The 261,783-nt window shown below is 40.2% G+C and overlaps 2 protein-coding genes and 1 long non-coding RNA gene across 7 annotated transcripts; 2 read left to right on the forward strand and 1 right to left on the reverse strand.

The window, feature by feature from the left end:
• Nucleotides 1-1,011: 1,011 nt before the first annotated feature.
• SPMIP2 (sperm microtubule inner protein 2) lies at nt 1,012-87,811 on the forward strand. The gene is made up of 5 exons (XM_028104339.2): nt 1,012-1,075; nt 39,318-39,550; nt 52,205-52,263; nt 82,463-82,652; nt 87,587-87,811. The coding sequence occupies exons 1-5, from the start codon at nt 1,012-1,014 to the stop codon at nt 87,809-87,811; spliced, it is 771 nt and encodes a 256-aa protein (XP_027960140.2).
• Nucleotides 87,812-91,518: 3,707 nt separating this feature from the next.
• On the reverse strand, nt 91,519-228,066 carry FNIP2 (folliculin interacting protein 2). 5 transcript variants are annotated; one of them, XM_028104363.2, is made up of 18 exons: nt 227,937-228,066; nt 162,295-162,421; nt 159,507-159,638; nt 157,071-157,171; nt 156,890-156,961; nt 154,803-154,903; nt 154,539-154,628; nt 152,923-152,994; nt 132,536-132,665; nt 126,054-126,255; nt 125,641-125,729; nt 123,021-123,167; nt 122,739-122,905; nt 115,242-116,595; nt 114,130-114,286; nt 99,783-99,983; nt 96,206-96,321; nt 91,519-94,048 (listed from the first exon to the last, which is right to left on the reverse strand). In XM_028104363.2, the coding sequence occupies exons 1-18, from the start codon at nt 228,047-228,049 to the stop codon at nt 93,970-93,972; spliced, it is 3,450 nt and encodes a 1,149-aa protein (XP_027960164.1). In that variant the 5' UTR covers nt 228,050-228,066; the 3' UTR covers nt 91,519-93,969. The 5 variants fall into 5 exon arrangements, with proteins under 5 accessions (XP_027960164.1, XP_027960163.1, XP_027960166.1 ...); XM_028104362.2 differs by lacking the exon at nt 227,937-228,066 and adding an exon at nt 188,591-188,922; XM_028104365.2 differs by lacking the exon at nt 154,539-154,628.
• Nucleotides 228,067-228,564: 498 nt separating this feature from the next.
• LOC148164845 (uncharacterized) lies at nt 228,565-233,383 on the forward strand. Its single transcript, XR_015766997.1, has 3 exons — nt 228,565-228,822; nt 229,564-229,712; nt 233,140-233,383. It is a non-coding gene; the product is annotated as an uncharacterized LOC148164845 (long non-coding RNA).
• Nucleotides 233,384-261,783: the final 28,400 nt, after the last annotated feature.

The following is a 261,783-nucleotide window of genomic DNA, read 5'->3' on the forward strand; positions in this document are numbered from 1 at the left end:
CATGGATTATCAGGTGGTCAATATTATATTTCTGGGCAGGCTGAAATTAGCTGTGCATTCATTTATCTACCTCACAACATTTATTAAATATCTATTGCATGGAAGTCTCTGGAAATTGGAAAGATGAATAAAGATGCTTTTCCCATGAACTCTTGGGAGTTAGATTCTAGTGGGGTGGCAGACAATTAAGTAGACAATTAAAACGAATGGTGAGAGTTTAAAAGATAGGTATAAACAATATGCTACAGAAGTTTAAGGGTCATGAAGGAGAAAATACTCTGCTATGTCTGCCAGGCATCCTCCTGGAAGAGGAGATGTGGGCTCTGGCCTTCAGATGACAAGAAGTATTTGCATAGGACATTATAGGAAGAATGAATTGCATGTGTAAAGGCTGAGAAGAATAAACGAGCATCACATGTTATGGGAATCATAAATAAATTGATGTGACCAGGGCACATATTGTAAGTATTGGAATCGGGGCTGGGAAGATAAATAGATATGGATACAGATACAATCATTCATTCATTAGTATAATTTTGTATTGTATTCTATCTAGCCAGCGTGTCTCAAACGCATTTAATAATGATTTGTGGGTTTGCTTGTTGTTTTTGTTTGTTTGTTTATAGTAACACCCCTCTGCAGAACTTTCTTTGGGAAATGTTGCAAGAAGTCTTGAGATTGAGCCTGCCAGTTCGTCTGTGACATAAGTCTGTTCTAGATCTAGTACTTGGACAGGTCTGTTTTGACTTGCTACTGACAGATTTTAAAAATATATTATTAGATGCAGATCCTGGGAACAATACAGTTGTATCCATCTGTTCTTAGAGACTAGAATACAGAACTTTGTGAGAAGGAATAACGGATCTCCCTGTCATAAGGAGTCCTTAGCAACCACCTAGTTTAGGACACAGACAGGGAGAAAGAGACTGCAGAGTCTTTGACTCTTTCTAGGGCAAATTGGTCTGAGGAAGCTGAGGAAGAAAGTCCAGGTGCACAGTGAAGACCTTCGCCATGGCATCTGTGTCATTTCGAGAGCCAATATCTGCCACAGTAGGAAAACGGATGATTGTTACAGGTAAAGAGTTTTCGTGTATGCTTTCATGAGGAAATCTACACTTTCTTTATCCCTCACCTCTATGATGTTCACATATGATACTCACATAATGGATGGAAGAGCGAAATCATCACATATGTTTATTTTCTATGTTACTGCTACTCTCATGCACAGTCTGGGCGTCAACACCATGCTGCCATAGACAGATCTGCGACATCCCAGTTTTCACTCTGTCTAAGCTAACTTTCACAAATGAACATTTTTATATCATAAAGTTTATGTTTTGTGTAAGGGGAACTACTTTGATGTTAACTAAAATATACTTTTGGGGGCACCTGGGTGGCTCAGTCAGTTAAGCATCTGCCTTGAGCTCAGGTCATGATCTCAGGGTCCTGGGATCGAGCCCTACAGCAGGCTCCTTGCTCAGCAGGGAGTCTGCTTCTCCCTCTCACTCTCCCTCTCCTCTCTCTCTCTCAAAAAAAAAAGAACTAAAAAAATAATAAATAATAAAAGTATACTTTTGATCAAATTTTAATTATTACTAATTTAGTCTTCTTATATTTTTATAAACTGGATATATTTGGTTAATAAAAATTCGAACAAGATGTACATTAATCCTAGTACAATTGTTGGCTTGCGTTTTGTTCAACTTGCTTTAAAAATTATTTGAGTGGTATGTGTGTGTGTGGAATTATAATAACATGTAATTGAATAGAATATGACTAATTGTGGTAAGTCTATAAAGAAATAAACTAAATTTCATCTTATTTTCTTTATAATTTTAAATCATAAGCATATCTTATAAACTTATCTTCTTGCCTATCTATAAATTTCCACTTCAATCTTGAGAAACCTGGCTCCAACTATTTGCCATCCACTTACTCGTTCAATTCCAGTATACAGGTATACAAGTATCAGAATTATTAACCTGTACTCCACGGGAACAAACTTTATCAACCAGGGGATGGTGCCTCCTTGCAGTTCCTTTTACCTTTAGACGTACAGACTCTACTCATTTCCAAAGTTACCTAGGTGAGCATCTCTCCCTCCCACCCCCTTCAGTTAGACTCTTGTCACAGTATGAATTCCTTGCCGAAATCCCCCAACTTCCTAAATGATTTTTTTAAAATTTGTATACAACAAAGTTTGCTTTTTGTGCTGTAAAGTCAATTTTTTAAAATTTTTATTTCTTTGAAAGAGAGAGAGAGAGGGCTCAGTCCCAGGATCCTGAGATCATGACCTGAGCTGAAGGCAGACGCTTAACCGACTGAGCCACGCAGGCGCCAAGTCTATTGACAAATTCATAAGGCCATGTACCCACCATCAGAGTAGTATACAGACTAGTTTCACCACTCTAAAAATCCCTTGAGGGCGCCTCTCTCTCTCTCTCTCTCCCTCTCTTTCTCTCCTCCTCTGTCTCTCATGAATAAATAAATAAAATCTTTAAAAAAATAAAAATAAAAAAATAAAAATCCCTTGAACTTCACCTATTCATTTCTTGCTTTTCTCTCCCTGAGCTCCTAGCAACCACTGGTCTTTTCACTATCTATAGCTTTGTCTTTTCCTGAATGTCATAGAGCCAGAATCATACAGGATCTAGCCTTCTCAGATTGGCTTCTTTCACTTGCCAATATGCATTAAGTCTCCTTCAGGTCTTTTCATCGCTTCATAGCTCACTTCCTTTTAGAAATAAATATTCCATGCTATGGATGTCCCACCGTTTATCTATTCACCTATTGAAGGACATCTTGGTTGCCTGAGGTTTTTGCAACTCTGAAAAAAAAAGCCTCTATAAACATTTGGATGTTGGCCCTTGTGTGGATATGTTTTCAAATTAATTTGGTAAATACCTAGGAATATGACTGCTGGATCATATGACGAGACTATGTTTAGCTTTGTAAGAAACTGCCAAACTGTCTTCCAAAGCAGCTGTACCATTTTGCATTCCCAGCAGCAAGGGCTGAGCATGCCTGTTGCTTTGGCATCCATGTCAGCCTTTGTTTTTGTCTGTTTGGGGGGGGGGGTTGTTTTGTTTTTTATTTTTCACTTTTAGCCATTCTAATAGGTATGTAGTTACATCTCACTGCTGTTTAAACTCACAACTCCTTTTTTAAATAATTTTTTAAAATTATGTTATGTTAGTCACCCTGCAGTCCATCATTAGTTTTTGATGTAGTGTTCCATGATTCTTTGTGTATAACACCCAGTGCTCCATGCAGTACGTGCCCTCCTTAATACCCATCACCAGGCTAACCCATCCCCCACCCCCCCTCCCCTCTAGGACCCTCAGTTTGTTTCTCAGAGTCCATAGTCTCTCATGGTTCATCTCTCCCTCCGATTTCCCCCCTTCATTTCTCCCTTCCTTCTCCTAATGTCCTCCCTGCTATTCCTTATGTTCCACAAATAGGTGAAACCCTATGATAATTGACTTTCTCTGCGTGACTTATTTCACTTAGCATTACCTCCTCCAGTTCCATCCATGTTGATGTGAAAGTTGGGTATTCATCCTTTCCGATGGCTGAGTAATATTCCATTGTATATATGGACCACATCTTCTTTATCCGTTCATCTGTTGAAGGGCATCTCGGCTCTTTCCACAGTTTGCCTATTGCAGACATGGCTGCTGTGAACTTTGGGGTGCATATGGCCCTTCTTTTCACTACATCTGTGTCTTTGGGGTAAATACCCAGGAGTGCAATTCCTGGGTCATAGGTAGCTCTATTTTTAACTTTTTGAGGAACCTCCACACTGTTTTCCAAAGTGGCTGTACCAACTTGCATTCCCACCAACAGTGTAAGAGGGTTCCCCTTTCTCACAACTTCTCCAACATTTGTTGTTTCTAGTCTAGTCAATTTTTGCCATTCTAACTGGTATAAGGTGGTATCTCAATGTGGCTTTGATTTGAATTTCCCTGATGGCTAATGATGTCGAACTCCTTAATGACTAATGTTCATATACTTATTTGCCATCTGTATATCTTCTTTGTTGAGATGTCTGTTCATAATGTTTGCCTATTTTATAATTAGGGTTTTTTGTTTTCTTATTGTTGAGTTTTTAAGTTCTGTATGTATTTTAGATATAATTCCTGTATCAGATAAGTGTTTGTAGATTTTTTCCCCCCAATTTGTGACTTGTCTTTTCATTTTCTTAGCATCATCTTTCATACAGAGGAAATTTTTAGTTTTAGTAAAGCACAACTGATCAATTTTGGATTATGCTTTTGATGTGGTATTTAAAAATTCATCACCAAACCCAAAGTCACCTAGATTTTTCTCCTATATCTTTTCTTAAAAGTTTTACAATTATGTGTTTTCAGTTAGGTCAATGATCCATTTTAAGGTGATTTTGCATTTCTTAAACTTTTCATTTCCATCAGCCAGTAAATTTCCTGTTTTCCTTAAGCCACTTTGGGTTAGGTTTTCTGTCACTTGCAACTGTGGTTCTTCACTGATAACTTAAAATTTCTTCTAATTTATGTCAGTGTATACTTAGTTTCATGTATTTACATAATTCCAAGTTGTCACCTTTGATAGATTTCAGCATACTGATATAGAATAATTAACTTCACATTCTCCTGTATTTTATATTTAATTTCCAAATTTTCACCCTTTAATAAAGCTACATGAATGCTTTTGCATAAATTATTTTTCTCTGTTATTTTCTTATGGTATATTTACGAAGGATGGAATTAGCAGGTTAAAAATAAAGACTCCATTATCTACTTTTTTTTTAAACTTTTTATTTATTTATTCATGAGAGACAGAGACAGAGACAGAGAGAGAGGCAGAGGGAGAAGCAGGCTCCCAAGGAGCAGGGAGCCTGATGCGGGACTCGATCCCAGGACCCTGGGATCATGACCTGAGCCGAAGGCAGATGCTTAACCATCTGAGCCACCCAGGCACCCTCCATTATCTACTTTTTTAAAGATTTATTTATTTTAGAGAGAGAGAGCATGTGCACATGACTGGGGGGAAGTGTAGATGGAGAGAACCTCAAGCAGAATCCCAGATGAGTGCGGAGCCCGATGTAGGGCTCGATCTCGTGACCGATGAGATCATGATCTGAGCCGAAACCAAGAGTTGGATGCTTAACTGACTGAGCTATCCAGGCACCCCAAAGACTCCATTATTCATTATTCTATGAGATGATTCACGATGCATTACTTTATGTACTTTGACTACTCATCTAATTTGATCACTCATCAATTTTTATTTTTCTATCAAATTTTAATATTTTTCTTTTAAAATATATTTTTGAGACTAAATTTTTTTTTATAATGCTTTGAAATTCAATTTAACAAATATAAATTGAATCTCTACTGAATACTAAAAACTTGGCCAAGAGGGGTGACTGGCTGGTTCAGTCAGAAAGAGCATGGGAGGGGCACCTGGGTGCCTCAGCCAGTTAAGCATCTGACTCTTGGCTTCAGCTCATGTCATGATCTCGGGGTCAAGAGATTGAGCCCCATGTTGGGAGTCGTGCTCAGCCCGGAGTCTGCTTAAGATTTCCCTCTGGCCCTCCCCCTGCTCTCTCTCTCTCTCTCTCTCAAATAAATAAATAAATCTTTAAAAAGAAAAAGAAAGAAAGAAAGAGCATGGGACCCTTGATCTCAGGGTTGTGAGTTTGAACCCCCTGTTAGGGGCAGAGATTACTAAAAAAATAAATAAACTTAAAAAAAATAAAAAATAAAAAAAAAAATAAAAACCTGGCCAGGAGCTCTGGAGGATACAGAAATGAACATGAATAGATGCTTTTTTTTCTTCTAGAAGCTTATAATCTGTTGCTCTGGTTAGAACATTATAAGTTATGCTGTTATCCTATTTGTTTAATCTAAATATCCATCATAGTATAGTGTGGTATTGAAAGGAAACACAAATCTAATTCCAAAGGCCTTGAAAAATAATGTAAAAGAAGTAGAAAATGAGGAAAATTATATCACATTGCACTCCACAAAACTAAACCACACATTTTGTTTTGTTTTTCCTGTTCATTTCTTTTCTTTTTGAATATTGCAATTAAAGCATAAATTACCCCCGACATTATAGGTGGATTTTAGGATGTTTTTAGTTCGCAATTAATAAAGGGATAGAGATTCTTTTAGGAAAAACTGTCAGTGAGTCCAATTTTTAAAACTTTATTTTTTTTAAAGGTTTTATTTATTTCACAGAGAGAGAGAGAGAGAGAGCACAAGCAGGGGGAGCAGCAGAGGGAGAAGCAGACTCCTTGCTGAGCAGGGAGCCTGATGCAGGGCTCGATCCCAGGACCCTGGGATCATGATCTGAGCCAAAGGCAGATGTTTAACCAACTGAGCCACCCAGGTGCTCCTCTAACTTTTAAAACTTAAAAAAAAAAAAAAAAAGTTGATATGTAACTGTTAAAAACAAATGAGGTCCAAAATGGAGTCACTCATGCAAAGCCTCACCTCATCAAACTGAGACTTGGTTCAAACAGCATGGGCTCTCTCAGAAATGGATCTTAAGCCAGTCCATCAGGAGCCACCTGATTAGCAGTAGTTAAATAATCTGCCTAATAGACCCCTGCAATCCCCTAAAGGAAAGTAAACCTGCAATAACCAATTTTGGCCTAGTATAAGTTCCTTGTTCTGTCTTCCTTCTGCCCATAAAAGTCTTTCGTTTTGTACAGCTCCTTGGAGCATCTCTGTATCTGCTAGACTGGATGCTGCCCAGTTCATGAATCATTAGGTAAAGCCAATAAGATCTTTAAAATTTACTCAGTTGAATTTTGTTTTTTAACAACATATACTCTATAAAGTACATTAATCTGGTATTCAACTTGATAACATTTTATAAACTGAACACTGTGCCTATGTATTTACTTTTTAGATCAAGATAGTGCACATTTTCATCATCCTAAAAAGTTCCTTAATGCTCTTTCCCACTCAATCCTCCCAAAGTCAAACACTGCTCTGCTTTCTATAATCCATATGTTTTTGATAACTGTGGGTTTAATCTGATAGGGCAAATTAATCATCTATACTTTTAAAACATTTTATTTGCTGGCTTATTCTACCACAAAGGATTTACTAGCAATTTGTTAAGTTCCATTACTTAATGATGAGATTTTATAGATGTTATTTTTGCATTACAGAGATCTTACTATGAAAACAAATATCATAAACAAAATTATGAAGAGATTTTAAAAATATTTTAGACCATGGTTATGTATTTTTAAAACATCTATTTACAAAAAAAAAAAAAAGGCTTACCCAGTTCTAGGTCCTATGATGTTTTAAAATTTAAAAATAACATTTATTTTAAAATACATTCTTTCAAAATGAAGATGACACAAACAAATGGAAATATAATCCATGCTTGTGGATTGGAAGAACAAATATTGTTAAAATGACTCTGAAACAAATAATACATTATATATTAAAAAAAAAGAAGAAGATAGCAGGAAGGGAAAAATGAAGGGGGGAAATCGGAGGGGGAGATGAACCATGAGAGACTATGGACTCTGAGAAACAAACTGAGGGTTCTAGAGGGGAGGGGGGTGAGGGGATGGGTTAGCCTGGTGATGGGTATTAAAGAGGGCACGTTCTGTGTGGAGCACTGGGTGTTATGCACAAACAATGAATCATGGAACACTACATCAAAAACTAATGATGCACTGTATGGTGATTAACATAACATAATAAAAAAAATGTTCATACGCAAAGCAAGCTACAGATTTAATGCAATCTCTTTCAAAATACTACCAGCATTTTTCACAGAACTAGAACAAATAATCCTAAAATGTGTATGGAACCACAAAAGACCCTGAATAGCCAAGGCAATCTTGAAAATGAAGAACAAAACTAGAGGTATCACAATCCTAGATTTCCACATAAACTACAAAGCTATAGTAATCAAAGCAGTATGGTACTGACACAAAAACAGACACATAGATCAATGGAACAGAATAGAGAGCCCAGAAATCAACCTGTGATTATATGGGTCAAATCATCTTTGACAAAAGAGGCAAGAATGTGCAGTGGGAAAAGGACAGACTCTTCAACAAACGGTGTTGGGAAAATTGGACAGCTACATAAAAATAATGAAACTGGACCACTTTGTTACACCACACACAAAATGTATTAAAGACCTGAAACCATAAAAATCTTAGAAGAGAGAACAGGCAGTAATTTCTCTGACATCAGTCATAGCAATATTTGTCTAGTTATGCTTCCTGAGGCAAGAGAAACAAAAGCAAAAATAAACTACGGAACTACATCAAAATAAAAAACTTCTGCACAGTAAAGGAAACAACAGAACTAAAAGACAACCTACTGAATAGGAGAAGATATTTGCAAATGACATATCCAAAAAAAGGATGAGTATCCCAAATATATAAAGAATGTATACATCTCAACAGCAAAACAAAATAAGAATCCAATTAAAAGTAGGCAGAAGACATGAACAGACATTTCTCCAAAGACGACACACTGATGGATGGCCAACAGACACACAAAAAGATGCTCAACATCACTAATCATGGGGGAAATGCAGATCAAAACTACAATGATAAATCAGGAGAAAAAGGAACCCTCATGTGCTGTTGGTGTGAAATGCAAACTGGTGCAGCCACTGTAGAAAACAGTATGGGGATTCTTCAAAAAATTATAAATGGAACTACCCTATGATCCTGTAATCACACTACAATTTACCCAAAGAATACAAAAATACTAATTCAAAATGATATATGCACCCCTATGTTTATTGCAGCATTATTTACTGTAGCCAAATTATGGAAGCGGCCCATGTGGTGTCCATCAATAAATGAATGGATAAAGAAGCTGTGGTATAAGGGCGCCTGGGTGGCTCGGTTGCTTAAGTGTCTGCCTTCAGCTCAGGTCATGATCTTAGGGTGAGAATCAAGCCCCGCATCAGGCTCCTTGCTCAGTGGGGAGCCTGCTTCTCCCTCTCCCTCTGTCTGCCATTCCCCCTGCTTGTGCTCTCTCTCTTTCTCTGTCAAATAAATAAATCTTTAAAAAAAAAGATGTTACATATATATAGTGGAATATTACTCAGCCATAAGAAAGAATGAAACCTTGCCATTTGCAGCATCATGGATGGCTCTAGGGAGTATATAATGCTAAGCAAAATAAATCTGAGAAAGACAAATACCATATGATTTCACTGATATGTGTAATTTAAAAAATGAACAAAACAAAAAAGAGACAAACCAAAAAACAGACTCTTAACTATAGAGAACAAAGTCGTGGTTACCAGAGGGGAGGTGGGTAGGGGATGGGTGAAGTAGGTGAAGGGGATGAAGAGCACACTTGTCATGATGAGCACTGAGAAATGTATAGAATTGTGCAGTCACTATATTGTACACCTGAACCTAATATAACACTGTATGCTAACTATACTGGAATTAAAATTTTTTAAAAAAGAAAAGAAATACATTCTTTCATTCAGACTTTTTCATAATTCCCACTTGGTCCAAATTAAAGAAAGAGATGGAATAATTAATATGGGATGTTAAATTTAAAAGGCAGCATAAAAGATGATCTCATTTAACTTAATCATTTTCAGATGGAGATACTGAGGTTCAGAGAGCTAAGTGGCTTGCTTAGATCACACAGCCTTGATTAGAAGGATAGAAGTGTCCACTTGCCCACTATTTATATGACGCATTTATGTGCACTATATCCAGATTACTGACTGAATAAAAAATTAATGTATTTAGTCAGCCATCATATACCTACTAGAAAATCTGCTAATGTAAACAAGGAATACTATAGAATCCTACCATACAAAGGAGTGATCACAGCAAGGGATTTCTGCTAGAAATGTATTAGAATTGGAAACACTCTGGAGGAAATGGCCAAAACCCAATATGATGAATTAAACTATAAGTGGTAGGAGAAGTACATAAATGTGTATGTAATTTTGAAAAACACTGCTCCATTAGCTTGGGTTTCAGACCCATTTATTCATCTCATTTTTTGCCCTGTGAAACTGTCACACTAATAGTTATGTCTCAAATTCAATTACTTTAAAAATAGAAAATGACTCACACTGAACTGCCAGTGATTCCCTATTTGAAGAAAGAATAAAACCGTCCTGCTGCAAATTCAGCTGGTGTCTCATCACTATCATTCACGAGGCAAATATTTTACATTTTTGAAAACTAATTTACTAACAAAAGCTTATACATTTTAATGGTGCTGACACATTTGGTTGGCTAATCTGCATTTTATTCCATAGACATAGCATGTGATGTGCCTGAATCAAAATTTATCTACAAGAGACAGCAGTTTCAAATCAATCTTACCTAAACTCGTTGTTCATCTACATCATCACCAATGTGATTTGCAAGGAAAAACAACAACAAAAAAACAACCATCAGTTGCTGCTATCACTTTGAAAAGCCAACAAGCTTTGTCCCATACTCTGGCTTTATTTATTTATTTATTTTTTAGAACAATAAACACTTTCATTAAATGAGCTAAGATCAGAAGGAGAAGCATTTATTTGTCTTTCTGGGCCTTCATTTAATTTTCCAAAGTTGATCCTTTGTGTAGGTTACCTTAATATCACTTCTTTAAGTCAGGGACAAATGCTCAGGATGGAGCAAAAAAAAGTTCTGTGTTGGGGAAACCTGGGTGGCTCAGTAGGTTAAGCGTCTACCTTCAGCTGAGGTAATGATCTCGGGGTCCTGGGATGGAGTCCTGCATCGGGCTCCCTGCTCAACGGGGAGTCTGTTTCTCCCTCTCACTCTCCCTCTGTGCACTCTGTCTCTCTCTTGCTTGCTATCTCTCTGTCAAATAAATAAATAAAAATCTTAAAAAAAAAAAAAAAGTTTTGTGTTGTTGGAACAGGATTTGAAAAAATGGGTTTTTCTGTCAAAGCTTAGCTGAGTGTTTACTGTAAGCTGGGCACTGTGCTACCTCCTAGGAAATAAAGAAACATGAAGCTCCGGCTTCAAGAAGCAAGGACTGTAGGAAATTTAAGTGTCAGTCTTGGCTTTTCTCAAACTTAACCTTTCTTTCTTTTTTTTTCTTTTTCTTTTAAGATTTCATTTATTTATTTGAGAGAGAGGGGTGAGAGAGAGCATGCGAGTGGGGGCAGGAACAGAGTGTGAGGGAGAGGGACAAGCAGACTGCGCTGACCCCGGACAACATGGGGCTCCATCCCAGGACCCTGAAATCACGACCTGAGGCGAAACTAAGAATCTGTGCTTAACCGACGGAGCCACCCAGGCACCCCTCAACCTTTCTGACTTCCATTTTCTCATCTGTAATTTGGGGATAATAGTACCTCTTTCATAAGGCTTGCTATGATGAGTTCATGAAATGAAAGTGGCCTGCATATAATATGAATTTAATAACTTTTTGAATTTTTTTCTTAAGCTATTAAAAAAAAAAGAAGCTATTTTTTTTTTTTCTTGAGAAGGTGATTAGCTAGAGAAGGGAGCTACTGGGGAGATGACACAAAAATTATTCTCAAATCCCCCCCTTTTTTTCCCCCACAAGAAGCCAGCCAAGTACACTTTATCGCCCAAAGTCTGAAGCTAGAAGCAGGTTTATAATGGGTATAAAGAGAACTAATTCAAGATTATCTAAACCAGTGGCTTTTAATCTTTAATGTACATACAAATCACCCGGAGAGTCTTGTTAAAGTGCAGATTCTGACTCCAAAGTTCTGGGTTGAGCATTTCTATTCAGCTCCAGGTGAGGCCCATGCTGCTGGTCCAGGGACCACACTTTGAGTAGCAGGGATCTAAATGTTTCTGGCTCCACCAGTTGCTAACTGTTGTACCCTGAACAACATATTTACCACTCTGTGCCTCAGTTACACCATCTGTAAAAGGGCAATAATAATATCTACTTCACAGGGCTGCTGAGAATTTAAAGTGATTAATGCACACGGAGGACTTAGAACAACAGTGCCCAACATGTGGTAAGCTCCATATACGTGTTCCCGCTGTCCACTGATACAGAGCACTAGCAATAGAACAAAACTGCCGGCTCCTGGGCCCAGAAGATGAAGTTATTTGTGAGGTTAACAATTAGAGCCCCCACAAAATGTATTTTTTAATCTGCTAACTCTTGGCCTTTTGGATTTTCCTATAAATCTGATCTAAATCATACTAAAAAAAACAAGTTCCATTAAAAAGTGTTACGGCGAAATGGCAGATTTTGGAATACGATATGTCAGCCCCATTAATTCATGTAATCCTAGCTGGTGAAAACTATACGTCATTCTACAGTCAGGGGGAGTAGAAAGATCTCCTTGGGGTGCTCTGGGCGGGACGTCTTTTCTACAGGCATCTAGCTTTGCCTGTTCAGCTGTAGTCCATTTCTCTTTCCTTCCTCCCTCTCCTGCAGGAGGAGGGGTAGCGCATGCTGACATCCAGCGAGAAAGCGCTTTCCCCTGGCACCTGCTGTGTACGATCCTAGTCCATTTCATTCACAGCGAGCGATAAAGGATAAAGTGCCTCACTGTCTTGCCAACCCTAGTAGCCAGCAATTATCTCAGAAAAGGTAGAACCTTTTAAAGCGCCAATTAAAAGGCCCCTTGGACCAACACATCATCTCTTAGAAAAATACACTCTAGGGGAACGTCTGAGGCAGATGGAAGATTATCCACGCCTTTAAGAATAACAGTACTGAAAGAGACCTTAAATCATTTGGTCAGATCGTTGACTTGGGGCAGCACTTTCTAAAATAAAGGAAATCACTTCTAGAAAACTACACAATTGCAGGATAGTGTATGCAGAATTACAAAATTGCAGGAGAGGGTCCACGGTCAGGGATGGATACTCAATTTCCTGGCACTTGACTTTCTCACATCTCAACTAGACACAGTTGAGGACGTTAAAATATTGAGCAAGTGACTCCAACATAAGGCAGCTTCAAAGACAACTTCTACTAAAATGGGTTTTCCTGTAGTCTGTTCATCAAAAGGGATCACAAGGGATCATTCGAGGGGAAGAAATGAGCAGGCTGATTGCTTGTGTTCTGTATCAGGTGTTAAACTAGACAGACATCACAGGGAGGTCCAGTATTTCATTGCCAAGCAGGGTCTGAGCAGGACGGAGTTTCTCTGACGGGACCTGGAACAGCCTCAGGAAATCTTCTGGTAGAGGAAAGGGAGACCCAGTTTATTTCTAAGCCTCATTCTTGACAGTTAAGTGAAGTGCCTTAGGAATGGAGGTTGGGGGAGCTGAGGGCACAGCTAGGAACCCCAAGTGGCCAGAATATGTGCAGTACCTCCGAAGGGCACGAAACAATGATCAAAACTCACAAACGCATAATTAGGGGAGGGAGGTGGCTACTAAGGGAAGAAGAGACGCAGGGTGCCATGAAGTGTGAGTCAACTGCAGTTCTGGGTTCTCGGTCCCATTCTGCCGCCAGCAATACTAAGATCTCCCTGAAGGGACACCGAGCTAACCACAATCCCAAATGCAGGGCACTGATTCTCAAAATGTCATAAGGTTAAGGACCACTTATGGAAACTGCTAAGAATGCAGAATACCCCAAATTCGGAGTTTTTCTGGGGTCCTGCACATGACACAAACACACCAAGTCTTCATGATGCAGGTCGTCCACGCGACTGGGGAAGGCAGGGACTCTCCGGTGCTCGAACTGTATTGTGTTCTGCTCCTGGAGCTCACGTATGCTCCAATCCTGCTACTCTGTAAGTTTGAACTTGCCTTTCATCAGAAGACAATCAGAAGTCTCGGCTCACAACCACTGATTTTTTTAAAGTGGTTTTAAAAGCCCACAATTAAAAGACTAAAGACATGGGAACATTTGTATAATTTTAATCAGTGTGCCTTATATCATTCTGTAAATGCTTATTAAAAACAAAATATGTTTTCCAGCCAATGAATTATGGCACTGATGACAGGATAATCAAGAATCTATGTATTCAAAACTCACGCAAACAAAGCTATCTGAAGCTAAGGGAAGATTAGCGAATAAATGCTGATAGCCATTGGGCTACATAAATTCTTTGCTCGTAGCGAGGAAATAATACCTCCCACACCTCTTTATTTTAGGGATTTCCAGACTCTTTCAAACTTCAATCTACAAGCTAAACAGCTATCACCACCCTCTTTTCACAAAATGGAAACAGAACAAAGTAGACGGGCTAGTCATGTGGGCTAAATAAAGATTTAAAACAAAACAAAACAAAACGAAAAACCAAACATATGATTCTACAGTCCTAGGAACTGATGTGGGAAATCTCACTCATTTCCTTGCCACTTGTGACACAGGATCTAACGCTAACCCACATTCCCTCCTCCGTCACTGCCCCTCCCGGGCTGTGCACGCACAAGTATGTACACACTGGCTCACACATGTACCCTTGGACATGAGCAAATGCCCTGCTGAATGTTACCTCCTCTCATCTGCAGGGATTAAACAAAACAAAACAAAACAACAACAACACAACACAACAAAAATCCTGTCAGTTCTAGGTCTCAGGGATAATTTTTTTTCTCCTCAAACCAAGTGCCTTAGACTTCCTTGAAATGGGCCCAAAAAATAAATGATCGCTCATCGTTGACTTCGGCATATAATTACCCAGAAGATAAAGATTGAAATGAGCTTGCAGTAAATCCCCAGCACTGTGAGCATTCTCCCTCTGCTTGCATGAGGAGAGGTCCTACAGAAATGCTGTCTGTATGTATAGATTGTTCTGTGTAAGGACTATAAAGGAGGAAGTTACTTTAGTCTATATATTGGTCAAGAACCTCATTAATCATTGTTTAATAATTCATTTCCTGCTGCTACTCACCCAGAACTCTCTGAGGCACAAAGAGCAGCATGGAGAAGCTGCTCATTCACCATCAGTGTGGGAAATCGGAAGCCTCCGCCTTCATGAGTTTGGGTTTGAGGATCACGGTTATCCGGGTACACAGCATCTTGATGTGGCTTTCTCCAATTAGCAGTCACAATTTTAATGGCCTTGAACGATGACTTTGGAAAATTGTGATATTTATTTGAGACATCAGCCTTTATTTCAAATCAGATTGTCTCAAACATCATCTCCAAATTTGGATGGGAGTTTGTCCAGCCATTTTTGTGGGATGATGTAACAAACAGACAAAAACTGTACAGTAAACGTTTACTTCACCACTGTGAATCACCTAAAATAATGACAGAGCGCCTCAACTTCAAATGTTTTGAAGTTGAAAACATACATTTGGAGCTGGGATGGTGCCCAAAGGAAAATGATGTATTATACAAAAAGTCAGAACCATCTATTAAAGTAGAGAGTTCACAGAAAGTGGGATAGTGTCACCCCACAGATAAACAGGAAGGAAATGACATCCCACCCTCCCTGGCCCAAAGACAGAGCATCTAAGTTCAGGGATACTTCAATTTCCTGTCACCCACCTTTTTACATCTCAGCTAGTCACAACGGAGTAAACTTCTTTTTAAAGATTTTATTTATTTGCGGACACCCGGGTGGCTCAGTTGGTTAGGCGTCTGCCTTTAGCTCAGGTCATGATCCCAGGGTCTCAGGATCGAGTCCCACATCAGGCTCCCTGCTCAGCGGGGAGCCTGCTTCTCCCTCCCCTTTATTTATTAATAAATAAATACATACATACATACATAAAAGATTTTATTTATTTATTTGTGGGGGGGCGCACGAGAGAGAGCACAAGCAGGGGAACTAGCTAGCAGGCAGAGGAAGAAGGTGCCCTGGAGTAGATAAACTTTTCAGCAAGTGAATCTAACATAAGGCAGCTTCAAAGACAACTTCGAACATAATGGTTATTCCCATAGTCTGTTCATCAGAAAGGATCACAAGCATTTGAATCTTCTACGGTCTCCAGTCCTCACCAAATGACCGATACACCTTTAACCTCTGTGTCTACTCCCCACCTCTACCCCCAAGTCTCTCCTTATTTTATTCCCTTCTACAAATACAGAAACAAAGAAGAATGAGGAGCAAAAAAGCTGTGTATAGATAATCACAAACCCTAGTTGGTCTCTGTTTACATTTTTTTAAACAGCTACCAAAGGATATTTAGGGAATCTTTATTAGAGCTTTGAAATTCAGCTCCAGTACAGAGCTGATTTACTGTCTGCCTATCTCCAACCAGCAAATCCAACAGGCCAGATGGCTGGTACCACCTCCTTGTACATTTCCTTTACCTTTCCCCTGGCTTTAGTTTCTCCTATTGTCCAAATTGAGACCTTCTTTTTCCAGTTACACCAGCATTCTGTCCTAGGATGACCAACTGTCCCAGTTTACCTCCAGATGAAGGTTTTCCCGGGACACTGAATTTTCAGCGCTAAAACTCTGACCCTTAGTTGTTACTCTGGCCAAGCCAACGTCCCCAATCACAACACATCCACTTCAAGGTTAGATAGAACTCATTATTTGAATTCTGCACAATCCAAGTAGGAGAAGTGTTCACGATGTCAGGATACTAAGCAAGAGTTCCCTCATATATAGACCACTACTAACTTGCTCTCTTGGAATCAGAATAAGATGAAAAGGTTCAGGCTGTTTCCCCAGATAGCGCTAGGTAGCTGTCCAGTGGTGACCAGACTACCACTAGATAATCTGTCGGAATTACTCTCCGGAGCTGGTGGGGGTGGACTGATTATGCATGGTGGGTATATCACGGTCTGTCTTGTGATGCTGCCTATTTGGGCAGCTCCAGCTGGGGTCCGGGACCTCTGGGACTCACCGCCTTTCTGGTTCCAGCTTCAAAGGATAGGGAGAGGCAAAACATAGTCTTAACACCCAGGACAGCCCAGCAGACCACCATCTCAAAAATCTGTAGAAGGAAGGGGTGCCTGAACTGATTAACAAAGCCTGGAGAAGTGTGCAGTCTAGGTTTTTTCCTTTGTCATACTCTTCATAGGCACTAACTTACACATTTGACTGACTATTCTCCTACCTAAAGAGTCCTTCTGGTTTTTGGTTTATTCCTAAACTGGGTCAGTAATTATGCAGCATAAAAAGACAAGGCAGAGAGAACACACTGTTGTTCACTCCTTCAGTTCTTTGCCTAGAGAGGATGTGTGTGGGTGGAAAGGAGAGGAGTCCCCCACAGTATCTTCTTTCTCTCATCCAAAATTTCTCTAACACTACTTTCTCAATGATTTATATGATTTGTTTGCTAATAGAGTACTGCTGAGAGCAACATCCACACACAGATTTCAGACAGAGCCTCCACCTGCTCTCTCCGATCTATATTCGCCCAGGCCCTACCCCCTTTCACTCCCTACAGAGCTTTCCAGAGTGGTGGTTACTTATGGTCATGCTTCTTTGGAGGAGACAGAGATCTGCTTTTTAGTAGAAATGGAAACATAAAGGTATTGCGGAGGCATTGTGGGAAGCAATGGTGGGAAATCACACAAGTGCAAAGGCAATGGATTTAACGCCTTCTTCCAGGGGCCCAGCTGCTGCTTCCCCAGTGTCTCCTCGTGGGGGTCAGGCTTGTGTTAGAAGTGAGAGATTGAGAGCTCTGTAGGACTCTCCACTTTAGCCCTTTCTAACCGACTCACATGCATGATGCAGGCAGGCTACAGCGACAAGGTGCTACCAAAGCAAAGGTAGGAAAACAGAAAAGATGACCATCTAGAAAGCCTCCCTAAGATAGAAGGAACAGAATTTTTAAAAAGAATACCCTCCCCTTTTTTGTTAACTAGAAAATTGGAAACTAGGAAAAAAAATCTGTAATTCTTAAATGGTTGCATTTTTTTCCACAATAATAATTAACATGAAAAAGTAACACCTGATGGAACAAAGGTACTGTAATTCTGTAATTTGTGAACCCTGTGATACTAACTGGGCTAACGAGACTGCTGCCAATTGGTCCATGTTTATTGCTTTAATTTCTTCATCTGCTGTAAGAAATAGCCAGTGTTTGAAGAGGGGAGAAAACTATGAGGTTTTTTTATATGAACCTATTCACCTCACAATAGTCTGATTAATGGAGATCAGCGGTGGTGTTGGAAATCTGCTTTACATTCCATTTCTTTTAGGTAGACAGCAGAAAATTTTAACAGATTCCCATCCCCAGATTTCACATGTACTTGACTGTATACTTACATTTTTTTAAATTCTAATTTTTCAAATTTGTGTGTTGACTTCACTGATCTATCCAAGTCCTGCTCAAAAGCTAAATTTTCCATGACTACCTCTCACTGATCATGCCCTTCTCTGAATTTTTTTTTCAATGAAAGGCGGCATTACCCAGCTTTGCTCTAGTTGTTCAGTGTGTGAGACTGTTTTATATTTATATTATAAGACCACTGAGGGCCAGGCCAAGGCTTATCCTTTTGCCTCTTCCTCATCTGTCAACATAACGTTGCACATGTAGTAAACACTTAATATAATTTTTAAACAGCTATAATCATTAATCAGTCTAATCGCACAAAATTCTAGGTTTTTACCTTTAGTCAGCATTTTAAGATATGGTATTCATATTTATATATAAATTACAATGCAAAGCATTACAAAAAGCTGAATTTCTTTGTCCCAGCTCTCTTCTTCTAATAGGATAGACTGTTTCTCTTCCCTTTGGGTCTAGTAAAATGTGAAAATTGTGAATTACAATATTTGCAAAAGCATTAAGACCAATACCCAGAAGTCACACAGGTGTTCCTGGTTTTTGCTTTACAAAAGCAACTAAGGGTTATTGAAAAATTTCATTTCTAAATGTTCTACTACACTTGAAAAAAATTCTTAATAAACCAAAAATTATTAGCTGTATTTTCAAAGCTGAATTATTCCCGTAATAATGTAATACTATTTCAAAATGTGTTCACACTCAAGTTAGACGTTCACACCTGACTGGTTTGCATGAGACATTGGATTTTTCCCTTTCTTCAACAAGGGAATTTTTGTATAACATGCATATCCCACATTTATTTATTTCTTCCACAGATATTTTTTTAAAGATTTATTTAAGAGAGAGACTCTCAAGCAGACACCCCCATGAGCACGGAGCCCAACTTGGGCCTTAATCCCACGATCCTGAGATCACAATCGGAGCCAAAATCAAGAGTCAGACGCCCCACTGACTGAGCCACCCAGGCACCCCTCTCCCACAGATATTTGTTGTGTGCCAGGACTCAAACATTTCCCTGCATTTGGATATTGTCTGAGGAAGGGAAAGAGACCAAAGGCAAAACAAATCTGGGACTTCCCAATTCTGCTAGTTTAGAGTCAATTAACATCTAACGATATTGTCAAATTATTTACATTCTTGTAGGGCTGGAAGTCCCCAGACTGATTTTCCCATTATTCAGTAAATATACAATTTTATTACCATCACTGTGATGACAATACATGAAAAAAATTAAGTTGAGTTTCATATAAAAATTTAGGAGATTCGATGAAAAGGTAGATATAGATGATGAAATACCCATCCTATACATTCGAAAAGACAATATAGAAAAAAAGCCTAAAGCAAAGAATTAGACTATTGGTTGATAGGCTGGTGGCACATCATGGCAACATAGTAAGTGTTGTGTGTGTTTAAATGTGTTTCAGGAGAAAGAGAGCCACCAAGAGTGAGGGCCACTTGGGGTCACATACTAAAACATGAATGGTTTAATCCGAAAGTGCTTTTCTCATTTTTGTTTTAAATTGTGGTAAAATAAACCTACATAAAATGGTCAATCTAAAACTTTAAAATATAAAATGGTAAATAATTAAAAACATACAACTCTGTATCATTATGTACATTTACACTGTTGTGCAACCATCACCACCCTCCATCTCCAGAAGTTTTTCATCTTGCAAAATTGAAACTCTATACTTATTAAACACTAACTTTCCATTTCCCCCTCCTCCACCCTGGCAAGCACCATTTTACTTTTTGTCTTGATGAATTTGGCTACTTTAGTAATCTCATAAGTGGAATCATACAATATTTGTCTTTCTGTGACTGCTTTATTTCACTTAGCATAATGTCCTTAAGGTTAATCCATGTTGTAGCTTGTGTCACAACATCCTTCCTTTTTACGGCTGAATAATATTACACTGTATGTTATTATGGACTGAACTGTCCCCCCCAACCCCCGTCCACATTCATATGGGAAGCCCCAATCCCCAGTGTGACCATATTTGGAGTCAGGTCATTTATACAGATAATTAAGTTTAAATAAGGTTATAGTTCTAATCCCATAGAACTGGTGTTCCCATAAGAAGAGGAAAGGCTATCAGAGGGCTTTCTCTGTGTTTGCTCAGAAGAAAGGCCACACAAGAACACAGAGGGGGCCAACTGTAAACCAAGGAGAGAGGTGTCACCAGAAACTGACCCTGAAGTTACCTTGGTTTTGGACTTCCAGCCTCCAGAACTGTGAGAAAATAAATTTTGTTTAGGTCACCTAGTCTGTAGTATTTTGTTATAGAGGCCCCAGCAGACTAACATACATGTACATAGTGCATTTTTTAAAAAGATTTATTTATTTGAGAGAGAGAGCACACACAAGTGTGAGCAGGGGGAGGGGCAGAGGGAGAGGGACAGAGAGAATCCTCAAGCTGACTCTGCTCTGACCATAGAGTCCAATGTGGGGCTCCATCCCAGGACCCTGAGATCATGACCTGAGCTGAAATCAAGAGTCAGCCACTTACCCAACTGAGCCACCCAGGCGCCCCATATCTCATTTTTTTATCCATCATCCATCCGTCCATCGATGGATGCTTGGGTGCTTTACCTTTTGGCTACTGTAAATAATGCTGCTATGAACATGGGTCTACAAATACCTGTTCCACTCCCTGCTTTCACTTCTTTTGGGTGTACACCCACGAGTGGAATTGCTGGGTCCTATGGTAATGCTATGTTTAATTTTTTGGAGCAATCATCCCATACTTTTCCACAGCAGCTGTGCCAGCCCACACTCCCACCAGCAAAGTGCAAGGGTTCCGATTGCCCTGTGTCTCTCATTTTCAAAACATATAAATTGATATTTTGGTTACTGTGAGGAACTTGTGATTACTCAGTAATAACTATAGACTTGAGACTATTGACCACCTATTCAAATGTGTAAAATTAACTTGCTCTCCTATTAGCAGTTATGCAACAGTACGCGATACTGCTTTCGAGGGGGAGATTCAAAATAAACAGGAGTATCTCAAGCTGTTTCGTATTGGCATTACTTCCAAAATTATTTCAAAATTCTGTGATGTTAGGTTAGTCAGGGTTATTCATATTTAAAAGAAAAAGTCACCTCCCTTGCCCCCTCACCCATGTCATTTGATTCTAATCTTTCCTCTCTGGGTCGTCTAAAGGTGCCAGATCAGATATCACCTCAGAGACCACCCCTTGAACTGAATTATGGCATGTGATCTTGATGTTATTTGCTTTCAGCTCCATATTTTACATAATCATGTAGCTCATAAATAGAGTTTAGGAATATGTTTCTTCACATAGCCTGTAAACTCTATGTTCTGCACTAAACAGGAGATTTTTTAAAAATTTTATGGATTTAAGTGACCACTTGAGCAACAATTTCCATACACATAAAAACAATTCAAAGGAAATTGCAAAGAAACAGATTTGTAGTAACATTTTTAGTATAGTTAGTATCAAGTACCTCAACTAATCCAGGATTATGATTATGATTAAAGCTTTTAATTATTCTATACTATTCTTAAACACTCTCTTGCACACATCAAAGAATGGGGATATATATATATGTCAAATAAATCTGTTAGATTATCCTAAATGTTCCCTAGGAATTATTTACAGCGACTGCAGCATTTTTGTTTTTCGGGCTACAAGGAAGACTGGGGTACAACTGGCAAGTGAAAGTCAATATTTAACTGGTATGTCCCCTGGACATTGTATTACAGTATCAAGCTTTGATGTTTAATAATTGATTGAAGGAGGAGAGCACGAGTGAGCTCTGTTTTGTTCAACAGTTTTCTCAGTGATTTGAATAGAAAGAAGGCATGCCATTAGGTTTGCAGAAGGCATAAGCCTGGGAGACAGAGAAAAAGAGTAAAATGAGATGCCGATTTGGGTCATAAAAAAATAGTATTTCAGAATTAGGGGCTGAAACTAACAAGATCATAATTTAACAGGAATAAATATGAACCTTGCACTTAGGGTTAAAAATCAACAATACAGGTGAAGAATAGCTAATGTGTACGTCCACAATAGCCAAACTGTGGAAAGAGCCAAGATGTCCATCGACAGATGAATGGATAAAGATGTGGTATATATACACAATGGAATATTATGCAGCCATCAAAAGGAATGAGATCTTGCCATTTGCAACGACGTGGATGGAACTGGAGGGTGTTATGCTGAGTGAAATAAGTCAATCAGAGAAAGACATGTATCATATGACCTCACTGATATGAGGAATTCTTAATCTCAGGAAACAAACTGAGGGTTGCTGGAGTGGTGGGGGGTGGGAGGGATGGGGTGGCTGGGTGATAGACACTGGGGAGGGTATGTGCTATGGTGAGCGCTGTGAATTGTGCAAGACTGTTGAATCACAGATCTGTACTTCTGAGACAAATAATGCAACATATGTTAAGAAAAAAGAAAAAGAAGAAGATAGCAGGAGGGGAAGAATGAAGGGGAGTAAGTCAGAGGGGGAGACGAACCATGAGAGACGATGGACTCTGAAAAACAAACTGAGGGTTCTAGAGGGAAGGAGGGTAGGGGGATGGGTTAGCCTGGTGATGGGTATTAAAGAGGGCACATTCTGCATGGAAAAAAAAAAAAGAATAGCTAATGCGTTGTGTAATTGCTTGGCGTGGAGGCTGTGACTGACAGGGGATTCAAGATGAGTCCAACTCAGGTCAGGTAACTCAAGTTAGCACAGTGGCCGACAAAGCTGATGCAATCACAGAGTTCTGTGTTCAACAAGCAAGCCGACTCTGCCCTGACTGGACCACACGGTAGCATTATTTTTGGTGATGAGTGCTACATTTTAAGGAAGAGATTAATATATTGAAGAGCATCAAGAGACAAGACGTGAAGGGTCTGAAAATCATATTACATGAAGAACACCCAAAAGAAATGAGGCAGCCCAATTTGCAAAAGAAGCTAGGGTGTGCCTTTCCTCTATCTGACAGGCTGCCCAATAAAAGATTATTAAATAAGATTCAGAATTTAGATGACTATGACAGGAAGGCAGATTTCAGTTCAATATATGGAAGAATAATCAGACCTGTCCAAAAATAGAATGTTCTGTGAGGCTGGAAATATGCTGGCAGTTGGATGAACACCAGCCTCAAGAAGGAACCCTACCTAGGGTACAAGGTCGTACCTGCTGACCTCTAGAAGTTGCACCAATCCAAAGTCCCCCCACCCCCCCCATCCTGCTGGAAATATGTACCTCTCTGCCAATACTGGGAATGCAATAACTGGATTTAGGGCTGTATTAATGTGATTTCCAAAACCAACTGGAAATCCGGGTTGATTAATATATCCTCTAACGCAATGCGACATCTATTTATTTTAGCACAGGAATTTTGCCCATGGTCTCTACTGCCGAAGCCACTGGAAATCACAACCAGTAGCACTTTGTGACCCATTCTCAGAGCCTCTGAAGAACAGATGAAACATGGAAATATTTAAGATGAAATTAACTTTCTCCCTTCCCATAAGCGTAAGCAGCTTGGTATCCTCTCTTGATTCCAGGAATATATGAGTTACAATTTCAGAGGCCATAATTAGATGCTTTTAAGAATCAAAACACCAGCATTGTTAGTCATTAGTTAGCACACTAATTAATATATGTTAGAAGCTACTTAGCACTTTTGCTCCTTCAGAAACAACAGCAGTAGCATAAGGCCGTGGTTCTCAAACTTTAGCTTGCTTCAAAGTCACGTGTCGTTCAGACACAGAGGAGGAAGGGCCTGAGATTTTGCATTTTTAATAAGTTCTCAGGTGATGCTATGCTTTTTCCAATCCTGCATTCAATGACATCAAATTGGTAGTTTTAAATTGGCCATGGTGGGAATATTGACACCACACAAGTTGGTAAATGTAAATGCTAAAATCATAGCTTTTTCCTCGGAGAGTCAGTTGTTAAACATTTACAGGGAAATCACTGCTACAGACTCCGAGCAGAAAGAAAATACTGGATGATCCAATATCTAGTGCAACATTGCTCACATTCACTTCATTCAAGGATTTAATGATGTTTCTTGAGTCCTAGCTCTGTAACCACAGCAATGTTTTTTCAGTTATAATGTGTTGAAATAATTTAATAAGGATGGAGTTAACAAAGTAAAGTGTACTGTTGGATTAAAGCAGATAATGAAATATGATTTACTATATTAATGATTTGCTGTAAAAAAATCAACATTTGATCCATTTCATAAATATGTATTAAAATTATAACATGAAAATGAACAGACTGGTGATCATTAAATAAATGTATGTATCAGATCTTCTTTATCCTCATCACCATCATGTAACATTTATTGACAGCATAGAATATGCTAGGCACTGTTCTAAATTCTTTACGTGAATTATCTTATGTAATTCTTATAAAAATCTGTCACGTGGATATTGTTATCCCCATTTTACAGATAAAAAACCAAGTCACAGCAGGTATATGTGTGTATGGAATATCTGGCAACCATGTATCAGGTGATCTCACATGTCCTGAAAACCTCAAATACAGCATTTTTATAAGACAGTTTACTGACAACAACCACATTATTATTAATCACAATATTCTTAAATATATCTTTAATACGTATTAGAAGAAAATACTGCTAGCATCAACACTTTCACAGAACTACACTAGAAAAACATTGGCATTCCAAGGAAAACAATGCACAACACTGACTCTGTGGCATAGTAGCCTGACCCTCCTCAGTACTCTCCTCTTTTGAGTAAACACCTCTCAACGGGAGACCCTTCAGCCCTCTTTTATGGTTAGCAGGACACTATCAGCGTTTGCCATTCTGACTACCTAGTTTCTAAGCTTCCATGAAGTCAACCTACCTGTGCTTGACATATGTTTTATTTATACCTCACTATTAGGTTATTACTAGTCTGTGATTGCTCTGACTTAAAAAAAACTTCTGTCCCTAAAATCCTCTTGTATCTATTTGATTACAACCCGTATAGATCTAGGGGATTTCTATTTGTCACCATCTAGTATTGCCTACAATCATCTTTCATACTCAGTGTTTTATTCAAAGCCATGACATGACCTAAAGTGAGTATTATGTGCAGTGAAAACTTAGAAACTCTCGAGATGTCAGCATGTGCAACATATCCTGTAGGGAGTGAAATCTCACTTTAAAAGGGATCCAGCTGTGAGCAATTAGCTATAGAAACCTGGGAGGCAGGTTTCAGGGATGAGTAACAAGTTGAACACTACACTGCGTTGACAGGGCGTGGTCACTTATCTACACATTAAAGCCACGAGCTCTTCCCCTGCATAAATGCAGTTGCTCAAATTAGTTTCATTTTGGTCTCCGGAATAGACCCTTCTAGACTGCTTCTGTCTGACTCTTCAGTGAGTTATGCTCACAAAGACCTCACCCTCTCTAACAAACGTTGCAACAAGTATTCCCGATCTTAAGAGCCACATTTATAATTATTCATACCAGTTTAAGGATCATAGAATTTCCATGATTTTGGAAACTTCTACAAGTTTCCAAACTCGAGACTAGCGCTGTTCAATAGGAGTATAGTGCAAACCACAAATATATTATTCAAAGTTCCCTTGGAGCCACATTTTAAAAAATTAAAATAAGTGAAATAACCTTAATAATATGTTTTATTTAACCCAGTATATCCAAATTCTTACCATTTCCATATGAAATCCATATCAAAAGGTATTAATGAATATTTTTCATTCTTTCTTTTCTACTAAGTCTTGGAAATCTGGTATGTTTTCGATTGACAGCACATTTCAATTTGGACTAGGAACTTAAGCACTTCATACCACTTGTGGCCATGGCTACTATATTGGAAGGTGCAGCGCTAGACCTGTTAAAGTTCATATCAAAAGTTTTGTGGAACATCCAAATATCCAAACACCACCCCTCTTGATGGGTTTTTAACTCAGTTTCTGGAATGAAGGATCAATAAAACACTCTCGACCTGTAGCTTCTATACCAGGTCATCGTTTATAATCAGGATGAATAACAAATTAATTATGGTGAAGAAGAGCTAGATGCTTATCACATCTAAGTAAAAATGAGTAAATTTATTAAAATTGTGATACAGTGCAAAAATCGAACAACCATGCTCGCTGCCAGAATCTCAACTATGTGTAATCAGGTTGTGTCTACCTAGGCTAGGAGTGCAGGTATTCATAGAGTGGTTCTCCAATTCCTCTTTGGACTCAACAGTTAATAACTCTTAGGCAGTGGTTCAGTCTGAATTTCTCTTCAGTGCCAGACATTTTCTCATCTGGTGTAAGACAATAGAATAGTCTTGACCCCATTGGCAATCACAGAACATTCTAATTGTTGGCTTTTAGGTTCTGGGGAATGGTAGTTTCAGCTACTGCTTCGGTCCTTTTAGCCGAACGGTTTGCAATTCCAGCAGCTGCTTTCTGTCTATCTTGACAATGGGAGGGAGATTTTTAAGGTTTCTTTTGTGGAAGAGGAATTTTTCCTTTTTGATTAGAATTAAATCTGATCTCCATCTCTTTGGCACCATGATACTTCGTGTGTAATAGCATTAAACATTTCTCACTACAGTAGCCCAGGGCGTTGTATTTGCTCATCTCAGGGCTAATCTCATAGAGGCTACAGTAGCATCAGTGCAGAAGGAACAAGCCCGGCAGGTGAGGGGAGTAATAGAAATGGTGGTCAGAAGGCACATAATATGGTAATAGCTATCATCAGGCGTCTGTTACGTGCCAGTGACATGTCTGGGCATGGCATACACATGCTACATACAATATCTCTCAGTTCTTACAACAATTGTATGAGGTTATTAGATGTGCTTTCATATTTCAGATAAAGAAAAACTGAGCCAGAGAAACTAAGTATTTTGAAGAAAGCCACACACCTATTATGAAATAGAATTCTCTTTTCTCCACATCATGATGCCCCCCAACAAAGCAAAACAAATGAAAAAGGAAATGCTTTGCCATAAACCACCTGCAAACCACAAGAAATATTGAATGAAAGGGCAGAGTGTGGATTACACTGGGAGAGTGATATAAACTCAGTGGGGAGAAATAAAGTAGGAGAGAGAAAAAAGTAATTTGAGTGACCATTATATCAACAGCTTTCAAACTTTTCTGACTACAGCCCACAGTAAGAAATGCATTTTATACAGGGACCCAGTACACTACCACTGTGTGTGTGTGTGTGTGTGTGCATGCGTGCGTGCATGCAGGCATGCATTTAGTGATGTATATAGTTAGTGAGACATATATATATACATATACATATACATATATATATCTAAAAAAAAGGAGCAAAGGCAATTCAGCAGAGAAAGGGCAATCTTTTAAACATGGTACTAGAGCAACTAAATATCCATACACAAAAAAATTTGAACCCTCCAAACCGTATCTCACATCATATATAAAAATCAACTTGAGATGGATCATAGACCCACATGAAAACCTAAAATTATAAAACATATAAAAGAAAACATAGATAATCTTTGTGACCTTGGGGTAGACAAAGATATTTTAGATTCAACATCTAAAGTGTGATCCATAAAGGAACATTTATAAAACGGTCTATATCAAAATTACTCTCCATAAGACACTATTAAGAGGATAAAAATACAAGGACAGACTAAAAGAAAATATTTGCAAAATATATATTGATAAAAGACTTGTATCCAGAATATATAAATAACTCTCAAACTCTCACTAAGAGAACAATGCAATTAAAGAATGGGCAAAAGATTCAGATAATTCATCCAAGGAGACGTATAGATGGCAAATAAGCACAAGATGGTCAACTTCATCAATCTTTAGAGAAATGCAAGATAAAACTGCAATGAGACACCACTACATACCTATTAGAATGGCAAAAATTAAGACCAACTCTACCAAGTATTTCATAGATGTGGAGAAAATAGAATTCTCATACCATGCAGGTGGAAATGTAAAATGATACAACCTTTGGAAAGCAATTTAGCAGTTTCTTAACAAGTTAATGCACCCACCACATGATCCAGCTATTCCACTCTTAGGTATTTACCTAAGAGAAACGAAAGCACATTTCCATACAAAGATCTGTACACAAATATTCATAGCAGCTTATTTGTGACAGTTACACACTGAAAACAACCTCAAAGTCCATCTGCAGGAAAATGGATAAACTGTTGCCTACCATACAGCAAGATACAGCTCAGCAATAAAAAGGAATAAACTGTTGGTACACATCATAATAAAGACGATCTCAAAATAATTATGCTTGGTGTAAGAAGCCAGACAAAAGAGAGTGCATACTGTATTGATGCCACTTACATAAAATTGTAAAAAATGCAAATTAATTACAGTAACAGAAAGCAGATAAGTGGTTGCTTGGGGTACGGGAAAAGGGTAGGGAGTGAGAAAAAGGATTTACAAAGTGGCATGATGAAACTCTTGGGGGTGATGGATATGTTCTTTATCTTGATTGTGATGGCTACCTCATGACTAGGGTTGCCAGATTTAGCAAGTAAAAATATAGGATGTCCAATTAAACTTAACTTCAGATAAAGAATCTGTTTTTAGTATATGTACCACACAGTGTTTGGAACATACTTATACTAAAAGAATTATTCATTGTCTACCTGAGATACAAATTTGACTGGGTATCCTATATTTATCTGGCAAACCTGTTACCTGTGTACATATAAAACTTAACAAATTGTACACTTTAAATATATGCAGTTTATTGTATTTCAGTTATACTTCAATGAAGTTGTTGGAAAAAAAAAAAAAAGAAGAAGAAGAAGAAGCAATTGAGGTTAACCAAGGAAGACAAAATGACTTTCCCAAGTTCCCTCAGCCAACGGCAGCAAGGCTAAAACCAAACTCCCAGTTGCTATTCTCCTTGTCCAAGCGCTCTTTCTATTATGCCAAGTGGATTCTAGAGGAAATGTTGGCTCACAGGGGTGGAAAACAGATCCCGAAGTAAGGATATTCAGATATGGAGTGATAAGAAAATTTAAATTAATTTGTAATTTGTAAATCTCTGCTCTCATGTGGCTTTGTGAGTCTCATAGTTCACCTGTTCACAAATCCGTTTCAAAAGCAGAGCACGGCAGCATAGTGAATCTATTCTAGGAATAAGTAAGCAGTCATTTTATTTCAATCCTTTTAACTATCTGAGAGCACAACCAGTCCCCCAGGGGTCCAAGTAGAAAGGGTTAAAGGTGTAACAAAAAAGGTACAAGAAGTATAAAGAGTATCTATGTGTTGATTACTGCTTTCTTGGTTTTTACAATTAAATATTTCTCAATAATTCAAATAGTAGGTTTCATATGTTTTTTTCTTATGGCATACCTTTAGGCATTTCTACTTTTTTAACAGGACTCTCTACACCCAATGTGGGGCTGGAACTCACGACCCCAGGATCAAGGGTCACATGCTCTACCAACTGAGCCAGCCAGGCCCCCTGTTCTTGTTTATTATATAATTTACAAGGTGAGAAATACTACTTACGAGTCTAAATTGCCCTGGTCTCAATTGAATTCACTTGCTGGCATCCAGAAATAGACAATCCTTTCCTGATATACTGTTTATCGAGGGAATAGAAAAGGAAATTGCTATATTTCACCTCTGCTAAAAAGTGTTATTTTAATAAATTACATTTTAACTTGTCTGTAATTGTGATGTGCCTTACTATCACTGTCTACATTTAAAGTGGTAAATTTCTTTTCTTTTCTCCTTTGAAGCAAACCTGGTATTAAGTCAATGATACATTTTATAATTCATAGCACCGTAACTGGAGTAGCTGTTTCTATCCAGTCCAGTGTTAGTTATGCTCTTCTCTTTGGATTAGGTGGAAATTATCAGCATTACTCAGAGCACTAATGGAGCAATGTATACTCTCTCACCTCTTCCCAGTGCGGTAAAACCGGTGTAATTCTTAGCTGATGTTATTTCCAATCTATCTGTAGAATTTAGTATCCCACCCCACTTTTTCTATTTTTTATTTGCACCGGCAGATTAACTATATTTGCATCTCCTCACTGGTCACTTAGGCAATCCTAATAATAACAAAATCAAGATCACAAAGTCAGAAATGAAATGAGACCCAATTAACATCAGCAAAATAGAATTAAGCCATGGTCTCCACTGGGACCTATTATACAAATAAAAAGTGAATGCCTTCATGCAAAATAATGTATTTAAATGAAATGCTTTTTTTTTAAAGATTTTATTTATGTAGGGCGCCTGGGTGGCTCAGTTGATTGAGTGACTGCCTTCGGCTCAGGTCATGATCCTAGGGTCTCGGGATCGAGTCCCGCATCGGGCTCCCTGCTCGGCGGGGAGTCTGCTTCTCCGTCTGACCCTCCCCTTTAAAAATTTTATTTATTTATTTATTTGAGAGAGAGAGAATGAAAGAGAGAGAGCACGAGAGGGAAGAGGGTCAGAGGGAGAAGCAGACTCCCTGCTGAGCTGGGAGGCCGATGTGGGACTCGATCCCGGGACTCCAGGATCATGACCTGAGCCAAAGGCAGTCACTCAACCAACTGAGCCACCCAGGCACCCCATGCTGATAGTGTTTTTGTGAGCTCTCTCAAATAAATAAATAAATAAATAAATAAAATCTTTTTTAAAAAAAATGTTTAAATAGAGAGGAACTCCAACAACTGCTCTCCCTTGCATTTTGAGAAGATGAGTTCTGATGGAGCTCCTGCCTTGCCTCCATTTCTTTGTATCATTTCAATATAAAGCAATATCCTCATGTAGGAGAGCAAAACACCAAAACAGATAATAATGATTGGAGATCATGATCAAAAACCAAAGGAGGGTGAAGTAGTGACTTCAAATAATTGTTGCAGCCTTAAAAGTAGATTTCAAAGCAGGAAAAAGTTACATTGTGTGTGTGTGTGTGTGTGTGTGTGTGTGTGTGATTTTTTTTTTTTCCTTTGAGGAACATTTCCCTATATGCTTTGTAGCAGATAACTCAAAGGTCAATGCACCCTCTTCCTTTTAGAGCACCTGCATTTTGTTTGGGTGTCTACATTCACCTCCCATGACTCAGGGTTAAACCCTGATTCATTCAAGCCAGTCCCACTGAAATCTAAATCCTCCTACCAGTACTTGGGTTTCAGAAGAAATGAATGACTCAATATTGGCCAATAAAATGAGAGAGCAACTCATCTGGGGTTTTCTAGGAAAGGCTTCTCCACTGACAAAACACACCCCCCCCCCCCCCCCGCTTCTGGGCATTATGGTATCTGCATTTGACACCTGGAACCGACAGCCTCTTTGGAACCTTAAGGGGAGCTTTGCCTGAAAGCACACAGATGGAAAGACTCCATTTCTGAAGACATCACTGAGCTACTGAATTAAGCAACCACAGAATCTTCATACCGCAGAAGATCTTATTATATGACATAATAATTTTCCTTATTATTTAATCCATTTGCCATGGGTTCCCTGTTATTTACAGTACTCATAATGAGTTTTTATTAGTGCTACATACATAAATCTTTTAAATATCCTTTTTCAATGCGACATCTAGAGCCCGTTTCCATGAATGGTAAAAAGTTCTTTGTAATACAATTGACTATTTTATGCATGTTGATACTAGGAAAATTTCCAAGACAAAAACCAAAAAGGAAGTATGAAACCTATTTATTATTATCTACTTATATTTCCCCTTCAGGTGAGATGAATCTGTAGAGAATCACGTGGTTGCAAAGTTTTGTCAGGATAAGTCTGTCGGTTTTATTTTCCAAGTAAAAGTCCAGGGATGTTTGCAAAACTTTTGATCTTGCCTTCTTTCTGCACTCACTTGGAAAAATACAGAATTTTACAGTTTGGGATTATATCAGCAGCTTTAATGATAAAGTAGTCATTCTTTCAAGAAATATTACCAACTGTTTGCTTAGTGTTATTGCACTGCTCAGAATGCCGTGGAAGTCACAAAGCGAACAGAAGATCGTTCGTGTCTCTGAAAGGAACTAACAAGGGCTGACTTGACAAGCAGAGAGACAAGACACACACTCATGAAATGGCTGGAAACCTAAGCAGGCACATGAAACATAGATCAAACTATACTTTAAAGTTTCAATAAATAACAGTGTCTGTCATGAGAGCAATGTTTCCTAGCGGAGATGAATATAGACTTGTTTAGGTTGTACGGCGTCTTAGTCTGTTTGGAGCTACTATAATAGAATATCATCGCCTTGGGTTATTTATTCACAACAGAAATTTATCTCTCACGGTTCTGGAGGCTGGGAAGTCCAAGATCAAGGCACCTGGTGAGAGTAGATTCAGTGGCTGGTGAGCACCCACTTCTTGGTTCAAAGATGGTCGTGTTTGCTGCTATAACCTCAAATGGCAGAAGGGGTGAGAGAGCGCTCCGGGGTCTCTTCCATGAGGGCACTAAACCCATTCATGAGAGCTCCAACCCTCAAGACCTAATCACCCCCCATAGGCCCAAATTCCATCATCACGTTGGGCCTTAGGAGTTCACATAGGAACTTGGAGGGGGCCACAGTCATTCAGTCTATAGTATATGAAAAAGCAAAGAGACAGAGGTCCTATCTTATTAATCTTTGTTCACCCCCACCCAGCTCCAGGCACACAGTAGGGTACCATCAATTCATATTCATTGAACATGAACACATTCATGTTCAACCATTGGTTGAATTGTGCATAAGTATCAAGTGAAATCTCCATTTCTTTATAACTCTAAGCTCCAATTTATACTTTCATATGTAATTATCATATAAGGTACCTTACCGACACAATAATCCCATGAATTTATTAGAGGCAGTTTGGGTCTATCGGAGGCTGTCCCTCATGTTTTCAGATTATCCACAGGAGGTTTATTGTTTGAGAGAAGAACAGATGTATGTAGCAAGGATGTTTCTGCCTGATTTTTATTTGGCTTTTTCAGAAATCTGACAAACTTAATCTTTCAGTTTGTTTAATGGTTAGACCCACTGCATAATTGCACCAATGGGATTGAAATGAAGTCCTTAAAATTTTTCCAGTCCATGGGTCCATTCTGTGGTAATTGTTGGAATTCAAGAGTCCTATTCACATTAGCAGTTGCAAAAATGAATTTCTAGCATCGTCTCCTCTCTTCTTCCTCCCACATGCATATGTGAGATGTATCCATTAGCGTTCATTTCATAGTTTCGCATTCCCACGGTCACCTCTGACCTCTGTCTTGCCTTGAGTCTCCCAGTAAGCCCAGCTGTTCTGCACAGAGCATCTGTAATGGCAAATTTATGCCCATATTGTCAACAGATTTCCAAATATACTTATTAAAACACTCATTTCCATGTTCCACTTGATTCCTTTCAATTTATTTCCTTGGAATGTTTCATTTTGGTCACTGAAGTGGAGAATTGGCCTCATGAGGCAATATTATAAAATGAAGTAATATTACTATGAGCTCTCATCCTTCTCTGTCTCTAACTATTAAAAATAAACGTTGTGAAAGCAGTTTTTCCTCTGACCTTCCCCTTAAATGTCGTATCATTAAACCCAAAATAGGAGGATTTACGGCAGATCTGGAAAGTAGAATGCTCTTTAGATACTTAAAGAAGTGCTTACTTCTCTTTTAATATGAGTTTATATGCTTCCTGTCTTATGATGGATTTCTGTTTAAGTTTATTGATTTATCTTAAGTAATCTCTATACCCGATATAGAGCTCGAACTCACGACCCTGAAATCAAGAGTTGCACACTTTTCAGACTGAGCCAGCCAGGCACCCCCTTTAAAAAAAAAAATTATTTATTCATTTGTCAGAGAGAGAGAGAGCGCGTGCCCAAGCAGGGGGCGCGGCAGGCAGAGGGAGAACCAGGCTCTGTGCTGAGCAAGGAGCCCAATGTGGGACTCAATCCCAGGACTCTGAGATCATGATCTGAGCTGAAGGCAGATGCTTAACCAACTGAGCCACCCAGGCATCCCCCAGGCACCCCTTTCGATGGAATTTTCAAATTCATTTATTCAACTAACAACTCACTTCAGCATTTGACACATATTTCTTGAGGACCAACTTTGTTCAAAGCATTATGCTGGCAATTAAGAGTTTACAGAGGTAATACATATAGGCAATGGAATATTATAAAGCCATGAGAAAGAAGGCCATCTTGCCATCTGCAACAACATGGATGGAATTTGAGGACATCATGCTAAGTGAAATAAGTCAGAGAAAGACAAGTACTATATGATACCCTTATACATGGAATCAAAAAAAGCCAAACTCGTAAAAATATAGAGTAAAATGGTGGTTACCAGGGCCCGGAGACTGGGGGACCAGGTCAGATGTTTAAGGGGACAAACTTGCAAAGAGTAGTAAATAAATCCTAGAGATCTAATGCACAGCATAGTAAATATAGATAATAATAGTGTATTATTTTCATCTAACCTGCCAAGAAACTAGATATTAATTATTCCAACCATTAAAAGTAAATTATAATTATGTGACAGGATAGATGTGTTAATTATCACAGTAATGGCAATCATATGACAATATATGTATCAAATCAACATGTTGTACACTTTAAATTTACACAGTTATATATCAAATATATTTCAATTAAAGAATCTTTTTAAAAAGCTTATAGACATAAATAAGATATAGCCTTTACCCTCTAGGAGCTTAAAAATAGAGCAGATCCAATAAATGTGATATAAAAAGGAAAGTGAAATTAAAAGAAACTACTGTTAAGGTAGCATGGGAGTATCTAATTTTGACTTGGGGGATTAGGGGCATTTTCTAGAAAAGCATCACTCACAATAAGCCTTAAAAGATGAATTTTGGGATAATGAGAAAAAGTGAAGGAAGGTAAAAATCAATAGGTAGGCTAGGGTCAGTTATGAAGACACTAATCAGCCATCCCAAGAAATCTGGATGGAAAAAATTATGAGCACTGTAGAAAACCATTTCATGTTTTTTCAGGAGAGGAAGTATTTATTTTAACTGAGTTTTAGCTCCCTTTATGAAGGCAGCTGTGTGGAGGATGGATTAGACAGGATGGAGACCAGCCAAGACTAGTTAGGATGTTCTTATGATGAGTCAAATGAAAGCTAATGAAAGACTGTTTACTTTTATTGCCTGCCTCTTAAAGGAAATGTAAGCTCCAGGAAGGCAGGGTGCTTGCTTTACTCACTTCTCTATCTCCAGCATGCAGAACAGTGCCTGACATATAGATCAATAAATACTTGTTGAATAAATAAATAAGTGAAAGAATAAATGAATGAAGGAGTTGATTAGTAAGTGAAACACCACAAATGTAAAGAGGTCAGAAAGAGACATTTTCAGGGCGCCTGGGTGGCTCAGTTGGTTGGGCGTCTGCCTTCCACTCTGGTCGTCGTCTTGGGGTCCTGGGATCGAGCCCCACATCGGGCTCCCTGCTTAGCAGGGAGACTGCTTTGTCCTCTGCCCCTCCCCCCGCTCGTGTTCTCTCTGTCTCTCTCTGTCAAATAAATGAATAAATTCTAAAAAAAAGAAAGAAAGAAAGAAAGAAAGAAAGAAAGAAAGAAAGAAAGAAAGAAAGAAAGGAAGGAAGGAAGGAAGGAAGGAAGGAAGAGAAGGAAAGAAAGAAAGAAAGAAAGAAAGAAAGAAAGAAAGAAAGAAAGAAAGAAAGAAAGAAAGAAAGAAAAAGAAAGAAAGAAAGAAAGGAAGGAAGAGAAGGAAAGAAAGAAAGAAAGAAAGAAAGAAAGAAAGAAAGAAAGAAAGAAAGAAAGAAAAGAAGGGAAGGAAGGAAGGAAGGAAGGAAGAGACATTTGCCTCAGAGATGGAATTTTCTCTTTTTCTACTGACACATGCCATAGCTGGGTCCTTCTCAAGGGTTGGCAGCAGATGAAGCTTGTTGGGAAACCTCCCAGATTGTCCTCTCTGTGCTCTTTTCGGCCTTTGTGGCAATCTGCTCCCTTGGCGTCCACCATCTTCCTACCATCTAGAGCAGAGGTCAACCAACTATGGCTCCTGGTTCAAATTTGTCCTGCCACCTGTTTTTGTAGGGTTGGTGAAAAAAGAATGGCTTTTACATTTTCAAATAGGGAAAAAGTAAAAGAAGAATAATATTTTGTTACATGCGAAAATTCCGTGAAATTACAATTTCAATGTCCATAAATAAAGCTTTATTGGCACATAGTCACATTCATTTGTTTACATGTTGTTGATGGCCACTTTTGCCCTACAATGGGAGAGTTGAGTAGTTGAGACAGAGATGGTATGCCCTACAAAGCCAAAAATATTTACACTCTGGCCCTTTATAAGAAAAGTTTACCAACCCTTGATCTAGATCCTTTCCCTCTGGAAAGGATCTGAAGTTCACAGTAAGGACTAAATCGTTCATCAGTGAAAGCTCCTAAAATATGTTTTTTAAAAATTCAACAAGTAAGACAAAACATCAAATAAAAATCAAAAACAAACAAAAAAAGAGGAAAATACACTAACAATAATATTAACTGTATATTATATGCCACATTCTCACCTAAGCACTTCTTTAAAATTGATTCTCTCCTCTCCATTCAACATGGCCACAAGGTAGGTAGGCATCACCAGGCTCATTTTATAGATAAGGAGCCGAAAACTCAGAGGCTGAATAACTTTTCCTGGGTCACAAAGCCAGCCTAAGACAAAGCCAGGATTTGAAACTGCAGTAGTTTAGAGTCAAAAACCACATCCTTAACGGTAAATCTAGAATTTCAACACAAATCAGAGCCAGCATAGAGTCTAGGATCTGGAGGATGAGGTTTAGAAGAGCAAAAATGGCTCACTTAAAGCCAAACACCTGGGGAGTGGTCTCCTTAAGGAAAGCACCTCTCTGTGTATTGCTGGCTGGGCCGTGCTATGTGGACATCTGGGTCTGGTAAACACCGGGCTGGCTCTGGAGCATCTGCTGTGAACGTGGGGCCTGGCTTGCGCTATGGCGTCTAGCTGCCTCTGTCTCTTAAGGCAGATGCCTGAGTCCATTATGTGCCCGGGGCAGGGTCTTCCCAGGAATCTCCTGTGCCATGAATATCGCATCACACTATTTCTAAAGCACAGATGAGACAGGAGTTTAGAAAAATCCAGTGACTTGACTAAAGCCACAGAGAACCCTGATTGAAGCCCCCTGCCCATCCCATCGCCCCTTAAACATACTCTTGGTTTGCAGAGTATGTGTACCTTTAGCTACACTGTCTGAAACTAAGTGCTTTTGATTCTGCTGTCAAGTCGTGGCTCTTTTTAAAAATGAATTGCAGTCCACAGAGTGACTAAGGAACTAACTACAAATATATATCTTCTCTCACATCTGTAGTAGCATGTGGTGATGACAAAATTTTAATGATAACTGAAACATTACAGAGAGGCTCCGTATTTCCCCAAGTCCATTGGTATCTGCAGAATGTGTAAACAGGACCCAGTAGGGAGGAAAGATGCATGTTTAAATAAGCTTGGGAAACACTGAGTTACCTAATTGTAAACAGGTTTACTTACCATAGGATTTCTCAGAGCTTTTAATATGCTTTCATATGCTGTGAATATCTAAAAGGCAAAGGTAGCAAGCCATGTTCCCAGATGTGTTTTTGACTGTAAAACACCCCTGCCTCCCACACATATATCTTCGTGGTGCACTCATGGGAGCAGCATTTGATGAAACATTTGGGAAAACACTGGCCTGCACATACACTGAAATTTCAACAAGACTAACCACCGTTCTTCTGTATTTCATTGCGTACAGAGGACCCTGAAAAATTTCCTTATGACAGGAGTTTTGTAGGTAAGACTTCAACCCCTGTCACATTGAGGGGAAAAAAAACAAACAAACAGTTTTTCATGCTCTGGCCATTCTCTTCTTTACCGAAGTCGTTATACCTGAGGGAAAACCCGACGTGAATAAAATGGAAGCCCCAATGTATTCATTAAGGGAAATTAGCCACAGTGAATACTCAGTGCATCATGGGGAGTGATGGTGATTAGGAAGCTGTGAAAACATCTGCCCAAATCATGTGTCTGAAGAGCAATTTCTTATGTCCCCCACTCCCTGGGAAAGCTTAGACAATTTTCTAAGCACGGACTTGTTAGCATATTGACCATTCTGTTGGAGTACCTGGTCAAAGCCCTGGCCCATCTGTGTGCTCTGCAAACACTGAGCTCCCTGGGCCGAGAGCCGGATGAAAGGAGCTCCAGCGCCAGGAGAGACTCAGGTGACATCATGACCGCAGCACAGCTTCTACCTCCAATGTCTCTGGTCAACTTCTGGTAATGAGAATGAAGTTTCTTCTTTGCATCCCTAACCTGGCCATACAGTCTTGCAGCTATGCTGGTTCTGGGACTTCTGAGACTCTTCCTGGCCAGCAGCTCACTTTCTACTTTAAATCAGTACCATTCTTCCCATAGATCTTTGCTCCCCTTTACCTTTCACATCCTCACCTTTCAATATCAGGTTTATTTCAGTGATCCTTTCCCAGACCTTCTCCTATGTTTGCTTGTTTTACCCACTTCCACAATTCATGGATTCCTTTTTGTTCACTGTCTTACATTTAAAATACTGATATTTATTAAATACCCCTGCCTTTGGTCATCATCTGTTATAAGCTGCCCTTCTCATCTGAGAGTCCCCATTTTCCAGTTGCTTCTGATACATTTGGGAAATTTCCTAATTTTTATTTCAGGATTTTATCTATCTACATCAAACACCTCAATGTCTGAAAGCCCACATCCGACAAGTGTGGCACAAGTGAGGGTTTTTAGTATCTAAGACATATCTGTATTAAGTTGGTTCTAAACAGAGCAGTAGAGTGGGGGACAATTAAAAGCCCAACCTGTGAGACGGCCGGTCTGGCAACGTGACTCTAGAAGAGTAACCAGTCTTTCTGTGCCTCATATCCCCACCTATAAACTGGAGAAAACAATATTACGTATCTCACGGTTATAAGGATTAACTGAACTAATATATCTAAAAGGCTTACAATAACACCTAGAACCTGGTCAAGCCATATAATCATTAGCTATTATTATTTTCACCATTTAAAATGACAACAACATTTTAGAATAAAGTGTAGAGTTGTTTTTGTTTTTGTTTTTGTTTTTAAGTAGGCTCCATGCCCAGCATGGAGCCCAGTCTGGGGCTCGAACTCAGGACCCTGAGATCAAGACCTCAGCTGAGATCAAGAGTCAGACACTTAACCGACTAAGCCACCCGGGTGCCCCAAGTGTAGAGTTTTTAAAAAGTCTTTCTTTCTGTCTTTTTAAGGCCCAGATTATATAAAAGATCATCTAACTAAAGTTCATCAGCACACTTCCTATATAGGAGAAAAACGCCCAGCATTGGAAAAGAGTGGAGATCTCAGATATTTATGGAGGCCTGCCTCAAACAGAAGCTTACCAGCAAAATATAAACATGAGTATGTTGGTGAAGTTGGTTGGGGAATACCAGAGTATGATTTTATCAACCAAACAAGGCTTCAGACTGGCTTTCAGATCAAGGTATTGCTCTTAAATATGCTCTTCATAGCATATTGTTTGTGATTTGAATCCTTTCTGAGTATGCTTCCCTAAGAAATGTCATGTTCTTGATTTGTCATTGAGAAGTGATGGGATTTGAGTTTTGCAGAAAAATAAATGTGTGAATAAATGGACTTGCTATGATTCCCTTTTCGTCCCTTTAATACATGAGAGGAGAGGTGTGAAGAGAAGGAAGCCATGAATAATCCAAAAGCATTTGTGTTTGGCTTTGGAGTGCATTCAGATTCACATTTATGCTGCGACATTCACACATACTTCCCCCATCCTAGCACTGCATTCTGAGTGGGTGGTATAAAAGAAGCCTGTGCTGGACATCATCCACAAGCCGAAATAGAGAGTTCCGGATCTTTAAAATGCACTGTGTTGATAATGCCTTTGTATCAAATAATTCAGGGTAATTAGCCAAAGGGTTCTTAGAAACCTTGTCGTGGTTCCCTTGGGTGATGTGTATGGAGGCATGAGCCCAGTCTCCTCTGAAACAAAAGAGAACCAGGTGGAATTCAGACTTTTTTTTTTCCAGGCAGGCTTTTGCACTATCTGAAAATTGAACATGTATCAATCACGAAATAATTGGATTTCCTCAAATGCTTAAAAGGCAGTATAGCACAGCCTCATATGGTAAAGGTTAACAAAAGAAAAAATTTTTTTCTGGCCCAGCCTACGGCAGTGGGAGAGAGTCCTTGGGGGCTCAGTCTTTGAGGTCAGACAGAGCCAGATTCAAATCCTGACTGTGAGTTAGGTTTCGCTCTGTGACCCTACGCTAGAGAGTTCACCTCTCTGGGTCCCTGCTCACTTCTGTTCCACATGACAGTGCATAGAGTGCCTGTGTCACAAGATCACCGGAATTCCTATCCTGGTTCTGCCCACCTACTTGCTGTGAGTGCCCTTGGGCAAGTTCCTTAACCTCTGTTCTTTGGTTTCTTCACGATGAGTCTTAGTATTTACCTTACAGGGCTGTTGTAAACAGTAAGCAAGTTAACGGTTGTAAAGGGCTGGGAACCATGCCTGGCACATATCAAGCACTCTATGCATTTAATATTATTTTTGTTACGTGGTGAGGATTAAATATGAGACCACAAGGAACACCTGAGGTCTGATGCCTGGCACGTGGTTGACATCCACGTGTCAGCTCTTAGTACCATGGTTGTATTTAATGTTACTCAGCATCATTTAATGGAACAGATGCTCAGGTATTTAAACTGCATCCTAGTCCTTGTAAGCAAGAAAGACGAAGACCAGAAAGCTGACGAAATATCAAAACTGGCCACCAGCAAGAAGACTACAGCCCAAGCGAGGTGGCTGATTTGAACAGAGTCCATAACTTTTGTTGCCTTTTTGCTTCTCCTGGGTGACGCCCTGTGTCTGTCGGCCCATCTTGAGTGTGTATAGCTTCTCTTCCTTCTTTATCTTCAAATTAAGAACACGTTTGCCTATTCCTTGGACTTTGAAACAAGCTGTGAATCCAAAAGAGATATCAGCCACAAGCTAGCCTTCCAGGAAGGAATTTATTCTGTTTCTTCCATTCATATTTCCCAGATGGCTTTAAATCACTACTCTGTTCGGTAGCACTGTCTTCTCAACCCCTGTAGGACGAAGTCTGAACCACACAGTGATCCCGCGTTCCCACCCCCCCCCGCCCCCGGCTTGTGGCACACTCAGAAGCTGGTCTTGTTTGGCATAAGCTGCGAAAGCTGTTGCCTATCCTCTGTGCACCTTCTTGGCCCTGGGCTTTTGACAGTAATTGTTTCCAAAGCGGTGCCTGTCTCATCACAACCTTAATACCTTATAGGATTCCTTGGACTCAGAACTTTATAACGAGAACGACAAGATTCACTGAGAATGACTGTACATTTGACCCTCGAACAATGAAGGGGTTAGGCGTGCTGACCCAACAGCTGAAAATCTGCGTATAACTTTTGACTCCACCAAAACTTAATTACTAATACCTACTGTCGACCAGAAGCCTATGGATAATATAAAACAGTTGATGATGATGATTATGACATTTTGAATATGTACTATGTACTGTATCCTTACAATAAACTAAAAAAAGACAATGTTATTAAGAAAATCATAAGGAAGAGAAAATACATTTACAGAACTGTACTGTAGTCAAAAAAGTTCCGCATAAAAGTAGACTTGCACAGTTCAAACCCATGTTGTCCAAGGGTCAACTGCACATATTAGCGAATAACCGTCTATAATTTATCCACCGGTTAAGGCCTAGACTTTGTCATCAAGGCTCCTGATCTTCCCCTCCACACCCAGGCCTGGCTCCCTCTCTCCATCTAAGGCAATATTTGTTTTTGAGTCTAGCCTCAGAATTAGATTCCTTACCAACCCAGTGTTTCAGGCAGTTACTTCCGATCCATATGACTTGGCGTGAATTGACATTTGAGCTGATACAAATACACACGCTCCATGCGTAAAAATGAGCTCTTAATTACAAACAGTATATGAGAGTCTGTGGCATTAACTCACACCCCTCCTCACCAGGGAGCTGGTTAATTCCTTAGTTTGATGTACCTTAGGGAAATGGGGAGATGTCTTAATGTACTTCCTGTTCTTTCTCTGGTGCCTTGTCTTTAGTACACCCTTTCTACATCCCTCCACCATCCTTGTGCATAACAACCCCAGTGAAAACAGCACTTTGTTTCAGCCTAATTTCAGAGACTCCTCGGTGTCTCTCACTGCAGTTGCTCAAAACTATGATTTTAAGCACAAACCTTCATCTAGTGGGTTTTTATAGCCTGAACAGCTACTCTTTCTAGTCCACCGCTCCAGGTTTGTATAAGACTGGCAGCTAAGGATGCTCAGGCACCTCCGTTAGACTCTTCGCAAAATGCCTGGGGCACCTGCTTCCTGCCTGGGAATGGTCTCTCCTATTTGGGGCACCAGGAAGGGTTTAATAGAGCATCTGCATTTTGGTAGAAAGATAGTAACTTCCAGACTGACATGTGAAAAATGTCCCCACATCACAGAGGTCAGTAAAAATCACAATATCGGGTTTCTTTTCTGGATCTTTTTATGTTCAGCTATTTCCTACTCAAGTTTATCTGGGCTGCAATGTCATCATAGTACGTGTGTGTATAAACCGGTAAAGCTCATTGCTTTTGTTATTATCTCAGATTTAAGAGCAGTACATTCTTCTTCTTCCCCTTTTAAAAAATGGATTTAGTCTCTGCCAAACTATATGTGATGTTTCTACAAGAATATATGAAGACCGGGCAACCCTCTCAGGTCCCCTCCCTCTTCAGGAGCTTTGTACAATCACTTTATTATCACTCAATAAATTTTGCTTTGCTGCCCACCAAAAAAAGAATATATGAAGACCATTGAAACGATTTTGGTTTCAACCCCATGCTAAACTGAGGGGCATTTCTAACTCCTTCTTAGCTGGGCAGGTCTCCCCTCCCCCTCGTTCTCTCCTTAACCCAAACCTCAATAGTATCAGCTGGCTTCCTGGTGCCATTTTCTGGTCCTGCACTCTGACCTCAGGACCAGATGATTTAAGTCATCTGGTTTTCCTACAGAAACAATGCTATACTGGACTCAATGACTAACTCCTCTTAGGTGTGATCCCAAAGACAATATTAAACCAATTAATCATAACATATATTACAACCATGTCATGTAGTATACATACAACAATATGTCATGTAGTATAACAACTTGAAAATCTATAGAAAGTAATAAAGAGAACTTTATGGGAACCCATCAATATATTTTTATGCGATACAGTAAAGTATAATAAAAAGTAAAATCTTCAAGACTTTGAAATTTCTGCCTTATTTGTAAATGCCACAAATTCCCGGGTTATGAAATGCCGAGGTCTGGGTGCCTGGGTGGCTCAGTTGGTTAAGAGACTGCCTTCGGCTCAGGTCATGATCCCAGGGTCCTGTGATCGAGTCCCGCATCAGGTTCCCCCTGCTCAGCAGGGAGCCTGCTTCTCCCTCTCCCTCTGCCTGCCACTCCCCCTGCTTGTGCTCTCTCTCTCTGTCAAATAAATAAATAAAATAAAATAAAATAAAAAGAAATTTTCTTTATAAAAAAAAAAAGAAATGCAGAGGTCTTCCCTGTGATGGTTTTAGGGATATTTGAACAGACTTTTGATGAGACATTGAGTTTCTTGATGGCTATGAATAAACCGATCCAGGTTTGGTTGCTTCATTAGACATTTTTTCTCTCTGTGAATTTATTTAGAGAAAGCAAATGTAAAAAGACCTTGAGTATTTACTGTGTGAGGAAGTTTCTGTAATTATTTCCGTTTTACAGTTAAGGAAACTGGAGGTATTGATGGGTGGGTTTCTTGTCTGAGGCTGTGCCACTAGTAAATGGTAGAGCTGGGATTTCAACCCAGGCTTGGATTCAAGGGCTTAGTGGGCGTACAGCATGTATGAGATGAAAAGATCGAAAATGGTCAGAACCTTCGACTTGGAGCCACCATGTGAAGCGCACATCTGCATGATCATTGTTTTGTCAGGCAGGGTCTGGCTGGGGTCAATCCCAACTGCCTTCTCTTATAGAGTGTGCATCATTTCCTCAAGGTTCTCTCAATTTTCTCCCAGCCTTCCATTCTGCTTCATTGGCATCCCAGAGACTTCATTTACACTATTAAAATGAATTATGAGTAGCTATCACCCCCACATATTTGATACAGTGAGAAATAGCTTGGTACTAGTTATTTTTCAATTTCTATTTAATAAGCACTTTACAGTGCTTCAAAACATATCATCAAACACAATCTTCAGCATTATGGAAAAAAAGAAGACAGAGGTCTTAGTGAACCTCCCCTTCTTTTCTGTGTGTCCCAGCACAGCCCCGTGCGTTCTTCCAAACTATACACCCTCACACAACAGTGTCCTAGAAAATCTGCAAATTCACCTGGGGAAACAGATTGCCAGTGTGGAGGTGATCAATATGTTGACCACCAATCACATATTTCAGAATTTCTGAGTGTTTCTTATTTACCTCTGGGTTTACTTGGGAAAATCCCATACAGTCTCATTAGAATTCCTAGGATTTCACATTCCTAATCTCCAGATTTTTTTTAAAGATTTTATTTATTTGACAGAGAGAAAGTTAGAGAAAGCAAGCACAAGCAAGGGGGAGTGGGAGAGAGAGAAGCAGGCTTCCCGCTGAGCAAGGAGCCCAATGATGCGGGGCTCGATCCCAGGACCCTGGGACCGTGACCTGAGCCGAAGGCAGATGCTTAACCGACTGAGCCACACAGCGCCCCAGATGTTATTATCAATATAGAAGATTTTAAAAAGATAATAAAGCTCCTTTTATCAACCAAGTTATAAAAGCAAAACAGAAAATAGCTTTTCTAAAATTAGGCACCTCTTTGCATTGCTGCTGTTCTTCCCCAGCTGGGCGTGTGTTTAGCTCTCACTTTATATTTCTTAGAGTTATTTGTATTCTAACAGTTTGTGGTTTAATATAAAAATAATTACATTAGCACCTTTCATCCTTAGGCGCTGAATAAAGTCATGCATTTTCTGATACCACAGGAAGGCTTCCGTGAGGGAGTGCCACATGCTGACCATCTATGAGGGAAGAGAAACACCGGTGAGGGAGGCCAAATAACCCTCCCTCTTCTCCAAAATAATATATTAACACCATTAACCTCCTGATACAGAGATGTTATATTTCCCCATTTTACAAAATGTGGCTTTAAAGGATGCCTCAGATAAACTGAAGGAACTAATTTCCTTGTAAAATCTTACTTGTGGCTGAACTTCTGGAAAATAGATTTTATGTTTGATGTTTCCATTCTCTAACAGACCATGAAAACAACAAGGGAGGCACGCATCACTGCTTTGCATTCTGTACTGTGTTCAGAGCAGTTCTGTGAAGAATAATGTGTTTGGGACGGGAAGCGTCTGTGTGGGTAGCTGGAGACACTGCCATGCCACATTTTACCGGGCAGCCCAGCCCCGGTGCGACTGACGCCCTAAGCAAACACGGCTTTCTCTCTCTTGGTGAGGTGACTTTATAGAGACCATTGGCAAATTGGGAAAAAAAAAATACATCTTAATTTTCACATCTTTTGTTAAGATGTGGAAATGTGAAAAAAAGAAAGAAAGAAAAGAAACTCTGTAACTTAGAGCCTGGGGGTGATTTTATTCCTTAATTAAGGAAGGCTTAAAATATGCTATGGTGGTTACTAACTCTTGCAGGGCTTGACATAACATCTTGAGTATGTGTCTAATGGTAAACATCACTTTTTTTTTAAATCATACTACCTAAAGTTAGTAATTAAGCATACGCCATCAGTTTTCAACAAATATTATTTGATGATGATAAGGAAATACAAAACTAAGAAAAGACTGTGTAAATTAGATCGGATTCTAGTAAACCTGTGGTTTAACTCCATAGCCAAGCTCCAAAGAATTGTGAAATTTGCATGTGATCTAATACCCCCAGCATAGGTGGTTAAAATACCAGGACATCTGTTTTCTAAATCCGGCATTCAGGGACACCTGGGTGGTTCATTCCGTTAAGCGTCTGTTGATTTCGGCTCAGGTCATGATCTCAGTGTCGTGAGACTGAGCCCTGCATTGTGCTCTGCGCTGGGCGTGGAGCCTGCTTAGGATTCTCTCTCCTCTTTGCCCTCTGCCCCTCCCCCCTTTAAAAAAATCTGGCATTTATCTTGGCTTTTGAAGATCTTTGGGAAAAATTCTAAAATTACTATAATTTGGGCACCTGGGTGGCTCAGTCGTTAAGCGTCTGCCTTCAGCTCAGGTCATGATAAATAAGTCAAATAAATAAGTAAAATCTTAAAAAAAAATAAAAAATAAAATTACTATAAATTTAGGATTATAGTTTTCCCTACTATGCAGGTACAACACTCCCAGAGTACTTCATTGGTATTGACAAAAATGCATAGAATGCGTAGTAAACAAGACTAGCAATCTGGAGTAATCTATTTTCTCCCCAGGACTGAACCTAGGATATCAAGAAATCTTAATTGAGCAAAGTGAAGATGATGCACTAAATATAGGGGGTCCCTGCTATGTGGTCCCAGCTATATCCTTGGGTAGAAATAAAACAGAACTAAAAGTAGGTGTTGTTAGGAATCTGTGTAAGCTCCCTCGGCTGTTGGGAGAAGAACTCACAGCAAAGTGTCTTTGTGTTGTTGTTGTTGTTGTTGTGGAAGTTTTTATTGTGACTCCTGTCAGCAATTGGACTGCACAAGCCCAGCCACATTTTATTTTTTTATGTTGTTAAAATTATATATTTGGGTATTTACTCATATGTTTTTTAATTTAAATTCAATTTAAATAACATATAGTGTATTATTAGTTTCAGGGGTAGAATTTAGTGATTCATCAGTTGCATATAACACCCAGTGCTCATTATATCACGTGCCCTCCTTAATGCCTATCAACTAATTACCCCTTCCCCTCACCCACCTCCCTTCCAGCAACCCTCAGTTTGTCTCCTATTGTTAAGAGTCTCTATTGTTTGTCTCCCTCTCTGTTTTCACCTTATTTTATTTTTCCTTCCCTTCCCGTATATTCATCTGTTTTGTTTCTTCAGTTCCACATACGAGTGAAATCCTATGGTATTTGTCTTTCTCTAATTTATTCCGCTCAGCATAATACCCTCTAGTTCCATCCGTGTTGTTGCAAATGGCAAGATTTCATTCTTTTTGATGGCTGAGTGATATTCCACTGTGTGTGTTTGTGTGTGTGTGTGTGTGTGTATCCTCTTCTTTATCCATTCATCTGTCGAGGGACATCTGGGCTCTTTCCCTAGTTTGGCTATTGCGAACACTGCTGCTATAAACATTGGGGTGCAGGTGCCACATTTTAAATTGTTTTAAGCAACGTGAGGTCTGAGATCTCTTTCATTTAACTTTGTACTGACAACATCAACACCACTTCCCTACTGCTTAGCATGGTATAGATGATTATCACTAAGTAATGAGAGATGGGCGTGGAGATGGCTTCACTTCTCATGCACTGTCTTTGAGCAGAGACCAAGTCGCAGAAGGGAAGAAATGAAGTTTTAAGTGTGCATTCGACTGAGAATTGTTGTACTCCTAGCTTACTCCATAGGCATTTGAAAACTATTTACCATCTTTTTTTTTTTTTTTTTACTGAGACTTAGTTATACTGTAACTGTTCTTACAGCCTGAGCTGCCACCCTGCGTGTAATTCTGTGTTGTAAAGCTAATTGGACAATTAACTTGGGAGAAGCACACTTTTTAACCTTTGAATTAACAGCAGTGCCAACACATTAGAAAACTCCAAGGGTGAAAACACTTGCAAAACACGTACTTGATTCTATTTCAGAAACTATGCCCTGAGCACAAACAGAGAGTTGGGAAGCTCTTGTGTAGCTTCTCTGTAGCTCCAATAATTGACTCTGTGCAGATATCAGACCCTGGATTATCAACCCACTCTGGACAAAGGGCTGATAGTAGAATGATTACTATCACAAATCCTAACGATTCCCAACAGAACGAGTTCTAGTCTTGCTTTAAAAGAAAATCCTTGGGTATCTTGAATAGAGAATGAATAAGGAGAACATTTACTGTCCTGGAGAAGTATGGGGAGAAAATAACAGATATTTGCCTTCTCTCTGAGAATAAATGGGGCAACTAACGTTCATAATGCTTTTCAGGGCAAATCTATGTTCGTGGTTTTAGTGAAAAACTGAATGTGACTTTATAAGTGAAAGTAGCCAGTTGAAGAACTTTTCATTTCCCCCTTTTTATCCCTTTGCATGCTAGGCTGCCTATTTTTTATAACGTCTCAGTTTTCCCGTCTGTAAAATGGGGATTGTATTAGTTTTCTATGGGGCATAGCAAATTACCACGAATTTAGCAGCTTAAAGCGGCACCCATTTATTTATTCACAGTTCTGTAGGTGAGAGGTCCCCCGGAAGACATGGCTGGGTTCTCTGCGCGGCACCCATTTATTTATTCACAGTTCTGTAGGTGAGAGGTCCCCCGGAAGACATGGCTGGGTTCTCTGCTTGGGTGTCAGAACGCTGAAATCAAGGTGTCCGCTGGAGCTGTGATCTCATCTGAGGCTTGCTGTCTTTTCTGAGTTCATGTGGTTGTGGCAGATTTCAGTTTCTTGTGGTTGTAGGATTGAGGTTTCCCACCTCCTTGCTGGCTCTTAGTGGCGGGCCCTTCTCAGCATCTGGAAGCTGCCCACATTCCTTACCACGTAGCCCCCCTCCATCTTTAAGACCGGCACAGAGAGCGCCTGGGCGGCTCAGCTGGTTAAGCGACTGCCTTCGGCTCAGGTCGTGAACCTGGAGGCTCAGGATCGAGTCCCACGTCGGGCTCCCTGCTCAGTGGGAAGTCTGCTTCTCCCTCTGACCCTCTCCCCTCTCGTGCTCTTTCTTTCTCAGATAAATAAATAAAATCTTTTTTAAAAAAGAAAAGCACAGAGAGTCTCCCCCATATCAAATACCTCTCACACTTCAAATCCCCTTTGCCAGGAAGAGCCTAGATCCTTTTAAGAGCTCACCTGGTTAAGGAAGGTCCACTGAGGATAATCTCCCTTTTCTTAAATTCACCTGAATTAGGGTCTTAATTACAGCTGCAAAATCCCTTCATAACAGTAATTAGATCAGTATTTGGTGGAATATCTAGGAGAAGGTATACACACCAAGGGATGAGAATAGTGGGGGGCATCTAAGAATTCTGCCTACCGTAGGGATAATAATAATACCTTAGAGCACTGTTAAATGGATTAAGTGAGATAAGTGTGTAAAGCTCTTATCATAGTATCTAGAATAATGTCTCAATAAATGGGATCCAGTATCACTAGTGTTTATATATACTGTATCTTCTTGCCTGCATGGATTTTTGAATTATATTATTATAAGCACATTAGAAACATGATGGAATATGTTGCTCATTATTTGGCTACTGCCCAGAAAACAGCGATGCTGGGGCCATAGTCAACAAACTCATAAAACCCAATGTTTAATCTATTTGCTGAAAGTTGATGTATTAATTCAAATTATTTAAAAACACTGCAGTTACAAAAAGAGATACCAGGATATAATTTATGTTGGAACTCAAGCCCGTATATAATGTAGCAAAAAATGAAGTATGGGTCTCTGCATTGTTCATTTTTTGCATTTTAATACAAAAAAATGCATCACAGAATCCATGCCTTAAATACTGACATTTTTCAGAAAGAATTGTTTTGTTTCTACTCATGCTCTGAATATAAAATGAATACTTCAAATGCGCCATTCATACAAAGGCCTTTATGCCCCTTTCTCCCTTCAATAGTTCCAGTCTAGAATAGGCAACATTATGCAATTCGGTGATCCAGCTACAACAATGAGAATGCTTCTCATAGGCTGTGGGAAGAAAGACACCTAAGGGGTTAACAGTAATATTTTGCAAATTGAGGCAAGTGAAGAAAAAATACATTAGCATAAGAAAAGGTAGCCTTAGGGAATTTTCCACTCAAATGTTTGGTACTAAGAGCTCTATGTTACCAAGGAGGAGGAGAGAGAAGAGAAACCCTAGTGTCTATGCATTCTTGACATGCATTGCCATTGTATTCATTCTACTGGGAAGAAAGACCTCATAGTTAAACAGAGATGGAAAATAGTTCTTCCTAGTTAAATACATACATACATACATATTGGCTCTATTAAGAAAAGCATGTTGACTCACATACAGTAAAAAAGCAAGAGGATTCCTCAACGATCAGTCCCAAAAAGATTTCTTAAGTATGTCAGGACTAGACTAGAAGTGGTTTGAGATTAAAAGTGAAAGTGTTAAGCAATGATTTCCGTTGTTAACTAGAATGGGCCCCAAATGTCTGCAGTTAACTCAAATTGAACAGGTTCTAACTCATTTCAGAAATCGTATCTAATCCACAGTACCTGAATGTAGTTAGCAGATATTTCCCTTTTAGTAATGCCTAGACTTCTTTAAAGATTACTTAATAGGAAATACCCTCTTTTGAGTTATGATTATTTGTGCTAGTTAAAACATTCAAAGTAACTGATTTCCTCAAGACAGAGACTGTACTAATCTGTTGTTACCTGTTTCTATGAAGATGTTGAGTTAGGTTTTAATTCAGTCTTTTCTTTACTCTTATGAACAACTGACCAGTAAAAAAAAAAAAGATCTTTTTGATTTTGAATTTCATTAGATTTAACACCACAGGCAGCAAGATTATCCAAATAAACGGTGATGGATTTCATTAATAAATTGACAGCTTATTTTAGGTAAATTTTTTAAGATATTATACACTGATAACTAAAGGACAAAAGGGGGATAGCAAAAGTCTTTCCAGATTAAGACGATGCAATTTCTGAGTTTTAAAAACGGGAACAAAGATCAAAGAAGATTGTCCAGTTCCTGGGAAAATTTGTCAAAATGATGATAACAAAATTATTTGTAAGTCAGTTGATAAGATCAATTTTTAGGGAATCACATGTCAGAAATAACTGAGAAAGTTATACCATTATCTATACAGATTACTACTTTTCAAATTTTCTACGGAATAATGGGCCACCCTTGCATTTAAACCTTATTTATTCTTATTTTTCTTGACCCTTCCTTTGTTTATGTATTTTATACATGAATATTACAGAGTTAGAAGTGATCAAGGTTTCAACTTCATCTCTGAGAAGATGACAAGTAAATAGATCTTTTTTCCCAACACAAATAACTCTGAAGGACTTGATCAGGAAAGTCCTAAGGTAAAGCTTGAGGGAAAAGGAAGAAAAGGAGAGGGTTAAAAAAAAAAAAAGTACTAAATAGTTCCTCTGATGTTGAAATTATAATACAATCTTGCTACTTTTCGAGATGTTATGAATATAGCATCCCACATCAATGTAAGTGAAAAATGCATTCCAAAACTCAAGTGAAATATTTTGATAATCCAGATCATGGTTTCCCAACCCAAGTATGGAAAATTGAGTAATGATTATAAACCGAAACCCTTTCCAATATAAATTTGACGCCTCTATTCCCATTTGCCTATTCATAAGATGTGCCATCAATTGGCTAGTTCCTGGGGTAAAGAGCCCATATAGAAAGGTCATTTGTTCAGTGATAATAGATCATTTCAATGTACATGAGAGAGTGTGGGGATTTTTTTTATGTGGGAACTGGTCCTAAGCTACAAATATTTTATCCATGTTCTAAATTATGCTTTCTGAAAGGAGTTTTCAGATCTGCACTTTACCACAGGCTGCCTATAACCCAGCTCTTTCCTACATTATTGCCACCACATTTCCTAATTCTGTGAGGATAAGGTGAAATAAAAAGAGCTCGACTGTTTGAGTCTGAGCAGTGGTTAAGAATGCCTGCTCATTTACAGACAGAATCATAAAAACAGAAAGGAGCTTTGAGACTATGGGCTATACGCTTCCGGCTACTAATGTCTCTCTTTTACAGAGAGGGGAAATAAAGTACACAGGATCATACTTATTTTACTTCTTGCATTTTTTTCCCTCAGTTCAAGAATCAGAAGGCTATGTTCTTTTAATTGTATTTACCATCTCCTATTTAACTTCCCAGCCTGACTTCCTTTTGGACTAGGAATATAGACTGTTAGGCATGTTGGTGCCAATTTACCCCGGAATTAGGTTACATTGGTTTTCTTTCTTTTACAGTGTGGAGAACTAAGTCAAGCCACTATTGATAAAATAAGCCACAGATACCAAAATCCATGGTAAGCGCATTTTAAATTAATTATTTAGCTAATTAATTGATGCTTTTCCTTCCTAAACTAGTAACAGCGTTATTTTGTTTTTAACTTCTGAGTATATTACCACTTTATTTCTTTTTATTTCAGATAGGTTTCTTTGTAAAATTATGAATTTTTATTCCTAATAAAAACATAAAATTTTCACACACTGTTAACTTTAATTAGGGGGAGGAAAGGGTCAAAGCAGGCAGAGAGTAAGCAACTATGAGAATATAGCAGAGAAAAAGAGAGCCAGCATGCAGCTATTCAGAACAGCAACTGGATGAGTAAGGTAGAATTAACACATAAATAATTCTTTCTGTGAAATAGCAACAATATACTTTTTTTTTTTTGGTTTTAAAAAAAACCTCATTTCATGCTGTTGGCCTGGAAACCGTCATCATGGGTAACCTGGGTTAATAAACGTAATCTTACTGAAGTCACACAATGACTTGAATTTGTGCTATCTTAAGGCAACCTCAGTCAAACATGTCTTACCTCAAGGTATGTTAAATTATGGGAAAAGAGCAAAACCTAGGCTTATCACCTATAATTCAGATTCCTAGGAGGGAAGGGATCAATCAGCATTGTTTTTATAAAACTGCAGATTCAATATGCCTTTGTTATCCTTGGATTTTTGGAGGTGAGAGTTCCTGGAGCCTATTTCACGTATTTTTATTTGTTGAAGGACACAGCTATGATCATGTGCAAAATTAATGGATTCCAGTCTCCTTCTGCTCTACCACAACATAAGTTGCCCCCAAAAGAGAAAAGCCCTCAAACCCCATGTCAAAAGCCTACTAGTTACCGCAACAGAATCCCAGGACAACAAAAGATCTCATTGGGCAATTCCTGTAACTTACAAAGCATATCCTATGTTTAAAGCCATAGAGAAATAGTTTATTGCTTGCAAGGCACACGTTCTCATTAAAATATCAACTTCATTTGTTCAGATAACATTACAGGCATCTATATGCAAGTGCTCTGTCAAAAATTTCTAAACCAGTGGCGCCTGGGTGGCTCAGTCATTAAGCGTCTGCCTTCGGCTCAGGTCATGGTCCCAGGGTCCTGGGATCGAGTCCCACAGCAGGCTCCCTGCTCAGCGGAAGCCTACTTCTCCCTCTCCCGCTCCCCCTGCTTGTGTTCCCTCTCCCACTGTGTGTCTCTCTCTCTCTCAAATAAATAAATAAATAAAATGTTAAAAAAATTTTCTAAACCAAAGAAACCCACTAAAGGTCAGTGAAAATCAAAGAAACTTCCACAAACTTCGGTGATATAAGTGTGAAAGTTTGCTGCATTTATTTAAACATTAAACATTAGAGGGTGCCTGGGTGGCTCAAATGGTTAAGCGTCTGCTTTCGGCTCAGGTCATGATCCCAGAGTCCTGGGATCGAGTCCCGCATCGGGCTCCCTGCTCAGTAGGGAGCCTGCTTCTCCCTCGGCCTCTCTCTCTCTCTGTGTCTCTTATGAATAAATAAATAAAATGTTAAAAAAAAATTAAGCATTAGAAAGTATCTGAGAAATATGGAAGCTTTGAACACTTTCCTTGGGTGAAAGAATGTTAGCTATATCCATTTCTAGGGAATTTGATACAGATTGTGCCAGGTCAGGGCATGCAAACACTTATAAACAAAAACCTCGTATGTAAGGAATTGTGGATTCAATTGGGAAATTGGAGATCAGATATATATTTGTATAAATTATAATACCAACCTGCATATGTTAAGGGCCATGTGCATAATGAAGACAATTATAATTACAAAATGATAACTAGAAAAGCTTAAAATTTTTTAAAAAGTATAATGATGACCCCCTAGATTTACCTGTAGCGTCTGCCCAGGTCCTATTTTTTAACTAGTCAGATGCCAGTAACTAGTCACATGAATGCTGCCTCCCTCTTGAGACTTCAACCACGTCCACTGTTTAAGAGCCTTCCTGCCCCAGTCTTGGGCTGGGAGGAAGCTCTTGACTAAGATGTTGACTCGGACAGGCCCGGGTGTGTTCCAGCCCCTCATGTTCTCTAAGTGGGACTAAGGGCCATCTCCTTTCTGGGCAAGGTTAGTGCTTAGCCTCCCATTCAGTTTTCATGTCCTGTCCTTCTCAGTCAATGGTGTTCACTCAATAAATCTAGTACCTCCTGTGTTTGAAGCTTAGGTCGATTCTGTGGCCACAGTGGCGAACAGGACAAGCCCCAAATATGCTCGTCTTGGAATTTGTATTCTAGGGGAGGAGGTAGACATTAAACAACTATATGACTTTTAAAAAGCATTATCCTGTTTCTCATGCTTTTTAATAACTTTTAAACATTACAAATATAATTCATGCTTGTGGCAACAAATCAAACGATATAGAGGTTTATTAAGAAAAAGTTAGTATCATACTCTATTCCATTCAGTTCATGATAAAACATTTCATTACAAAGGATATTTATGGGATGTAGAGAGAAGAGTTTTCTAGGGACACTACTGGGACTGAGGGTCAGAGAAGTGTTCACCAAGGATGTAATTATCAAGGTGACTTCAGAAAGGTGAGCATAAAATCATTCCTGGCAGAGCGCACAGTATGAGCAAGTCTCCAAGGTGGGAAAGAATATAGCAGATTAGAACCAGTGGGACCAGACTATGAAAGTCAGTGAGAGGGAAGCATGATGAGGGTCAGGTTTCACAGAACTTTGTAGCCTGGTTAGAGAATTTGGATTTTAACCTAAGAACAAAGAGAATTCATTGTTAGATTTAAAATAGAAAGCAATGTAAAAAAAAAAAAAAAATAGAAAGCAACAGGAACTAATTTTTCTTAAGATCACTCTGGAATGTCGGATTGCTGTGTAGAGAAAGAATTGAAAGGTGACAGTAACAGTTGTAGGAAGATCAGCGAGGAGACCATTTTATTTTTACAGGCCCATCTTGAGTTTTGAGTGTGATTTGCAAACAAGCAAAAATAAATTGTGATTATGGAGGCTGAGGGAAGGAGGAAAGACTTAGTTTTCAAGGAAACACAGGCCTTAAATAAATGAAAAGAAAGAAGAGATGATATTTGCTGTTATTATGGGGAATAAGAATGTATTAGGCAATCTGATGGAGCAGATTTTAACATTATCTTAATTTTACAAGCAAAGAAATTGAATTTCAGAGGTTCAGTTACATGACCAAGGGTCACAGCGCTAATATTTCAGCCAAGTTGACCAATCCTATTGATCTAGGCTGGGATCTGGGCTTGGACATTTTAAAAAGGCTCTCTGAGTGATTCTGATGTGCAGCCAGGGTTGAAAACCACTACTGAAGCTTGAAGAAAGAAGGGAATTGAGCCTTGGGAAGTGCCCACACTGAGGACAAGATGAATGAGAGCCACAGAAGGAGAAAGGAGCCTTAGAGGAAGGGCCCCTGAGACAATAGAAGGCCATAAAGCCAGGGAAGAATTTTGAACAGAAGCATTTAATACAAGGAAATGGAAATCCAAGAAAACAACAACAGACAAATATTTGGAAGTTATTAGTCATCTCAGAAAAAGCACTGGAGGAAGAGTAGGATGATTTGAGTCAATAGAACTAGCACTAAAGAATTTTTGTCCAAAAAAGAATTTTTGCCTGTTGACATAATGGAGGTGAGTCCACTCTGTTTTGGGGACCAGAAGTCCAGTAAAGGACAAAAGGACAATTAAAGGATTTCCTCCATTCTGAGGCATACTCTTTAAACTTCGACTTTCTTGAAATCAGGATATGTTTTATAATAGCTGTTTACAAATGTAGTATACAGATGTGGTGCCTCTTTTTTTTCCTCCCATGTAAAGCTGTTATTAAATCAAGGGTGTGTTATCAATTTATTGCATCCTAAAGACTAGTAAAGATATACTTCAACAAACATGAGATGAAAACGTGCTCTGTGCCAGGTGCTCAGAATTAAAGAATTAATAAACAGGGTCCTTACTTTCAAGTAGGTCACTGAGAGAAATAAACAGAAGATTACAATACAATAGACATTGATGGAGAATAACTGCAGTAACACGGTGTGGGTTACCTCCTTTTTTCCTTCTGAATTAAAGAAAACGTTCTTGGGGCCCCTGGGTGGCTCAGTTGGTTAAGCATCTGCCTTTAGCCCAGGTCATGATCCCAGGGTCCTGGGATGGAGCCCCGAGTAGAGCCCCATGTCGGGCTCCCTGCTCAGTGGGGAGTCTGCTTCTCCCTCAGCCCCTCCTCCCGCTCATGCTCTCTCCTGCTCTCTTCTCACTCACTCTTGCTCTATCTCAAATAAATAAATAAAATCTTTAAAAACAGAAAATATTCTCTTTTTAAAAAAATCTTAAGTTTCTCTAGATGGTTGCCTCATTTTTACATGGTCTCTTCTATTTGCAATTGGGTGTTTTCCAATATATATGTACCGTATTTCTAATTTCAACAAGAAGAATAAAAAGCACAGATAGGAAACGGAAGAATAGTTTACAGTCAAATTAAAAGAGGTCATAAGAGAATGCACTGAAAACAGTGAACCGGCAGGGATTTTTGTTTTAAGAAGCAAGTAAATTTATGGAAGTAGAAAAGACCCCGAATAGCCAAAGGAATGTTGAAAAAGAAAACCAAAACTGGTGGCATCACAATTCCGGACTTCAGCCTCCATTACAAAGCTGTAATCATCAAGACTGGCACAAAAACAGACACACAGGTCAATGGAACACAAAAGAGAACCCAGAAATGGACCCTCAACTCTATGGTCAACTAATCTTTGACAAAGCAGGAAAGAATGTCCAATGGAAAAAAGACCGTCTCTTCAACAAATGGTGTTGGGAAAATTGGACAGCCACAGGCAGAAGAATGAAACTGGACCATTTCCTTACACCATGCACAAAAATAGACTCCAAATGGTTGAAAGACCTAAATGTGAGACAGGAATCCATCAAAATCCTAGAGAACACAAGCAGCAACCTCTTTGACCTCAGCCACAGCAACTTCTTGCTAAACACATCTCCAAAGGGAAGGGGAAAAAGGCGAAAATGAACTATTGGGACTTCATCAAGATAAAAAGCTTTTGCACAGCAAAGGAAACAGTTCACAAAACCAAAAGAGGACAGACAGAATGGGAGAAGATATCTGCAAATGACATATCAGATAAAGGGCTAGGATGCAAGATCTATAAAGAACTTATCAAACTCAACACCCAAAGAACAAATAATCCAATCAAGAAATGGGCAGAGGCACAGACAGACATTTCTCCAAAGAAGACATACAAATGGCCAACAGATACATGAAAAAATGCTCAACATCACTCGGCATCATGGAAGTACAAATCAAAACCACAATGAGATACTACCTCACACCAGTTAGAATGGTTTAAATTAACAAGTCAGGAAATGACAGATATTGGCGAGGATGCGGAGAAAGGGGAACCCTCCTACACTGTTGGTGGGCATGCAAGCTGGTGCAGCCACTCTGGAAAACAGTATGGAGGTTCCTCAAAAAGTTGAAAATAGAGCTACCCTACAACCCAGCAATTGCACTACTGGGTATTTACCCCAAAGATACAAATGTAGTGATCCGAAGGGGCACCTGTACCTCAATGTTTGTAGCAGCAATGTCCACAATAGCCAAACTATGGAAAGAGCCAGATGTCCATCAACAGATGAATGGATAAAGAAGAAGTGGTATATATATATATACAATGGAATACTACTTAACCATCAAAAAAAGAAATCCTGCCATTTGCAATGACGTGGATGGAACTAGAGGGTATTATGCTAAGCGAAATAAGTCAAATCAGAAAAAGACAATTATCATATGATCTCACTGATAAGTGGAATTTAAGAAACAAAACAGAGAGGATCATAGGGGAAGAGAGGGAAAAAAATGAAACAAGACGAAACCAGAGAGGGAGACAAACCATAATCATAAGAAACAAACTGAGGGTTGCTGGACAGGAGAGGGGTGGGGGGATGGGGTAATTGGGTGATGAGCATTAAGGAGGGCACTTGATGTAATGAGCACTGGGTATTATATAAGATTGATGAATCACAGACCTGTACCCCGAAACAAATAATACATTATATGTTAATTAATTGGATTTAAACAAAATTTTTATAAAAGAGGCAAGTAAATTCTGTAGAAGCTACACACCATCACTGAAGATTGTGGGACATGGAAGAATTTTGTTTTCTTCTTCTTTTCCTTACATTTCACACAGTGCTTGACATGTGTGGGCATTCAATACATATTTGCTGAATCAGATATAAAAGACAAATCCCATTTCTTATAATGGCACAAATTGGTATAGCTCAGGCCAAAGAAGCTGGAGGATTCAAGCCAGGAGGACTTACTGAGAGAGATAAAATTTAAGGCGGGTTTAAAGGAACATTTTAGGAAAATCTCTGGCTGCCTACTTGGGTGGATTTTTTTATCCATGCAAAGGAAAGAGTTGCTGAGATGATGATATCAACAGAATTCTTCACAGGCAAATATCATTCCAGAAAGGAACTGCTGACCTGCCCCTGACGTACTGTCATGACGAAGTTGCCTCTTTGCCAAAAGGGCCCATGATATTGGCCACTTATTTGCTAATTTATAGATTTATCTTAGGAATAATGTCTTAAGGAACACTTCAAGTTCCTATGGACAGTCAATGGGGATGGAAGGCAGTTGTCAAGGAGGCTGCAAATTAAGGACAAACAAACTCGAAGTTAGCCATGAAAAGAAGGGCAGCGTGAGTGTGAAAGGATCGGAAGTAATGGAACCTTCTCTAACTTTTCAGGTACTTGAGTCTCACAGAGACTCCGCTCTTTGCAGAGTTTTGGCTCTCCCAATTGGCTTTCTTATTGTGTGCCTTTTCAGAATGACAGGATTTGTTAGCACCATCCTCAAGAGGTATGCAGCATGGCATTGTTGAAAGAGTGCTGAATTGAAGATCAAGAAGGCTGGTTTTGCTAGGAATTTAACCTTCCCAATGGAATAATAAAGGAGATCACAAAGGTTTAGCTAAAAGGAAGTCCAACAGCGTTTACAGTAATACAAAGTCAGAAACAACCTAATACCTCCCAAATAGGGTACTGCAAACAGTTATAAAGCAGTATCTATCCAGTGATTAAAAGCCTGGGCTCTGGGAGCACCCGGGAGGCTCAGTCAGCTAAGCAACCAAGGCTCAAGTCCTGATTTCGGCTCAGGTCATGATCTCAGGGTCATGAGATGGAGCCTCTCCATGGGCTCTGAGCTCAGTAAGGAATCTGCTTGGGATTATCTGCTTCTCCCTCTGCCCACCCCCCTCCCCACACACCACTCTCCCACACACTCTCTCTCTTAGATAAATAAATGAATAAATAAATAAATAAATAAATAAATAAATAAATAAAATCTTAAAAAAAAAAAAAGCCTGGGCTCTGAGGATAGACTTCCTGAGTTCAAGTCTTAGCTTCACCGCCTATTAGCTGTGACATCTTGAACAATTATTTAAATTATTTATGCCTCAATTTCCAAATTTTTATGATGGTAACAGAATCCACTCCTTGGGTTGTTGTATGGATGTATTGTTACATACATAGCACTTAAAATAACACTTGGAGGGGGTGCCTGGCCAGCTCAGTTGGTGGAGCATGCAACTCTTGATCTCAGGGTTGTGAGTTCGATCCCCAGGTTTGGTGTAGAGATTACTTAAAAATAAAATCTTAAGTATTAATTCATTAAATTAAATTATATTAAATTAAAATAAACAATATTTGGTACATGCTAAGTACTCAGAAAATAATGTGACCATGTAACTTGTCACCCAAAACAGGATACTTTTGAGAGTGAAACAGAAAGCTAATCAAATCAGTCACCTGGACAACAAACTAAAGTGAATAAATCAAGCCAATCTATTAAAAATGTTATTATTAGTTAAATAAATGAAGTACATCGAAATAATGTAGCAAATGCATTTATTAGAATTCATATTATATTTTGGCTAAAAACAATCAGTATAGAGATTTAGTATGGGATATAAATTTCATACTATGTAGTTGTATAATCTCTATACTATATAGTTTAATCTCCCAAAAGTAGAACAAAAAGTCCAAGAGATGGGAAAGAAAAAAAGGAAAAATATGAAAATAAGAATTCAATTAAAATTAAATTAGTTTAATATCTGACCAATAAGATATCTAGAAAGATATCAGAGAAAACAGAAGTAGGGAAATCAATAATACAAGAAAATTTCTCAGAAGGGAGTAATATGAGTTTCCAAATTGAAAGGTTCCATCAAAGCCAAAAAACCTATCCAAAACAAAATATATCAAGTCATATATCACTGTGAAACTGCTATGGTAGGGATGAAGAGACCACCTGAAAGACTTCAAGAGGAAAAACAGGATATATACAAATGATCTGGAATCCATAAGGAATCATACTTCTTGATACCAATACCAAACTCTAGAAGACAATGAGGCAATGCTTTCCATGTCTGACAGAAAATGACTTTCAACCTAGAATTCTATACCCAGCCAAATAATCAAGAAGCAAGGTGGAAAAGAGACATTTTCAGGCATGTATGTACTAAAAAAAAAAAAAAAAAAATGCACCTCAAAGCATTTTTTCCTAGGAAGCAACTAGAGAATATTACCTAGCAAGACAAAGGAGGTATACATCAAGAAAAGACAAAAGAATACAAAGCAAGAAACATATTTCCTTTGACAAGCAAAGGGAATTCCCAAGATGATGTTAAAGGAGAGTACCAGAAATATGGCCATTTAGGGCCTAGGGAACTATCAAATCAGATAGGAATAGGACAAATAGGGGCTTTGGAGAACACGTTTATGGTATACAAATATTGGGTTACGTTCCAAAAGAACCAAATGAGCTAAAAAGTGGTTACTTCTGGAGAAGAGAACATTGGGACAGGGAGCAAGGAGAGAAAGGAAGTATTTTTTACTATGAGCTTTTTAGGACTATGTATATGTATTATGTACATGTACCTAAATTATTTCATTAAAATTGAAAAAAACACTAGCACTACATTATGTACAGTGTACAAGCATTTTATTTTGATAAAAGTAACAATTAGAATAGTCAACTAGAATTTTAGTAGTTTGGACTTCTAAGTTGAAAAAATTTCTGTCTAAAACTAGGACTTTAAGTATGAAAGAAATATTCACTGACCTGAATAAACAGGGCTTTCTGTTTATTCAGAAATGTGTAAGGTGTGCCTGTATTTGGCATCAGTGAAGGGGTGTGTAGAAAATTGCTTGTTTTATTCCATAATGAAATATTGCCAAAACCAGTTGTTAAACTAGCATACACTTAATGACAGCCACTATTTTAAAAATATATTGGTACATAAATGTGTGCTTTTTTTTTTTTTTTGGAGTTGTTTTTCTCAAAACAGCCAGAAATCTTGACAGTTTTCTATTTTTAAAGCCGTCTGTACCTGACCCATTGGAGGGATTTCCTTGAACGTTAAGTAGCAAAGTTCTGCAATTTTTGAGATCATCAGCACCTGCTTCTACATTGGCCCTTTTGGTCCATTACCTAAAACCTATCTTTGCACTTCCTTCCACCAAGCCTCCCCAATGCCAGCCTCATCTTCAGCTGGGTGGGAAGGGAGGAGGGCTCTTGGTGAAGCTGCAGGTGTTGTCAGGTCAACACAGAACTCCTATGATCGTCACTGCATCAATGCCACAAGAGTAGTTGGTAGCCGTCTATCCATTCGATAAATATCCAAGTGTCAACCATGTGCCAGGCACTGTGCCTGGGGATTCAGATGTGAACCAAACAGACATAATTCCTGCTGTCCTTGCATCCATCCTATCAGCAAGGGAGGACAGAAATAGCCGAAGTTACGATTGACAATTTAATTGTGGGAGGTGCCATAAGGGAGAAATGCAGGATGCGTGTAAATGTTTCTTATGGAATGAATGAATATTCCTCATCAAGGTTGGAGCACTTGAACAACAGGGTAAGATGCAACTGTTTTTTGAAAATCTACTGTTTTTTGGGCGCCTGGGTGGCGCAGTTGGTTGAGCGACTGCCTTCGGCTCAGGTCATGATCCTGGAGTCCCAGGATCGAGTCCCGCATCAGGCTCCCTGCTTAGCAGGGAGTCTGCTTCTCCCTCTGACCCTCCCCCCTCTTGTGCTCTCTCTCTCTCTCTCTCTCTCTCTCTCATTCTCTTTCTCTCAAATAAATAAAATCTTTAAAAAAAAAAAATCTACTGTTTTTTGAAAGAAAAGCTAGCCAAAGAAGAGACGGTGCTGTTATTCTCAGGAAGAAACTTATTAGGCTATCACTTGATGCCCAGGTGGGGAAGAATTTAGTTCATTATGGAATGTGGCTCTTTCCCACGCATTACTCTCTGTATAATTTATGAAAGGTACAGATGATCTGATGAGCACTGGGTGTTATACGCAACTAATGAATCATCGAACACTACATCAAAAACTGATGTACTATATGTTGGCTAATTGAACTGAATAAAAAATAATAAAATAAAATAAAATAAAGATACAGGTGTCTGAGATGTGTAAGAAAGAGGCATTGTCAATTCCCTGACCTATCATCTATGATTTCTCAGCATGTCAGATAGCAGAACTGTAGCCCTTAGTGCCTGTTCAAGAGACCAGGGTTACCGAGGGAGCAGCTGCTGGGCCTAACAAAATGCTTTATGGCAATGGAATTCAAGCATGGATTGCAAACTAATCGTAAACAGATGAGCTAAAATTTTAGGCCCAGGCAAACAGAATTTATGTACTGAAAAGAGTACAGAAAAACAAGGCTGAGGTATGTTACAAGGGCTCAGATTGTTTTATTTCACTATTACCTACTCAATTTTGTGAAGTCACAAACATGCCCCGATCATGGTAATTTTAAACATTCTTACATCACCAACATTTATATAAATGGTGTACAGAAGATAAACAGTATCACTTAGCTAATGTCTATATTACCAGATGAAGCAACAGAATAATCATCACTCCAGTCCATTTAATATGCATTACTTATTATCATTTCTGCTTTTCATTTTTTTATTATTATTTTTTTTAAGTAGACTCCATCCCCAGCATGGAGCCCAACATGGCCTTGAACTCACAACCCTGAGAATTAAGACCTGAGCTGAAATCAAGAGTCTGATGCTTAACCAGCAGAGCCACCCAGGTGCCCCCATACTTCTTTCACTTTTCATTTTAAGCCCACTCACAACTTCAGCTTCCCATACCTGGAAGAGCAAGACTCTGAAATTGGACAGAGTTGGGCTTAATTCCCTTACCTTATGAAATGCAGATGCTGTCTGAGCTTCAGTTTCAAGGGAAAAGAGGGGGTGATAATATCTATCTCATAGGGTTGTCTTGAGAATGAAGTCAATGGAAGTCAAGCACCCAGCATGGATCTGACACGTAAAAGATTAGCTCCCTTCCCCATTTTAAGAAAGTCTCAAAATGACCACTGAATTAGCCACTTTCTTAAGGCTTTCTATTCATTTTTGAAAACTATCCCCTCAAAAGTGATGAATTCTAATCTTATTCTCTTCTATAAAATTTTCTCTAAGAGCACTAGACTGTTTTGAGATACATTATTTGCTTTCTGCTTTAAAAAAAAAGTTCATTAAAAATCTTTTTTTTTTTTACCATCTTCCTGGTAAGGAGTCAAACTATTTCAAAGAATTTCAGTTTGGAAAAACTTCAGCTGTTAGTAGTGGTGAATTTATTATCGGTGGCATATCATTTCTTATCGATGTCATCATGAGGCCTGTGACTGGTGCGTTTCCCCAGACGTTCATCGAACACAGTGATGAGAAAGTGAGCTGTGGTGCTCAGATGGGATATTTAAAAGACTGGGAAAAACAAACAAACAAACAAATAAAACCCACAAGAGTCCCTGTAGTGGGGATGTTTTGAAATTATTAATAATTAGAAGGAAAGCTCTAGTTCAGCGTAAATTTTATTCCAAATTAAATAGTCTCCTTGATAGTCAAAGAGGAAAGAACCTTTTCTGACTACTTTGGTTTATAACCTTTACTTGGACCACTCATTTGTTGAGTCAGTTAATCAATAAATATGTTTGGGGTGCTGTCCTTTCCATCAAACAGCTCATAGTGTAGTGGGGAAAAGAGACATACAGATAATTCTGAAATATGGCCAGAGCAATGCTATAGCCGCACAGGGTTATTATGCAAATAACCCAGCACAGTGGTGAGGAGAGGAGTTATGGGAGGCTGTCTGGGGAGGAGTCTGAAAAGGTGAGGTTAGGTAATAGGGGATGAGTGGGGGGGCGCCTGGGTGGCTCAGTTGGTTAAGCAACTGCCTTTGGCTCAGGTCATGATCCTGGAGTCTGGGGATCGAGTCCCACATCGGGCTCCCTGCTCAGCAAGGAGCCTGCTTCTCCCTCTGACCCTCCCCCCTCTCATGTACTCTCTCTCTCTCTCTCTCTCTCTCTCTCATTCTCACTCTCCGAAAATAAAAATAAATAAATCTTTAAAAAAAAATAGGGGATGAGTGGGGATGCAGGGAAGGAGTGTTTTAAGAAGAGCAGATACCAGTAATAGAAGTTCAGAAGTGATAAATAACATCGATGGATACATAAATATTTCAGTGCTACTGGATCCCAAAGTGTTATGAATGGTGCAGGGACAGGTGAAGCCAGAATTGAGTCAGGAGCTGGATGAGTTCACTTTTTTTTTTAAAGTTTTTGTTTAAATTCCAGTTAGTTAAGATGCACTGTAATTTTAGTTTCAAGAGTTCACTCTTGAATTTAAATCCTCTCCATCCAAGAGGATGGAGAATCCCAAGAAGGAATTTAAATTTTATCCACCTTTCCTTTTTACATAGTACCCGAAGTGATAAAGTCATGTTTAGATTTTGGATAGGGGATGGGTATGAGGGGGCATTACTGGAGACAGGGAAGACCAGGCAGGAGTTTCTCTCTTAGGCCCAGGAGAATGATGGTAATCTAGACAGTTGGGAGTTAAGAGGGAGAGGGAGGAAAAAAGTCCAGAATTAAAAAGGACAAAAGTTGGCAGGACTTAGGTATCAGATGTAGGAGATGAAAGTAATAATGGAGGTAATGACAACTCCTGATTTCTAGTTTGAGTGAATGATTTGATAATGGACCAACTCAGACTGAACATAGAAGGAGCGTCTCCATTAAAGGGAAGAAAGTGATGAGATGATGAGTTCAGGTGAATTTGAAGTACCTGTGGGACATCCAGTAAGATGCAGATAGATAAATATGTGAAACTATGTGAAAGAGCTGCGCCGAAGAGCTTTTCCTGTCACCATAATTATGTTGTATCTGAAAAAACATGAGTGGATGAGAATAGGGAAGACCAGAGAAATAAAGACAGAATTGTAGGGAATTCAAACTCTCGCTGTTTGAAAAAAAAAAAAGAAGAAGAAGAAGAAGAGCCATGAAAGAAGACATAGAAGGGGCGCCTGGGTGGCTCAGTTGGTTAAACAACTGCCTTCGGCTCAGGTCATGATCCCAGGGTCCTGGGATTGAGCCCAGCATTGGGCTCCCTGCTCAGTGGGGAGCCTGCTTCTCCCTCTCCTCCCTGCTTGTGCTCTCTGTCACTATCTGTTTCTCTCTATCTCTCAAATAAATAAATAAAATCGTAAAAAAAAAAAAAAGACATAGAAGAAAGGAGGAGAACCAGGAGAGTCAGAAGTCCAAAGTGAAATAAGATGTGAATTGAAAAATGCCCACTGAAGAAAGTAGACAGAAAGTCATCAGAGACCATAGTGAGACTAGAACAAATAGAACAATTTGGGAGAAGTGGAAGGAAGAGAGGGATGGAAGCTCTAGTAGAATGGGTTGAGGTATGAATGGGAGATGAAGTGGAGTCAACAAGTAAAAGGCATGGTTTTGAAAAATTTGGATAAGAAAGGAAGAAAATGTAAGTAGTAACTAGAGGAGATGAGGGGCCAAGTGTAGGCTTTTTCAGGATGGGAGAAATGTTATCCTAGAGAAGTCTTCACTGCTGTGGAGTGATGTTCTGGGTAAGTGGTGATGCAGCTATGGGTTCAATGGCCCGGGTCAATGTGGAGACCCTGGATGAGAAAAACTCCCTCATTTCCAGAGATTGAAAGGAAGGAGCTAGGGTTTCCTTGGCTATGTAGGTGGAGATGTTCTTGTACCTGCAAGTGTTGGAGAAGGCATTGATGATGGTAGTTGAAGGATTAGAGACCTGATGGCCTCAGTGTTCTCGATGGACTCTTTTTGTGTGTAGATTTTTTATAGTGGTAAAATATACATAACATAAAACACTATTTTAATCATTCTTACGTGTACAATTCAGTGGTCTATGAAGTGTTATGCAAGGCTCTGTCTTCTAGAGGACCAATGAAAATAGTGGGAATTAGATGCGAGCACGAGTCTTGAGGAAACAAGGAAGGTCTAGGGTAGCTGTTAAAGATGTGCACTAAGGATAAGTAAAAAGCTTGCTGCTCTGTAGAGTACTGAAGGCTCACCTGAGGTTGGAGACTAATGTCTATATCAGCAAGGATATCCAATGTCCCATGGAAGGGTTATCCACCTTGACATAGGGCCCAAGAAAAACTGGAGTTGAAGCAACTGGATCCCCTTTTAGAAAAAGTAAAATTACATTTATACCTCACAGCATACAGTAAGATAATTCCCAGATGGACTAAACAATTAACTATTTTAAAAGTGAAATAATATAGAATGAAATATACAGGAACATTCATATTATGTTTATACAGTCTGAGGGTACAGATATCAGGCTGTAGCATTAAGCCACAGTTGAGAATTTATGAGTATGCTATTCATCACTTTATCTTTAAATGTTGCCTCATACTTATAATATGATCCTCAAGAGCAGCTTGTGTTTAAACTCAAGAATTCTAATTCAATTTTCAATAGCATCACCCCTATTCATTATTCCATCCAAACTATGGGCAAGTGTAATACCAAGGAAATAAGATAATTCCTGCCCTCAAAAAAATATCATATGGGGGGAAGAGACACATCAACAGATAATTATACTAGAGTATATTAGGATGCAGTGATAGAAATGTTGAGTCAATCAATATTTATTGATCACCTATTTCTGCTGTGGTCCGGTGCTGTGTTTAGATACTTAACAAAGTGTAACAACGAAGTGCAATGCTTTTTACAATAGGGGGTATTTTAGAAGGTACCAGGAAAACATGTATCTGGGAAACAAAAGCTCACAGGAGGATCAGGAATGCTCCATAAGGTCCCCTGAGCTTGAAGCATGAGTAAGAGTTAGCTTCTAGAACTGCTGTAGTGGGATTGCCACTACAGTTAGAGATGGAACTTCATGTATTCAGATACATTACCTTGGAGCACATTGCCACACGTTTGACAAAAACTTTTCATTTCTGGCTTCTATAGCAATGCATAAAGATGGTAGGATTTTACAGAATGCTGCAGCGTGTTTTCTGTCTAGCAGCCTAAAGGCTAACTCATTAAAATTCAAAGATGAATTACATGGTGGGTGGCAGAACAAATGTTTTCTTCACTGAGCCGAGCTAAGGCCTTCAAGACAGTTTCTCCCAGAATCTAATTCACTCTTTGCAGCTGTTCAGTAGGAATGATTCAGGCTTCACCTCCTCCTGCAAATCTACCATGACACCATCCAACCCTTTTTGTTGGAGGTTACATGCGTATGGTAACAAGACTAGGAAAACAATACTTGGTTTGACTTTGGAACCATGTGCATATCTTACAGGTAAATATGTATCTTACCTTATAGCTTATCTTTCATTTATAAAATAAATTTAATTTAAAATTAAGAAAAAAAACGAGATGTGTACCCAGCTAATCTACAGAGAGGAAATATTCCAAGGGACTTTAAAGCACAGTCATTTGAGTACAAATCTCTGGTGGGGTATACTCCAAGAACAAAAAGAACTGCAAAAAGCTTGGTGGAAGTGTTAGTGGTGTTACTCTGACTCTGTTGTGGGTGTACTGTAGGATAAAGCAAATGAGCAAGAATATGATGTTCTTATTCAAGTGTTCCTGGTTTGGTTGAGTACCAGGATTCCCGGAGTAGGAGAAAGGAAATACAGATGTTAAGATAAAAGAGTTGGAAAACAATCCTGAATGTGACTGGAAGATATATGTGTACATATATGTATGATTGTAGGTGTTTACATATATTTTTTCATCGTTCTATCACTCTGAAGGCCTAGACATAGGAACCAACTCAGTAGCTATGAGCTTCTCTACTACTCAGATTCTACTTTTTATCCATCTATCTATGATCTATCTATCATCTATTTATCTATCTATCTATCTATCTATCTATCTATCTATCTATCTATCTATCTTTAAGTAAGCTTTATACCCAACGTGGGGCTTGAACTCACGATGCTAAGATCAAGAATTGCATGCTCTACCGACTGAGCCAGACAGGTACCCTCAGATTCTACTCTTCAAATAACTTTTCCACTAAAAGAAATTGGCGCTTTTGGAGAAATGGTTGATTCTGGATCTGGCAAAGGAAATGGGAAACACGACTATAGTACATCATGCCATACCAGATGAAGAAGCTATCCAAAACTGCTACAGTCCTGTCGAAGGGACCTAGGAGCCAAACTTGAAGAGAATCCCATCAGCCAAAAATAGGACAACTGAAAGAAAAGGGTAATAACCACAATGGAGTAATACACATCATACATACATATACATATACATGAACATTTATGAACTCATAATGGCTACTTCAAAAACCACAACAAACTGGCCACATTGGAGGATTCTGATAAATCAACTATTATTTTAAAAATGGGTAAATACAAGGAAAGAATCAACTATTAATCCTGCCTTTCTAATATTAACTGTACCACTGCAAACCAAACAGAAGATGAGATGACTTTTTAAAAATCATTGTAATCTAGCTAATAAAGAAAGAGCAACAGAATTAGGGCATCACCTCTTTGCAAACACTATTAAATTAATGAATCTAGGGACTCATCATCAATGGCTACTGAAACCTCAAAAGAGAAATGATTAGATATTATGTACCTCTTGATGGAAGAGCATACCACCACCCAGAAAGTTATTATGGGCTGAACTGTGCACCCCCCTCAAATTCATGTGTTGAAGTCCTAGTACCTAGTCCCCTAGTCCTCTGTACCGTGTTTGTGACTGTATTTGGAGGTAAGGTCTTCAAAGAGGTAATTAAATTAAAACAAGGTCATTAGGTTAGGCCCTAATCCAATATGACTGATGTCATTATAAGAGGAGATTTGAAAACACACACACACACACACACACACACACACGCACACACACGGATGATCACGTGAAGACACAGGCAGATGATGGACCATCTACAAGCCAAGGAGAGAGGCCTCAGAAGAAACCAACTCTGCTGACACCTTGATCTTGGACTTCTAACCTCCAGAATAGTGAGAAAATATATTTCTATTGTTTTAGTCACCTAGGCTGTGGCATTTTGTTATGGAAACCTTAGCAAACTAATACAGCAGTCTTGCCCCAAAACTCAACCTCACTTAGATCAAGCTAACTTGATCCAAGCTAACTTAAATCCAACTAACAATGTATAGGAAATAAGATGGTAGCAGGAAATGTTAAAGGACATCATGGAGATGTCAGAAAAATGTATTGTGGGAAGTTTTATAGGACAAGGGGCCCCAGTCTCTTCGACAAATAAATAGCGAGAAAGAGAAGGAAAGAGAAGAGGAAGCTGAGGGGAGGGGACAGGAAGGAGGAGGGGCAAAGAGATGAAACAGAACCTACGAATGAAAAGAAACTCAAAAGATTTATCAACCGATTGCGAGGTGTGAAGCTTATTTGGATTCTGTTTCTAACTATCAACATTTATGAGGCAACTAAAATTTTGAATGCTGAATATATGGTGAAATTGTTAAATTTTTTGGAGAAATAATGCATTGTGATTATACTAAAGAAAAAGAGTTTTTAAATTTTTGAGAGCCATACCTATAAGATATGATGTCTTGGTGGGGGAAGATTAGCAAGTAGGATAGAAATAAAATAAGATTGGCTGTCAATTGAAAGTGTTTGAAGTTGGGTGATGGGTACCTAGGGATCTTTAAATTATTTTGTCTACTTTTGTGTATAATATTCAAATCTCCAAAGTAACTAAAAAGAAATTGTATCAACTTTATCTTTAGTTAATGAAGGTCACGTTTCACCATCTGGATAGATAAGACTTGTCCAAAATGAAGTTGAGTCAATACTGTTAGTCTCCCAACTAACCTTCACCGGGATTGCTGCCATGCAGCTGAAATAAATGTTGCTCTCCTTTCTTCCCCTTGTCCTTCTCTGATCCTCCCACAAATAAGTTAAGTGATGCCCAGGAAGCACCAGCATGAAGAGAAGCCTTGGACTTGGTATTTCAGAAGTCCTTAGCTGCTGAAATTGGCAGAACTTCCTGAATGTCTTATATAGAATCTCCCATATCTCTAGCAACACTAGGAATTATATTTAACATTCCTGATAGGTGACCCCCATCAATCCAATATGCTGCATTTCTGGTAAGATTCTGGACAGCTGCCTCCGAGGCCATGTGCACGAGAAATAGTCACTTCATATAAATCATTTGAAAATGCGGAATGAGAGTCAATAAACACCTCTGTGTATTTCTACATTGTGGACACACTCTTGGCAACAGGAACCTTTTGGAGGACGTTTTTCCGCACAGGAAGACAACATGTTTGATTTCGATTGCATAACCCGTGGAACGGGAAGCCGAGCTGGCACCCATAAGGGCAACCAGCCACGTGCTGGTGACATCACTGTGGCAGGGACAGCATTTTTCACATTCTGGAGCTCGGAGAAGACAATCTGGCAAAGTCATGAAAAAGTGTTCATTTAGAGTAATGCAAAATCGTTCTTGTTTCAATTAATTCTCTACTGCAACATAGCGGTAGAATATTTGACAAGCCTTTTGAATAAAGTGGTTGTGTTTCCTATGAAATAAAACAATAAATCAAACCAAAACAATCGCAATCTGAGGCCTGAAGCATATGGTGTGTGTACGTTTACAGAACTGCACAAGGCTTTGATGCTCTCCTAGAAGAAAGTCTGAGAGTGGGCTTTTTCTACTGAAAAGAAAAATATTCTTACAGCTAGCGATCGCTTTCAGTCTTTTAAAAATAGCTGTTAAGCAATATTCTTATGTTTGAAATACACTGGTGGAAGACTTCTCTTGTGTTTTCCCAAATACTCCTTTGAGAAGCAATTTCATTTTTATCCTTGAGACAGTATATGTTCCATACTAATGTGAATTACACATATTTTGTTTATAAATTTAAATAATCCTACCTACTTTTGCAAAAGAGTTTGTGCCCATAGATACGCTGACCCATTTAATAAGTTTGGTTTTGAATTGTTAATGACATAAAACTGATCGTAGGCATTTTTGCTATTTTGGAAAGAAGGGAACTATTAAACAAGAATGAAAGATTCAAACAAATATAAAAATTTGTCTTCTACATTTCATGATGAATGATTAACTTCATCATGAAGTTGATTGTAATCAAATAACCTCTTAGTAACCATTTCACTCACTCATAGGTACAGCAGTAAATAAGCAATTATTTATTTATATAATGTCCTTTTGCCATGTGTCCATTTTACATAGACTGTCAGCTTTCTGTATGGCCTCCCAGAGGACCTGCTACATTGCCAAATACATACTAGGTATTTGGTCAATAAACTCTAGCTAAGACTCTAGTTGTCTAAAGACAGGATCAGCAGATAGATAGCTCTGGATCTTCGATGCTATATATTACCTCAAATTGTCCTAATCATTCAGTTGAATATTACTTTGGACATTTATCTTAAATAGATTAAGTTACAACTTAGAGGTAGCACCTCAGTTTTCCTAGTATCCTGAAGACAGAACACATTAAACAAGTAAACATGACATATGCCTTCCAGATAAATCTCTATAAGCTCCTTTGGATATGAATTACTAAAAATTAGCTTCTTTCATAAGCCTCTTTTTCTTTCCACTCAGTAAGAATCTCTTGGGCAACAACTAACCTAAGATAAATTCTACTAGCATTAAGTTTTTCTCTATTAATAATTGCTAAATATAATTGCACACTCATTTTGTCTGTTCAAATATGAAATACCCAGAAAATGTCATGTTTTTAATCAGCTCTATGACAGCTGTTGATCTAGGATCAAATATGTGTTAACCTGGAGGATTAAGATTAGGTCTTTTGGAAACAAGACACAACATCATTGCGCATGATTCTATAGGGGCAGGAAGAGAAGGAAGATCAATGTGTAAGAAATAAGGCTGGGCTCAACTAGATGAGGATATGACTAAATCTAACCTGTGGCACCCCAGTTTCCTCAGTTCCTCCTTCGTGGTACTGCCTCTTCTAGATACATTCTAGAAGAGCCAGGTAAAATGCTTTACAGTGCCTCTCCCCGACCGTGTGCACTGAAAGCCTGGTCCCTCGTTGTGGAATAAAAGGAAACAGCAAAGGAGGGTCGAAGGGATTATTTTCTCAGGCAGCTGGTGTCTCTGAAATCACACGACATATGTGGCTGCCTATGTCAGCAGGAACACCCACTCCATCTATGTAGAAGGCCAATTCAGAAAAGGAAAAATACAATTAAAAACATCTTTAAAGCTCTAATGGCAATTCCTTGGCAGATTCTGACTTTAGGTGTAGACGACACCATAAATTCAGAAAGATCTTTCAAAAACAGGGGTCTTATTTTCTTGCAAATGTTCCAAAGAGAAAATAACAGGGAGAGAAGGCCTGTTCTTCCAGAAAGCAGAGATCCTGCCAAATGGTTTCTAAATGTGTTTCTCAAAAATTTCCATGTGCCATCAACGGCTTTTGAGTACTTCTGGAAATGGAAAGAGCAGAAATCAATGACCCTGTGAGAAAGCAAGCATTTAAGGTAATTAGCATGCTGAGAAAATAGGTCGTCGTGCTTTTCAGTCACCATATATGCTGACCAGACACAGCACCAGTCTCCTCACAGGCTAGAGAGGCACCATTCCATCCCTTTGTGACACTGCACAGAAAATACTGAGGCCCTCAAGGGAAGTTTCCACATATTTCTCTATTTGAAACTCAAGACGAATAACTGTTTTCTGGGCCTATATTAGGCGACCAGACTGACTCACTGGAACCTAAACAGTTAGTATTTGTTTCCTTAACTGTGGAATCCAGAAGACCGTAATTTTACCACTTACTAGCACTATTTTTAGCCAACCAGAGGGAATCGAAAAGATGTCCAAATAGTGGAAAAAGCTTCGCTCCTGGGCAAGACTGATGCTGGGTGGTCAATCTCCAGAAAAACCAGCTACTTTGATCCGTTTAAGTAAATATATTAATTCAGGCTGGTTATTTTGCCAACATACTGAGAATTCATTGACTTGTTTGGTCATGAATCAAAGTGGCTGCCCCAGAGTCTCCTACCGGTCCAGCTCTAGTCACAAAAAGGCGGGAACCCCGAAGACCAAATGGAGCCCCACCCCTAGCAGAGCCCTGTCCTCAGCTCTCCAGAGTATTTTCTCTGGCAGAAGTCTCTAAATGAGAGTTGTTTGTCCCATCCATTTTAGACAGTTACATAAGCGAGGCCCAGCCAGTCACATCCTAACTTAGCGCTGAAGTCCGTTTTATTTTCTCAGCCCATTTCTCTGCTGCCCAGGCTGCGAGGGCAATTTTGGTCATTTTCCAAACAACCAACAATTTTTAAGGAAAACTCAGACATGTTTTATTATAAAAATAATACACGCTCACGGTTTAAAACATTCAAACAGCAACAGGGAGAGTATGAATTTAAGATCAATTCCACCTCACGCCAAACCCGCTATCATGTGCCGTCACAGACCCTCTCACTGGAGATGGCGACAAAGCATTTATATATATATATATCTCGATAGAAGCAAGCAAAATTGACTGAAACATGTTCTGTGTCAGGATCTCTGCTAGACATTGAAAACACACAGAAAGTCAGAAACAGTTCCTTCCCTTCCTTACAGATTTACTGAGAGTCACCATGATGGCTCCAAGTATAATAGGTATGAACAACGTAGTAGTAGTCATACGGGGAACAAAGAAGGGCATGACCGTGGCCCACTGTGGAAAGTCAGGCAGCTATTCAGGAATGCTTTGTAGGAGAGGTCACACGAGCTGCATTATGAAGGCTGCGTGGGAAATGCAAAGGAGGGCACACAAGTGGAGGGAGGCAAGGAAATCCAATCGCATAAGCAAAGGCATGGAGGCGTGAACCCTCCTGACGTGCTGAGGAAACGACCGGGAGTCTGGTGTAGCTAAAACAGGGTACTGGTTTCGGAGTGTGGTGCGAGGCAAGACTGGAATGGCAGCGCAGGGGCCAGATTGTGTAGGGTTTCAAATTCCATACTAAAGATTTTGTGCTTAATTCTGCAGGCAACAAACTGTTGTTTTTATGTTTTTAAGTAAGGAAGTGATATAATCAAATCTGTGTGTTAGAAAGGATACCTGGCACATAAGGGGTGTCAAAAACTGTTTGCTGAATGGATAGAGCAGAGAAAGGGGAGCTGGAAGGAAGGAAGACCAGTTAAGTGATATTGTCATCATCACAATGAAGGGAGCCGGAATTAATAGAGCTGGGGATGGTGAGATGGTTTAGAGAAAGACTCAGTGACACTTGGCAACCAATTAAATGTGGAGGAATGGAGGAAATGGAAAAGTCAAAGGCAATTCTGATGGTCTCTTCCGGGTGGCTGGGTATTTGGTTAAGTCATTGACCAAAACAGGAATACAGGAAGGAGAGGGTATTTGAGGGAGGATAGGAAGTAGGGAGATGGGGAGATAAGCTGAGAAGCAATAAATGGCCAACACTTTACTGAATTTTTACAATGGGCCCAGATACTATTTTAAGTGCTTTATAAGTATTAATTCATTTAACTCTCATAAAGAGTAGTATTATAATAGTATCCCCATTTTACAGATGAGATGGCACAAGTTTAGAACCTGACAACTCTGAGTTCAAGTCCCAGCTCTACTGCTTTTTAACTGTTTGATCTTGGATAAATTACTTAATCAATCTAACCTCAGATGTAAAGAGCAGAAAATGATATCTACCATATGGGATTATTATGAAGATTAGAGGTAATACATATCAAGCGATTAGCATAGTGTCTAGAAGCTCATATATCTTAATGAATACTAGAAATTATTACTAACCATGAGATATCCTGGTACTATTATCAGAAAGGAGCTTGGAATTTCTGTTTAAGTTATAAAGGTAAGTAGAAATTTTAAACATCAGTATATTGATGTTGGCTGGGTCACTGGATGTAAATGTCATTTCCTAGTTTTGAGATGGGAGGTAGTATACCAAGAGATGAGACTCAAGGATGGAATTCTGGGAGAATACCAATGATAAAGGAGCAAAAAAGAATGAGAGATTCTTCTTCTTCTTTTTTTTAAAGATTTTATTTATTTATTTGACAGAGAGAGACACAGCGAGAGCAGGAACACAAGCAGGGGGAGTGGGAGAGGGAGAAGCAGGCTTCCCGCTGAGCAAGGAGCCCGATGTGGGACTCGATCCCAGGACCCTGGAATCATGACCTGAGCCGAAGGCAGACGCTTAACGACTGAGCCACCCAGGCGCCCAAGAATGAGAGATTCTTCTAAAAGAAATGTAGATGAAGTAATATAAGAAGAGAGACACAAAGAGAAGAGCTCTAGAAGCCCAAGTGAAAGGTGGGAAGTGGATAATGTCAACAATTGCAAATGCTTCTGGGAAGTCATACTAGAAAGTCTGAAAAGAGATGATTTGATCTGGGAGATGGAAAGGAGGTTGCTGTTAGCTGATGTAAGAATCATCACAATGAAGTAATGGCAACACAAAGCAGCATGCAGCGTATGGAGGAGGTGCAAATGAAGAAATGGAAACAGAAGACACAGGCAATTTCTCCTTAAATAGCGAGTCTCCATTACACTTTAAAATGACTTAGTTTAGGCGGCACTTTAGGAATGGTGCAGTAAGGACCTCTAAAAATCTGCTCCTCCAAGAAGAAATAACAGCAGTGGCAAAAATTGTCAAAATTACTTTTTTTCAAAGCACTGGAAGTTAATAAACAAATGCTTCCAATAACCCATGAAGTATTTATTTAAGAAAAATCACTGAATCTCAGAAAGAACAATGATCTTTGGGCATTTTAAATTTAAATTGCTCTATTCCCCAGAGACAAACCAAGAAACAGACTCTTAACTATAGAGCACAAACTGATGGTTACCAGAGGGGAAGTGGGTGGGGGAATGGGTGAAATAGGGGATGGGGATTAAAAAGTATACTTATGATGGGCACTGAGTAATGCATACAATCGTTGAATCACTATTCTGTACACCTGAAACTAAGAGAACACTGTACGTTAACTATACTTGAAATAAAATTAAAACCTTGATAAAAAATACAAAAAATAAATTGCTCTATTCCCGTCATCCCTTCCCAGCTCCATGGTTGCCTTGAGAAAACCAATAGCCTCACAACCATAGTAGCTGTGAAAACTAGCAGCCTATTAGTCACTGGAGGGGAAACATGGGTTTGAAGCTCCTTGAAAAGACTCATGCTCAGAGAAATGTCATATTTGATCCATCTTGAAAATCCCAGAAAAGCTCCATTCTTAGGTCTTGTCATTATTTGGCCTGATTCGGTGTGAACAGCTCTATCTCATGGGCAGACATCAAAAATCATCAGCAGCAACTATTTAATACCACAGCTGCCTGAGGGGACACCACCAGCTGGGGCAAAGAGAAGCAGATTAAAAATCTTAAAATGAAAAACTGAGAAATGAGATGTCCATAGGGGATTTTTTTTTTAATTTTATTGCCATAGGGGATTTTGAAAGGCTCCAACATATTCCTAGAAATCTAGAAGGCTATGAATGTGTGCAGTGCTGTGCACACGCTCAGGAAAAACCTGAGAAGGTCCTAATCTCTCACCTTTGGCTAATCTTGAAGCTCTATGCAAGCAGGAAATGAAGGCTAAGGGGGAGTTGTAAGCTGCCTGCCAAAGCATTGAAGGTATGCCTCAGCACACACAAAGGCCAGAAGACATATTAATTTGAGACATTTAAAGGAATTTCTATCCAATCATTAGCTGACCACTAAGCTAACCAAGCAGAAAATTCAGGAGGCACACATGACAAAATTTAGACAATTAGTCCGGGCAAGTCATTAAACAACCACCAAAAACAATAAATAGCAACAACAACAAGCCCTAGGGAGGGGAAATAAGTCTCATTTCCAGAATTGACACACTATATTATTTGAACTGTTAATTTTTTAACAAAAAATGATGAGACAAACTGTGGTAGTTCAGAGTAGGGTGAGAAAGACTGCAAGAGGTCATCCTGGGCTGGGGTGTTGGATCCCAAATGGGGTGAGGAAAACATGCACAAAGTGGACGGGGGTGGTGGTAGCAGTGAGACATTGGTTATTGACAGGACGACTGATCAAATAAGTAAATACATAAAGAGAATGGGAATCAGGTTTCCCGCTGTAAGAGAGGAGAGTTACAAATATGGAAAGGGAGAAAACTAGCACAAACACCCTAATGAACCCTGGGTAATATTGTCTGAAAAGGTTGTGTGACAGTGACACCTCAATGCTAAGAGGAATGCCTAGCACCTGGGTCTTGGTTTCTAATTATCATTTTCCACTAACAGGAAACAGAGTTCCTTCACAAAATGGATTATTCCAGGGATGGGGAAGGGAAAGATGAACCTGGAACATCTTTTTGTGCTAAAAAGTAAGGAAGTGCCCAAAGAATGATGGGGGCAGTCAAAAGGACACAGAAGTGAGACTGAAAGAGCTCCCTCTAAGCCAAATCTGGGACAATCTGAGCATCAAAATGAATGTTATGAATGGATTATAGCCCATTGCACAAAAGAGGAAATCCTGAGTCCATACTGATGTTAATTAATTAATTAAACATTTGACATGGGATGAAATTTTTACATAAATTCAAAGTATTTTCTCACGAAATACTAATAATGAAAGGGAAAAGTAATTTTACAAAGGAGAAGCCTGGCAGATACGACCTCTATCAAGTGACCTTAGTGAACCTCTCCAGTAATGGGACAAGTCACACCATCGCCATCCTGTGTTATTCCTACCTGAGGATGCATGGCCTGAATCTAATCAAGAGAAAACATAAGATAACCCAAATTGAGGGACATCTCCAGAATAACTGGCCTGTGTTCTCCCAAAGTATCAAGGCTGTGTGAGAGTCGCAGGAAGATTGGGAAAGTGTTCCAGATTTAAGGAGACTAAAAGAGATGAGAAAACTAAATGCAATGTGTAGTTCTTAAATGGATCCTTTTGCAAACAGACATTATTGGGAAACTGGAATGGGGTCTGACAGACGTGTTAATTTTCTGATTTCCTCTGCTTTTCCCTGAAGATTTTATTGGGGAATAATTACTGACATACGTCCCTGCATAAGTTCAAGATGTAGGGCATGATAGTTCAATTTACATATATTGTGAAATGATTACCAAGTAGGTTTAGTTAAAATCCATCATCTCATGTGGATACAAAAAAACTAAATTCCTTTGTAAGGAGAACTCTTAGGATTTACTCTCTTAACAGCTTTCCTAGACATCACACCGCTGTGTTAGCTGTAATCATCAGGTCGCACACGACATGCTGGTCCTTCTATATCTTATGCTTGGAAGCTTCTACCTTTTGAGTGCTTTCCTCCAATTTCCCTTCCCCCCCTCCCCCAACTCCCACCTCTGCTTACCAGTCTGATTTCTTTTTTTTTTTTTCTATGAGTTTGGTGGGTTTTGTTTTTAAATTCCCCATATAAGTGAGTTCAAACATTATTTGTCTTTCTCTGTCTGACTTATTTCACCTAGCGTAATGCTTTCAAGGTCCCTCTGTGTTGTCACAAATGGTAGGATTTCCTTATTTTTTATGGCTGAAGAATATTCCATTGTAATACCACAACTTCTTTATTCCTTCATCCACCGAGGGACATTGAGGTTGTTTCCATGTCTTGGCTACTGCAAATAATGCTGCTGTGAAGATGGGAGAGCAGATATCTTCCTGAGTTAGTGTTTTTGTTTCCTTTGGATATACTCCCAGAGTGGAATTGCTGGACCATATGGTGGTTCTATTTTTAATTTTTTGATGAACTTTCATACTCTTTTCCATAGTGGCTGTCCCAAATCACATTCCCACCAACAGTGCACAAGGGTTCCCTTTTCTCCACATCCTCACCAATATTTATTATCCATTGTCTTTTTGATGGTGGCCATTCTAACAGGACATGAGGTGATATCTCATTGTGGCTTTAATTTACATTTCCCTAATGATTAGTAATGTTGAGCATCTTCCCATGTGCCTGTTGGCCGATTGCCTATCTTTGGGAAAATGTCTATTCAGGTCCTTCGCACATTTTTAAATTGGATTATTATTTGTTGTTGTTTGCTATTGAGTTTATGAATTATATATTTGGGATATTAACACCTTAGCAGATATATGGTCTGCAAATAAATCTTCCCATTCTGTAGGTTGTCTTTTTACTTTGTTGATGGTTTCTTTTGTTGTGTAGAAGTTTTTTGGTTTGGTGTAGTTCCACTTGCTTGTTTTTGCTTTTATTGCTTGTGCTGATTTTCTCCGATTTTGATAGTTATATTGAGGTTATGTAGAATGTTCTTATTTGTAGGAATTAACACACTCAAGTATTTGGGGATGATGGGTATCATGTCAATCATGTACTTTCAAATTGTTCAGGAAAAAAAGCTGTTGTACTGTGCTTCTACTTTTCTATAAGCTTGAAATTATTTCAAAATGAAAAAAAAGCTGACCTTTAGGGGCCTACTTAAGAATAGTAAGATTGCTACACTAAGAACATTTGGTTTTGTTATTTATTTTGGGGTGTGTGTGTGTGTGTGTGTGTGTGTGTGTGTGTGTGTGTGTGTGTGTTTGTATAACACTGAATCATTGCTGATGGCCTAGCATTCATGGTCCAAACCAATCCGGAGCCAAACCTTCTGCTCCCTTGATTTACCTCTTTTGACTTCTGTGGCTCAGTTGTAAGTTCAATATAGTGTGTGTAAATCTCCACAGCTGACGGGTCTATTATTTTTATAAGATTTTTAAACTCTTTGGGGGCGCCTGGGTGGTTCAGTCGTTAACCGTCTGCCTTCGGTTCAGGTCATGGTCCCAGGGTCCTGGGATCAAGCCCCTCATTGGGCTCCCCGCTCGGCAGGAGGCCTGCTTCTCCCTCTCCCTCTACTGCTGATGTTAGGAGGGAAAAAGAGGCTGCAGAAGGGGAGCCTGGGTGGCTCAGTCGGTTAAGCGTCTGCCTTCAGCTTGGGTTATGATCCCAGGGTGCTGGGATTGAGTCCCGCATCCGGCTCCCTGCTCAGCGGGGAGCCTGCTTCTCCCTCTCCCTCTGCCCCCTGCTCATGTTCTCTCTCTTGATCTCTTGCTCTATCTCCATCTCAAGTAAATAAAAATAATCTTTTTTTTTTTAAAAAAAAAGGAGGCTGCAGAAGCAGGCAAGTGGAGAGGAGTGGGAGGGAAGGAACCTTTTAGAGGAACTCAGCTCTGATCTTCTCCCTCCCTTGCTCATTACTCCACCCATCACAGACGAGCTGAGTGGCAGTGGTGAGTCCAGCCAGGTAATGAGCACTGGGGATCCTGTGATGAACGAGACACATCCTGGGCTCTTTAAGGAGCACTGAGTTCGGAGGGAGAGAGACTGCTGCACAAGACATTTAAGCAGGTTCTAATAGTTTCTACAAAAGAAATCAAACACCATGTGCTAAAAAAGGAGAAAAAGTCCTGCCTGACTGACGGGGAATAAGGACTCTTTTCAGAAAAGGTGAGGTTTAGAGCCTCGGGCGGCGTTTGTCAGGAGAGGAGGAGGGAGGGAATTACAAGCAAAAGGAAAAGTTGCAGCAGAAGGCCGAAGGTCTGAAAGCAGGACTTCAGAGCTCACAGAGGGACGGGTGAGCGCACAATGGAGCGCACTGTGGGTATCTGGGAGGAGGGACCAGAAAGGCCCATGTGGGCAGACCATTTAGAAAAAAGAAAACAGGCGGAAAACAAACAGCAAGAGCACACACCCCTGTGTGCTGTGCTAAGGAATTCTGGACTTGATTCTGAAGGCTACGGGGGTGTCAGGGGAGGGTTGCTGGAGAACCACACGGTCAGCTCCCCGCCCCCGTGCAGGGATCTGTGGTTCTAGGGAGTGGGAGGGAGTGTCCGACCCCCGGCACTGTGAGAATTGCTGGCTCCCTCCCTCCAGCTAGCTCTCTGCTCAAGTGATACCTCCAACTCCACAGCCAACCCCCACAAAAACAGCATGCCTGGCATTTTTTATTCCTTATCTGGCTTTAGTTTTCTTCATGATACTTCCCAAGTACTTGACTTACCTGTTTGTTGTCTGCCTATTATTGCTCTCTCCCCACCACCTCGTAAGGTGCACGTATCTTCTTGAATGAGCAAAGGGTAATGCGAACCTGTCACTAATCTTGGTCCAAAGAACTTGGGAACCCATAAAGCCCAGATTTTAGGAAGGGAAATTTACAGTGGCCAAGAGGCTCTAAGCACTCAGGGAGAGGGATGGTGGGGTAAGAAGCTCCAAGAGGTTCTTCAGAACAACATAATTCCAAATGAGATGGCAAATCCTATCAGATGATCCCTTTTGCTTCCCCGCCCAGGGCTGGCCCTTTATAATGGGAAGGCAGGACTTAGTATTCTAATTTAGGGATGTTGGAACCTAAACAAGGATTTCAATGGGGAAAAAGAATGAAGCCTAGATCTTTCCTCTAACATACTGTCCAAAGCCAGAGTCTGGAATCATGAAGCTGGTGTTTTTCTGAATTCTCCTAAGATCTCAAAATGGATAGACCATATCCTGCAGAACTCTCAGGTCACATGAGGTCTCAGCTTGAACAGGGCCACCTTCAGCATCTTGTATGCATGGCCCTAAAGGACAGGGGGATCAGTTACGATACAGGGGTCAATTCACCAACAAAGTGCCTAGATGAGTATCTATCCTGGGAGGTAGTTTCCTGAGCCTCCACAGCTATACATCCAGTGGAGTAGGCAGAGTCCAGAAACTTCTCAGAACACTGGCTGATGGCTCAGGTCCTTAGCTTTCTTGAGCCACATGGCTAAAAATCACCTCGAATCATAAGAGAAATAGACAAGTCTCAGCTATCTGAAAACTAGTGGCCTTGTTTCTAGATCTTTCCAATTTGAGAACCAACCAACTTGTTTCAATTTCAGGCAACCAAAACCTGATATTATGGATATACAAGGAAAATACAATCGTGGTTTTATTGCCTGGCATATGGGTAATTATGAGAACACCAATAAGAGAAATTCCAAAGGAGCTGTCCTTGTCAGGCAGAGCACAACAGTGCTGCCAAGAGCTTCCAGATCACCTAAGCTGCCCAAGCTGCCAATAAAGGAAGAGGTACGATCATTTCCTTTTCTGAATCATCACAGAAAACAACAAATTATTTTAACATGAATTAGAGAATGCTATTTAGTAGTAAGACTACTAATAATCAGTTTTATAGCTCCTTTTAACCTAGCAGAACATTTTGGAATTTATATTGGATTTCCACAGTAATGTCCATACCGTGGGTAGGTGGGTGTTATCCCCACTTTATAGCTGAATAAAACAAGAGGTTGTAGAGGTCAGTCCTTACAACCGCCTATTTATCGTATGGGCGAACCTGGAGAAAATGGCCATCTCCTTGATTTGCAAAAGCTGAGAAAGATCTCAGTGTGTGAAATGGAGGTAAATCTATAACCCATGTCAAAACTCTTGCAGACTGGTTAGCAGAGTAAGAGTATACCAGTTCAAATTCAAGTGTTTCCCATTACTATCTCTGAAATCTTGAGCAGGTTGCATAATTTCCCTGTATGGGTTTTTAATTTTTTAATTTTTTTAAAACTGCATTTGACTTTCCACTCCATAGTTTAATGAGGTTTTTTTTCAAGATTATTTATGAGAGAGAGAGAGAGAGAGTGGGTGAGAGAGAGAGAGAGAGAGAGCACGAGCGGGGGGAGGGGCAGAAGCAGACTTCTGGCTGAGCGGGGAGCCCGATGCTGGATCTCAGGACCCTGGGATCACAACCTGAGCCGAAGGAAGATGCTTAACCAAGTGAGCCACCCAGGTGCCCCCTATATGGGTTTTCTAATAAGTAAAATGGGGAATTAGGATTTGTACTAAATATTTGCTAGAGTGATCATGAGAATCAAATAAAGAATGTATAAATATATATGAGTCAATAACTATTTCCTAGGGTTCTTTAGCGTAATCCCACAGCAAAATGCATTTTGTAGTCATCCAGAATTTCAGCATTGAGTATGACTAATTTCCATGATAGAAAGGGAATGGGATAGCTTGGATTAATTCAGAGATTCCTATTTCCTACATGAGAGAGTCTCCTTGCTCCCTTGCCCTCTGTCACCAGAGATCTGATTCATTAGCAATTAATTATATCTATTTGAAACATTCTGTGAGGGACCCATGGAAGTCCTCCTTGGTAGGTCCTGACCCCAGGGGCACTTTGTATTAAAAAAAGGGAGCAGTTCAGCTGCTAACATTCCTCTGTGGTCTGATTTTTGGGCTGGGTCCAAATGAAATGATTTATTGCAATGTGTGTGGAGGAGGCTTGGGCTAGTTACTTTCCATCACTGAACTAATTTTGTGTAGGATTAGAGCAATCATAGATTAAACGATCCCAAATGCCTCTTTCTATCATTCACTAAATCCAATTGAGATATTTTTGTACATTAAAAAAAAATCTGTAAAAGACTTTTCATTTTGGAATGATTTCAAATTTATAGAAGAGTTGCAAGAACAGTACAAAGTGAACTATGATATTCGTTACCCAGAATAGTCAGTTGTTTATTTGCTTTAATGCTTTCTTTCTAAATGTGTGTGTGTACACACACACACACACACACACACACACACTTAGTTTTCTAAATCATTTGGGGGTAAGTTGCAGACATGATTCTTCTTTAACCCTAAACATTTCAGGGTGTATTCCTAAGAACAAAGATGTTCTCTCATATAACTGCAATACAATGATAAGATCCACAGAGTTTAACATTGATACAGTATTATCTATAGTTCATAATTGAATTTTATTAGTTGACCCAATAATGTCCTTTGTGTTTTCTCCTCATCCAGGATCCAATCTAGATTTTATACACTTAGTCCTCATGTCTCTTCAGTCTCCTTCAATTTAGAACAGTTCCTTAGTCTTGGTCTTTTATAACACTGACATCTTTGAAGTGTATAGACCAGTTCTGTAGAACATCTCTTAATTTGGATTTATCTGATGTTTTCTCACAAGTAGATTCAGGTTATATGCTTTTGGCAGGAATCTCAGCTAAGTCACATCATTCTCAATGCATCACCTCAAAGAGGAACCTGATGTCAGTTTAACTTATTGTTGGGAAAGTTAATTGAGCACCTGGTCCCATCTTTTTCCTTCCAGAGATCAACGAAATACTGTATCACCCAGAATAATCTCTCTTTTTATAAACTAGACTGTCTTCTAAATTTCTAGATATACATTAGAAACTTGTTCCCTAAGTCCATTTTTTGGACCAGCCCACAGGATTCAGTAAGTACTCAAGCCTGCCCCTCTATAAAAGAAGCCCTCTTCAGGGAAAATAACTTGAAGCGAGCATTCTTATATATTCCAAAGCAAATAGTGAATACAACGTGTATAAAGCCTCCAACATAATGCTTTACCCTGGCCACCAGTGAGTGGCTGCCACGATTATCACGACTATACTTAGCTGGGATGTCAGCACATTTTCCATTCTTATGCTGAAGGAATCTAAACCACGCACAGAAAGCAGCCTCAATAGAGTAAATAATTGTCAAATGGTATTGGGGACTTGAGGGAAATCCTTCTTCTCATGAAGACAGATGGTTGAAAATGGGGATATTTTATATTCACATTCTTGAGTTTGGACCTTTACTTATAAATCTAAGTTTGGAGCTTAATTATAATGTTTCTAAAAGTGCAATTTATGACACTTAATAGTATGTATCATTCTTGTATACATTTATCCAAAACAAAATGCTCTCACAAATCGGGCACATTTCTAAACTGCTTCTTCTACTGTATTTCCCCAAATTTCTTTCTTTTTTTTTTTTGATTTCAAGTTCTATCTTCTAGTGTCTGTTATTTTCCCTTCTTGATTTTTTGTTCACTTTTTTCCCACATAAATAATGTCACTTATGTGTTGTCAAATTTACATGTATATTACATACACTTTTAACACCATCCATTCCTATTTCATTTCTTGGCTTGCAGATGTTCTCACTGCCCCCCCCTTCCATTCCGATACATGGACACAATCTCAGTGATGGGTACTTCCTTTCCCTCATCCATTCACTCACATCGAATCCAAAGGCAGTAATTCTCAAATTTTAACGGGCATATCAACCACTTAGGGATCAGATGAAGGCACAGATCCTGATTCAGTTGGTCTGGGACAGGGCTGGGGTTCTGCACTTTTGTGGAACTCCCAGGCAAAGCAGTGTTGCTAGCCCAGGACCTTGAGTAACAAGGTGCTTGAGGATTTGACACTGAATCGCATTTTGAACTAGAAACAGGAGGGGCTTGGACCAAAGGGGAGAGGGAGACAAGGAAGGACAGCAGGGTAAAGGTAACGTTAATGTAGTGTCTTTGGGGAAGCGCAGGTGGTTTCATCCAGCTGGATAATAGCATGCAAAGAGGGGTATCTGGTGAGGAGGCTGGGGAAGAGGAACCAGCTGGGGCATTTGAGTGCACGGTGCCAAGAAACTTGGATTTTACTGGGCTGACTTGCAAACAGAAGTAACAGTATTAAACTTTCATTTTGGAAGGGTTCAGACCTCGGCCTGGAAGATTGCTTAGACCTGTTTGATACGACAGGGAGATGAGTTTTGAGGCATTTTGGTAACTCAGTTGAGAAATGAGGGATTGAAAGAAGGCAAGAGAAAGGAGAAAAGGTGATGCATTTGAGACACAAAGAAAGTAGACTCAACAGCTCTCCCCATGGGAAGAAAAGCAGAGGCCAAACCACACTGCAGAATTTGTGGGGGGTGGGGAGGGGCAGGGGGCAACAAGTAGAGATGAGTAGGAAGCAAAGAAGTGAGTGCCAAGTAAACCTCTCTAGAAAACACTTAGCTGTCAAAGGGAAGAGAAATTTGGGATCAAGACGAGGCAGGGAGACCCAGGACAAAACATGGGAGAAACAATTTTTGTTTACACTTTGAATAGAAAAAGTCTGTAGACTGAGCACTTGCAGGTGAGAAAAGGGGATGATAACTGATGACTTGGGGTCCCTAGAAAGCAGAGGGAGATGCACAGCTCTAGGAATTAACACACAACAGCAGGAAGGAGGCATTTTTCTCCCACTGTGAATGAAGTGTCACCTCCTTCCTTGTCATCCCAGAGGGTTAGTTCTCACTCATGCTTTTCCTGTTCTCCCACATCTCCCCATATATCCAAAGACTATTGTGACTTGCCTGTCAGTCTTTAGAGGATAACTCTGAAATCTGTACCGTGTTAAAGATCTTTGCTTCAAAGTCTACTCCTTATAGTCTGGTATGACAATACTCTGACTACCCAGCTCCTTTTTGGGGGTCATAATATATATATCATCTGACTGATATCTGAAGTACCTGTATTAGTCAAGGTTCTCCAGAGAAATAGAACCAAAAAGATGGACAGACAGACAGATTGCTTTTAAGGACTGGTTCACACGATTGTGGAGGCTGGCAGATCCAAAATCTGCAGGGTAGACCAACAGGCAGGAGACGCAGGCAAGAATGATGTCGCAGCTCAAGTCCAAAGGCAGTCAGGAGGCAGAATTCCCTCTGCACTGGGGACCGCAATCCCTTAAATCCTTCAACTGCCTGGATGAGGCCCACCCACATTATGGTGGGTAATCTGCTTTGCTTCAAATCTACTCATTTAAATGTTAATCTCGCGGAGCCCTACGGCGGCCCGTCGGGGGCGGGGGGGGGGTCTAGATGCTGGTGCCCCCCCCCGCCCCCACCCCACCCCCGCACACACATTGGCTCCCGGCCCAAGGCAGGAGGACTGGGGTTGTGGGGCGGGACGCGGTCTGCGGTAGGTTGCTGCGGGATGAGAGCGGCCCGCGGGCTCCGAGAAAGTCTCAGGGTCAGAGCTGTGCATCGGCCACAGGAGCGTTCCTCCTGGGCCACCAGGCAGGGCCCGACCTGCGGCGGAGGGTGAACTTAGGGCGGGGGCGGGAACTGCCTCGACTCTGCGCGGGTCTCTACCCGACCCACCTCCCCTCTCGCCTCGCGTCACTGAGCCCCTCACCCTCTCCCTGGCTTTACCTGGGGCGTCTGTTTCCCAGGTTGGTTCTCCGCCAAAGCCTGAGGTTAGGTGTGAGGACGGTGAGACCAGCACCGCCGGCTCTCAGCCTAGTGGGCTCTTCAGGTCTGTGCCCCGCGCGGGGAGAGAACCCAGCTCGCACAGCAGGCGAGCCAGAGGCACTGTGCTGCAGTCTTCGGGGTCCATTTGGATCCTCAGGACCCTAGAGCAGGTTGAAGCTATTATCACCCTCACTTCACAGCTGTGATAACCGAGACCAGAGAGGTTGAGAAATTGGTCCAGGGTCACACAGCTAGTAGGCAGCCGAGTCGGGATTTGAACCCAGGCAGCCGACCTGAGACCCTCATCCTGTCCAAAGACACCACCTGTGTCTGGAGCACAGACCATGCTAACTGATGGAGTGTACAAGAGGGAAGCCATAAGGACAGGACGTGGGCCTTGGAGGGGGAAGGGGTGCGGGTCGGACGCACGGGTCTGCAGGAGCGAGGCCTGGAACACGACGGTTCTGCTGAAGGCAGATGACATCCGGTGCCCGCCTGACCCTGCCTTGGCCCTTGGCTGTGGGACTCTCCCCTGGTCTCGGTTTTCCCTCTCTCCTGTGGGGCAGGGGATGATCGCTCTTTCAGTTGTTTTGTGGGGGGAAGCATGGAGTTTAGGGGGACCCTAAAGAACTTACTTTCCTGACGGGTTAGCTCTGCAGCCCTCTGTGGCAATCACTGCCCGGCAGGAGTCAGCCCTCCGGGAGCACTCTGGAGAAGCAGTGTTTTTGTCAGTCAACTTCTCTGAACCTTCATCTCCTCGCTGAAAACCAGGTCCTAATAAATCCTAACATGGGTGGGGGGGGGGGTGCCTGGGGGCTCCGTTGGTTGGTTAAGCGTCTGCCTTTGGCTCAGATCATGACCTCAGGGTCCTGGGATTGAGCCCCACATCTGCATCGGGCTCCCTGCTCCCCGGGAGAGTCTGCTGTTTCTCCCTCTCCCTCCCCCTGCTTGTGCTCTCTTGTTTTCTCTGTCAAATAAACAAATAAAATCTTAAGGAAAAAAAAACCTAACATGAGGCCTGTTTTGAGCAACCCCCCCTTCCACCCCTAGCAGAGGGGGCCCCTCTGTCTTCCAACCTGGTTCCCAGTTCCTCCGGTAGCTGGCACAGGCCCCCATGTTATTATAGGTGATTTGTCTGTAACCCTGCAACCCCCCCACCTGCCCCCTCAGCTACCAGAAAGATCCCACTTGGACTGCTTTTTCCACCGCTGTCCTGTGCACTTCCACCAGTGCCTAGCACCTAAATATTTGTTGAATGGCTGAGTGAATGGGTAAGGATTAAATGAGGTGATATGATCAATCTTAAAAAATAAAAAACAAATATTAATCACATCTAAAAAATATCTTCATGGCAACTTCCACATTCGTGTTTGATTCGAATATCTGGGTACCATGGCCTTACCAAGTTGACACGTAAATTTAACTATCACAGTACCTATCTCATTCAGGTGTGAGGATTAAACACATATAAAGCATCTGACAAAACTGTCCCCACACCAGGGAACCAAAAAGCAATGTGGTGTGTAAGTTCTTTATCAATGGCATGATTTTAAAGTGCTTGAGGGAATATGGAAAACACCTTTGAAATTTTCATTTAATCCAAAAAGGAATTTGAAATACCTAAGGTTACTTCTCCCTATAGTCTTTTTTTTAAAGATTTTATTTACTTATTTGTCAGAGCGAGAGCGCAAGCAGGGGGAGTGGCAGGCAGAGGGAAAAGCAGGCTCCCCACCAAGAAAGGAGCCCAACGAGGGGCTCGATCCCAGGACCCTGGGATCATGACCCGAGCCGAAGGCAGATGCTCAACCGACCGAACCACCCAGATACCCTTCTCCCTGTAGTCTTTTAGATAACATAATTCAGTATGGCATTATGTATGTTACAAAAGTTCTACTTAAACGCATTTTTTCCCCGAGACTATATATATATATATATATGGATGATCTCATTCTTTACATAGCAAATATTATATAATGCCCCTTACTTTCCTAAATTCATAATTAACACACATAATTCATTACAAACCAATATAATGCCCTAGATGTACTATTTAAGAAAGTAACATATTACAACGTATTTTAATAGGGAGACACTGAAACACTAGATTAGAATAGAAAATATAATGAAGCAGGCAGAGGCTTGCATCTCTATGTAGTTTCCATGAATGCCATAATTACAAATGAAGGACTCAAATTCATTAGCGTAGTAGCTGTTGTTAATGTTGTTTTCCAAATTTATGTTAATTCTTGTAAAAACCCTGAATCTTACAACGTAAAATCTTCCTTCGATTTATACAACGGGTGGCATTCCTGGAAAATTCAGCATATATTAAAATCATGTGAAAAACACATTGGGCTTTTATGTAAAGCAGAATTAAATTCTTAGCTTAGATAATTATAAGCAGCTTTTTCACCCACATGAATGTCCAGCAGAACATTTAAAAGTCATGCAGGAGGGGGGACAATTCCTCATTCTGTGGGGTGTCCCATACATTACAAGACATTTCTCTTACCGTCCTCAGCCCCCATCCTCTATGGGCCAGTAACTCTCACCCACCATTATGCTAACCAAAAATGTCCCTACACTTCCAAAACATCCCTGCTGAAAATCACTGACGTATTTAACCACTCGTTTCGGCATGAATTAATGGAAATGAGACCTCTAAGTTTTTAAGAGCTAAGATTAAATTAACAAATCACATGCAGTACGAGGAAAATGTTCAAGATAAGTTCAAAAGGTTTATTGCACCAAATGCCACAGAAAAATGGGTCAAAATAATACATGAACAAGTTTTAAGAAAAAATTTCTATACATTGACATTGATACCTATTTACCTGATCAAAAATATAAAGTCCTATGAATGTGTCTTACTGGAGCTTCAATAATAACAAATCCCAGAATTTTTTTTTTAAACACCACTTAAATTTAAGCATATTGCAATCTTGCTCCCAAGATATATGGTCACCATAATTTTGACATTTAAAAATTAACACTCCAGAGGGGGCTGCTTGATTTAGGTAAATATTATATTAAAATATCCCCTCCCCCACAGCACAATAAAAAACAAATGGTTCACATTTACCAAGAGAAGCTAAAGATTTTTTCAATTTAATGGTGAAAGTATGCATGAACAAAATACTTTCAAAAGTACATATTAGTGGGAAAATCCAGACATTTAAAAGAATTTTAGGGTCACTTTATATTCTTTATTTTTATGTACAACCAACTCTAGTGAAGAACCTAAAAAGCTACAGACTAAATTTTTTATAAAATCTCAGGACCTAATTATAAGAGCCTAAACAACAGTTTAGTATCACTTAGCAAGTGGGGACCTTCCTCCCTCCAAAAAAGTTACTTTTGAAAAATATGGTAAGTTTAAAAAGTTGTGATGTGTAAACGGCAGTTCCATGGGATGTGAAAAGATTATAGTTACTTTTATTAAAAAACAGCACACCTCAGAAAAATGGATTGAAGCCTGTACAAAAAGCTATTTAACACTGATAAAAATAAAATACTTTGGAATTATGCACAAGTATGGAAGCTACATTTTAAATTTTCATTGTCATGTTTAAACGTACACAATTATCTTTACATTCATATCACTCGTCAATCTATTAAAAATAAAACCGCAACATGCTAGAAAGAGGTCCGTCACAGTAACATTTACACACTTCTGCTCTGTCATGCCTCACTGGCTTGCTTAAAAAAGCAAGATGCTACAAAAGTTACACTCAACAGGTAAGACTTAAAAGTTGAAGAAACCCTAAAGGTGGCATCCTGTCAACTGAGGTAGTTTTCTTTCTTTTTTTTTTTTTTAATTTTAATTTTTTTCTTGAGGTGGGCATTGGGAGAGGGCGGGATCCCTTTCTTGCCTCTTGGGCTACGACAGAATGAAGCCACCAGGTGGTGTGAGTGGGTGTATCTCAACGCAATTCCATGAGATTTTTTTTTTCTTTTCCACTTTTGGGAAGAGGTTGAATTTAAGACAAACAAAACTTGAGTGTTATTTAAAGGAGGATTACAAAAGAGCAGCAACATTCTTGGTCTGTTTTTGTAGGCAACAGACGTGAGGATTAGGTTCTGACTGGAATCCTGAGTGTCACTGGGACAACCCCCACACGTGACCCACCTGTAGTTTTGCAACAGACATTTTCCGAGAGAGAGTTTTAGAACAGTAGATTGAGGCAAATTAAATTTTCTCAGGCTTTGAGAGGACTGGGCTAAATTTTGATGTATGGAGTTTAGAATCAGCCATTTAAAGCTCAATTTCCCCCCACACGGGTCTAATTTTCAACATGCCGCTATGTATACACATTTTGAATGAAACTGGTTTTGTATCTAGTTATTTTCTATGAATTCCTGGAAAGTGGTGAATGAGGGAAAGTGCTCAAAACGTGTAAACAAGGAAAGGGGAAAGAGAGATGAGGGGAATGCTCTAAACTGGTACAGATAGGAATGATGTAATATCAGCTATTATAATTTATTCACACATTAACGAGAAACAAATAATGAGTGAGCTGAGCCACAGGTGAGGTTCATTCTCTGTGTAACGTAACAGCAAGCAGTGATGTCACAGAACTAGAGACTTAAGCCACCAAACTCATATGTTAGAGGAAATAAGATAAACATTAAAAGGATGGAAAACTTCAATCTTGCAAAAGAAAGACATAAAATAAAAATTAAAGATCTTAAGAACCTTAATGCACCCACCTACATTTCACATCATAAAAAGAGACAGGAAGGCAGCAGTTCTGACCTATTCCTAAAGAATTATTACACCTATTTTTCTCCATTAGTACTGCGGCTTACTCTTTCAAACAAACAATTAACTTGCATTTGTAAAAGAATAAACTTGGTGGTTTACAATCAGGATTTTATCAAATAAAAAATCTGAAGTCATTCTAACCCCTAAAAGGGAAGTTACTTCATAATCTTAGGTACAAAAGTGTACACGACAAGGACCGGAATTAATTCACACAGCAGTGAAAGGAAATCAGAGCCTGGTTATAATCAACTGTACTCAAGATCTGCAAGGTGCTAACAATGTTCTGATTTGCAAGATTAGCGCCTGTCTTTTCACGATCTAATTCTGAAAAGTCTTTTCCTTTACCCTGGACATCAGTACGTAGTCTGACATGGCCAGAGTTCATGGCCAGTAAACTAAGTGAAGTTTCTTTTACATTTAACAAAAAATTAAGGTTTCTGAAAAAGTGAACTATGCTAATAATCCCTCATTTTGGCAGATTTTATAATGGGTAAGTTAATTTCTGGAGAGGTGTTTTGCGAAGGACTTAAAAGATTAGAAGGCACAGAGATGATAATGTAAAAACTGAGATCACTTATGGATTGTTGGTCAATGTACAAACTAACCCCTTTCCTTAGTCGTCCTGAACTGTTGCAGGTTCATTTCCCACCAGGCCAGCTGTGCCTTTGAAAGTACAAATAGTCATTTGTATTAACTATTACAGGAAGCTTCGGCTGGAAGAATTTAGCAACAGAAACACTCTTGTGAGCTTATAGAAATAACTTTGGTAAGTGGCCTCTCCTAAAAAAGGCTGCTGAAAGCTCTAAGTATGAGGATAAAACATGGTACCAGACTGTGTACTCTGCCGCTCTGAACTAAATCTTGATGAGATTAAGATGCTACACTGATTCCTGGGTTTATTGCACCAACAGTCCGTCTCTAACCTACCTGTGGCTGCATCTGCAACAAGGTAAACTCCAAGAAGGTGTGGAAACAGTGGATCCCTACAGCACCCTCTGCCCAAAGGTCGATCCTCCTTCCTGATTTGTCAGGCAGTAATGCCTACAGCCACTGGAGCGGAAGATGGCACAATGTGGCTTGCTTGCTTTCACCTTTTGTAAAAAGCAAACTCTGCCCTGGAATCCAAATCCCTTGTTCTGACTGTCTTCTTAGAGTAGCAAATTGCACGTTCTCCACTTTGGAGAGCTCATGCTTAAACTCCGAAACGTTGTCCTACTGGAATGGTATGTACACCAGTTACCCCTGCTCCCAAGTCCCTTGTCATTCCGCCCAAAACACACGGTGATCTGTGCCAGCAGCTTAGTGTTTAGTGTAGTGTTTATGTCTCCTCCTACCAAAAAGGTCACTCTCTCTGTTGATTCATGGATAACAAAAGGCCAAAGAGTATTCACGAAAAACATAAATGCCATTATGTCAAGTAAACCTAAGTCGTCCAACGAAGCATCCACTTGAAAGCAACAAAACAAAACAAAACAAAGTGATGGAATGACTGTTTGCTCTTCTCATGCTTTTGACGTCACAGAGAGCTTATTCCTTTCACCTTCAGTTGAGAATCTGATTTTTTTTTTCTTCCAAGGAAGAACTGTCCTGAGCTTTAGCTTATAAGAGTATCTGAGCGACGTAAGGAGAATGAGTACTGGCAATAGCAGTCAACAGAGGCAGGTCGTTGGATTCAATCCTGAATGGTGAAAAAAAAAAATAAAAGAATATTAAAGTAGCACGATTTTACAGGAAAGTATTATTGCTAGGTACCAAACTTGCCAGATCATTGCTTAAAACTGATGACAAAGTAAGAGATGGAAAGATGCTAAACCTGTTCTTTTAATACAATCTCCCAGTGGCCGCCACCCGACGACACAGAAAAAAGATGCAGGTTTGCTGTGTGTGCATGTGTGTGGGGACACAAAGCTGCTCTTCCCACAGTTGGGGTCGCCTAGTTTAAGCGCAGAAGTGTTCTATATTCCTCAACCACATCATTGGGTTGTACTTTAACGTCTTCTCCAGTATCTCCTCATTCTTCCAGTCAGTGCTCTTCAACACGGACTGACTGTGGGGTGGGGGGAGACACAAAGCTGCTCTTCCCACCAGTTTAAGCCCAGAACTTTTCTATGTTCCTCAACCACGTCACTGGGTTGTACTGTAACGTCTTCTCCAGTATCTCCTCATTCTTCCAGTCAGCGCTCTTGAACGCGTACTGAGATTCCGCACCTAGGCTGGAATCAGGCTTAGGAAAATGATGAAGGTGGGAGTTTTTCTAAAAACTTGGGGATTTGTTCAATTGGTTAGACAATTCAGATCCTCACTAAGCATCTGAGCTACAAGATTCTGGGAGCAAAGTGACACTAACAGATACTGAGTCAAGAGACAACATAGCATCAAATGGACGTGACTTTGGCTGCCTCTCTTACAGCAGAGGCGGATACAGCATGGTCACTGGCTAAATGCTGCCAAATGTCCTGAAAAAAATTAGGACTGCTTCAGTCCATGGAATATGTCCTATTTTTTTTTCCCTTGAATTCCAAAAATGAAAAATCAAAAATAAAATTTAAAAAGGTAGCTGGCATTACTTCATGGAACTTTCTATGCTTTCTCCAGTAATGCTGCCTACAGATCTCCTTTCAGGGTAGATAAGAAGTTCTTCAGTACCTTTTGTGCTGCTAGCTCTGACCAGGAGAGAAAGGGGCTAGAGCGAGGCTGGATGTGACCCCCACTAATAATGCACCAAGAGGACCGAGAGATGAGGCAGATAATAAGTCCTTATGATCCTTCTAATAGTGTCGATGGACACCTGCCAGTCAGGGTCCAGGTGAAGATCCTAGAAATGTAAGGCACACATCTGGCAATGGAAACCTGGTGAGGCAGGACTCAAGTCTGAGGCTGGTAAAGAGATCTAAACAACTAAGAACAACAATAACAGCAACAAAGATAACTGCAAGTTAACTGCCAAAGCAAATGCCTCAAAAGGGAAAAACATTTTTTTGAATAAAGTATGGGGGAAAAATGTATGACAGGAAATGCCAAGAGCCAAACAATACAGTAAGTCATATCCTGGGTGTGAAAGATGAAAAGTCTGACAAGAATGCAAAGGCCCAAGTCTTGAAATAATATTTTGATTAGCAGGCTTGATAGAGAATTTCAAGGTTGACATTAAAGACACAATAATTTCTTGTCCCAAATTAGGGGAATCATCATCACAGGGAAGGGGGTCAATTCCCCATAGACACAATGTCTTTTTGTTAGTTCTCTGTTGAAACATTAAGCAGAGAGTAACACAAGTCAGCATTTCTTCTCTGAGAGAAGGTATGGCCAAGACCCAACCCTCGGAAGATGATCTACACTGTCAGTAACATCAGTATGTCTCCTCTTCCAAGGGGCTTCTACTGAAAGAGGGGAAAGTATGGTCACCCTGTGGACATGCAGGCGGCCCCTGAGAGTCCAGGAGAAGGCCTTTCTTGCCTCCTCCAGGGAGCGAAATGTAAACACAAGCTCTGCTGCATGTCTGATAGGTGGCGCCTTCGACCTCTCACCGAAATGACTAGAAATGGGCAGGCAGAATGGGATTAAATTTTTCATTTTCAAGCATAAAATAATCCAGGGAGGAGACTAACATAAAGTACCAGTAGCTTAGAGTTCTGCATTTGTTTGCGGGTATGAAACTCCAGTATCAGAGATACGAAAGATGGGAAGCAGCTGAGGCACACATCTCATGAACCCCAAACATTTCAGTGGGGCACTGGGGCGCGCAGGTTCTGGGTGACACAGGCTAAGTGGGTTGGTCAGTGGGTGCGGGGCTAGGGTCAGCCCTATCACAGGGGGAATCAGTGGCAGAACTCACCCCAGTACGACACCTAATTCTTTCACATGGACTCGTGTGTGTCCACGAAGATATTCGGACAGCATCTTACTTTTAAGGTACATCTCTTGTAGTCTATCTTCAAGATGCATGATGCACTGTGAAGCCAATAACATTCACAATGAGGGCTAGGATTCAAGTCTCTGCCAATATTCTAAAGAGCTGGAATTCTCTTAATTCATTTCTAAGGACACAGCTATAATCTCATTCCTTCCCAACACACTTAAAAATTACAAACCATATCAAACCAGTGGTAGGTATAAGAAAAGGTTTTTATAAAACAACAGTTTACTTTTTCTAATGACTACTAAGATCTTCATACATATCTGCTAGTTTTTTTTAAAAAGCAACATAGCTTCATTCTGTAAGTGCAATTATTTCCTACTTTTCTAAAATCTTTGTAATAATCTTTTCCCCATGTTATTAATAAATCTTTATCAATGTAATTTTTATCATTAAATAATTTTTGAGAATGTGAATTACCATTATTTACTTATCCACATGGCAATCTGAGTTTTTGTTACTAGAAATAATTGTTTAAGGAGTATCTTTGTTGTTTTCCTATAGCTCACATGATTTCGGTGAAATGCATCCCCAACAGCAGAGTGAATGGAACAAGGTTACTTTAAAAATTTTTTTTCCTCTCAAGAGTGTATTTTAACTAGGTCTTTAATAACAATAAAGAAAAGGCAATTATTCTCAGGACATCTCTACCCTTGGAAATGTGTCCAACTTCATTTTTTAGAGAATAGCAACCATCTGTGTCTTTCACCAGAGGCAAATGCTTTTGCATTTGGCAGGCAGAGGCATCCAAGCATCTTCAGTAAGACACCTGATGGCTTTGGCAAGGGTAATTCCATCATACATAATTTTTTCTAGACCATTACGCCTGTTATTTTCAAGGTAAAAAGATTAACAGATGCATTTGAAAATGTTGATCTTGACCACCTGGGCTGATCAGTGACAGGAAAAAAGTGTCTATTCGAGATGCAATCTTTTCAGTTTTTCACTGGCTTAAAATCTTAAATGCACTGTGTGGAGTGGGTGAAAAAAACTGGTAAGTAACTAAGAGCAATAATCAAAGCAAGGAGGATTTCACCAATTTTCATGAAAATGTTTCTCCAAGTAAACAGAGTTAGGTGGTAAAAGGATCTCCTGTTAAGTTTTCAGTTCCTTATGGAGTAAATACAAAGTTTTTAATAAGAGTGTTATAAAATATTAAAAAGAACATTCACATTATGTGGCATCCTTTGTTTTAAATGGTTAATTTATGGTGTCTTCATAGTCCCCATGAAAACTGTATGTTGTAATGTGGAAATAAAGAGAACATTGGTCTATATGGAACTTGAAATCAAATCATTTAGAATTTTTTTTTATAAAAGGTTTGATTATCAAATAGAACTGCTTTGGGTTCTGCCCTCCCCTTTCTGGGATTTTATTCCTGAGATGGATTTCTTTAATTTTTAACTTCTGAAATTTTAAATAGCCACTTTTTCCTTTCGAAAATACTGAAGGCTCTAATAGTCATTTAGTTGTGTTTCATTCAAGTAATTTTTTTAAGGAGAGTTTTAGACTGCAGATGAAATTTTCTTTGACCTTGGTTTTGTCAGGTTAAATAAGTCATTCATAGTATTAAGTGACTAAACATACTGCTATCCAAACAAAGTAAAAAGAATTAGCTATAGCAATTTATTGTCTGGATAACTAAGATGTCAAATGTAGCTATGTGTTACAGAATAAAATATGAAAGTTCGGCAAATACTTATAATAGTAAAAAAAAGTATAAAATCTAATGTATCTTTCTTTCCTTACAGAAAAAGAGTTCAGCCTCTAAATAGGCATGATGCAGCTTGCTACTAGGAAGAAAAACTGCCTGCAAATATAGAACAAAAGTAAGGTCATCATAACCCGGAAGTGCTTCTCACATTACCCCCTGGGACAGAGGTCCTGCAAGAGTATGCTTCAGTCTAAAGCCCAAATAAAGATTCTGGTGAAAAGCTGTTGTCAGTCTTTACAGCTGGTAAATTTGTTTCATGATACTATTTATTAGCAATCACTCTAATAGTAGCTGTTTCCTGAGAACTCATGACATGTAACGCTGTTCCAAGTGCTTTACCTGAATCATCTAATTTCATTTTCATAACCGTATGAGGTAAGCTCCATCACCTCCTCAGCTTTACAGATATAGAAACTGAGACTCTGAGAAGTCACACAGGAAGGAGCAGAGCTTGAAAGTGACCCCAGACTACTGGGCTCTACAGGCCACGCACTGGCCACCGCTGTACACCGGCTGTCAGAGTGTCCCATATTGGCAGAGTGCTTTGCCAGTTTTTTAAAAAGCAGTATCTCAGACCTAATTTTCAGAGGATTCTCACAACATGCTTGTCGAATGCGTACTATCTTCGTTTTACAAGTGAGAAAGCTGAGGTTCAGAGACGCTCACAAGGCTCATCGATGGCAAAACCTAGACTTGAAGCCAGTTGCACTGAGGGGTCTCCCTATCGTGCCACACTGCCACAGCTTAGATGACAACCACACCGTATTTCAAATCACCATCTTGAAGGCCACAGAACTCTTGACTTTCTGAGGAATGTGGTGCAACTATAGGTCTGAAGAACTCGGGAAAATTACCACTCCATTTGCATTACTGTAGGCAATTAATATTTAGCTTCCTCCTTTGTTATTAAATAGCTCTGTATCTGTTGTGGAGGCCAGAAGGGAGGTGACGGATACTCTGGTCTGGGGGTATACTGCAGAGGGCAAGCGAGTGCAGGGGGGAATGAGCTGAGAAGGTGGGTGCTCTCTCACCTCAGCGCAAATCCCTGAGGTCGGTCAGCTCACTTACGATTCTCCTAGCTTTCTGCCCTTGAGCCTCTCTTCCACTTTTGAGACCTTTCTCCCTCCCACTCAAAATATATTTTCTCTCAGTCTCTGCACACACACACACATACATTGAAAAGTATCTGTTTTCTACATTCATTCCAATGCCTGGGGGAGAGCTGTTAATCATTTCCTAGGAGTTTATGGGCTCTAGTTTATGTTTAATATAATGTTATGAAGTCAATTTTTAAAAATCCCATTTAAAAAGGAACAACTGATACCATCGTCTATGGGTATAGTACTTCAAAACTGTGTTTATACAAATGATATTCTGTTTTATCCTTAGCACTTTTAGGAGAACGGTTCCTGAACAAAAGGAACTAGAATCCCTTCAGAAACTGGCCTGCTTGATGTTGATCCGATAAAGGAGAACTAATGAGTTCTCCAAAAGAAGATTTTAAATTTCCTTTTATGCCTGATCCCTTCCCCCATAGCTTTTTTCCTTTACCATATACCTTATTCAAAAAGATTTCCGTGTCACTGTGTATTGTTTCATGGACGAGCTATTTTTACTGAAATCTACCCTGTTTGCTGGTGTTATGTTGCATGTTCTATTTTTACTTATGCTAATGTCCAACTATATGAAACACAAAACATTTGGGGTTGTGATTTTATAATCAAGGTACTGTTAAAAGTGTGGTAACTATCTTTCTTTGGTGATAGGAGAACAAGTACTTACAAAATCAGCAGGGAGGTGAAGCTTGTAAAGCTGTAAAATGGAGTGGAGCAAACTGGACACCTGACTCGAGACCAAGACATCCTGGCCCAGTTTCATGCCGTCCGTCACCTTCCTCTGACTTGTGGCTACCTGGACACTCCACTTATCCGTGTCTGCGATAATACAGACCGCTTCGGCAATCGGCTCGTCAAGCACTGGGTGCTGGAAGGCAAACACAGGGGGTCAACTCTGCAGAGCACTGCCAAGTGGCACTCAGAATGTCCAGAATGTTTCCGTAATTTAGCATTAGCCTGACAGTTCACAAGCTGCCAGCAGGAGCTACAGGAATTGAGAGTGTTATGAGGACTAAAATAGGAGTGTCATCAAATCGTCATTTGAAATTCACATGATAAAAATTGCATTTAAGTGGTATTTTTTTTTCTTCCACCCAGGAGGTACGCTATAAATGTTGTTAACGTTCACAGATAAGTGAAAAGATATGTGCCCTCCTTACATTCCAGGATAGCAAAATTCCTTTCCTTTTGAAAGACTGCACTCTTCTTTTAAAATGGAGAAAATCAGAATAAGGTGAGGGATTCTATTGCCATTTCTCCAAAACAAGGTTAGTCAGGGCAACTTAATATTCCCTTAAAGTTATAGCTTTAATCATTAAGCAGTATTTACTTAGTGACCATGTGTTACATACATAAAGCAACTCTACCAACCAACTAAAATCAGATGAGGGACAAATTTATCTAGAGGAGTCCAAAAGGTCAAACGATGGCTACTGATGAGTAACTTAAAATGCAAAATCCTCAGTAACTATGTAGTTACGGACAGAGCAAGCTGACAACCAGTAAATTGTGCCATAGGGCCAAGAGGGTAAACATTGACGTGGTCAAGGCAAAGGGCTTTAAAAAAAAAAAAACCACCACCACACTAATGTCCTAAAACTGATCAAAGTGTAACTGCTTCATCACCAGCACCTGGAGTAAGAGCAATGTGGCTCACTGGGGAGGTCATGGATGGGGGATTCTCCAAACATGAATTACTTTAGAAGGCTGCAGATCCAGATACAGTAACAAAAAAGGACACAGAAGCTGGCTCAATTATTTTAAAAGGAGAAACTTAATGGGTACAAGAAATGTAAAAAAAAAAAAAAAAAAAAAAAAAAATCAAACTTGAAAAATGAGCATGAGTCATTTTTAAATCACTGGATCAAAGAGAAAAGACTAAAGACAAAGGGGTCAAGGGTTGAGACAAACCATCAGGAATCTGTGAGCCCATTCCTTGAAGGAGGGGCCTGAATCTTTTCTGCCTGAATTCTTAGCCCCTAGCACAGGACCTGGCATTTGAAAAATGTTACTAAATTAAAATGAGACAGGTTAAGTACAAGCAAATGACAGAGTTGATGCGCACCCTGCATTCCCTAAAACAGCATGGTATTGCTGACTCCTATGTTAGTAGGTTCCAGAACAGAGAAGAACAGGCCAAACATTTACAGAAGAGTACCTTAAAAGAAATACTTCAAGCATGACACATTCTCAGGCTACTACATATCTAACACAGAGCTCCCTGAATATATTCACAGGGCAACCCAATGTCTCCAACCAATCATATCGTTTAGTAACCACTCACTTATTTACTGAAGAATAGACACTTTTTTTTTTTTAAGATTTTATTTATTTATTTGACAGAGAGAATGAGCACAAGCAGGGGGAGAAGCAGGCGGAGGGGAGGGAAAAGCAGGCTCCATCCCAGGACCCTGGGACCATGACCTGAGCCGAAGGCAGATGCTTTACTGACTAAGCCACCCAGGTGCCCCAAGAATAAAGACTTTTTAAAGGAGGATGGAAGTAAAGGAAATGTAAATTGGTCAAGGTTAAAAAAAGGAACGCTGGAGAGATATCATAAGCAACTACTTTCGTTACAATTGAAGGGATGCCAAGGCTACTGGTGGTCCATCGCTGACTTGGTCTAAACTTCTTTGGGGTCAGAGAGTTGAAGCTTACTTAAGTTCCAATGATTCTGGAGATTTCTCATATGTATCTTTCCAAAGAAAACATAAACCCCACTAAAGAGATTTGGCTTATTAGTCAGTCTCTAAGCTTTCAGAATTTAAAGAACTCTAAGATCCAGAAGACCATGTTTGGATTTATCACAGAAACACACACCCATACACACCCTATGCCCTGGTATTCAATTTAAAATTCCTCTTAGGAAAGGCTCTACTTTTAAGGCACATGTAGAACTACAATAAACAAAAAAATTACATGTATGCTTTTTTTTTTTAAGGTTTTATTTATTTGACACAGAGAGAGCACAAGTAGGGAGAGAGACAGAGGGAGAGGGAGAAGCAGGCTCCCTATTGAGCAGGGAGCCTGATGCGGGGCTCAATCCCAGGACCCTGGATCATGACTTGAGCTGAAGGCAGATGCTTAACCAACTGAGCCACCCAGGCGCCCCTGTATGCTTCTTTTCAATACCAACTTTTTCTTTTCAGCTGTATCTTAATCACAGAACAAATTAAAGGTGAAATCTGTCACGGCAATTTTTAAGTTCACAATTTTATCAAGTTCCCGTGTACACCAGGGTACACACAAACACATACACTTGGCAGCAGCACTAACACACATGAGCAGTCCTTCTGGGAAATTAAGTAGCTTAAGAAATGCTGTAAAACCTAAGACTGAAGGATTCAGACACCTATTAAAAGCCTGATCCATCCATCTGCTGTTCTTAGGGCTTGGAGTTTAGGCATAGAGACTAGAAAAAAAGAAATGAGCAGGAGAGGCAGGGCATGGCTGCATCCTGGTGGAGACTGTGGCCTCCTATGGATCTTAAGAAAAGGAAGATAAAATATGGATAGCTATCATATCGGGCAAGTAATTTTACTTAGTAAGATTCCTCTTCTTAATGTTAAAAAACTCTTTAAGGAGTGGGGGGCACTTTGTTAGTTTGACTAAGTATCATCAGAAAACCAAAAAAGCCCCCATCATATATTTACCCCTTTAAAAGTTCTCCTCCCAACCATCAGTGTCTGAGATTAAATAGCACCTCTGATGTTCTGAGCTCTGAGTGAAAATCTGAAGGAAATATTAATATTAAAAATAGTCACTTCCCCTTAAAAATGCTTGTTTGGTTGAAAACTTTATGAACCGTAGGAACACTGTTATGTATCAATTGTCCTTTTCTCTCTCAAACCAAAGAGAATTAATTTCAAGGTACATTTCTTGCCCACAGAGTTCACTAAATTCTCTTATCAGAATGAGTCTGCAGAGCTGCCTGGGTAGCTCAGTCGGTTAAGCATCTGCCTTCGGCTCAGGTCATGTTCCCAGGGTCCTGGGATCGAGCCCCGCATCGGGCTCCCTGCTCCTTGGGAGCCTGCTTCTCCCTCTCCCACTCCCCCTGCTTGTGTTCCCTCTCTCGGGAGGGAGAGGGGGCACACAAGCGGTGGGGAGGGGCAGAAGGAGCAGACCCCCCTCCCAATGAGGAGGGAGCCCAATGTGGGGCTCGATCCCAGGACCCGAGCCAAAGGCAGATGCTTAACTGACTAAGCCACCCAGGCACCCGATTCACACTTTCCTTCTTCCATACTTAAAGCTCTTTACAGTGTGGGCCACATTCACCTATACATATTTACTTCCAGGACTCTCCAAGAACCCCCTTCTCCAGGCTGAGAGGGCTCCTGCCTCTTACCTCAGGCTGTGCCCAGAATGTTGTCCCTGCTCCCTTCTAAATTTTTCAATCTTTTGGGGGCCTCTGGGTGGCTCAGTAGGTCAAACATCTGCCTTCAGCTCAGGTCACGAACCCAGGGTCCTGGGATGGAACCCCATGTCAGGCTCCCTGCTCAGCAGGGGAGTCTGCTTCTCCCTCTGCCCCCACCCCGCTCTCGTGCTCTCTCGCTCAAATAAATAAATAAAATATTTAAGAAAAAAATAAATGTTGCTGGAGTGGAGGGGGTTGGGATGGGGTGGCTGCGTGATGGGCACTGGCGGGGGTATGTGTTGTGGTGAGCGCTGTGTATTGTGTAAGACTGAGGAATCACAGACCTGTAGCCCTGAAACAAGTAATACATTACATGTTAATAATAAAAAATTATCTTTTTCTAAATAAATAAATTAAATAGATGTTAAAAAAATAAATAAAATCTTAAATTTTTCAACCTTTCAAGGACCCAACTTAGGTCCCACCCCCCACGTCCCACCTCACTCCACAAGACATCTTTCCCACATTCAGTGCTCTTCTTTTGACTTCTGAGGGTTTTTACAATCTACATTTTTAAATTTTTTTTTATTTATTTAAGAGAGACAAAGAGAGCATGAGTGGAAAGAGGGAGAAGCAGACTCCCTGCTGAGCAGGGAGCCCAACGCTGGGGCTCGATCCCAGAACCCTGGGATCATGGGCAAAAGCCCAACCGACTGAGCCACCCAGGCGCCCCTACAATCTACATTTTGACATTTAATCACACTGTCTTAACTTGTTCTTGATTTCACATCTGTTTGTCTACTCAGTGATTACATAAGTAATTCAAGGAAAGAAATCACATTTTCTTTTTCTTCCATAGCCTCTGAAATGAGCACAACAAAATGCTAGGCATGTGCTAAGTATCTAACACATGCTGGCTCTGTTGAACAATTCTCTATGCAGATTTCTTTATTTTTGGATTTAGTCCAGTTCCTATTAAGTCATCTGCACAATTATTAATTTATTTCTTTTCCATGTACCACATTTAAATGACTAACATTTCATGTAATCACCTATTTTTAACTTAAGGGCAGGAAAATACCATTCTCACATATATGCTTCCTATAACTACTTATTAATTCATCATGCCATTTTTCCTGTGGGGCGGCCAGGAACACAGCACTGCTCTACAGACAGAAACACTAAGGACAAAAAATGTAACAGCTTATTAAGTATCTTGGTATGTCAGAAATAGAAGCTAGTAACTCATGCGTTTCCAACTTTTATCTCAGTGAGTCTGCCAAGCCCTCTACTTTGAAATCCTAGGACCTCGTCAGGGTGGAAATCCCTTGGAAGATAAGATTGCAATAAGTGTGAATGACAGTCTCAACTTAATGTCAAAATAGGAGCAATATAGTTGCCTCTATTAAGACTTTAAGAAACTCCCCCATCTTTACACTGTTGGCATTGCCCAACACATACTCTGAGCTGACCCTTTATCAAACCTCAAAGATGTCCACCTCACATGTGTATTACAGGCAGTGGGAGTGTGGACAGACTTCTGTACTCATCACCAGCTCCAAAATACGCAGTTATAATGGGGCAGGTTTGATTACTAGGGACGAGACACCGAGCAGCCTCTTTCAAACATACAGGGAGCAGGTGATTTATGATTCAGGCAATTGGAAGCACCTCCCTGTATCTTTTATTCATCTCTGAAATATTCTGAATAAAACATTAAGATTCCTTGGCATCATTTGAGTGTCACTTTGTTATTCTATATAAGATAATTCTGGTACATATTGTAACTTTATTAAACTGAACTTGAATAAGAGGATGCCACATGACAGAATGCCTTTTAAAAAGATTCTCGAACCATTCTGTTACAATACTGGCCTTTACATAGCTTCACGTGAGGCCTTTCCTTAGTCCTATGAAGTCAACGGGATAAGTAATGTGGTGAGGTTCACCTTCTCAGCACCTGCTCTTGGTTAAATGTCCTCAGATCCTCCTTTTTATTCTTCTACCTCATTAGAAGTGAAGGCCCACCTACTTCACCATATCCTCCACTGCCCTGGAGCTGATGACTTAAGCAATGTAACAGTCCTGGGCTGACCCACCCCACCTCTGGATGGATGTGAGCCACACATGAGGATGGCAGCCATGTGTGGACTGCTGACCGGTTTTGTTTGGTTTCCAAACAAAAAACCCTTTAGTGTCACATTCATTCAGAGAAAAAGAGCCTGGTTATCACTCACCATTCTTTTTTTTTTTTTTTTAAGATTTTATTTATTTATTTGAGAGAGCGAGAATGAGAGAGAGAGAGAGAAAGCACATGAGAGGGGGAAGGGTCAGAGGGAGAAGCAGACTCCCCGCCGAGCAGGGACCCCGATGCGGGACTCGATCCCGGGACTCCAGGATCATGACCCGAGCCGAAGGCAGTCGCCCAACCAACTGAGCCACCCAGGCGCCCATCACTCACCATTCTTAAACACTTCTTCCGGTCTATAAAATCATGCGGTGTAATACTGTCTTTTACTAAATGCTCAGCATCTAGACTTTCCTGACAGCACTTTTACCAAGAAACGGAACAGACAGAACCTCCTGTGGTGGGGCGCCTGGGTGGCTCAGTCGTTAAGCGTCTGCCTTCGGCTCAGGTCCTGATCCCAGGGTCCTGGGATCGAGCCCCACATTGGGCTCCCTGCTCCGCGGGAAGCCTGCTTCTCCCTCTCCCACTCCCCTGCTTGTGTTCCCCTCTCGCTATGTATTTCTCTGTCAAATAAATAAAAATCTTAAAAAAAAGAAAAGAACCTCCTGTGGTGGCGAAGCCAGCTCTGCCTGCATGTTAAGAAGATGGTCATCAACAGAATCAGCCAGAAGAGTCTCCGGTTTCCTGAGAGAGTCACACGGTCCTCTGAACCCTCCCCTGGCCCCGCATGCTCATCCCCTACCAAACTCCGGGTACAGACACCACTTCCAGGAAGTCCTTCCACGCCTGTCCTGTGCCTCTCACTGCAAGAGACTCTACCGCACTATTTTTACTGCTTATTGACTTCTGTGTACTTCCTGTTATAGAGTTCAAACTCCTTGAGGACAGGTGCCATATCTTCTCTTGGGCTGCTTACAAGTTTTGTCTTTGATGTTCTCTATAGCTTAAGACTGGATTTGTTTGTATTTACACTTACTCAGGAGTCAGTGTGCTTATTTCATCTGAAAACTCTCAGTCATTCCTTCAAATACTGTTTTCCCTCGCCTTGTCTGTCCTCGCCTTCCGAATATGCTATAAAATTTTCTCGTTCTAGCCTCCATGTCACAAATTCTAATTCTCTCCAGTGGTATTTAATCTGCTCTGCTCTCCAACCTATCCCTTGGGGTTGGATTCTCATGGTCCTATTTTTCACTTTTAGAAGTTCTTTTTAGTCCTTTTACAAATCTAAATAATCACTTATCACATCAACCCATCTCTTTATTAAAGGTCCAATTCCTTCTTTTTTATGACCATAACCATTTTAAACACAGTAACTTAATAGTTATTTCAGATGGTTCTGGGAGTGCTAATTGTCCAGCTTGGATCTGCTTACTCTCCCTCATCCTGATTTCCTCATACACGGTTTGTAATCTCTGAACATGAGCCCATCTTGTTGGGGTTGTTTGTTTTATGGGCTCTGTGTGTCTCTTGGAAACAGGTTCAGTGGCAGTCACTAAAGGCTTAAGAGTTAAAGTGGAGAAGAGGAAAAGCAGCAATGTGTGTCTTATGAGCTGGTGGTTACGAGAAAGTGTCCAATGTGCTTCCTTCTGCCAGAGTCCTAGAGGTTTCAATGCTTCTGAATTTTACATTTATTTCTTGTTCAGGGATTCCCAAGTCACTTGGGTAGAATAAATCTGGACCGCCAACCCACTCACAGAATGGGCCTGGGGCTTTGATTTCTCATGGGTGACTTTATTTTCTCCCAACCAAGTTTCCAACTTGTTTCTTCGTCGCCTCACTGTTTATGGTTGGAGTTTTCTAATCCCCCTTTCATGGAAGAATAGCTCTTTGAAGCTTCAGGCTTCATGTAAGGGGCTCAGTTCCAGGTCCCAAGCCTTATATGCATATGAGACTACATCTTTCATCCTGAGTAAATCTTAGAAACTCAGCACCCAATTCCTAGGATCTGTATCCAGACTGAAATCCCAGAAGGCCATGGTTATATAAGCCCAAACTTACTGCTCTGGCTTTGATTTTGACTTGTTGCTGGCACAAAAGGATTTCCACTTTTCTTCATGCACAGATATTAGAACAACTGGGCTGGATGGGGATGGTACTATTTTACCCATTATGTCTATAGTTTTAGAGAGGAGGCACGCCATTTGCAGCAGCACAACATGGTACTGGAATCCTCCAGCCTCATACCTTGACCATGACTGTAAACACAGCACCTAGCACACGGTATTTTTTGATAGGAAGTAAACTTCCAAGGCATGACTCTCCTTCTCTTCCCCGAAAGCCATGTGCAGGCTCCCTGCCTCATCTTTGGCCAAACAAGTCAGCTGGACCACCTGACATGACACCATCAGAGATTTCTAGTTTATATCAAGCAGACTGTTAAACATACGAAAATACCACAAGAAGTAATAATTATATGATCTTATCATAACGATGTAAGCATTTCTTTACCAGAATTTATTTTCTCTTGGAAACAGCTTCAGTGGCAGTCGCTAAAGACTTAAGCGTTGTGATGAGGTGGAGAAGAAGAGAAAGAAAATCAATCATTGTGCACCACGGACATTGCTGAGGGATCCTGGTAGGTATACCAAGGCAGGGGCTCTGGGAAGCCCAAAGACATCATGAAAACATAGGGACCTGGTGGCAGAGGGAAGGAGGAGAGGGTCTGGTGAGGTGGTCTGGGAGGGGCTACATAGGACATCTGACCTTCTGTGGGTTTGTGCCTGTGGCGGTCATCACCAGGCTCACTAGGCTGACACCCAAGGTCAGCCTACAGCCTTGTAGATACAGTGCGCAACCTTGGGCACAGCTTAATTATCAGGCCTGTCACTTGCTGAGAAAAGAAACAATTTAAAGTCCAGGAAAGGAGCTCAAGGTCAGGAAGAGTCATTTGACTAAAGCCATGTGAGGATGTACAGGACTGCAAAATAAAATGCAAGTAGGTTGATAAGCTTTTTTACAAAGAAGGGCATAGATGTCCAAATATTTTGTACATAGTGAACAAATTTAAGAAAACATCAAAATTAGACATGTGTCTAATATTTACAAAATGCAAGGGCACTGAAGCCTGAGAGACCTATAATAAGCTTTTTACTCTCCTTTAGGTATAGAAAATGAAAACAGAGCCAAAGGCATCATGTCTAAACACATTACTCTTCCCTTTTATTTTAAAAAAACTACCTGCCATTTCTCTTTAGAAGAAACAGACAGACCAATCATCACAGTTTTAGCCACAAACACACATTCCTAAATCCAGTTCCATAGGGAACAGTCAGCTAACGTCACTGAGCACTTTCTAGGTGCACAGAGGGAGGTGCTGGGAATATGAAAGAAAGAAAGTCTCCCTCCTCTGCTCCAGAGGCCTACAGCCCGAGTGGTAGAAAAATGTCAGAAACAGAACAAAGGTGTGGTACAATGTGCTAAGGAACCTGAGGGTATAAAGTTCTACCTGGGGGCAATTCCAGCCAAGGAGTTTGTATTTTACTCTCTTAAAAGAATGGGAAACTATTAGAGCAAAAGAGTAAATGATCATATTCAGGGGTTAGCAAGAGCCCTCCTACGGCACTGTACGAGATGACTAGAAGGGAAAAAACTGGACATAAGAATTCTAGTTGGGAAGGTTAAATAAGACTATATTGTAGTCGCTGTGAGGAGGAGAATCAGAAAGATTTCAGATTAGAGTTGGCAATACCCAGAGATCAATAGTCCTCTTCAAATACTTAAAAAAAAAAAAAATCACAATCCACAATAAGAAATCCATTTTAACATCACAACCCCATGTACATGCTTATACATGTGTGCACACACATACAGATTTTATGAAACAGTAAGACAGTGCTGTAGGTCCAAGGCACTGTCATTCTCATTACCCAGCATACAAAAATGAAAGCGACAAGAGGTGTTCTCAGATAGCTGATCTGTCCTACATGGATGCTTCCTTTGCAACACTATTGATTTTAAGGTTGTTGTTGACTTGAGGCACCTTAATGCTGTCTGCATTACTTAAGTAATGATTTATCATTTGATGTGACTTGCTGTTCTTTTGTAGTCTCCCTGGTTGATTACACTGCATGGCATAATTAGGTATTCATGAGCATGTATCAGAGCCAAGCTTTTAGCAAAGCTCCTTATCTGTACAACTGATTTCTGCCTGGTATTTCTGGAGTCAATCTGTTGCTACTCTTAAAATTAAATGAAAGAGGCTGCAATATCCAACTGTTAAACTTTGTTTTATAGATTATTCTGTAAAATGCCTGAAGCCCTGGACCACAGTTTTTTAAAAAAGCATTACAATGTGATGCTGATTTTGGTCTTGATGACCCTACCCTGCAGTTAGTCCCTTGGCCTGCTCTTTGTGATTTCACAGGCAAGGAGAAGTGGACATTTTTAGCCCGGAATGAATGTGTATATGGGTTCTGTTTCACTATCTCTAACAGGAACTACAAAGCACTTTCACATATATTAACAGCTAACATTTATTGGGCATTAGGAATGTGCCAGGCACTGTGCTAAACACTTGCTATGCATTATCTCAAGAGTCTTCAAACCAGACCTGTAAGTACTGTTCATTTTACAGAAGCTGAAACTGACGCTTGGAAGAGTAAAGAAACCTGCCCGAGTCCACAAAGCCACTAAGGGGCGAGCCATGATTCAAATTCAGGTTTGTCTGTCTTTAGAAGCCAAACTCTTAACCAGTGGATTATATTTCATCTGTTCTTAATACATTTTTTTGAGGCTTAGTGATACCAATTTACTTGACTATTAGCAAATGAGTGGAACACTAAGACTTGAACCCAAGCCATCAGTGCTAAATCAGTGCTCCTCCCCCACTACCCCATAATTTAATACCCCTAACATCGCCCTGGGCAGCAGTATTCATGGGCAGACAAGCACACAGGAGGAAAAAAGAAGAGAGAAAAAGCTACTTGAGGGTCACAGACACAGCCTGAAGCTGACTCACTCTCTCTCCCCCACTTTAACATCTAGAGTCAAAAGGAAAACAGAGAAAGAATGCACAGTTAGGTACGGCAGGGAGAAAAAAGTGAAACTAAATATTACTTTAGCCTAATATAAGGCAGCTGTATAATCTACATGCTAGGAGAGAAACAGTTGAAATGACAAAAAAGAGGTAGTATATGGATTAAACAAGAACATGTGTTTAAATATTTAAAGACTATCACAATCTTGATATGGAAAAGCCAATAATAAAAATGGAAATAAAGTTAATATGTCTTTCCTTTAATGAGACCAGAATAAGGAAACGCATAAAAATAAATTCTTAGGGGCGCCTGGGTGGCTCAGTCGTTAAGCGTCTACCTTCGGCTCAGGTCATGATCTCAGGGTCCTGGGATCAAGCCCTGCATTGAGCCCCATATCAGGCTCCCTGCTCGGCAGGAAGCCTGCTTCTCCCTCTCCCACTCCCCCTGCTTGTGTTCCCTCTCTTGCAGTCTCGCTGTCAAATAAATAAATAAATTATTAGTATTGGAAGCTCTAGAATTCAATCCCTCAATGAGAGAAGAAATTCCAGGAACTCGTCCACCATGGTTATAAAAGCACACCTTTACATAAAAGATTTTACAATCCACTCACGTGCACAGGTCTGGAAAATAGATCAATAACTTAAATCAATTGCTTTTAAACAGTTACTAAGAATCCTTCGCTAAAAACAATGAGTATCAAATCCCAATGAAGTCTCGCATGAACACTAAAAATTATTAACATCCAAAAAATAGGTTTTTGAAAGCAAATTGAGTAAAGCAATTTATCCCAATCTCTTCTTTCTCAACAAATTATTATTTCAGCTCTAACTGTGGTCATGTATTTTTGTTCTTGGATCTTTGCTTCCTTCTCTGGCAACATACTCAAGAATTTAAATAATTACTAAACTTTATAGAGCAGTAAATTCAATAGAATGTTTAAAAAAAAAAAACCCTAATTTATTTTTCAACAAATATGTGTAAATGGCCGTTGAAAGTAAGGTTATTTTTATTTAAACACTGTCACAGACCAGAGTCCCAATCTGAGAGGCAGTTTAAATGGAACACTACTTCAAAAGCAAAATCCATTATAATAAATGTGCCAAGTGAAATTAGAAATCTACTAATGCTAATTGGATACATTCTGAATGTATTAAATTTCCAAAGATATTTTTATGAACCCTTTGCAATATCCTATTAACACCCATGCATGGCTGCACTTTGGATGTACCCACAATTTGACACAATATAGGTTATTACGCTTAATAAATTTTGATCTCAGGGTGATTGCATAGTCTAAAGAAATGAGAAAAGCCTACAGTGTGAAAACACTACTTCTGAAAGGAAGGGAAAATGATATATGAAAAATCTTTAAGAGTACTAATAGAGGAAACATGGATTGTTTTTTTCAGATATAAGAATTATAGAGCTCAATGGTCACCATTAAAACCTAATATACAAAAAACTGGAAATTGTCAGCCTATGGAAAATACTAAAAAAAGTCATAAATGGTTTTACAAATAAGTTCAAGGAAGGTTATAAATCAATTAATGATATTTCCATAGAGGTAAGTGAGCAAGTCCAGGGCATTTGGGCAACAACCCCCCCACCCCCATCCCCACCCCCAAGCTGGTAAGATCAATGGTACTGAAGACAACCTGCCCTAGTTCACACTCGATCTCCTGGCACCTCTGTCCGAAGCAGAACACAGGGCTTCATAGGGTCCAACAAGCAAGAACACCAATGTTCTTTTTTTTTTCTTTTCAAGAAGATTTTATCTATTTATTTGATAGCGAGAGAAAGAAAGAGTACAAGCAGGGGTGGGGTGGAGGGGCAGAGGGAGAGGGAGGAGGAGGAAGCTGACTCCCCGCTGAGCAGGGAGCCCAAAGCAGGGCAGGGCTCAATCCCATGACCCTGAGATCATGACCTGAGCTGAAACCAAGAGTTGGACGCTTAACCAACTGAGCCACCCAGGCGCCCCATAATGCCAATATTCTTACCAAACGACAGCAGAACAAAAAGAAAAACCCCACAGGTTTTGCACATACGGTTATAAACACATAGATCACTGACAGAAAAGGAAAAGAAGGCCTCTACTTCCCTGCCTTAATACTACTAATGGCTACAAAATGTATGCGAGTCTCTAACATCACTGAGACTTCCATGGTTTAAGACAACCTACATAGTATCACACAATGAGGACACTGTTCTTATTCTAATGTTACTGACGTAGGGACCTCTGAAATGATAAACAAGGATACAGTGCTCATTACGACTATGAAAATAAAATGTTATGACATTCTTTACAAGAGAAGAAAGCAACTTCATAGCTTCATTCCTGGAATATCCTGGTGAGGGGTGGTGTCCGACCACAAAGCAGGGTGGGGTTAGGAATGTTTGGGTATAAATGTATACACTGGACTGGCCTTCCCAGCTTCCAAGCACCCCTTCCCCATCTCTTCTCCCTCCCCATTCAGGGGGGTTTATGAGGACATCTGCTTCACTACTAAGCTCTTCTTCCCATTTCACACAAATACCTTCGGCCTGTTTAGCCTGTGTCTGATGCATGTTTAGTCTTCACAGAGGAGATCCTCAGGGCCAAAGATAACATACAGTGCCTTCTGCTCCACCTCTCACAAAATACTTGTTGGGTAAGGAGGTAGGTAAGAAGCCAAATTCCAATTTTCTTAATGCAGTGAGGACTTTCCCTATTGCACAAGTCACAATATGTTTCCAATGCACATCTATTTTTGCACATCTGCCCAATAGCAGCTCAATTAAAAACAGGTCCATCAGACTGACACAGTTTCCTTAACTGCTCAGTTCCTGTCACGCTGCAGATAGCGGAAAAGCACTTAACGGCAGCCACGAGGCAATTTTCCAGTAAGACTTGTTAATCTTTATACAGTCATCCTCGTGCAGCCATCAAAGCGAACTTAATGACAAATCAGTTAAAATAAATTACTCTTAGGAACTTGTAAGGATCGGATAAAAAGCAAACCATATGCGACATCTCTTCGGTCCTCCCCGTGACGGCATATAATTGCCACCATCTGTGCTGTTTATTCTATTTTGCCCAGCCTATGTGCCCTCCAGATCCACTCTCTGCCCTTCTCTGTCCTGTGCCGGCCCCAGGAGGCTGACCTCTGCGGACCTCGGGTCTGCATCAGTTTTGACCTTGCTCTCTGGCTTCCACCTGGGCTCAGCCAATGGGAAGGACAGAAGAGCTCCTCAGTGCTTGGGTTGCCAGGTGGCCCAGCCCCTCCTCCAGCCCCAGCTCTCCACAGCTCCGATGCCACTGCACCCCACTTATTCTTCAGGCCCAGGTGTGTTCATAGCTTCCAGCTGTTGCTAACCCCCGGGTACTTCACCAGCCCATGCCCGCATCGCTAGAAACAATCCCGTAATTACATACTCTTCAGTTTAAACACCTGTTGCTGGCCAAGACCCTGGCTGACATCTTGTCAGCAGCCAGGGGCTCCAAGCTGGGATCACTTACATGGACTGTGTGGACCAGATCAGCCACCAGACACTGCTTCAGCTTCTCGTCGCTGCTGGTCCCATGAAGCACCAGATCAGGCATGTACGTGGGGCAATAACCTGCCAGAAGTGAGCGGCCAAAGTTTCTTACATTTGGGTTGCTGATGCTCTGAGACCTAAAACAATATCAGTCCATTAGAATACACAATTAAAAATGTACTCCCTTCTTGCATTGCAACTGGAACAAAAACCCTAGGAACACAGTAAGAAAAATTGATTCAGGGTGGTCCATTTCACCAATCCTCCCGGAAGTGGATCATCGAAGTGGGAAAAGGAAGGGGGCTGAAAGAGAAAAAAAGACACCCCCCCTTTTTTGCGGGGATGGAAGGGTAGAAAAAACAGTATTCTGATGGCCAGTTATGAGTTTGTTCTTGAACCTCATATCAAACATCTACCAGGTGGTCTGCGTCAAGAGAGTGAAGAAAGAGAAAGTCTACTGGGGCTGGGGCGGTGGGGGGGGAATCTTGCCAAAAATCTGGCTTTAGGAACTCGACACATCTGCACAGGGTGGTGCCCATGACAGTGCAGAAGAACAGAAGAAACCTGTAATTACTGCTTTCAGTCATCACAGACCAAATAATCAACCTGATGGAGTGTTAAGGAAGAGGTGTTGTTTCCCAACCACTTCCTGCTGCTCTGACCTGCAGGAGAGAAGCCACATGGTGAGGGTAATCCACCACATGGTGAGGGTAATCCACCACTCCTATGCAAGGCATCTGCTGCCAGCCATCTAACTTCCACTCCAATGACAGAAAATTAAAATCCCTGCTCCCCACCACCACGACCTCCACGGTATCCTTTAGCTTCCCAAAATGTCACAAGAGTTGCAAAGGCAACAAGTTGCCTCCTCACTTAGAGAGCTCAGATGCACTAACCAGGGCCACTGATCATCCTGGGAGAAAGCGTGGGCTTGAAGCCGTGTGCATCGGGTTGGTAACACTGCTCATACTCAGAGGAAAAAAAGCCATTATGTGTGAAACGGCTGACAGTACCTCATGTGCCCATGCGGGTGATGTCGGGAAAACAGTATTCAAACCCAGTTCCCTCGGCTTCCCAACCTGCCAGTGTTACCTTGGCAGAGGCAGCTCCACTTCCAAGGACGCTTCAGTCCGGTCATCACTGTGCTCCAGATTCAGCGAGGCTGAAGCACACGCTTCCTCGTCACTGTCTCCAAGAGCGCTATCTGAGCTTTCGTTTCTGGGAATGTCTCCTTCCAACCTGAAGTTGGCCTTCCTGTTGGCATCCCCACAGGGGACATCTGCAGTGCCCGAGAAACCAGAGTCCTGCTGTGCACACCTGCTTGGAACAGGCTGTAGCAAAGGTCCTTCTGCATCCTTCAAATGCAAATGTCTTGTTTTCTCCGGCATCCTCATTCCAATTCCTGCCGCACTGCAGTCAGGTGCCAGTGAGTCAGCAGACGGGTCGAGCTGCCCAGCAGCATCTGCTACAACCTCGGTTTTCATGCCTCTGTCCTCAGCAAAATCCCTCTCAAATGCACCTTCATCCTTCTCACAAGATGGACTCTGAGGACAGTGGACATTCTTCTGGAAGCCAGGTGTGAAGGAGCAGCTAGAAACCTGCGGGTCCTGGGGCATGTCAGCGGCTGTCCTGGACTTAGCCAAGGGATGGCAGGCTAACTCTGGATATTGTCTACAGGCCGTTAGCTGCTTCTCCATTTTTTTTGTGTGGCTTTCAAAGTCAGACTCTGGAGATACAGAACTTCCAATTTGGAAAGTGACCTTCTCTACGGGGGGTTTCTCCCAGGAATGTCTGTCAGGGCAAGGCCAGGCTGCTGACCGGTCTGCGAGTTTCTTAGGCATCTCCCCTTTCAAGTCCTCACTGACAGTCTGCTGGCTGATCTTCACTCCTGCCCCCAGCCCCTCACAGCTGGAGGGTCTTGAAGAGCCATCTCGTGGCGCCTCATTTTCACTTTCTCCCTCCCCACAAAATGTGCCCTGAGGTTTCCCAGAGTTGTCCAAGGCTGGCTCTTGGAATCCCATGCTGCAGGCCTGAGAACTCTGCTCTGGCCTTCTGTGTCCTTCTTTGTCAGGTTTGGAACATAGGTCTCTAATGTCAGTGGCCTCTGGGGACACACCCAGCCCCTCAGGCCTGGGGCTCCTTCCCTCGGCCCTAGTAGGTGGCAGGATAGGGGGAAGGAGAGCAGGCTCACTTCTCACCGTGACCACCACATACTCAGACTCCTCTACCTCTCCCCTCTCCAAGGCTGTGGTGATGTTGCTCCCATTTAACACCTGGTCACCTTCACCGTGACTCCCACTCCAGGTCAGCTGGTTCTCTTGCAGCTCAGAGCAACGGAGAAAGTAGGTGAGGACATAAAGTATGCGCTGGACCAAATCCTTCTGCTTCCCCACCACGACGGTGCGAGTCAGCCTCACTGGAGAGCCAATAGCTCCGTAAAGATCACCTAGAGAGCAAAAGAGACACAAAGACAAAGTCGTCTGGGGCAAGACATGTCATGGGTATGTCGGCTTTCATGAGAGACGGACAGACGACTTACACTCTCAAATTAGAGCTGCTTCTTCACACACTTAACTGAGGCAAAAAGGTCATCCCTAGTAATGCCCATGTTTTAGTTTTGCCTCTCTAATGGGAAGTGTGCCTAGGAAGGCTGAGGCCCATCACTCTCGGGGCACGGGTGCAACTGTTGTACACAGCCCTCCCTGTGCTTGTCAGGTCTTCCCAGGCCGCTCACTGGGCTGGCCAGCTCCCACTAAAGCCAGCAGCCTCAACATGGGGCCAACTCAAATACTGTATCTTAAGAAATTAGAATGATGAGATTTTTTTTTTCCCCCCAGAAGAATCCCAGGACAATAGGCCTCAGGGTAAAATCCAAGTTCAGGGATCTATGAACAAAAGTGCAGTGAATCAATAATGACATGGCCTGCTCAGAATTCCCTTAATACACACACACACCACACACCAACTAGAATCAATCTGATTAACAAGAAGAAATCACTTAGTCATGAAAAATGAATCTATTTCCTATTACTTCACATGAAAATTCTACTGGATGAAAATATGTCCCATAAGTTATATCCTGACAAGCTGATTAAAAACTACCTAATGAACCACAAAACTTTAGTTTAAAGGTGGAAGAAGGCCAAATAAGGGCAAATGTGTCGATGAGCCCAGCAGTGTAAGCTTTTCATGGAAAGTATTTAAGTGCCTATTGAAATTATCGCATTTTATAATCTGCTTATTACATTTGGTAAGTTGTACATTTGATACTTTGATAATAACACTGACAATTATAACAAAAAGCCAACATTTACTGACTGTGTAGGCACAATGCTACGTGTTTGTGTCTCTGTATAACCAACCCTGAGTTAGAAACCATTATGGGAATAATCAGAAGGCTGAAGTAAATCGAAACTTGAAAAGATACTAAATAAAGGAGAGGAGGTACAAGGGTACAGTTATACATAAGTACTCGGGAAGTTAGAACTCATCTGAGGAATGCATCTGGAGAGGAGGGAATGCATTTTTATAAGGGCATATACTAGATAAAACTAATTAAATCGATAAATTAAGACGAGAAAGTGATGGGAACCATCAGGAAGTACTCCCTAGTGTAAGGCTACTGCTCCTGATGACATACAAAGGGCAGAACACAGCTGACTTTAAAGGATCCTCTCTATAAAAAAAGAGTACAGACTAACAGGGCTTTATCTTTGAGGCTTTTACAACTGACAAGTCAAGAATTCAGAAGAATAGCTCAGGACTATCGTCTGATGCTAGGATGAGTACTTCTGTTTGAGAAAACTTTCCTGACTGCTTATTGCTGCAAGTTGTCATGGTCATCTCAGGACTCCATGGGGCATGCTTGTTCAATCAGTCTCAATGCTAATAAAGAAGATCACCACTATGTATCTGAAACCTGGTACAAAAAAACCACAGAGGAAAGAAAGGTCACTCAGAATGACAATATTATTTTTCAGCAATGCAGTTAACATCTGCTTTGTACATTTTAATACTCATAAATGGAAAAAAGAAAACAAGGAATGCTGCTATTAAAAATATAATTTATAATTATTTAAACTATATAAAGTAATGACAGCAATGTGTGTGGAAACCGTGCCTTTATTTTAGGGTCAACCTTCATAAAATAATGTATCATTAAAATAATAGACCTATAATACTAAAGATTTACAGGATCCTGAACTGGAAGACAATTATTTGAGTCCCTGGGCTGACAAAGCTACTAATTTTAAAGTAAATTCCTTGGTTTTCATAATTTTACAAAATGAAGAAGTTGCACAACAGTGAGAATAGACAACACTACTGAACTTAGAAATGGTTAAGATGGCAAATGTTATGATCTGGGCTTTTTTTAAAACCACAGTTTAAAATATAAATTTAAGGGACGCCTGGGTGGCTTAGTTCTGCCTTCGGCTCAGGTCATGATCCCAGGGTCCTGGGATCTGGGATCAAGTCCCTGCATTGGGCTCCTTGCTCAGTGGGGAGCCTGCTTCTCCCTCTGCCTGCCCTGTGAGTTCTCTCTCTTTCACAAATAAATAAATAAAATCTTTAAGAAATAACTTTTAAAAAAGAGAGAAAATGAGAGGAATACGTAGGGGAAAAAAAGGGGTAAAAAGAGTTATCTGCAGGTGAAAGAGAGAGAAGGCAGAGTGTGCAGGGAAGCAGGAAGGGCGCTGGGTGTGGGGAGAGGAGAGACCTGAAGGGAAGGAGACAAAAGGGCACCAGCAGGAAGGAGCGAGAAGGAGCGAGAAGGAGCGAAGAGCAGGCAGAGGAAGAGACAGAGCCGGCCCAGAGAACAGAGAGAGGAGTCCAGGAGGAGGAGGGCGAGACTGAGAAAAGGGTCAGAAGGAGAAAGAGATGAGGTGGGCGGTGGAGAGGCACTAACAGCAGAGAACCTGAGAGAAGCAGAAAGAGGTGGACGAGGTAAGCGAAGCAGTGACGGGGACACCTACTGAGGGGACGGAGAGGGGCATGAGAAAAAGTATCGAGAAGACGGTGAAAAGACAGAAACCAGAAAGCTGAGGAACTGAGAATTTAGGAGCACTGTGAAGAGCAGGTGGCAAACGGAGAGGGTGGGAGGGGGGCGGAATATGGAGGCAGAAAGACGGAGAAACGGAGACAAAATTTTTAAAAGGCCACTTACTCCTAGATGACCTTCTAATAAATGTGTATATGCTATGAAGTTCCCAGTGTTTCCCCAATCCCACACATGGTAATTTATTGTATCTTTATTATTACTGGGTTCAAATTATCTTCTAATTTCTCTTGTGAAATCTTCTTTGGCTTTTGGGTTTTATTTAAATGGGTTGTTTAATTTCTGAGCAGGTAGGAATTTTCTCCCTATCATTTTTTTTTCTATTGATTTGTAGTCTAATTCCCCTGCATTCTGAAAAATACAATTTAAACTTCAGGAGAAAAGAAAATGAAGAAATTTCAGACATTTTTACTTGTATTAATTTAAACCGACGATCCCAAATGTTTTATGAGGAGAAAAGCTGCTTTTCATTTCCACAAATTCTTGAGGTCATTAGTGTCATAAAAGAGACCCACATGGAACTCCTTCAATCAGTGGTGAAAGAAAGTGGCTTTCAAACTACGCCTACCCATCCCGAGAGAGAAATGCATTTATACTGCAGCCTCACTCACCCTCTGAAAGAAACATTTTACAAAACAGTGTATGTGTCACTGATATTTTCTACTATATTGACCCTTCTAAATGCTTTTTTGACCCACTAAATTGCTTCCACAACCCAATGGCTAGTGATCCGTTTAGAAAGCCCATGTGTAGAGTGAGGCAGAGGTGAGGAGTAAGCCTAGGAGAGTGTGAAAGGGCTCAAGGGCTAGCTGCTTCCAGCTTCTCTCCTCCCTTCCCTGGGAGTGCCAGGGAGCCAGGCAGACGTGGGCAGAGCAGTGGTACCAGTCCTGGCAAGCCCTCAGGTAAGCCTTTGAAATAATTCAAGATAAAGCCCTTTCACTACTTAGGAACCTGGATTAAAATTACATCCACATCGTTGTATATTCCCAGAAATTTATATTTACTGCGACTTGGTAAATATTTAATGAAAATAATAATAACTGGAAATGGCTCCCCTGTCAAATTACTGAAGCCGCTTGATTTTCTGTAATAATGGAAACTCAACCGTCATTTACATTTGGCTTTACGAAGTTATCACATGAATCTGTGCTAGGGTCTTAGCCCCTCTCAAACTGCTCTGTCAACAGCCAGACCCCAGCTGGATTGTCTGTGGCAGGGAGGACTGGAGACTTTCAATAATACTTGACCTACTGGGATACCTGGGTGGCTCAGTTGGTTAAGCGTTCTACTCTTGATTTCAGCTCAGATCATGATCCCAGGGTCATGAGACTGAGCCCTATGTTGGGCTTGGAGCTCAGTGGGGAGTCTGCTTGGGATTCTCTCTCCCTCTGCTCCTCCCTCTCCATTCATGAGTGAGTGTGCTCCTGCTCTGTTTAATAAATAAATAAATAAAATCTTTTAAAAAAATAATACATGATCTACTACATGACTGTAAGCCCATGGGAAGGGACTTGGCCTTGTTATACTTAACACCGGGAATTAATGGCTCTCAATTAGTTAAATTTCAAATGAGAAGCATGTCTAATTATAAATACATTTATCTAATTAAGGGCAAACTGCTTAATGAACATTGTTTTTAAATGGGCGACCAGGCAGCATGAAACACCACGTTTCCTTAATATCAAGACCCCTTCCCTTTGCCACTTTATGATACTACATTTTTTTAAGACTGTCGTTCCAGGACGCCTGGGTGGCTCAGTTGGTTAAGCAACTGCCTTCGGCTCAGGTCATGATCCTGGAGTCCCAGGATCGAGTCCTGCATCAGGCTCCCTGCTCAGCAGGGAGTCTGCATCTCCCTCTGACCCTTACCCCTCTCATGTGCTCTCTCTCTCAAATAAAAAAAAAAATCTTAAAAAAAAAAAAAAAGACTGTTGTTCCATAACAAGAACAACAATGCTCCGTTCTCCCCAAAACTGTATAACCCAGAGTGAGGCACGCTCTGAGTTCTTTTCTGAGCTCAGTACTGACTGGTTGTGTTAAATCTGTTCTTAACATCCATAAATTCTTTAATCAATTCATTTAACATGTACCTATTATCTCCCTATCTGTGAGACATGTTTTCTCTTTCTTACATGCAGGACACAAAGGCAAGACATCTTTATTATCTATAATATGAGGACAATAGTAATAGGTTTGGAATGAGAATCTAATTAGTTAACACACGTAAAAAGCACTAAAAACAATGCCTTGCTCACAGTGTCAGCTTTCATTATTGTTATTATAACACGCTGTTTTCTAAGATTAGAGTGCGCCTCCCTAGTCTGTACTTCTGAAAGTGTCCTTTTAACATTTCTGCAAGTATGCTTTCCTTGAAAATCCCCTCCATCCCCTCACTCTGTCTCCTGGTGCCCCTCTAATGTCAGTATTTTCACCAGCAGTATAAATGACAAAAGTACTCTACACAGAACTAATTCCCACAGCAACCATGAACTACTATCATCCCATTTTACAGACGAAGAAACTGAGGCACACAGAGGTTAAGTCACTTGCCCATGGAGACTGGATCTGATCTATGCAGTCGGGCTCCGGCTCCCATGCTCGTCCCCTTCATACCATACTGTCTCTCTCTTGCATCCTTCTACACACTCCTATCAAAGGAGTAGGCAGGATGTTTTGAGATCGTCTGAATACAAATCTGCCACCTCCGTATCCCTGGCATCTAGCACAGGATCTGGATCACAGTGAGTACCAAGTATAACTTTGTCACTCTGATGAGGGAGAGGTCCCACAGTAGACCTGTTCTGCACATGAACCCAAATAGGCCACTTTGATGTCACAAGTCCCAAATTCCATAGCCAACTACACCAAAGCATTAGGCGATCCTATGCCATGCCTAAGTACGAAGCTGTAAGGAAACAGACACCACCAACTGATTGCAAGGAAGCAGTGTAGAGAAAGACAAGGTTCCTAACTTAATCTAAAATTATAAAGGTAGTAAAATTATAGTGCACTACTTTCTTTTTTCTATTTTTTTCCTATCGAGTCCATCCTGCAGAATAGTGGTTCTCAGCCAGGAGTGTCTTGCTGCCCAAGAACAACGTCTGGAGACATTTTTGACTGTCACAACTCTGAAGGGGGGTTTTCACCGGGAGCTGGTGAACAGAGGCCAGTGATGCTCCTAAACATCCCACAATGCACAAGTGCACAAGACAGTCCCCACCCCCACCTCCCACCCCACCCCCAAAGAATTATCTGGTCCAAACATCAATGATGCCAAGCTTAAGAAACGCTGCTGTGGGCTGAGTTGCCGCTGGTTAACTACTGCTTCAGCAGAGCCAAACAAAGCTGCCGGCAGCGGGAAGGAGAGGAACGTAGAGACTCATAACTAGAATCTGTGGGCCAATCTCCTACTCTCTGTCCGCCCAATGACAACTTCTGAATCACCGGGATGGAGAGCCAATATCCACAAAAAACTCGAGCATTTTCTCCATTTCATCCCATAGAGACTCTGAATAGCCAAATTAGGTACTAACCCAGCTGTGCCCAGAGAGGATTATATGGATGTGTTTTGGCCAGTGTGTTCACAGACTGAGAGGTGCGTTTCTCTGAGGCTTTAATGGGAGGGTGATCAACAGGCATGACGGTCGGGACCCAGGCCAGGTGGTAGGTTAACACTGCAGTCAGTAAGGCAGCAAAAAACCTTGGAGAAATGGAAGAAAACACGAGATGAGTCAATGCAGGAAGCAGCATGTCACGTGTAGCACATCCACTGGCCACAGAAGCTGCAGCCAAGGCCCCGGAGAGCTGACGCTTACTGGTTTTTGCTGATCTGTTCTATCAGAAGTGTAAACTCCTTGAGAAAGCGCTGGCAGAGCTGGGTTTTTTCCAAAGTGCTGGACATCATGGTAAGCCATACAGGTTCAGCTATCCTTGGAACAGAGTATAAGTTCCAGATCGTTCCTCTACAGAAAAGAGAAGGGATACACAAAACTGTCACAGATATCATTTTCGATATTCTCTGCATAAAGGAATAAAGAAGAAAACAATAATCTGAATCTATGCAGCCCTTAGGGATTCAAACAGTATATAAGTCAGGGATCAGCCAACTACGATCCACAAACCAAATCTGACCACCACCTTTCTTGTAAATAACATTTTGTTGGAATGCAGCTATGCTCATCCGTCTACACATTATCTGTCGCTGCTTTTGTGGAACGGCAAAGTTGAGGAGCTATGACAGAGGCCCTTTATAGAAAAGGTATACTAACCCTTGATATGAAATATTCATTTTTAAAGCAATTTATTTTCACAGTGCCTAGTACTGAACTTTATGGCTATTTTTTTTTAAGATTTTAATTATTTATTTGTCAGAGAAAGTGAGTGAGCACAAGCAGGGGGAGTGGGAGAGGGAGAAGCAGGCTCCCCGCTGAGCTGGGAGCCCGACGCAGGGCTTATGACCTGAGCCGAAGGCAGATGCTTAACCGACTGAGCCACCCAGGCGTCCCGACAGCTGTTTTTATAGTAAAGAAATAAAGGAAGAAAAAAGTATATGCTCTATCAAAAATGTGACCCAAGGCAGGCACCTGAGTGACTCAATTGGTTAAGCGTCTGCCTTCAGCTCGGATCACAATCCCGGAGTCCCAGGATCAAGTCCCGCATAGGGCTCCCTGCTCGACAGGGGAGCCTGCTTCTCCTTCTGATCCTTACCCCTCTCATGCTCTTTCTCTCTCAAATAAAATAAAATCTTTAAAAAATAAAATGTGACCAAAGACAACTCAACACCCCCAATTTCTAGTTGGTGCTTTAGTTCTCTAAACCAAAGCACTCTACTCATTTCAGATGGAAAAACTACATTAAGTGCCTCTTCTTCGCTCTAATATATACTGAGTTTTTATATGGACCAACAGAATCAAATTCTTAGAACTATAAGCTATTAGCAAAACTGACTAATACAGCTCTATCACTTTATAGATTCAGAAACAGGTCTAGAGAAATTAAGTTACTTGCATACAACATTGAACAAGGTCAGGATGAGACTTCAGGTCTCCCGACACCTGGTACCAAGGGCTCTATTGCAAGCTCATGACTCACAAGTGTTTTTCCAAAGAATACACTAACTTAGCTTAGGATCTCCACTGGAGAGTACATCCACTCCAAATAAAGAGAGCTGAGACATACTCTGACGTGATTTCTAGCCATGCACCTAAAAGAATTGAGATACACTAGAATTCCACCTTGGCCAAAATACATTTGCCTAAGTTAGGTAGCAATGACAAGTGACAGTCACATGAACTGGGATTTATTTACAAAAAGTAAGGTCTCCAACTGCTAACACTTTACTTTGTCACCATTTCTGGAGGGGAAGATTGCTGAAATGAGAATAAGACTTGTCTATGAACAAGTGAGGCTCTCTGGTTCTGTACTTTCAGATTCCTGACCTCTGAAAAATTAATACTTTCCTTAAACTAGCACAACTTCACACTATTTCTCAACTATATGACTTAGGTCTTAACGTTAACCACCAGATAATCACTGATGTGTTACCTGAGTACTGAGTACTTTATACATAACCCAGGGTTCAAACTACTGTGGATTTTGCTCAAAGAAGCATTATAGAATTCACATTAAGCATCAAAAAAATGTTCAAAAGTCTAAGAACTGTAAAAAATATTTTTATCCTTCAGCTACAGAATAACAGTTTAACTCATTAGCTCATGACCCATTTGGAATGTGATTCCACTCCCCATTGAAACTGGCTCAAAGAAATGGTGTGAGAACCCCAGCTCAGCAAGGTGAAGGAGAACCCCATCCACTACACTACACCTTCTTACCCAGATATTAGGAGCAAAGACTATAGGAGCTTCAGAGTACAAAGATCATGAATGAAAAACTGACAGTGACGATACACCAGGGTGATCATACAATTTGGTGTTCAGACCAGGACACTTACGAGAGGACACTGGGTATAAGCAAGGATCGTCCTCGTCCTGGCAGACTGGAAGGTCTATATCCCTGACATATACACTCTCTCAGCTACGCTGTGGATAAACAGCCCTGAACCCATGTTTCCACATCTGTAAAATGGGGCTAGTTAACAGTGCTTACTCCTAAGGCTTTCATGAGGATGACATGAAATAATGAACAGGCTTGTAATGAACACCTAAACATTAGTTTTCTCCATTCATACTGTTAAAAGCAATCAAAGACTGGATGACAGGCAGCAGTGTGGATTACACGGTACTGAGTGACCCAAACTTTTTGCTCTGGTTGGTCTTGATTTCCATCTTGAGGGAAGGAGTTGCTAAAGTGGGTAATAATTGCAGGCCCCGCAATTCTTCCAAGTGATGGTTTCTATGATCCCTAGATCCATGGCTGCTGCTGCTACCGCCATTTATCAATTTACCCTCTGGAATTTGCCAGACACTGTCAATGTACCTGAATTCTCCCAGAGCTTCCATCAGACGGCTGACATAGAACTGGACACGGAGACTTGATTCTGCTATCTTCCTGCAGGAGATCATGGCCTTTGTGGAAGAGAAAACAAACCAAATTACTCTCTGAGAAGAAATTCCTTTATAACTGTCTACTACTGGGCTTTTATTAATAAAATAGTATTATAGCCAAAACATTCAATGTGGTAATGACTTAAGGCATCAGGAAGCAGTGATCTCCTTTCCTAAAATACTCTAGTATCTGATATCTGATATCAACCTGCCTAAGGGTCTATTACTGTTGTGGATGATTTAACTTCTCTAAAAAAGTGATCTGATACATAAACGATGAGATGCTACCACCTTAAAGCCCCATAATCGCTTCTCTATTTGACTCTAGAACTACATTCTTATTACCTTTTCAATGGCACTCTTCAGCCTGTTCATGTGAGATTCAAACAGGGGAAAATGAGAAAAAAAGAAGTCCTGGAAATTCCTTTGTGCTTCTTCTTTCTCACACAGAGAGAAAATGATGCTTATGGCAATTTTCTTCCTCCGAACTATGGCTGGATTAGAACTGCACGTTTCTTCAGCCAGGCTGAATGTCTCATCCGTCGACCTGAAGGAAAAATAAGTTGGAAAAGTTGCCATGCATTAAAGAATCACACTGAGGATAAACTGTAATGCCAGGGGATGACATTCAGAAAGCAAACCCAGACCACTCGGAGTCTCAACCAAGAGTTTGTCTGCTTCCACTTCTTTCTCTTCTCTAGTTCTCTGTCATGAAAAATGAAAACATCAACTTACCACATGGTATTTTCCAACATGAAAAGAAACTTAAATAAAACCTAAAAGTAATTTTAAATGCCCTCTTGTTAGACTCTTAGTCTTCTTCCCTTGGATTATTTTACATCAGAATGGTGGTATTTAGGGAGGGGGGAGACACATCTGGTCACTCAAAACACAGGCCCTTTGTTTTGGTTGATAGATACCAATAGATAGGAACTTTAGAAGGGAAATGATCCTGTGGTATTCTGTTTAACCAGTGCGTCATGTTTGGAAATTTACTGGTGGTTGAGGCTTACTTTCCCAAGGCTATTAAAACCATTAGATGAAGTAACTCCAGTAAATGCTCAGATTAAGCCATGCAATTGATTAAGCTCTCTGGGAAATCCCCCAAACAGAAAGACGTATCTCCCGTCTGGGTAGTCAAATTCTCAAAAAAAACAAAAAAAAACAAAAAAAAACCCCAAAAAACCTTAAGATTCCTCTGAGAGACTGTGCTTCTATGATAAGGGAGAATCATGAAGCCAGTAAATTATCAATATGTTCTCAATCTGTCTTAAGGGGTAAGACTCACAAACATAGCCTAACCCTGTCTCTTACTAAACTATTCTGAAAAACCAGCATTGACATAGCTGAAAAACCAGCTACCACATAGCTACTAACAGCAAAACTGAAAATAATCTTTTTTTGCACAAAGATACCCAAAGCAAAGTACGTAATACATTGCACATAAAAGCTCCTTGCCTGGCACACAGGAGGTATGCAATTAACTTTCTTTCTCTCACCAACTTTCATCATTTAGTCTGGTATCTCTGCCGAATATGGGAGGTTACTGCTTCCTCTGTTTTCTTTACCATAAATTACCAGAAAACAATTACTTACGCTTGGCAGAGTTCAAGGCAGTTGGCCTTTATACTCCTGATCTTAAACTTATTTGGTGTTCTACTACTCACAGCCTATAATGTTCCTGTGATTTCAAACATCTCCATATCTCTGAAAACATGCATACATCAAACATTTTATGGTCAGGCAAGCCATTTTATTTTGAAAGAAAGGAGACAGACATCTTGTTCTAAGCTCAGAAAGGATACGCCATTGTTTCAACTTGAAGCAAGATCCCCAAGATGTAGATGTAGTTGATAAATCAGAAACAGGCTCTCACTAACAGACAAGTCACTGACAGGACATGATCTCCAGGTGCTGTTGTAAAGGCTGTGCATTCTAATAAATCATCAACTGTGTTTTCCGAAAAATTCCTAGATCCTGATCATCTGCTCATCAGAAAAAAAATCTTGAGCCTCTCTTAAGACTTTTACTTAATTTCATACAATGAAATTTCATATGGTAAATACTCTTCTTTTCCAAAGTACCTGTACTATAACTTTGTTTTTTGCACCAGTTTATTTTTATTTTATAAAGGAACCTCTGAGCCAACACTTTCTTGTAACCCTTTTGTTGTCTGGCATCTCCTATTTCTCTTCTTTTTCAAAAGTAAAATGACTGTTTCAGTCCACTCATCTTCAGCCAATGTGGTCCTTAATAATGAAACTGTAATAAACACTTAACCCTAAGCAGGTTTCTGCATCATCTTCATCTCTCTTATAAACAATAGCCAACTGTCTTAATGTAGCAGAGGGCGCCACCTACTGCATTTCTGAAAAATTTCCATAGCTACAATAGCGTGGAGAGCTCTTATTCGCTTCGCTGTTCTCTCTCTCTACTGAATTCCAAAGCAACTGAGCTTCATTCTGTAGTCTTGGATCAACCACACAAACTGGAATAAATCAGTTCACACAGTACTGTGATTATATTTTTAAATTATTCACAATGAAAGAACATTTCAGAATGTTTTAAAACATTTGAGTATGCACCCAATACTACAACGTCTCATCCTCAAGTCACCATGTAGAGGTATACAGGCCTTTTTGCAAATGTGGAAACTGAGGCAGAGTGATTCATCAACTTGCTTTAGGAACAGAAAGTTTCCTAGTGACAATGTTGGAGCTAGAACCCAGGGTTTCTATCTTCTAAGCTAGGCTCATTTCCTGGATGTTGGAAAGGAGCAGGGACTCTGCCCCATGTCTGATCCATCTGCTGGTCTTCATGCCATCAGGTGCATCCTGCCAGCTGGAGCACTGAGAGGAAACAGCTGGGAGCAATCACATCAGCTGACAGGACTTTGAGTCAGGGAAAGACCCCTGCAACGCACTTAAGTTTTCTCCTTACAAAAAAGTCAAATAGAATTTTGTTGACACTTATGAATAAGCATTTACATACATTATTTTTACCTCAAGATAATAAAGCAAAAAGTAGGATTTTTTAAGTACATCTCAAGGATCTATAATTGACATCAGGACTGCTTAGTCTAATTGTTTTTGTCAGCTTTGAACTTAATCTGAATCTACATATTAGGACATAGGAAACTGCCATTTTTGTAGGTCAGAGAACAAACCCGCCGCAACTTTATATGGCTGTTCAATTTTAATATCTTGGTCCTTTAGGGTTTCCGTCACCTCACTAAGAAATGAAATCTCTGCAGTTTCTCTTCTATTACAGGTGATACTTCCCCACCAGCTGGTAAATGCCCAGGCCTGACTCCCCATCCAGCAACCAAAACTTACCACCCGGCACAGCAGGGGGCCTGGAGACAGGAGTATCCAATGTGGAATCAACTGTTAAGGATTGTGAAATCATCCTTTTCACCTTAACTCCCTTAGGGATTTTTTGATTACTGTGAATTTTCTCTCAAAGCCAGAGGCAATCATATTTTTGGTACCCACACTGTTCTCCTGTCTGGCATAAAAAATTAGTTTTCCTACCTACATACCTGCCAAAAGTAAGAGATCAACTGCAACATCTTTAAATGAAGGTATCTTCACAGGAATAGTGATCAATTCAAAATGTCAGCCGCACTTACGTTCTCTGTGTGCCAGCTTCATGGGTGTGAGACCCTACTCACACAGAGCCCTGTTCCCAGATGGGCCCCAGGCTTGATTTAATGTTTTGCAGTTGCCATGTTGAATTCTTAGTGATTTTATCTTTCAGCCTGTATTCTGGAAGTGAAGTCTGATGGGAGAATGAAGCATGTGAGTGAGCAGTGAAGACACCAGGCTGCAGACTGCACAGTGGGCTCAGGCCTAAGGGCATGCAACCCAGACTCTGAGCAACTGGCTAGGCAGTCAGGCACACAGCCACACGTCTGAAAGTCCAGGGTGTCAGGAGGCCCCAAGGAGGCAAGGCTGGGACCTGAGCCCAGACTGGTGGCTGGGATAGCGGCAGCAAAAGCAGCAGTGACCACAGCCACAGGAGAGAGGTAGGACCTGGGTAGTGCCGTGACCCATGGTGCGAGGCCAGCTTACCCATCCATCACTGGAACCTGTCCCTATAGAGTGTGCATAAATATTTAACTCTCTGACCCAAGCCCCAAGACAGTAGATTATCACAAAGAGCCTACAGTGGACATTGCAATAAAGCATATCCGGGAATAATCACAATTCTTCAGTTTATCATCTCTAGTTTTGAAAACTATTGCAACATTGCAAAGCAAGTATCTACAGGTATAGAAACAAGTTAAATGTAAAGACTGTTGCACTGGACAGAAAAAAAACCTCACTATTTTCACATGAAGCTTCAGATAAACAAATTATTAAGGAAATCCACTCTAAAATTAATTTTCCTTGTAATTGAAGATGCAGTGATAGAATGCAAAAACAGGCATTTTGAATTATATACAACTCATGAAGACACTTTCAGTTGCTTGTAAGACCTCCATGAGTTACAGAAAATGTCAGAGGAGACATTAAAATAACTTTGTATAAATTTACATTTAAAATTAAATTCAGTCTTACACAAAATGGATTTGTGTGAAGAATTAAATCTTTTTAGAAAAACTGTTCCATAAGAATCATCAGATCTAGATGTACTGAAATTTATATTTTGAAAGTTTGTCAGAAACTTAATCCAATGTTTTCATAACCCATAAAGTTCCAGTAATGATTACATCAGCAGAAAGATCTTTCTCAAAAAATTGTCAAAAATTACTTGCCATCTGGCATTTGCCAAGAGTGATTAATGCTGCTTTCAATTATATCAGCTGAAAGCAAAGTTGCTAAAAAGTATAAATTTTGATAACCTAACAAATGAAGATAGGAGAGCCAGAAGTCTTATGATGAAATCAAGATATGGCATTATTACTTATTATATTATGTAAAATTATACCAATATTATTTCTTGCAATTTATAAATTTATGTTTTATTCATATTTCACTATTATTCCTATTACATTTTGTTAAGTAAAATATTTTTTAAAGGAAAAGCTTTACATTTTAGTACCTTTAATAGCACTTTTCCCCACTTTCTGAACAAAGGGGCTCTGCATTTTCATTTTTGAACCAAAGATACTTATTTTACATGTAAGTTTAATAGAGATTCATTAGTTGCCAAAGCCAGATCTCAATTCAAATTAGAGTTCTGAAGAATTTTCAGAGGAGTGGGATGAAGAATACTATTCAACTCTGGATTTAAACCTGAAGGGATAGGGGCGCCTGGGTGGCTCAGTCGTTAAGCGTCTGCTTTCGGCTCAGGTCATGATCCCAGGGTCCTGGGATCGAGCCCCACATCGGGCTCCCTGCTCAGCAGAGAGTCTGCTTCTCCCTTTCCTTCTGCCTGCTGCTCTGCCTACCTGTGCTCTCTTTCTGTCAAATAAATAAATAAAAATCTTTAAAAACAAAAAACCTGAAGGGATGGAAAAACACTTTTAGTAAAGAGATGTCTAAAGGGGAAGGCTTCTACAACCCATCATTCTCTTCAATCACAGAAGCTGTTGTAAGGACAGTGAGAATGGTGGGATGCCTGCTCCTGACAACTGCAGTTAACGGCAACGAGAATGGTATCTGGTGCTCGTACAATGATCATAGTGCAGATGAGGAAGCAACACTCTGAATGCAGATTAATTCGCTGTCACGTACACCTAATGAGTGGCAGAGCTGGGACCTGTCTTCACACCAAATTCCAAGCTCTTAACCATTCCACTCAAAGTCCACCAACCACAGAGCAGTTCCTCAGTGAGTGAAGCAGCTCCATTTTTTTCTCTTGGTCAAGCTTGCTAGGACTGTGAGAACAAGAGAAGAGAGGCAAGCAGCCTGACATATGCTACAACACATGCCCTGACCCTCGTCTCTCAGCTTGTCCTTTAAGCACCACCTCTCCCAAGAAGGGCTCTCCAATTCCCCACCTGACCACCAGCCAGTGTTCTCTCCCTCCTCTGAGTCCCAAAGCACTTGATGCCCTGCCCACAGCATTTAGAGTTTAACCTCTTTATGCCATTATTTATGTGCATATGGTCTTTCCCACTAGTCAAGAAACTGTACTAATGGTCCACAGATGCAGGTGTGTATCTGAATCATCTTTACATCCTCATGGACCCCTACACACGGTGATTACTAGCTGACTCACTAAATCAAACAATTGACACGTGAATCTTTATAGGTATGAGCTATGTTAATTCCCTTTTAAGGTTTTGGGTTATAGGGAAAAGGAGGTGGAAGCTACTGATGTAACATCATATTAAGCCAAAACGTATATTTTGCAAAACAATTAAACTTTAGATCTAAAATTCAACTGCAATGAAAGCAGAACATACCTCGATGCCATCTTTATAATCAGATTCATGACCATTTTGTTTAAGAATTTAAGTTTTATGAAAAGAGTATGTCACAATCCTTGAGTTCCTATGTTTTCAAAGACCACGTTGGTGTCACAATAAGCCAAGGAAGAGATTTACTCCACCCTTCTAACTCATGAGAGCTACGTCTGGAAGGGAGCCAATTCAAAGAGAGAGCGTGCTCATTTTAAATTAACACCAAAATCTAGCTCACACATGGCACAATGACCCAGATGTTTCCCAGTGTCTTCCAAACCAGACTGGTTTTCAGCTTGATATTTATTGTTTTTTATAAAAATTCTAACTTACCCATTTTCAGCCTAAGCTGAAGCTAATCCAGCAGTTTAAGGTTTTGTTTTTTGTTTTCCACTGACAACAGGTGAGCACTGCCAGTTCGTTCAAGCGGTCTACAACCAGCACCTTTCTCATCAAGAGCAAACTTGCAACTCACCTCCTTGGAATGATGCCATTTTCCAAACTTGTTGTCTGACTTCGAAGCCAGCGGCGCTGGTAACTGCTGGAAGAGGATGTAGAGGAGCTTGGAGATGGAAAAGGTGTAATCAAAAGGCTGCTTAGTGAGGCTGTGAGGAAGAAAAGTTGAAAGTTGAAAGTTGAGGTAAATGAATCCTCACATAGCCACACAAAAACTTTCGTGCCAAGTGACCTAAATTTTCAGGTTCTACCAGACATAGCCAGCAGGGGGAGACTGTAACTTCTCTCTTATAAAGACTTCTGTACCGCAAAGAAAACATCCTTTAAAAAGGAAAATAAATTTTAAAAATAGGGATTACAGACATACCAAATGCATCAATTATCAGGCCCTACATTACAAAGGCAGCGTAATTATCACTCACTTAACCAGAATGCAGATTTCTGATAAAAATGGTCCACATAGCATTAATTGTTCATATTGTTACAGGATAAGTAATGTCATACACAATGTTTATTTACACATTTTCTCCTCTTTACTACTTCACTCTTATTCCTATTTTGAAGTGAATTCTAGCCAAGTAAGTAGTTCCCCCACAGAATATCCTCTCTCCTATCCCCTATCTCCAAATACACAATACTTACCCTCCCCTCCAGCAACCAGCTCCCCCACTAACCCATCACTACTCCCTTGGCTGTGAAAAAGCAATCTCTAGTCTTAAATATATTTTCTGCTTGGATTACTTATTTGCCTCAGGGCCTCTCTCTGCTTCTTTCTGCTATATAGTATTAGATGCCTCCGCTTGGGCTCTCAGTGTGAGCTGACCTGCCAGCCCAGACTTCTCTAACAGGCAGGGAGGGACTGGTCCCTTTCAGGGTAGGCAAAGGGATTCTTACAAATCAGAGCTGCTTGACAGATGTCTACTAGTTTGGAAGAATGAAAGAAGGAGACAGACTTTTTTCCTTTTACTTTCCTCGGGCTAAGGAATTAGATACTGAAATGTCACTCAGTCCAGTGGAAAATGAAATGGGGTCCTACTGAAAGCTGGGCACTGTTTTCAGAAGCAAATCACAGGACAAAGGAAATTGATTTCAGCATACATAGTGTACTATGCTCATGGATATCCCTTGATAAGGCATTTCCCCATATGAAGTTTTACATTTTAATTTACACTTTTACAGGCAGATGTAAATAACCTGACTCCCAGACCTGATTTCTTAAATACTACAAGAGTTACTTGGCTTTAGTCAACACCCAATAAGCAAATACTGGAGTGTGTACAATGTGCCAGGCAACTGGGATGCAGTGGTGGATAAGACAGACACATATTTGCTGGCATGGAGCTTTAAGTCTACATGAGTAGCAGTGAACTTGCCAGGCTACAAAATTAGATGCAAAATGGCTCAAGGTTCTTTCCACAACAGAAGTATATTGAGATGCTTTTCTTCTAATCTAGTCAATATCCATTAACAAATTTGTTTGCTATCTTCCTATCTTTGTATCCAGGACAGCTCCTTGGATAATTTATTAAAGTAATTAATACATACTTAGTGAATGTATGGCACTTCTTCCCTAAATTATTGCCCAGATGTGGCTGGCCCCAACAGGTTGCCTTTGTTCTGACCTGGATTTGATTTTGGAGATTTACCAGTGGTGGGTAACTTTACTGAAAATTTTGAAGAGAGACAGAAGAGAGTTTTTCCTCAAAACCACACAAAATTACTTAACAAAAAATGCCAATTAGACATCTGTGCCCCATCCCCGAACTCTAAAAGTTCCCTATGAAGTACACAAGCGCTTCATTCCCCATTCCTAGATCTTCAGGGTCCCCTGTCTCTCTTCCTATCTTGTGCTGATCCAATCAATTTCTTGGCAGGTGGAGGACAGGGCTGAGGGGTAGTAGTACTTCTATTATAAACATTTTTTTCCCTGTCACAGAAGCAAGATGGAAAGGACTCTGAGGGCCAGATTTATTCTGGAAATTCTATGTATTGCTGTATAATTCAGTTTAGTAAACTGAGTGAGAGCCCAGGCTCCCGATTCAAATCCTAGCTGGGCCACTCACCAGTTGTTAATACCAACCTGTCAGCTTTCTCATCTCTAAAATGAGGACAGTAAAGTATCACACCTCAGTATTTTTCATGAGAACTGCAATCTGCTAGTGAGTTTGAATTATTTAGTGAACTGACACCAACATTTAAAAGAAAACAAGAGAATATTGCAATGCTAATATTAACTGATGAAACTTTTGTTATATGTAAAGATGTTACTGGATCATAATATAAAATGCAGTAGCAAGAACTGCAGACAAAAGAAAAGTTTGAGAAGCACTGACCTATTTCATAAGGTTCCTGCGAGTATTAGACAAATCAATACACTTAGCCCAGTGCCGTACACAATAAATGCTGGCTATTTACTTCCTCTGATAATTCTCGGAACAGGAAAGCAAAGTAAGACATTTCAGAGTGCTGAAAGGTTATTAGTTCTGATTAGTTAATCATGAAAACAACCTAGGACTTGTAATAGACACATGAAAGGGAAAGGAAAAAAATTAATAAAAAAAGGAGAAGATATTCCTTTTTTCATTACAAAATTCTGAATAAAAATATCATTAAGCTAAAGTGCTGGCTTAGGGCTACCCAGCATTTCCTTATCAAAAATATTTTAGTATTATTTAATACAATTTTTACATTAAAGTACTGTGTTACATAATTGTCAATCACATACTCTAGGAAGCAATACAGTTAGTAAGTCTCAAATGGAAGAACAACCTTAATTTGGGCCTCTAACTCATTGCCATTTTCATGAGAAGAGGGTGGATTCGGCTATCTGTTCTATTAACATTTAATGCATTTGATGGTTGGCTAGACTCTTCTGTCTCTTCTGCAGCTTGGACAGACACCAGGCTTCGTGTATTTGGAAACAATCCCACACAATAAAAAAATATATTAATGTGATGAGGCCCCTTATTTCCTCTCCAAGCTCATCTTACACTACCCTCCCCTTACTATATTCCAGCCTTCTATTTCTTATACACAGAGCTCCGAAGACTCTTTCCACTCTAGGTCTCTGTACTAGCTGTTCCCATGCCTAAAATGCTCTGTGCTCTGGTTACCACCAGCATTCCAGTCAGCTGAGAACTTCACCTTCTTGGAGAGGCCTTCCACGAGCATCTCTTATGTCTTATTTTCCTCAGTGATAAGTGCTTACCTACATTTTACTGTCTATGATCTGCTTCCTTTATTGAATATAAACTCCATGAGATCAGGGATCATGTCTATTTGATCACTGATCTATCCCCATATCCTACAAAAATGCCCAGTACGTAAGATGCTCAAGAGGTACTAATGCACAAAGAGTGAGCAAATGGTTATACGAAGATCAATGATGTCTGTCTCAATTGATAATTATGACAGAAAACAAAGCATTAGAGAAACAAATTTCTAGAGAGAATTCCAAGTCTGAATTTGTTGAAAGTTTCCTGTGGTCAAAGCTGTATACACAGCATTTGGATTTTCTCTTTTTCCTCCTACCTTCATTTTAAAAAATTGTTTTGTTTTGTGGTGGTGGTGGATAGCAGTGGTGTAGCTCTGAACTTGAACACTTTTTCTGTTTGACACAGACGGTACTACATCCAAAAGGCAGGAATGATCTTTTTTACTGTAACACTGACAGTACTTCTCTTAAGAGTTTTCTGCTTACTTAAACACTTGAAAACTATAAGGTTCCTTAAAGTTTAGTAGTTGTATTTCTCAACAACAGAATAGAGGTATTTAAAAAGGCCAATTAATAGAGCTGTGATTATTGTCTGATAGGAAAATGCCATTTTTAATAAACCGAATACATTACTAGGCAAATAAAATTTTAGTTAGTACACTGTAGTTACCAAATCACAGAGTGATTTTAAGACTATAAAGGGTCTTCAAAAGCATCCCAGGAACTTCAAGTTTTAATAAAATTCCTATCAAGTCCCCAGTGAAAAGACAAAGAAAATGTCCTCACCATCATGATTTCAACACACCTTAATTTTTTAAATTAAGACTTTATTTTTTAGAGTACTTTTAGGTTGACAGCAAAACTGAGTGGAAGATACAGAGATTTCCCTCCATACGGCCCCTGCTCTCACATACACAAAGCCTCCCCTGGGATCAGCATCACTCACCAGAGGGTATATTTTACAACTGATGAACCTACACTGAAACATAATTATCACCCAGAGTCCATACTTCACCTTAGGGTTCACTCTCAGTGTTGTACTTTCTATGAGTTTAGACAAATGTACAATGACATGTACCCACTATCAATCAAAATAATTTCAGCTCCCTAAAATCCTCTGGATTCCAACTATTCATCCCTCCTTGCCCCTGTCCCCAACTCCTGGTGACCACTGATCTTTTTACTGTTTCTGTAAGTTCTGCCTTTTCCAGAATGTCATACACTTGAAATCATGCAGGATGTAGCCTTCTCAGATTGGCTTCTTTCACTCAGTAATATGCATTTAAGTTTCCTCCATATCTTTTCATGGTTTGATAGCTCATTAAGTTTTAGCACTGAATTACACTCCATTGAAAACACCTTAAATTAAATTCCTTACTTAGGACGTAAACTATCCCAGCCGCGGTGGTAAGCTCACTCTCTACATTTATTTGTCAAGTTATTTAACCTTTCTATGCCTTTTAATCCATAATCTGTAATCTAAGACTGAACTGTCTACAAAGACTTTGGGGAAGTATAAAAACTCTCTTGGTTCTTTGCCCTTCCATATAAATAAGAGTTATTTTGTCTAGCTTCACAAGGGATTTTAATTGAAATTACACTGAATTTATATTTATTTGTGAAACTTCATCTCTTTCTCCATTCATTTACGTCTTATTTTTAAAATTTTTTCCTTTGAGACATAGTTTCTTCTATTTTATTTTTTTAACATTTTTTAATTTAAATGCAATTAACATATAATGTATTATTGATTTCAGAGGTAGAGGTGAATGATGCATCAGTCTTATATAATACCCAGTGCTCATTACATCACATGCCCTCCTTAATTTCTATCACCTACTTACCCCATCACCCCAGCCACCCCCCACATCCAGCAACCCTCAGGTTGTTTCCTATGATTAAGAGTCTCTTATGGTTTGTCTCCCTCTCCAGTTTCATCTTATTTCTTCCTCTCTTCCCCTATGATCCTCTGTTTTGTTTCTTAAATTCCACACAAGTGAGATCATATGGTAACTGTCTTTCTCTGATTGACTTACTTCGCTTAGCATAATACATTTAGGTCTTCTTTTTATTATTATTATGTTATGTTAATCGCCATACATTACATCATTAGTTTTTGATGCAGTGTTCCATGATTCATTGTTTGCGTATAACACCCAGTGCTCCATGCAGAACATGCCCTCTTTAATACCCATCACCAGGCCAACCCCTCCCCCTACCTCCCTCCCCTCTAGAACCCTCAGTTTGTTTTTCAGAGTCCATCGTCTCTCCTGGTTCGTCTCCCCCTCCGATTTCCCCCCCTTCATTCTTCCCCGCCTTTTTTTTTTTAATATAATGTATTATTTGTTTCAGCAGTACAGATCTGTGATTCAACAGTCCTGCACAATTCACAGCGCTCACCATACCACATACCCTCCCCATTGTCTATCACCCAGCCACCCACCCCATCCCTCCCACCCCCCAAGACTCCAGCAACCCTCTGTTTGTTGCCTGAGATTAAGAATTCCTCATATCAGTGAGGTCATATGATACATGTCTTTCTCTGATTGACTTATTTCACTCAGCATAACACTTTCCAGTTCCATCCACGTCACTGCAAATGGCAAGATTTCATTCCTTTTGATGGCTGCATAATATTCCATTGTGTGTGTGTGTGTGTGTGTGTGTGTGTGTGTGTGTGTGTGTGTGTGTGTGTACTACTTCTTTATCCATTCATCTGTCGATGGACATCTTGGCTCTTTCCACAGTTTGGCTATTGTGGACATTGCTGCTATAAACATTGGGATGCATGTACCCCTTCAGATCCCTACATATGTATCCTTGGGGTAAATACCCAGTAGTGCAATGGCTGGATGGTATGGTAGCTCTATTTTCAACTTTTTGACGAACCTCCATACTGTTTTCCAGAGTGGCTGCACCAGCTTGCATTCCCACCAACAGTGTAGGAGGGTTCCCCTTTCTCCGCATCCCCGCCAACATCTGTCGTTTCCTGACTTGTTAATTTTAGCCATTCTAACTGGTGTGAAGTGAATCTCATTGAGGTTCTGATTTGGATTTCCCTGAGGCTGAGCGATGTGGAGCACTTTTTCATGTGTCTGTCGGCCATTTGGATGTCTTCTTTGGAAAAATGTCTGTTCATGTCTTCTGCCCATTTCTTGATTGGATTATTTGTTCTTTGGGTGTTGAGTTTAAGAAGTTCTTTATAAATTTTGGATACTAGCCCTTTCTCTGATAGGTCATTTGCAAATATCTTCTCCCATTCTGTCAGTTGTCTTTTGGATTTGTCGACTGTTTCTTTTGCTATGCAAAAGCTTTTTATCTTGATGAAGTCCTCATTTTTCCCCTTGCTTCCCTTGCCTTTGGTGATGTTTCTAGGAAGAAGTTGCTGCGGCTGAGGTCAAAGAGGTTGCTACCTGTGTTCTCCTTTAGGATTTTAATGGACTCCTGTCTCACATTTAGGTCTTTCAACCACGTTGAGTCTATTTTTGTGTGTGGTGTAAGGAAATGGCCCAGTTTCATTTCTCTGCATGTGGCTGTCCAATTTTCCCAACACCATTTGTTGAAGAGACTGTCTTCTTTCCATTGGACATTCTTTCCTGCTTTGTCAAAGGTGAGTTGACCATAGAGTTGAGGGTCCATTTCTGGGCTCTCTATTCTGTTCCACTGATCAATGTGTCTGTTTTTGTGCCAGTACCATACTGTCTTGATGATGACAGCTTTGTAATAGAGCTGGAAGTCCGTTATTGTGATGCCGCCAGCTTTGCTTTTCCTTTTCCACATTCCTCTGGCTATTCGGGGTCTTTTCTGGTTCCATACAAATTTTAGGATTATTTGTTCCATTTCTTTGAAAAAAGTGGATGGTATTTTGATGGGGATTGCACTGAATGTGCACATTGCTCTAGGTAGAACTGACATCTTCACAATATTTTTCTTCCAATCCATGAGCATGGAACGTTTTTCCATTTCTTTGTGTCTTCCTCAATTTCTTTCATGACTATTTCATAGTTTTCAAGAGTACAGATTCTTTGCCTCTTTGGTTAGATTTATTCCTAGGTATCTTATGGTTTTGGGTGCAATTGTAAATGGGATCGACTCCTTAATTTCTCTCTCTTCTGTCTTGTTGTTGGTGTATAGGAATGCCACTGATGTCTGTGCATTGATTTTATATCCTGCCACTTTACTGAATTCCTGTATGAGTTCTAGCAGTTTTGGGGTGGAGTCTTTTGGGTTTTCCACATAAAGTATCATATCACCTGTAAAGAGTGGGAGTTTGACTTCCTCTTTGCCAAATTGAATGCCTTTTCTTTCTTTTTGTTGTCTGATTGCCGTGGCTAGGACTTCTAGTACTATGTTGAATAGCAGTGGTGATAGTGGACATCCCTGTAGTGTTCCTGACCTTAGGGGAAAAGCTCTCAGTTTTCCCCATTGAGACTGATATTCGCTGTGGGATATTCATAGATGGCTTTTATGATATTGAGGTATGTACCCTCTATCTCTATACTTTGAAGAGTTTTGATCAAGAAAGGATGCTGTACTTTGTCAAATGCTTTTTCTGCATCTATTGAGAGGGTCATATGGTTCTTGTTCTTTCTTTTATTAATGAATTGGATCACATTGATTGATTTGCGGATGTTGAACCAATCTTGCAGCCCAGGGATAAATCCCACTTGGTTGTGGTGAATAATCCTTTTAATGTACTGTTGGATCCTACTGGCTAGTATTTTGGTGAGAATTTTGGCATCCATGTTCATCAAGGATATTGGTTTGTAATTCTCCTCTTTGATGGGGTTTTTGTCCGGTTTGGGGATCAAGGTAATGGTGGCCTCATAAAATGAGTTTGGAAGTTTTCCTTCCATTTCTATTTTTTGGAACAGTTTTAGAAGAATAGGTATTAATTCTTCTTGAAATGTTTGGTAGAATTCCCCTGGGAAGCCATCTGGACCTGGGCTTTTGTTTGTTGGGAGATTTTTGATGACTGCTTCAATTTCCTTAGTGGTTATGTCTGTTCAGGTTTTCTGTTTCTTCCTGGTTCAGTTTTGGTAGTTGATAAATCTCTAGGAATGCACCCATTTCTTCCAGATTATCTAATTTGCTGGCATAGAGTTGCTCATAATATGTTCTTATAATTGTTTGCATTTCTTTGGTGTTGGTTGTGATCTCTCCTCTTTCATTCATGATTTTGTTGATTTGGGTCATTTCACTTTTCTTTTTGATAAGTCTGGCCAGGGGTTTATCAATCTTGTTAATTCTTTCAAAGAACCAGCTCCTAGTTTCGTTGATCTGTTCTACTGTTCTTTTGGTTTCTATTTCATTGATTTCTGCTCTGATCTTTATTATTTCTCTTCTCCTGCTGGGTTTAGGCTTTTTTTGCTGTTCTTTCTCCAGCTCCTTTAGGTGTAGGGTTAGGTTGTGTATTTGAGACATTTCTTGTTTCTTGAGAAAAGCTTGTATTGCTAAATATTTTCCTCTTAGGACTGCTTTTGCTGTATCCCAACAATTTTGAACAGTTGTGTTTTCATTTTCATTTGTTTCCATGAATTTTTTAAATTCTTCTTTAATTTCCTGGTTGACAGATTCATTCTTTAGTAGGATGCTCTTTAGCCTCCATGTATTTGAGTTCTTTCAGACTTTCCTCTTGTGATTGAGTTCTAGTTTCAAAGCGTCATCCTCTGAAAATGTGCAGGGAATGATCCCAATCTTTTGGTACCGGTTGAGACCTGATTTGTGACCTAGGATGTGATCTATTCTGGAGAATGTTCCATGGGCACTAGAGAGGAATGTGTATTCTGTTGCATTGGGATGGAATGTTCTGAATATATCCGTGAAGTCCATTTGGTCCAGTGTGTCATTTAAAGTCTTTATTTCCTTGTTGATCTTTTGCTTAGATGATCTGTCCATTTCAGTGAGGGGGATGTTAAAGTCCCCCACTACTATTGTATTGTTGTCGATGTGCGTCTTTGTTTTTGTTATTAATTGCCTTAAATAACTGGCTGCTCCCACGTTAGGGGCATAGATAATTACAATTGTTAGATCTTCTTGTTGGAGAGACCCTTTAAGTAAGATACAGTGTTCTTCCTCATCTCTTATTACAGTCTTTGGTTTAAAATCTAATTTGTCTAATACAAGGATTGCCACCCCAGCTTTCTTTTGGTGTCTATTAGCATGGTAAATGGTTTTCCACCCCCTCACTTTCAATCTGGGGTCGTCTTTGGGTTTAAAATGAGTCTCTTGCAGACACCTTATCGATAGGTCTTATTTTTTTTATGCAATCTGATAGCATGTGTCTTTTGATTGGGGCATTTAGCCCATTTACATTCAAGGTAATTATTGAAAGATATGAATTTAGTGCCATTGTATTGCCTATTAGGTGACTGTTAATGTATATTGTCTGTGTTCCTTTCTGGTCTATGTTACTTTTAGGCTCTCTCTTTGCTTAGAGGACTCCTTTCAATATTTCTTGTACGGCTGGTTTCGTGTTTGCAAATTCCTTTAGTTTTTGTTTGTCCTGGAAGCTTTTTATCTCTCCTTCTATTTTCAATGACAGCCTAGCTGGATATAGTATTCTTGCCTGCATATTTTTCCCGTTTAGTGCTCTGAATATATCATGCCAATCCTTTCTGGCCTGCCAGGTCTCTGTGGATAGGTCTGTTGCCAATCTAATGTTTCTACCATTGTAGGTTATAGATCTCTCCTCCTGAGCTGCTTTCGGGATTTTCTCTTTGTCTCTGAGACTCGTAAGTTTTACTATTAGATGTCGGGGTGTTGACCTATTTTTATTGATTTTGAGAGGGGTTCTCTCAAAATTTTTTTGATGATTTTGATGCCTGTTTCCTTCCCCAAATTAGGGAAGTTCTCTGCTATAATTTGCTCCAATATACCTTCTGCCCCTCTCTCTCTTCCTTCTTCTTCTGGGATCCCAATTATTCTAATGTTGTTTCGTCTTATGGTATCACTTATCTCTTGAATTCTGCCCTCGTGATCCAGTAGTTGTTTATCTCTCTTTTTCTCAGCTTCTTTATTCTCCATCATTTGGTCTTCTATATCACTAATTCTCTCTTCTGCCTCATTTATCCTAGCAGTTAGAGCCTCCATTTTTTATTGCACCTCATTAATAGCCTTTTTTATTTCAACTTGGTTAGACTTTAGTTCTTTTATTTCTCCAGAAAGAGTTTCTCTAATAACTTTCATGCTTTTTTCAAGCCCAGCTAGTATCTTTAAAATCATCATTCTGAACTCTAGTTCTGACATCTTACTAATGTCCGTATTGAGTAGGTCCCTGGCAGTCAGTACTGCCTCTTGTTCTTTTTGTTGAGGTCATTTTTTCCATCTTGTCATTTGTCCAGAGAATAGATCAATGAGAGAACAAAATGCTAACAGGGTAACAACGTCCCCAGAAAAATATACACTAAACAAATCAGAAAAGACCTGAAACTGGCGGAAAAGAAAGGGAAAGAAAGAAAAATGAAAAAAAAAAAGGAAAAGATAAAGATAAAAACAAAAACAAAACAAAACAAAAAAACAGAGTATGATCAAATGTGATCAGACTGGTGCATAGATCAGTACCACACACTGGATTTTGGGCATATTTTGGTCTTTTAGAAGAAAGTGTCTCCCAAAATTTTAAAGAAAGAAAAACATATGTACAAAAATAAGGGTTAATACGATGAAGAAATGGAATATGACTGTAACGTTGAAAATTATAAGATTTTATAAAAGGAATTGATAGCAAGTTGGTTGAAAAAAGAAGAGGATTTAAAAAAAAAAAAGGGAGAGAATGTGATCAGGCAGGAGACCAGAACAAAGCCATACACTAGAGATTTAGGGTATATTTTGATCTGTTAGAAGAAACTGTATCCCAAAATTTTAAAGAGAGAACAACTTATATATATATACCAAAAATAAGGGTAACTACTATGAAGGGATAGAATATGACTCTAAAAATGAAAAATGAAAAGTATTTTTTTTTAAAAAAGGGATTGATAAGATGTTGGTTGAAAAAGGAAAAAGAAAAATTAAAAAAAAAGTTAAAAAATTAACTTTGAAAGACTAGACAATCATGGTAAAAAAGGCATGAATTCTATGTGCAGTATTCCCCTAGCGCTGGAGTTCTGTTGTTCTCATTGATTGGTAAACTTGGTCTTGGCGGGCTGTTCTTGCTGATCTTCTGGGGGAGAGGCCTATTGCCGTGGTTCCCAAATGTCTTTGCCCTGCCCTTGCCGGGTCCAGGCTAAGTAATCTGCTTGGGTTTGCTCTCAGATTTTGTTCCCTGCAAGCTTTCCATACAGCTTTGGAGGATGAGAGTGAAAATGGCGGCCTCCCAATCTCCGCCCCGGAGGAGCCAAGAACTCGGGGCCCCGCTCCTCAGTGCGCTCCCAGAGAAAAGCAGTCAATCACTCCCGTCTCCCCGGTCTCCAGCTGCACTCCATGCTCACCCGGCCTGTGACCGAACGTTTCTATCTCTGGCACCGGACTCCGTGTGGAGTCTCCAAACCCAGCAGATCCCTGGGGTGTGCTCCCGTGCTGCTCCTCCCGGGGGGAAGACAAGGGTCTCCCCAGATATGTCGCTTGTTGGGTTCCTGCTGGAGGACCAGTGGCCCGACTGTGCCATGGATCATGGTTTATGGCAACCCCGAGCTGAGAGCCCGCTCCTCAGCTCCGCCTCTGCAGCTAGCTTCCCCGCTCCGATACCCTGGAGCTCTGCTACACTCAGGCACCCCCAGTCTTTCTGTGACCCCGAGGGTCCTGAGACCACACTGTCCTGCAAGGGTTCTACCCCCTGCTTAGCCACAAGAGCGACGTCCCTCAGCAGAGCCCACTTCTAAAAGTTCCGATTTTGTGCTCCGCTGCTCTATCACTTGCCAGAGGCGGCCGACCGAGGCCCCCTCCCCCGCTGTCTATCCTCCCAAATATCGCCTCGGATTCACTTCTCTGCATGTCCTACCTTCCAGAAAGTGGTCCCTTTTCTGTTCAGAGAGTTGTTGCTATTTTTTTCTTTGATCTCCTGTTGAGTTCGTAGGTGTTCAGAGTGGTTTGATCCCTATCCAGCTGAATTCCTGGGACCAGACGAAATCCAGGTCTCCTACTCCTCTGCCATCTTGCTCCCAGTCCATTTAGGTCTTCTTTTAATCAAGTTTTTGAATCTCTCCATAACTGTATCACACATCTGTTTGGGTTTTTTTTAGAATCATTCCTAGATCCCTTTACAGTTTGGGTTGCTATTTGCATTACTCTTTTATTCTACTTTTTCTTAAACAGGTAATAAGAACGCAAATGTAGAGAGGAAAAAACTAAAGCAAAAGTTAGCAAATTTCTGAAACTGAAGAAGATACATACCCATTCCAGAATACCAGAGGTCTGACTTGAAATATGAGAATTATAATGAAATGAAGAAATTGAGTTCTGTCCAAGCTACATTATAGACTACCAACTTCATATATAGAAGGCAAGGCAAAGCCCAAAGTAAAGATTTGACAGTAATGATACAACAAGACATTTTTAGATTGGGACAGTTTCTTACATAGACTGTGGAAAGAAGGATAAACCAAAAGTGCCAGTCCCTTGCCCCACACACCACAAAGGACAATACTGACACAAAAGGGATCAGATGCGCACTCCACAATTTGTAGGAGACCCTGGTGCTGGGGAGCCAGCTGTAGACTACAGCTAAGCAGTCTTCTGTTCTGCACCTCGAGTCTCAGGTGGGCTGGGCAGAAAGCTCCAAATCTTATCTGCGCCCTGGAGGTGATGGGAAACTGTTTCATGACAACTTCCCAGGGGAGACAAAGAAGTGAGTGGGGGATGTCCCCCCCAGCAGCTCCTTAGAGGCCTCCCATTCTCTTGTGTTCCCCAAGGAGCACAAGTTGTACTGCCAAGACTCAGATAAGCTGAGTTCAAGCCTTTGCCTATATGTGTACATGCAAGGTCAACAGGATGCCATGGCCAGACAGCAAACAAACAGTACCCTCCTGGACTCTTGCCCCTCTTTACAAAGCACTGCAGCAGTTAAGTCAATAAAGAATTCAGATACAAATGAGATGTCAGTTTGCATCATTCAATGGTGACCTGCGTTGCAATAAAGTGTGTGACTCCAGTTTTTCATGTTTAACTGCTGATACCTTTTCAGCTTCTCCCCTCAACCCCCTTCCCTTTCTGCCTCACATCTAGGCAAGGTGATAAGAAAGCCCAGGGGCTCTCTCCTTTGGAACCAGTGGGAAGTTCAGACTTGTGTGGAAGCCCTCACCCTGGGCCTACCTCCTAACCACCATAAAAACCCCAAGATCATCTCCTTTCCCTGTCTCTCAAGTCATTTGCTGACCAGCTTGGGAAGCCCACCCTGCTCTCACCAGAAAGCATCATTATGTGAATGATAAATATTTTCATATGCTCTTGGCATGTGTGTTGTTGTCATCAGTCTTGACATGCAAACTGTATTTTGGGTGGGGTCCATTCTCTACCTGTATTGTGGCCAAAACACATGTCCTATCTGAATACTATGATGATGTGTATTCTTATGCTGAAGGTTCATTTTAAAACACCTGAGGGGCACCTGGGTGGCTCAGTCGTTAAGCATCTGCTTTCGGCTCAGGTCATGATCCCAGGGTCCTGGGATGGAGCCCTGTGTTGGGCTCCCTGCTCCGTGGGGGGCCTGCTTCTCCCTCTCCCACTCCTCCCTGCTTGTGTTCCCTCTCTCACTGTGTCTCTCTCTGTCAAATAAATAAGATTTAAAAAAAAATTAAAAAAACAAACACCTGAATAAAGGGGTACCTGGGTGGCTCAGTCGGTTAAGCATCTGCCTCTAGCTCAGGTCATGATCCCAGGGTCCTGGGATGGAGTCCAGCATCATGAGGCTCCCTGCTCGGTGAGGAGTCTGCTTCTCCCTCTCCCTGTGCCCCTCCCCACTGCTTGTGCGCACTCACGCTCTCACTCTCAAATAAATAAAATCTTAAAAAAATAAAACACTTGAAAAGTGTTTGAAAGTACATTATCAAAGTTTTTCTCATATTGATCTTCTGTTTATTCTACTACTTTTAAGAACAGAGGAAATGCAGTTGCTCAGTGAATGAGGAAATTATTTTTCTTGTCAATGAGTCAAACATTTTGATGAGGAAGAGAATCGAAGCCTAAATTAAGGTGGTGAGATTAACAAAGCTCAGTGGCTCTGGTCTCAATTCTGGCCCTCCAAACCTTACTCTACTCATGTACCTGGACTTCCACATTCTAGCTTCTGCTCCAATCCATCTCTTTAGAGCCAGTTTCCTATTTCTTAATTACAATCCACTCTCTGGATTGGCCTCCTGCTTTCCTTATACTAGTTAATGCCATTAACCTCTGCTTGTTTACCTGAGTTAGAAACTGGAGAGTCACCCTTGGTTCCTCCTGCCTCCTCCACATCCTGTGGCCCCTTAGTCACCGAGTCTTGCCAATCCTACTTCCTAGCATAGCTGAAACCCATTCTTCCCTTCTCCCCTTCTCCCAAGACCTTAATCAAATAATTTTAACGGTGACCATTTAAAGAACAACCTCTTAAAAAATAGTTTTCTAGATTAACATATGCACAGAGCACACAGTAAAAAATATCCAAAAGAGAATACAATGAAAATGCATTTTCCCTTCTTACATGTCCCAGTCTGTATCCCTTCCATAGACATTCTATGAATATACTTATCTTTATATGCAGAAAGAGAGCCTGTATATGCCTTTCTTTTGATGGTTTACTGGAACACACTGTGGATACACCTTTCTTTTTCCACTTAAAAATATATCTAAGAGAACTTTTCTATTTCAAGGCATGCTGAGCTGCCCCAAATCTTTTAACGACCACGTGGTATTCCTTTCCTGAAAAGTATATAATTTAACCAATACCTAGTGATGAACATTAAGGTTGCTTCCAATCTTTTTTAAACAACAACATCTCATCTTGTCTCCTTCTAGTCCTCATCCTCCAGAATAGTATTAGAAACATGGTTCTCGGGGCACCTGGGTGGCTCAGTCGGCTAAGCATCTGTCTCTGGCTCGGGTCATGATCCCAGGGTCCTGGGATCAAGCCCGCATTGGTGGCTCCCTGCTCAGTGGGGAGTCTGCTTCTTCCTCTCCCTCTGCCTGCCACTGCTCCCCCTGCATGTGCTCTCTCTCTGTGTCAAGTAAATAAATAAAATCTTAAAAAAAAAAGAAAGAACAATGGTTTCCCAAACTTTTTATAGGAAAAAGCCTATGAATATGAATATTAAATTTTTAATAAAATGTATATATTTCTCACTTGACTTCCTTACTACATTCCAAAAATTCAGGAAACAAAGCAAATACCTTTAAGTAAACTGCTAGTCTTAAAAGGAAAAAACACTGTAAGCTTATTATTTACTCTGTTCCTTTACTGAAGAAGCTTCTTTAAAAAACAGTGTAACTAGTTAAGGCAGTAAAGAACTTACTCTTTTTTAAAAAAAATATTTATCAGACAGAGAGAGAGAGCACAAGCAAGTGGAGGGAGGGGCAGAGGGAGAGGGAGAGAATCTCCAGCCGACTCCCTATGGCACCTGACGTGGGGCTCCATCTCTCGACCCATGAGATCATAACCTGAGCTGAAATCATGAGTCGGATGCCTAACTGACTGAGCCACCCAGGTGTCCCCCTTTTTTTTTTTTCAATAAGTTAGATATTCTTGCTATTGCTTTATTTCTTATTCTCTCTGTGTGTTACAAGCTTGTAAAGAGGCACTGGAGTACTTAATATGAAGAGGAAAACACATTAAGACATAGGTCAGAATTAAGCTTTGATTTCCTCTCTGTTATTACAAAAAGCTACTGGGTAACTTAGAAAAAAAAAAGTTGCATATTTTTCAAAGATGCTATTCCAAAAAACGGAAGAGGAAAAAAAAAATCAATGGACTATTTTCCAAAAAATTTTATGCTAATCAGATACTCATTTTATACTAGCTACAAACACACACATACACACAAACACACACACACAGTGGTGGGAAGCCTCAAGAGTTTGGGAAAACTATATTGAAAAAAAGTTGAGAAATGAGAAAAAAACCTAAGTCCCTTCATCCCCTGCTAACTCAGAAAGCGTCACAGTTAATTTATTTTAGCAATGGATACACTGGTCCAGCTTTTTCTGGAGCACAGTTGGTGAAGCACCACATGGATCTCAAAAATAGAGCCAATTATGTTACATCCCTTAGCTGCCCCTGCTAGTAAGATTAAATCCAAACTCCTTATCATGGGACTGGTGCCATTCAAAATTAGCCTTTCATAACCAGTCTTACCTGCTGACATTCCCAACCCCGCGTTCCAGTCCTGCCATCATTCAAACATCCTAACAGTATACTCTCAAGGATCTACACCCTTGCACAAACTATTTTCAGAAATGCTCTTTTCCTAAATGCTGGTGCAGTTCTTTTCTACCTTCAAGGTGTCACTCAAATATTACCTCTTCTATGAGGCCATCACCCTGAATTCCCAGGCAAAGTGACTTACTGTTCCTCTTTGTTCCCACAGTATCTTATGAGGTAGTACTTATCACATTGGATTTTAACTCTTGGTTTACACGAACTCTTCCTGAGGGCAGGTGCTCTACTCTACTCTTCTTCAAAAACACCCAAATTCTGGTAGAGTCTGACAACACAAGGGGGGCTAAAAACTGCTATTCAATAAATAAATGTGGCTTGATGACTGGCTAGTTAGGAATCAGTGCTACCCTTCTAATTCCTTCCCTTAATTTCTGCTATGCTTCTAACTCCTTCCCTTAATTTCAACTGTATCAAAATTGGTCTTACTATGGAAACCACCAAAATAATTCTGTTTTCTAACAACAGGGTAGACACCTTTGGAAATTCAAAACCCTATGGCTCTTTGTATTTCCAGAGCATACTCTGCACAGAACAAGTTTGCTGCTGAACATGAAATAAGCTCCTACACCCATTCCCTCAAGTTTTCCAGCAGAAAGGGATGCCTAAGCTTCAAGGCACTGGTGAGATAGGACAAAGAACCTCAGGTTTCTTTTGGATGGGGAACTGTAAACTCTCCTTTAAAATTCCTTTTTATCCTGGAACAAGTTTTTCTGTATAAACAATGATTTAAAAACAAACAAAAAGCTTTTCTCAAGTTACTTCTCTACTGGACTATGGCGGGGGGGCGGGCGGGGGAGAAGAACCATAAATTCTTCTTCAGACCTGATTTGTAATAATCAGAATTCTGGGCAGTATTCATGAAGCCTTTGCAAGGTGAAATGGTATAAACACTAATTTCAGAGATTCTACTGGACTGGCACATATAGCTACAAAAATTCCTCCATCTCAAAAGGTGCTGACCTCGGGATGCCCGGGTGGCACAGTCGGTTAAGCATCTGACTCTAGATTTCAGCTCAGGTCATGATCTCAGGATCGTGAGATCAAGCCCTGCATTAGGCTCTGTGATCAGCACGGAGTCTGCTTAAGACTCCCTCTCCCTCTCCCTCTGCCCCTCCCCTCCATGCTCTCTCTCTAATAATCTTTTTAAAAAATGGTGCTGACCTAAGTAACTTTGGAAATGAGTAGACATCTTTAAGACTAAAGGTAAAAGGAACTGAACAGAAGCACTATACTCTAGTCAATGAAGTTGTTTCCTTCCCGGGTACAGGTTAACTATTCAGACACTGCTAAACATGCACACTGAAATGAAACAATTAAGTGGATGGCAGACAGTGAGAGGCAGGTTTCTCACTGCTGGAGTAGGGAGTTTCATATAAGCAAGGGAAGGAAGGTAGAATGATCCATGTGGTAATGGCTTATGGATAATGGAGATATCAGTATGTTGATATGTTGAGCTAACATATACACATATGTTACACATAGCAATATTACTATATATGTATAGAGTTAGCATAAATTGTTGCTTGTCAGCTGACAGGGCCTGTAAGAAAATGACATTCCAGTAGCAACGAGCACCTCTAATGTCTAGATCTTGAATCTAATACCATTCTCCAATGAAAGAACAGGGCTCTGTGAAGCAATGGCTGATTCTACGACTGGAGTAGGAGATGTATAAGACAATGTACAAGTCTGGAGTATCTTACAGCGTCAGAAAGTAAGGAAGTATTAAAAACACATACATCCATACCCATGCTGATAAGGTATGTTAAAGAAACAGAGAAGCCAGTGAAAAAGCTCCACAGCTTCCATGGCCAAAGCTGGAGCAACTTCAGCAGTACTGACTGACTGAATCAATGAATGAACAGATGAGGGGAAAGAGATGAATCAACCCCCACGGAAGCATTCCAGATAGTTTATGTAGATACAGATACTCTGCTTCAAGGAAGGTGAGCAGAACTCTCCACTCCTTAGGTGTGGACTATGCATAGTGACTTCCTAACTAAGTTATAGTAAAGGGGAAATAAAGAGTAATTTTACAGTGGAGAAACCTGACAAACACATGTACCCTGAAACAGCACTGAAACAGCACTTTACCTCTGGGATCTTTCTTCGAAAAACCCATAACCCTAGTAATCATGTGAAAAATATCAAGCAAATTTGAATAGGGGGCATTCTACAAAATACCTGGGCACTATTCCTCAAAACTGTCAAGTTTATTTTTGATAACAAAAATAAAGAAGTCTGAGAAAATCGAAAGGAGCCCTGAAGAGACATGATAACTAAATATAATATGGTCCTGGAACAGGAAAAAAAAAGACATTAGACAAAAACCAAGGAAATAAATAAGACTATGGACTTCAGGTAATAATAATATATCAATATTGATTTGTGAACTATAACAAATGCACCCTAATATAAGATGCTAGTAATAGGGCAAACTGTGTGCACGTTATATGGGATTTTTTTGTAAATCATCTCGATTTTTTTGTAAATCTCAAATTGTTCTAAAAAAAATCAATTTTAAAAAATTTACCCCATCTCTCAACTCTTTAGACACTAAGTAGAAAATGAGAGAAAAAAGGAATACGCATGTTTTTAATTTCTCTATGTCTTCTGCTAATTCAGTTCAAACACCTGGAGTCCTTATTCTGTTTCAGGATGAGGACCTTGGTCCCTGGAATGTTAAGGTGGGTATAAAAAGAGATCTTAGAGAATTAACCATAGTAAGAACATAACGAAGATTTTATCAACAAACTGCTGAACCCCACCAGGGGTGTAGAGCTCACACTGGTCTTTACATGGACTTGGTGATTTTAGAACAGCGCCCAGATGGGAGCGGAAGGCACGTGAATGTGAACACATCTACCAGGAGAACGAGGGGAGCCAAATGCCTGGCAGAAGCACTTGCAGCCCTCTCTATCTCTGTCCCGTTTCTCCTGGTAAGAAACCTGGGAGACTCAAAGTAAAGACTGCTGGGAATAGAAGCCAAACTATCAAAGAAAGCTAGTGCTCTCTCAGTCTTGTAATTCACACTGGTATCAGTGCCCCGCCCCCCCTCCCCCCCCCCCCCCCGCCCCCGCCGGGAAGAAAGGCATCTGAGGCCTGGATCCCATCCCCCACATGCAAGCACTGACTGGCTGGCTTATTCGGTGACGGTGCTGTGTATCATAGGTAAAACCAGCAGGGTGCCCTTGGTCTTCAGCAGAAGGCAGAAGTGGTGTGTATGACCTGTGTTCATCAGGCTAAACCCAAACATCTCCAAGGCCTCTGGTTCCAGATCAGTGGTTCCCTACCCTTCTACAGCACAGAATCTACCAGATCTAAACCACAAATCAAAACTCAGAGCAGAATCGTGTAGAAAAGCAGAAACCGAGAGATCTTAAAAGCAGCATTACAAAAGCTGAACGCTTGAAGGAATGCGAGAAAGGGCTATCTGAGACAAAATCTAGATCATCAGCCTGACTCTAGGGCAGGAGGGAGGGTGACTGGCAGGCCCTCCCCCAGTCAGGGATAGACTTACTTCCACAGACACCCTTCTTCCTCTGATTTTACATTCAATATTCAGCAGGCAAATTCCCAGCAAAATGGGATCAAGAAGCTTCCCTTTAAAAAGAAATTTCTCGAAGGACAAGAGTCTCCTTCCTGAGTTTGGTTTAGAAAAAAACAAGTCCATTTTGCACAACCACTCCTAGATGCTGTACACCCAAGCCCTAGATCTTCAGATGCATGAGACCATCTTAGAATGTCGGGGAGGAAGAAAGCCCAGTCTGTTTTCCGACCTACTCCCCCATCATGGATGAGAGTTCACTCTACCAGCTAAACCAATAAAAGGAAGTACAAATACCTGATCTGGCAATGCCGCTGTCCCGGTCTTCATTCTGTCCTCTGCTCGGCATGTCAACTGGAGTGCTATGTGCTGAGAGAAAGGCAAAAGGTAACCCTGTTATTGAAATGCCCAAAGAACTAGTTGTTCAAAAACGACTGTAGTCACTTTTACATTTCAAGGTAGGCTAGCGCTATTGATGACTGGCCTATGTTTATAGAAAGATTAACCAGGAAGCAAAATTAAATACGTAGAAAACCAGTGAAAAGAAGATAGACTCAAGTAACTACCTGTCTTTATCCTATGTAACATAAACACCCTTTGGATTGATGCTTATTTCTAAAACTAACTGCCATAATAAACTATTCATGCAGTTGACACAATGAACAAACATTCTCAGGCAGATACTTTCGGCCCCTTTCCTCATTAGTAATGTCATATTTAAATAGCACTGTATTTTCAAAATGTTTTATAATCAGTTTCATTAGTAACTCTAGGCAACTTTGGGGAACAGAAATACTTGAATACCGTTTCATAGGTTTAAAAAATATTTCTCTATTTATAACCCATTCTCTTGGTAGAGAAAAAAAAAAACACCACATAATCATTTTCAAATATTTCTTCCTCCACTTCTTTTCCATATACACCCAGTATTATTGTAGTTACTGAGGAAAACTCATATCCTGGCATGAATTTTAGAAAACACAAGTATTATACACTTCTAGGAATGCTTCAGACTCATCTAAACTGTATACTTATTGAGCTGCAGGGTAGATGGCACGTTGCTATAGTAAGTTTTACAATGTACAAGAAGCCCAGTGCCCTGCCTGATTATTATACTTGCCAGCTATTTTTGAAGCATGTTTATTTTCACAATTTTAAAGAGAGCATATAAACATCTTATCCTCACTCTAAGTAGGTGGGAGGGTGTCAGTTTCTTGGTGCTTAGCATATTTCCAGCTACAAAGAACAGAATGAAGAATACCATTTGCCATAAACATAACCTTTAATGTTAGTAGTGAAGATTCCCTACACTTGTTAATCATGCCAGACTACAACAGACATTCAACAGCTTTAGCTAGCAAGGCCAGTTAGATCTCAGAATTTACCTACCCAGAGAGACCGAGATGATTATACCTGTAAAGAACCTAGAAACTATGTTTAAACTACTTAAATGCTAGAGAGAGAGAGAGAGAGAGGGATGAGGAAGAAAAGAGAGAGAGAGGTAGGTCTTCCATGCTCTTATTAGAGTGACTTTTGAAGAAAACTCTGTGCAGGTAAGGACGCAGGTGAACAAATGGATAAAGATATATACCACGAGAAAGGGAAACAGCCATTCAGAGCAGCAGAAGAGGCCCAGGAAAATCAGAAAATATAATCCTCTTAGAAACACTAAGGGCTCATTTCAGATCAAAATCAGCTTACACTGGGGTATTAGCAAAGACATTTACAATAGAGGTTCTTTGGTGGAATTTTCAAAACACCATGAACTTGGCTGCATTTGAAACTAATAATCTCAAGAGCCCCTTGGATTTCTTAGAGAGGCACCAAAAAGGATTTTTTTTCCCTAAGAACCTGCAGAGGACTTATTATTAATGTATGTGTGGGTCACACTGTACTCAGCATTCCACACAAACCTGCAAAGAAAGAAGCACTCCGGGTGAGCCGGAGAGGTCCTCCTTCAGCTACGCCCTGTAGCAGTTTGCTGCCGCATGCTTGCAGCGGACCTAGAGACAGGGGCACACACAGGAGGGCAAACGAAGTACACACACAAAAATAAACACGGATTAAAGATGATGCAAAAAAAAACAAAACAGCACAACAAACTCAAATAAAGCAAAACACACACCCACAATAGTGGTATTGGGAAAGAAAGAGCCCAGTTACATGGAGGATTTTACCTAGGTTACTCCCAGTACGACAAGGACCCAAATTATTCTGATTTGTGTTCAGTTTTCCCAAATTAGGATCCTGGTGGATGTATTCAAAGCTGTCTTGCAAGCTAAATCCGGAGAGGGGAAGGAAGGGAGAAAGAGAAGAGGGGGAAAAAAAAAAATCAAGAGACAAATAAAGCTGTTTTCTAACAAACTCTCAAACATAGACAACTTACCAGCTGCCCAGACTGTTCTTTATAAATGAATAAAGTCTTACATGTAGCAAAGGAAACCAAACTTCAGGGGAATTTGTTGGAGGAAAAGACAAGAAAAGCTTTTTGGAGGCAGTCCAACCTATAAAACTAAACAATGCTTTCCTAACAGTTTCACGTTATAAAATGGGGCGTTAAACTCTAACCAATTTTGATTTGGTGACAGACAGCTAGGATACTGCTATTCATTTTTAAATTGTGCTTCAGTAACTGATACCCAAGATGTTGCCATTCATTTCAAGGGTAATTTCACATAAACCTGCAAAATGAAATTCATCTGAATTCTTAGTTAACATCTACAAGCAATTTGGCAACTCTTTTCAGCAGGATGATAGAATAGAAATTATTATTCCTATAGGAGTTTGACTTTGCAACATCTAAAAAGTTGAGTTACTCATAAACACAAATGTGAGAGAAGCAGATTTTAATAATTTACTTGATTTATTAGCTAGTAAAATAAATATCAAGACTTTGAGGGTAGGGCGCCTGGGTGGCTCAGCTGGTTAAGCAATTGCCTTCGGCTCAGGTCATGATCCTGGAGTCCTGGGATGGAGTCCCACATCGGACTTCCTGCTCAGCAGGGAGTCTGCTTCTCCCTCTGACCCTCCTCCCTCTCATGCTCTCTGTCTCTCATTCTCTCTCTCGCAAATAAAAAAAAAAAAAAAAAAAGACTTTGAGGGTAATACAGCATAATGAGGCCAAAATAATTTTTACTTAAATCTGAGCTCAATATTCTATTATAGGGAATTAGTGTAATAACTGAAAGAGTCTGAAAAAGAATCTCTCACAAGAGAAAAAAAAATCATTCCCATAAGGGCTTAGGTAACGCCAGTCCAATGTTAAATGCTTAAACAAGTTAAAATCAGGGACGCCTGGGTGGCTCAGTCAGTTAAGCATCTGCCTTCGGCTCAGGTCATGATCCCAGGGTCCTGGAATCGAGTCCCACATCGGGCTCCCTGCTCAGTGGGGAGCCTGCTTCTCCCTCTGCCTGCCACTCCCCCTGCTTGTAAACACTCTCTCTCTCTCTGGCAAATGAATACATAAAAGCTTAAAAAAGAAATCAATTAAAAAAGAAAAGTTAAATTCATTATTTTGTTGAAGAGTAAGCAGAGTTACTCAGTGGTACAGAAATTTACAAAGGAAAATATTTTTAATTTCCCAGGAATATAAAAAAGAACAGCCTTCATTTGACCCCTAAGAATACCCCTTTAATTTATAACAAACTTCTTTCAAACTTACCAAAGTATAACAAATGTTTTTGCTTTATTCAAAAATGAAGCATATGAACTATTTCTGCTTGAAAAGTTCAAAATACATGAATAAAAGTTAAGTTAGACACATCAGTATTCTCAGTCTACACAAAAGTATAAAATTAGAGGAAGAAAAAAACTCAAAAGGAGCGAAGATCAGAAGAGTGCACAGCCTAAGTACCTATCAATCAGAGAGGCCACACTGATGGCTGAAGAGATGGTGAGCACATATGACCCATCCTGCCATACATATGCCTAGCAGCCTGGAAAAACTCACCACGTACTTCATTCCTTTAGAAATAAATTAACAAACTAACCAGCAGGTTTTTTGTTTTTCTTTTTTTAAGATAAAATAATGTTGGAAAATAAACAGTCATTTCTCTTTAAGGCCACCTGATAAAGTCAAAGGCCTTTTCATACTCATTATGTACAGGAAAATGGCCACTTTTAAAATCCCTTTGTTAATGCGGACCCTTCCCACTTCTCATTTCCAAAAGAATGTATGGCCCTGGAAGAACTACTCTAGCCAGAAATAGCCACTTAAAAAAAATAGGGGAGAGGGGGAAAGACTGGTACAAAATCCCACACTTACTTATTTGTACTCCCACAGAAGCTGCCCATTCTAGCAGAGAATACCTTACTAATCATCAGTTGTGGAGGAGAACTGGAAGAAGACAAAAAAAGGGCGGGGGGGGGGAGATGCATTTTGAATTAAGAAGCCAGTATCACCATTCCATTTCTCCCAACTAGTAGAAAAAGAAGCTCAAACTCACCGGATATAGTGTATCTTTAAAGTGGAGCCTTTATAACTCATTGCGACTGAGCCAAACATCATTTCCCCTAGCATGTTGACATCAGAAGCTGGTCTTGTGTACTGCCACACAGGAAAGAGACCAAAACCAAAGTTACTATGTGGCACAACGTGATGTGTAATGCAACAGAAAATAACGCTTATTTATCTATGGGTCCGTCTTTAGTGTAGCAGGTAACTAAAATTCAAAGCAGAAACTGATCATCTTAATCTATAATGGTGATTGGCTATTTATCCCTCCAAATTATTACTTGTGTTCATGATTTCATCTTTATGCACAATATCTCCATACAGGATCGCAGTGTCTCAGAAGGGATCATTCTTAATCTTGTTATGAAAAACAAAGATTTTTCATTATAAATGGAGACATTTATAAACTCTACAGAGAAAGATTAAGTTCTGAAAAAAAAAAAAAACAGGGTAACTCTTCTCTTGGTACCAAAAATACATCCTGAAAAGAAAAACAGTTCAATACTATTCACCTAAATAATTAACAGTGTTGAATGAAAATGCCAATTGGCTCAGGGAGAGTTTTTGTGAGGGTCCAAAATGTAACAGATGGTCTGATACCTTGAAAATTTTACCAAAAAATATTTCAAAAATATTTGACCCCTCTAGCTTCTGACCGGTCTTTCTTGTCCCTTCGGTCATCCACAAGGGTAGGCCTGAGCTACCTCCAACTTTCCCAAGTCTCATTTGCTTAACCTACTGTAGCCTCGTCTACTCAAACTGCCCTAGTGATATAGCCTCTGCCTTCCAGTCAAATCCAGTCAAATCCAGTACACTTTCCAGTTTGCTTTCTTAAACATCTCTGCCAATAGCTGCTGCTTTTATCTACTTTCCTTTTTGAATCTCTGCTTTCTTAGATCATCCCTTGAACAGGGATGTTCCTCAGAGGGCACTCCTAGTCACCGTCCACACTCTCAACCACTCTTGGGATTCTGGTTATTCTTTATGTAGGCATACCTCCCACATCTTAATCTCTAGGCCTAGACCCCTCCCTGAACTCTAGAATCCTATATCCAAATGCATTCATTCACATATCATAACAATATATTATTACATATCATATATGTTATATGTAATACGTATTTTATCACATATGTGTAATGGTAATGTATTATTAGGATATGATGCAGGCACCCCAGCACAGCCTGACCAAGACAACCATCTCTCTCTGACCCAGCCCATCCGGTGCCAGATTCTCTGCTAGTATGCTTTCCACCCAAGCAAAAACATGGGAATTGTTCTTAACTTTCTCTTCTCAATCTTTTTTTTAAACTCCAAATCCACACACACACACAAGTACATGCACACACAAATGCACATATACACTCCTACTTAGACATGTTTACAGAGAAGGAAAGAGAAACATAAATCTATCAGCCTTGTTTAACTAGGCTCCCCTCTGTTTGGTTATAGCTCACGCCAACCTCTTCTCACTACATGCAGACAGAAACCAACTGTCTTTCACATTTTTTATTAATAACTTCCACCCACCACCTGCATTTTGTAATCTGCTTTTTCTTGGGGTACAAGGTCTACATGCCAACTGTAATTCTCAACTAGCTGAAAATTTCACTGTATATTTTTTTAATCACCAACTGCCTTGAGACCCAGGAGCACTGTGAAATAAGCGCAAACGCAGGGCCCAATCCTGAACATGAAATTAACAAAGTTCCATAGACCAATGGCTGCTGGCAATTTACCTGGCTTTGCTTTTCCAGCAACATGGAAAATTCCAAGAGTCAAAAAAAAAAAAAATGATACATCCTCCATTAGTTTACACCCTCCTGCTCTTCAGTACTTATGAAACATTTCTTCCCTTATGTCTAGTACGCCAATATTTTTCAATAACCCTAATCCCTATCCTCTACTGCCTTACACACACACACACACACACACACACACACACACACACACACACACACCTGCTACCAGCCCTGTATCCCTCACACTCAAGTTACATCTTGCCCTTTCTTTCTCCTCCTAAACACGGTTCTCTTCCTCCCGACTGGCAAGTGCTATTTTCTTAGGATGCCCATATACATTCTCAGAATCCTTGAAATTCTTAAAACAAAACTGGAAAATCCGTGCTTTTTCATCAGGTTCGGGCAACAAAGGAAGCAAAACAGAAGGGTTTACCTCGTTTGCAATATTTCTTCCTCATTCAGTATGTATTATACTGGGTCACCTCGCCTTCATTATAGTTTTTATCAAGAGACAAAAGCCGAAGTGTGAAAACAGCACTGACATGAAACATCTAAGAGCACATCTTCGAATACGTATGCTCATGTTCCTGGAGTAGGAGCCTCAAGCAAGTATTCTTCCTTGTGGAGAAATTACAGTAAATGGTTTCAGTCCCAGGGGCTGTGGGACATGGCAGGGACGGTTTTACCTGGTACTTTGGGAGCTGCTCCTTGGCGTGCTGTAGAGATCCCCCGGAAGAGCTCTGGGATGAGAGGCTGCCGCCGCCGCCACTGCCCTGACAGCACTTGGCTGCCAGTTTAATAGGGGCATCCTCTGATTTCTGAGGAGACAGGCAAGGTAAGCACTGCTAAGTGTGTCGGGCTCCCACAACACGCTCTTCACTGGGCATTTCTTTGTTAAATCACTCTGTTATGTTGTGCCTCAGTTGCACAGAAAACCAGAAGCTTTCTTCCCCTTCTTGCTGAGGACAAAAAATGTGCTTCCCGGAGTCTATAGTATCTGGGAAGGAGGCACGCGGAAGAAAGGTAACTGGACAGAAGACGGGAGTTATGTAGTGTGAATATTCTCAAGTAATTCAACTGCTATTTATGTTTCAATTCCTGTCTTGAAATCGTCAGTGAGAGCTGATCTCTGGGTTATTAATGAATCTGTTAGTACTGTGGAGAGTCATAATCTATAAATATTGACGTGGAGAAAGAAATTGCTTCAAATTTAAAATTTTACCGGGCAAATGGAACTAAGTAAGAAAGCAAAATTACTAATTTGGAAAGTCTGAGTCTGTATTTTTAATGGCACACCTTCTCTAGCACTCCTCTAAAGGTAACAGGAGAGAAAATCATGAGGTCGAATTTGTGAAAGATGAACCAAAACTCTGAAATAGGAGCTCCTGTGAATTATACATCATGTGATGGAAAAGTGACCTCTAAAGGTTAGGGGTAATAGAAGATTATCTACTATATATTCCCTAAATAGAGTTATGACAGTGACATAAAGGTATAAAGACAGTACCCCTTTACTAATTTTGCCCTTCCTCCTACAACAAAACATATTACTCCCTACAGAAGCAACCTGTGCCACCTATGACGGGTTGTTTCTAGTCTGTCGGAGTCCTACTTGCTTTTCTGTGGGCAGCTTTTGCTTGGAAAAACATGAATGCAACTGCAGCTTATCTAATCTCCAATGTGACAGTCACATTGGTGGTCTAATGCAAATGCCAGCAGTCATGTGCTTGATACAAACTCATGAGGTCTTGTGCTTGCCAAGGGAGTGGGGGGCTGAAAATGGGAAAAGAATGTAAGGAAAACACACACTGTGCTGGTCCATAATAGCCACTCCTGCAGCGATGGCACTCAAAGTCATCCTTGGTCATTCCCGGGTATTGGGCACTCCTTCAACACCCTCTTCAGCTCTAGCTGTTACTTAATACCACTTAAACCAGAAACACAGCCCCTCAGGGAGCCTAAAGTAACACTAAGTCCACACCTGCCTCACGGACTGCTCGACCCTCTGGCTGGGGTACAACATACTGAGCAGTCTATAATTGGAGCTAATACCTGGTACGTGAATAGAGCACTCTTTTTTTTTTTTTTTTTTTTGGACTCTTTTTGTAGCCTTGGGCAAGTTATGAACCCCTCTGGCACTAGCTGCCTTCTCGATTAAATGAGTACTTCCAGACTCCAGTGTTATCACTGCTCTCATATCGATATGCCAAAATTCCAGTTCCTTTTGGAAACCAGTGAGAATTTTTCTCCACCTGTTACCAAGAGGAGCCCTAGTGATGGCGTGCGGGTGTCCCACTAAACTACCTGTGAAAGGCCTTCAGGGAAACAGGAAACAATGTGGGAAATCAAGGGGACCATGTCCTGTCCACCAAAGGGTGAAGTGCCGGCTCACCTCAACTTTGATACAAATCTACCATTAAAGCCTACAGGTGAATCACTTGAGAGATCCCTCCCCCACCCCCAACCTAACAAGCCCAACAACTACTGTAATGATTAGCTACCTGGCAGACTTCCACTTTAAAGCACTATGGAATCTACTCAGCCAAACTGCCTTTAACCAAATACTTCCTTCCTGCAGAAATGATCTTTATCAAAAGCAGGAAAAGAGCCCCTTGGCCCTGATGAAACAAAGGCCGTGAAATAAACTATTCATTTACTTAGCTACACATTCTATGAACTGCCAGAATTTGGTCAGTATAGATAGCAAGGTATTGAACATGAAAAGAATGAAAAGTCTAAAGGTGACAACTTAGAAGTATCCTGGGTTGATGTCCAGAAGACTGAGGGAGGACTGGATCCAGACACGTGACCTGATAACGTTCCTGTTCTGGCTCTAAGGGATCAAGGGCTATTATGTCCTCACTTTACCCATCCCAGATCCCCCACGCCCCACCCCAGAACACCATCACCACCACCCTGCTCTCCACTAAAAATAGGAAATAAATAAAGCTGCCTTGGTCAGATGGATTTGAGAAGCACTCCCTTTTGAAGATGAAAGTGTATGTTAGCATACTGAAGTCCTATGGTAAGGAAAGCTATTTAATTTTGTTTAACCTAGTGCAATGTAATACCTCTTATTATCTATGTGAAATACTAGACAGAATGATCTATTAACTTCCCTTCAGGTTAACACTTTATGAACTTTAGAGTTCTCAGATTCCCTATTGCACAGCACATGTTTGGCATCCAAATACTACTGAATTGCAACTCACCAGCAAATTTACCTCTAGTAATGTTTATAGTACACTACTGAGCATCTGTCATGATTCCTTGATAACAGTTTCACCTGTGTATATTAATAAGAGTACAAATGCAGCAGGGTGGGGTGGCGGAGAGCCTTTCTGTTTCTTCTGAACCATTAATGATACTGTACAATACAGCCCAAAGAGAAGATTATGAATTAATAAATGATTGCTCAGAGGGGTGGTTAACAGCACAAATAAAAAAAGATGAAAGCAAACCTGCATTTCATACCTGGGTTGCCACCTCCTCAGTCTTGTGAACTGCTTTAGAATCAAACAAGACTTGTCTGCCTCTCCTTTCGCAGTCCTGGTAAACTATCAGGCGGATCTCATTCAAGTCCAACTCCGAACATGACCAACTGTGGATTAAACAGGGAGAAAAATTTACATTATCCACAACACTTGGAATGATCGTGGAGAGCTAGGTTTCCCAGCCAGTGCACCTATGTGCAGCAGAAGGCCACAAGGGTGCAGAGATGATGACCCCGTCACACCCTCATACCCAGGGGCAGATAGCCTCGTCTGTGGGCTCAGATGGGCCATACAAGTATCACCAAATGTCCACGACAAAGGTTGGGAAGATCTCCTTCCAAAGCCACTCTGGGCAAAGACAGCCACCAGAAATCACAAGGATGTGTAGAGAAAGCTAAATTTGGATGCCTGCATTCTGGGATGGCACACCTGATGTACAGGACTGTTCAAGCTTCTGTGTTACTGGTCAGGGAACCATTTGGAGCAAGTGAGCAGGGCCTTCTCTCTTCCTCTCCCACCCACCCAGGCTCAGGTTAAATGGAGTGGAATGACATATCCTAAAATTTAGAACTTTCCTCTATTATAGCTGGCTCTGATAAAGAAGTTTTGAAAACCCAGTGCAGGGGCGCCTGGGTGGCTCAGTTGATTAAGCGTCTGCCTTTGGCTCAGGTCATGACCCCAGGGCCCTGGGATCGAGTCCCGCATCGGGCTCCCTGCTCAGTGGGGAGTCTGCTTCTCCCTCTACCCCTCCCTGCTGCTCATGCTCTCTCTCAAATAAATAAATAAAATCTTAAAAAAAAAAAACAAGTGCATCACTGTAGAGAATCTGAATTGCTAACAATAACAATCAGCAATAAAGGAAGCATGCCTTATTCCTGTTAAAAAGAAAACCACAGGCCCAAAATGGTGTCACTGAAGCCAAGTCACCAAATCAGGACTTAACACCTAACTTAAACACAGTTTCAACCTCCCCTAGAAATACAGTATTAACCAGTCAGGAATTGCTGACCAACATGAGGTAGTCTGTCACTTGGGCCTTCTCCAGGCCTAAAGAAGATGAGGTAATGTGCCTAAGACCCTTGTCCTTGCCCCTGAGGGAAAATGACCTAGCCTGAAACAATCCTTTCTTTTCTTTTGCTATTAACTCCTTGCTCCATCCTCCTTCCCGTAAAAACCGTCCATTCTGTACAACTCCTCAGAGAACCCCTCTACTTGCTGGATGGGATGCCGCCCATTCATGAATTGAGTAAGAGAGCCAATTAGAACTTCAAATGTACTTGGTTAAATTTTTGTCCTTTAACATTCCTAAGTAAAACCAAAAGTTGCTGGGATAAAACTGCTCTAAACCTAAGTTTGTTCTTGAGTAATGAATGAAGTGAGAATGGAGAACTATAAAAAGGGTAATCATTTAAAATGCACTGCTTTGGGGCACCTGGCTGGCTCAGGTGGTAGAGCCTGTGACTCTTGATCTCCAGGTTGTGAGTTCAGGTCCCATGATGGGCAAAGAGCTTACTTTTAAAAAATTTAAAAAATGAATAAATATAAAACGCACTGCTTTGGATATTTTCAGTTATTAGTCTGTTGATCCATTCAACACATATTTGTATGCCCACTATGATTCAGGCACTGCGGTCCTGATGCTAGATATTCAGCAGTTAACTAAACAGACCTGTCCCTATCCTCACAAAGAACGTGGTTTAGTGGGGAATACTGGGCTAATAATGATATGAATACGTAACTACAGATTGTCCTAAATGCAGAAAGGAAAAGTAAAGGAGTCTCATATTTTCAGATCTGAGGAGCAGGGAAGTCCCTAAGGATTTAAGGAAGTGAAGCAGGCATCTGGCTGGCTCAGCTGGTAGAACATGTGACTCTTAATCTTGGGGTCTTGAGTTCAAGCCACATGTTGGGTGTAGAGCTTAATAAGAAAGCAAAAAACAAACAAACAAAAACAAAAAACAGAGGATTTAAGGAAGTAACATTTAAACAGGCTTAAAGAAGTAAGAGTTAAAGAAAGAAAATGTGAGGGGCTCCTGGGTGGCTCAGTCAGTTAAGCATCTGCCTTTGGCTCAGGTCATGATCCCAGGGTCCTGGGATCCAGCCCCAGACTGGGCTCCCTGAACAGTGGGGAGCCTGCTTCTCCCTCTGTCCCTCCCCCCTGCTCATGCTCTCTCTAATAAAAAAAAAAAAAAAAAAATCTTTAAAAAAAGAAGAAAGAGTGAGAATGAAGAACAGGATAGGAAGAGGGAAGTACATGGTAAGATGTAGAAGAGAAAGGAAAAAAAAAAAGGCCAGAGAAGAGGAGCTCAAGAGGTAGGCTGGGAAGACAGGCAGGAGCCAAGATCATACCCTAAGTGCAACAGGAAGTCAAGATGAACAAAGACTGATAAACTCAGATCTATACTTTTTTAAAAAAATTCAACCTGGCTCCTCTAAGGAAAACAGGGGTGGGGGAGAGATCAAGACTAGAAGCAAGAAGGCTAGACAGAATTTCTTATCAGAGTTCAGGTCTTTAGTCAGGAAGGTGAGAGGGACAGCAACTGATGTAGAGAAAAGCAAACAGATCCTGGAGGTGGGTTCAGCAGGGGGCAGAACCGCTAAGACTTAGCAGTGGGATGCAAGGGTGATGGGGGCAAAAGGAGTGCTACCTACCTAGAGAAAGCTGTGGAAGGAGGAGGAGCTCCCCAGATATGGATGATAGAAAGTTAGGGAGGCAGACTAACAAAAGCAAACTGAAATACTAAGATAATCAACTACAGGGAAGTCAGATACATCTGGATTCCATTTTTTCATCAGCACAATGAGAATATTAATGCCAACCTCACAAAGCTGCAGTGGGAATTAAATATGTAAAGTGTTTCACATAGAGGCTGACATGTGGTAAGGGCTCCAAAATGTTACTAATTACTTAAGAGAATTGTTAATGGTACAATTAAAAAAAAAAAAAAAAACTGCTACAGTGTCTGGTACCCAACCACAAGTTGTGCGTTATTGGCTCTTTCCTTTTTCAGGCAGTGGTAGTTAATATTGAATATATTCTTTCAAGTTAGCAGATTAGTTTTCTTAAATCCCAGCCCCCAAAAATAGAAAGTTCTGTTCGTACCTTCTTATAACAACCTATGTTCTAAACTACCATGTCCGGCATCCCTTCCTCCTGATTTTGATAACAACATGGCAAGTTTATTTTGGAAATCATTTTCTTCTCTCTCGGTCCACAGGTCGTCTGTGATCCAGTCCTGGCCAATCAGACCCCCAGCTAGGCTGTGAAAGCCAATCCCCAAACTCAGATGCTCGGCTGGCAAATGATAACCCTGTTTTTTGCCGTTATGATGTGAGAGCCTATCTCTGAAAATGAAGTCAATGTGGAGGAAAGCAGAGGTAAGCAATGGAGTGAGATAGATTCTTGTGGGCAATCGAGGCTGGCTGCTTCCGAGAGAGCACTATTCCTGGAGTTAGTTTTCTGTCACTTACAACCCAAAAAGTCCTGATGACTGTCCCCAAACCCCTACATTTTAAAATTACACAAAGTTCGAGTCCTACACCGGATATAGAGATTACTTAAAAAAACCTTCAAAAAAAAATAGCCTCCAAAATTATTAAAACATAGTACACAGGCTGAAGTTGTTGAAAGCGAGAAAGCAAAGAGGGTTTGTCCTTTTTTCTTGTTTGACTTATTTTGCCCCAACAATTACACTTTGCCAAAATAGCTTTATAATTTATGAAGCAAGTTGTTCAATCCTTTTGAGGGGTAACCACAACTCCAACCTCAAACTGAGGACAGCCTGACTAGAAAAGCCGAGATTTTAATGATCATACCACCTTATTAAATGTGTCATGCTATTTTTCCAATTTTAAAAGAATGGAAATAAAAGATAAGGAAAGGGAAATTGCGTATGTTAAACTGTCTAATTTTTTGACCCAAATACCTTAAAAAGGTATGTTTTATAAAATATATGGCAAACTCCACTCTCCTTCTTCCATATGAATATTGTCTTATTTAATACCTAATTAAAATCTTGTCAGCTGTCATTACTAGTATTAGTAGAGGAAATTACAGCTGAGTAATTTGACAAAGAAAATACAGGCAGGACAAAGGAGATTAACTGAGTGCTTCAGAGTAAGACAAGCCTGGGATCAAGTCTCAGCTCTGCCTCCCACTGGTGGGACTGCCTTGGGCAAGTTCCCCCAAGCAGCACCAGTGGGGCCTAGTGTGAAGATTAAAGGAGATAATCTAGGGAAATCCCCCAGCACACTGTCAGCTCTTTCCCCTACCATCCTCCATAATACAATGCTTCAGTTAGTCAACATCACATGCCACATGTATCTTCTGCGTGTCGGCATTCCCTTCAACGTTCAACCAAAAGTTATTGTGGGGCTTCTGTGAGCACCAACCATGGTTCCTAGTGTTTTACTGAGGGCAACTCTACATAACTCAAAGAGGTATAAAAAAATAAGCCTTGGGCTTTTGCCTTAAGATATCTATTTGAAAGATGTTTATTCTAATCAGAACTACTTCATTTCTTTGCTTTGGTTGAAAGCAAGAACAGAACACTGGTTCCTGGTATGATTTGTCTATCTATGGCCACAGATGTCTGACTGCAGGCAGAAGAAAATAAGATGGTTTATCTACCTTTTCTTACTGTAAAATTTAAACAAAAGGACTTAGATGGACCCTCTTCAGTTTTAAGATTCTATGATGTTAAAATCTGCCAGGAACTGAAACCAGACCTTATTTCTGGAACTACTCAAGAGCAGCAAGAAAGTGACCAAAGTCTAAATTACTTACCTGAAAGGTGACAAGCAACAGTTCAAAGGAGTTAAGTACAGAAAACAGAATTCTTTTATATATATATATACACATACATACATATATATATATATAAAACCCATCTGAAACTAATGATGTACTATATGTTGGCTAACTGAATTTAAATAAAAAAATGTAAAAATAAAATATATATAACCACGTGTTGTGGGTTGAATCATGTCCCTCAATTCCTAATTCCCAGTACCTGTGAATATGACCTTGTTTGGAAACAGGGTCTTTGCAGATGTAATCAAGTTAAGATGAAATCATACGAGATAGATTAGGATGGGCTTTAATCCAATGACTAGTGTCCTCATAAGAGAAAGGAAATTTGGACACAGACACAGAGGGAAGGTGATGACAGATTGTGGAGTTAGGCTGCTACAAGCCAAGAAAGCCAAAGAAGGCTGGCACTGGGGAGGGGGGGCGGGAGATACAATAAATAAGAACTGGATAAGGCCTTATTCTCAATGAATTTAGAATCTAGAGGACACAATTATATAGAAAACTACATGAAAATAAAAAGACAAGGCAGAATATAGAAAGCAAGAGAAAAAAACGGGAAAAAATTCCCAGATGCAGCAATATTTGAACCGATGAAGTTAGGGAGGACAGCAAGGATTCCACGTAAACAGGGGAGTTAGTCATTGCAGAACAAGGGCATGGCACAAACACAAAAAATCAAATGATACAAAGTCCAAGTCTTCGTTGGTTGGATTATGTCTACGGCAGAAGAATTACACAGGAAATGAGGCTAGAAAGACAGTTTAGGACTACTCGTGGACAGCCCTGAATGCTAACCCAGGGAATGTATGTATGTTCTACAAGCAATGGCGTGCCATTCCAACTTTCTGAGAACGGGAATGACATAATGTGACCCGCGTTTTAGGAGGACTAAAGCTGTTTGAGAAAACCATTTTCAGAACAAATAGGATGGTGATAGTGACTTGCATACCCAGGGTTTCAAGGAGTAATGGCTAACAAGGATGAGAGAAGTAGTTGTAGGATTTGCAACATCCTCCAAGACCAGTTCTAGTGTTGGTGTTTGATTGGTCCTTTGAACTTTTATAGGAGTCCGGCTAGAATTGGGCTCAAGTATGCCCATGTGAAACATGATCTATGAAAGATGAATACTTCTTTTTTTCCTCTAGCTCTCACCCAAGGAAATAACCCTATGTACTCAAAAGTTCATAAGAAGAGTTTACAGGGCAGTCCTGTGATCCAAGAATGTGAATGTTTAAAGAGTCAGGTATGATAGGGAACTTTAAATGGTCCAAGAAAAAGTAAAATTAAACAAGACAAAACAAAAACAACAATAACAATCACAACAGAAAATGTCAATATTATCCATTTAACAAGTAGCTCCTGCATGCCTACTGTGTGCCAAGCATCCTTCCAAGCCCTGGGATACAGCAGTGAACAAATCATAATTCCCGCTCTGATGAAACTTACTATATAGTATTTATGATGATATTTTAAACCATATTCTATGTTCTTTTTTTCTGCCAACTCTCACTGCTCCTCTTTTCTTTCACAAAAAAAGTTTCTGAAAACAAATAGAAACCCTTTCAAAAGGTTTGCTCAAGAGTAGTGAAGAAGACCTAATGACTCTTACCTAAAAATACAGAAGACTAGGGATGGAGAAAAGGGGAAAAAACTGTATTTGAGATGGCAATCAGAGTTCACCCTGTCAGCACAAATGTACATTATTTCCCACTCAGTAACAAGCTATTTATTTCGAGAAAAAATTATGTAAATAGATGGCAGTAACAAATTTGGAATCAAAGCTTTTTTTTTTTTTTCTTTGGTCTGCGTTAGCACTCTCAGGAAAAGAGGAAACAGGAAAAGTAATTTGCAAATTAGTTGACCTTCCTATTTTATACTGTAAAAGTCTTTGTACACAACTTGCCAAGTTTAGTTTCAGAGTCACTCATAAAAACTTACCACTGAATTACTGTTGTGTGGTCAAGAGTATAGTAAAAAAGTACTTAAAGATTCCAATTCTTATCAGAAGCTTTAATACATGAAGCTAGCCTAAAGATATAATTTAAAAATGATTCCAAATAAATGTATCCCACTATTATTTTACCAAAAGAAATTTCTATTGGCTATTGGCTGCAACCTTGTCTTTAAGAAAGTAGGTGATATGTAAATCCTTTACTCCTTTTGTAGAAGAACTGTGTAGAATGAAAGGATAAATCCCTATAATCAGCTATACGGTGTGGAAAGAGCACTGTAAGTAACATGAGCCTCCAAGCACACTCCTGCATTTACTCCTTCCACACACTTTTAGGACCTGGCTTGACCCAGGTACCATGAAAGATACCAGGAATAGGAATTAACAAGATCCATTTCCTACCTCAAAAGGCTTACAACCTGATATGGGAAGGCCAACATACAAACACTTAAGTGAACTACACTGTCACAGACCCTGAGATTAATGTCCAGATGGCTTACAGAACTTAAAGGGTGAGGAGGTCAAGTCCACATCACACGGGTAAGGCATGGATGAATGTCGCAGAGGATGTGATACTTGGGACATGAATTGGTATTCGCCAGGATAAACAGAACTTTTAACTCTAGCTCTACCACTTTTGACCCAGGTGACTTTAGGAAAGCACTTATCTAGGGCTCACCTTTCCCTAAGTGTTTCTATCTGCCTTATATGTCTCACAAGGTTGTTGGGAAAAACAGACTAAGTATGAAAGTACTCTGAAACCTGCAAAGCGTAAGTCAGAGATAAGTTCAGACACACAATCCTTTCACTGAGATCTTTGGGGACAGGTGTTTAAGAATTCAGAATTTTTTATATTTTAGAAAGAAGCTCATACCACATGTTATGTGATACCTCCTCCAGGATTCCAGGTATAACCAAATCCCAAAATAAAACAAATTAATACTACACCAGGCCAAGTTATCAATATTTATGCGGAGCAGATTAGACAGAGACTATGCATAGCCTCACAGTAGTTCAGGTTAATTCCAAAGATCTTTTCACAGATTTTAGGATTTTAGAATTGTAGGATAAGAGATTGTTGACCAATGTAATGCTTACTATGTCTTAGGGAAGGTCAAAAGACTGGAATAAGTAACATTAAGTTCACTAACATTATCCCAAATATAACCAATTCCTAACAAAGATGACCATCAAAGTTTATGTGCAAGTAGGCTGTAACTCAGAACTCATTTCTCCCTCCCACTGAAACAATACTATAAATGGTTGCAAGGGTCACAGGCTAAAACCACATTAAGTCTTTATGTGTTCACACAACAATAACAAAACATTATGAGTCACAAAATAGGTTTGGGTACTATGTACCATAAACTATGAAGTACAGAGGAGAAAAAGACCAAATTCCCCTCCTTTTTCCACCTGAATTCAGGGTCATGTCAAGTAAAACTGTGAAATAAGTAAAGTTCACGTGTAGCCCTCATCGCACCATCACGCATGCCCTGCTGCCCTAAGGCCCCCGTGGCACTGACAAAACCACAGAGCACTGCACTGGGCAGAACTCAGAATGCCTGAGTTCTAAGCAGGATCGATGGCCTAATCCCGGTCACACTCCTTCATCTCGTAGTCCAGTGTTTCTTCCTCTATAAAAATGATGGGTTGGGGCTAAAATCACCCCTCAAGGTCTCATCCTTCCAACTCATTTATAAAGTATACACAGTGTGATTTAGAACAGATGACCCCAGCCAGGTACTAAAAGGAAAGCAATCGAATGAATTAATCCACATTACTGCACAGCATCCCTTAATGCTCCTAGATATACTCTATACTTTGACAAACATGCTACTAATATAAATACATCTTTAATAAAGTTCAATAGAACTTTCAAAATATGCTAACAAAATCCGCAGAGCAAAAGTACAAGTTCTTCTGAGGCAAGAGGGACTCTGAGGGGCCAGGTGACTATGCCACTATGCCAAACAGGATTCCATCCCGGCCAGATTTTCTTGTTATTGTTTATAGGTTTTCTCCCCTTTCTCCCCTTTAAAAACTCACAAACTTTAAATATGGCCCATATTTTCCAAAATAGTTCCTTTAATTCATAACAGAGCACTATGTGTTCTTTTCTGGTATCTTTAAACTAGAAGCTACCTGTACTTAAAAAAAAAAAAAAAAAAAAGTAGGGGACAGGGGCGTGCCTGGCTGGCTCAGTCAGAAGAGCATGCGACTTTTGATCTCAGGGTCATGAGTTTGAGTCCCATGTTGGGTGCAGAGATTACTTAAAAAAAAAAAAAAAAAAAAAAAGCTTTGTTGTTCATCTCTATGCATGCTTTAATTCAATATTCATTGAGCTAATTCTCCCATACTCTTGTCAGCATAACCAAAACAGTCAACATTTATTACTATATTTCAGGACTACTGAATGCACAATGGCCCTGCTAAAAGCTAACTTGCAAAAACATGGTATCATATCTTCTCCTGAAAGTAAGGTTTCCCCACCTCCCTTACCCACCCAGGGAAATAATATACTAATAACAAATAGATATTTAAGACACTGGCTTGTATATTAATTCCAAATTCACTTAAATTATACACAGATAAGGTTATAATTCTATTTTCCCAGAGGTTTCCAAAGGTCAAAAGCATGGTTCTCTCCATAAGGTTTTTTGTTTGCAAAATGAGAAAGCCAAAATCAACAGAAACGGTACCTATCTTTGGTTGTAAAATATTAGCTTTAAAAGAAACGGTACAGGGGTACCTGGGTGGCTCAGTCATTAAGCGTCTGCCTTCAGCTCAGGTCATGATCCCAGGGTCCTGGGATCAAGCCCTGCATCGAGCCCCACATCGGGCTCCCTGCTCGGCAGGAAGCCTGCCTCTCCCCTCTCCCACTCCCCGTACTTGTATTCCCTCTCTCTCTGTGTCTCTCTCTGTCAAATAAATAAATAAAATCTTTAAAAAAATAAAACAAAAGAAATAAAAGAAACGGGTACAGGTGAGCATGTGGGGGAGTGGTCGGAGCATAGTACTGTAGGGTCAGGCCATGGGGCAGAGGCAAGAACCAAAATAAGGGGAAAAAAAAGACATGGGTACAAATACACAAACTTACATATTCTTTGACTCAGCACTTCCACTTGCAGGAATTAATCCTACAGATCAATTTGCATGGGTTCAAAATGATTATGTACAAAAAGGTATTCACTGCAGCACTGTTTGGAATGGCAAAGGACTGCACACTGTCAACACGAGATCGTTAAATTATGGTCCATCCATACAATGGAGTACTATATACAGATACAACAACAAATGAGGAAGAGCCTTAAGTAATTATATCATAATCCAAGACATCATTCAGGAAGAAGTAGAAGATACTGTGCATAGAATGCTACCATATATATTAAAAAAAAAAAAAAAAAAGAAAAATGGAGAAAAAATTCTGGATTTTATTATATATGCATAGACTATCTCTGGAAAGATAAATAATGGATTGTAAGACTGGTTGCATCTAGAACTATTTTTTTAAGATTTATTCATTTATTTTTAGAAAGAGAGCGTGCGCCTGCGCACGTGCTACACACAAGTGAGGGGAGAGAGAGAGGGAGAGGGAGAGAATCTCCAGAAGACTCCCCACTAAGCACGGAGCCTAACTCGGGGCTTGATCCCACAACCCTGAGATCATGACCTGAGCTGAAACCGAGAGTCGGATGCTCAACCTACTGAACCACCCAGGCGCCCCCAGAACTATTTAATACACATCTGTCAAAACAGCACAGAGTGTAGACTCTGGAGCCAGGCAGCCTGGGTTCAAGTCCTCACTCTGCCTCTTTCTACTTACGTGACTTTGGGAGGTTACCTAACCTCGTTGTTCCTCAGTATCTCATTTGCAAAATGGAGATGGTAATGCCTACTTCATAAGTGAGGATTAATGCAGAGCCGGTACACAGTAAGTATGCTGTGAGTACTAAGACTTTGTGCCTTTTGAATATTTAACCATATGACTGTACCATCTCTTGAAAAATTAAAAATAAATTACAAAACTGAGGGATACAATAAGAACATTCTATTTTTTTTATTCCATCAGATAGTTTATTATTGCCTTAAGACAAACAACCTTAATTACTGTTTGCTTTAAAAAGCTTCTTGGTGGCTGAAGCATGAGGCGGTGGGTGAACTCCTACAGGGAAACCACCTTAATGAATTCAAGGCATTTAGATTCAGTTTCAAATATGTAGTTTGGCCTTAGACAATGACATTTATTGAGCTTTCTTGTCAGCATTCATATACCACATTTTCCTGCCCTTCTTCATCCTCTGCGTCTCCCAAGGACAGGACAAGTTTCTCTCTAAAAATGTAACCCCTCTTCTCATGTATTAAACCTATTTATGGCCTTTGAGTTTATTACTGTCCTAGTACTGCATCAAATTGCTTTCTACCATATTAATAACTGCCCTTTTTTTACTGTATAATCTCACAGAGCCTAGAGATACTACTTCGAGCAAGTCTAATGTTTGGATATACACAGTTGGGGAAGACTGGTGAGCAGAGCCACACAGCAGAGACGCCAAAAACTGCCTAACATTTTAGAGTCTGCCAAATACTTTACAGAATTCGCCTGAGCTAACCTTCACAAATGTCCTGAGAGAGCCTGTATTTCATATTTTATATAGAAATTAGGGGACTATTAAACAGTTATAACCAGTGAGTGGCAAAGACAGGACTCAAACCAATGTTTCCTAATTCCAAATCCTCTGCTCTTCCAACTCTGCTATTCTATCACCTTCTTACCAGTAGCAAACAAGGTAGGGTAACAGCCTCTACGTTCCAGGACACCCCTCTCCATTTCCTTCTGAGGCATAAAACCTGTTACACTTGAAAAGTAAGAATACTGGCAATATAATGTTAAGACTGAAAGCAGAACACAGAACTACATATACAGTATGAAGGACCTCAGCTATGTAAAAAAAACAACCAAAACCTGTTATCAAAGCTTTCTGAAAAGTTCACCCAAAATTAGTAGCTCATATCACAGACAAAAGATTAATCTCCCTAATATATATAAAGGACCAGAAATCAATGAAGAAAAAGACTCACAAACCAATGGAAAACTGGGCAATGGATACAGATAGTTCACAGAAAAAAAAATATTAAGATGGTTTTTTAAATATGAAAACACGTTAAATCTCACTCTTAGAGAAAAGCAAATTAAAATCATACACCTATCAGACTGGCAAAATTCTGAAAGTTAAGACACCCGACTGATTAAGACAAGCAAAGGCACAAAAATGATATGACTACATAGAGGGGGTAATTCATCACAGCTTGGACCCACCAATCCTACTTCTGGAACTAAGCAGATATAAACATGTGATTGCGGTATGTTTGCTAAGAGCGGAAGGCTGGAAACAACTGGAAAAGACACTGGTAGGGGCAAATTATATCACTTAAATTAAATTCACACAACAAAATACCAAGCAGCTGTTGTATAGTGTGTGCAAGGATAACAGCGAACCTGTAAGATCTCCAGAGGATACTGAAAGTCAAAACAGCCAAGAGCAGATTCTTGTGTATAGCATGCTACCTTCTGATTAAGAGGGAAGAATACATATTTGTATTTGCTTATTTCTACACAAAAGAAATACTAAAAAATTAGTTTATATAAATTGAATTTTAAAAAGTAGAAAAAGAGAGGGGCTCCTGGGTGGCTTAGTCGTTAAGAGTCTGCCTTCCGCTCAGGTCATGATGGGATCAAGCCCCGCATTGGGCTCCCTGCTCCGCGGGAAGCCTGCTTCTCCCTCTCCCACTCCTCCTGCTTGTGTTCCCTCTCTTGCTATCTCTGTCAAGTAAATAAAATATCAAAAAAAAAAAAAAAAGAAAAGAAAAAGGGAGAAAAGTTCTGACCTCTGAAAGCAAAACTTACAAGAATATTCTGTTCTCCTAGGTAAAGAGCAAGCAAGATTAGTTTATCAAAAGTGGTTGTTCCTTCCATTAGGTCTAAAATAAATTTCTAGATCTTCTAGTCCACAGCTGGCCATGCAGAGGCATGGGGATGAAGCAGACAAAACAAGGCCAAGAGCTTGCCCAGCAATTCCTAAGCTTGGTTTTTAAATTTATGGCCCAGATAGTTGATAAATTTACCTGAAAATGCTCTCCCTCCTTGGGTGGGGAAGACAAGCCTTTCAAAAGACAACACTGGACTGCTGTGCTAGAGAGAGAGAATGGCAGTCTGGGAGTCCGTAGCTGAGGTAAGATGCTATTGGAGGCCAGAACATTTATTAATGCACAAAAAGGCAAGTGGGTGGCCACGGACCCTTGTAGGGAGGGGCTGAAGCCAAGGTTAGGAAGTACACACGCTGCCATGCCTGCCACATGCAGGATGGCGGCGGGGGGGCGGGGGGAAGGACAGGACTCTGAGCAATGGCAGCCAAGAGGCCTGGAGAAAGGGCCCCTGCTGCTTTCTCACCCACCTGCACCAGGTAGACACCTGTGACTTCTACCTATTGCTCCGGGCATCCAAAGTGTGATTTCTTCATCCAAAAAACAGTCCACATAGAAACATGTACAGGAATGTTTATGCAGCATTATTCATGATAGCCAAAAGATGGGGGGGAAAAAAACCACATGAATACCACTGGATAAATAAAACATGGCACATCCATACAATAGAATATTATTCAGCCATAAAAAGGAATAAAGCACTAATACATGCTAGAACATGGGTGAACCCAGAAAGCATGGGAAGTGAAAGAAGTCAATCACAAAGAATCATGTGTTATATGATTCCATTTATAGAAAATGTCCAGAATAGGTAAATGTACAGAGACAGATAATAAATTACAGTTAAATCTTGTGTGGGGTGTCTTCTGGGAGTAATGAAAATATTCTTAAGTAAAGGGTGGTGATGACTGCACAATTCTGTGACTACACTAAAATTCACCCAAGTATATACACACTTTAATGGGTGGATTGTATGGTATGTGAATCACATCTCCACAAAGATGTTTCAAAAGAAAACAAGATACAATTTCTGTACACCGCCCCCCCCCCCCAAGAATGATGAGCAATAGGAATACTCATGCATTGCTGTTGGGAAAGGAGTTGAGGCAACTACTTTGGAGAATATCTATAAAGCCCAATATTCATATATTCTAAAACCTAACAATTCCTCCTAACAATTCCACTACACCCATTGGAAATCCATGGAGATATGTGGAAAAAGACAAGTGTAATACTATTCACTGCAACATTTTTTATAATAGTAAAAATCTATTTAAAAAAATTAAAATGTTCATCAATAGACTAATGGATAAATTGTAGCATGCTATACTGAATTTAGAATTACTGAACTAGAACTACATGAATATGAATAAATCTCAAAAACATATATAAACATATATATATATAAGCTTCAAAATAATATGTACAGTATGACATTTGTTCTATAATGTTAAATATGTGTGACCCAGTATTATTTATCGATACATCATGGCCAGTAGACTAATAATATGCAGAAGCAAATATTCAGAATGTGGTTACCTCTGGAAGGAAGAGAGGGAAAAGACCAGGCCCAGTAAGAGTTTTGTAGTAAGCAGTATCTGTTCCCCTAGTGTTTTAGATTTTTTGTTTTTAATTACATATGTGAAGCAAAAGTGGCAAAATGTTAAGATTTAAGAAAACTGGGTTGTGGGTACACATATGGTTATTATAACATGTTCTATGTTTTCTGTATGGTTGAAATAGTTCATAAGAAAATTAAAATGCAATCCCTTTGAGGTTCCTCAGAAAATTAAAAATAGAACTACCCTATGATCCAGGAATCGCACTACTGGGTATTTACACCAAAATTACAATCAATCAATCAATCAATCAATCAATCTATTCAGAAGGATACATGCACCCATATGTTCATCGCAGCATTATTTACAATAGCCAAATTACCAAAGCAGCCAAAGTGTCCACTGATAGATGAATGGATAAAGAAGATGTGGTGTGTATATATACAATTGAATGTTATTCAGCCATAAAAAAGAATGAAATATTGCCATTTGCAACAACATAGCTAGGGAATATAATGCTGACTGAAACAAGTCAGTCAGAGAAAGACAAACACCACATGATCTCATTAATATGTGGAATTTAAGAAACAAAATGAACTAGCGAAGAAAAGAAAAAAGGAAATAGACAAACCAAGAAACAGACTTAACTCTGTCAGGAGTGTTATACTAATTGGGATTGTGCCTCTACTTGGAAACCTGAAGCAAAGGTAAAGAGACCCTCCCAGCTCTAACATCTTTTGTAGGTTGAATCACTTTTTTTTTTTTTTTTTTAAGACTGATTGATTGACTGAAGAGAGACTGAGCACACAGAGAGGGAGAGGGAAGGTGGGGAGGGTGATGAGGGAAATAGGGGATGGCCATTAAAGAGTACACTTACCATGATGAAAAAATAAAATAAATGGTTAAATTGAGAGGAAAAAAAAAGAAGAAGAAGAAGAGAGGTGATGCTAGCATAGACTAGGTTGTAATAGTGGAGGTGGTTAAGTAGCCAGATTCTGGGTAGAGTTTGAGGGTAGAGCCAGTTGGAGTTGCTATGGATAGGATACAGTGTGTACGGAAGAAAAAAAAAAAAGATGAGTCCCATACCTAGGACCATCAAGAGGGAGAAGGCTGCAGGTGAGGCAAGTTGTTGGATATACAAATCTGGAGGTCAGGGAAAATGTCTGGGCTGGAGTTATAAATGTGGGAGTTGTTGGAATACAGATGGTATTTAAAGCCAAAGGCTGGATGAGATCCCTTAAGGAAGTGAGTGTGGGTAGAAAAGAGGTCCAAGGACTGAGTCTTCAAGCACGCCAACATTAACAGGTCGGGAGAAAAAGAGGACTCAGCAAAGATCAAAATGGAGCCATCAGGAAAGGGGAGAATGCTAGAGTAAAAAAAAAAAAGAAAATGCTAAGTGGGTTTCTAAATGAGAAAAAAAAGGATTTGTAAAAAACTAGTAAAACTGATCACCTAAAGGGCATGGGTAAAAATAAGGAGGTAGGAACAATCATTGTTGAACTAAGTGAATGCATTATCTCTGAAGACAGATAGACAAAATGCTTTTTAAAATGTTAAGGAAAAAAACCCCTGCATTTATACCCTTTAAAAAGTGATTCAACCTACAGATGCTCCATCTGCCTTTGGCTCAGGTCATGGTCCCAGGGTCCTGGGATGAAGTCCTGTGTCGAGCTCCCTGCTCAGTGGGGAATCTGCTTCCCCCTCTCCCCCTCTCTCTGTGTGCTCACTCTCTGTCTCTCTTTCTGAAATCACTCAATCAATCTTAAAAAAAAAAAGGTGATTCAACCTACAAAAGATGTTAGAGCTGGGAGGGTTTCTTTACCTTTGCTTCAGGTTTCCAAGTAGAGGCACAATCCCAATTAGTATAAGATGCCTGACTGTCTTCACCCCCACCTGCTCCTTCCCAGGGGAAGAAGAATGAGTTCTGATTGATAAATTTTCCTTTATTCTTTGGTATCTATCTGGCTACAGAGCACACACAAACTATTCTGATCCTCCACTACTACTCAACATCGTTTTATAGGGGTGAACTCCTATGTGGCAAGGCTTTGTAGGTATCCTAGGCTGCTTATGACAAGGTGTGTGAAGAAGTCTAATTTTGAGGTTATTAAGGCAGCTCCCTGTTGTTACACACACTAACCATTTTCCAAATGTAGATATATTTTGGTTTCTATCTATCTGACCAAATTTTATCTCTCAATTTTCAAATACTATTGGGGAAGGAAAACGGGTTTCCCTCAAATTATCTCCCAAGGAGAATGTTAGAAATGTGAACCAAAATAAGTTTCTTTCTATGCATTGTTAGCAGTCAAAACCTGGAAACCTAAACATCCACTACCAGAACATACCCTAAGTTTTTGAAGCCATCCATGTAAGAACATACTATGAAGTCATTAAAATTTGTTCTCTAAAACATTTTAATAACATGGGGAAAATGTTATACTGAGTAAAAAAGAAGATTGATTATATAACTTGATAAATACAACATGATTCAGTAAATATAATACAGCTTATACCCATGTACCAAAAAAGGACTGCACAGGGGCGCCTGGGTGGCTCAGTCAGTTAAGCTTCTGACTCTTGATTTCAGCTCAGGTCATGATGTCAGGGTTGTGAGTTTGAGCCCTACGTTGGGGGTCCTCACTCAGCAGGGAGTCTGCTTGAGATTCTCTCCCTCTCCCTCTGCCCCTCCCCTCACTCACTTGGTCTCTTTCTAAAAAAATAAATTCTTAAAAAAAAAGGACTGCAAGAAAATAAAAGTATTGGTAAAATTTGTGTGATAGCATTTGAGTAATTTGAATTTTCATTTTTATATTTGCTTACACCTTCCATGTTTTATAATAAAATTATATCATTTTGATAATCAGAAAAAATATTTTTAAAAAATCTTAAAATAAGTTTAGTAACAAAGAAAAGAAAAAGATGGAGGAATTTAAAAAGAAAAGGGGAGGGGGGGGCCTGCCTGGCTCAGTTGGAAGAACACGTGACTCTTGATCTCGGGTTGTTAGTTCAAGTCCCATGTTGGGTGTAGAGATTACTTAAATAAATAAGTTTTTAAAAAACCAAATAAAATAAATAAAAAGAAAAGGGCAAAGTAGCTAGCTTGACTTAAATGCAATCATGCTCTGGAAAATATACCCATTAAAATATTTTTAAAAATTATTTCATATACCAGCAATTATCAAGTAGAATTTAAAATTAAAAACACAGTATCATTTATATTAGCACACTCCCCCAATACATACAAAATCTGTAAGAGGAAAACTATAAAACTCTGACAAAAGAAATCAAAGAACTAAATAAATGTAGAGATATTCCATGGTCATGGATAGGAAGAGTCAAGATGCCAGTTCTTCCCAACTTGATCTATAGATTCAATACAATCCCAATCAAAATTCCAACAAGTTATTCTGTGGATATAAACAAATTCATTCCAAACTTTGCGTGTGGAGGCAAAGTATCCAGAATAGCCAACACAATATTGAAGGATAAGAGCAAAATTGGAAGACTACAACTACCCAACTTCAAGACTTACTATAAAGTTACAGTAACCAGTACAGGATGGTAGTGATGAAAGAAGAGACAAATAGATCAAAAGAAAAGAACAGAGAGCCCAGAAACAGATTCACACAAATAGTCAACTGATCTTTTGACTGAAAAAAGCACAGGTAATACAATGGAGAAAAGACAAACTTTCCAAAAATGGTGCTAGAACAAATGCACATCCACATGCAAAAAAAAATGAATCTTGACACAGACCTTAAATCCTTCACAAAAATGTAACTCAAGATGAATCACAGACCCAAATGTAAAATGAAAGACTATAAAACTCCTAGAAGATAACATAGAACAAAAACCTCAGTGACTGTGGGCATGGTGATGACCACCAAAGCACAGGTCATGAAAGAAATAACTGATAACCTGGACTTTATTAAAATTTAAAACTTCTCAACTGCGAAGGACAAAACAAGAAAATGAGAGGATAAGCCACAGACTGGGAGAAAATATTTACAAAAGACGTATTTGATAGAGGCCTGTTATCCAAAATATACAAAGAACTCATAAAACTCAACAACAGGAAAATGAACCACCCAACTGAAAAATGGGCAAAGATCTGAACAGAAGCCCCACAAAAAAAGATATATAGATGGCAGATAAACGTATCAGTGATGTGCCACAGCATATGTCATTAGAGGAATACAAATTAAGACAATAGTGGGATACCACTACACTCCTATTAGGATGGCCAAAATCCAGAACGCTGACAAAACCAAATACTGACAAGCATGTGGAATAACACGAACTGTCATTCACTGCTGGTAGGAATGCAAAATGGTACAACCACTTTGGAAGTACAGTGGTTTCTTACAAAACTAAACAAACTCTTACCTTACAATGCAGCAATCACACTCCTTGATGTTTACCCAAAGGAGTAAAACCTACGCCCATACAAAAACCCACACAGAGATGTTTACAGCAGCTTTATACATAATTGCCAAAACTTGGAAGCAACCAACATGTCCTTCAGTAGGTGAATGGATAAAAAAAAACTGTGCTACATCCAGACAATGGAATTCTATTCAGTGGTAGAGAGAAATGAGCTATTGAGCCATGAAAAGACATGGAGGAAGCTTTAATGCATACTACTAAGTGAAAGAAGCCAATCTAAAAAGGCTACATACCATATGATTCCAACGAAATGACATTCTAGAAAAGGCAAAACTGTGGAGACAGTAAAAAGGTAAGTGGTTGCCAGGGGTTAGGGAGAGATGAATAGGCAGAGCACAGAGGATTTTTTAGGGCAGTGAAACTAATCTGTATTGATACTATAATGATGGGTACATTTCATTACACATTTGTCAAAACCCATAGGATGTATAACACCAAGAGTGAACCTTAATGTAAACTATGGTGTGGAGTGCTAACAATGTCTCAGTGTAGGTTCATCAACTGTAACAAATGTACCACTCTGATATAGGATATTGATAGTAGGGGAGGCTGTGCACATGTGACGTGTGGGGCAGAGAGTACAGAGGAACTCTCTGTGCTTGCTGCTGATTTTGATGTGAACCTAAAGCTGCCCTAAGAAATAAAGTCTATTTAAAAGGAAAAAAGTTTTTCAATTGTCAAAGGAACTTTTAAAATACAGGAACTTTCAGTAACGAACACTAGAGTTTTTAAAGTTTGTGACAGGATTATTCTCTGAAGATCATTTTGGTCTGTTATAGTCTGCTAGAGAATTTCCCATGAAGATGAAAACCAAGGACATATTATTTGAGCTTTGGATATGACCATTGAAGTCTCTGTCCCTGTTCAGCTGAGTTTTAGGCTGTCTCCCCTCAGCTTGTCCACTCAGCTGGAAAGGAGAAGGTCAGCCCTCATACGCCGCTCTACAGAACAAGCCCAATCCTTTCATATGGTCTTGTTCTTCGCTACCGAGGAACAAGTTCTCATAATAGTTTACACTAAGGTATCACTGCCTTGAGAAAACATGCTTAAATACAAAAAAAAAAAAAAATGAGGTTCTAATAATAGGAATTATTGTTATCAAGCAAGGCCCAGTGGGAGAGAGAACAGGGAGCAGACAACCTCCGACCTGCCTCTCATATTGTACCGTGCAGCTGCTAGCCCTACCTAGCAGCCCACCCTGGGCCTATTCACATTCCCTGGAAGGACCACTGACTTTCTGAATCCAAATCATTTTTGCCCCTAGGCAATATTTTTCTTTTTAGGGTACACAGCAAGCATGACTCTGTCTTAGGATCTCTGTCCTTACTAGTTCCTCTGTTGAGAAGATACTCTCTTGAATATCCATATGGCTTGCTCCCCCACATGGAAAAGATTACCACTGAGATAGTTCTGGCTCCCTTGATTACCCATGGTCTTCACATTTCTCTAACAGCCTTGTTACTCATGGGTCACTGACAGATAATCAGAATGTTAGAGCTGGAAGGGACCTCAGACACCACCTATCTGATGGTTCCCAGACTTGACTCATCATTAGAATTACCTCACAAGTTCTGTGTATTGGTTGTTTTTTTAATCATCGAAACTTCACAGGCTCCACTTCCACAAATTTGGTTAAGTGGATCTGAAACGGAGCTCAGGAAGCTACATTTTTAAAATATTTGATGATCACTGACCTAATATACCACTTCTATTTTTTTTTAAGATTTTATTTATTTATTTGAGACAGAGAAAAAGAGAGCACAAGTGGGGAGGAGGGCCAGAGGGAGAGGGAGAAGCAGACTCCCCGCGGAGCAGGGAGCCCGATGCAGGGCTGGATCCCAGGACCCTGGGATCATGACCAGAGCCCAAGGCAGACGCTTAACCGACTGAGCCACCCAGGTGTCCCCACTTCCATGATTTTTTTTTTTTTTTGTAGAAGAGAAAATAGAAGCACAGAGGGATGAGGTGATGTTCCCAAAGACACAGTGAGCTCAAGGCAGAGATGAACACTCTGATCGTAAGATGAGGGTAGAGAAGATCCCCAGATCAAAGATGCTTCTTCCACTGTATCTGGTACTACAGTCTAGATTTTCACATGTTAGAATTAGATCTTTTTTAAAAATTAGTAAGTTAAAAAACTAGCTTAGCATTACTAAATTTTTTCTTTTTTGCCTTTGGGCAGGGTGAGGCACGCAAGTGAAAGGAAAGGGCACATCAAGAAAAAAAGACAGCATTTTAATTCACATCTGTTCTATAAAGACCTGAAAGTAGCTTGTGGGTTTTTTTCTTAACCTTTCTAAACCAGTAAGAGAAGGATTAAACTCTTCAAGATACAAACACTGATGGATGGACATATGTCTGATACCCAATAACCTACATAAACATGACATCCCATAAAAGGAGAAGATAATTGCAGGGAACCTTGGTGTTTCTAGAGCCCACAGACTGGATTCCCTTTGGTGAATTTTTTTTTAAAGATTTTATTTATTTGTCAGAGAGAGAGCGTGCGAGAGAGCAAGCACAAGCAGAGGGAACGGTAGACAGAGGGAAAGCAGGCTCCCCGATGAGCAAAGAGCCCAATGCAGGACTTGATCCCACTCCTGGGATCATGAGCTGAGCCGAAGGGAGACGCTTAACCAACTGAGCCAGCCAGGCGTCCACCCTACGATGAATTCTGATGGGGAGTTTAATTATAATCTTAGAAGGGTCACCAATTCCCACCAGGGCTTGCTACATCATTATTCAGCAGTTATTCAGCTTTTGTTACTATAACAATAAAAGGATAAGGCTAAGCCACAGCCTGACTCACAACAGGAGTCATGACAGAAGAACCAGGAATCAGAGACCTGTGTAGCAGAGTATTCCAGCTCAGCATACAGCTGAGTGGGATTCAAGGGAAAAAGGCTTCGGAAGCTACCCAATGACTTGGCCTGCAGACCCCAGAGCTGGAGTATTCTTGTCTTCTGTCTGAAACATACTCATTCTGGACGTAATGAGTTATAGTAACAAATAATAAGGACTTTACCCCGTTAGGTCATCACACTTAGCAAAATAAGACCCGGACAAAAGTTTACGTGAATTGTCGGTCTACATGAAGCAAGTTCACACTTTCTTCAAAACCCCTGGTGAAGCGTCTGCCTTCGGCTCGGGTCACCTGGGTGGCTCAGTTAGTTAAGCGTCTGCCCTTGACTTGGGTCATGATCCCAGGGTCCTGGGATGGAGTCCTACAGGGAGCGTGCTTCTCCCTCTCCCTCTGCCTCTCCCCCTCCTCATGCTCTCTCTCTCTCTCTCTCTGTATCTCTGTGTCTCAAATGAATAAATTAAAAAAAAAAAACCCTCTACGCAGGGGCTTTAGAAAGGGGTACCTGGGTGGCTCAGTCAGTTAAGCATCTGCCTTTGGCTTGGGTCATGATCCCAGGGTCCTGGGATGGAGTCCTACAGGGAGCCCGCTTCTCCCTCTCCTCCCTGCTGTGCTCTCTAAGATCTAAAACAAAACAAAACACCCTGTATACCAAGACTGCTCTGATTCATTCCCAAGAAGATATGTGGCCTCTGAGGGAAAAGATGAATGTTTTTTAAAACCTAAATCAGACATAACTTTGCAGCAATACCAAGTTACCACCGCATTCCTTCATTCATTCACTCATTCTCAAATTACATCTCTGAATCCCAACCATCAGCCAGTGGAAATAAACTCTTAGGGAGTCAACGAAAATTCCTCCTGGCTCATAAAATCAGTGAAAAGGGAAGGAATGCAGAAAGGGCAGAAGAACTTGTGACGGCAATACTCGATGCATCTGAGTCACACCCAGCAATTTCAATCTCTCTGTGAAGCTTGTCGCAAAGCACAAGACCATCAGCAGACTAGGGTTTGGTGTTTTTCTCTACTCACTTGATTCAACCTAGCAGCTACATTTTCTACATAATATCAAAGTAGAATAGTTTTTACAGTGTTTCTAAGTGAAAAACAACAATGAAAAACACTCTCCCCTTCCCTACAACATGCATTAGACTTCAGCCCTTTTTCACTAAATTTTTCAGAATAGAATGCTTTGGTTTGTTGCCTTAGCATATCTCTCTCTAAATCTGTGACTATCTTTGTATTTCCTACTCAGTCATTCTAACTGCTATAAATAAAGACTGGTAGTAAAATCGTGGTCAGCTTATCTCTGTGAAGCAGTTAACTAGGGGAAAGAAAATAAACCCTCGTTTCTGTACTTCTTTTCTTGTTGAGCAATTACTACAAACCAATCTAAGCCTCTTTCTTTTTTGATAGAACTGGTTCATCCAAACTGTAGACAAGTCGGATATATACACTCATTAATTCTTCAGCCCTTCCTATCCTAGTGATTGTAAAGCAGTACAAAGAGTCTCTGTTGAATCTAAATTCCAAGATATAAAACTTAAAGCACCATTGACTCCGAAGTGCTTTGTTTCGGTTCCTCTTCTGTGTAGACAGCTACACTTCTTAAGACAAGGTTATGTCAAATTTTTCCTTGCCATCAGAGAAACAATGATCCGCTAATAAGCTTGGCAAATAATCCTAGATTTCTCACATAAACAGTCCTATGGTTATCTAATTTGCTGATAAAGTGAAAAACTCAAGTCATTAACAGCTTTGTTACAGTTGGTATCTTAAGGAAGGAAGACATTATGGAAGACTATGCCATATACCCAGCATGCTATCAGTTACTGGATTTGAGGTGAATTTTAGAGAAGAATTTTTTATTGATAAACCATTTAAAATGTTTCATCAAGCTCTGCAGGTTTTTGTTGATTCTGGAATTTTGTGAAATAAATGAAACTCCAATATCTGTCATTCTAGAGATTAAGAAGAAAGGAAGTGAAGGACAGACTTCTATCCTGAAATGTTTCATTCCACATGAACCATAATGGGAAAGATTAAAATGTTCCTTTCTGCACTGAACTGTGTCAGTTTTACACCATGGCCAGTCACTGTTAGGTATCCAACATGACTCCTCTCTATATTTGTGGAATCCTTCTCTTCACCTTTAGAGTAACTGGGAAATCATGAGGAAAGATAGAAGAAAAAAACGAACAAACAAAAAACCTACTTATCAGTGTGGTCAGCTAAGACCACCTAAAATTACTGATTTAAGATACCTAAGAGCAAAGAGGAAGTTGAAGTCATACTTAACTGACCGCTACCTGACTTGGACAAACAGATAACTCGTGAACACTTTGGAGCCAGATCCTTCCAGTGTAAGCTCCTGTCAATAATTCACGCTACCCTGGAGACTGGCCGAAGGCCTAAAGAAATTCAGGAAACCAAACACAACACTGCAAATAACGAATACGTTTTCAAGATCGTAGGAAGGGGAAGAGAAAGTGTGTAAGATCTACCAAAACAACTGGTCTGACTAGAAATTAATTCCAATTAATTGATAAGTATATGTCATCACCAAACAGAATTCTAAAAAAAGAAAAGGCAATAACGGATATGAAAATTTTTTGTTAAAGTGTTGTTTAATTAAAAATTATTAAAATCCACTAAAGAATATTAGGTTCACTGAAAGTGATAAGCAGAAGCTCATACCAAAATGTTTTGAAGTTTAAAAAAAAAAAATTGTGTGGCCCTGAGTATTATTTTCTTATGTGGATGCTGTCCCCGTCACCTATTTGGGGACTCTAGAACTGTATGAATAACAAAAATAGGGACTACAAAAGGTCCTGATGCTACTTCTTAGGATTTCAGAGTAGGAAAGGATTTTTTTTTAAATAATCTGAACCAACTTCATAGCCTAGAGTTAAAAGTGAGCCCAGAAGAGCCAGAAGACTGCCCCGTGGTTACAAGGCTCTTGGGCAGCAGAGCCGGGGATCAGGATCAGGATTCAGATCCAGATCAACTGGGTGCCAATCCATTACTCTCTCCTACCACTCAGCTGTCCTTTCTTGGTAAGAAACAGATAAAAACAGTGTAAAAGTGAAATTCTTATCTGAACACCCAAATGTATTTTTCTAATGTACATCATTCATTACCACTTCCTCTATAAATCTCTCTCTTTAACTGAGTGGACAGCAAGTGACCCAGTACCTATACAATGATTTCCATCACTTCTCCCTAACTCTTCAATAGGCTGGGCTCTTAGACCAAAGTAGACTATTTACCATTTTGTTAAGCTTCTACTAAAGAAAATGACTTTTATATGAAAGAAACTATATCCTGATTTTTAATCAACCAAGAAATGTATTGATGGATATAGTTAATGACATGTTAATTGTAAGAAAACATCTATAAAGAAAAAAAGTAACATTTAAGTAAATTTAGAAACTTAACTTTTTACACTAACCCTGAGAATCAAGCTTAACTTGATTTTTAACTCTGGCTCTCCTTCTACAGATCTCCATCAGATTTTGGAGTGAAATGCAATTCTCAAAGGACTTTTCCTTTTCCTTGATAATGCAACAAAATTCTTTACAAATATGTTTCAATTAAGAGCTATTACTGGGCGCCTAGGTGGCTCAGTTGGTTAAGCGACTGCCTTCGGCTCAAGTCATGATCCTGGAGTCCTGGGATCGAGTCCCGCATCGGGCTCCCTGCTCAGCAGTGAGTCTGCTTCTCCCTCGGACCCTCACCCCTCTCATGCTCTCTCTCTCTCTCTCTCTCAAATAAATAAATAAAATCTTTAAAAAAAAAAGAGCTATTACTAATTAAATTAATAAATTCTTCCAAAATGGATGACATAATCACCCTTAAAGAACATAGTAAATGTTAATGTTATTCTCTTTACGTAAGCTCCATCATTAAAATTAGTTCAGCATAATACCATCCTTCTCAAGAAAATAATATTCCAGAAGACTGGCCTCTCTCCCACCACCCTGCCTCCACCTACCATTCAAACTACAAAGTGAGAACTTCCAGTCCTGTGCCCCATCTACCAACTGCTGTCCTACTTCAGGACTGCAACCCTTGTTCCTGATCATCTCTGTGAATAGTACTGTTCAAACTTCAACATAGGACAAAGATGTAACCATTTCTTGCAAGCCAGCTCCAGAGGAAGTAATGAAAAGAAAGCAGATGGGTAACAGAATTCAAACAGTCAAAAAAATAACCATGCTGGGATGCCTGGGTAGCTCAGTTGGTTAGGCATCTGCCTTCAGCTCAGGTCATGATCCTAGGATCTTGGGATCGAGTCCCACATCTGGCTCCTTGCTCAGCGGGGAGCCTGCTTCTCCCTCTGGCTGTCGCTCCCCCATGCTCCTGCTCACTCCCTCTCGCGCGCTCTCTCTCTCTCTCTCTCTCTCTCTCTCACACACACACACACACACACACACACACACACACACACACACACAAAATCTTAAAAAAAAAACAAAATGCCTACACCTTTTCCATACAGGAAAGGACTTGTTTCTACATACCCACCAACCACCCCATGTCTGACTAAAAGTACTCTTGAAAAACAACTTTCAGATCAATATAATTTCATCTGTTTGGTACTCAGTGATTTAAATAAAAATTTCTCTGAGACTTTAAAACAGAACTAAAGTTTCAAACCTGTTGCTGAGTTCCGTGTGATCAGTGCCCCCTCCTACCCTGGCACGTTTTCGAGTCTTTGGGCATAAAAGTGCCTTGTAAGTCCTCCCAGCACCAGAACCGGCATTACACACACATCTGGCTGAATCCTGCCAGCCCCCTGGCAGGTTTGCAGTCTTCGAAGAGCCGCCACACATCTCCTGGGTGGTTGAGCTTTCTTCTGCTTTATCCTGACTATCAACATGGACCTGGGACACAAACGTTGAAGATTCTCTGTTGTTTGAGGGATATTCCACACTGACCAGCCGTCCTAAATAATCACTGTACTCCTATACAGTAGGTGAGGCGAGCTACTTGGCAGCAGCCTACTAATTTCCTCTTTCAAAATTAAAAAAAAAAGAGAGAGAGAGAGAGAAAAAAGGAACATTCATTTGTTACGTAAATTAAGCCTGCCAGAGTATTAGGAAGTCAGATATATCCACCACGTTATAAAATATGCTCTCAGCAGGACCATTATAAACAGACAAATCCAAATCCCACTTCCTACTTTTGTTCCTAAGCTTGTACTCTGGTCAGCAAAAGACAAAACACTGAACAGGTTGAGCAGCTTGGTCTGACTCATTCCATCTGTGCTCCCCTGTTGGAGATTATGTAGTAGTCAATTAATTGGTCACAAGACCTATTCATATGGCTCTAGGCAAATGCAGTGACTTGCCCTCAGCTGCAAGGTTGCTCTGACATTGGCCACACCACCCTCTTTAATGGCTCTCATGTGAGCAAGTGTCAGCTGACAGGTCTTACTCTGCAACCTTGCAAAACTCTACCCAGAGCAAGTGAGGGAGATGGTTACACACAACAAAGGTAGGGCTTAATGTACAGGAGGTGATGTGGGAGAGGGAGAGTAGGGACACATCCTTGCTTTAATACCAAATATACATATGTAGATATGTAAGAAAAATTTTATACATATACACACACACACATACATATGTAAGACAATTAATAATAAATGAGAAGCCATAAACACTCTCACAACTCTTGCACTGAATTCCCGATTCTTGGATATATTCAGACCATGAAAGCCCTGAACCACCAGAACACAAGGACAAAAGTAGTTCAGTTTTGAATTCTGACACTAAAGTACTTCATCTGTAAAATGAAATACTGTTATAGAATCAATATGATTTATCCACAGTACTGAGTTCATGGAAAAAGTAATTTTTCTTTAAGAGGAAATAAAAAGCACAGGTCCCTAAAATATAGATCAGATCTTGAAAACTATAAGGGGTTGTCTCAACTCCTTTTCCTCTTCCTCATCCTTGAATTTGGCTGAAGAAAATATTAATAGATCCCTAAAATCTGATGAACCATTGGCTGGGTCTCTAGTGTCAGGAGGATTTAAATATGTCTTTATACATGGCAGCCAAATATTTCACCCCACAAGTGTGAGAACAATCTAATGTTATCGGGGCAGAGGCCTCAATTACCTTAAAGACATTATATCTATGTGACCCTAAAGTTCCTTTATAACAAATCCAAAAAAGATTTTAAATACACCCTCCTCCCCTGAGAAATAAAGATTGCAACACACCTACAACAATGACTAGACTTCTCTGTGAACGTAATAAATGGACAGTGCCAAGATAAAACCAGATGAGTAGAAAATGAATTCATTTTTCCAGGAAGGGGAACACATTTTGACCTTAAAACTTAACTGTAGGGCCACCATGTGATCCTGGGTTCTTCTTTTTCCCCTGAACTGTCTTTAAAATCACTTTCTCTTCTTAACAGAGAATAAGAAGCTCACTTATGTAAGCACTCAAGTCTTCCATCTTAGGCACAGGGCAGCTGAATGAGCAAAGGCTCAAAGGAAAGCCTCCTTTCACCATTATCATGCCCACTTCCTAAACGGCCCATGTGAGGCCCCAAATCAGTGTCTCCAAATCACCTAGGGTTTACCTCCTTTAAACTCACAGGAGAAATGAAAGTATGGTTTGTCAAAAAGAAAACCACAGGCCCCAGAGGGTGTTTCTCTGGCCAGACCAAGTTATCAGGCCAGAGCTTACCAACTAACTGAATTGCAGTTTCAACCTCCCCTAGCATTCTGTCTTAGCCCGTCAATCAGGAATTTTCAGATAAGCACCAATGAGAAAAGCTACCGGAAGGGTCCCTTCCACCAACCCCCACAAAGGAAGTTGAGGTAATCTGCAGAGTGAGACCCCTGCCCTACCTTTCTTTTCTTTTGCTTATACCTTTCTTGATCCACCCTCCTTCCTATAAAAACTGCATTTTGTACGACTCCTTGGAATACCCCCCTCCATTTGCTAGGTGGGATACTGCTTGATTCATGAGTCATTTAATAAAGCCAATTAGATCTTCAAATTTACTTGGTTGAATTTTAACTTTTAATATGTCCAATGTTGATGGGGTAGGCTGTAAAAATACCAAAACAACTGAATTTTATAAAATATGTAGAAGTGCTTAGGGAATAGACCCCATTTTTTATATGTAAAAAAAAAAATTAAGGGTGCCTGGGTGGCTCAGTCGGTTAAGCGCCTGCCTTCAGCTCGGGTCATGATCTCGGGGTCCTGGGATGCAGTCCTGCATCGGGCTCCCTGCTCAGCGGGGAGTCTGCTTCTCCCTCTCCCTCTGCCTGCCGCTCCCCCTGCTTGTGCTCTCTCTCTTTCTCTCTCTCTAATAAATAAATAAAATCTTTAAATTAATTAATTAATTAAAAAATAAATAAAAAATAAAGTTTTAAAACTGCCATCTCTAAAAAATACTTATCTAGGACCTAATGAAAGGACATGAAATCCTCTTTTTTTCCTTCCTTTGAGGTGGGGAGGCGAGGTGGAGGCACAGAAGGAGAGGGAGAGAGAGAATCTTAAGCAGGCCCGAAGCCCAGTGCGGAGCCCAATGCAAAGCTTCATCTTACAACTCTGAAATCACGACCTGAGCCTAAATCAAGAGTTGGACGCTTAACCAACTGAGCCACTAGGCGCCCCGTGAAACCCTCTTTTTAAATATGTATTCTGAACAAATATTTAACCCAGTAGTTAGCCACAGAGCTGTTCAGTCATACTGATATTTTACATTTTCTAAAGGCTTCAAATACTGTTACAAGATGCAAATGTTATCTCCTATCCAGATGACGCAAACATTTTAAATGATCAGAATAAGATGATAAGAAAATGACAACATAGTTACAAAGGGTAATTGGATGAAATAAGGATCAAACTGCATTGGGAAGGAATTCCCTTAAACAGAAGCTAAACCCCTTCTGTATGTTTCTTTCATTCAGCCAGCCGTTTTTAACTAAACACTCCACACCAGTCACCGTTTCTCCCTAAATTCAGTCAGCATACCTTTTATCCACTACTTCCTTGGTTGAGTGGTGCTCAAACACAGTATGCTTATAAACACAGATTGCTGGACCTACCCCCAGGGTTTCTGATTCAGCAGTTCTGAGGTGGAGTCTGAGAATGTACATTTGTGACAAGTTCTGAGGATGCTATTGCTGCTTGCCTGGGAACCACACACTTGAGAAACACTTCCTTGGTAAAAATTTCATCTTCCCCATGATGACTTCCTAGGCTGGAAGATCTTTTTCTCCCTTGAATTCCTCTATGATTTTTTTTTAAAGACGTATTTGTTTTAGAGAAAGGGACAGAGCCTGTCTGAGCAGGGGAGGGGGTGGGCAGAGGGAGAAGAGGGAGAGTGAACCCTCAAGCAGACTCCCCGCCTAGCAAGGAGCCCGTTGCCAGGCTCAATCCCAGGACCCGGAGATCATGACCTGAGCTGAAATCAAGAGTCGCATGCTTAACCAACTGAGCCACCCAGGCATCCCCCTCTATAATTTTTTTAAACCACACTTTTAACACTTAACACATAACTGCTTTGAAACAGAGTAGTGTGCATATCTTACATCCTAACTAGATCATAAATTCTCTGAGTGTAAAAACTGGGTTTTAACATTCATCTCTGCACCTCATACAGGTCTTACATTTGATAAATGTTCAACAGATAACTTTTTGATAGTTTTAATGTAAACATTCAGTGGTATTAAACCGATGATATGAATCTACCTACAACAAGCAGTGCACTCCTTTAACAGTCTGATGCATATTTTCTGCCCAAGAGGGTACTTGTGTTTAAACACACGTACTCTTTCTCTCATTTATTATGGCAAAAGTTCCTTTAGAAGCTTTACCAACATTTTGTGTTCACTCCAATCAATGTGACTCATGTAGTATGGTAACAGAAAGAAATTTAAAACTTTTAAAAAGTGAAAAAGCCATTTCCTCCGTCCCTCCCCTTAATAACCCTTAATTCCACAGCTCAAAATCTGATGAAACGTAACAGAGATGTATATCAAAACCACAACCATTATACTTAAAAAAGAGATGCCTCTATAGGACTCCAAATTTCCTTATGTTTAAATGGGAGTTTTAAAACTTCTTCAGTAAGTGGAAAAACAAGTAATAATTATATCATCACAACCATTCTTCTGAGACATTATGAAATTGCTTAAAAGCATAAAGTCGAACAAAAATCAAAATGGCTAACCAATGCTTCAGCAGAGCTCGGTTTTAAAGTAACCCCTTCCATGGGGCGCCTGGGTGGCTCAGTCGGTTAAGCGTCTGCCTTCGGCTCAGGTCATGATCCCAGGATCCTGGGCTCGAGTCCCGCGTCGGGCTCCCTGCTCAGTGGGGAGCCTGCTTCTCCCTCTGCCTGCTGCTCCCCCTGCTTGTGCTCTCTCTCTCTCAAATAAATAAAATTAAAAAAAAAAATAAAGTAACCCCTTCCCCTCTCTTCTGCAAACCTCCCCTCCTCCCTTCTTAGCCTTTTGTTTCAGGAACCCAGTCCCACCCTAAAGACAAGACAAAGAGGGTTAGTTGCAGGTGCATAGCTCCTGCCAAAACCAACTAGAGCCTGTATTTCCCTACAAAACCCCCCAGCCCCTTCCTCAGGGAGGGCTCGCACTTTCTGAAGGCAACAGTCGGCTGCAGCCTCCTTTGCCCGGCAAAGCAATAAAGCTATTGTTCCTCTTTATCCCAAACTCTGTCTCCATGCTATATTTTGGATCCAAAGCACGGAGGTCAGTTTTCAACAATCAGAGCAGCTCATACAGTAGCTATGAGAAAGGTATCTTCAGATCTTCAGTGCCCCAAGCTCTGTTCTGTACCTCAATCTGATCTTCTTTTCTTCTCAATCTTCTGTTTCCTGAAATGGAGCCATACTCAGGGAGGTACCCATACTATGACTCATTATTACACTGGACACCCTGATCTTAAATACTAACTAACATACATACAAAATTTATCATCATCCCTATCTGCAGTGCTACTCATGGTAAAGTTCTCTATTTCCTTCACACAGCTCGGCCATGTTTCCACATTTAGGAAAGTATCTGCAGTCTCTGCCTGGACTCCCACACTCCACCTGCAGTTCAATACATTGACTAGAACTGCTGCTGTCACCACAGATACTTTCACAATACACATGAACTTTATCAGATGTTAGAGGCAAGGATTAGGGAAGTGTGGAAGTTATGGGGAGATCACATGACAGACGTAAGGAAGGAAGACTACTGGTTCAACTTTTTTTTTTTAAGTAAACTCTACCCCTCAACGTGGGGCTCGGACTCACGACCCAGAGACCAAGAGTCACATGCTCTACTGACAAAGCCAGCCTGGTGCCCGTGGTTCAACTTTTTAACCTATATGTGTATTGCTTCCAATCTCATAGCCGGTGCTAAGTAGTCTGAGAGAAGAGTGCTAAGTTTATGAGACCAGAAATGGTGTAAGTATCATTCGGATCATACAAGGCCAATACCTGGTACTGAGGATCTAGTCCAATCCCCCCCCCCTCCCTTTTTTTTTTTTTTTGCCATTGGCCAAAATCTCTAATCAACCAGAACACTATTTCCTGTTGTGCCCAGACTCCTCTGCAAATCCTTTCAATGCAGCGTTCCAGGGACCCACTGCAACCCAAAAGATTTGGTATCTGAGGAAAAATCCATTCCCATGCCTGATTTAGAGTTGGGACAATTAAAGTCAGGAAGGTTTCCAGGTAAGTATTCACACATTTCTGCATTCCCTTGACTTCACACTCTTCAGGTGATAAAAACAGTGATCACTATATGTAATGAAAAACTAACTCGAAAGCCACACCTGAGAGATGGGTTTAAAGAGAAAAAAAATGAAGGCTTAACATAGTTCCCCCCAAATCCAGTCTAATTATTCTTATCTAATGTATCTTTCTATAAAGGATCTTTCTCTGGGGCACCTGGGTGGCTCAGTCAGTTAAGCATCCAACTGTTGATTTTGGCTCAGGTCATGACCTCAGGGTTTGGGACGGAGCCCTGGGTCAGGCTCTGGGCTCAGTGCGGAGTCTGCTTGTCCTTCTCTCTCTGCTCCAGTCCTCTCCCACCCCACACTCAGGTGCTCTCTCACTCTCTAGCTCTAAAATAAATAAATAAAATCTTAAAAAAAAAAAAAACCTGTCACTGCCTATTCACATTACCTTAATGAGAAAAAAAGAATAATAAATGGAGGGGAGGTAGTGGGACTCCTGATCCACAGCTATTACAACTGACTCTCCTTTTATCGGGATAGTTCCCTCTCTTCCATAAAACCTTTTCCACATCCACAAACAACTGATCACAAGCCTTTTTACCAGTAGCTTTCAAAGCATGATCCACCGAAGGAGACACGAAAAGGTTATGAGATGCTGGCAAACTACTGTTTCTTATTTGGGTGTTGTGAATATGTAGCAAGCAGAATACGTATACTTTTCTGTCTATTATAGTTCAATTTGAAGTTTTTTTTTTAAGATTTTAAAAATTTAGTTGAGAGAGACAGAGCACAAGTTGGGGGGGGGGGCAGAGGAAGAGAGTGAAGTAGACTCCCAGCTGAGCAGGGAGCTCGCTGTGGGGCTTGATCCCAGGACCCCGAGATCATGACCTGAGCTGAAGGCAGATGCTTAACCAACTCAGCAACCCAGGAGCCCCAAAGTTTATTTTTTTTAATAAAAGGCACTCGTGCTAGGCTAGCACAAATGGACTAAGGCAAGGGGATGAGAGCTTTCTTGAAGCAGTGTGCTTTCAGGGAATGGGCTTTAGAAACAGATAAACAGATCCATGATTAAAACCAAGTCTGTCAATATTTGGTTGTTTTCAGACACACGATCATGAACAGCTCCCAAAACCTAAGCAGCAGCCCATCCTCACAACACCAGTTCAGTATGCAATCAGAAAATAATAGACCTGCCCTGATGCCATTGAAACTTCACTGACAAGCTCAGCACTCAGGAAATTTGGCAAAATGTACAAACTCAGTCACGCAAGGTAGATAATAACCAGCTAGGTTTATTAAATGCTCATTCTACACGCAAGGCATTGTTCTAACAGTGTTTTATTTGATCACAGGAAGCTGGTAGCTCTACTATCTTCTTTTAACAGAGGAAGAGAATGGAGCACAGAAAGGCTAAGGAACTGGTCCAACGTATGCAGCTTGTCAGAGGCAGAGCCAGGATGTAAGTCCAGGCATCCCTGCTCAGGAGAGAGCCCCATCACTCCCCCTCCCACTCTTCTGGCGGGAGGGAAGTCACAACTGCACCTGACCATCTGAAGACTGATGTAGGAAGAGGTAAGGGAGGAGGCAGTTGAATATCACCGACTAACAAATTAAATTCTCTCTCCTACATCTCAAGCCCCACGCCACTTATGATGTTTAGATTCTCACTAATTCACTTCTCTGTGAGGACAAGGCCCCAGTCATGTGCACTGTGGGTGACTAAGTCTCTTGTCAGACACCTTGCCATGAACCCTGCCCTGCTCTCTGGTAAACAATCCCTGTCCTGGAGCCAAGCACACCAGCCATCCCACAGGATGCCTGCTCTGCCCTCCTCTCGACCCTGTCCGGTGCAGTACTTCAGCTGACGGACGGACTCCTAAGCAGAGTGATTTTTTGATCCATACAAAGTTAGCTCAAATGTACAATAAAATCAACCAATATTACTTCTTTGACTTAAAATGAGGAACTACCTGGGAGACAATTTAGCTTTCAGACTTAGATAAAAGTTACATGAAAATTCAGGATGATCTTGCAGTACGTAATTATAATCCAGATTATTTTCCATTCCTATATACCCATACTTTGAAAAACAAAGCACATTACCCAACACAGAAAAGCAACTGACAGAATGAATGAATGAGTGGCATGTCTTCAAGAAATCTGTGAAACAGAAAAATTCTTTTTTTTTTTAAGATTCTATTTATTTATTTGAAAGAGAGGGAGAGGGAGCATGAGCAGGGGGGAGGGGCAGGCAGAAGAAGAAGCAGGCTCCCCGCTGAGCAGGGAGGGGGGGGGGGGCATCGATCCCAGGACCCTGGGATCATGACCAAAGCCGAAGGCTGACGCTTAACCGGCTGAGCCACCCAGGCGCCCCCAGAAAATTCTTATGTTACAAAGTTAAATAAAAAGAATGAGATACAAAATTATATATGTACTTTTGATAACAAGTGTGCTTTTAAAAGACCAAACCTAGAAAAAAGAACAAGAAAGAAATATCAGAATGTCTTTGAATGGTAGGACTAAGAACACTTTTCCTTTTATTTTTTACTCTCCATTTTTTGGTTATGTATTATTTACAAACAATGGGTAAAGCTACTTTATTTTTTAAATCCTTGCTGCCAAACCAGTAACGATCACTTGATTTCTTTATTCTATAACAATTCTACAGGCTTTATTGTAAGGAAATTGTCAGAGTCAAAACAATTTCAGACAGCTGAAAGGAAAAGCGAAGCATTCACCCTGTAAGAGTGCAATTCTACTCACACTATTTGTCCTTCAACATAATTGCTATCATTAAGATTTATATAAGCCAGCAAAAAGTATAGAGCTGCAGCTATATGCTCTTCTACAATATCTAACTAAAAACAAAACCCCAATTTCCCTTTATTTGGAGACTTAGTTTTAGTACCTAGCAGCAATACAATACACATAACAATGAGAGGATTTGTAAACTACACACATTACACTTTTTTCTTTTTAAGTGCTATTCAAAGGGCTATCTAACCACGTACCAGCATGCTTACAACACAGATAAAGAAAAGAAAGATGAGACTCTGGGAGATCCTCAACCTAATAAATGAAACAGTGCCTCTGAGGATGAGTTACGATAAAACTGTGGCTGTACCGATTTCAGATCTAAACTTTAATGTGAAAAAGAGGGGGCCAGGCCTGTTAATTCAAGGTTGTAAGGCTCTGCTGTGTTAACTCCCCGCCCACAAGAAGGGGCACTGCTTGTCTTTTTGTCTCAGTAAAATGATTCCCCCTTTGTGGAATCAGCTAGATAACCAGCAATTTAGATAAAAACTTAAAAACTTTCATCACTTCTTTTTTTTTAAGCGTCAATATCAGACCTCAATCTACAATCCTTTCTCCTTATGCATGATTTTTACAACTCATCCCCACCTTTCACTGAAATTAATAACCGCCACACCATTTCTTTTAAGATTTCCTAAAGTTAGAAACATATTAGCAACTAATTACACAACTTTTAAAGTTTAACTCTAATGTCCAGCTGGGCTGTCACTAGCATTTGGACCTTAGCATAAGTATCAGCAGTCCAGACCTGCTTAAGAAGTTGGAAACGGAGCTACTGGGCTGGGGCCATCGTCTCTGAAATCATTCACAGGTCTCTGATTCTCTACAAAGCATGTGAACAGGGCACCCAGTTACAAAGAAAAGAAGAACAGGAGTCTGACCACAACTGAAGACGGGTGGGGCCAGGGACGTGGAGTCCCAAGGACATTCGGATGGCCCGGCCAGCCAGAGGCTGTAGCAGTGGGGGCCTGGAGTACGATGTGTCTGAGCTGATAAAATGGCTGAAGAGGCAGGCAGCATGGGGACCCCTGGGCCTCCCCTCCAGGATGCTGCCAGGTATCCCTCTCCAACCCCTGGGGCACACAGATTATACGTAAAAAGTCTTGAAATCTGGTGTGTCTTTTGGGGGGGGGCACCACTGCCCTCCCCTGGGGTCCTTTATTATTTTCTGGAAAATCACTCATGAGACTGCTGTCCTTGCTGCTGGGGTGCATATGCCCCAGCCCCTGTGCCACCGCTGCAGCTGCCTGGGCAAGAGGAAAGGGGGCGGGGGCACAGTATCTGTAATCATTAAATATGAATTCAATTTTTTAAAAATGTTATTACCTTGAAGAGCTGTTGCAGACATTCCAATTCAACACATTGGCTCACTCTACCCATTTGACCAAAAATGGCTCTGTGTTATTGCCAGTGTTCAGTGTTCCCACTCTCCCCATCAAAACCGTCACTATTCTTACCAGATTGTATAATTCATGAGGAGCATACTAGGAAAAAATACCTAGTGGAGAATTCTCAACTATCTCCATCCCCCTTCCATTTGGATATATATTTATAACATAAGGAAACTTTCTCTTGATGCTTTGGAACAGAATCAGCCTGGATTACTACAAGTCCAAGTCCTAAAATGCTGTCAGCATTGAGACACAACAGCTCACATGCCCAAGCCACAGCTAAAGGTTCAGCCACCCTGGCTGAGCATTAAGACCCTCTGCAATAAGCCTTCTCATTGTTCTGCACCTTCTTTTTAAATTTTTTTGAAGATTTTCTTTTAATTTTTAAGCAATCTCCACGCCCAACATGGGGCCCAAACTCACGACCCAGAGATCAAGAGAGGCATGCTCTACTGACTGGGCCAGTCAGGCACCCCAGGCCTGCACCTTCTTATATGCCTTGTTCCATTCAGGTGAACTAACCTGTGTCCCACACTAGACCAGTCTCTGAGTCTTCCGGCAGAAGAGTTTCATTGTAAAAAGGCCCTTCTCTCCCTCTCTCTTGTATTCATAACATTTTAAAAAACATTTTTAACCATTTGTAATTTTTTTGACATTTATAACAGGAGGATACAACTACCTCATAGAGGAATAAATAAATCACTCAAATTACTGTAAATGGCATTACACAAACAATAACTATCATGATTGTAACTATTATAGCCACTGGGATAATTCTGGAATTACTAGGAGTTATTCATTAATCCGTGCTGTAATTAAATAAAACAGCAAATAGGATTAAACAAAATAAAAAGCATATGACACTTCTACAATTTATAAAGCTATCTCATTGATTTTGCAGAATAATTTACTAACTTGCCTTCAATATATGCTATTTAAAGACTTAGAAGACTCCATTTATTTATCCCTTCAAATATTTGATGTGCCGGGCAGGCCATGTTCAGCATGCTGATGATACCGAGAAAAATGGTATCGGTGTGCTAACAACAGTCTCAAGGCAGATGCGGTGATGGTGTCAAGGCCTATGGTGTTGTGGGCTTGGGGGTACTTATTTAGAAGTATCCAAAGCACTAAGGTCTCTCTCTTCACTCACCGCTGGTGACAGGAAAGCTGGAGAAGGGGAAGAAGTTTTATCAGGAGCACATGGTTCTTCTGGCTCCTTGTTGACCCCTGCCTATAGAGATATGGCAGCCCATATCACAACCTCCACCGCTACCACCCTAGTAGCGACAGATACTAAAAAAAAAAAGTTGCTTGGGAGTGGAGAGAAATCAATTTATGAGAACAGAAAGCTGGGAAACGAGAGGCTGGGAAAAGATATTCAGCTCTGAATCAGCAGACTCTCATTTCTCTGAGTCAGTTCCTCATGACAAGGCTGAGTACTAGGAACTCAGGAGATGCCAGCAACCAGATGAGAAGTCACTGTCAGCAGTGTCTCTGCTGAGAGGGTGTCATACTAGGGAAAAGAACCCTGGACTAGACGGACAGAGCTATATCTAGTTCTGGTACAGTCATTCACTAGCCACATGACTCCGAGGAAAGACACTCAGCCTCTCTGAGCCTCAGTTTCCCCAGCTGGAAATAAATGGGTGATGGTGATACTTATTCCACCTATCTTAGAAGGATGTTAAAGATATTAAATGTGAGCATGTGAAAGTCCCTCTGAAAAACTGTACAGCTCTAAGCAAATGTGATGTGGTTTTTTTTTCCTGCACATGTCTAAAAGTACTCATTGTCCTACCTGAGTTGCTGCACTCATAGATGACTGCATTATATTTATACAACATGAAGCCAAGATAAATAACTTTGGCCACAATGACATCTGGCAAATAATAATTTTATCCAAGAAAGTCAGTCACTTCTCCAGCCCCCCCCCCAAAACATGGCCAATTCTCTGGAAGTTCCAGGCAATTAAACACTCTAAAATAGACTCATTGCAAAATCCCTTGGGAGAAATAAACTCTAGAACAAATTAATGAGACAGCTAGAAAATTATATCCACAAAATAATTTGCTTTCAAATTAACATAAGGCATTCTTTCTCCCACTGATAAATTCCTTTTCCACCTCCTGTGTACTTTCAATCATACCAGTTCCCCTCCTAAAATACCTTCCCTTTAATTCTCCAAGTCAAATCCTCAAAATTTTTTCAGGACCCAAAGCAAGGGCCATCAATCCCATAAAAACTTCCCACAATGACCCTTTTCTGAAGACGTTTCAACATCTATAAAGGGAAGACAAAATGGACTCTACACACAATGGTTCTGAAGGATTCTCTATTTGTTTCTTAAAGTTCAGAATCTCCCAACAACCATGGTTCAGCTTTTCCCATTGGCTACACCTTAGAATGGTAGTCCCTGTCCTTTACATGCTGCCACGGTCACGGTGTAAAAAAGAACAGCTGCAGGCCATGCACAATTCCCACAAAAGAACACATGTGAAAGTGGTGTTTATCCAAAGTCGCCACAAATCTGCATTTTCGTAACAAAAAATTTCCAGATTTTAATGCTTTGTCAATGCTTCGTAATGTATAAATCTCTCCTCATACCTCATCACATACAGAATGTTAGAACGTCTGTTAGGAATTTCTAAACCAAATGATGGACTTCTTGAGGACACGCACACCACATCTTTACTTTCTTTTGTGTTTCACTTATGTAGCTCAGCTAACACTGAGCAGAGAGAAGGCACCTAGTAAAAGGTGCTTAACTTAGAACTAACCTCTTTTCTGTCATATTTACTAAGTCTGCCTCACAAAATAGTGTTCGTCTCACAAAATAGTGTTCACCTAAATTATGGAAACAGTGACTCTCCGGGAAAACAAAACTTTTACACTACAGCTCAAGGTGACATAGATTCAAATATTCCTTTGAAAAAATAGTTACACATTTAAAAGTCTGACTGTATTTGATTAGTCCAAAACACAATAATGGTAATCCTGCTATCAGTTCTTAAAGGGATTCAGTTATATTCCATCCAGTAGAACTGCCGTGAACACTGACTTTACTTATAACAGGAGAGTTTCCAAAGAAAAAGAAAAAACTTCTTAGGGCTAAGTTTTCTTAGCAGGGAGAATTTCTAGTATTCATGACAGTACTCCTTTTGTTTATAAGAGCTACATTCAGGTACATCAGCAACTTCAATGTCATTACAAATACAAATGGACCCCAAAATTTGGTCTTTAGAAGTAGTACCATCGAACAGTCATTTTCAAATTATTCCCTGGAAATTTAAAGGGCACAATGAAACACTGTCCATCAGAAATACATTGCAAGCCCCATATATAATTTAAAATTTTCTAATACCCACATTTTTTTAAAAGTTTTATTTTTAAGTAATCGCTATATCCAACGTGAGGCTCAAACTCAACCCTGAGATCAAGAATCACATGCTCTACCCAGCCAGGGACCCCTCTGGTACCCACATTTTTAAAAAGCAAAAAGAAACAGGTGAAGTGAGTTTTAACAATTTATTTTATTTGGCCAAAATATACACAATCCTATCTCAACATGTAATCAATGTAAAAATTAATGAATTACTTTCCATTCTTTTTTTCACATTAAGTCTTTGAAAGCCAATATGAATTTTATACTCCGAGAACATCTCAGTTCAGACTAGCCACATTTCAAGTGTCCACCAGCCACATGTGGCTACCCAGATGAGCAGCACAGCTCTAGAAAACTCTTGAGAAGAATTAAGTGGTGGTATATGTATATACGATTTGCCTCTCCTTCATTTCCAAACCCCATCAAAATGACCAAAGACAAAAAAGACAAACCTAAGCCGGTGGTTGGTGGCAAAATGTGGAAAACAAGTGTCAGAGTCAGACTGTTAACAGTTGTCAGTGAAACCTTACAAACAGTCAAGGGGAAGCTGGCTCACTCCCAACCCCCACGCAAACAGAACTGAGAGGAATCATTACCTCTATTTACCAAACAGTAAGTACGCACATTCACCAATCTCAAATGCCGTAATAATGAAAATCACAGGACAAGGGAAATGAAAATTAAAGAATTTGGGGCACCAAGAGAAAACATCAACCTACCTCCTCTATAGAAGAAAAAGGATCTCATGGCAATTAGTCAACACTTTGGAGCAACTCTTGACCATTCACCCCATTTCTCTCCTCCTCTACCTAAATCTAATCAACAAACAAATCTTGTTGATTCTTCCTCGTGTCCTTCCCACGGTACAAAGAGGGTGGGGCTTGTAAACCAAAGAAGTGTATTGTACTCTGTGCAGGAAAGAACCTTGCCACTCATTTGATACTCTGCATAGGCCTCTTTAAGATTCCTTGATCATGTCTCAGGGCTCTTGGAATCTCTGGAAACATGCACATGGTTACACCGCCTGGGCACTGAAATTATCTTTGTTAGCTCTCTGGGCTCTTTGATCACTACATTATCCCTTGGGAACTCAACATTCCTTCCCATGAATGGTCGCTCCAACAACGAATGTGCTGTTCTCTGCCTTCTTTAAAAACAGCTGTGATTTCTACCCCCCCCCATTTTCCAATATGACTTTGACTACAACCTCCTATTCTTACAGCTGTCTTATTCCCTCCAAGCCTGACCTCTGACTTTACATAATCTTCCAGTTTCTTCCTATATCAAGCCCATTCTGGCTTACTTCTTTATCTTTCAAGCCCTACAAGTCATCACTTTGATTCCCCCCCCATCACTCCCTCAGTTGGAACAGCCCCCAAAACTCAGAATCAGTTGCCCATTTACCTTCTCCACTCTGAAGTTGATGAATGTCGCACAGTATTTCCACTGTACAATCGATTCTCACTATTCGCAGTACTTATGTTTCTATAAAGTCTCTGTGACAACTGAATTAGTGAATAATGAACCATTGCTCTTAGAGGGAATACAGGGTTAGGTTCCTACAAGCCCTGTGGCCACAATGCTTTCATCAATTAATACTTAATATTGTTTTATGTGTGTTTCTGCTTAAAGACACTTTAATATATATAGCTGCTTCATTAACATTGGAGTCACAGTCAACAGCACTATAACTCGTCACTGAATGAAGCTCACCCAACGCACAGATGGTCTCTATAAGCACAGCCTTCTTGCCTTAGGAACATTAGACAGCACTTCAGCCGTATGCTTTGGGGCCATTTCAAACAGCAAAATCACCAACAACAAGCACAAAGATGCAAAACAAAAACAAAAACAAACCAACTAAACAAAAACACCCCAACTTCAACACTAAATAAAGAGACTGAAAACATTTGTTTACAGTATGAGAGCTAACAGAAGACTGTGCTGCCTTACCTCCACTGGGAACATGCACATCAGGCGACTCTAATCTTTTGCTGCTCTGTGGATGTCCCTGAATGACCATAAAAGCATCACAAGTATTGACTTTGGTGGTTATAAACAAATTTTAGTGAGTAGGAGAATACAGAAACCTGGAATCCACAAATAATGAAGATGGACTGTACTTAGTACCTGATAGGGCTTTTGTGACCATTTCCTCTGTTAAACCATAACCTTCCTGAAAGCAGATCATGTCTCAGTCCTCCATCTTCACAGAAACTAGCACAGTGCTTGGAATACAGAAACCACTTGCCCACGTTCACCTTTGCTTCCTATGAGAAAAATCTTTGCTTTTTCTAGTCCAAGAACAAGACTAGACAGACCCTGATCGCTGAGTCTCATTGTCTCTCACCTGCCCAGGGACACTGCTCTATCAGTTCCCCACCACCACGACCACCAACTCTTGCCTACTTTCAGCCCTTAATAATGCACTCAAAATTATCAATTTATGTAACCTTTGTTTTTTTATCCTACACAATGCAGAGAACATGCGGGAAATGAAACACACAGAGTCATTACTGACGGCATACGATGACAGCTGAGGAGACATCACCCTCTGTAAGCCTGTGGAAAGCAATGACATTCCAAAACAGGATTCCCTGCATTTAAAGTGGCCAGCTGTGATGGGCACCTGGGTGGCTCAGTCGGTTGAGCATCTGCCTTTGGTTCAGGTCATGATCCTGAGGTCCTGGGACTGAGTCCCACATCGGGCTCCCTGCTCACTGGGGAGCCTGCTTCTCCCTCTCCCTCTGCCTGCCACTCTCCCTGCTTGTGTGCTCACTTACTCGTGCGCTCGCTCTCTCTCACTCTCTCTCTCTGTCAAATAAATAAATAAAATCTTAAAAAAATAAAAAATAAAGTGGCCAGCTGTGACTGGTAAAATTCCTAGTATCACAAACTACCAACATGAAAACTCCTTAAAGTTCTCAATGTGGAAAAAAACAAGAAAAACAAAAACAAACAAAAAACCCACCCAAAGCCTAGCGTATTTGTGAACACTAAAAGAAAGAATGAAGCTACAGAGAGGGCTGGCAACAGTACTGCCTGAGAGTGTTTAGGGAGAAACCGCAAATTCCCATCAGAGAAGTCCACCTTCTCATTTATTGCTGCTCCCTCCTCCACACAACCCGTCCCCCATCCCCCTCACCACTCACCATTCCATAGAGTTAGACTTTCAGAAAACCAGGAAACAAACTCTGATCATAAGAACCTTGTTTTATTTTTAGAAAATCATCTGCAGGTAAAATGGAAAGACAACAAGAATAAAAAAAAACTATGAGCTCAAATATGAGAATGACTTACACATATTTAGTATTTAATTCTCCATATGGAAGGATAAAAGTTAAGAAAGTGCTAAGTGAAAAAAAGAACTGAAAAAGAAAAGAATCTACTAGGCTTGGAGACTAGTCATTTAACAGCCGTCTATTGAGCACTTTTGTAAGCCCTCCTGCCTCGACCTTTTGGAATGCCGTTAAGTCCTATTACATACGTTACACGGAACAGTATGAAACAAACCTTCAGGAACTGAACTGCTCAGGTCAGGGATGTGTCTTATTCATTCTTATCATCTACCAATTCATTATATCTGAAATATCAAAGATGTTTTTGAATGAAAATTTATTGTATAGGGTCTACAAGTTCATTCATAATTTTAGAGTTCAGAGTACAAATCAGAAATATTATGATAAAGGGTGGTCAGAATGCCTGGCTATCCTACGAAAACCAAATTAACCTAAACTACAACCATTACCCTAATAAATAAGTGAACTAACTGTTCTTCATAAAAATAACACCTTTAACATCTTAACAATGGGAAAATGTCTTCCAAGTCGTAAGAGCCCACTATTTTACATAGACACATAGACACACACACACAAGTACCCCAATCCTGCTCTTACAGGATTAGAAGAGGACAGCAAGAGGCCACTCAAAAACCAAGAGGATAAGGAGTAGTTGCTGGAAGAAAGTACAGTTTCAGGAAGAGTAATCTGAAGTGGTCTAGATACCATGAATACATCATGGTCCCTTCTTGCTCTAGGAAACAGAGTGGTTCAATGAGGCACCATTACTTCCTGGTGTGAAAAAACACACTGGTCTAATTTTTTCTGACTTTACAAAGAAAGAACCAATGGCAAGGGGTGACTGGAGATCAGGAAAGATCTGGTAAGTCTGGGCAGGGGTTATAGTGCTCTCCTATCTTACTGGTAGACAATGGTAACACCATCAGAAGCACAGATAAATGCACCTAATTAACTTCCCTGTCAGAGTCATAGTAGAAATGCTCTGAAATTTTTCATAAATTTCCCTGGACACCAATCAAATCAAAGGTCACACCCAGGGGCGCCTGGGTGGCTCAGTCAGTTAAGTGATTGCCTTCGGCTTGGGTCATGATCTCGGGGTCTTGGGATTGAGCCTCACATCGAGCTCTCTGCTTGGCGGGAGGCCTGCTTCTCCCTCTCCCACTCCCTGCTCTCTCTCTGTCAAATAAATAAATAAAATCTTTAAAAAAAAAAAGTCACACCCCGTAGAAGACAATATAATAGATGGTTAATTACTTACCTAGCTAACACAGCTCAGCTGCTTACTATGAGCCTAGTCTAGCACAGTACTTTGCTCTTACTACCTCATCTAACAGGGACTTTATTTCTGTTTTTAGATAATAAAAAGTAAGATGGAAAGTAATTTGCCCAAAATTGCACAGCCAGTAGGCAGAAGAAGTGGAGTTCAAACCTGACACACATACACACTCTTAACTGCTACACATCCTGCTTTGCTTTCTTTGGAAATAAAAGGCTATATAATATACTGTAAATACTGAATGTATATACATTGGCTTTATATAGAAAGCACTTAGAACAGTACCTGTACATAATTTGTGCTCACTAAATTTTATTATTTTCATTATTCTATTAGGGTAGATTAGATGTAGGAAGGCAGGAACAAGCTCAAGAAATGGGACTTTTCAAATTATACTGCTGTGAAAGTCCAGTCTGAAGTTAACCTTTGCTTTTTACTACTGCCCCTTAAAAATCTGATAAAGTCTATAGCAATTAATTGTTAGTCTCATTCTTCTAGTACTCCAAATCTTTAATGGCTTTAATCAAAAGAATCCTAGCAGCATAGCAAACCCTTCCTCCTTCTTCTTTTTCCCCTAAGTAAGACATTATTTCCACCTGGAACACCCTACCATCAGGGGACCTGCCATGACTATGCTAGATGACTACCACCTCTCGAGTAGAAAAAAGTCTGTTACTTTCAGCAGGAAACTATTTTACTCTTACATAAAGTTTTTCCTTTTACATTGTTTTTTATTCTTGACTATAAAGACGGGGGGGGGGGGGGGCGGGGGAGTCAAGTGGCTTCTACGGCTACATTATAGCCACAGGCACACCTGATTGCCAACAAAAGCTGAATGCCGGGAAATCCTGTGATTTCCAGGGAGGCTGTGACAATTATTAGGTTAAATCCAGATTGTGGTCAACATCAATCAGGTGTTCCTCCTGAGCCTAGCCTGTTCTCTGTGGAACCCACTTTAACCTTTCTTAAAGAACACAGCAACTTTTCAAGAGGTCTGTCCTTACATACAGCCTCTTCTCTCACAGAATGAACTACACTAAGCAATAGAGTGTTACAACTCCAAGAGCTTCCATAAAGAAACCAAGGCTAAACTATCACCTCCCTCATCCTAAAATTACCCCCAACAAAATCTCCAAATAGGAGCGTATGGCCAGCTCTGTCAGTAGAGCACGCAACTCTTAATCTCAGGGTCATGAGTTCAAGCCCCACATTGGGTGTGGAGTCTACTTAAAATTTTTTGAAAATAAATAAAATTGTTTTTAAAAGCTTCAAATAAAAGCTTAAAAGGCCTTCACAAAAGGAAAGGAAAGCTGAAGTCAAATACATGAAACTTACCACATGAGGTAACAGAGCCTTACCTATTCATTTATTCAAACATTTCTCAAGTGCCTATATATGTGCCAGGGGCAACCCAAAGTGAAAGATACAAATATGGCCCATTCATCCCTAGACTTAAAGTAGAGTGGGAGAGTCATGCACAGGCAATTCCAGGCCAGCAGGATAGGGTGCAAAAGTGCAATGATGAGTATGAGAAAGAGCAGGTATATGTAGTGGCCAGGAGGGTCAGGGCACTTATCAGCACAGACTTCCAGCTATCAGCACTTACCAAGTACCAAGCACTCTTCTAACATAGCAAAAGCCAACCCATTTAAATCTCATAACCACACCAGGAGGTGGTTACTATTATTCCCAGTGTACCAGGGAGAAAACAGCAGTACGGGACAGAGCCGCTTGGTAACTTGTTCAAGATCTTACAGCTATAGGGGCACCTGGCTGGCTCGGTGGGTACAGCAGGCAACTCTTGATCTCGGGGTCGTGAGCTCAAGCCCCATGTTGGGTGTGCAGATTACTTAAAAAAATAATAAAATCTTAAAAAAAAAAAACTTATACCTATTAAGTGGTGGTGTCAGAACTAGAAACCCGAAGTCTGGTTCCAGAGTCCACGCCCACTCCTAACCACCACACTAGGTAGGAGTCAGTAGGTTAAGATGGAAGAGAGGAAGTAAGTTCCAGGCAAAGCGATCTTTATAAAGGGAAAGCTCTAAGTTGTTTGAGGAACTGAGACAAGTTCACTTTGGTGTTAAGACGTGTGAGGGGAAGAGCAAAGAGAAATGAGACAGGGCCGGCCATGTAAAGGAGTTTGGAGTTGATTTTTAAGATGTACATGTCACAGTTCGGAGCACCTCAATACCGGAAAAGGGCACAAATGTAATGAAAATAACACAAAGGTTCAGCACACAAAAGAATGCAGAATTATGATCATTAAAAATAAAAAAGATGAGGGATGCCTGGGTGGGTCAGTCAGTTAAGCATCTGCCTTTGGCTCAGGTCATGATCTCAGGGTCCTGGAATCCAGTTCCACATCAGGCTCTCTGCTCCATGAGGAGCCTGCTTCTCCCTCTGCCTGCCGCTTCCCCTGCTTGTGCGCTCTCTCTGACAAATAAATACATAAAATCTTTAGAAAAAAGAAAAAAAAGATGCCTTTTAGCTACAAATTCGTAGCAGCTTTTATTAAGTGCATAACAAGGGAACTTGCCATACAAGACTAAAAATTGGCTCAGGCCAACACTTCAGGTCTGTGTTCCAGATCTGGCCCTACCCACATGGGCAACTATCTTTGTGACCTTGGCCAGTGAGCCTGTTTTCTATTCTATAAAATAAAGACAACTGCTTTGGTAAATAAAACCCACGTAAATGTGAACTAATACAGTTAAGCCCAACTTAGTAATTACCCTTTCTCTGAAATACTGATCTTTAATACACAGCAGCACAGTTAACCATTATGCATCTTTCCCCCACAATTTTTAGACCAGAAAATCATGGGGGAAATTGGGTTAGGATGCCTAACTTTGGCATTCTAAACCTACAGTGTGGCTTCTTTCTGCTTTGAAACCATCACCACTACATTGCATGGGCTAAACAGATCTTTCTTTGCCTTTTCCTAGGAAAAGACATGATTCAATTAAGAGGATCTCCGGCTAATCCCATTCACGGGGCGGCGGGGGGAGTATTCCTCACTTTTTCAACATCTAAGTACAAGATCCTGCAACCCCTGACGGGCCCCCTCCCACACTCGGACTTCTGGGAGGGGAAGAGCAGTTACCTGGAGTCACAGGTGCTTCTGTCTCAGGGGTAAGATTCAAATCAAAGACTTGGGGAGCGAAAGGAACCTCAGGGCCTTGAAAAGCAACACTCAGAAAATAATCTCTCCCCCTGGTGTTTCCTCTCCCTATCCCACGAAGAAATTACCTCATCTAAGTAAATTAAAGTGGCAAATTAAAGGTATAGCATCATGAAGAAGAAATCACAAAGAAGGAAACCCCAGGAGATCAAAACTGCAATACCTTTGACTCTGGTTAATTTGTCACTACTTTTTTAGGAAACAGGGAGCAAGAAATCTCACAGAATAAAGGTTGCAGAGGGTGACTATCAGAACCTCTCCTCTTCCCTAAGCTGCATTCTTTGGAATATGATAAAAATCACTGTCAACTCTTATTACCATTTGAGAAGAGCCACATTTTATGGATGAAATAAATACTTTCAAGCCCTGGTTGATCCACTTACTTCAAAACTGATACCTACAAAATTCAAATAGGAGAAATGAACTTCTGATAGCCCACTGAAGTTGTAATAGTATATGATTTATGTACTAGTAAACTTAGGTTTAGGTTTTCTTTTTTTTTTTTAACCATGTCCATGAGAAACCAAAACAAGTATTCCTTTATTCATCTAAATCTCATTTGCCATTAACGTTTTCATTACGTGAACTGCATTAGTTCACAGGTATTTGGCCACTTGTTTTTTTGAGGATAAAAGAGTGTGAGGCCAGTAGGATATTTATCTTGGACAGAGAACTGGATTCGGACCAGAAGGTAAAAGTAGGAATAAACAAACATTTCTCTGGAAAAAGAAGTATAAACAGAGTGGTCTTTCGGTGATAGTTGTGAAGACTGAACTTAACATTTTTATAACTGATATGAGTGACAAGAGTGGCCAGGGATAGGGCCATCTTTATAAGTGGCACTAAACATTTTCACCAGGAAAATGCCCAACTACAGGGAACACACAGCAGATCTTTCAGGGTTCTTTGAACTAACAGATAAGTGCCAAATGAATTTTGGTTTGAGCAAAAGTCTGGTCAGTTGAGGTAAAGATGGTGGTCAAGCTATTCTTATGACAGAACAAAGCTCTAAAAAAAGTATATTCTTACTAGAATACATCATACATTTCTTGACAGTGAACCTCAGAAATCTAAACTGATCTATAGAGAAGAGTCTCTGAGGTTTAAAAAAATTACATCACTTGGTAACTGAAAAGAAATTACAAAAAGGGGGTAAACACAGTGAGAGGTATGAACAGGATAAACATACCTGCTGGTTAAATTCTGAAATACAGGCACTAAGAAATGTTCTTCAAAGAGGAAAGTTTATACAAAAGTTTAAAAAGGAATTCTAGATAACAATAAACCATATTTCTCTAAGAAGTGGTACTAGCTGATAATAAACAGGTTTAAATAAACATATTCCAATATTTACTGAGCTCCTATTAATGGACTCAGTGCTATGCTACACACTACAGGGACATCACATAATGTTCCTTGCACTTAAGGTATAATCTGGTAGTGCTCAGGTAATTAAGAAAAAAAAAAAAACAGCTAGTAGACTGCTATAAGTTCCATAAAAAAAGAAAAACACTAAGTTCAGGAGTTCAGAGGGCATGCACATTTGGGGCAATCCACAAAGACCATCAGAGGTAGCATCTGGACAGAGTTTGGAAATACAAACAGAATTTTGACAAAAGTAATTTTGGGGAAGGGAACAGAAAAAGAAAAGTCTAAGAGCAAAATATGGATCTCCGGGGCCCTCTGGCAAATACTGGCTTGCTATCTGCTCTGATAACCACTGCCTCATGAACAGCACTATTTGTGGAGTATCCACCTCAAATTCAGTAGGTGCAAAACCAAACGTATATACTCTCTTTTTTAATATACGTATTTTTAAGTAGGTTCCACACCCAGCGTGGAGCCCAACGTGGGCTTGAACTCAGGACCTGAGATCAAGAGCTGGTCTGAGATCAAGAGTCAGATGCTTAACCAACTGAGCCACCCAGGTGCCCCAGGAGAAATTACTTTTAAAAAAGTGAGTATAGGGGAGCCTGAGTGGCTCAGTTGGTTAAGCATCTGACTCTTGATCTCAGCCCAGGTCTTGATCTCAGGATCATGAGTTCAAGCTCAGCGTCAGGCTCCATGCTGGGTGTGGAGCCTTTAAAAAAAAAAAAAAAAAGGAAATTTCTTCTGATAGCTGTCCTATTTCCATTAATTATGCTTCCATTCTCCCAGGTTACTCAGGCTCAAAACCTTTAAGTTATTTTATACATTACTACCTCTTTTAAAAGGTTTTTTCTGTTTTGTTTTTTTAGTAACCTCTACATCCAACGTTAGGCTTGAACTCACAACCCTGAGATCAAGGGTTGCATGCTCCTCCAACTGAGCCGGCCAGGTGACCCGATTATTACTACTTTTTAAAAATTATTTATTCTCTTTGTTTACAATTCACTCTCTTTCATATCCAATCCAGTTTTTCCTCTAAAATACACCTCACATACCTCCATGCATACCAGTTAGGTCCCCAAGGAAACTACATTCAGAGAAAGCAGTGGAAGATATATAAACCCTTAATTACTTGCTAAGCTTTGATGCCAAATCTCAGCCTCAAATCCTAGTAAGCTGGACTGGGCCAGGCTCTGGAAGTGGATAGGACCAGATGAATTCCAGCTGTGAGGATTTCAGGCCAGCCAGAGCCTAAACCAATGTAGGTCAGATGACCTCCTCCTCTGCTCCTAAAGGTCACACAGGACCTAATCCAATGGTGAGGAAAAACCCTTACTGGGAATCCCAGCCAGCAAGAAAAAGAAAAGAAAAAAAGAAGAGAAATTTAAATACTACTTGCCCCAATGCACAGGGCAGAGTTGGTCAAGGCCTCATACCCCAAATATTTCTAGGACAGAAGGACAAGGGGAGTCTTCCAAACAGAGGGGTGGTAACTGATAGATTAACAATACTTTGGGATTTGTTTTGAAGGAGAGGAGAGACCCTGTTATTTTCTCCTTGAGGATAACTATGTACCTCCCCAACTAAAAATATCTCTGGGGTACTGGAGACCCACTGCCTTGCACATAAAGGTTTCTAAAATAAAGGAAAGGAGAACAGGTCTGACATTTTGGCAATACTTTAATCCAAGGGAAGTTACCTACTATGGTCTGCTGATTGGACCACAACAATTGGGACAATCAAGTGCTAATTATAACACAGTTCTGAAAAGAAGCTTCCTCTTAAACAGCTACTTAACATGCTAGTGGGTCTAGGCAACCTCAAGAGAACTCACGTTGCTACTGCTGTGTTAAACACAATATTGACTTTTAGGGTCCAAGCTGTAAAACTCAATACTCTCTGGAATAATCTAAAGAGCAGCACAGTAATCAGCTATAAGATCAAAGTCCAACACACCCTGGACTTGAACAAGATCGGAAGAAAGAAGACACAATGACAAACAAATTACAAAGTGTGAGTTTGTACCTACAGCAACTAGACTGCTTTTTAACAGCTTTATTGGGAACACGCAGAGGTTGCACACTTCTCTTGGCACATTATCTAAACTAGTACTCCATGCAATTATTAGGGGCAGTACTTAGCACTTCAGGAAGATGAGATTACTGGACAATTAAAAGTTTTTCCTTTTTCTAGCTTCTGAGGCAAGTGCCTCTCCCTCTTCCCCTTTCCCCCCTTTCCATTTGTTTAAAAAAAAAAAAAAAATCTGACTGGGCGCCTGGGTGGCTCAGTTGGTTAAGCGACTGTCTTCGGCTCAGGTCATGATCCTGGAGTCCCGGGATCGAGTCCCACATCAGGCTCCCTGCTCAGCAGGGAGTCTGCTTCTCCCTCTGACCCTCTTCCCTCTCGTGCTCTCTATCTCTCATTCTCTCTCTCTCAAATAAATAAATAAAATCTTTAAAAAAAAAATCTGACTATCATGAGTAACTGAGCTAGTCCTCAAACACAAACTCCTCTCTTTGGTGTAAGTCTGGAATTTTAGGACACAGCCAAAACGGGCTCTTCACAAATGTTTAGGAAACTAATCAATACAAGAAGCAGAACTATCAGGAAACTATTTAGAGATAAAAAGAGGTCCTGAGATATAAAAAGAGATAACTGGAGTTGGGGGGAGAGATGACTAGGCCAAACACAGAGGATTTTTAGGGCAGTGAATATACTGTGTGTGATATTATAAGGATGGATATGTGCCATTTTACATTTGCCCAAACTCATAGAATATAAAATACCAAGAGTGAACCCTAAGGAGTACTATAGACTTTGGGTGAATATAATGTGTCAACATAGGTTCATCCTTGGTAAAAAATGTACCACTCTGGTAAGTGATGATGATAATGAGGGAGGCTATGCGTGTGTGGGGGCAGGGCTGTATGAGAAATCTCTGTACCTCCCCCTCAATTTTATTTAAACCTGAAACTGCTCTAAACAACTAAAGTCTTTATTGAAACAAAACAAAAAAGACAAGACAAAACAGATAACTATATCTGTTTACCAAGTATGGATTCTGCCGCAGGCTAGGAAGAAAGCCATGAAGGTGGGAACATAATGTTACTGGCTTGTGATCATTTGTGGCTTCTCCTGATTGGAGATGAGAGGCCTGGGGTTGGGGACAGCAGGAAGACTAAGAAATACAGGTATGTTCTGCTTGCGGATATCATATACAGTAAAACTGCACTAACTTGGATCCCAGCACCAAAATTTAGGTCAAGGTACCTGTGCTGAGCAAGCTGCTTTACCAATCCATTACTCAAAATTGTAGTGACTCCCCAATGCCTTCAGAGAAGGAACTCCACTTTTTGATGAAGACAAGTGACTTGCCATTTCCCTACAATCTGGAGATGGCCAAGAGGTGGGATTAAGACAGAGAAGTAGCTGGAGAAGCTGGGGGGAGAAACAGTATTTAAGTTTCTGAGAGTTACAAGAGTTACCATTTATCCCATTTATTGAATGCCTAATAGGTGCCAAGCGCTTTAATGGCACAACTGACATATATTATCTTCAGTCTTCAGAACACCCTTGAAAGAAAAGAGACTTTACATCCATTTTACAGATGAAAAAAACTCAGGGAGGGTACCATGGCGTATGGCCTAAGTGGGGGAGCCAGGTTTGAACGCAAGAAATGCAGACCCTCAACAAAGTCCCTACTCTTTCCATTGACCCCTAAAGTATAGATTGAAGACCCCTCATCAACTCTTTGGGGTAACCTAAATTTAAACTTAAAATCAGGGATGCCTGGGTGGCTCAGTTGGTTAAGCGTCTACCTTCGGCTCAGGTTATGATCCCCGGGTCCTGGGATCAAGTCCCGCATCCAGCTCAGCTCCTTGTTCAGTGGGGAGCTTGCTTCTCCCTCTGCCTGCTGCTCCCCTGCTTGTGCTCTCTCTCTGTCTGACAAATAAATAAAATCTTTAAAATAAATAAACAAACTTAAAATTAATAATGTTTTCAAGGCCCTGCACAATCTGGTCCCAGTGGATCTTGTCTCACTGGAGCATTCTTATTTCCAAAAAAAACCAGTCCATTCATTAACCCAGGAACACATCTAAGATAAAACATCTTCATCCTCTTCTCTCTGAAGATATTGTCCCATCAGATTTGACCTGCTCTGTAAAGCCTCTCCTAACCAGCTCAGACTAAAGAGCCCTACTACTTGCTTTCATCTTAACCTGACACTGGATATATGGCCCTGGAGTCCATCGCTCTGTATTATCACTTAGCATCTATTGCTTGCACAATTAAAATGGGAAGCTCCCTAAAAATAATACTTAAGACTACATGTTTCCTTATAAACCCAACAGAATCTACCACAGAATCTTAATCTCAGTTCCCTCAATTATTAATCCTGCACAGTGCAGATACAGATCATATATTAGTAAAGAACTCACAGACGTGGGTTTGAATTCCCAGCATCACTAGCTAACCACTCAGTAATCCCAAGCAAGCCTCAACTTTTTCATCTATGAATTATTGTAACTTTATAATCTAGAAATTAGCTAATAAAAATACTTATCCTCAAAGGAGAACGATGAGACAAGGGTGAGATGATATAAGTAGAAGCAACTCAGAACAGTGCCCAGCACAAGGCAAAGTTTTATTTTCGACAAATATTAAAAGGGTCTCTTAAAATTCTTGAGAAGGAGCTTTAATAGGCATCTTAAAAGATTTCAAAGATGCCATTTACATACATATTATATGTCTCCACTAATTAACGAGGTTCGCAATATGAAAATATGTCTGTAAAACCATAAATGGCTATTTGCTTTATAAAAGAATTTGATTTTTTTCCCTAATTTTTATTTTTTGCCCACACAATTTTATAATTGTAAAGGATAATTTTTTAATGATCCTTAAAATTTAAGGACATTTACTCACAAGCTCATTACAGCATCTCTTGTATTTTTGTTTTCCTTTTTTATTCTATTACTGTTATATTACAAACTACTATGTTAACTGTATATTAATAATCATATAATCAATACATTAACACAACATGAATTATATTAAAATATTTGTGACTTGATTACATTAATAAGTCATAATCATTTAACCATCATACAAAACCCCATGCAACTAACATCACAATTTAGCCACTCTCCTGCTGTTAGACAGCTATTATGATTCTTTTTAGATTTTGTCATCATAATGATAATGTCTAAAGAACATCTCCACGGACTAAAGTTATTTTGCTTTTTTAAACACGTTCACGCAGAGAACTTTTTTTTGTAAATCACTGGGGGTCAAAAAAGGACAAGCACTATTATGTCTAGATAGCACTGCTGAATTGAATTACAAAAGAGCTTAAAACAATATGCACGGGCACTGGACTAGAGAAGTGATCAACGACTACCAAAGGGAGCTAAGGTCCGGGTGTCACCACCACCCCACCATCAGCACTGTTTATTTAGGGTACCTGAAATCATCTCCACTAAAGCAGCCACTGTTGTATGCTACTGGCAGGGGTATAAATAGGGGCAATATCTCGGAAGAGAAACGTGGCAGAAATTCCATCCCAGGTTCTCATCCTAGAAACATACTTGAGCTTATGCATAAGACCTTCTGACAAGCAGTTCACCATCTGCAACAAAAAAGCCTGGAAGCAATCTAAATATCCATCAATGGGGGACTAGTTGAAATTAGTGTGCTTGGCAGCACACTAAAGTTACCTGGGGAGGGTTTAATAAAGACAGACACGGAGGGCCCTAACCCAGACCAAATTCAATCTGGATCTCTGAGAGAGCAGTTCGGGTATTTAAATCTCTGTAGCTGACTTCAATGTCCAGCCAGATTTAAAAACACGGGGTTTAAGTAAAGTATTCACAGGGCACCTGGGTGGCTCAGTCGTTAAGCGTCTGCCTTCGGCTCAGGTCATGATCTCAGGCTCCTGGGACAGAGCCCCACGTCAGGCTCCCTGCTCCCCGGGGAGCCCACTTCACCCTCTCCCTCTCCCACTCCCGCTGCTTGTGCTCTCTCTCTCTGTGTCTCTCTGTCAAATAAATAAATAAAATCTTTTTTAAAAAAGTAAAGTATTCATACACGCATTTATTCAATGGAATATTAGGTATTAGCAAAATGCAGAACAGTATACAGGCAACTACCACTTTGTGTGAATGAAAGAGAATATTTTTTCCTTGTATTTGCATAGAATATTTCTGGAAGGATATAAAAGAAACTGTTATAATAATGATAGCCTTTGGGAAGAGAGATTGGGGTGTGAACTGAGAGGTTTGTATTTCAATGGATATCATTTTGTGTTGTTTTATTTTTTAATCCAGGTGCATTTAAAAATTCAGAAAAATTCAAATAATTCAAATTCATTCAAAAATCCAAATAATGTTGAACAATATAAAATCATAATTTATGGACGCCTGGGTGGCTCAGTTGGTTAAGCGACTGCCTTCGGCTTAGGTCATGATCCTGGAGTCCCGGGATCGAGTCCCACATCCCTGCTGAGCAGGGAGTCTGCTTCTCCCTCTGAACCTCTTCCCTCTCATGCTCTCTATCTCTCATTCTCTCTCTCTCAAATAAATAAATAAAACCTTTAAAAAAATTTAAAAAATAAAATAAAATAATAATTTATAGACAATTTTTCAGGAACATATGGCACTAAGAAATGTACAGTATCCCACAGCAGGGGCCAGGTAGCAAGCAATGTTCATAGGGTCTCTGTAGAGACCCACAATATGTGGAAAGAACCAAGTGGCTACCAGGGGTCCTTCTTTGCCCTTTGGGCAGAGATGGTACTTCTTGCTCTGCTACCTCCTTCTGCCCTAGCAACTAACTTATTCAGTGTACCATTCTAAAGCAAACAGTCACTGCCTGTTACGCTTGGTCAAAATGTTTACTCATAGTTCACTTCCTCACACACTGCAGGTCATCTTTATATGTTAGTCTGGGTTTTACGCTTCTTAAAGAACATGTCAGATTTGTAACCCATTTTTAAGTTAGTTTCTCAAGTGGAAAGCAGAGATGATTCCATATCTTCTCTGAAGTACCGACTTCACGTAACATGCAAACACGGTCTCTGCAGGGTTCAGAGGACCACTATTGTTTTTATAATTAAGTGTGCTCTATCTTAAATTTGAAAAAAACCAATGAGCTAACTGCATTGTATAATGTATTACAGGTTTACCAAGCCATACAAGAATTAAAATAAATCTAAAAAGTATAGAACAGAGTTTTACATTTATCAACACAGCTAATAAATTGAGAGGTTCACACTGTTTAAATACTTTTTCAACAGGTTACTGTTGAAATAGCTGTGGGATTTGATAACTGGGTCTCAGATATATTACTTAGGTGTCTTTTTTAGTTTAGTTGTGGGGGAAGGTTTTTGTTGTTGTTGTTGTTGTTTTGAAGAGGAGACAGTTCCCTTTAGAATATTTATCCTATGATTTTGATACCAGAAAATCTTTCATTATAATTAATGGAAAGAAAGAAATTGAGTTGTGTAAAATAAGATTCCTTTAAGCAATGCCACAATGCATACCAGAAACATCAAGAAAGGAAGTTCCCTATATAAAAAGCATTAATATTTCAAGAGATCAGATTCTGGAATACCAGAGAATCTTTTAAAACTCTAAAATTCATTCATCCATTCATTCATTCAACAGGTATTTATTAAATGCAACTTCCTGCCAAGCACTGCATTAAGCACTATAGACACAATGACAGGACTGGATTCAGAACTCGCACATCAATGCTCTAACCATAACATCTACATTTCCTTGTTTCATTCAATTATTTTCAGATATATGCTTTAAAATGGGAAATTTAAAAGATTTTATTATTTCTCAATCATATTTTATAAAAGACCTTGAGGAAATGAGGATAATTAATTAAGAGCTAACTGGTAACACACATTTTTTTTTTCCTATAATCCTAATGGTTTCAAATATAAGAAAAAAGAAAATGTCCAGTCTTCTGGATATACCAGGGAGAGAGAGTTGGCAGTATGAAGTATTAATAAGGTGTTAAAGGCAGAACAGATTAGTCTGGTTATTTTGTTCCTTCTTCCTAACACATCTTAAATCAACACCTGTTTCATCTCTCGAGGAATGTGCAGGTTAACATCTAACTTGTCTTCAACTTGTGAAGAAATAGAGTTGCCATGACAACCGAATGAAAAGTTTAGTTAGCAGAATTTATCCAATGAAATGCAAGAATCTGCTCGATGGCATTTAACTGATACATGCGTACTTGTAAGCAAATTCTATTTTTCTGTTTGTCAAACTATCAAAGTAAATGTTAACCTATTCTCTGGAACATTTCATGGATAAAATATTAAACATACACACACACACACACCTTTTTGTTAGAGTGGGCGACAAATAAAATTTGAACAATAACCGTTTGACCATTAAATCTTGGCAGGGCTGCATTTAATATTACAGGATCTTAAGTAGACCTAAATTAAGGAAAAGCAGACACTTGTAAGTTTATTTCTTATTATGTTAAATTGTCAAGTAAATTCATGTACATGTTTAATTTCTACTTATAGCTATCACACAATGCAACCTAGGGGATATTCAAATACCTGAACTATCAATTTTTTTAGAAAAATATTTCCATCAAAAACACACAGAGTGTAGGCTATTTACATATACTGCATAATCATTAACTTCCAACATGTAACTAACCTTACTGGAAACTAGACTAAAGTCCTCACCAGATATGTGGGTTCTCAATCTGTCCCCCTCAGTTTCGGGGGGATAAATTTCTACTGCACCTGTGCCTACTCTCATGTTGGGTTGCATGAACTGGTTGTCATTTTCAATTAGGTAACAGTGGATAATCAAACACCGGTGATCACTCATTTACAGATGTATTATGACAAATACAGAAGTGCTCTTACTTATGATTAAAAAAAAAAGTCAGATGTAGTGATAAAATCACCTTCATAAAGCAGGATACATATCTCTTTATAACACTATGCTGGGCACAAACTCTAGAGTATAATCTATAAATTAAGCAAAAGTACAGGGACAAATAACTAGAAAAATATTCTAAATATACATAAATGAAAGTCATACAGTTAAAGAGAGAGGAATGTGATAATCAGAGACGCAGGTTATCCATGCTAATACTAAAATCTTACGCAACACAAGGAACACTCTGCTATACAACACTTACCCACAACGTTACAGTATTAATAGCGACATTTATTGCATTTCATATATTGCATTATTTTGGCACAAACAGAAAGCGCAATAAGAAAAAAAATACGTAGCATGGTGTGTGAGAAGGCGCACAGTCCTTTTCAGAAGTCCATTATAAAGGCAGCCGGACAGACTCTGGCTAAACACAAGTGGGATGCCAGCCCCTCTCCTTCCATCCCCATCCCACCCTCCCATTCAAGCGCTGGTTACAGAAGTGCCTGTGTGACCCTGAGAAGTGAGTCATGGATGTTCCATTTACAGATGGGGTGGAGTTGAGGGAAATCACTATTACATGCCCAGTTAGCTGGAAAAGTCCATCCTGTTTTTCCTCTTTTACATAATAATCATTTTTCACAAACCTGAGATAAAGAATACTCGGTAAGTAGGAACTCACCAAATATTTCAGCACTCGGATGCAAAAGGGAAAGACTTACTTTTACAGCCAAGGACATGACCTCATAGTGCAGGCCTAACAATTCACACTAGGCAAGGGACTTGTACAATCAGGATAAAACATTTGTTCCTTTTCGCCCACACCAAGAAAAACAGTGGCTGGAGAAATAAGCACAGTGCCAGTTCCCAAATCAGATTCACCCACCAGGAGTTCACACAGACAGCCAAAGCATTTCATGAGTGCAAAGGCAATCTTTTACAACTTCCTTTGCCTAGGAAACAAAACAGCCAAGTGGCTTCCTTAAGCTGACCTCACAAGTAAACCATGAGAAACACAACCTAAAGCCACAATGACAAAAATCAATGCTCTCTTCAGATCTATACTCTGTGCATTAAAACACCACATGCCTGGCCCATCTCTCGATACCACCTACTAAGCCAAATGACAATGTGTAACATGATCAATACACATTTCAGAACTCAAAATCATCATACATATCTTAGCTTTAAAAATCTCTATTCCAAGCCCCTTAATTTCTCCAAGTTCTCCCAAAATCTAAAAGGTTGTGACACTTTTTCTAAACATATTTCAAATAAATCTTAATTAGATCTCTCTTGGTCACCAACTGAAGACCCACATGCAGCTCCTAATCTGGTGCTCTGAGCCATGATAAAGATTACAGTGGGCTCTGAAGCGTGGGGGAAGCAGTGACCCTTCCCAACTAGTAAAAATTTTGCCTACTACTATCAATATCACCAATTAAATTGGCCTCCTAAAGCTCGTAATGAACTTAGGTGTTAAGCACATTAAAATTCACAGCATATTACGTTTAATAACAGGAATTACCAGTTATTCTAATGAAGAGGAAAATTTCTATAAAGAGTTTTTATTCAAATCAGGTTTCTCCACAAATATTATCCCTACCCTGTCCACCTCCCCCTCACAGCGTAGAGTACTCCAAAGACTATTTAACATTTAAAATAATTTAAACCACAAAATCCACACAAATTCATCAGAGCAAAATCCAAAATACCAACAAAAAATAATACATAAAAGAGTAAAATTAAGGGGGGCCTGGGTGGCTCAGTCATTAAGCATCTGCCTTCAGCTCAGGTCATGATCCCAGGGTCCTGGGATGAAGTCCCGCATCGCATCGGGCTCCCTGCTCCGCGGGAAGCATGCTTCTCCCTCTCCCTCTGCTGCTCCTCCTGCTTGTGTTCTTTCTCTCACTGTGTCTCTCTGTCAAATAAATAAATAAGATCTTGGGCGCCTGGGTGGCTCAGTTGGTTAAGCGACTGCCTTCGGCTCAGGTCATGATCCTGGAGTCCCGGGATCGAGTCCCACATCGGGCTCCCTGATCAGCAGGGAGTCTGCTTCTCCCTCTGACCCTCTTCCCTCTCGTGCTCTCTATCTCTCATTCTCTCTCAAATAAATAAATAAAAATCTTTAAAAAATAAATAAATAAATAAATAAATAAGATCTTTAAAATGAAAGAAAGAAAGGAAAGAAAGGAAAGAAAGAAAAAGAAAGAAAATGGTTTCAACAGTGTACAGTGCTCTCTCTCTTTCATATATGCATAATCAATCACACTCCTATTTTTAAAAACTAATCATGTAAGTTTGTATCTTGCTTTTACTTTTTCTATCGAGAACTCCTTTCTGTGTGTGTGTGTGTATATATACACCTATGTGTATGTATATGCACATGCGTGCATGTATATATGAATACACACATGCACGCGTGCACACACACACATAAAATAATGATTTGGCTGCTACAAAGTATCATCCATTGTGCAACGGGTATCATTTTGCTTAACAATATTTCCCCCTTCAGCTAAATAAGATTTTTTTCTTGATAAGAAAAATAGCATATAATTCTGAAAAACAAATACACCACACTCCTAAAACTATTCCTGAACTCCCAGTCACTTCTATCCAGGTCTGAGTTACAGCCTGCTGGGTATCTTAGCACTCCTCTAAAAACTTAAGGCCTCTATTTCACCACTGACAACGTCAAAGTTTAAAAAATAAGTAAATAAATAAAAACATATCACTTCAGTTCTGTCTCAAGTCTCTGAAAAATGGTTCAATTTTAATGAAGCCCCAATGTGACTAGTACTGAACTCCATGACTTAAAAGCCTCTTGGTAATACTTTAAAATCATTTTGCACTGCATTAGATTCTTTTGAAAAGATTTTCAAACTCATTGTATTACCTCCTTACCACCTATGTAACCCTATGACATAGGACGGTGCTGTGACTTTACAAACAACAAAACAGAGAACCAAAGAAATGAAGAGACTTGTTCAGGCCCATGTCGACATGGTGACTGAGGCAGGACTAAATCAAAAGTCTCCTCAATTTGTCTTCCACGTGCTTTTAACAGAACTCACAGCATTAGCTGCAACAGTCCCTTCTTTACCTCTGCCAAAAAACTCTAATAACCCCCCACGGTGTACGGCATGTTTCAGGACAAGGAGGTATGATATAATGAGTATGCCAATAAATCCAAAACCATAGGCAAGGAAACCTCCAGGAAGACTTTTAGAAAGTAGAAAAAAAAGAAATCAAAACTGCTATTTATGTCACATGTGTCACACATCTGATGCTACAGGCATTAAAAATGAGTGTAGTGAAACTACACTGTTTTTTCTCCAGAATATTCTCCCTACTTCAGAAAAATCTCATTAGAAATGGGCACGTCCTGGGAGCTGGCAGTGGGAGGGGAGAAAGCACTTCTGTGTAATTTCCCTCTGTCCAAGGGACTAATTTATACTCCTACCCTCAGTCACAGGAAGCATAAGAACAGTGAGTTCTTAATGCTGTACCTAATGGAAAGATTTACTCTTTATCATTGTTTCAATTATCTTCTTGTTATAGTTTCCAATGTGTACTTTGCTGTTTATTCATCTTGGTAAATAATCTGTTATCCTTTAGATTACAAACTCCAATGCAGGACCATGTGTCCTACCTTGATATGTACAGGTGGAGCACAAAGCCACAAGCACATGGGCATCAGATGCTATCTGATAACAATGATAAGTAGATTAAGTTATACTTACACTAACCCTGTAACAGAGTACTTCAATTTGTTCTAACAGAACAAGGTGAATTAGTACTAACTAGGCCATTCCGCCTTAGATATTCAGGACTGGAGGGAGGGGAGAAGGAATGGAATCTACTTCTAGCCTTTATGCAGCTAGCTACCAAGCAGCTGGAATGCTTCTACTTACTCATATCCCAGGTGATATATAAGCTTACTCACTTCATCTAACTGATCCAAAATAAAGTATTTGATTACCTCTGATCCTTTCACCTCCCTGTCGCATATATATTTTATTCCTTTATTTGACAGAGAGAGACACAGCGAGAGAGGGAACACAAGCAGGGGGAGTGGGAGAGGGAGAAGCAGGCTTCCCGCTGAGCAAGGAGCCCGATGCGGGACTCGATCCCAGGACCCTGGAATCATGACCTGAGCCGAAGGCAGACGCTTAACGACTGAGCCACCCAGGCGCCCCTTGCATATATATTTTAAATGAAGACTGGTCCACTAATTTAACAGAGACATTAAAAAAAAAAAAAAACACCATAAGATAAAACCTCAAACTTGAACCAGACATGCAAGTCAATGGGCATACCTTGGCTTTTTAAAAATTCCTATGTGAACATGCTGACCTCAAGTCCAAGGCAACCAGGAACCCAATTTTACTTCTGACTTGAGCCACTAGACAAATCACCTCTTTTTGTTCTACTTTATCCTTCTAGAGCAAAGCGTTGTTCAAATATATATTTATGTATCAGCTAATTAAAAGTGAAAGTATTCTGAAGACCAGCAAAGAGAGATTACTCTCAAATTTCAAGACCATGATAGAATTTTATAACTTTAGAGCTTACACTTCACAAACACCATAATCATATACTGTGCCTAACTACTTCTTCCAAACATGTAAAATCGATCTCTTTTGATTTCTTTTGTTTTCCTAGAAGTCTCTTTCCTCAAAGCAATGAAAGGGCTTTTGTTGAGATCCCAAACAAAATACACTAAAGAAGGAATCTTGACTGTGATGTTCTCTTTTTAGATGGAACACCAGAAAGCATGAAGATCTGCAAACGACCTAGGAGATAAGCTACTTATATTGAACAAAAAAAGGCCTCTCTAATCAACTATAGTATGTGAAAACCGGAGGAGTGAGAGGGAACAGTAAGAAACCGAGGGAAGTGCCCAAGAGTAAACAGAGTAACATAGAGGGCAAAACTTGACCAAAGGCTAAACTTCAGAGAACTGGAGAAAAGTTTAAAATAACTAGTGAAAGTCCATCACAGAAAGAGAGGAGATATAAAAAGGCTTTCACAAACTCTAAAACAAACATATATATATATATATATATATATATATATATATGGGGGTATACATGTATATCCATATATTATATATATATTTATAAAATATATAGAAAGTTGGATCTTATTTTTACTTAGGCTTTTCTCCAAAATATATGTTAATATATGCTACAAAACTGCTCAAAAACTCTGATTCCTCAGGAGACTTTCATTCCCAACATCCACAAATTATGTGCTGTATTTAAATGCACTGAAAAATATAAATTCACTTTAGGAATACTAGATTTTTAACCTAAGGGTTTTACTTTAACTTCTCAAAATCTATTCAACTATGAAGTGGGTTCCTAAGGGCAGCTAATCCCCTGTATAAGGCACCCACTTCCCCAAAAAGCACATGCCAGCTTCTATCTGGTAAAACCTGGATGAAATGAAGCACAAGGGCAAGAAAAGGAAATTTTCTAGGAGACTTTTCCCAGGAGAGCTACATTGCACCTGAGTTAGACTAGGTGGAGAGAGCAGGAGGAAAGACTTGCTTGGGTACCCTTTGTTGATCTGGTGTGCACTGGTTGACTTGTCCCCACCTTCCTGGGTCTTCACAGACATGTGCTAGTTCACTTCTTTTTCCATGGTGACCCCTAACAGGGCCACTGCTAAAGGGCCTCAGCAAGTGAAATGTTCAACTGACAGCTCCAATTCTCCCACTCTACCTCAAAAAACTTGAAGAAAATCCTAACGAGGTCAAGGGAAAAAAAAAAAAAACAGTCCTTGGCATACTTTTGTGTTCTTCATTATACACCAATGGGATGTCAGGACATTATACTGAAAACATTCCCACAAAGTGGGAATCAATTGCCCTAATATGGCCAAGCCCTAAATATAGCCACATTTTTTTTTGTTCAAAATACACTCAATTAAACTTGTGGATGGAGGAAATGGTGGTGGGCAACTGGGCAGAGAGCACAGGAAACAATGACAGTTAACTCCACTATCTCCACCAGCATTAAAATGGCTTTAAATGTCCTTGACAAGGGCTGCCAAAGTAAAGGCACCAGTAACACACATGCCCTTTTTTCTCCAGGCTTTGTTCCCTTGATCAAGTCTGGTTTACTGGGAGGGAAGAGAAGAAATTCCACACCCTGGGTCTGAAGTAATTCTACCATTCTGAGAAGGGATGCAACATCACTAGTACTCAAAGCAGTGAAAGGAATAGGATTCCCTACTAAAATTATAAGGATCCAGTTAGTCTAAAGGAAACCTGAGACTTTAACTAGGGTAGTTTAAAGTCCTCACAATTTACCTTCCAAACACCACCACACCCATACACACCCACACACACCTCACAAACACAAAATACGGATATTTAATGTTCACATAAGCAGTGAGGAAATATGTTTTAAATGAATGGAATTCAAGAAAAGCAAAATCTAGACTATAAAACTTAATCCAAAATTTATTCAAAGTTTCACTTCGAACTTTTAAAAGGTTTATTATACTGGTTCTGGACTTGTTCAATAATAAACTATTTTTGCAAGACATTCTGGCCAAAAAATGTGTAGCACTGTGTCACAGTTGGAAGTAGATACTCAATTTAAAAATTTGCTGAATAAAACTGTTAAAAGTACATAAATAAAACTTCTCAACATATGTGTGCTGAAAGACAACATAGGACATCTTAAGTCACCTTCTAAAAGTTAGCTCTTGAAAGGAGAGTAACATTGAGATTTCAAAGACTGGATTCTATGATCAAACTGCTTGGGTCAAAACACAGGCTCTGCCACTTACTGCGGTGGATCTTGGGCATGTTGGTTAAGTTCTCTGTGACTTTAAGTTTTCTCATCTGTAAAATGGGAGTTGTAATAGCACCTACCTCACAGGGTTGTTAAAGAAAAAAATGAAAGAAATCAACATAAACCATTTAAGTTGGTAAACGCTCAATAAATACTAGCAATTATTATTCAAAGGTGTGTGTTCACAAGGTCGGATCTATTAAATATATGCATGAGCGTTGTTAAATTAAAAACTCAACCATTTGATAAAAGCATCTTACTCCCCTTTTCCATACATCAGGCGGTCAACCTTCAAAATGATGTGGCAATTACATACTTTCATTCATCCGTCTGAGGGCCTGTCATATACGGCAAGAAAGAAGAAAGATGCCTTTTTCGTGACTGTTGCTCCTTCCTAACTTCTAAATACTGTCACGTACACAATAGGTTGGAGCTGCCCTCAAAATGACAGCTCACAGCTTTGCAGCGCCCGCAGAGGCGCCCAGGCGGCTCTGGCTGGAAGGGGCTCACCCCAATCCACGGCCAATCCCCCATCTCCACAGCCAAGCAAGCGCACACCTTGGGAATCCCAAGGAACACAAGAGAACTCTGCAAGGAGGAAGGGACCCTGAGTAGTGGGGAAAGGAGGGAGGAAGGAAGGGAAGGGAGCAAAGGACCCTCCCGGCCAAAGAGGTTTCGGAGCCACGCTCGGATCAGGCGCGTCCACGATGACAAGCCCGGGACCCGGTGCCGGCGATGGGCTGCGACGTCCCGAGCGGCCCACTCCCTTCTCCTTCCCTCCCCCGGCCGGCACGGAAGCCAACTCCGGTCCCGCTCCGGTCTCGCCTCCCGGCGCCCCCTCACCTAAACGCGGGTCCTTCCTTGGAAGCCCTGCCCTGGGCAGACGCCGACGCGGAGCTGCCGCCGCTGCCGCTGCCCTTTTTGTTAAAGAGCTTCTGGAGCAGGGTCGGGGCCATGATGCTGCCGCCGCCGCTGCAGCTCCGGCCGTGGCGCTCGGGGGGCCGGCAGCTCAGCGCGCAGCCGGGGGCGGCGGCCGCGGCGGCGGCTGGGCCATCGCGGCGGCGGCGGCGGCGGCGGCGGCGGCGGCGGCGGCGGCGGCGGCGGCGGCGGCGCGGCCGCCCAGCCTTGTGGGAGCGAGGGGCCGCTGCGGCTGAGTAACTCTGCTCGGCGTCGGGGCCGCCGGAGGCCGGTCATATGACTGAGCCGGCCCGCCGCCGCCGCCTCGCGCGCTGACAGTTATCTCCTGCGGGAGGAGCCCGCAGCCCCACGGCAGCGGCGGCGGCGGCGGCGGCGGCGGCGCGGGAGGAGCGCGGCCGCCCGGGCGGCGGCCATTGGCCCGGCGGCCGCCCGCCCCGGGCTCACGTAACCCCGGCGGGAGGCGAGGCCCGGATCGGGCGGCCCTGTGCTCCCGGCTCGCGGGGAGCGGAGGCGGGGCGGGTGCGGCGCTTAAAGGCGCCGGAGAGGAGGGGGCGGGCGCCGCGCGGCCGGGGTGGGCTGCCGGAGGGGCGCAGCTCGGCGAGCGGCGAGGGGTGCCGGAGGTGGCTGCGTTCCTTCGAAAGCGAGGGAGCAGCTGGGCCGATCTTTGTTCTTTTGAGACAAAGCCCCTGAACTTGGGTCCTCGCTTTGTGCAGGTGCAAGTGCTCGTGTATGGAAAGCCCATGGTGGGGAAAGGGTTTAATACAGGAGGTTGCTGTTTCACAGGACTGGTTCGAATCTCACGACACCCAAGGTATTGGCATGTTTCTACCATATCCAGATTAGATCTCTCCGTTTTTTGTTTTTTAATTTAAACTGTCTAGTCGAATTATTTGCTCTTTAGCATCTTGGGTCACTATACCGTAGTTACATAAAAAGTTGCTTGTGAAATTAAAAAACACATGGAATTCACTACATAGATTTAGAAAATTAAGAGAAGCTACTTCATAACAAGAGAATGCTTTCCTAATACATATTTAACAGTCAAGGCACATAATAATCTGATGTCAACAGCAGATAGATATTATTTGATTTGGGGAAAGGAGGAGTTAAGGTATTTGAGTCGGCTTTCCTACCCAGTCCCACCCAGCCTCCATGAGAACTTTAGCCTCTGGTGTAGAACTCTCCCAACAGCCTGTGGGGGTGAAGGAACGTGCCAGACAGACTCAAAGCAGCTTCTTAATCTGCCTTATAGCGTTAGCTCTTCAGTTTTTCTGATGAGAAGTAATAGAGATAAAAGGAAGATTCCAACCCTCCCTCTCCTAGCTTCCCCTTCATGAGCAGTGAACGGTGACTCACCTGGACTCTCTTAGACTTGTTCAAAGGAGGGCTCTTGGAAACTCAAAAAGGCAAATGTATTTCCATGAACATAAGTAATCAAAAAATGTTTCTTTCTGGCTTTGGTAGGAAACTAGCTGTAAATGATGATGTGCTGAAATTTCACAAAGGTAAGAGAAAGGTGGTAGAAATTGAAACAGTCATTTTTTCCTTTCAGATTTATGCTGTTAAAATGGTGGATTAAGTGTTCATGCCAGTAAGCAATCCTTGTTTTGCACAATGGAGTGTACGCAGAACCCTGATTTGCAACTTTGGTATCTCTCTTGGTTTACTGGTAGCATCTACCTCATGGAACTGCCGGTACTGGTCAGTATCCTATGTAACAGGTATTGACTTCATCTGTTGTGACTTATATTAAGACATGGTCCCAGGTCATGTTACGGCTGGCGCTTGACCACCCTCCCTTCCCCAATCCTTGCTCAGAAATTGTCCTTTATTCTCCAACTCAAGTGCATTCTCTTGTGCCTACAGCTTTTGTAACTGCACACTGAAGAGGAATTCGGTATGGTGTCCCTTGTGTCCCACCACCTCCAAGGACTATTTCAGTTCCAGCCCCAGTCCAAGTTGTGCAGAATCACCCAAAAGAGGCAGTTCAAAAACCGCCTGCCCCAGACCTTACCCTCAATTTTGATTTTCACTGGGCAACTCTAAAGGGAGTGTGTGCATCTCAAACTATTAAGGATAGACTTCAGTTAGGCGAGAAAAAAAGGAAGTGAAATGGTTTCCTTCTCTCCCTTTTCTCCCTTTGCTTCCTCTCAACACCACATTCTTCCTCATTCTGGTTCTGGCCACACCTCTTGCTCTTAATTTTAAAAGCATGTAAAAATCCTGACCAGCAAAATGTGAGGAGATAGCTATAGACAGCTTTCCTATCCCAGTTTCATTATTTCTCTTCTTGTCTGTTCAAGGCCTCTTCAAAAACCCTGTCTTTTGCCTGTCATCCATTGGTCCCTACCTCATTCCTGACGGTTGTCATACTCCCATGCCAGTCTCCAGCACTGTCGTGTGGCTTGTCTCCCGATTCCATACAACTCATTCACCTCATCTCACTCCATCTTAGAAAATCTAGCAGCCGGCTGCTCCTGTATGCAGCTGGTAAGAGGAGAAGGGAGTAAAACAATAACCAGAATTCTTGGGAGATGACAGAATAACACTTAAAATGGGAAAGGAGGAATTGTAAAAGGGCTAACTTACTTATCCTATTCTGTTCTGAGTCCTGGTGACAGTTCATGAATGTATGTTCTGGAAGTTGCTTTAGGAGTTTCACTTGTATGATTAGACTGCCTTGTACCCTGTAGCCTACCTAATATCTACTACCCCTGCTTCCTAACAGAACTCCAGGTTTGTTCAGGTGCCCATCCCTCCCCTAGGCCAACGTGCCTTGGGTAAACTGACATCCCCAAACTAGTTGAATGATCTGAGGGTAATTCCATTGCTTTAGCAAGGTATTGGTTCAGGAATGAGCCCATGAGGCAATTCTAGCCAAGGAGGCAAGAAGGAAAGGAACCAGAGAAGGAGTGATTTCTCACTGTTAATAGAGAACTATAAGGAGCAATGTGGGTGGTGGTTGTTTCTTCCTTTGGATGTTGTTTGTCTACATGTAATGCTACAGCTATCTTACTAGCAGCCTGGGCATGAAATCAGTTAGTTCTGGAGATGGCAGAGCAGAGAGATGGAAGCAAGCTGTGTCTTGATAATACTGTTGAGCCACAATACGTCTACCCTAATCTGACCTCCCCCATTTGATGAGATAACATTTCTATTACCTGAAGCCAAAAGCAGTCTATAAGAGGGTCCAGTTTTGTGTTCTCTATTGCTTGTTATGTGAAACAGACCCCTGCTTGTTTAACCCTCAATACACCAATCATCATCAATGGACCTGCTTTATTTTTTCATATTTTTAAAAAAATTTTTTTGGATTTTATTAGAAAGAGAGAGAGAGAACCAGTGGGGGGAGGGGCAGAGGGAGAAGCAGACTCCTTGTGGAGTAGGGAACCTGACATGGGACTCGATCCTAGGTCCCTGGGATCGTGACCTGAGCCAAAGGCAGACGCTTAGCCGATTGAGCCACCCAGACACCCTATTTTTTAAGTCATTTTGCGAATCATTTATAAGAAGCAAGAATAAAGGATAGTGGTAAAAAAGTTTTAAAATAAATTTTAATAAGAATTTAAACAGGGCGCCTGGGTGGCTCAGTCAGTTAAGCGACTGCCTTTGGCTCAGGTCCTGATCCCAGGGTACTGGGATCGAGCCCTGCATCGGGCTCCCTGCTCCGCGGGAAGCCTGCTTCTCCCTCTCCCACTCCCCCTGCTTGTGTTCCCTCTCTCGCTGTCTCTCTCTGTCTGTCAAATAAATAAATAAAATCTTAAAAAAAAAAAAGAATTTAAACATAGTGGGGTGCCTGGGTGGCTCAGTTGGTTAACTGTCTGCCTTCAGCTCAGGTCGTGATTCCAGGGTCCTGGGATCAAGTCCCACATTCGGCTCCTTGCTCATCCAGGAAGCTGCTTCTCCTTCTCCCTCTGCCTGCCACTCCCCCTGCTTGTGCTCGCTCTCTCTCTCTGTCAAATAAATAAATAAATAAATAAATAAATAAATAAAATCTTAAAAAAAAAAGAATTTAAACATAGCAAATCCAAATTTTTATCCTATCTTTTCCTGCAGTTAGAGAAATATTACCCTAAATGGGGCATGTCCTTTTTTTTTTTTTTTTTTAAGTAATCCCTATGCCCATCATGGGGCTCAACCCTGAGATCAAGAGTTGCACACTCTGCTGACTGAGGCCAGGTACCCCAAGCCATATCCTTTAAATACAACTGTTGACAAGTCAATGTATATGAACCAGGAACAAAATCATCTCATAAATATTGACTCCAAATTAAAAATATATCTCTAATGTGCTAGTGTATTCTTACTTTTGCTGCTTCTTGTATTTGAATCAACAAAAATACTTTTGAAAATGTAGGTGGCTTGGAATTTTATTGAAAAGAAGATAGCCATCTTCTTAGCTGTAAAACATTTTCATATTTAGATTTATAAACAACAATTAGAACTAGCAATTTAAGCACATTAGACTTCTTGAACTTATACAATGTATGTCAATTATATCAATAAAACTGGAGAAAAAAGAACTAGCCATTCAATGAATTTTTCCTCTCTACATCACGATTTCCTTCCAGTCACCTTTGCATAGACCTTGCCTTTAGCATTTGTTGACTTGTAAACTATATCAACCATATATGACACAAAATATCAAAAAAGATGACAAAATATATCACATCTTTTTTGGATGGCTTGGGTTCTTGTTGCAAAATATTAAATAATGAAGTCATTCCCGTTGAATGGATAGGAATACCATATTTCCTTTTTATCTTTAAATATATATTGTTGAATTATCAATTCTTGAGTTTGAGAAAATTTAGGATTTCATCATCTAAAGACTCATCATCTGGGGCTGCCTAGCTGGCTCAGTTGGTAGAGCATGTGACTCTTGATCTCGGGGTTTTGAGTTCAAGCCCCATGTTGGGTGTAGAGATTACTTAAAAAAAACAACAAATAAAATCTTTAAAAAGTAAGTAAATAAAGACTCATTGTCTGGTATTCCATGTGTGTGATAAATTTCACCATCATCCTTAAAGTCTATTGTCCTTCTGCATTTATTTTCTGATTTTTCCAATATTTTTGAAGTGTTTTCTTCTTTTTTTTTTTTTAAAGATTTTATTTATTTATTTGACAGAGAGAGACACAGCGAGAGAAGGACCACAAGCAGGGAGAGGGGGAGAGGGAGAAGCAGGCTTCCCGCCGAGCAAGGAGCCCGATGTGGGGCTCGATCCCAGGACCCTGGGCTCGTGACCTGAGCCGAAGGCAGACGCTTAACGACTGAGCCACCCAGGCGCCCGAAGTGTTTTCTTCTATCAGTTTTGTTTTCTTTGCCATTATGGAACAAAACATGAAATTTCTCAATTTTCATCAGTGATTAATAAAAGGTTTGATAAAAAACTATGAAGATAACGTCTCCAAATTTTTTTTATACCTTCTTAAAAGATGATGTAGTGCTTTGGACAATACAATAAGATAATAGAAGAATGATGTAATAGTGATGATTTATTTTACTATTGAATCAACCTTCTAGGCAATTCCAAATTGTTTTCTTATTATTTTGTCTTCTCTAACGTAGTTGGGAATAGTTGTTGAGTAATGTTGAAATAATTCCTAGAATGATAATATAGCAAAATGGTTAAAGCTGAAGAAAATTAAGATCACTAAGATCCCATAAATTATGAAAGACTTCAATGTACCCAATATGGTAATTGCAAAACAGAATGAGTTATTACATTTTTTAAGTACATTTACTTTTTGTTTTTTGGAAAAAACAGTTTAAGAAAACTCATGAAATATCCATCCTTATAGATAGTTAGAACCTCTCAGAAAAGATACTCAAACTCTAAAATTGGATCCAATGGACTCTGATGGTGCAAGGGTTAATCCACAGTAAATTGATTCTCTGATATTTGCAACAGAACTAAATCCACTTGATAATCTCATATAGCAATCAGTGACCTCTATGGTGCCAAAATCAAGGGACATTTTCCTGTCTTCTTTGCAATCAATATAATTGACACTTCCTCCTTTTTGAAACCCTCGTTTTAAGTACTGTAGACCTCTTCGAGTTTTAAACAACCTGACCAGCTACTCCCTCAGCCTCTTCTGGAGGGTCCTCCTCTCCCCATCCTTTACAATATGGAACTCCTCAGGGCTTTTCTTCTCCTCCTCTCATTCGTACTCTCCCTCTCCCTAGATAAACTCATCCATTCCTGTGACTTTAAATTCCATCTATATATATTGATGATACCTGACCTTTTACCTCCAATCCTCCCCTCCATTCTAGATCTTTCTAACCGGCTATGTACTTGATGTGTCCAGTTGGATAACTGACAGGTATCCCATATTGAACTCTCAATTGTTTCTCGTTCCAAACCTTGCTTCTCTTGCCTTTTTCCTCTTTACACATGTATAACACCTGCCTTTACACATTTGTTTACAACAGAAACCTAGGACGCATCCTTAACCTTTTGCTTTCTCTCCTCATCCAAAATATTTCTCACATCCATTTTTCTCCCTGTCCATTGCCACCCGCCTAGTCCAAGTCAGCATTACCTCCTGCCTGCAATAGTTGTAATTGGTTACTTTCTTGCCCCATCTCAAATCTATTCTGCATGCAGCTGCCATAGGGATCATTTAAAAATATAAACTGTTTCTTGTCACTTCTTTGATTAGAACTTTTCAGTGGCTTCCCACTGCACTTAGTAAAAGCCAAAATTCTTCACATAACCTTCCATATAGTTAGGTCCTTCCCTCCCTCTCCAAACTTATCTTACATCCCCCCCACCTCACTATCCTCCAGCCGCACTGGTGTATTTTCATTTCTTCTACCAGGCCTCTGCCAGTAATGCTTCACCCACAGCTCACAACTCCCTCTGAATAATTATTTATCTTTCAGTTCTCAATTTATTGTCGCTTACTCCCATTCACTATTTGACTCTCAGTCTCCATTCTTAATTAAGGACCTTTTTCCCTCCAGTGTTTGTCATAGCACCCTTTTCTGTTCCTTTAAAGCACTTATCAGGGGTGCCTGGGTGGCTCAGTCAGTTAAGCCTCTGCCTTCGACTCAGGTCATGATCCTGGGGTCCTGGGATGGAGCCCCGCATTGGGCTCCCTGCTCAGCGGGGAGTCTGCTTCTTTCTCTCCCTCTGCCTGCCGCTCCCCCCTGCTTATGCTCTCTCTCTCTTGCTCTCTGTCAAATGAATAAATAAAATCTTAAAAATAAATAAATGTTTATCACAACTTATAATTAAGCAGTAAACAAATATATAACACCTTTGTTTCCCACTAGACAAATACATTCCTTTAGTTCAGGGGACTATGTCTGTCTTGTTGACTAATATGTCTGGCACATGGTATCTTCTCAAAAGTACATTTGTTCACTAAATGAATGAATGAATGAGCCAATGAATGAATGAAGTTCACAGTCCCTACTGCATGTAAGCTCTAGACCCTCACAAAAGAATTCTCTGTAATAATCACTAGATGAGGAAAACTTCCTGAACTTTTTCCACTTACTTGCTTTGGTTGGAAAAAGAGATCACTGCCGACCGGTTATAAGTCCCCATTAGGAAACTGATCATTTATGGGGCTCACACTTTCGTTCCTAATTTCCTGGTTTAACCTTGAAGCCCTTTTGCCTGAGCATCACCAAATTGGTTCAGCAGAGAATCCTGCCCCAGGTGTGAATTTTGTCTGTCTAATTTGCCTAACATTTAATAGTACCAACTGCTTTTTCTCTCATCAGCCCCTTGCACCAAAGCCCCTTCCTGAGACAAAGCATACTGTATCAGTGAGGATGCCTTTTGCTGCAAGTACCAGAAGCTCCAACCCAAATTGGAATAAACAATAAAGGGATGTTTTTTCTCAGAAAACAAAAGATCCAAAGGTAGGTCATAGTCCAAGCATGCTGCATCAGAGTTCTGGTTCTGCTTCTCTAGGTTTCTTTTGGCTCTACTTTCCTCTGTGTGTTGGATTCTTCTTCAGGCTGCTAGCAGAATTGTCACCAAAGCTCCTGGGATTATGTGCAGATGCAACAGCGTCCAATAGATGATGGGGGTGGTCTCTTCCCTTGTGTCTTACTTTCTCCAAAGCTCTACAGGTTTTAATCATTGGCAGGGGAAATATGGCGTTACCATGATTAGCTTTGACTAATGGAAAGATTTCCTAAATCACACGTGGGAAGGGTGAAGTCACTGGAACAAAATCAAGGCTCTAACAAAGAGAAGTGCAGAGTGGGAGAAGTGACTGTTGGGTAGAAAACCAAGAGAATCGACCACATATGCATTCATTTATACATCATCAAATGCAGGCAGCTGTATTTTCCTTGAGTGTTTTTCAAGAACCCACCACACCATCACTATGAATTCTTAGTCTAGCCTACAAATTCCTTTTTTTTTTTTTAAAGATTTTATTTATTTATTTGTCGGGGAGAGAGAGTGAGGCAGGCAGAGAGAGAAGCAGGCTCCCCACTGAGCAGGGAGCCAGATGCTGAGTTCCATCCCAGGACCTTGGGATCATGAACTGAGCTGCAAGCAGATGCTTAACCAACTGAGCCTCTCAGGCACCCCTAGACCATAGTCTTCTTGATCTCCAACTCTACGCATAGAATCTGTGAGATGAGGCACCAGATACATGTTTTGTTTTTGTTTTTAAACAAATTAAATGTAAAAATGTCAATAAGACACTTGCTTTTCAGTTTAAAAAATTGCCCACAAGGGCGCCTGGGTGGCTCAGTTGGTTAGGCGACTGCCTTCGGCTCAGGTCATGATCCTGGAGTCCCGGGATCGAGTCCCACATCGGGCTCCCTGCTCAGCAGGGAGTCTGCTTCTCCCTCTGACCTGCCCCCCTCTCATGCTTTCTCTCTATCTCATTCTATCTCTCAAATAAATAAAATCTTTAAAAAAAAAATACAAAATAAATAAAAAGAAAAAAAGAAAAAATTGCCCACAAGACACTTCCTTCTTCTAAACTTTTCAAAAACAGTTTCTTTTTCAGATCATGATTCAGAAAATATTTACCTATTTATTACTGCCTCTGAGGTGTGTTACTTTGGTCTAGGCACTCAGTAAAAGCTTGTTCAATTAATCTGTGGACTTCATTTCACCTCCACAGTTGAGGTACTGGGAAAGGTACAGAAATTTTCTCCCATATACCCATTCACACTCAAAAAGTAATGATCCACAGTGCATAAAATTTAGAAAATATAGAAAAGTACAAAGATGACTATAATAATGTATCCATAGATAGAAATATTACAGTTAGGGGTGCCTGGCTGGCTCAGTCCATGGAGCATGAGATGCTCGGTCTCAGAGTCATGAGTTCGAGCCCCACGTTGGGAGTAGAGATTACTTAAAAAAAAATAAAATAAATGTAGGATATCTTTTTAAAAAATAGCTACAGGGCGCCTGGGTGGCTCAGTCGGTTAAGCGACTGCCTTCAGCTCAGGTCATGATCCTGGAGTCCCGGGATCGAGTCCCGCATCGGGCTCCCTGCTCAGCGGGGAGTCTGCTTCTCCCTCTGACCCTCTTCCCTCTCATGCTCTCTATCTCTCATTCTCTCTCTCTCAAATAAATAAATAAAATCTTTAAAAAAAATAAAATAAAAAATAGCTACAGTTAACATGTTTGTGATTTTTCTTTCTTCCTATCTTTTTTTTTTCTTTCTTATTTATTTGTTTGTTTGACAAGAATTTTTATTTCGGGATCTGATGATCCCCCCAGGTCGATAATTCAACAAACATGATTGATTGTTTTTCTTAAATCATTAATTCTATATAAATCCATCAGTTCATGTATTTAGTCAGCAGTCATCCAGTATTCCAACTGTGTTCTAGCCAGTGGCCCTCAAAGTGTGTGTTGCCCAAGATATACTTTAGAATTCTCCCTTAAAACAGTGATTTGTCTACAGGTATTTGGCTTCTAGCCCCTCCCCCACTTCTTCAAATCTCTCTCAAATGATAGCAAAGGAATAAAAAAAGGCATTAGCTTACAAAGAACAAAGATAAGAGGAGGGCAAGACAATGATTACAGATTTTAATAAGTGTTTGGCCAAGGATAAGTGTTTGGTAGATGGAAAGTGGATGAAGGAGTAGTAATTAATTGAGCAGAGAGGAAGAATTCAAAACCTAAGAATGAAGATCAGGGTCACTTCCCCTCAGAGGATCTGTACAGCCTTGGCATTTGGGACCTGCCAGGTCCATGAAGGGGAGGTCAGGTGCAGGCTGAAAATAGGAGGGATAGGTTAAAGTCTCCATATGAAATAGTTAGACCCCTAGGTTCCTTTCTATACTCACCCTGCCTAGCCAGACAACTTTTGGTCAGTGGATCAGAAAAGGGGCATTAAGTGAATGCCCAGTTCTCAGAGAAGTAGAATGATGACAGAGAACAGGAAAAAAAAAATTGCACATTTACAATTGGAGGAGCCCGGTAAAAAGCCAGTTCATTACTAGAGCATCAACTTGTGAGTTTCCCAAATCAATACTCTACACAGGGAATTCTAATAAAGTGTTTAGAATCTCATTCTGAAATATGAATGGCAACCTAAGAATCACTAGAAATTTGATGAATACTTCCAACATGGTAAGAAAAATCACATGAAAGTGGAAGGGATCTGGAGGGAATAGAAACAATGCAAGGAGAAAAGGACTTAAAAAAACTATAATTGATTATTATCATCAAAGAGACAAAAGAATATATATTTACAAAACAAAAACAAAAAGTGACCAAAAAAGGAAAACACATAAAGAGCTCATAAAAATAAAATCTGTGGTGGTGTAAATTACATATTCAATACAAACACTGGAGGATAAAGTTGGGAAAGATGGAAAACAGAAGAAGAAAGATGAGAACATTATAGAATCCATCAGTGACTTACTAATATGAGTTTCAAAAAGAGAGATCAGGGGCACCTGGGTGGCTCAGTCAGTAAAGCGTCTGCCTTCGGCTCAGGTCATGATCCCAGGGTCCTGGGATCAAGTCCCACATTGGGCTCCCTGCTCGGTGGGGAGCCTGCTTCTCCCTCTCCCACCCCCCCGGCTTGTGCTCTCTTCACCCCACCCCATCAAATAAATAAAATCTTTAAAAAAAAAAAAGGATCAGAGAAAACAGAGGGGAACAAATCATCACAGAAGTGATAGAAGAAAATTTCCCAGATAGGACTCACCCAGAACAACGAATTTTTTTGAATACCCACTTCGAGGCATATCATCGTTACATTTCAGAACACCCTGGATAAGGAAAAGAATTCTAATACCTTTCAGAGAAAAAAAGCTGATCACAAAAAATGGAATGACTCAGAATAGCATTGGAATTGCTGCTAACCACTCTTGATGGTAGAAGACAATAAAGCACTACCTTAAAAATTCAGAGGAAAAACTATTTTTAGCCTAGAATCCTTTATGAAACTAAACTGTAACTCAAGTAACATAGAATGCACACAATTTTCACATATATAAGGTCTCAAACATTATACCTCCATTCTTTCTTGGGAAGCTGGAATATGTATTTTAGCAGAATAGGGGATTAAAATATGAAAATGGAAGATAGAGGAGAAGATCCTAGAAAGAAAAGCAGCAGGGAAAGTTGTAAGGGGCAGGAAGGAATGTCCCGGGACTTCTAGAAAACAGCCAGGCCAAAGAGGAGGAGGAGGGAAGAAGGCTCCCAGAGCAGCTCAGAAAAATGGAATAGAAGTTTTTGGGCAAAAAGAACATGTTATTAATAAGTATATGGCAGAGATGCCAGAACATTGGGGAAAAATTAACAATAGGTAGATGGAAAACCAAACAAATGATAAAATGAGGCAATTATTAACTTCAGAAAAATGGAAAGCTCATACAGGAAAAGAGGTGTGATTGCAATGCATTACTTGGCTCAGTGAACAATATTTATATAGTTTCAATGATGTAATGCTGACCATTGATTTCACAAAAAAAAATTGTATATAATTGGGGTGAGAAGAAAAATGAGTTAGGAAGCAATATTCTAGGATTTATTTACAATGGCAGGAAGTCAACAGGCAAATCAAGGAGCAGTGACATAAGTTTATAAAGATATGGAGGAAAATTATCTGTGAAATTAGCTAGAAAAGTTGAGTGTGTTAACCTGTCATGCTGGGAGTGGGCCTGGGGAAGGGTGGGTTAGGAGACTGCTGGCTTTTATCATAAGGCTTGCAGTACTATTTGACTTTTAAAATGATACACACGAATGTGCATTTGTGTGTGTGTGTGTGTGTGTGTGTGTTTTGCTTTGACAAAAAATAGTTTATTTGGTGGGTGCCTAGCTGGCTCAGTTGGTAGAGCATGTGACTCTTGATCTTGCGGTTGTGAATTTGAGCCCCACATTGGGTGTTATTACTTAAAAATAAAGTCTTTAAAAAAATAGTTTAGGGGCCTCTGAGTGGCACAGTCGGGTAAGTGTCCGACTCTTGGTTTCCACTCAGGTCATGATCTCAGGGTCTTGAGATCAAGTCCTGCATCAGGCTTGGAGCTCAGCGAAGAGTCTGCTAAAGTTTCTCTCTTCCTCTCCCTCTGCCCCTCCTCTCTCTCTTTCTCAAATAATCTGTAAAAAATAGTTTATTTTTAAATAGTCTCACCTGTGAACATTGTTAAAAGTCTTATTTCTGGGCTTGATCCTATGATTCCAATCCAGTAAGTCTGCAGTGGGACTCAGGAATCTGAACTTTTAACTAGAACCTCATGAAATTTGGATGCAGATTGTTCATGGGTGATCCTTTGAGAAATCTCACCCAGATCCCCTGAAATTATATATAAAGTTTCATAAGAATGTACAGTTTTTTGGAAGGAGTCCATAATTTTTAGATTCTCTTTGATTCCTCAAACCCAAAAGAGTTTAAGAATTGCTCTTCTATGTCTGCCTTCTTTCCTTCCCAGAATAATTGAGATTCCATTAATTATTTAAGGTCAAAGCATAGCTAATTATTGTTAGACAGTGAATTAAACACTTTATAAAACTCATTACATAAGCATATGTATTGAAAGCATTGGCAAAATTCTTAGTCAATTGCTTAGTATATTACCAAAGTAAATACCAGTACGTTACTACTGCAGTGAATTGAATATAAATCTAGTAGCTTGAAAAAGTTAATACAAATCCATTAGTACCTACTGGTGGTGTTGACCAAATCTATAGTTAAATTTATTCAGCTGAAAAAAATGTCCATATATGGTCATTCAGTGTTATCTTTAATGCTATAATAGTGCCATATAAATGGCGCTAGCATCCAACTAGAAAATTTAATGCAGGTATTTTGACAATCTTGTATTTTTAACAAATTTAGTAATTTTATGGTGAAAGCCAGCCTTCCTCAAACTTAGGCTTTCAGCCTTTTAAAAACAGATTTTTCTGTATAAAACATTACAAAAATTCATGAGATGTGATTTGGATTAAACCAGACAGCAAAATGTGGCTTCAGATTAATTGCTAGAAGGAATTAAATTTTATGTTTTTCTTTAAACTTTGTACAATAGAGAAATGAATCTTTTCATTTTAGTGACTATAAAAGGAATAAAATATTTAAAAGATAAATCACAAAAACCATCACAAACCAGTAGCTAACAAGTTAATATTTGTTGTATGACCAATAACATACAGCATGACCATTATTAGTTATTTGAGCTGATTATGCACCAGTTTGCATATCGAATGTCCCTTCTTCATATATCAAGTCATCTCTGATATTCTTAGGTGTGGCACACCATTTCTTAAAAATAATAGCAAGGTCATCCATAGCATTTACTGTGTCCCAGACCTTGTTCTAAAGCATTTTCCTTGTAGTATCTCATTTAACTCTGACAACAGCACTATGAGGGAAGTGTTATTATTCCTTTTTTACAGACAAGAAAATTGGCACATGGGAAGCCTGGGTGGCTCAGTCAGTTGGGTGTCTGCCTTCAGCTCAGGTCATGATCCCAGCATCCTGGGATCGAGCCCTGCATCGGGCTGCTTGCTCAGCGGGAAGTCTGCTTCTCCCTCTTCCTCTGCCTGCCTCTCCCCCTGCTTGTGCTCTCTCTCTCTCTCAACCTCTCTTTCTCTGACAAATAAATAAATAAAATCTTAAAAAAATAAAATCCAAGTTTAAAAAGAAAATTGATCCACAAAGTTACGTAGCTGTATAGTCAGTGAACAGCTGAGCTGTGAGCTGAACTCATCAATCTGACATTGGATCGGCTATACTCCCCCGAGGCATATTAATGTAGAACAATCGTATAAACAATTACATCAATATATATGGAAACTTCTCATTTGTAGATTTTTTAAAGATGCATCTTAAAAGAAAAATATCACTATGAAAAAAATTGTTTTTCATCGTTTTCACCTAACAACTAGCAGCTGACATCTTGAAACTTCATGTTTCAGGGAACACATTTTCTGAAATGATGGCCTAAGTAACGGTTTGAAATTTTCCTTTCTGTCGTTCCTTTTTGGCTCCATCCTTCTCTCAGCCCCCTCTGAATTTACTTGTTGAGCTTCTTCTTTTTCAAGACGTAGTAGGAAGACACCTTCATGCAACCCTCTGCCTACCAAATGCTTACTTAACAAGCCTGCGCTTCCTGTTCCTCCCACCCCAGATTAAATGCTTATTGTTTGAGCTACCTTTCTCAGTTGTTTTCCAGTCAAGGCGTAAGTGAGAGCTAAATATCACTACATTTCATTTTTTGGGGAAAAAAAGTTAAACCATATTACATCAGTGTAAAGAACATATATCATATGAGATCTAAGTGTCCTAACAAAATGGCACCTCTTTAATAGCCAGAAATTTTTGCATCACTCTTTGATATCCTTGAACTAATACTTCTACTTCAATTCTTCCATGTTATTTTATCTTTTTTTTTAAAGACTTAATTTATTTTAGGGAGAGAGTGAGCGGGGGGAGGGACAGAAGGAGAGAGAGAATCTTGAGCAGACTCTCCACTGAGCTCCGAGCCCATGTGCGGCTTGATCCCAGGACCCTGTGATCAGGCGCTGAGCCAAAACCAAGAATCGGTGGCTCACCCCAGGTGATTTTATCTTAAATTTAAACAACATTTATATTTGAAAATCTTTGATTATTTGATTGTTATACTCTGTAAAAGATATTAATTTATTTCCTGGATTAATTAAAGCTGTAGATATTAAAATACTCTATCAGTTTAATTATTAGTAGTACAAAATGTATCAATATAACAAATTTTTAATTCTTTTTTTTAAAGATTTATTTAAGAGAGAGAGAGCACGAATGGAGGAGGGTCAGAGGGAGAAGCAGACTCCCCCACACTGAGTGCTGAACCTGACTCAGGGCTCCATCCCAGGACCCTAAAACCATGACCTGAGCCACAGACGCTCAACTGAATGAGCCATCCAGGCACCCCAACAAATTTGTAATTCTTAAACAAAAAATTAAATTGTGTTATAAATGCATTTCTCAGTGACAGATGGAGCTTAATTCAATTTTGTGCACTCTTATGGATAAAGATTACTCACTGTGAGAACGAGACAGTTTCAACATTAATTTATGCTTTTTGTTTGTTTTTATAGTTATAAATGCTGAGAAACCTTATTTACATAAATAAGGAGATGAGAATTCAAGGAGTTTTGCTACAGCATTATAATTTTTTCCATCCAAGTTTTATTTTAAAAATCACTGTGTTCTATCATCGTAAATTAGACTGGTGTCCAGCTTGTGGAAAACCCTTTGTTGGAAGTTAGCATTAAGTCTCAACTGTTTTTAATGGACTTTTTATTCTCTTCTATTTGGTTTTTTCTTTCCAGTTAATTATCATACTCTGTAATTATTATTGGTTTAGAGGATATTTTGATCTGTCAAGGGCCAGTCCCTCGCTCTTAAAATTATTTTGGCTCACATTTACTGTTCCCAAAGATTTTTGTGATTAATTTGTCAAGTTTTAAAATTTGGAGTTAGTATATTTACTGAAGTGCACTGAATTTTAGATTAATTTGGGCATATTTGATATTGCTCCAATACCGAATTTTCTCATCTAGGACCTCAACAAGTCTCTCCATTTATGCAAGCTTTGTTTCACATCCCACAGTAAGGTTTTATAGTTTTGTTTTCATGGGTTTCACATATTTCCCTCTGAATTTAAGATAACACAAACACTTTGACCTCTTTAAATGCATTCCTTCTTTCTTTGTCCTCCCTCTCTTCTTTCTTTCCTTGTCCTTTTCTCTTGCTCTTCCAAATAGATTATAAACTCGCACAGGATTGGGAATGGATTGCCCTTCTAACCTCCTAAGTGGTTAAAGCTTTGTTAGAATGGTTTCTAAGGAAAGAAGTACTTGCTGAATAAATAAAGGAATGAAAGGCTTGATTCATAAACTAGAAATGCAACAGGAAGAATTGGGGGATATTCCAGGAAAGGCCTCAAAAGAATTATAATTCCTTAAAATGGATGACAAATTATGGCTTGGTTATACCACAGGACAGATTTGACAAGCTATTCGATATATTTATATATATTATTATTTTTAAAGAGACAAAATGACCTAGATATTAGATAAAATTCTCCTACTGTGGATTCACTCAGAGACCCAGAGGAGATAAATATATGCTTCTGATTTCCTCAGACTTTGAGAAAAATGCTAAAGTTTTTCTACTTATGAGGTTTTCTGAAACATTATTGAATATCAAGGATAATTTAAACTTTTTTTTTTTAAAGGATGACTGCTGCCTAAACATCACAGACTAATTGGTCTTTTAAATAAGGAACATTTTATTTTTTTTAAGATTTTATTTATTTATTTGACAGAGAGAGACACAGCGAGAGAGGGAACACAAGCAGGGGGAGTGGGAGAGGGAGAAGCAGGCTTCCCGCTGAGCAGGGAGCCTGATGCGGGGCTCGATCCCAGGACCCTGGGATCATGACCTGAGCCGAAGGCAGACACTTAACGACTGAGCCACCCAGGCGCCCCTAAATAAGGAACATTTTAAACCCAAAGACTAAGTGGTATTAGGGGTGGAGAAGGGATTTTTGAGAGGAGCCCTGCTGTACATTTTGTCTGTCACTTCAACCACTCACATTCAGTCTGTTGCCTGAAAGAATGTCATCACAGCAAATGGCTCCCATCCTCCTTTGCCTACCTGTTACCTTGTAGACAGAGCCATGGAGGTCAGTAGACATGGCCGTGGGCTAGGAAAAGGCAAACTTGGGGCAGGGGTAGCGTGGGGGAGGGGGTGAAGCATACATTTTTGAGGCACTAGAGAGGTTGCACCAGCAGAGACCCTGTCTGTTCTGGAGTTAGAAATTGAAAGTGAATAAAACTTCTTAGGCAGCAGGAACTCATTCTGACAGAAAGTTCCCCTGACCCAGGACTCCTGCCACAGCTTAATGAACAGAGCCTGGGGAGTGTGGGGAAAGAACTGATCTTGCTGCTTCTCCTGCAGGCTTCCCAGTTGCTGTGTGGTCCCAAAGTGAAGCTGAGGAGCCACCAGAAAACATCAGAAGCTTTCATCCAGAAAAGCCTGAGGAGACCCCTGCCCTTCCTCAAGAGAGAGAAGTCCTTTAACATGACAGCTATTTTTCTTAGTCTTGGAGGAATTCACACCACTCCTTCCCCCAGCTTTTTCCCCCAGTGGCAGGAGCAAAAAGGTGTCTCAGAATTTCTAGAAAGGCCTCAGTCCTCCCTACGCAACAACAGGCACAGCCTTGCTAACATTATCTACCCTGAAACCATCAGGATTAATCACATTATCCCTTTATCCCTGTTCACATCATCACTGCAAGAAGCCAGTGGACTCCCAGGTCACCCTCCACCTCCCTTACTCCAATCCCCATATAGCTCTTAATCTCATTCTCCTCCCTTCTTCTACCCTCCCCTACTCTCAGAATGCATCCCCTGTGCTCACTGTAATGTCCAATTTAATAGTGTAATAAATAATTGTGATCTAAATTCCCTATTTTAAGCTTAAAAGATTTGTTATTTTTTTTTATAACTGAGTGCACAGCCTTCTTCCAACAGCTTGGCCCAGTGATCACTTTTAGGGGACTATTGAAGAAGCAACTGAAAATGTTGGCTATTTTTTTCTCAAAAGCAGCAAGTCACCTCATTAATGATAAAAAACAAAATTGTTGGGGCACCTGGGTGGCTCAGTCATTAAGCGTCTGCCTTCGGCTCAGGTCATGATCCCAGGGCCCTGGGATGGAGCCCCGCATCAGGCTCCCTGCTCAGCGGGGAGTCTGCTTCTCCCTCTTCCTCTGCCCTGCCGCTCAACAGCAGCTTATGCTCTGTCAGCAGCAAATTTCCTACAACTCTCAACCTCTTCTGCAAAAGTCCCCTTTACTGTCCTGCTCCAGCTGAGATCTGAAGCTCCCCAGATTACTCCTTCCAGCGTAGCCCTCTCTAGTGGTGGCCTTTATCTCTACCATCTCTACCGCATCCTACCTGACCACAGAGTGAGGGTGCTTCTTGCTTCTCATTGCCATTTCCAAACTCCTCCTCCCCCAGATCCCTGCTTTGAATCGCATGTCATCAGATATACCACCTACTGTCCCTTATTGTCACTTGCCCTTATTTCTCAAAGAGTTTAGCAGCTGATTCATGGTCACTTTCTCCATTGGTACTCCTAACATAATGTTAGGTAAATTCAATATCCATTTGGTCAGCTTTCAGATATCCTGGCCTTAGTTCCTTGACCTCTTCTTCCTGTAATTTTGCCTTTCACCCTTTATCAGTCACTCACTGTGAAATCTACTGTAGACCTTGGCATAATCTGTAACAATAACTCCTTCATATTCTCAGTGTCAGGCGTCCCTCTACTACCACCACTATGCCCGCCAGAGCCCGGACTCCAGCAGCCCTCTTGTTCTGCCAAGACCTATAGTCCCTTGACTCTATCAACTTTCAGTTATGGGTTATGCCTCCTTTTCCTCAGATCCTCTCATAGCCTCGTTACCTAGCATTAAATCCCTTGGTCAGTTATTAGAATCACTCCCTTGCAGGGAGTTCTAATTATTTGCTAAAATCGATCCTCCTTTCTTCCAAAATCAGAGCATTGTAGCTCAGCAGAGAGCTGACTATACACACCACATTTCTCCGGCTTCCTTGCATTTAACTGTAGCCATAGGACTAAAATTTTGCTAATAGAATATGACCCTAAGTAATGTGTGGTGCCTGCAGGCTAGGCCCTTAAAACAAGGGGCAATGCTTGCTCCTTACACTCTCTTTTCCCCTCCTGATAGCTGACAAATGGTGTGCCTGCTACCCAGTTTCTAGGATTTAGATGAGAATAAAAGCCCTAGGTCATGAAAGAGAAATAAGGTAGAAGGCCCCTCAGTCCCTAAGTGATCATTTGAAGCTGAGACTCAATGGCCTGGAATGGTCATTTCTGCTTAAAATTGAAATTTGTCAGAGAGGGAGAGAGAGAGAGCAAACGAGCCGGGGGAATGGCAGGCAGAGGGAGAAGCAGGCTCCCCACTGAGCAGGAAGCCCAGTGTGGGGCTTGATCCCAGGACCCTGGGATCATGACCTGAGCCGAAAGCAGACCTTAACCGACTGAAACACCCAAACATCCTTCCACCTTGAATTTTTTTTTTTTAAGATTTTATTTGTTTATTTGACAGAGAGCAAGAGAGCACAAGCAGGGGGAACAGTAGAGGGAGAGGGAGAAGCAGGCTCCCCGCCAAGCAGGGAGCCCCATGTGGGGCTCCATCTCAGGACCCTGGGATCATGACCTGAGCCAAAGGCAGACGCTTAACCATCTGAGCCACCCAGGCGCCCCCCCACCTTGAAATTTAAAGAAAAAAACCCTTTCAAGCTTCCTTCTCTTCCTGCTATCACTTCATCTCTCTGTTCCTGTTTAAAGCAAAAAAGCCCGAAAGAGATACCTGTATTTCTTGAATTTAACTTTCATCTTATTTTCTTTTTTAAAAAAATTATTTTGAAAAATTTCAAACATATGCAAGGGTAGAGAGACAGCAGAATGACCTCCATATATCATCACCCAGTTTCAACAATTATAAACATTTTGTCAATTTTATTTCATCCATCCTCCTTCCCTAAATCATCTGGACTGTTTTTTCTTCTTTTTTTAAATTTGAGTATTGTTGACACATAATGTTACATTAGTTTCAGGTGTACAACATAGTGATTCACTGATTCACCTTCTCTTTTGGACTGTTTTAAAGAAAGTTCCAGGGGCGCCTAGGTGGCTCAGTCGTTAGACGTCTGCCTTCGGCTCAGGTCATGATCCCAGGGTCCTGGGATTGAGCTCCGCATCAGGCTCCCTGCTCGGTGGGAAGCCTGCTTCTCCTTCTCCCACTCCCCCTGCTTGTGTTCCCTCTCTCGCTGTGTCTCTTTCTGTCAAATAAATAAAATCTTTAAAAAAAATAAAATAAAAAAAATAAAGTTCCAGACATCATTTCACTGTAAATACTCCAGCATACATTTCTAACAGATAAGGACTGTAAAAAATGACAGTCACAACACAAACTTAATATCCAACAAATCTAAATACATGATCAGAGTTTAAATTTCCTATATTGTCTCAGAAACATCTTTTTATAATAGATTTGCTCAAATCAGGCTCTAAACACATTGTGTTTGGCTGGTATGTCCTTTAAGTCTTTCTTATCTCTTAACAGTTTCCCCTCCACCCTTTTCTCATGCCACATGAATGTATTTGTGTGTGTATATATATATATATATATTTTTTTTTTAAGGTCATTTTTAAAAAGATTTTATTTATTTATTCATGAGAGAAAGAGAGAGGCAGAGGGAGAAGCAGGCTCCTGGTGGAGTAGGGAGCCTGACATGGGACTCGATCCCTGGGATCATGACCTGAGCTGAAGGCAGATACTTAACTGACTGAGCCACCCAGGCGTCCTTAAGGTCATTTTTCCTGTATTAGTTTCCACATTCTGGAGTTGGCTATTTGCAACCTCATGATGTCATCTAGCATGTTCTTCTCTCCTGTATTTCCTGGAAACTAGTAGTCATATCTTGAGGCTTGATTCTCTGCTTTCTTCAATCCATTCCAGTCACACATTCACCCTCCTACTACTGTGTGCATGTTGTCAAGTTCATTGATGACCCCTATTGCTAAATCTAATGGCCCATTCTCAACCCTCTTCTTCTTGATCCATTGGCAGTATTTGAATTGATCACTTCATCCTCCTTGGTGCATTTCCTTTATTTGGCTTATTGGACAGCACACTGTCATGGTATTACCTTGACTTACTTGTTGCTTCTTTTCAGTTTCTTTTGCTGGTTCCTGTTTACCATTGCTACCTCTAAATGTTAGAGTGCTATAGGATTATTTTTTGGTTCTCTTCTCTATTTGCACAAAATCCATTGGTGATCTCATCCAGTTCTCAGGCTTTAAGTACCATTTTATACATGCTGACTTTCTAATTTATAGCTTTAGCCTCCTGGATCTCTTCCAAGAAATCCAAATTCATATAGCTAACTGTTTATTTGACATAACCATTTGAGTGTCTAATAAGCACCTCAATTTGATTATGTCCATAATTTGGCACCTGACCTTCCTCCAAATTTGCTCCTCTCTTAGACTTCTCCATTCCACTTGATAGGAGCTCCATCTTTCCAGTTGTTCAGGTCAAAAATCTTAAGATCATTTTGGACACTTTCTTTCTCTCCACCCCAAATAGAATCTGTCAGCAAATCCCACCATCTGGTCATTTATCCCCACCTATACTGTTGTCATCTTGATTCAGTCCATTGTTTTTGTTTTTGTTTCTTCTTTAAAGATTTGATTTTATTTATTTGAGAGAGAGAGAGAGAGAGCATGAGAGGGGGCAGGATTAGAGGGAGAAGCAGACTCCCTGCTGAGCAGGGATCCCGATGCAGGACTTGATCCTGGGACTCCAGCATCATGACCTGAGCCGAAGGCAGTCACTTAACCAACTGAGCCACCCAGGAGCTCGATTCAGTCCATTGTTATCTCTTGCCTCTTTTTTTTTTTTTAAAGATTTTATTTATTTATTCATGAGAGACAGAGAGAGTGAGAGAGAGAGAGAGAGAGAGAGAGAAGCAGAGGGAGAAGCAGGCTCCCAAGGAGCAGGGACCCCGATGCGGGACTCGATCCCAGGACCCTGGGATCATGACCCGAGCCGAAGGCAGACGCTTAACCATCTGAGCCACCCAGGTGCCCTATCTCTTGCCTCTTATCATAGCCTCCTAACTGATCTCTGACCTACTCCTTTGTTCTTATCACAACAGCAAGAATGATCTTTTTAAAAAAATGTAGGTCACATCAGGTCACTCTTCTGCTCAAAATATTCCAGTGATTTCCCTGTTTCCTTACAGGAAAAGTTGAAGTCCTTAAAATGACCTATAAGACCCTACATAATCTTATTCTAATACTTCTCTGACATTTCTCCCAGTATTCTCCCAATATTCTACCCCCTACTCAGGCCATGCTGGCCCTCTTAACTGTTTCTGTCACATACCTCCTCTCAACTCACCTTAGCATTTGGTGTTTTGCTTGGTATGTTCCTCCCACATTTTCAGTTTGGCTCACTCCTTCAAAGGGTAAAAGATTTTACATTTTCAATGAGTCCTTTTCTGACCAACTTCTTTAAATTTACATTTCTCAGGCTCCTGGGTGGCTCAGATGGTTAAGCGTCTGCCTTCGGCTCAGGTCATGATCCCAGGATCCTGGGATCAACTCCTGCATTGGGCTCCCTGCTCCTTGGAAGCCTGCTTCTCCCTCTGCCTCTCTCTCTCTCTCTTTCTCTCTCTGCCTCTCATGAATAAAAAAAAAATAATAATTAAAAAAATAAATAAAATTACATTTCTCTAAAAGTAAAATTGAGGAGTCAAAGGGCATAAGCATTTGTGTTTTGAAAAATATTAAAATATTACCAAATTACTTTCACCAATTATGTATGAGTATACAAGTTTTCCCCATAACCTGGCCAACTGAGGCTATTAGCAACTTTTGAATTTTTGACAATCACAGTGTAGTTTTAATTTTCATTTCTTCTCTTATGAGGGACTTTAAATATCAATTTAAGAGCAGTTTGTTTTTCCATTTCTGAAAACTGGAAGTTCATATCCTTTGTCCACTTTTCTAAGGATATTGGTCTTTCTCTTATTTATTTGTAGAAGCTCTTTGTATGCTGTGGAAATGAATACCTAGTCTGTCATATGAGTTAGAATAAAATTTTCCCAGTTTGTCATTTGTTTTTGACTTTATTTATGGTGGGTTCTTCTATGCAGAATTTTTAAAAATTGGAAGTCTAATTCATCGATGTTTTCTTTCTTTCTTTACCTTTTCAATGTGGCTAATAGAACGCTTTAAATTATATGTATAGCTTGCATTATATTTCATTGAACACCACTGTTCTGGGTCTTCTATCTCCAATGTAGTGTGGTTGATTTGTTTCCTCAGCAGTGGGCACTGACATCTTCTTGAGGAGTCTCTGGTCCTGCACAGTAATCACTACTGATGACTACCATCCCCATTATGGCCTCTGGTTATAACATCTCCAACTCTAGCTTTCTTTTCTCAACCAAATCACTTTGATCTGTCAGTCTGTGATATTGGGATTTATAATAAGACATACATATTTGATTTTCTTCCTGATTTCCGGCACAGAGGTTTTATCTTTTTTTAAAGATTGTATTTATTTATTTGAGAGAGAGAGAGAGAATGAGAGATAGAGAGCACGAGAGGGAAGAGGGTCAGAGGGAGAAGCAGACTCCCTGCTGAGCAGGGAGCCTGATGCGGGACTCGATCCCAAGACTCCAGGATCATGACCTGAGCCGAAGGCAGTCGCCCAACCAACTGAGCCACCCAGGCGCCCACATCGATATTTTCTTTTATGGATTCTGAGTATAGTGTCATACCATGAAAGGCCGTACCATATCTCCCACATGAGATAACTTTTTTATCATACTTTTTTTTTTTAACATTTAAATCTTTTATCCATCTGGAATTCATTTTGTTACAGGATGTGAGATATGGTTCCAATTTTATTGTTTTTCCAAATGGTCAACCATTTGTCCTAACAATTGCTCTGATTTACTGAATGCTCTGTTTTCTTCATTGACATGAAATGCCACTCAGGAGATTCTTAGGCAAACTTTAATGGCCGTGAACTTACGTTGATGTAACACTGTTTTCTCTTTGTGAAACCTCTGCTGGCAGGCAGAGACCTCACACTTGCCACTGAGAGCTGCAAACAGGTCAAACCTGTAAAATGCTGAAAGCCCACACCCAGTAAATGAATACATTATGTCTTCAAATTGTAGCTTAGAAGTGTTGTGAGCACATGATTCTCATATAGTTAGTTCCTCCACCCCACCCACATTCTTTCCAATAAGACCAAAAGGTGGCAGGAAAAGAGTCACATGGTTTTTGGTCGTTTGTTCAATAGGTGAAGAAAACCAGAACTTAATATTTGCAAATCACTTTGAACTGCGGAGGAGGACACTGCTATTGTAATCCTCATGTTACCTTTTATACATCAAGCATGTTGTTGTAACATCAGCATTCTGGGCTTAATGAAGTTTTATTCTAATTAGTATAAATTAATCTCTCTTCAACTAGTTGTGAAACCAGGTCACCAAGTATGGATTATGAGAGACAAAATTTGGGGGGATGGAATGAAATTTTTCAGAATTGATGATGTCATATGAGACCATTAAAGCCAGTTCACCTGGCACCTACCTATTAGGATGTTTTTAAAACTAGGACACATATGTATTGTTCAGTGATAATTATACTGATAATGCTGATACTAAGATCCTGCAAAATACTGCTATAGCTTTTGAATTAAGTGCTGACTCATAAAAAATAATTATGAGAAATATAATTTAAGTTTCAAGGTTATTTGGCTGTGTTCCTTAATGGAAATACTGTATGACATAATAGGGGTTTTGTTGACAATGCAGACAGGATAAGTTTAGTTTTATTTTAATTTTTTAAAGATTTTATTCATTCATTTGACACAGAGAGCACAAGAAGGGAGGGCGGCAGGCAGAGGGAGAAGCAGGCTCCCCGCTGAGCAGGGAGCCTGGACGTGGGACTGGATCCCAGCGAAGGCAGACACTTAAGTGACTGAGCCACCCAGATGCCGCAGACAGACAGGGTGAGTTTAATCTTGATTCTTCCACCTTTTATCTAAGTAATTTGAACAAGTAACCTTACTTCTGTAAGCTTCCATTTCCTTATATATAAAATAATATGGTAATACTACTTACTGCTTTAGGGATTAATCAGAAAATCCACTTATGCATTTCCTCCCTATCTGATTGGCAAAGACCAAAAAAATGTAATGATATACTGGGTGGTGAGAGTATGGTGGAGACAGGTACTCTCATACATTGCTTGAGGGAGTGTAAATTGGTACAACCACCACATAAAACTGTTTGGCAATATCTATCAAAATTACAAATGCACACACATACCTTTGGCCTGCAATTCCTCCAGCTGGAATTTATCAAGCAGATGTACTATTTTATTTATTTATTTATTTTTAAAGATTTTATTTATTTCACAGAGAGAGACAGCGAGAACAGGAACACAAGCAGGGGGAGTGGGAGAGGGAGAAGCAGGCTTCCTGCTGAGCAGGGAGCCCTATGCGGGGCTCAATCCCGGGACCCTGGGATCATGACTGGAGCCAAAGGCAGACGCTCAATGACTGAGCCACCCAGGCGCCCCTAAATACTAGGAGTTTTATAATATATGAGTAATTTTAAACAAAATTGGTCTTACTATAAATTGTAAAGGCATTTCTCTTAGCCCATTAAGTCTTACAATCTGGGTCTGTTATCATTTAGATTTCTCATAAAGGTATTAAAATAACTAGTAATTTTTTTCAAAGATTTTATTTATTTATTTGAGAGAGAGAGAATAAGCAGTGGGTGGGGGTGGGGGTTGGGAAAGGCTCGAGGCAAAGGGAGGAGCAGGCTCCCCAAGGAGCAAGGAGCCTGATGCGGAACTCAATCCCAGGACCCAGAGCCAAAGGCAGAAGCTTAACCAACTGAGCCACCCAGGTGTCCAAAATATCCAGTAATTTAAAAAAATCTTAATTATGCAAATAACATGATTAGAAGGAAAGATTTTCCATGTACAAATGCAAACATCTCCTGTTAGTCATTGAGCAATTAGAGTTTTGATAGATAAGAAGTGTCATTTAAACTTCTCTCTAACATTACTGGGTTTTGGGGCACCTGGGTGGCTCAGTCCTTGAGCGTCTGCCTTGGACTCCGGTCATGATCCCAGGGTCCTGGGATAGAGCCCCGCATCAGGCTCCCTGCTCAGTGGGAAGCCTGCTTCTCCCTCTCCCACTCCCCCTGTTTGTGTTCCCCCTCTCACTGTCTCTCTCTCTGTCAAATAAATACAATCTTTAAAAAAAAAAATTACTGGGTTTTGAAGAAGAAATGAAAATACTTCGAATCATTTATTTATTTATAGTTAAGTTTGCTTATAGTTCTGAGTTTTGAGCAAATTTGGATAAACAGAATAAATGGAGAATTTTCTATTTTACTTATATGTACTATCAGGCTGCCCTAGTTTCTTTTCAGTAAACTGTGCATCTAGATTTGTCACACTTATCAGATATTCTACTATTAATATCTTGTTCTCCCCCATACTTTGGTAATAATACTTTCTCTGGTTTTTAATTTCTTAGACATAAATAGTTTTTAGGCTATGCTGTATATATATTATATATTATATAAATTTATATATTTATTTATATATATATTATATACATATTTTATATATATATATATATATATATATGTAATGTGTCCTTCTAGACTCTAATCTCCCAGTCTGGTAAAGTATTTTCCAGAATGTAAGAAAGACTTAGATCACATGGTGTCTTGCCTACGAAATTGTTAAGAGATCTCCAAAGCTGGGTCTCCCAATTTTTTCCCAGTGTCTTGAGTCTACCTCTATATACTACTGTAATTGCTTTGTCTCTTTTAGCAAACAGGAAACACCTTAAAAAACATGAACTCAATTTTTCATCCTTATAACTATGTGCCAGGCCTGGCAACCAAGTATTAGGTACTCAATAATATTTGCTGAATAAAGACCAGTTTTTTCCAGTAGATGTTATACTTCTAATGAAAGTGCTTCAGGAAATGTTATCACTTTATTACATTTGAGTATTTTATTAAGTATAAAAGTAAATCAAATATAGAGTTTTTATCTAGCATGTCTCAAAAATCTGAATACAGAGGAATTCTGTTTTTCTCAAATTCTAATTTAATAGTGTAATAAATAATTGTGATCTAAATTCTCTATTTTAAGCTTAAAAGACTCTCTCTTTTTTTTTTTAATAACTGAGTGCACAGCCTTCTTCCAACAGCTTGGCCCAATGATCACTTTTAGGGGACTATTGAAGAAGCAACTGAAAATGTTGGCTATTTTTTTCTCAAAAGTAACAAGTCACCTCATTAATGATAAAAAGCAAAATTGTTGGGGCACCTGGGTGGCTCAGTCGTTAAGTGTCTGCCTTCGGCTCAGGTCATGATCCCAGGGTCCTTGGATTGAGCCCCGCATCGGGCTCCCTGCTCCGCGGGAAGCCTGCTTCTCCCTCTCCCACTCGCCCTGCTTGTGTTCCCTCTCTCGCTATGTCTCTCTCTGTCAAATAAATAAAATCTTTAAAAAAAAACTGTTATTGGCAGATGTAGATAGATGAATAGGGAAATGCTTTTTCTGACCTAGGGGGTCTGTTTTGTGGTCTGAGATGGAAGCAAGCAGGACTCTGACAGTTTGGCCCAGAGGTACATTCTTCAGCCTCCCTCAGCCAGGTTCTTCCTCTGTGAAATGGGATCCAAACACCGGCCTCACGGTTTTTATAACCAAGGTTGTCTGTTTTTGGATGATGCTCTGTAGTACAGATTTCTGGGGCTCCCAACAGACTTCCAGAATCTAAATAGATCCACTGTTGCAAATTGAGAAAAGTCCTAACCCCCTCTGGAAGGTTCCACCTTAAGAAGGTGAGCTATTCTTTCGGTCGGCAAAAATACAAACTCTTTTCTTTGCTGCCTACTGGTCTGGTAGCTAGGGCGCTTAAATTATATTCTTCAGGGCGCCTGGGTGGCTTAGTTGGTTAAGCGACTGCCTTCGGCTCAGGTCATGATCCTGGAGTCCTGGGATCCAGTCCCACATTGGGCTCCCTGCTGAGCAGGGAGTCTGCTTCTCCCTCTGACCCTCCCCCCTCTCATGCTCTCTCTCTCATTCTCTCTCTCAAATAAATAAATAAATAAAATCTTAAAAAAATTATATTCTTCAATCAACAGCACAGAAATCCCTCATTTCCCATTGTTACCAGTGATCTCAATGATGTAGCCACAATGCAGAGACTTAAAATCTTAGCTGGTAACAAGTGAAAGGCAGCAGGAATTGCATTAGGAACATAATAACCATTAAGTCCTATGGCCTCACTAATATATCCATCCTTCAAATTTGAATTCTAGAAATCTGTACACCTAGGTAGACAGCAGTATTCTGGCCGCCTGTAAAAATGACTTAATATGTTCTTTTGCCTGTTTGTTTTGAGGGTCAGTATAAGAAAAGACCTGGGGGAGTAGTACATTCTGTGTTTTGGTATTATCGGCAACACCATCCATCATGTTATTTAATGTTCCTCGTATAAATTAGGGGAGAACCTAGAGATGGCAGACCCATTAATAACTATTTCATTTAAATTTGAAAGTTCCTGAACAGGAGGGAGATGGCTTTGAGAGACATAATTTGAAAGGAGGGAGAATAGACAAATTGTGACAATGAATGTTACTGACCCACTGTGTGCCAGATGCCTTAAATATTTCTAGCCTATGGTACCTTTAAAGAAAAAATAGAGAAGGACATGTAACTTAAGTGTTGGGATTTGTAGAGGAGAGTTCAGATTTGAACACAGCAGCTTTGGTGGGACAGGATCTAAGAAAGAAGACTTAAAAACTTCCCTGTGCTAACTCATCTCTTCAAAGAACTTCAAACTGTCACCACCAGTAATCAATACTTACCTAGAATGGTTGACACTGACATCAGGATACAGAAGATAAGTTATAAGATATGTAAATCATCTGGCATACACTACATATTCAGCAATGTTACTTTTATTTTTAATTCTCACAAATCATTCTGCCAACGGTACTGGATCTCACCATGGAAAAAATTTCTTTTTCCAAAGACATTTATATGTCTACAGGAATTCTGTATTGTACTTTCTATTTTCAGTAAGTTTAAGGGCATTAAAATAATATTGATTATTGGGAACAAATGTCAATATTATGAATTTAAGACATTGATAAACCCAAATTATTCCATTAGAGATATAATGACATTGATTATTAATGTCTCAGCAATGTCCCCAAAGACCTCTGTGTCACTAAATTCAGTGGGTATTTATCAGTCCTCTTTCTCTTTTTACTTAACCTCCCAAGTTTACCAGTCAACCTGTTTTTCACTCCATCCATCCTTCTATGTCACATCTCATGTCCAATCTGTTACTTGGAACTGTTGATTTTATACCCTCTCCCCATATGCCTTTCTCATGCATAATTTTTATCCATCTTTACTATCATCACTTAAGTACAAGCTAGATTCATGTCTCATTACCAGTAATTGCCCCACTGCCCTCCCTACCTCCATTATGGCTCCCTTTGATTTTGTTCTCCATGCTAGAGCCAAAATAGTCTTTTAAAAATGCAAATCTTTTAATGTTAACCCTACGAAAATTCCTACATTGTCTTACTTAACAGGTCACAGAAGTCTCTGTCAATCAAGGGGACCTAACAGACCCTCTCAGTATAAACTCTTCTACTTTGTGTAACTCTTTTTTTTTTTAATATTTATTTTTCAACACACAGAGAGAGACAGTGAGAGAGGAAACACCAGCAGGGGGAGTGGGGGAGGGAGAAGCAGGCTTCCCGCTGAGCAGGGAGCCCGATGTGGGACTCGATCCCAGGACCCTGGGATCATGACCTGAGCTGAAGTCAGACACTTACCTACCGAGCCACCCAGGTGCCCTTTGTGTAACTCTTTTGTCAGAGTCACCAGGATTTATAACTGCCTATCTTCTCTTGGCTTCTTTTGCCTTCTATCTCTACCTCAAATTAGGGAAATTCATGGAGATGCCAATAAGTTGGCACCAACTCTCCTACCTCCATGCAAAGTGATTAGGAGGAAGTTTTATTATTGCTTTCATTTTCTGTGGAAAAAATGTTTTTGTTCTCACATCACAGTCTATAGATATAGAATACCTTTCAGAAGGCATAGAAGCCTAATCCGTTTTAGGATGCCAGATCAAAACCGAGATATGAAAGGATAAAACAATTCCAGTGTTAATGCCATGAGGAGCTCAAGGATCCTTTATATGTCATTATGTTTCTTATATAATATCTAAACGTTGTATATTTAAAGATAGATTTCAGGTTCCATCTTTCCAGTACATAGGGAAGTGGCTTTGGAATCAGATCAGGCAACTTTCTTAACCTCCCCAGTACTCATCTGTCTGATAAAGTAAATAGGATAGTAAGATTACCGCTGACACAGAGTTATTTCGAGGATTAACTAACATAAAGTAAGTAAAGCACTTAGCAGAGAGTCTGGCACATATCAATGACCAATATGTTCTAGTTACTATTTTTGTTTGTGATAGTCATAAAATCCATTTTAAGGAAGTCCTTTTAGATTAATGTAGATTTTTTTTCTTTGGAGGAAGGGAATACTAGGATTTGAACAGTACTTTTGTTGGTTCAAATCATTGTATCATTGATTTTGTTCTATCAGATAAATAGACATTTCACAACTGAACACAGTTAAAATTTATCTTATTACTGTTCTTCAGGAAAGGAATACACAAACCCTGTCTTACCTGGTGTTATTGTAAACTAATAATCAATATCCTTTTTTGACCATATCACTTCCAGCTCCTAGAAGATTCTTACCATTTTGGGAGCTCTCAAGCACAAAGTTCACTGCACTATTTCTATCTGTGGGATGATTTCTGTTGGTGGCAGAGACTCTACTGTCCCCTGGTGGCATCTGCTGTCTTCCATTGGTTCAGTGTTCTAGCTCAGAAAAATTGTAATTATTCTTAGTCATAAATTTTAGCAGGCAGGCAGAACTTGAGAGTTGCTTTTCCGTTCTGATATGGAAGAGTAGGGATTCTTAGGCCTCTCTCCTACACATTAGTATCTCAACACCAATGCTTCCTCTAGAAGCAGAATCATTTTGTCTCCTTAAAGAGTTACACATTAGCCTCTTGGAGTTCCAATTTTGCAGTCAGAGCCTGACTCAACAGATAGGATCCTGACACTTTCTCCCCAAACTCTGGTGTCCTTTCTGACTTCTTACCTGTGATGAAGGGGTTGGGTGTTATTTCAGACTTGTCTGGGTCCTAGTTAGGATCTCAATGATCTGCAATCTATTACTGTATAAAGGTATGAACTCAGGTGTGTGAGACACAAGTTTTTTTTCTATCACTTACCTTAAGTTCAATTTTGAATCGCCTATTCCAAAGGGTCGGTAATGCCATAATTTTGCCAATTTCTGGTATCTCACTTTTCTCTCTTGGGATTGGATCTAAACTTGATAATGTCTAGCAAATTTTGGGGTTGGGAGCCTCTGGTTCTCAAAGTCATTTGTCTACATAGGCATCCAATGAGAAACTAGACGTCTTACCTCAGTCATCAGTTCTCCCAGGCCTCTTGAGTTCAGACTTCCCTTCTGCAAGCTCTCTTGAAGTATGGAGGCCATATTTCCTTTTCTATGGGAATACAGGGGTATTGTTTTGCTCCCACTCCAAGCTAGGGCATAGGAAATCTTTGGAGTCTGTCTAGTTCCCATCTACTTACTCACACCATTAATCCATATTCTTTCTAGGGCCTGCTGCCTTCCTGAGGCTGTATTTGGGAATCCGGGCACACCATTCCCTCTGCTCTCAGATTTCATAAACTTTTGGAGGTTTGCTGACTTTCCAGGGATGTGACTGGGGAACATGGTTCAGAGACTTCTCATCTCTGGGATAGTGTAAATCTGCCCTGCCATTGCTGCCCCTCCTACTCTCCTCTCTCTGCCATCTGTAACCCCCTCATTCTCCTGCATGGGAGATGGGTTTGTTTGTGTTTTAGTATTATTATTTTTTGCCAGTGGAAAGCCATGCTCTTAGATGCTCTTACAGCCATTTTTGTTCAAATCTCTTGCTATGCCAGGAGTCTTTCTTGTTCCTGTAAAGCCAAGCCTTTTGCAACTCCAAAGTTAGGAAAGTTAGAAAACACTCCAAAGTGTTTTCCCCACTCTGTTTTCTTTGCTATCACATGTTTTTCTCCTTAAGGAATGAGCACAAAATGCCTAGCTGCTTGTTTGAGGGGAGTAATGAGCAAAGAGATTGAGAGAGGATATTGGGTGGGGGATGCAATCTGTTAATATTATCCTCCCAAACTTATGGGGAAAGTGACAGAAATAACAATAATGATAATAATGATAATGATAATAGAGATCTTAGAGCAAACATTCATCCCTCTTTCCAGATGAAATTGTATAACCTTAGCCCTAATAAATAGTGCATGCTCCTTAGTCTTTCTACACACAGACAAGAAGCCTTCAGAACTGAGAAGACGTGTTTTAAGTAAGCAGACTGACAATGGGACAGGTTGTCTTCTAGGAGGATTTATCTTTTCACTAGAGATCAGTACTGGAGTGGTTTTGAAAGGTACGATTCTGTTATTCAAGTTTGTTCTAGGAAAATGACAGTTTACATAAAGCTGTTACGTTACTGTGAGAAATCTAGACAGAGTAACATTTAGTCTTTTACACCCAGAAACCTGTATAACACAAAGAATCACGTTATATTTTCTGAGAATGCAGAGGCATCTTCAAAGTACCTTTGCAGTTTTAACTTTCATTTTGAAATAGTTTGATACTAGTAATTATTTTAATAAAGTATTAGCTATTTATGATTAATAATTGCTTATACTTGTTGAGTACTTACTATGTTTCTGATACTACAACATCTAAATAATTCTTCACCTAATCCTCATAAGGCACCTGGCTGGCTCAGTCAGGGCAGCATGGGACACTTGATCTTGGGGCTGTGAGTTTAAGCCAAACACTGAGCGTAGAGCTTACTTAAAATAAATAAATAAACAAACAAACTTAAGAGATACATATCATTATCCTAATTTACAGATGAGGAAACTGAGGCACAGAAAGGCTAAGTACTTTGTCCAGAGTCACAAGTTAGTATCTATTAGTGATTGAATTTGAACCTCAGAAGTGTGATGGCACAGAAGTGCTTAACCATGTTACCTAGTTAATGATAACAATGGTTAGGAGGATATGGAGTAAAAGTGACGATTCTTGGACTTAATGTGCTAGAGGCTAATTTTAAGCTACTAGAGCAGAATAAAACTTTTAATGTGAATTTATCATTTGATATTTATGAGACAAAGTGTAAATTACCAGTTTGCAGCCTGGAAATGAGACTGGATTAGTGAGCAATTTATTTTGACTCATATTCATCAAAGGACACAGAGGTTATGTGCTGGGCTGACCTAGATCCTCGTGGAGCCATAACGAATAAACACTATGGAATTCAAGGACATCAACTCATAAGGAATTAACATTTTGCATTAATTTTAATGTGCTGGAATTTGAAAGGATCAGCATGAAGTGCTGATAATCTCAAATTATACATAAATACACATGGAAATGAAATTTCTTATTAACATTCTTATAACAATTCTCAAGTCCATTCACATTCTGTATAACTCGTTCATTCATTCAAAGACATTTATTGAGCACCTATGGGGTGCGTGGGTGATGCAGTCGGTTA

The sequence above is a fragment of the Eumetopias jubatus genome, unplaced genomic scaffold, assembly GCF_037043125.1.
Source record: "Eumetopias jubatus isolate StellerSeaLion01/CBP00866 unplaced genomic scaffold, mEumJub1_p1.0 scaffold_2, whole genome shotgun sequence".
In the NCBI taxonomy this organism is placed as follows: domain Eukaryota; kingdom Metazoa; phylum Chordata; class Mammalia; order Carnivora; family Otariidae; genus Eumetopias; species Eumetopias jubatus.

What these genes read in the sequence shown, in the direction of transcription:
- SPMIP2 (XM_028104339.2), top strand. Translation starts at nt 1,012, where the DNA reads ATGGCATCTGTGTCATTTCGAGAGCCAATATCTGCCACAGTAGGAAAA. An exon ending in AGACTGGCTTTCAGATCAAG is followed by an intron (nt 39,551 to 52,204) that starts GTATTGCTCTTA and finishes TTTCTTTTACAG; the next exon opens with TGTGGAGAACTAAGTCAAGC. An exon ending in CACAGATACCAAAATCCATG is followed by an intron (nt 52,264 to 82,462) that starts GTAAGCGCATTT and finishes TTTCAATTTCAG; the next exon opens with GCAACCAAAACCTGATATTA.
- FNIP2 (XM_028104362.2), bottom strand. Translation starts at nt 188,766, where the DNA reads ATGTGTGGCGGCTCTTCGAAGACTGCAAACCTGCCAGGGGGCTGGCAG. An exon ending in TTCTGTGGGAGTACAAATAA is followed by an intron (nt 154,904 to 156,889) that starts GTAAGTGTGGGA and finishes CTCCGGATTTAG; the next exon opens with CTTGCAAGACAGCTTTGAAT. An exon ending in GAATTAGGTGTCGTACTGGG is followed by an intron (nt 94,049 to 96,205) that starts GTGAGTTCTGCC and finishes TTCACCATTCAG; the next exon opens with GATTGAATCCAACGACCTGC.